Source organism: Peromyscus maniculatus, chromosome 23, assembly GCF_049852395.1.
Source record: "Peromyscus maniculatus bairdii isolate BWxNUB_F1_BW_parent chromosome 23, HU_Pman_BW_mat_3.1, whole genome shotgun sequence".
Taxonomy (NCBI): Eukaryota; Metazoa; Chordata; class Mammalia; order Rodentia; family Cricetidae; genus Peromyscus; species Peromyscus maniculatus.
Window position 1 is genome coordinate 59,632,852 of NC_134874.1, and position 285,962 is coordinate 59,918,813.

The 285,962-nt window shown below is 40.9% G+C and overlaps 4 protein-coding genes and 2 long non-coding RNA genes across 7 annotated transcripts; 3 read left to right on the plus strand and 3 right to left on the minus strand.

The window, feature by feature from the left end:
* Positions 1 to 22,624: 22,624 nt before the first annotated feature.
* On the plus strand, positions 22,625 to 144,211 carry LOC143270444 (vomeronasal type-2 receptor 116-like). The gene is made up of 10 exons (XM_076560375.1): positions 22,625 to 23,046; positions 27,290 to 27,412; positions 32,186 to 32,364; positions 103,497 to 103,592; positions 104,051 to 104,213; positions 116,955 to 117,246; positions 118,513 to 119,325; positions 121,506 to 121,733; positions 131,168 to 131,291; positions 143,298 to 144,211. The coding sequence occupies exons 5-10, from the start codon at positions 104,056 to 104,058 to the stop codon at positions 144,209 to 144,211; spliced, it is 2,529 nt and encodes an 842-aa protein (XP_076416490.1). The 5' UTR covers positions 22,625 to 23,046; positions 27,290 to 27,412; positions 32,186 to 32,364; positions 103,497 to 103,592; positions 104,051 to 104,055.
* A 24,961-nt stretch (positions 144,212 to 169,172) lies between these two features.
* Positions 169,173 to 173,484, plus strand: LOC143270370 (uncharacterized). The gene is made up of 4 exons (XR_013047533.1): positions 169,173 to 169,931; positions 171,232 to 171,366; positions 171,561 to 171,659; positions 172,434 to 173,484. It is a non-coding gene; the product is annotated as an uncharacterized LOC143270370 (long non-coding RNA).
* Positions 173,485 to 198,357: 24,873 nt separating this feature from the next.
* On the plus strand, positions 198,358 to 221,160 carry LOC121826228 (uncharacterized). Of its 2 annotated transcripts, XR_013047697.1 has the most exons (5): positions 198,358 to 198,429; positions 198,740 to 198,779; positions 202,689 to 202,818; positions 211,709 to 211,891; positions 215,268 to 221,160. It is a non-coding gene; the product is annotated as an uncharacterized LOC121826228 (long non-coding RNA). The 2 variants fall into 2 exon arrangements; XR_013047696.1 differs by lacking the exon at positions 198,740 to 198,779 and having other exon boundaries at positions 218,160 to 221,160.
* Positions 216,448 to 227,764, minus strand: LOC143266811 (disks large homolog 5-like). Its single transcript, XM_076560690.1, has 6 exons — positions 225,910 to 227,764; positions 223,935 to 225,741; positions 222,291 to 222,462; positions 218,456 to 218,571; positions 217,408 to 217,502; positions 216,448 to 217,240 (listed from the first exon to the last, which is right to left on the minus strand). Exons 2-6 carry the CDS (start codon positions 224,126 to 224,128, stop codon positions 217,071 to 217,073), a joined length of 747 nt encoding a protein of 248 aa, XP_076416805.1. The 5' UTR covers positions 224,129 to 225,741; positions 225,910 to 227,764; the 3' UTR covers positions 216,448 to 217,070.
* Positions 227,765 to 235,831: 8,067 nt separating this feature from the next.
* LOC121826226 (disks large homolog 5-like) lies at positions 235,832 to 253,369 on the minus strand. Its single transcript, XM_076560689.1, has 6 exons — positions 253,175 to 253,369; positions 250,542 to 250,704; positions 241,786 to 241,969; positions 237,842 to 237,957; positions 236,807 to 236,901; positions 235,832 to 236,639 (listed from the first exon to the last, which is right to left on the minus strand). Exons 1-6 carry the CDS (start codon positions 253,305 to 253,307, stop codon positions 236,470 to 236,472), a joined length of 861 nt encoding a protein of 286 aa, XP_076416804.1. The 5' UTR covers positions 253,308 to 253,369; the 3' UTR covers positions 235,832 to 236,469.
* A 15,664-nt stretch (positions 253,370 to 269,033) lies between these two features.
* Positions 269,034 to 276,255, minus strand: LOC143270445 (serine/threonine-protein kinase PLK1-like). Its single transcript, XM_076560376.1, is given in 10 exon segments — positions 269,034 to 269,153; positions 271,512 to 271,736; positions 271,874 to 271,947; positions 271,950 to 272,052; positions 272,150 to 272,187; positions 272,190 to 272,303; positions 272,498 to 272,610; positions 273,358 to 273,502; positions 274,553 to 274,763; positions 275,794 to 276,255. Coding segments are annotated over 10 exon segments (1,605 nt in total).
* Positions 276,256 to 285,962: the final 9,707 nt, after the last annotated feature.

The window sequence follows — 285,962 nt, forward strand, 5'->3', positions numbered from 1 at the left end:
CACACATGCTTGTATGATCCCATGCACATGCTCATGCACTGTCATCTAGCTGTCATGTCAACAAGGTCTCCCCCATTCAGCCAAAGCCCTGTTTACACACAGTTGTCAAAGTGCTGCCCTTCTGGGAGTCTATTCCCTGCAGCCAAACACATACACAGAGACAGACAGAGAGACAGAGTCAGAGAGACACAGAGTCCGAGGTCACGTCCTGCTGTTCCCACTCCTTAACAGACAAAGCTGTCTACTAAGAGCTAGGTGTCAGGTCCTGATACCTACCTCTTTTTCTATATTCATAGTGCAATATTCTTACACAGCTAGTTTACCAATATGCACTCCATCCCCTATAATCAAATGCTAGGTACACACTCACACACTCAGAAACACACTCAGGCATGCATGCTCCTATAAATGCATTCATGAATTCAATACACTCTCAGCTAGCTATCAGGTCCTAGAAGATAGCCATCATACAAGGAAAGCCCCACATATATTTCTAGGCATTAAGTCCTGTGAGGTAGAGGTATCACCCATACAAAAAAAAAAAAAAAAAAAAAAAAAAAAACTCCACATACACATCTAAGTGTTAGGTCCTGTGTGGTGTCCCACACAGAGATAAAGCCCTATTTACACACAGCCAACAAGGTGCTTCTGCTGCTAGGTGTCCATTACTAAAGCCAATCTCTCTGTCTCTTTCTCTCCTCTTCCCCTCCAACCCCATCCTTCTGTCACATACACACATGTATATATGTACATCTAAGCCCCTGTACTGTTAGGTATACATTTGCCTAGAGCCAAAGACTCCCAATACATGCGATTTGACTGGTCCTTCAGGGTTATTGTCTCCATTATAGGCAAAGCCACCCCCTCATCAACACACAATACACACACACATACACACACACACACACACACACACACACACACACACACACACGTGCAGTTACATGGCAGGATCTGTTGGATTTACAGCTTCCTTAAAACCAAAGCACATAAACAGGGCCAGGTGTCAGCTTCTGTTAGGTCCACTCTTCCCTACAGCCAATATTCCTCTTATGCAGCTAGGTATCCTGACCTCATAGAGATCCACTGTGATACATAAAGTCCCATGCACAAGGCTAGGCGTCACATCCTGCTGGGAACCCCAGACACGGGCAAACACCCAGGCACAGCTCTCATATTCATATAAGGCAAGTGTCAGGTCAGGTATTTGTCTCTAGCCTTACAACCAAAGTTCCACATACACAAACATGGTTAGGTTTTAGGATCTGATAGTTACCTTCTTCCCCAAGCAAAACACCAGGTTAACACAAACATACAAACATACAAATGCAAGCATGCACACATGCACATATACAATCATGCATGCAGGCCTGTGAGAACCCTCCCCAGGATGTGAATCCCAAGAGTTTTCCCCCTAGAATTCACCCATGAATGGACCTATGGATTTAGGGGAAGGCTAGGACTTGGCACCTACCTGTGAGTGTGTGGCATTGTTGTAGAACTGGGGTCTTCCTCATAGGAATACAAGTAGTCATGTATGTTTTTATGGCTTTGGCTGTAAGGGTGAGACTACAATGCTACCCTTGACACCTAGCCCTGTGTGGAGAGCTAGGGCTTAAAATAGAAAGAAGTCCATCAGGACTTGACTTTGTAAGTGTGTGTGTGTGTGTATGTGTGTGTGTGTGTGTGTGTGTGTGTGTGTGTGTGTGTGTGTGTGTAGGGTTGTGCATTAGCTTGGTGAAGTAATGCCTAGTAGGTCTTGACACACCTACCCTACAGCCAAAGACCTTTATTCACATATCTGACTCACTATCAGTTCCTGCTGGATAAACTCTTTTTTTACAGCCTAGCCAAACTGACACAAATCTCAGAACCTGCTAGGAATATCACCCTATATTGAAAAGACCCACCTATGACTAGAGCATCATGTGCTCCTCGGTATCACCTTCCCAAAAGCAAAGCTTCAAATATACTGGCCAGGTGTGTCACATCATGCTAGGTACCGTAATCTCTACAGCCAATGTTACAGGTACACAGAGAGGTGGAGTTAGGTTATTCTGACTGCCCCCAGACTTATAATCAAAGACTCTGTCTCTGTCTCTGTCTCTCTCATACACACACACACACACAACTATGTATCTGTTACTTCTAGATATTTCCTCCCCGCAGGACAGTCCCACAAACACACACAGGGCTATATTTCTACTCCTGCTAGATACAATCTCCCTGGCAAGATCTCAGAAGAACCTCTAAGAGGACATGGTATCTAGCTGAGGAAGAGGAATATACATACAGCCAAAACTAGACACAAAAAGCCAGGTGTCAGTTCTTTTGGTATCCATTCCCCTCTGTGTATCTCTATGTTTTATACTCACTTCAGAAGTTTGGGAGCCAGAAAGAGCTGATGGAGATGACCTCTGGCATTTGTCTTTCTGGATCTGGGTTCTCTCGCTCAATATCATCTTTTCCACATTCATCCATTTACAGAGAAGGATGGCTTAAACAAGAGGATTATTTGCTGAGTGTCTGAATCTAGTTCTGTTATTGATTTTGCAGTTGCATGCAGTTTACAGGACCCATTTCTTTATTAACACCTAATGTGGGAGATCAGGCCCAATGTGTGTGCCTCCACCCCTGTACATTGGTCAGGAATTGTGTAAGAAAGGAAACTGAATTAGCCATGAAGAGCAAGTCAGAAAAGAGCTATCCTCTGAATCTGCTAGAGTTCTTTGAAAACTTCCCTAATGTTGTACATTGAACCGGATATAGGGGCCAAATAAACTCTTTCTACCACATTGGGTTATGTCAGGAACTGTCTATCAACAATACAAAGTATACTAAGACAGTATCCCAGGACTGGCCTCAATTTGTAATCCTTCAAACTTCACCTACTGACCGTTGGTTTTAAGAATGTAATATAAACCTGTATGAACAAATAGAAGCATTAAGGTTGACTAGATCTCAGGGAGAAAACAAATCAAGGACCAGTAAAATACAATTTCATCAGGTGAGGTTATTTTAATGAAGGTAATCATCGAATACATCTCAAGCAGACACATTGGAGAAATACTGCTGAATGAGGATAGACACACAAATAGTGCCTGATGGTATATACAGAGACAGGGGAGGATTCTTAGTTTATTTTTTAATATGTTAAGTACCAAACAAAGTTAAATAGAAGAGTGAAATACTATGACTTGAGATAGTTAATCATGGGGCATGTAATTAATAACAGTGATTGCTGAAACCTCAGTTTAGGAGGCTGGCAGAGCTGTGAAAACATCATGGCTTGTTCACGCTCTGGATCCAGTGTCGGTGAATATACCCACTGCACTCTGTGGAACATGGCTCATGAGGTCAGAATACATGTTAGCACATTGTGACCAGCACACACAACCATTGTAATACACATAACCTGGCTCATGAGATCAGAGCATGTGGGATATTCTGAATCCTGCCACAGCACACATCTCATCTCAATTCCTGCATTCTGGTTGGTGAGGTCAGAAGGGATAGCACTCCTAGATCATCCAGCATCAGGAAATTATCCCATCTACAAACCAGCACTGTGTGTCTCCACACCAGAGCACATGCATAACACAGGGGAGCCTAGCACAGCCACACTAGGAACACCAAGGATCAATTCAAATACTCCCAAACAGAAAGCAAACAGAAACACTCAAGTAACAAACTAAATCCAGTTGAGCAAGGCCCATGACAAAACCAGAAGTAACATGAAAATCCAGGACAACAAAACGCCTCCCAAAATGACCAGTTCCAAGTAGTGGCCAACAATAAGAGAGACTTAACCCAATTCAAGGCTGGGTAACATGGAAAACCCATTGGCAGATGCATAGAACTCCCTGGGAAGGGGAAATAAAGGAATACCTCCTGGGGGCAGGTTAGGATGGGAGCATGAGGGTTTGGGTTGGGAAGTGCATGAAGGGGCACTCTACTGAGAGATGATTCGAAGCAGGGAGCATTTTAGGGTCAGATAGAGCATGATGCAAGGGAAACTCCCCAAAATCTACAAGGATGATACCAACTAAGACTTCTAGTAATAGTGGACACACAGCTTGAACCAGCCATCTCTAGTGGTTAGTTGATGGCTACCTCAATTGTCATCAGGGAACCTTCATTCAGTAACTGATGGAAATATATGCAGAGATTCACAGCAAAACATTAGAGTTCTTTTGGGTTCAGGGAATCCTGCTGAAGAGAGGGAGTAAGGAATATAGGAGTCAGAAGGGTCAAGAATAACACAAAAAGCAGAAACAAGTAAACTGGGTCATTGGAACTCACAGAGTCTGAACCTGCATAGGAATGACCAATGCCCTCTACTTATATGTGACAGATGTGTAGCTTGGTCTACTTGTGTGACTCCTAACAATGGTAGTGGGGCTGTCCCTTGGGCTTTGGCTGGCTCTTTGGAACCTATTTGTGAGTCCCTGCTGTGCACCACTCTGCTTCCTAACACATACTGCTCAGTATAATCCCATTTGGGCAAGTTCTGACTTCCAGAATGGTAGAGAACACTGGGATAAGAGGAGGTCTGTAGATGGGCAAGAAAACATGGCTATTACTCTGGGAATATATTGGTGTCATAGGGCAGATACTGTTGTAGGGTGTGGGATGTGAGCACTTTTGAAGATCTGGCAGATCCAGTGCTGGGTGGTTATTAGGATAACCCACATTGCAGGGATCATGTCAAGGAAGGACTGATGCTCCATTAGTGGAAGCAAACTGACCATAAATAATGTCCCCAATGGGTAAGGTTTGTTATTATGCATGCCTTTAGTGACCTCACCCAGCAGCTTCCTGCCAGCTTGCCCATTGCTGGGACCCCAAGAAAGTTAAACCATTCTGAGAGCAGCAGGCTATCGAAACCACCTGGTGAGACTTAAGGAGGACAGCTCCACAGTGATGCAAACCCCAGTAAAGCAAAGTGGAATGCCATGACCACTGACCTTCAGCTGTGTCTGGGCCACAGCATAGCTCCCTTCCCACCTTGGTTTTACATCATACTGAGTAGCCATTCAGTGTCAAATGTTAATGACCAAGATCTCATATAGAAAATAATTCCCAAATGATGCTGATCCTCCATGGATTGTAAGAATGAAGTTAAAGACCAAGGCCAAAGGGCAAGTGTGTTGGTACTAATGACTATGGGGTCTGCTCATTGCTGGTTCATTGTCCACCAGAAAGAGACAGGTGGAGTCCATACCATGAGAGCTCTATGACAATAAAAGTGAGCAAAGTGGGGGAGTGGATTAAGGTAAAAGGTTCCATAGCAGCCCATGCCAGGAGCAGCTGAGTGGGTAAGAGGCTTTGGGACTTCCTTTCCTACACTAACACACCTTATACCAGGCAAGTGTTCCCTAATCACTAAGGAGTGACAGGGGATCTGTCTTTTCTGTAGCCATCACTGAACCAGTCCTGGATACCTCTCTGGTACCCTGACTCACATGTAGACACAACTGAAGATTCTGATTCCACATTGTATTGATGACTTCTCAGGGATCACATAGTTCTGTGGGGAAGACAATGGGAGAACACTACCCATTTTCAGTCCTTTTGAGACTGTTGGCCCCTCTTTTCATCTAAACACTCCCCTTCAAATCAAGATTGGGACTGAACTTCAGAATCTCAGAGCTCAATGAACACTGCCTTGAAAATCATCTGCAGCCCAGGTTTTCCCTGGTTCACACCTATCCAGTTCTTAAATTCTCAGAAGACTTTAGGTGATAGGCTGAACATTACCTTTGCATTTAGATTTTACAGTACTAGCAGGTAAACCAGGGGATTACATAAGCTCACGTGCCTTGGTCGTCATCTCTTATGCCAAGACCTGAAAACAAAATAACCCTGACTTGGGCCTGACTTGCCTGATACAAACCCTCCATTTGCTAGGAAAGTCATTGACCTTTTTGATAATTTTTTGCACCTTGAAGGCAATCCAAATTAAACTGAATCAGACAGAATTGGAAAAGTCCAGGTTTAATGGTTAAAGTGTTCCCAGATGAATCCCCTGCCCCTCAGAAAGGAGACAGCAATGGTAGACTGGAAGAACCACGTGTCTGTTTTTCTAGGATGCTGCTCTGGGGGAGGAGCTGTGTTTGGCAGGCTTTGAAGGGGTGGATTTGGGGAGGAACTGTGTTTGGTGAGCTTTGAAGGGGCAGGTTTGGAGAACGAAATTGGGGAGGAGAGTTAAGATGGATCTTCCACCAGAATCCTTCCAAGCATTCCAGACCCTTTGGGTATAGGGAAGCCAGGGTGCCAGGAGCTGAGGTGGAGCTCCCACCCAAATATTCCAGACTCTTTGGGTATAGGGGTACTGGTTCAAGTCTGACTACTTCCTTCAGGCATGGGGCGATGTGAGGAAGAGGAGTTGGGGGTTGCTGGGCTCACATACAGCAGGAGGTGTGAGGGGAGGTGCCTCCAGTCAATTGTCATTCTGGAGACTCAGGCATCTGTTTCTTGAGGCAACAATGAAGGCAAGTTTCTATGAAAAAATAGATCATTAACATGCTCTAGTTGTACTGTAAAGATGAATGTACAGAGCAGAAGAGCAGACAGACCCTTTATTGGGACATCTTGGAAAACCGGAGGGTTGCTGGGGATGTCTTTCTGTATGCTATGAATGTGTGTTGCTCTGATTTGGTTGATAAATAAAATATTGATTGGCCAGTAGCCAGGCAGGAAGTATAGTATAGGTGGGATAAGCTGAGAGGAGAATTCTGGGAACAGGAAGGTTGAGTCAGGAGTCACCAGCCAGACACAGAGGAAGCAAGATGTAAAGGCAGAACTGGGAAAAGGTACCAAACCATGTGTCTGAACATAAATAAGAATTATGGGTTAATTTAAGTGTAAGAGCTAGCCAATAGATAGCCTGAGCTAATAGCCGAGCTGTTTTAATTAATATAAGCCTCTCTGTGTTCACTTGGGTCCAAGTGGCTGCAAGGCTGCAGTAGCCAGGCAGGACTAGGAAAATTTCAGCTACAAATGGCACCCAATGGCTTGAGTTTCTACCTGAATCTTGAGAATATTTAGTAAGCAATTCTAAATGGAGCCCCAAACAGGTTCCTGCTTCATGTGTCATGTGGGTGGTGAGATGCCACAACATGTGGGTTTGAGGTATTTCATGGTGGCTTCATGGCATGTGGTTTGACCTGCAGCATGGCAGCACTGAGGTATCTCCAAGTTGCACATTACACTGCATGGTAAATTTGGCCTTTGCTAACAAAAGAGAGAGAGAGAGAGAGAGAGAGAGAGAGAGAGAGAGAGAGAGAGAGAGAGAGAAAGGAAGGTAGGAAGGAACGAAGGAAGGAAGGAGGGAAAGAAAGAGACAGAAAGAAAAAGAAAGAAAGAGAAAGAAAGAAAGAAAGAAAGAAAGAAAGAAAGAAAGAAAGAAAGAAAGAAAGAAAGAACAAAAGAAAGAAAGAAAGAAAGAAAGGAAGAAAGAAAGAAAGAAAGAAAGAAAGAAAGAAAGAAAGAAAGAAAGAAAGAAAGAAAGAAGGGAGGGAGGGAGGGAGGGAGGGAGAGAGGGCGGGAGGGAGGGAGGGAGGAAGGAAAGAAAGAAAGAAGAGAGAGAGAGAGAGAGAAAGAAAGAAAGAAAGAAAGAAAGAAAGAAAGAAAGAAAGAAAGAAAGAAACAAAGAAACAAACAAAGAAACAAAGAAAGAAACAAAGAAAGCAAGCTAGCTAGCTACATATGGTTGGATGGAAGCATAGACCCACTGCTCCCCATAGTTCTGCCATGGTGGGTAGCTGAGTTGGGCAGAGTCAGCAGCCAATGCTTCTGCTTCAGTACTAGCCACTGCAGTTTAAAGCAATAGTTACACAATAAGGCAGATTCAGATGGAACAAGACTTTAAATGGTTTACAATGTGTGTAAAAATGTATGTAGGCTTGGAAGATAGAAGAAAGTGAATATAGACAGTTATATAAACAAATAGTTTTAAAACATAGAGTCTTTAAAGAGACATTAAATTAATATAAAAATAACCCACGTAAAGATGAATATTACACAGAAAATCTGGATTGTGTTGTCTTTGATATTTTTAACTGCAGAAAGACATTCAATTGTAAAATCTGCTCAGTTACACCAACTTGTATATTTTAAAGGTAACTTGACTTCAAAATTTGGATCTAAGGATATGTTGCTTTGGAAAGGAGGCTCTGCTTTTGTTTCCACAGTAAGCAAGAGGCTATGGATTTGTTCCAGATGAAGATACATCAGGTTTGACTAGCAAAGACCCTCTAAAAGGTCTCCAATGACACCATGTCTCAGATGATCCACCATCTAGAACAGTTTCAAGGCAACTCCTCAAAGCCTGCCTTGGCCCATACCACATGCCAATTTAGGTGCTCTTCCAGCCTTCTTGGTATAAAGGTAAACAATCCTGTTGCCAGGGGTTCAAGACAGCCTAGTTTTGTTAGAGGCTGTGTTGTAGGAAAGCTTACGATGGTGTGTCAAATGCTGGACCATTCTGAGTGCCTCTAAGCACCGTCCCTGGAAGAGGAAAAGGAAAGCAAGTCCATTTATGTGTGAGGTGAAATGTAAAGATGAGAACATCACCCTGAACGTTCAGGTCCTGGTATTTTGTCCATGGCAAATGATGAATCAAGGCAATTTCCAGTTTTCATCTGCACTGCAGAGACTCAGTGTTTTCATGGCAAACACATGGTCCTTGGGAATGCTAAAGAAGACTTGAACATTGTTGAAGCCATGAGCAACTTAGGTCCAAGAAGAGCAAGTTCAGCAAGAAGCTCACCACTACCAACTATGGGATAGCTGTGACAGTTCTGAATGACATACACCTTAAAAACCAGACCATCCCATCTGCAGCTCAAAGGGCACCCATCCATCTGTGGCACCCATCCTTCTGCTATTCATATCTTATAATCCTTGAGTCCTGATGTTCTTCTTTGGGTTTGTAATTTCCTCATTCCCCTGAATTCCAGCTGGATTGCACAGTTAATTTTGTGGTTATGAGTAGAAACTAAATAAGGGAAAGAAAGACACCATATTGTAATAAGTCAATACCTTCTATCCAAAGGGTTTTATTTTACCAAGCAAAGGGGAGGCTGGGGAGGAGCTGTTAGTTCAATCTTGGGGTAGCAAGCTGAAGAGCCAGACAAACACTAGAGCTGTCAAATTCCTTCCAATGCTCCTTTGATGCTAAAGCATCTGTATGGTGATTCCTAAATGCTTTCCTAAACACCTCCTGACAGCATCCTTTGTGAACACATGCAACTCCTTCAGACCTTTGCTGCTGCTGTGGAAGTCTGTTAGTGCTGCTAGGCAAGAGAAGCTCTGAATGTTGCCTTCATCATAGAGAAGCAAAGAGGCCTAACTCAACATTCGGGCAGCCATGACAGGCTACAAACTAACAATATTAGAACTAGGCCTCACTATTATAATAACCAGGAAAAGCCACAAATGTACCCTGAAGGAGTCAATCAGAATTGAGACAAACAAGTACTAAGTACTCTAGAACATTAAGGATAGCTTATACAATTTGTATATAGATTGCCAATTTCCTTGCAGCCACTACCAACCACTGTTTGACAAAACATCTGTTACCTCACTCCTACCCAATCAGGAGTCCAACTTGCATCTGAATCCCCTAACCTCCATCCTTTACCCCTTAAAAACCCTGCCTCAACTGAGCTCAATATTCTCCCTGATCCAACCTTTGTGTTGGAATGTATGGAGAGCCCAAGCTGGCTCTTGCATTAAGGTTCTTTGCTTTTGCATATGAACTCGGACTCCTGGTGGTCTCTGAGGGGCTTATGATGTGGGGTAACAGGAAGTAGGTTGTGAAAGGAGAACTTGGCATCAGTGTATTCGTTTCTGAAATTATATCATGGATTAAATGTGGTATGAGGAGATTGTGCCGGGAGCTAAAATCAAGATTGTCTGTGATTTTTTTCCATCCTAGCATCAGACTGCTTAGTTATAAAGTAGGTGTGTTATTAGATCTGTTTACCATTATATTGTGAATTGACTCAGGAGTCAGGAAGATCACCTCTAGCCTTACCCTGTCATAACTAGTTGAAACTGGTAACTAAAATCTTTATGAACTCCCTTTTTTCTCATAGTTTCAAGAGACCATAAGTTATATATTATCTGTCATGTAAAGGATTAAGTGACCACAGTCAGGTAGACAGTGGAAGGATGTGATAAAGTGTGCCATTGAGGGGTTGTGCTCTCTCTCTCTCTCTCTCTCTCTCTCTCTCTCTCTCTCTCTCACACACACACACACACACACACACACACACACACACACACACACACACATGTACTTCTAGAAAAGTGACTATGAGACAGGAGGAGGGGACCTAAAGGGAGGGAGGGAGGCAAAAGAGGATAATGGTGTATATATGAGATGAACGCAGAAAGTCAATCTGTTTGTGGCAGGAGAGAGAGAAGGTCTATTTGATGGGGTGGAAGGTGCTCCAACCCTGAGCCATGCCCTAACCCTGAAAAGAACTATTTTTAATAAAATACATTTACTTCTGAAGGCTGTAAGAACAAAGAATGGGTTGATGCTCCTAATAGCCTGTCTGATATCTTGCAGAAAGACACACAAATGCCGTATGAGTCAAGTGCATGAGACCACTGTGCACCAACTGAAGACAAATGAGGCCTTTGCTCCAGGCCAGCAAGAGAAGCTGGTCTGCAACCAAGAAAAATTGAAACATAGTAGGAGTGTCTCTTCCAGAGCTGACAAGCACTCTACAAAAGGAATGGTAACCTAAAAGAGGGGCTCTGAAGGATGAAGCTGAGTTTGTTCATGAGACCGGCCAGTAAAAGGAGGGTGTTGTAGTCTTTTCTGCCTGCTTTTATAAATAAAGTTTTATATCAAGGCAGAAATACTGCATGTGGCCACTTTTGCTACAATACCAAAAACGAATGGTCACAAGAGAGACCGAGGGCTGACGAGGCTGTGATATTTACCTCTTGGTCACTTCCAGACATTTGAGGCCTCTGACTTTGCAGAAGTGTGACTCAGCACCACAAGCCTAAAATTCCATCAGCCGAGGGATGACATCAGCTCTGGGATCCTGTGCTGTGAAGTAGCAGGAGGGAAAAGGCTGAAAGAAGCTCCCCATGACAGGGGGACAGCAACAGTTCCCACAAGCACCATGGGCATGCTCAAGACAGACAAGACACAAGCTTCAGTTTTCTGGTCTTTCCCCACATTACAAGGAGCCATCTTTTGGTAGAATATGGATCATTTGAGGCCAAGGTGCCGCTCAGTGGTGGGGAACTTGCCTGGCATGTCTGAGGTCCTGGATTCTATCCCCAGGCCCCCCAAATAAAATACTTGATTCAATACAGACAGGCACACCTGACTAACAGCACACAATGTCACCGTATCTACTGGGGAAACTAAGGTGGGAGGGTGTGAATTAAAGGCCAGTCTGGTCTACTTCGTGAGTTACAGGACAGTCAGGACTATACAGAAAAAGCCTGTCTTTTATTTTTCAGGATTTAACTGCCTTTATTTTATGATCAAAATTTACATATAATAGAGGGGTGGGGGGATTAGGAGAAAAATAAATAGACTGTGCCTAAACAAACACTTGAAATTCTAGCCAGAGCTAAGACCCATAGTAAACAACCAACTGATGTTGGAAGGAGGTAACTTCGAGAAGTCTGATTGAAGCCTGTCTGAGTGGCATCTCATTAGTTTCAACTGTATGGTATCTTCAAGAACACTGGCATTCACAGTTGTCATGTCCATTGTCACATGTGGGTGGGTGAGTGTGAGAAATGGCTCTCCATGCCTGGGGTGATGTAGAGAGCTCCTATTGGAGTCGGCGGGGGGTGGGGGGGGGAAAACTGAGGAGACACGGGGCACAGTGGTCACCAGCAGCTCACTTGACTTCACCTCCACTGCTGAGTCCAGGCGGATTGGATTAGACTTGTGTGCCAGCTCTTTCCATAGCCTGGCTAGCTCCTCCACTTCCTGTGCCTCTTCCTGCTGCCTGAATACCTCCAACTGCTGCATTTTCAAGGCTTTTATTTCAGCCATTCTCTTTTCCGTCTCCTGCTGCTCTTTGGCTCTCTTCTCGGTGGCCAATTGAAAGGGTTCCTGAACTAGGAACCAGAGAGATTATCTGCAACTTATTTTTTCTCTTTCCTGGGAACAAAGCACTCCTGGAAACAATGGTGTTTGGACGAGCATTGAAGCAAGCTGCTTCCTTCTGCTGCTTCGGTTCTTTTTCTAGCTGTTGCTTCCACATCTCAGCCTTATAGGCACCTCTCTTGTCTGTCTCCAGGGAGAAAGGCTCAGCTTGAGTCACATTCTTTATCTTTTTCTCTGGCAAGTTAATGGTGTCACAGGAAGGGCCTTGAACTTGGGCACCTCCCCATTATGCATTTCTTTTATTTTCTTCTCCTTCTGCAACTGGCTCTCTTTGTCCTCGGTATCAAAGGAAAAAGGCCACCCCCATGTTTCTTGCCTCTGGGAGGTGGGGCTTATAAGGCGCCCCATAATGTGGCACAGTTTGAGCTCTTTTCTATCCTATACCTCTAAGTGGATCTTTTAACCATGTGTGATTTTTCTACTGCTATATTTTGTTCTTTTATAAAGTATTTGTAAACAAGTCACATCGCACAATATTAGAGAAATTTTCTGTATTAATGTTACCACTTTTCTCAGAAATGTAGTTAAGTACCAGGAAACTGCTAAAATTCCGATGAGAGATGGTTTTCCAAAATTGTTAATAATTTATATTTAATATTTTATTTATTTTTCTCATTTATTTTTGAGTCATGGTTTTATTATGTAGTCCTGGCTAGCCAGGAACATGTTATATAAATCTGTACTCAAATTCACAGAGATCCTCCTGTCTCTGTTTCCTGAGTGCTAGGATTAAAGTAAAGGCATGTACCACCAACCCTGGATGGAATTCATTTACCAAAATATCAATTTTTAATTAAAATTTTAATTTAACAACTGTCTAGCCATTTGTTGATTGTTTTCCTTAAATACCAACACCTTCTTGGCACTCAATCAACAGGAACCAGATCTAAGAATTGGGAGCAGAGACATAGGCTAATATGTGAGATTGCCTTTTAAATTCACCTATGTGAAAATTTGATTCAGTGTGTTGTACCCCCAAGTAAGACCACCACAGCGCCAATATCTGAATAAAGCACACAGGGGTTTGTTAATAACAAAACAAGCCCAGTCTTTGTCCGTGTCCAACACTTAACACAGCAAGTGGAGGAGGATGGCCCTGAGCACTCACTTCAAGGAGTTTCTATAAGAAAGATTTATGTACAGAGAGTTACATATCTCAGGATTGGATGAGAGGCCTAGGGGTGAGGTAGTTCTTTGAAGTTACTGGCTGAACTATAAGCATGAGGTTACAGATGGCTAACAGGATGCAGGGTATCTACAGAGACATAATTTTTTTACTCCCTATGTCCTGCTTTTGCTGAACCCAGGATATATACATTCAGATTTATTGTTCCTATCCTATTCTCCCATGAGTTTAACTTCTGGTCAGTTGAGTCCATTACTCCCCATATCCTGTGTTACCAAATCCAGGATATATAGATTTATTATACCAGCCTTATCTTCCCATGAGTTCAACTTCTGGTCAGTTCTACAATTGCTGGTCAGCAAATACGTTTAGAGGAGGGGGAGGGAGCATCTCTCAAGAGGGCTACTGATTTTTCCCTTAAATTCCCTCCTTTCCTAGTAACTCGAGGACACCCAGTCATGGGTTGTCAATACCTCATTTGCAAATATGTACCCTAAGTCTAATGGCCCATTTTCATATCTTGGTTGAGGATCTCATATTGAGTTTGAGTCTTTTGCACCATTATTTTGGTGGTCTCCAAACTTTTTCTGATGAACTGCATCAGCTTGTTTATGAGGTAAGGCCCACAGGTTAATATGAGGGCTAGTAGCAGCAGGGGTCCCAAAAGAATGGAGGTTAGAGTTGTTACCCAGAGGGAACTGTTATACCAAGATTCGAACCTTCCCTGGCCAGCTTCCCTGTCCCTCTTTCACTTGTTGAGGCCTTTTCTTACTTTGGCCAGAGAGTCCTTAACCAGCCCGGAGTGATCTATATAAACACACCATTTCTCTCCCAGGGCTGCTCATAGTCCCCCTTGTTGTAAGAATTGGAGGTCTAGCCCTAGCCTATTCTGTAACATGACCTCAGAAAGCAAGATGAGGGATTCTAGCATCATCAGTTTAGTGGCATCCAAACAGGAATTATTATTTAGTTAAGGTTTCAATGACATAAGAGCTAACAGCAATTAGCAGAAGCAGAAGGACGAAAAGCCATGTGATGGCTGACAGAGTTCCTTATCCTGAAGGAACTTGGAAATGAAAATAGGGAATAGTTATTATTTTATCTCAGGTTCTCCAGGACAATAAGTTTTTTTTCCTATCTAATGTTCCAGGAGGGAATAAGGGAGATGTTTTCATTTCTGTAATTACTTCCTGCTGATGTTGGGATGTTGTTGGGTCCTAGAAAGCCAGAATGTTAGTCAAAAGCAAGGAGGGGATTTAGAAGCATTTGGTTCATTGACCAGCTGAAGAAACAGCATTTATATTGGCTGGATTGGTCCATATCAGTTTTCAGCAAGTTCATGTGTCACAGGTTGAAGTTAGTAGCTGATGCCTGGATCTGTCTATCAGCCAAATGGAAGCCCACTGAAACAGATGTAGACTAGAGACAAAAGTTAACTTATTTGTAATTTTTAGGCATACAGCCTTAGTAAATATATTGATGTTATCAATGAGTAGTGAAATACATATTGTAGAAAAGCAGGTAAAAGGTATCTGTCTGTAAGTCTACATTCAGAAGATAACCATAAGAAATCCAAAATCTTGAGCTCATAATCTAAACAGTAAGCAGTTATTGCTCTATTATCTTATCAGAATTCTATTAATGTTAAATTCTGACCTTTTTTAAGTTTTAATGCAATGACAGTATGGTAAAGGAAAGAAATTTTGTAGTATCTTTTTTATGAACAGCCACTTCAAATTATATTTAAAATCTGTTTGTCCCTTAATATGAAGCTTGTAAGGCAAACCTGTTTGTCTCTTTCTTTTTTTCAGGAGACCTAGTAGCTTTAATTATTTATTCATTGTTCAATGAATTAATAAGGTGGCTGCAACCATGTAGAAGACTCTGGTTGCCTGATGTTGCTAAGCTGACAAAGTTGTAGCTACCTAATCGTCAATGCCATCAGAGATCTGAGAAGGATAAATTTTACCTGAGTACAGACTTCCAAATCTATTAAAGAATGGCAGAGACTATCCATTGCCCAGACTGCCATCATTCCAGGCTCCTATAATCTTCATAGTCTTGGCAGGACAGGAGTCAGGACAGCATCAGTCTTGGCTGCTGGGTCTATACCGTTAAAGTTCTCTGTGTAGGGGCAACTTTGGGAAAGACTGAGCTTATCTTGTCAGTGTCTCATATGTCCATTCTAGGCCAGATCCCTGGCAGCAGGTGTTGAGTCTGGGAGTCGTCTTGGCGTTGTTCCATGTCTTCTTGGAAACCTTGGGAGTTAAAGCTAGGAGCTGGGAGTCTCTGTTTGTTCTAGTGAGCTAGCAAGCTTTTTATCAAATAATTTAAATGGCATATTCATCAGATCTTTGACAGGTTTGAGGACCATTGTCTATTAAATATATCTGATCTAAACAAATCTAAGCCTAATCTTGAAAACATCTCCAAGTTTGGTAACAATAACCAGGTCAATTTGTTATCCTGTAGATACATTAGTCAAATGGGCCTCTCAGGTTCTGTTTTATTTCTTTTTAAATAGCTTATGATTAAATAAGAGTTAACAGTTTATGCTTTAAATTAGTACCTGGATAGCTGGATGACTAGCATTAGCATATATTCCTTAACATAGAGGACATGCAAACTCAGACATTCAAAATCAATCATACATGTGGCCATATTTTTAATCCATACCTACAGAGCAGACAGACATTTTTAAACCTATAAAACTTTGAAGTCTCAGTGTACCAGCAGATTAAAAGCAAGAGAAAGAAATCCAAAACATGTTTTATTTTTTACACATCTCAAATCATTTTTTATCATTACTTAAGTCTTTTTTTTTTTTTTTTGGTTTTTCAAGACAGGGTTTCTCTGTGTAGCTTTGCGCCTTTCCTGGGACTCACTTGGTAGTCCAGGCTGGCCTCGAACTCACAGAGATCCACCTGCCTCTGCCTCCCGAGTGCTGGGATTAAAGGCGTGCGCCACCACCGCCCGGCTTACTTAAGTCTTTTAATCCTCAGACTTTTATAAATTTCTTTTACATATTCTAATAACTTGCATTTCATATATTTTTCTTCTACTCAAAACATTCATTTTATATTCCCATACCTTAAACCTTTATATTTTAGACCCCATATAAACTTTATTCATATTCAAGTCTCATAACTTATTTAAAATTTAAAATTTCATATTTTTATATCTTAAACTACTTACTCAGACCCAATACAGTATGTATTCAATCTCTAGTGACATACTTAAGCCTTTAAATTTTTATAAAAATATTACATCTTAAAATATCTTTTTTCTGTCTAGCTCACTGAGTTATCCTCTACTTGGAATTTGATATGGTTTTTGTTATGCCCAGATTGTGACCCCCCCAAAGAGACCACCAAAGACCTTGGATGTCCAGAATGCAACAGCAAGGTTTATTCTGCAGATACAAGTCTAGACAGGGACTCATTCCTACACCCAATACAGTGAGGCAGGGAGGAGTGCCTCTTTCTTGGGGAAGTTAGTTTTTATAGGCAAAACCCATAAAATTTCTTAGAGGGGAGGGGCTTAGTACGGGTCCATCCTTGATTGGTCAAGTTTTTCCCGGGCCTGGAACTCTTATCTGTTTGCCCTGTCAGGAGTTTTACAACTCATCTCCAGGGTCTGTTCTTGTTATCTCTGGAGAGGGGCATCTTGTGGTTAATTGGTTACCATCAGACATCCTGACTCTGTTCTTTTGTTCCTGGGGCTGGCGCCATCATTTCTGGGGACTTGAAACCTGCCTGGCCTAGATCACAGTCCCCAAAGCTGCCACTGGAGACTTTAGCTACAGAATGCAAAAGTAAGGTGTTTTCTAAGTTTACAAGTCTCCAGGGAGGCTCTTCCAAATCTCTCACTCACAGCAGGGAGGTTGGAAGGAGCATACCCCTTTATTTGTGAGGCTAGTTCTTAAAGGCACAGACCATATAATTTATTTTAACCCACCTCCCTTTTTAGTCTTTTGGTCAAATATCCTGACTGTTTTCCAAAGTCCCTGTAGCAGATACAGCCACCTGGGGAAAAGGGGTCTAAGTTCTTATCTACACTTAGGAATCCTGGTTTAAGCTTCTCTTTGTCTGTAGGGGATAGAGTGGGGGGTTTTACTGAGGCATCACAGTTTTTTCTTATCTTAACCAATAATAATTTGTAACCAATTCTCTTAAATGATGGCAAGTATTTGTAACCCATTTAACTGAAATGACCAAAATCCATGTATTTTCTGTGTATATGTGGAAACAAAATCATAATTTTTTAAAACATAATGTATCTTTATCATTTTTTCTAAGCATTACCAGGACAGAGAAGGTTTAACATGGGAAGCCAATGATGAACTTGGCTTAGGAAGGAAGGGAGGGGGATTTAGATTCAGAGTGTGAAGGCAGTAAACTCCCAACCTCACCTATCTCCCCCACCTCTGCCTGCCTGTAGAGAGAATGCATTTCCATTTTCTGTGAGAGCCATAGGAGCCTCTCCTGTAGGCTAATACCAGCCCTGCCCATCCTGGTCCTGCGTATGTTCCAATATCCTGTGAGGGAGGCATCTGCCCACCCACTCAGGGCCTTCTCCTGCCAGGTCTGCCCACTCTGAGAACTCACTTCCCAGATTTCTCAGGGAGGACCCAGTCTCAGACCTTCCCTGGGGCCAGCAAGTCATAAGCACCCAGCATGTGGCCCTGCTGATGAGCTTCCCTCACCTGCCAGTGCTGTGGGCCTGATAGCAATAAGGGAAGCTAGTAGACAGAAACAAGAAACATTTACATAGACATAAGTGCCAGAAGGGCCAGTGGTGAAAGGGCTGATTCCCACCTTGATCAAGGGGAACAGTAGCTCTTGTGGGAAGAGCAATCTAACCAGAATCAGGAGTTTCTCCTCTCTGCCTCTGTGTACCTTCACAGCTGGTCCTCCCCCTAGGGCAGGGTTTGTGGGAACCATGGGGAGCTCTTCCTTGGCGAGCATCAAAGGTTCCCTCAGGAGGCCGAGTAAACATTGTAAGAGGCCCATCCTGCACCACAAAAGGTGACAAACTTCCCTTGGTAAATCCATCATTCTATTGTGAGCAGTGGATCACACATCCTTCCAGTATGCTAGGTGAAAGTCCAGGGAGGAAGAGGGAGACTGTCCCATGGCATCCATCTTAGTCAAGTCAACAATGAGAACAATGAACACATTACACACAAGACCAAGGGCACACAAAAAACTTTGAGCCAAGAGACAACCAACAAAGTTCCAAGAACAAAGACAGCCTGATGTGCTCTGGAGGGAGCGACCCTCCAGGCTCAGTCACACCAAAAACTTTCAGAGGCTCTCTGTCCTCAGTTAAACAGACCTTGGGACTACCACAGCCCCATTAACAGGGTGCAGGATTTCTTCTGAAATACTGTAATCCTGGTTCCAGTGTGTCCACTGGCTGCCACTGGTATTGACCATCACTGGACCATTTCACAGATCTACTGTGCCTTAGAAAATGAACGTACAGAGTCACACAAAGACAAGGACAAGCAAAGACACAGAAACTTACCAGCCATTTAGGAAACCCTCAGATCAGGGTCTAGGTGTAGCAGAGGTTCCAGGATGAGGCCCTAAATGTTGTGCCCGCATCGCTAGACCCCTGAGCAAGACCACCAAAGAGCCCATATCCTATGCAAGCACATAGGGGGTTTATTAACAGCAAAGCAAGCCCGGACTTGGTCTGTGTCCAACACTCAACACTGAAGGTAGAGGAGTGCTGTGGGATGGTCTGTATGTCAAATTGCTCTGATTTGTCAATAAATAAAACACTGATTGGCCAGCAGACAGGCAGGAAGTATAGGTGGGACTAACAGAGAGGAAAATTGAGACAACAGGAATACAACACTGCTAGCCGCAGCCAGGACAAGCAGCATGTGAAGACACCAGTAAGCCATGAGGCAAGATATAGATTTATGGAAATGGATTAATTTAAGCTATAAGAACAGTTAGCAAGAAGCCTGCCACAGCCATACAGTTTGTAAGCAATATAAGTCTCTGTATTTACTTGCTTGGGTCTGAGTGGCTGTGGAACTGGCCGGTGACAAAGATTTGTCCTGACTGTGGGCAAGGCAGGAAAACTCTAGCTACAGAGGAGGGCAGCCCTGAACATTCACTTTAAGGTGTTTATATAGGAAAAGTTTATGTGCAGAGGGTTACATCTCGGGATTGGATGAGGGGGCTAGGGGTAAGGTAGTTCTTTGAAGTTACTGGCTGAACTATAAGGTAACAATGAGGTTACTGATGGCTAACAGGATGCAGGGTATCTACTGAGACATAAATTTTACTCCGTATGTCCTGTTTTTGCTGAGCCCAGGATATATACATTCAGATCTATTGTTTCAGTCCTATTTTCCTATAAGATCAATCTCCGGTTGGCTCTAAAACTGCTGGTCAGCAAATACCTTTAGAGGAGGGGTCGAGAGAGCATCTCTCAAGAGGGCTGCTGGTTTTTCCCTTTCAGTAGTAGTGTCTATTGTAATTCCAACAGTGAAAAAATACAAGGCCATAGCAAATAGGCAATCCAGAAGAGAAAACACAAGTCCTGGTGTTCCAATGAGCAACATCCTGAATTTGGAATGTAGTATTATGAAGTCAGAAATCGATTGGGTAGTAAATTCTGTTGAGGAACAATTCTTTCAGTGTCTGATAACTTAACTTTGATAATATATAGATTTATAGCATTCAATTGATAATAATACCCCATTCAATATTACATTAAATTACAAATAGAAATAAGAAAACAACACTTATCTCTTTAATGTATGCATTCTCATTTTATTAACAAATTGAAAAAATACCATTTATGTTGAATTTTATAATTTTATATTTTTTAAAGCTGAAGGGCACTCACACTAAGACCAGGCTCAAATTCATGATCCTCCTGCCTCAGCTTCCCAAGTTGGTAGCTTTGGAAATATGTGTGAGACCAAAATGAGCCATCTTAGAAATAAGACCAAAATGTTTCACCCTAAAATTAAGGCCTAATATTTCTCCTTTTGGGAAGAGGCCATTAGTTACTGAAACTAGTCAGTTCAGATTCCAGAAACCAGGAAGTGTAAACGTACAGACTCACAAGATAGTCACAAGGTAATGCCTGCCAGACTATGGAATGTCCTCTCCCTGGTTTCCAGGGTAACTGACCACAGAAATGCCCCCACCTGAGGGCAGCCAATGAGAAATGGTGGTGGGCAACCACTCCCTTAGAAGTATTTTCTAGAAGTCCCTAGAAGCGAGCCAATCAGAATTGTACCCGTACTAGCACCCCTAAATGATGTAACCTTGTGATTTTTCCCTTTAAAAGCTGAGCTTGCAGATAGATGGGCAATTCCTCCAGCCTCCACTGCGTTGGATGTATTGGACGAAGTCCCTGCCTAGGCTTGTATATCCAGAATTAAACCTTGCTTTTGCATTCCGGCATGCTTGTCTTTGGTGGTCTCTCTGGGGGGTCACGATCTGGGCACAACATATGAACCGCCATACCAAATAAAATATATTTCTCAAACTGGATGGTCAGATCTATGTACTTGCATTTATAAGGTATATGTAATTGGAGTTTATGTAGCTACTGCCAGGTTGCCCTATCTAGAAGCAACTCCAGAGCTTAAAAATGTAACATAGGTCTAGTTTCTAGTTTCCTCTTTCAACCCTTGCACTTGTGTCTCTCATAGGGTCCTACTGATATTGAGTGGAAGTTTGCAGGAACAAACTCTAGATAGATACTTTGGTGAAGGTGGAACTTGCTGCCTCCTTTTAGAATTATCCCAGCCCCAAATCATTTCCTATCTTGGCAACTGATTCAACAACACCTTTGTTGGGATTTTGCCAGGCTCCAACTGCATGGCCGCACATGCGCGGTTCAGGAGCTATGCAAGGGGTCTGGGGTCTTATCTCATGTCATCAGTGTGTGCTCGTGATTACATATGTGCAGAGTGGTCAAGCAATCTAGCATGCATGGTGTAGCTCTGTAAGCTCGCCTGCAACTTAAAGAGCCGGACACAGACCCCACCTCCTCCCAGTCTGTTCTGTTCTCTCGCGCCCCCCATCTTTCTCTCTATTTCTCTGTCTTTCCCCAGGCCTGGTTCTCTTGTTCTCCCCTAACCCTCTTCCTCCTAATAAAGCTCTGATACTGATACTGGGGTTTGTTGTGGCCATGACCTTTCCTCACAGTCACCAGCGCTGGTAACCAGTACAGATTATCATTATTACAACCTTCAGGATCAACAGTGACCCTGATGGAAGACAGAGGAAGCACAACTTGAGAAGCCTCACAGTAAGACTAAAGTAAAATCTGTTTTCCTGGACACAAACTGTTTTCCTCTTTTCTCTTCTGCATGACAGTTCTTATCTTAAAAACGATAAACTCACTCAAACATATGCTTTTACATTTCTCAGCCATGAGTCACTAAGCCATTTTACATGCCAAATGTTTACCAAACCACGTGGGCAGGTGAAGGATAAGGGTGCAGTCCCGCTGATGCAAGCTCGTTGTCCATGCTGAGTCACAGGAACACCAAGCTGATGACCTGACACAAAATCAACATTATTAGGTACTTCTTCCTCACTGGGACTCAACACAGCCAGTTCTGCGGAATAGAAGTCAACTCTAATCTAGCTTTTTGTGGAACTGACTTGACTAGGGTCCCTGTTTGATACCAGCAGCTGTGTGATTTTGAGAAAGAGACTTTCTGGTTGTCATTTTTTTTTTTTCGAGACAGGGTTTCTCTGTGTAGCTTTGTGCCTTTCCTGGAACTCACTCTGTAGACCAGGCTGGCCTCGAGCACACAAAGATCCGCCTGCCTCTGCCTCCCAAGTGCTGGGATTAAAGGTGTGCGCCACCACTGCTTGGCTCTGGTTTTAATTTTCTCCTCTTTGCAATAAAGCAGCGCTATCTGGTGGCCTCCCAGAGGACCAAATAGGTTTTCTGCTAAGGTAAGAGGATGTGAGGCTAGGTCAGTAAGATGAGGCAAGGTGAGACAGAACAAGATGGTAGGTGTGCAGCTCTGGCCATAAGACCTCCCTATGTAACTTATGAGCGTCCCACTTGTCCTGTGCTGAGCTGGAAGTCTGAGATGTACAGACCCCAGTTGAGGGGCTCTACAATATCTGTCCCTTTGAAACACTGCTGACCTTTGCCACCAAAGCCACATCCCACCAGACAATGCCAGCCTCCAAATAGAGCCACATGCAACACATCCAATCATAAATGGCATGTGAGGCTTAAGCCCGCCCCTGAAGCCCTCTGGCCCAATGAGCATCCGGGCAGAGACTCTAAACCTCCCCCATTCCACCTTGGTCTTCCTGCCCGGGACATTGAGCATGCTCAGACTTGAGGACGTTAAGGAAATGCTGAGGAGCTGCTGAGCCATTGTGGAGGGGGTGTGTAGAGTTCATCTGGTGAGGGCAGTCCCAGGCCAGGGTGGCCAGGCTCAGGGTCTCCTCAGAGTCTGGACTTCCTCACAGCCCTGGTTCTGGGGAGGCTGAGGTGAAGACGAACCTGCCTTCTTGACAGCAGTCTCCTCTTAGACCAGGTCTAGTGAGGCCGTCTTCTCAGAGCCTGGAGACTCCTCACAGCACAGTTCTCATGAGGCTGAGATGCCCTCCGTGAAGATTCAGGATGGCAGGATGCAGTTCTGAAAAAAATTATAGGCTTTCATCCAGATTATTATGGGCTTAACCTTTTCCATATTTCTTTACTTCATCTTAGTACCTGTGGGATCTGCAATATCCCCCTTCTCATTCATTATGTGAGTAAGTTTAATAATCTTTCATTTTTCTTTGCTAGTGTGCCTAGAGATTTATCAGTGTTGTATAGATATACATCTTTTTCTTGCCTCTTGTCATGTTTATTTTCAATTGATTGAATTTTAAATATTGACTAGAGGCTTCGTAATCACTTTGTTTTTAGTATTTATATAAAATTTATGTCATTGATTACAAATCTACTTAAGTCAGGTGTTAAGTATTTCATGTCTATAATCCAAGCCCTTGGAAATCAGTATTCCATGAGTTTGAGAACAGTGTGGGTTACACACGTAGCACTGGATACACTGCTACAAAGTCACATCTTATTGTAGAAAATACGAACTAAATCCTAATGTATTCACTTTCATATGAAGTCATTTAATGTTTTAGTTTTTTTCTAATCATGGTTTAACTTATTCCATAAATTTGGTTATATTTTATTTCCACTTCAATACTTTTACTTTCACTATGACTTTCTCTTTTAATTTATTGATTATTTTAAGAATGAAATATTTAAGTTTTTATTATTGGGGATTATCATGATACTATTCTGTTTACTTGCATTTCAATTTCCGTGTAGTCAGATTGCACACATCACTTTATATCAGGTCTTCTATGTTTATTTAAACCTGTTTAGTAGCTTGTAACGTGGAGTATGTTGAAAAGTGACTTGTGTGTTCTGGAAATGCTGTCTTAAGCTGTCATTTGACGAGGTGTTCTGTAAATGTCTGTCAGGTAAAATTGATTGACAGCAGTGTTCATGTTCTGCTTGTCCTTAATGACTTTCTCTGCTTTTCATTCTTTCTTTTCCCTTTTTACAGTAATAGAACTTAATTTGGTTGTAATTTAATTTTTTCTTATTACCAAATTATTGCCATATGGATATATCAGGAGTTAAATGGAATTCTCTATTCCAAATACAACATCTTGAAGCCTTGTTATATAGGAACTTCTGTCCCTATGTCAAAATTGCATTGAATTATTCAATTTGTTCATGTTTTTTTAAAGTCTAAAACCTCATTCATTTGACAACTTCTTATTCTTTAGTTCATATAAACAATTGGTAGAAAGTGAAATGCATTGTATTTTTTATTGATTCTTTGGGAATTTCATACCATATACTCTAATCCCACTCCACTCCCAGACCCTCCATATCTGCCCCTACCTCTTGTAGAGTGCCGCCACAAAGGAAAACAAAAAGGGAATAAAAATAAGATAAAAATAAACAATAACAATAAAAAAGAAGAAAACAGTTAAGCACTTTTCTCCCCCAGCCCCCATCTTTCCCACCTCTCCATCACGTCTCCATCACCTCTCCATCATCTCTCCATCATCGTAGTGGCGTTGGCAGCTGCTGTGTATCCTGCAGGTCTAGTATTGATGGTGTACTGAAGCCAGGGGCCTTGAACCTGACCAACATCCCATTACACAACGAACATTTGCAAGTGAAGCTGTTGGACTTCCCCTCCTTTTGTTCTGTCGACTCCCATCTCCAACTTCAATTGTGGATTTGTCAGTTTCCATGCACTTTCTCATCAAGGTTGGAGGATTCTTAGTTAAATAATTTTCAAGTTTAGTGTTCTGTCTGCCTGGAAAATTGATCCCTTTTCACCACACACATGTATATTATAATATTTATGTTATTCAGAATAGATACTTTCCCTAGTAAAACTTACTATTCAGCAGTTTACTTTGGTAGCAGCATGGGTACTAGGGCATTTTAAAGAATTCTGCCTTTTCCTGCCTCATTACTCTGACACTCTGCCCATACATTTATTTTGTATGCATCATAGAGTGAAATCCTGTGTGGTTGTTTATCTTCTCTGGTGATTTCTCCCATCTAGAACTTTATGTTTAACGCAGTTACATGGTTAGTTTGAGTCTTCTGTCTTGACTGTTTTCAGTTCACTGTTTTTGTCCAAAATACCTTTTGTGGCTGGTTTTGGGTTCAGTTTATCATTCTATTTATCCTCTTACCTAGCTTGTTATTTAGACATCTTTTAAAAAAATTAATAGCTGCTTTTCAGGCACTGAAGGCTTCAGAGCTACTAAACTCAGAGCTCCTTCCTTGCTAAAAATGCCAGAAAGCTACCAGACCTCTGGAGCTCATCCATTGTGTGTTATATCAGCTGAGCCAAATAATAGTTTATATTTTACAGATTATTTGTGCCAAAATTTCTGTCTTTTGTTATGGTAGAATTCAAGACTTTTTTAAAACTCTCTTAATTAAATACACATGATGAATGACAATATGGTGATGGAACACTGTGCCTTTTAGTGACTAAAACTAATGAAATGCTAAGAAATCCCTTATAAAGTTTAAATTTTATGCAGATTTATTTGCATCAACTCTGTACAACTCAGGTTTCGTGCATGATCCAATTGTTTTATATTTCCCTGGCACTATCTTTTTATGGTTCTGGTTTCCAGAATCACCTTATAGTCCTTACATTCTGTTTGGTCACAATCCTTTTTCTTACAACTGAGAGTAGGAGAATGAACTGACGTCATGTACTGCATGGGTGCAAGCCTCTCTGCCTCCCTGGGTCCATAAAATAAACTGAGAAATTATGAAACAATGATTTGAAAATTGCACATATGTGATGTGATTAGACATGTAGGTATGTACACATGAGTGCAGTTCCCACAGAGATGAGAAGAGGCTCCAGATTTCCTGGAACTAGAGATATTGGTGTTTGATTATGGGTCACTGTGATGGGTGATGGGAACTGAACTCAAGTCCTTCAAAAGAATACAGTGTGCGTTTTTCTGTTAGGCCGACTCTAGCCCCATCATTCAAAAACATTAAGAGAAGTTTTCAAGATAGTAAAAATGTAGTTATTATGTTTAGTTGTATAAAAATATGTCAGGGACAAGGACAGAATCTCTAGTTAGTGGAAAAATACAGACCCCCCCCCATAAGACAGGGAACTAGATCATCTTACAGTCAGGTTGCCTAGCAACAGGACATTGAGTCAGAGCCCTTGACCCTTTCACCCTGTAAACATCCTATACAAACATCCTGTTAGCTTGCACCACCCTGTGCAGATAACAGCTTCTTGCTCCCCCTACCCTGCAGGAACTATATAAACCCTCCTGGAGAAAAATAAAGTGGCACCTTGATCAGAATCTTGACTTGGTGTATTTCCTTTGTGTCTCCTGTCCCTACATTCTCTCCTTAGAGAGAACCTGTTGAAGCCCTGCTGGCTGGGGCAAAAATATATGAGCCCTTGTGCAAATAAGTAATTCTTTCTCTGTTTTGTTACATCTAAAGTTAATCTTATTATTCTGTACATTTTAATTATATAAAATAAGTCATTTGTTTCTGTATACCACATTGTTTCCTAGTTATACTCCCTCCATTTAAAAAAATTCCCCTCACACTTCAAAATTTTTTAACCCTTTTCTTATTTTTCTAGATGCCATTTATGAGAGAAGATATGTGTTAATTGTTTTTGGAGAGTTGTCTGTTTCTAAACTTGATGATACATAGTTGGAACATTTTTCTTGAGAATTATGCAACTTTTTCTATAATTTTATTTTGAATTATCTTGCATTATTTATGCATATTGTGTGGTCTTTAGTCATTCATATAATGGTGGTTCTCTGAGCTCATTCCCTGAATCATCTATTGCAGGTAGTGCAGTGATAAAAAATTACACACAAACTCACCTTACATATGTAGTGATTCAGCGTCATTCATTTCGATAAGTATGCACACCCAGGAGTGGTACAGCAGGCGTGACTATGTTATATTTTCATTCATAACCATCGTTACAGCATCCATTGTACCTGGAATGTTTTAGTTTACATTGAACATAACGTATATGTTCTTTTTCCACCTCCTTTGCAGCGTTTAAAAAATTAGATTGGGTGAAAAATGTAATCATTTTAAAGACACTTAAAGCTGGAATTATGGGGCAATCTGAATATTATTTTACTAATGTGACAAATGGGTCTGGGGCCCAAGAAAATGACCACAGAGTCTATAGTATTTGAGCCAGGCTGTAAGTCCTGCTGACAATTTATTCTATTGAAATGGTTGCCATGCATTGTTCTGAGTGATCAGAGCTTGACCTCATATTACTGCATGGCTGGTGACCTCAAAGTGGTCCATTTGGTAAGGAGAATGTACTTGTGAGTACCTAGTTTAAATTTGCACCCATATTTGTAGTTCATATAATTGTTGGCATTTGAGATACTGTCTCAGAATGCTGATTGTGAAAACTTGTTTTTATCATGCAGAAAATGAAACTCTGCTCTCTATCTTCTACCAAATACAAGCTCTGCACCAAATGTGTTATAGGCCTGATACCCTGAAAATGCCAAAGGACACAGTAGAGAAAATACTCCCAGTGCTAAGCACAGGTAAGGATTTTCTGAATAGGACTCTTGTCCAATAGTAAATGAGACCAAAAATCAACAAATAGGATCTCATGAAATTAAGACTTTTTATTTCAGCATAAGAAAATATAATTTAAGTGGTAGCATACAGAATATGAGAAAATCATTGGTGTAATGTTGGCATCAGAGTTACTGTGTAATTAACTTCCTTCTGATCTGGTGAGGCCTGCACTATAGGAAGGAATTGGTACCTGGTACTGTGTACCTGGTCAAAAGACACTGGCTTGACAGGTCATAGCCCTTCAGATGATGCTACTATTGTTACTTAGTGTAGTAGCAACTGCTTTATAAATATTTTTGTTTTACACATAGATCTCTTCAGCTTTCAGTCTTGGCCAGGGTTTTCTTTCTGTGGTATGCAGCAGCAAATGCACAGCCTCATAACTTCAAAATGTTGAAATGATCATGCATGCTCATTCCTAAATGGGACCTGTAGATCAACCACTTCCCCTAGGATAGGAAACATCCTGGAAGTGGGTCCTGAATGTCCTGACTGAGCATGAGGGAACTGCTGTGACATGCTGTCCTTTGGACATAACATAGCCATTGCTCACTCACAAGAGCTGTGATCACCTGCAGCTTCATGTGACCATGTTCAGGACTGACTGTGAACAAAACTATCTGTCCCAAACCAGACAGCTGGAAGAGGCAGCCTGCTGGTGGAAGACAAAGCCTACTAAACCTCTGTCTCAGTACAGAAAATAAGAAGGAAGCTATAAGTTGGCCATTTGTTTTTTTCTTTTCTTTCTCCTTTTTTTCTTTCTTCTTTCTTTCTTTCTTTCTTTCTTTCTTTCTTTCTTTCTTTCTTTCTTTCTTTCTTTCTTTCTTTCTTTCTCTCTCTCTCTCTCTCTCTCTCTCTCTCTCTCTCTCTCTCTTTCTTTCTTTCTTTCTTTTTCTTTCTTCCTTTTTTATTTTACAATACCATTCACTTCTACTTATCAGCCACGGATTCCCTTGTTCTCCCCACTTCTGCCCCCCTCCTTTTCCCCCCAGCCCATCCCCCATTCCTACCTCCTCCATGGCAAAGCCTCCTCCCTGAGGACTGAGATGGACCTGGTAGACTCAGTCCAGGCAAGTCAATTCCCCTCCTCCCAGACTGAGGCAAGTGTCCCTGCATAAGCCCCAGGTTTCAAACAGCCAACTCATGCAATGAGCACAGGACCCAGTCCCACTGCCTAGATGCCTCCCAAACAGATCAAGCCAATCAACTGTCTCACCTATTCAGAGGGCCTGATCCAGTTGGGGGCCCCTCAGCCTTTGGTTCATAGTTCATGTCTTTCCATTCGTTTGGCTATTTGACCCTGTGCTTGATCCAACCTTGGTTTCAAGCATTCTTGCTCATATAAACCCTCCTCTTTCTCACTAATTAGACTCCCGGAGCTCCACCCAGAGCCTAGCCTCATAGAAGGAGTTTGGTAATGTTCCTTCTGTTTCTATTGTGTGGAACAATTTAGAGAATATTGGTATTAACTCTTCTTTGAAGATCTGGTAGAATTCTGTGCTGAAACCATCTGGTCCTGGGCTTTTTTTGGTTGGGAGACTTTTAATGACTGTTTCTATTTCCTTAGGAGTTATTGGAATATTTAAATAGTTTATCTGGTCATGATTTAACTTAGGTATGTGGTACCTATCCAGAAAATTGTCCATTTCTTTTAGGTTTTCCAGTTTTGTAGAGTAGAGGTTTTTGAAATATGACCTGATAATTCTCTGGATTTCCTCAATGTCTGTTGTTATGTTCCTTTTTTCATTTCTGATTTTGTTGATTTGGATTCTCTCCCTCTGTCTTTTGGTTAGTTTGGATAGGGGCTTGTCTATCTTGTTGATTTTCTCAAAGAACCAACTCTTTGTTTCATTAATTTTTTGTATTGTTCTCTTAGTTTCTATTTTATTGATTTCACCTCTCACTTTGATAATTTCCTGGCGTCTATTCTTCCTGGGAGACTTTGCTTCTTCTTGTTCTAGAGCTTTCAGGTGTGCTGTTAAGTCACTAGTGTGAGATTTCTCCACTTCTTTATGTGGGCATTTAGTGCTATGAATTTCCCTCTTAGCACTGCTTTCATAGTGTCCCATAAGTTTGGGTATGTGGTGTCTTCATTTTCATTGATCTCTAGGAAGTCATTAATTACTTTCTTTATTTCTTCCTTAACCCATTGGTGATTCAGGTGAGCATTATTCAGTTTCCATGAGATTGTAGGTGTTCTGTAGTTTTTGTTGTTGTTGAAATCTAACTTTAAACCATGGTGGTCTGATAGAACACAGGAGGTTATTCCAATTGTTTTGTATCTGTTGAGATTTGCTTTGTGTCCAAGTATGTGGTGCATTTTAGGGAAAGTTCCATGGGGTGCTGAGAAGAAGGTATATTCTTTCCTGTTAGGATGGAATGTTCTGTAGATATCTATTAGGTCCATTTAGGTCATGACATCAATTAAGTCCTTTATTTCTCTGTTAAGTTTCGATTTGGGAGATCTGTCCAGTGGTGAAAGTGGTATGTTGAGATCTCCCACTATTAATGTATGGGGTTTTATATGTGGTTTAAGCTTTAGTAATGTTTCTTTTACATATGTGGGTGCCCTTGTGTTTGGGGCATAAATGTTCAGAATTGAAACTGAATCTTGGTGGAACTTTCCTGTGATGAGTATGTAATGCCCTTCTTGATCTCTTTTGATAGATTTTACTTTGAAGTCTATTTTGCTGGATATCAGGATGGCTACACCTGCTTGTTTTTTAAGACCATTTGATTGGAAAGTCTTTTTCCAGCCTTTTATTCTTAGGTAGTGTCTGTCTTTGAATTTGAGATTTTTTTTATTGTATGCAGCAGAAAGATGGGTCCTGCTTTTGTATCCATTCTGTAAGCCTGTGTCTTTTTATAGGTGAATTAAGTCCATTGATATTAAGGGATATTAATGACCAGTGATTGTTAATTCATGTTATTTTTTGGTGGTAGTGTGTGTGTACTTCTTTTCTTTGGGGTTTACTGCTGTGGCTTTATATATTACCTGTGTTTTCAAGGGTGTATCTGACTTCCTTAGGTTGGAATTTTCCTTCTAGTGCTTTCTGTAGGGCTGGATTTGTGGATATGTATTGTCTGAATCTGGTTTTGTCTTGGAATGTCTTGCTTACTCTGTCTAGGATGATTGAAAGTTTTGCTGGGTATATTAGTCTAGGCTGGCATCCATGGTCTCTTAGGTCTGCATTTCATTTCCATTGATCTAGACATGAGGGTTGTACAGATCTTCATGGGGCCTCTTATGCAGTGCGGGCATGGTGTCCTCTCCTGTATGTCATTCATGGCATGCACTATGAGGGTGTTCCTCTGGTCCTTGCTATGGAAACACTTCTCAAAATGTCATTTGTCTTCTACCTTGAAAATCCCTGGAAAAAATGAACCATGCCTTCGTGATCTCTTTCAAGAAAGCTCCTTGTCATGTCCACTCACTGAAGTGAGATCAGGTTTTCCCACAAAGAATATCTGCACTGACTTACCAGAAATTGATTCCTGCTCATGTTATTATTGTTGTGAATCACAGACCACTTTAATAGAGTGAGCTGCCAACCTGTCAAGGGACACATGTAACCATGACAATGATTCCTTGTGTAGTGTCACAGAGGCTAGGCCACACTCTGCTCAGGGAAGCACAAAGGTGGTGAAGCTATGCAGATGTCTTTGGACTGGTAATTAGGGGAGGTGCCTGAAGGCTTCAGTTATCATCATTGCTTGTGGACAATTTCCCATCTAATCATCATTTCCTACTACAGAACTTCACTGCTGAGAAGAGGAAGGTCATTGGGGAAAGGTCAGACTCAGTCCATATGTATACTGTTCAAATATTGGTCTGTCATTTCTGATGCTCAGTTTATCATCAAGAGTCTCATCATGAGGCTTGTATTGTGCCATCTGCAGGACCTACAGCTTGGGGAGCAGAGCTGTATGAAATTTGCCCTCCAGCCTGTCTCTTCACATCATTAAACACACCTTGAAGTGGGATTGACCAGAAAGCAGAAAGCCATGGGTCTTTCCCTACCTCCTCTCCTCATGGTAGTTGATGACTTCTGAGGCTGTCACTCACTGAATAGCAGTGTAACAGCAGTTCATCCTGTCCCATTTGTAAAGTGGAGTCCTGGGACAGGTGCTGCCTCTGCCTCAGCTGTTGTCACCTTTTCTAACAAACACAAGTGGAGATTTGGAGTAGAAAATAATGGACATATCCCACTCTGAGAATACCCCTTCCCAATCTCCTACTGTCCTTTGCATTCATGCCTCTCTCCTTCCCTGAAAGTTTATCCCTGAAGGCTGGTCTCAGATTTCCAGCAATCCTTCTAACTCAGGGTCCTTTATTGTTGGGTTTCCATTTTATTCTTCTTTTCCATGGATGCTTTTTTCCTGCCCTAACATGCCATTTGAAGGACAATGGAAAGGAGGCATCTTAGAGATCTGAGGAGTTAGGCAAGGTATCACAGTGTTCCATTCCTATATCTTATTGTGGATGAAAACCTACACTTAAGAATTTTGGCATGCAAAAAGAAAGAAAACAAAACAGAATTAACATCTTTTTCTACTGGTCCTCAACCAATCAAATCTCAGTTATAAAAGAAAAACTGTGGGGAGATTCTTCCTGTGATTTCTAGATGAAGTGTAAGCATTGTGCTACCCTCAGAACCAAACAGAGTTAGGGAAGGGTGGCCTCAATTAAACCAGCTATCTAATCACAGAGCTTGAAATACTTTTCCTCTTTGCAGCAGCAGAATCTGAAAGAGAAGTTTTACAGCTGCCCAGCAGGATTCCTCTTTGCTGTCTCATCCTGGATGCCTGTGGCAACAGTTGCAGTAGGAACACCCTACCTGGAAGTCTTCCTGTCAGCATCATTGGATCCTGGGAACCCACAATTTCCTGCTCTTCACCAAGTTCTGGATAGCCAGTAAGCATAGTTAGACTTACTTGATGGGGGTGATTTCCTATAAAATGTGCAGTGGAAGAGGAAGGAGAGACTGACAACTTATTTGTGCTTGGTATCAAATGGTATCTGAGAGACTTAACATGTGACATAGATTGTAGATCTCCATCTAAGAAAGACGCTGAAACATCTACACATTGTTAGTAACATGGTAGACAACATCAGTGTTCTAGAAGCATGCAAGTTCCATGCACAGAATGAAGCATGATCAAGCATGCCCCACCCCACTGTAATAGTGCTACTACCCCATTGTAAAGGATGAAGGCACCATCAGTGTTGTGCCACAATACACACATGCTTGTTTCCGTACAACACACACAAATATGTGCCCACATCCATACATTTAAGAACATGTATGTGTCTACAGCTTTGCATGCACACAGACAGACAGACAGACAGACACACACACAGAATTATCCTTTGAAATTCATTTAGATATACAATAAATTGGCATAACAAGAAATTAAGTATAAACAAACAACCTTTGTGGCATCGGTATGCATGTGTATGGTATTCATGTTCTTTGCAGAACTATGAGTATAGTTCTGTGTATATTTTTATAAGTATCTATATGATATACTTAACATGTACAAGCATATCTAACTGCATATACATGTGTATATAAATATAAAGATAAACTAAAATCCCAACTCCCAGACACCAGCATAGGAGGCAGCAGAACTTTCTGAGTGGCCAGCTTGCTGTAGTTAGCTCTTTCATGCCTTCAACTCTGAGTGACTGTTATGTTTATTAACAGTATCATTCATTTGAAACAAAATTCTGCACAAATTTTCACAATGCCATTTAATATTAAAATATTCTCTAACTTTCAGAACCACAAGAAAACCCTCTAAGGCAGAAAGCCACGAGTTGATCATGAAAAGTACCAGGGAAGGGCCAATGAGATGGGTAGCTGGGTGGAAGGAAAGGGCTGACTCCTCCTAATTTGTTCATTGACCTCCATATATACAGAATGACAGAATGGCATGGTGTGTATTGTATGTTCATTCTCTCTCTATTGTATGCATGTATGTATGTATTTCTCTGTCTCCAAATAAGAAAATAGATAGATGTTATTATTTTAAATACCAATCAGAAGATTTCTATACACTTATATGATATAATTAATATTTAAAATAATGAAAAAATCTCATGCAGCTCACAACTGTTTGTAACTCCAGGACCAGAGGAGTTGACACTCTCACACAGGCATACAAAAAGGCAAAACACCAATGTACAAAAAATAGTGAATAAACAATTAAATATTTCTAGGAGTTAGTGGGGTCAGGAGCCCCACAAGCATCCCACAGAACTAACTAACCTAGGCTCATATTGATTCTCAGAATGAACCACCAACAAGGGAGCATGCATGGGACTGACATAGGCCCTCTGCATGTATTTTACAGTTGTACAACTTGTTCTTCTTGTAAGACTCCTAAAGGTGGGAACAGGGCATGTCTCTAATGCCTGCTTTTGGGAGCCATTCCTCCTACTGAATTGCTTTGTCCAGCCTTAATGTAAGAAGTCATGCCTAGTCTCACCACAACTTGATATAACATGGCAGGCAGATATGCACAGGAGGCCTGCCCATTTCTGAAGAGAAAAAAAAGATGGAGGAATGGATGGGGAGCAGAAAGATTGGAAGGTGGGGGAGGGACTGAGAGGAAAGGATGGAGGGGAAATTTTGGTTAGGGTGTAAAAACAAAAATAAACAAATAAATAAAACCAAATTTATTCCAAAAGAGGAATAATATTGATGGTTACCAAATTTAAATTTGAGATACTAAAAGAATGTCCCTCAAGGGACATGGCCACTTATTCTAACTTTATAATGTGTTTTCAGTTGTAAGAGATTGCTGAGGATGTCTTTCTGTATGCTGTGAATGCAGTGCTCTGAGTGACTGATAAATAAAACGTTGATTGGACAGTAGCCAGGCAGGAAGTATAGTATAGGCAGGATAAGCAGAGAGGAGAATGCTGGGAGTGGAAGGCTGAGTCAGGAGAAGCCACCGCCACCATGAGAATTAAGATGTAAAGTACCTGTAAGCAACCAGCCACGTGGCAACTTATAGATTAATAAAAATGGGTTAATTTAAGATATAAGAACTAGATAATAAGAAGCCTGCCACAGCCATACAGTTTTTAAATCTCTGTGTGTTTACTTGAGTCTGAGCAGCTGAATGAGCTGGGTGGACAGAGGAAAACTCCTACTACAAGGGATAATTAAATCATGTTAGACATAATTTTGATCTGGTATAATACATAATGTCTTTGTGTTGTACTTGCAATAATTATATGATATTTAGGCAATATTAAGATATGGTTATTGTATTGCATTTGGAAATTAATCATGACATAAAAAGATATAATATTGTGTCAAGTTGAAAAGGGTGCAGATGTGATATCTATTTTGTTTGTCACATTAATTACATCTGGAATTAACTAAAACCCCAAAATGGAGGAGCACACCTGTGAGGTACTTTTGCTTAATTTGAAGAGAGAAGATCCACATGTAGTCCTGATCTTTGCATTAGGGAGATACTCTTTTAATTTGGATATTGACGAGGAAAGAAACACCTATAACTCAGATGTTTTGAGCCCCAAAACCCCACTTGTAATCTCAGCCAGGCCTTGTGCTGGAATCCCATATAAAGAAATGGAAGAAGGGAGTTTTGCTCTTTAGCTGCTTGCTCTCACCTTGCTAGCAAGTCCATTCCTTCACTGGCATTGGAGCCAACTTCCTTGGGATTCCAGACTATACTGCTGATGGGCTGAGACATCAAGCATAGTAGACTGAGAAACTACTGGATTCGAGGACTTTGCCATTATAGCCAGCCAATGTTCAATTAGCTGGACCACAGCCTCTAAGTCATTCTAAAATATAGCCTTTTGTATATATAGAAATTCATTCTGTTACCCCATAAAACCCTGACCAATGCACCAGACAGGTATAGAACTTTTAGAGTAGTTTGGGCCTGACAACAGCCTTATCTCACTTATAAATTCCACATGGTCACATTCCCTTAACCTGCTTTTTATATGATGCTTTGATGCTGGCCTACTAGGCTTCCATAGCTTCTGGGTAAGAAAGTAAAATAACACAAGTCTGAAATTTCTCAAATGGAACACACAGTAATCTAATTAAACAAGTAATTATATGAGATGGAGAGATTCTAGCTTAAGTGAAGAATGAAAAACCAGATGTCTTAGCTTCTGTGGGCCAAGACCTGGCACAGCCTCACCGATGAAGACCAGAGGACACAAGGTTCTTTTTACCCTTGATGTGAAAGCTCCAGTCTGGAGACCCACGGGATAACATCCTTTAAACATGAACCCTCTGCTTCACTCTCGGTCTCAGGAGTCAGATCTATTCCAGAGGAGCTTCACAAGAGTCAATCAGTCTCTGGAAGAACTTTCTCAATATAATCTGAGATCTGCTGTGGTAAAAGAGCAGCATCAACCACCTCTCTCCTGTTTTTAGTCTTGCACAGAATCACTCTGCACCAGAGACATGTGGCCTCTGATGCAGGCTCTACCAACTCCACCTAGTCATGAGGTTCCTCCCAACATTGCTTATCTGGACCATCAAGAGGGATTCCTCACCCCACCTGCACCCCAAGACAGTCTTCTCAATTGTGCATTTCATCACACAGTCTTAATACATGTTGTCAACCTAGAAGAGATCTAGCAAATCTGTGCCAGTCTGACAGTCAGTGATACTGGGGCAGGATCTTGAACCTATGAGAGCCCTGCATGGATGTGTGGCAACCTAAGACAGTTAGCATGCCTGTCCCAACAGGTTTCAAGAATCTTTTGGTTGGGAGTGATCCAATCCACCTAAGACAGCACACATGGCTGGGAGGACAAGGTCAATTGCAGGGACTGGAGAGATGGCTCATCCATGAAGAGTACTCATTGCTGTCTCAGAAGACCCACAGGACAGTTAACAAACCTCTCTAACTTAAATTCCAGGTGGAATCTGCCCTCACTTGGCCTCTGTGGGAATTGCATGTACATGGTGGGCAAACACCCGCAAGTATAAAGAAAAGCACCACAAAATATCCCAACATGTCTTGCAGGAAATTATCTCTTCTTCTCGGTTATCATTCATGTTATATTTCAGGAAAACTAGAGGCAGATTGCTTTTCATTTTCTGATTTCTTTTATACAATTTTAATCAATATTCTTATTTCAGAGAGGCCTGGAGCAAATACTTGTTTTTCCCTTTAAATTGGTGTACATGATGATTTCATGAACATGTGTGTACATTGTACCACACTTTACTGGCAGCTAAATATATGATGTCAAGGATACAATATGTCTAGTTTTTCTATTATGTAGTGGGTATCCATGGAGTAGGCTATTCCATCTGCATACAAGGTGCCATCCCTCTGTATAGCCCTGAAACCTATGGCTGAGAAATCCTTGTGCAGCCCAAGATTCCTGGAACTGGCTGAGATACATCCAAGCCTGTGAGTTCAGGGTTTACAGCTGTGTGAAACTTCACCTGACTAAAGAAGAGTCTCAGAGTGAAGCTGAAATTGGATTTTATTCATAAAAATACATTCATTTTACTCAATGGGGGCTTTCAAAACAGCGGTCATTATATACAATGTATAGCCTTAGCAAACTATTAAAACAGTGACAAGAATAAAAGAAATAAAAATAATTAACAAAACCTTAAACTAAAATGAAGAAAACCAAAATCTAAAGCATAAATATACCAACATATAAACAAAAAAATTAAGCAAATTCAGGATCCTTTGGAATTTCATTATGGGAGTGCAAATGAGGTGAGGATATAGCTTACTCTCTGCAGTGAATAATCTTCAGCAACATTAGCATATGACATGGCATCAGCTTCAGCACTGCACTAGAGAATCTTATGCTTTGTGTGTGGTCTGTCTGGATGGCAGTGTGATGATAACACAGGCTTCCTTTTCAGATTTCCATCACATACGTAATCAGCTTGTCAAAGCCCTTGATAGGAAGCTGACAGAAGAACTCTTGCTCACCCACATGTCCTCTTCCATGTTGTTTTGCCCCTCACTGGGGACATGAGCTGATGGATGTCAGGGTTCTTAGTAATTTGTGTTGTGTCCTCTGAATTTCAGACTATTTCTGATACAATCTTTTCTCTGGGAATAGTGAGCCAATGGATGTGGATCAGACTGTGGCTGGACTGCCTGATGGTAGGTTGATAATTGCCTCACTTGTGAGATCACAGCTGAAAACAGGTGGCATTTTCTGAGGAGGCCGTGAACCTGGAGTGTAGAATGTCATGCCTTCAAGGTGTCTCTGGCTTCTTCCAGCCTTCTCAGTTTTCTGAAGAGGTGCTGTCATGGAAAATCGGTAAAGAAAATATGATTCAGAAACAGTTTTGCTTGCCACTGTCAAGAAGAATCAGGGCTTATTCATCCCTAGTAAACAAAAGTTAAGGAAGAAAACACACCCCATGAATACCCTGGCTGCTGGGGATGGGGCTCAATGGTGGCTTACTTGCCTGGAACATAGTGTTTCTGCACCAGCAGCTCCTTCTGCAGGAGGCTCTCTTCCTGGGCTGTGGTCTGCTCCAGTTCCTGCTGGAGGTTTTCAAACCTAGGGGAGGAAGGCAGCTGGGGCACAAGCCTGGTGGGGACCTGCCATGTCAGCTGTGAGCCCCACCACCCCTACTCAGGTAGACAATCCAGCAGTACCTTTCACCTGAGTTCATTCCTTGCTTCACCAAGGGAAAAGGGACAGAGAGCACCTGGGCAGGATTTTTTTTCCCCAGCTTTTAAAAACTGCTAGAAGTTGAACTGGAAAATACACAATTTGCTAGATTAGAAAAAAACAGCGTATTTCTCCAACAGTCCAAAGACATCATTTTGGAGAAATATCAGTATGTCAGTGTCTGAGGCACAGTTCAGGAAAGATGTAGCTGGCCTTGAGTAGACACAGGTGAATGCGAACTTCCTGGAAAACTCTCTGCCCGCCCTCTAGTGGAGCCTACACAGCAATGCAGAGAAGACTCTGGTTATTCCTACAGCTCAGAACCCTGCATAGGGTTAACTTGTCAGCTCCCACTCTGTTTATGACCAAGAATAAATCTTCTCATGGGAAACTGATAAACACTGCAGAGAGACTGCACTCAGCAAGGGTGTGCTGTATGCAAATCTGCAAAAGGTGGACACTTCTCTCTAAAGGTGATGTTCCTGATGGAAAAGATGCAGGGGAACACTTTCCTTCTTGATCAATGATCCTCCTTTCCAGGTTTCTGGCTACCATGGGGATATTCATGGGCAGATCTAATCTAAGAGATGAGATACAAGAGCATACTAGAGGTCTCAGAAGGCAAGAAGGGGACACAGTTCCCATGAGACCACGGAGAGAACATATTGTTTCCTGGTCATAATTCTTGTTGACTGAGCCAGCAACGACACTCTGAGGAGTTCTTTCCATGCCCGTGGCTGGCAGCTTTGCCAATTGACAAAACTCAAAGAGCATGGAGATCCAGGTACATTGGACCCACTTGGATCCACCTGCTTCTGGAAGCCTGGGCTCCTACCTCATCTGGGACACAGTGAAGTGATGCTGCAGCTTTACTGCCAAGTCCCTTTGCCGGGTGAGCAGCTCCTTCTGCTTCATCAGGGACTGAAGATTTTCCTCAAGTCTTTGATGTTCCTGTTCATTAGAAGATTGTTTTTTAGGGGAGGGCATCCTCACCATGTACATAAACATGCACACATACACACATTCTATCAACTATCTATCTATCTATCTATCTATCTATCTATCTATCTATCTATCTATCTATCTCCAGCACACACATGTATATGGATGCACACATACAAGCACACTAAATACCATCCATGCTTAGTTTCCCAGATGACACTAATAAGAGTAAGAAGAGATCGCCTGAGATACCAGGAAGAAGAAAGTTACCTTTCATTAACCTACATCCTCTCTACCCATATTCCAGCCTAGAGTCAGGAAACACAGGATGCTTTGAGCACAAGGATGTAGAGAAGATTGTGTACTTTTACTCAGTTTTGATCATTTTTCAGTTTATTTTTAGTTTATATGTGCAGGTGTTCAGCCTGCCTGTGTGTCTGTATAACATATGCATGCCTGTTGATCTGGGAGAACTCAGTGGGCAGATAAGTCAATGTGGTGCTTGCCTTGAAATCCTGTACACACACAGGTGAACACCAGGGTTCCTTGATCTGTAATCTAAGCTCTCCTAGCAAGTTCCCCAGTCTGTGCATTGAAGGCTTAGTTCCCCAGCACAGGACCCCTGGATGGCAGTGGACCAGCCCCTTGCTCTCACTCAGTGCTTCCCAGTGCCTCCAAGGAGGGCAGCTTCCTCCTGACGAAGCTCTCTATACCACAGGTTGCCTCAATTGAGGCCCAAAGGAATGAGCTCAGAAAACTAGAAAATCACTACAATCAGTAATCTATATTAACCTTTCCTTCAAATAAGATGGTTGTGTCAGAGATTTCTTTGAGTAAAGGACTGTTGACTAACTCACAGCCAAATGACTGCATATATTATTCCAAACTTAACAATATCCGATGGACCACATTGTATGTTTGTACTCATCAATGATGGGTATCTGAATAGTTGCTAGTTGGGATGTTCTGATGAGTCCTGCTGAATCCCTGTTGTCCCCTAATCTCTGTGGACACCACTTTCCATTCTGGAATCAATGCTCCACCTGAAGACTGTGGTTCCACTTTCTGAATAATTGTACATAGCTTCTCACAGGGCTGCACCATTTTATACTACTAGCAATGTCTGAGAAATCTCATTTCTCCCAACTCTAAATCAGGCTGATTTTAACTCAGGATGAAGAAGTTTGGAATAAAAGTAGTTTCTGAGTGCTGCAGACACAACATGGAGTGGGTACTTGAGAGTATGGTGAGCCTAAGCAGTGCCCTGAGACAGCCTCATCTCACACCTCACCATATCTGTGGGTCTTCTGCTGGACTGGGATGCAGCCACAAGCACCTCTACAGTTCAGAATTTTTCTGAGAAAAAAGTCCAGGCCAAGCACCTAGGACCAGGTTAGCTGAACCAAGGTTAGGCAAAGGTGAAAGGAAAATAGCAGCAGGCGATGAGGAGAAAAACAAAACAGGATGCAGTAAGTCATCAGTGGTCAGCCTCCTTTCACCCAGAGCAGAGAAGGACACAAACCCTCAGGTAGCCTTTCCTCCCTCTCAGTAGCCTCGTTCTCACTGTCATGGACCCCATTACTTTGTTTTTCTCCAGAGGGTTTCTTTGCAGAGAAATAATTCTGCCTCTACAAACACCTGAAAAACTTTTAATTTGCATCAATTGTGTGGCCTTGCATGTGTAGTTAGATGTGTGGACATGCAGAGTGATGGGCAGCTCCATCTGTCCTTTGACTTAGGCAAAGTGGTACTAACCAGATTAGGCACAGTACTTTCTCATTGAAATCCATCTCCATCATTCTTAAAGATGTTCCACTGTTCCGTGAGAGAGTGAACATACACTTAGAGGCTCAAACACACATTCTCATTCCCCAAACACACACATAAAAACAACACAAACACACACCTTTCTTGAATCCATAAAGGCAAGGAAGAAGACTAGAATGTTGCAGCACCTTTTCTAATCCAGGGAAGGTAGTGGGTCCTCCCTGCTGTCTGCAAGCCTCTTAGACCCGGCCATGCTCTTCTGTCCTGGCCTGAACTAATTTCAGTTCCCAGGGAAGTTCTTATCACCAGACTCACTGATCATACAGAGAAGTAACAAGCTCTGCACAACTGAGTTGGACCACATAAAACCAAGTACTGGGAGAAAAGGGTGGGACATGAAGCCTCCCGATAGATACATGTTGAGCCATCATAGTCTCCTCACTAAACTTACCTAGACTCCTCCACAGAAGACATTGATAGCACCAGAGACTAGAAGTCACCCATTGTCATTACCCAACAACTTTTGACCAGATTACAGTGCACATTATATGAAAACAGCCCCAGGTCATCAGTAGAAGTCTACTTAGGTCATCCACAACACTTTTCTAAAATGCAGCAATCCATACAACTATCAGTTGGAATCTGTCCATAGACACAGACACGTACATGATAGAGTGAGCATCAAAATGTCAGGTTCCATGCTGTGAAGCCAGCAGACAAACCAGACCTTTGCTAGGAAGTTACCTTTATGCTGTGAAAGAAAAGAAGTCTACTTTTTATTTTTAAAGTAGCTCCATTGTTTGATTTTTGTTATTTATTACAAAAACGTATGAATTCCAAAGTAATAAAAATGTTTAAAAATTAAGAGAAACCAACAAGTCAGTTCTCTTTCTGACCAAATGAACCATTTAGCAACGAGATGAGACAGAAAAACACAGGACGCTCTACTGTGAGGAGACAGGAAATCCAAAGTTCTGTGGCTATCCAGCTTAGCCAGAACAGAAATTTTCAGGTTCAGTGAGAGACCCGGGCTGAAGGGAATAAGGGAGAAAGCAACAGAGGACACTCGATGTCATCATCAGACCTTCTAAAACATCCACAGATGTATGCACCCTCAGACAGGCACACTCATACACAGACACAAACCCCTCAAATCATCAGTGATCAGAATGCAGGGAGAAGGACATCACACAGAATGAGGATGACATTACGAGTTGGATTAATACTCCTCACATTGGCTGTTATAGGTGAGTCCCACAATTCTGCATCATTTTGGACTAAAAATGCCTGGGGAAGCATGTTGTGTTTCTGCAGGCTATGTTGATGCAGTTGGCTCAAATCTGCCACCCTGACCCCCGCCTGTTATATGCCCTTGCCAGATCCCTGGTCATCCAGTGAGCTTCTGAATGTAAGATCCAGGATAGGAGAACTGGCCAATGCCACTCACAGCAAATAGTAGTGACAAACTGTTAATTTAGTTTCTTGAATTGTGAACCAAGAGCTTGGCCAAGTAAAGAGAACACCATGGCAGTCTGGGAACAAGAGGGTAAAATGCCATATGACACCCAAAAAGATGTCTATGAGCCCCATTCATGTGGATTTTTCAGGGGGTGTTCCTCCTTCCATGCTTTGTCTGCCTCTGATCTCCCATGACTCCTGCCAAGCAAATGAGACCCAGACCCTTGACCTGACTCACTCAGATCTCTGTGGCTCCATCATAGCATGGCTCCTCCCATACTGACATACAGGTGAGTGGTATGGGAATGACCCGTCTCCCTCAATGAACTGTGTCTTCCAGCAGAGCAGCATGGTTTGCTTGCTCTAAGAGGCTAACTCCCCAGAAAGACTTGTAAATGATCACAGAAGTGAACTATTGGATGGGATGTGTCAGTGGGATAAGTGAGGAGATGGTTACATGGGTGTGAGTATATGTGTGTGTATGGTCAACCTGGTGGCCAGGTGGGCCCTGCTTCTTCAACCTACCTGGAGCTGCCTTGTCCAGAGGGCATACATCTTCTCATGGGCCTCCTCACAGAGCCTCTTTGCCTCCTCACAGGACTCTTGTAGTAAAATCTGCTCCCCCTGCAGCTTTTTTTGTCTTCCAGCAACATTCTCACTTTTTCCTTCAGCTGAGTCTGTTCACTCAGGTGCTGACTGTAGAGGGTGCTGAAATATCACAAGAAATGATGAGGTCCACGTCCATCTGCCAATCCTGCCTCCTAATACCATGATTCCTGCAAGGTCCCATGTTCCCATCCCCAACAGCCCTGGGCTGGAGCCCTCATTAGCCATGGCAGCATCACTCAGGTGCAGGCCAAAGCCAGAGAATAGCCAAATTCCAGAAAGATTTACACTACTTCTGAAGACCCTGATAGCAAAAGAGATCCATGTAACTATTAAGACTGGATCTCCTACCTCCCACACACACACCCTGGTGTTTAACTGTTCATGGTATTGGGAAACCATGAGCAGGTAGAGGAAAACCATGCTCTGAGGGAGACAGAAGACCCATCTGGAATACATTCCATCTGTGTGTCCCATGGAAACCAGCTCTATAACCTCATGCCAAAGAGACATAAACCATGGTGCAAACTATATTTTCTGTCTAGAAGTTCCAGAAGCTGGCCAGGAAAAATTGAAAGGGGCTCTTCGACTCTTCACACTTAGGAGAACTCAGTCTAGGAGGCACAAATCCATGAGCTATAAGGCAGGCTGCTTGCTAAGAGGTAAACAGACTAGAACTTTAGCCCTCACGTTGGTTCAAAGGTGGAGAAGGGAAGAAGATGCTGTGGGGTGTCTTTCTGTATGCTGTGAATATGTATTGGTCTCATTGGTGCTGTGGGATAGTCTGTATGTCAAATTACTCTGATTGGTCAATAAATAAAACACTGATTGGTCAGTGGCTAGGCAGGAAGAATAGGCGGGACTAACAGAGAGGAGAAGAGAAAGAACAGGAAGGGAGAAGGAGTCACTGCAGGGCGCCAGCATGACAAGCAGCATGTGAAGATGCCAATAAGTCATAAGCCACGGGGCAAGGTATAAATTTATGGAAATTGATTAATTTAAGCTATAAGAACAGTTAACAAGAAGCCTGCCATGGCCATACAGTTTATAAGCAATATTAAGTCTCTGTGTTTTCTTGGTTGTGTCTGAGCGGCTGTGGGACTGGCTGGTGACAAAGATTTGTCCTGACTGTGGGCAAGGCAGGGAAACTCTAGCTACACATTGGTTAATAAATAAGCTGCTTTGGCCTATGGCACAGCAGGCAGGAGCCAGGCAGGAAAATCCAGGAGAGACAAAGAAGAAAGGCAGAGGTGGAGGAAATGCCAGCTGCAACCCAAGGAGCAACATTCCAGCAGCCTGGCAATGCAGCCGCCATGTGGGAAAACACAGATGAATAGAATTGGGTTAATTTAAAATGAAAGAGCTAGCTAGCCTGAAATTTAAGCCATTGCCCTACAGTTTGTAAGTAATGTGTTCCTCTGTGTGTTTATTTGGGTCATTTGGCTGCAGGAGGCAGGTGGGACAGATTCCTCCTGACAGCAGGTCAGGCAGGACTGGCGAAACTTCAGACAACAAGAAGCAGTCCTTACCAAGTTCTGGAGTCCACCCAAGTCAGGCACTCACCGCGAGATTTTGGTCTTCTCACTCAGCTCCATACACTTGTACAAGGCCTCACTAATTTCCTTGGGTAATTTTTTCACATCTGCCATATCCATCTTATGCTCTGTGTTCTGCATCTCATGATCAGAATTCAGCCTGTGGTAGGGCGTAGCCCCAGGAGCAAAGAACCCTGTGAACACAGGCCTCAGGGACCCCATGAATTAAGGATGTATCTTGCACTACCTTAGCCCACTGGATGTCACACCCTGAATCCTTTGTACTGGGAACTCCTGATGTGCAATAGACTTCCTACCCTGCTTCAGGGCCAGAAAAGGCTGGGGGTCAACAGTGAGGGAGACAGACCTACATGAGCTCCCTCAGTAGGCCTGGAGGAGTAGACTAGCTCTCTATGTAGGTCCACAGGTGTGGGCCTACATGAAATCTGTGATGACATTTCCACTGATGTTAGAATAGAAATGGTTTGTCCTTACAAGGATATCCAGAACTCATAGTCAGTATTGGCTTGAGTAGGCACTCCATGTGGATGGCTTTATAAAACTCCCAAGGGTATTCCAACGATGCACCAGGGTGAGCACAAAGACTGAGAACAGTGATGCTCAAAGTGGAGCTCTCTGGTCTCAGCACTTATATCACCTGAAATCTTTGAATCAGGCAAATCCTCAGGCCTACTATCAACCTCCAACTCACACGATCTGAAGGGACACACACATGCACACAACACACACACACACACACACACACACACACACACACACACACACACACACACACACACACACTGTTAGGGAGCCTCTCAGAGACAGTACAGAACACACTGAGACACCAAATCGTCAGCACAAAGAGATGCATTTCTGCCGCAGGGCAAGCATGGCATTGGGAGCCTGCCTCTGGATCAGGCAAAGGCAGACAACATGCGACAGGCTTTTTTTCAGCAGTGGGATTTGAAATAGAAAGTTTGAGTCTGTGCTAGGGTGAGTTGCTGAGATCTGATTGGACAGGTTGGCAAGTGTAGGCGAGTAATGAATTTTGATTGTTGGATTTGGTGTTTAGTTTCAAGAATGAGTCAGTGTCCACAAAAGGGAATGAAATGGGGGACTAAATTTAGGAATGTAATCTAATGGTTAATCAAGGGAGAGGGAACTGAAAAGGGCAAAACCTTCCACTGCCATGATTGTGATGTTTGGACCCCATAGAGAGCAATTCACACACACACAAACCCACACACAATTAGGATGACAAGAAATGTAGATAGGTGGCATTGTCTCACAGTATAAGGAACAAGACCAGAGAGGAGCAGAGATGGACACCAGGCCTTCCAGTCACACACAGAAGGACCAAGTAGAACCACCAGGCCCTTCAAGCTACTCCCAGAGCAACAAGCAAAAATATCTTGTCAAATACAGAGACTCAGGTTAAACTCAGAGCACCCAGCATCTCCTACAAGCCAACATTGTCAAGGTCTCTTGAAATGCATGTTGTGATCTTACACCCTACTGCCCCTCTCTGTGGATTGTGTTTCAGGCCACAGGCTGTGGGTTTCATTAGGAGGAATCAGAACAGCCCGTGTCTCATCTCACTCCTACAGGCTTCAGTTCTCCCTCTCAGATGCATTCAGGAAAATTTGTTTGTGCAGGTCACCCTGCAGGTGCAGCCTCCAGTGACCCAAGGACTGCTGGAACTAGAGAACAGGGCATGATGAATACCTGTTGTTCAACTCATTGTTGTAATGGGCCAGGAATTCACGCAGTTCATTCCTGTCATTGGTCATCATCTGTAGCTGAAGTTTCAGTTTTTCCACCTGGTTCAGCTGGTGCTCCTGCTCAGTGAGGAAGAAGGGTGTGGACGATGCCTTCCTAGCAGTCCCTGTAGGTACACAAACACATGTGAATTTGTACAGATAAATGGCATAAGCTAAGAAGATCATGTGGAGTCCCAAAAGGAGGCCTGAGGAAGAGGAAAAGCATGGAACCCAGTGAAGCCCTTAAAGATCAGAGCAGCTCTCCTTAAGCTGGGCCTCATAAGCTATGTGTCTGTCTCCAATCATTATGGCTAAATATATGCCTCAGGCCTTACTGAAGCCCCCCTGGGTCTGAAAGACATTAGCAAGGCCGGCCATGTTGTGTTGAAATTGTCATCTCATACCTGATGTGATGCAAAAAAGTCCAGCCTAGTGGTTTTCACCTCCCAGCCGTGATAACCTGCGTCCACGACTAAAACAAACTGAATGTTTCAGACCTGGGTACATGGATGGAAAGTTTCCCTCCTTCCTATTTATATCAGATATAAAGTGCAACAACATCCCATTCTGATACCGCATTAGTGGTTCTGGGCCTCCTGTTGCATTTTTTTGCCACTCAGAATGAACTGAAGGAGGTTCCTGCACAGCAGCTGCAGCCTTGACCAATCCTGGCCCTCTGCCAACTAACCATCAGGAATCCTCCACCTTTGATCTGCTCTTTAGGAACCTGGACAAGCAGCATAGGCCCATTGCTTCATGATCACAGCTATGGGACCCCATTACTAGAAGGTTCATTTCTAGCCTCACCTCCTTCTTAGGAAACTAGGGCTTTCTCTGCCAATCAGTGTAATCAGTCATGTCAATATGTCAATTGGTGAACTCTATAAGCACTTAGTGAATGCCTCAATGGCAGCTGGCCTTGCCACAACACTGGTGATTTCACAGGAAATGCCACAGGCTCTCCAGGGTACAATAGAATTTCCAGAAAATGGACTGTTAGGGCCACTGCCAATGGTCATTACCTATCTGATAACAAGCTCTTCAATAATTCACCAAAAGCCAAGCTGCCCTTTCCAGGATTCTTTCCTGAGACACAGGGGAAGGCCTTCAGCACCTCCTCCTTCCACCCCGTGATCGCTCTGACTCATTAGAATCTAGTTCATTCTAATTCAATAGTTCATCATGTGTGGAGAGCAAGACTCACTTTCCACACACCACCCAGGAATGGCTGTTCATCCTGATGATCGCCAGCTAATAAGATGAGAAATTAAGGATGCTAAGAAATTAGCTAAGGACAATGGGGAAGGAAGATCAGTTCCATGAAGTGAACAAGCACATTAGGGAAGATCCACTGGGCAGTTACAATGTATGGGAATGGTGAAGGATTATGGGGTTTTGTCGGAACAATGATGAGTCATATAGGAAATGATGCAAAATACATTCCAACCATCATGATATTAGCAGAGGGGTTATCAGCCATTGAAAGGTATGACTGAAACTACCTAAGGACTGGGCATCCCCAGGTGAGCTTTCAGTCACCAAGAACAAATACTTACAAGAAGAGTCATGTCCCAGTCCTGTACTCAATGTAGAGGAAAGAGGACTGGCTAGTGAGAGGGCAGGAACTCAGAAACCTTAAGGGTCTCTGACATGTGGCAATATTTGGTGGCTCCTGCCCTGCCAGTGGTTGTTATTTAAAATGTGAGACTCTCTAGATCTAGCAAGGGGACTTTACTCTCCCTGCTATTAGTGACACACACCAAAAGAAATCCAGTGTGGGTGAAGTTCAGGGCTGGAACTGAAACCTCTTTAGTCCCTCTGTGCTTCCTTCCCACTCAGAGTGAAAGCAGAGGGCCCTCAACAGAGCAGCTGCAGCCTTGACCATCCCTGGCTCTCTGCAAACTAACCATGGAAAATCCTCAACTCTGGGTCTGCGCTTGAAGAACTCAGAGGACCAGGATAGGCCCATTGCTTCTCAGAAACTCTCCCCTCCTGAGCCCCACTCCTGAAAGGATCAGCTGAAGCCTTCCTCTTTCAGGAAGCTCCCCTTCCCTTTCCCAGGACTCACTGTGCTTTCCCCAGGACCATTTTTTTCTTGATGAGTGACATTGAGACTGAAGGCCATCTTCCTTCTGACTCCTCTGATCTCCCTTTGCTCGCCATCCTGTCTCCTAAGAATCCTGTTCAGTCTAGTCAGGATGTCTGTAGGTGAAACACGAGACACTGCACAAATGCTCCAATGACAGTTGGTGTTTCCACAACACTGGTGACATCACATGGAATGCCAGGGCTCTCCAGGAGACAGTAGAATGTCCATGTGCTGATGTCACATGGTATAGCTATTTCATCCCTGCTTCATACCTCACCCAAAAGTGACTGGAAACCAAGGTGCCATTTCCATGAACCTCTGTGGTCACAATGGAAACCTTTAGGTAGATCCTCCTTCCAAAGTCAGAAAGCTAGCTTTCTGCTTCATTATAAACTTTATCTAAGTGGGCCGGGCGGAGGTGGCACACACCTTTAATCCCAGCACTCGGGAGACAGAGGCAGGCAGATCTCTGTGAATTCGAGGCCAGCCTTGACTACCAAGTGAGTTCCAGGAAAAGGCCCAAAGCTACATAGAGAAACCCTGTCTCGAAAAATCAAAAAAAAAAAAAAAAGAAACTTTATCTAAGTGAAGTTGCCTTTCATATATTTCCTTTTTTCCCTAAATATTCTGTTTATATTTCCATACCTTAAACTATTTTATCTTAGACCCCATATAAAGTTTATTTATATTCAAATCTTATTTAGCTTTAATGTTCCATATTTTTATATCTTAAACTACTTCCCCAGGTCGAATACAGAATGTATTCAATCTTTCATGACATACTTAAGCCTTTAAATTTTTATAAACATATTACATCTTAAAATACCTTTTTTTCTATTTAATTCATTGAGTTATCCTCTGCTTGAAATTTGATCCAGTTTTTTCTTATCTTAGCCAATAATAATTTTTAACCAATTCCCTTAAATGATGGCTAGTATTTGTAACCATGCACAGAATGTAGCATGATCAAGCATGCCCCACCTCACTGTAATAATGCAAATAGTCCATCGTAAAGGATGAGGGCACCATCATGTTGTGCCACAATACACATATGCTTGTTTTCATACAACACACACAAATATGTGCCCACATTCATACATTTAAGATAATGTGTTTATCTACACAATTGCATGTACACACACACACACACACACACATACACACACACACACACACATACACACACACACAAATATACTTTGAAATTGAATTAAATGTACAATAAATTGGCATAACAAAAAATTAAAAAGAAACAACTTTGTTGTATTGGCATGCATGTGTATGGTATGCATAGCTATGAGTATAGTTATGTTCATGATTTATAAGTATCTATATGGTATACATATTGTGTAGAACCATATCTAACTGCATATACATGTGTATATAAATATAAAGATAAACTGAAATACCAACTCCCAGACACCAGTCAAGGAGGCAGCAGAACTTTCCAAGTGCCTGGATTGCTGTGTTGGCTCTTTGCTGCCTCAAATATGAGTGCCTGTTATATTTTTTTTTGGAAAGGCATCATTTTTTAATTCACAACTGAGGCACTGTATTTGCCTTATTAGAAAATATGCGACATGTAACTTTCAAAAAGCAGAAATATGAGAAATAAACTTTGCTATCAGTATCTAGAAATGAATATCAAAACTTCCTTCAATGCGTTTTTCTATACCTGCATATCATTTCAGTAATTTAATATTAATCCTATATTTTAATTTTTTCTGTATTTAATTTTTTCTCCCCTGAATAATGCAGTGTTCAATATATATACTTCATGAGGTATCATTCTCCATGATGGTAGTGGCCACTACTGTCTCTATTTAAAGCATCTTCTAGTTGCCTAGAAGTCGAGTTGTTAATTTCTTCATGTACTCATTTATGGTTCTGTGTAGGCTTAGGAAACATTTATTACACTAGGCTTTGGAGACACAGACGTAATTAGGGTGAGTAGCATGGGAAGGAGATGGTGGGGGTGGGCTGTCTGCATGTGTTGGGAAAGTTCTATTTAAATGGGTGAAAGATCACATCTGAGGTAATAGGAGGCAAAAAGGCAGAACACAAAGAGAAAGGTATTTCTGACTCTGCACACTGCTACTCAGTCTTCCCCACTGCATGACACATGGCTGTCCCAGATTTCCACTTAGCAAGGTGAATTGATTGACCTGGGCTTGCTCTGCAGTGATGTATGTCTACATAGAGGATACTGGTCTAAAAGCATTTGTAACAAATACACCTAAATGTACAAACCCTTTCAAGGTATTCTGCATCTGAGCTGGTTTATGTAAGAGATCCATGCCCAAAGGGTGGTCCAAAAGTAAAATTCTTTTTTGAGTCCATTGTTCTCTGTGACTATGTTGGATACATACTGTCTTAGTTAGGGTTTCTATTGCTGTGAAGGGACACAGTGACCACAGCAACAATTATAAAGAAAACATTGAATCAGGAGGCTTACAGTTTCAGAGGTGTAGTCCATTATGATCATGGCAGGACATGGAGGCATGCAGGCAGACATGTTCCTGGAGAAGGAGCTCCAACTTGATCCCACAGGCAACAAAAAGTTTTCTGAGACACTAGGCATGGCATGAGCACAAGAGATCTCAACAACCCCCTCCCCCACAGTGACATACATCCTCCAACAAGGCCACACTCTCTCCAACAAAGCCACACCTCCTAATAGTGCCACTCCCTGTAAGCTTATGGGAGCTTCTTATATTCAAATTAACAAACCTCCAAGATATCTTTAAAAGGCATAATAAAACAATATTTTGGTGGTGCTAATAGATGTTTTGGAGAGGAGAGCACTTTTTTTTTAAAATGGAGAGTCTTATCGTTTGGTTCTACCTATCTTAAGTTCCTTGATAGAGACTCCACAACAAAACAGAGATTAACCAGAGAAAAGCATGAACACTCACCTAGTACAAACTATCACAGTGCACGTCTTCCTAAGGATCAAGCCCCCCCCAAATGCTTAGACCTGAGATCATTTTTCAAGATTATTTTGGTTCAGAATTAGCTGTCATTACATAAAATATCCTTTGCTTAAGAAGTAATCCTCAAATGTGCATATTTTCAAGTAATATTAATTGAATATGCAATTTTACAATTAAAAGTCAGGTATTTTAAATGTACATTAATAGCAACATTTTGGACTTCACTTAATCAGTATCAAATTATTTAATCATAAAAGCATATAGTATTGATGCCCAGCCACTGAGTGAGCAAGGGAGATCAGAGAAGATGAACACAGCATCATCAGCTGCCATCCATCCCCACCTCACTGTCCTGTGCCCTGGGGAGTGTCTAACCCTGAATCCTGGACCCCCGTGTACCCAACCAGGCACCAGGCTCATTTAGAGAGGTCCCTCTTAGACCCAACTTAATGAGCTTCCAGCTATCAGGGGGAAGGATGGAAAGAGGTAACTCTCACTCAAACTGTTGATATGTGTGAGGGTATAAGACTAGCTGTTACCCCTGTACATACCTGCATGTCTTAGAAAAGGACACATTGCCTGGTCTATGCCAGCCCTAGCCAGCCTTTCAAGCCTCAAAGCCAAGAACAAAGTCAAGGACATCAATGTCTCACTAGTGCCTAAAGTCTCAATAGGATAAGCAAGCAAACAGGAGTAGTCCACCCCCAAGAGTCCCCATGCCTCTACCAAATGGCAGTCACCACAAGCTTCACAGACTCCTGCCAAAAACTGTCCCAAGTGACACCCAGCAGCCCCATAATACTCCTTAGTTTTGTAGTGGGGTACCATCCCAGGCACTGGTCAGAGTGACCCATGGAGCCCATGGAGATGGTGAAAGGGCATCAGTGCTGCTGTGGTGATGATCTCAAGAGAAATTACTGACCCTGCAGGTAGCTAGAGACCAGGACAAGTCTACCAAAGAACGGGAGTCTTCCAAACACTCATCTGGTCTCAAATCAGGCTTCTGTTCCCAAATTCTACAATGTATATGGACAGAAGAGCACATGGCCCCAGAACTGATAGGCCCTTACTCTAGATTTCGTTATGGTCCTGAACCTTAGGGTGGGCTATAGCCTTCATGTCCACCAGAGTTCCTTCCTTACCATGGAATGATGCCTTTATGTATCCCCCATATTTCCCAAAACCCCTACCCTTCACAACTGGGGCGTCTTCCCTGATATTCACCTCCTGGTGAGCCCAGTCATTTCAACCATGTGGCATGGCATTGGGCCCTGGGCATGCACTATGGCTCAGGGCCAGCACTGTGCCTTTTAGAGCATGTAGTAAACCTGAGAGTTTATTCCTGAGTTGATGGAAAGTGGAATGTTATGAAACGTGTGTCAAAATTAAAGCAATAGGAGTCAAGCAGATGAATGGCAAATAGTGAGAGCTTTTGGATCACATCCTCTCTGTGTGCCTTCATCAGTCTTCAGATATGAGGCTGCACCTTTCCTCCATGGAGGGACATGTGGTGCTTCTGACTGCTTCAGGAAATTGTCAGGAAATCCTTCCTAGGTTTTATGAGTGGTTTCAGGGGAAGATCTGAGTCCTTCCTCACATTCATTCATCCACTCAAATAACTTCCCATGTCAAGCCCCATGTTTTGAGATGTCATATTCTGAGTGCCATCAAGTATGAAATAAAGCCAAAGTCTGGGTATAATTAATGACTGTGTTCATATTATGTTCTGTGCATGTCATTTTGCATCAACTTTTCAGTAATTCTTGTTTTAAAAGTATTTAGTGGTTGAAATATATAAGGTAATTCATCTAACTGGAATGTTTTTCATTAAGTCTTTGAGACTTTGTTATTCTAAAATGCGCAGTAACCATGAAGGATATTTAACTTATGAAGTACCTTGGAAATTTTGACCCTTGTAAGAATGTTGCATTTGGTTAAGTATGTGGTGATTGTTGTAACTGTTTAAATGCTGAAACCTGAACTGTTCCCAGGGGCCTCCAGAGCACTACTGGTGAACAATAGCCTTAGACCTGAGAAGTGCACTAGGAACACAGGACAGACTCTCAAAGGCACAATGCCAAGAAGAACATGCCATTTCATTGACTCATTCTGGAACGTTCCTGGTGCTTTTTCATTTTCACTGGTGGTTTCCAGTGAACTCACTTACCTGCATGGCAGAGTAACTTCACTTTTGCCTTTTCGCATGAATTACTCTGGACCAGCAGTTTCTGCAAGCTAGACACACAGCAAACCTCTTCCCACCAAGAATTCTTACTCAGCCGGGCGGTGGTGGCACACGCCTTTAATCCCAGCCCTCGGGAGGCAGAGGCAGGCAGATCTCTGTGAGTTCAAGGCCAGCCTGGACTACCAAGTGAGTCCCAGGAAAAGCGCAAATCTACACAGAGAAACCCTGTCTCAAAAAACCAAGAGAGAGAGAGAGAGAGAGAGAGAGAGAGAGAGAGAGAGAGAGAGAGAGAGAAAAGAATTCTTACTCAAGGTGAGCTCTTATTGAGTATTGAGAGTATCATTCATTTGAAACAAAATTTTGCAGAAAATTTTCACAATGCCCCTTAATATTAAAATATTTCTCTAACTTTCAGAACCACAAGAAAACCCTCTAAGGCAGAAAGCCATGAGTCGATCATGAAAAGTACCAGGGAAGGGCCAATGAGATGGGTAACTGGGTGGAAGGAAGGAGCTGACTCCTCCTAATTTGTTCATTGACCTTCATATGAACAGAATGACAAAATGGCATGGCGTGTATTCTATTTTCATTCTCTCTCTATCGTATGTATGTATGTATTTCTCTGTCTCTAAATGAGTAAATAGATAAATGTTATTTCTTTAAACACCAATAGGAAGATTTCCATACAATCATCATATGAAATAATTAATTTTTAAAAAATGAAAAAGATTAAGCCGGGCGGTGGTGGCGCACGCCTTTAATCCCAGCACTCGGGAGGCAGAGCCAGGCGGATCTCCGTGAGTTCGAGGCCAGCCTGGGCTACCAAGTGAGCTCCAGGAAAGGCGCAAAGCTACGCAGAGAAACCCTGTCTCGAAAAACCAAAAAAAAAAAAAAAAAAAAAAAAAAAAAAAAAAAAAAATGAAAAAGATTGCATGCAGCTCACAACTGTTTGTAACTCTAGTTCCAGAGGTTATGACACCCTCCCACAGGCATACATGAAGACAAAACACTAATGTACAAAAAATACTGAATAAACAATTAAATATTTGTAGGATCTAGTGGGGTCAGGAGCCCCAAAAGCATCCCACAGAACTAAATAACCTAGGCTCATAATGACTCAGAGACTGAACCACCAACCAGGGAGCATGCATGGGACTGACTTATGTCCTCTGTATGTATTTTACAGTGAGACTCCTAACAGTGGGAGCAGGACTTGTCTCTAATGCCTGCTTCTGGGACCCATTCCTCCTACTGAATTGCTCCGTCCAGCCTCAATGTAAGAAGTCATGCCTAGTCTCACCACAACATGATACAACATGGCAGGCAGATATGCGCAGGAGGCCTGTCCATTTCTGAAGAGAAAAAAGAGAAGGAGGAATGGATGGGGAGCAGGAAGAGTGGAGGTTGGGGGAGGGACTGAGAGGAGAGGATGGAGGGGAAATTTTGGTTAGGATGTAAAAACAAAAATAAACAAATAGATAAAAACATTCATTCCAAAAGAGGGAGAATATTGATTATCATATTTAAATTTGAGATACTAAATGCATGTACCTCAAGGTACATTGCCACTTATTCTAATTTTATAAAGGGTTTTCATTTGTACATAATAGTTAGATAATATTAGGCATACTTTTGAGCTGGTCTAATACATAATGTGGTTGCATTGTACTTGGAATAATTATATCATGTTTAGGCATTGTTATGACCTGGTTATTGTTTTACATTTGGAAATTAATCATGTTATAAAAAGATATAATTTTATATCAAGTTGACAAGGGTGCAATTGTGATAGCTATTTTTGTTTGCCAAATTTATTACATATGGAATTAACTAAAACCCCAAAGTGGAAGGGCACACCTGTGAAGTATTTTTGCTTAATTAGAAAAGAGAATATCCACATGTAATCCTGATTTTTGCAGTATGAAGAATTCCTTTAATCTGAATATTGATGGGGAAAGAAATGCCTTTCCCTCAGATGTTTTGAGCCAAAAAACCCCACCTATAATCTCAGCCAGGCCTTGTACTGGAAGCCTATATAAAGAAATGGAAGAAGGGAGCTTTTGCTCTTTAGCTGCTTGCTCTCACCTTGCTAGCAAGTCCATTCCTTCACTGGCATTGGAGCCAACTGCTTTGGGATTCCAGACTATACTGCTGATGGGCTGAGACATCAAGCATAGTGGACTGAACAACTACTGCATTCAAGGACTTTGCCATTTTAGCCAGCCAATGTTCCATTAGCTGGACCACAGCCTCAAAGTCATTCTAAAATATATCTTTTTGTATATATAGAAATTAATTCTGTGAGAAGTTACCCCATAAAACCCTGACCAGTGCACCAGACAGGTACAGAACTTTTAGAGTAGTTTAGGCCTGACAACAGCCTTATCTCAGTTCTAAATTCCACATGGTCACATTCCATTAACCTGTTTTGCAGATGATGCTTTGATGCTAGCCTACAAGTTTTCTATAGCTTCTGGGCAAGAAAGAAAAATAACACGAGTCTGAAATTTCTCAAATAAAACACAGTAATCTAATTAAACAAGTAATTATATGATATGGAGAGATTCTAGCTTAAGTGAGGAGTGAAAAACCAGATGTCTTAGCTTCTGTGGGCCAAGACCTGGCACCCCCTCCCACGTGCATGAAGACCAGAGGATACAAGGTTCTTTTCACCCTTGATGAGACGGCTCCAGTCTGGAGACCCATGTGATAACTTCCTTTCCACATGAACTCTCTGACGCACTGTCAGTCTCAGGAGTCAGATCTATTCCAGAGGAGCTTCACAAGAGTCAATCAGTCATCTGGAAGAACTTTCTCAATATAATCTGAGATCTGCTGTGGTAAAAGAGCAGCATCAACCACCTCTCTCCTGTGTTTAGTCTTGTACAGAATCAATCTGCACCAGAGACATGGGGCCCCTGATGCAGGCTCCATCCACTTGACCTTGTCAAGAGGTTCCTACCAACAATGCTTATCTGGATCATCAAGAGGGACCTCACCCCGTTTGCACCCCAGGACAGTCTTCTCAATTCTGTATTTCATCACACAGTCTTAATATGTGTTGCCAACCTAGAAGAGATCTAGCAAATCTGTGCCAGTCTGACAGTCAGTGATACTGGGGCAGGATCTTGAACCTATGAGAGCCTTGCATGGATGTGTGGCAACCTAAGACAGTTAGTATGCCTGTCCCAACAGGTTTCAAGAAATATTGATTGGGAGTGATCCAATCCACCTAAGACAGCACACATGGCTGGGAGGACAAGGTCAGTTGCAGGGACTGGAGAGATGGCTCATCCATGAAGAGCACACATTGCTGTCTCAGAAGACCCACAGGACAGCTAAAAAACCTCTTTAACCTAAATTCCAGGTGGAATCTGCCCTTACCTGGCCTCTGTGGGAGTTGCATGTACATGGTGGCCAAACACCCTTAAGTATAAAGAAAAGCACCACAAAATATCCCAACATGTCTTGCAGGAAATTATCTCTTCTTCCTGGTTATCATTCATGTTAATTTCAATAAAACCAGAGGCAGATTGCTTGTCATTTTCTGATTTCTTTTATACAATTTTAATGAATGTTCTTATTTACTGAGAGGCCTAGACCAATATACTTGTGTTTTCTTTGAATCTGGTCTACATGATGATTTCGTGAGTTTGTGTGTACAGTGTATCACATTTTACTGGCAGCTAAATATATGACGTCAATGATACAATACATCTACTTTTTCTATTATGTAGTGGGTATCCATGGAGTAGGCTATTCATTCCACATCCAAGGTGTCATCCCCCTGTATAGCCCTGAGACCCATGGCTGGGAAATACTTGTGCAGCTCAACATTCCTGGAACTAACTGAGATAAATCCAAGCCTGTGAGTTCTGGGATTACAGAGTGTGAAACTTCATCTGACTAAAGAAGAGTCTCAGAGTGAAATTTGAAATTGGATTTTATTCATAAAGATACATTCATTTTACTCACTGGGGGCTTTCAAAAACAGCATTCCTTATATACAATGTATAGCCTTAGCAAACTTTTAAAACAGTGACAAAAATAAAAGAAATAACAACAATTAACAAACCTTAAACCAAAAAGAAGAAAACCAAAATCTAAAGCATAAATATCCCAACATATAACCAAAAAATTAAGCAAATTTCAGGATCCGTTGGAATTTCATTATGGGAGAGCAAATGAGGTGAGGAACTAGCTTATTCTCTGCAGTGAATTATCTTCAGCAACACTAGCACATGACATGGCATCAGCTTCAGCACTGCACCAGAGAGAATCTTATGCTTTTGGGTGTGGTCTGTCTGGATGGCAGTGTGATTTTCACACAGTCTTCCTTGTCAGATTTCTATTACATATGAAGTCAGCTTGTCAAAGCCCTTGATTTTAAGTCGACAGAAGAACTCTTGCTCACTCACATGTCCTCTTTCATGTTATTTTGCCCTTCACTGGGGCCATGTGCTGATGGATATCACGGGTCTTAGTAATCTGTGATATGTCCTCTGAATCTCAGACTATTTCTGATACAGTCTTTTGTCTGGGAATAGTGAGTCAATGGATGTAGATAAGACTGTGGCTGGATGGCCTGATGGTAGGTTGATATTTGCCTCACTAGTGAGTTCATAGCTGAAAATAGGTGGTATTTTCTGAGGAGGCTGTGAACCTGGAGTGTAGACTGTCATGCCTTCAAGGTATCTCTGGCTTCTCCCAGCCTTCTCAGTTTTCCTAAGAGGTGCTGTGAGGAGAAATTGGTAAAGAAAATAGGATTTAGAAACAGTTTTGCTGTGCCACTGGCAAGAAAATTCAGGGCCTATTCATCCCTAGTAAACAAAAGTTAAGAAAGAAAACACACCCCATGAACACCCTGGCTGCTGGGGATGGGACTCAATGGTGGCTTACTTGCCTGGAACATAGTGTTTCTGCCCCAGCAGCTCCATCTGTAGGAGGCTCTCTTCCTGGGCTGTGGTCTGCTACAGTTCCTGCTGGAGGTTTTCACCTAGGAGAGGAAGGCAGCTGGGGCACAAGCCTGGTGGGACCTGCCATGTTAGCTTTTGAGCCCCCACCAGCTCTAGTCAGCTAGACAATCGAGCATGACCTTTCAGCTGAGTTCATTCCCTGCTTCCCCAAGGGAAAAGGGTCGGAGAGCACCTGGGCAGAATTTTTTTCTCAGCTTTTAAAAACTGCTAGCCGGGCGGTGGTGGCGCACGCCTTTAATCCCAGCACTTGGGAGGCAGAGGCAAGCGGATCTCTGTGAGTTCGAAACCAGCCTGGGTTACCAAGTGAGTTCCAGGAAAGGCGCAAAGCTACACAGAGAAACCCTGTATCGAAAAACCAAAAAAAAAAAACAAAAAAAAAAAAACTGCTAGAAGTTGAAATGGTAAATTCACACTGTGCTGGATTAAAAAAATAAAAACAGCATATTTCTCCAACAGTCCAAAGACATCATTTTGAAGAAATATCAGTATGTCAAGGTCTGAGGAACAGTTCAGGAAAGATATCCCTGTCTTTGATTAGATCCAGGTGAATGTGAACCTCCTGGAAAACTCTATGCCTGCCCTCTAGTGGAGCCTACACAGCAATGCAGAGAAGGCTCTGGTTATTCCTACAGCTCAGAACCCTGCATGGGATTAACTTGTCAGATCCTACTCTGTTTATGACCAGAGTAAATCTTCACATGAGAAACTGATAAACACCGCAGAGAGTCTGCAGTCAGCAGGAGTGTGCTGTATGCAAATCTGCAAAGGGTGGACACTTCTCTCTAAACGTGATGTTCCTGATGGAAAAGATGCAGGAGGACACACTTTCCTTCACGATCAATGAATCTCCTTTCCAGGTTTCTGGCTGCTGTGGGAATATTTGTGGGGAGATCTAATCTAAGAGATGAGATACTCAGAGCATACTAGAGTTCTCAGAAGGGAAGAAGGGGACACAATCCCCATAAGACCAAGGAGAAGCATATTGTTTCCTGGTCATAATTCATGTTGATTGAGCCAGCAAGGACACTCGAAGGGGTTCTTTCCATCAGGGACTGAAGATTTTCCTCAAGTCTTTGATGTTCCTGTTCATTGGAAGATTGTGTTTTTAGGAGAGGTTATCCTCACCATGTACATAAACATGGATGTGCTCTCTCTGTCACTCTCTGTCTCTCTCTTTCTGTCTCTGTCTCTGTCTCTCTCTATCTCTCTCTCGCTCTTGCTCTCGCTCTCACTCTCTCTCTCCAGCACACACATTTATATGCATGCACACATATAAGCACACTACATTCCATCAACACTTAGTTTCCCAGCAAACACTAATGTAAGAAGAGATCACCTGGGATACTATGGAGAACAAAGTTACCTTTCATTAACATACACCCTCTCTACCCATATTCCTGCCCAGAGGTAGGAAACACAGGATGCTCTGAGAACAGGGATGTGGAGAAGATTGTGTACTTTTACTTGGTTTTGATAAATTTTCAGGTTATTTTTAGTTTATATGTGCAGATTTTCAGCCTGCCCATGTGTCTGTGTGATACTTGCATGCCTTGTGACCTGGGAGAAGAACTCAGTGGGCAGATAAGTCAATGTCTTGCTTGCCTTGAAAACCTGTACACAGACAGGTGAACACCAGGGTTCCATGATCCGTAACCTAAGCTCTCCTAGCAAGTTTCCCAGTCTGTGCATTGAAGGCTTAGTTCCCCAGCACAGGACCACTGATTGGCAGTGGACCAGTCCTTTGCTCTCACTCAGTGCTTCCCAGTGCCTCCAAGGAGGGCAGCTTCCTCCAAAAGAAGCTCTCTGTACCACAGGTTGCCTCAATTTAGGCCCAAAGGAATGACCTCAGAAAACTAGAAAATCTCTCCAATCAGGAGTCTATAGTAACCTTTCCTCCAAGTAAGATGATTGTGTCAGTTATTTCTTTAAGTAACATAAGGTTGACTAACTCACGGCCAAATGATTGCATATATTATTCCATACTTAACAATATCCCATGGACCACATTGTATGTTTGCACTCATGAATGATGGGTATCTGAATCGTTTCTAGCTGGGGTGTTCTCAAGAGTCCTGCTGTATCCCTGTTGTCCCCTATTCTCTGTGGACACCACTTTCCATTCTGGAATCAATGCTCCACCTGAAGACTGCAGTTCCACTTTCTGAGTAAGTATACATAGCTTCTCACAGGACTGCACCTTTTTACACTACTCGCAATGTCTGAGAGTTCTCATTTCTCCCAACTCTCCATCAGGCTGATTTTAACTCAGTATGAAGCAGTTTGGAATAAAATCAGATTCTGAGTGCTGCAGACACAACATGGAGTGGGTACTTGAGAGTATGGTGAACCTAAGCGGTGCCCTGAGACAGCCTCGCCTCACACCTCAGCATAGCTGTGGGACTTCTGCTGGGCTGGGATGTAGCCACAAGACCCTCTGCAGTTCAGAATTTCTCAGAGAATAAAATCCATGCCAAGCTCCAAGGACCAGGTTAACTGAACCAAGGTTAGGCAAAGGTGAAAGGAAAATGGCAGCAGGCGATGAGGAGAAAAACAAAACAGGATGCAGGGAAGTCATCAGTGGTCAGCCACCTTTAACCCAGAGTAGAGAAGGATTCAAACCCTCAGGCAGCCTTTCCTGCCTCTCAGTAGCCTCTTTCTCACCGTCACGGACCCCATTACTTTGTTTTTCTCCAGAGAATTTCTTTGCAGAAAAATGATTCTGCCTCTACAAATACATGAAAAACTTTAGCTTGCATCAGTTATGTGGCCTTTGGTTGTAGTTAGCTGTGTGGACATGCATAAGGATGGGCAGCTTCTGTTCTTTGACTGAGGCAAACTGGTACTATTAGGCACAGTACTTTCGCATTGAAATCCATCTCCATCATTCTTTTTTTTTTTTTTTTTCTTCCGAGACAGGGTTTCTCTGTGTAGCTTTGCGCCTTTCCTGGGACTCATTTGGTAGCCCAGGCTGGCCTCGAACTCCCAGAGATCCGCCTGGCTCTGCCTCCCGAGTGCTGGGATTAAAGGTGTGCGCCACCAACGCCCGGCATCTCCATCATTCTTAAAGATGTTCTATTGTTCCATGAGAGAGGGAACATACACATAGAGTCTCAAACACACATTCTCATTCCCCAAAGATGCACATAAAACACACACACACACACACACACACACACACACACACACACACACACACACACACTTTTCTTGAATCCAGAAAGGCAAGGGAGAAGACAAGAATGTTGCAGCACCTTTTCTATTCCAGGGGGAGGTAGTGGGTCCTCCCTGCTGTCTACAAGCCTCTTCTGCCCTGGCCTGAACTTATTTCCCTTCCCAGGGAAGTTCTTATCACCAGACTCACTGATCATACAGATAAGTAACAACCTCTGTACAACTGAGTTGGACCACACAGGACCACTTGTCAGAGGAAAAGGGCAGGACATGAAGTCTCCTGTTAGATTTAAGTTGACCCATCATTATCTCCTCACTAAACTTACCTAACTCCTTCACAGAGGACATTGACAGCACCAGAGAATGGAACTCACCAATTGTCATTACCCAACAACTTCTGACCAGATTACAGTTCACATTATATGAAAACAGCTTCAGGTCAGTCAGTGGAAGGCTACTTAGATCATCCACAGCACTTTTCTAAAATGCAGCACTCCATTCAACTATCAGTTGGAATTTCTCCTTAGACACAGACACATACACGATAGAGTGAGCATCAAAATGTCAGGTTCCATGTTGTGAAGCCAGTAGACAAGCCAGACTTTTCCTGGGAAGTTACCTCTATGTCGTGAAAGAAAAGAAGTCTACTTTTTATATTAAAAATAGCTCCATTGTTTGATTTCTGTTATTATTACAAGACACATTAATTCCAAAGCAATAAAAATGTTTAAAAATTAAGAGAAACCAAGAAGTCAGTTCTCTTTCTGACCAAATGAACCATTTAGCAACAATATGAGGCAGAAAAAGACAGGACGCTCTACTGTAAAGAGACAGGAAATCCAAAGATCTATGGCTATCCAGCTTAGCCAGAACAGAAATTTTTAGGTTCAGTGAGAGACTCGGCCTGAAGGGAGTAAGGGAGAAAGCAACAGAGGACACTCGATGTCATAATCAGACCTTCCAAAACACCCACAGATGTATGTGCACTGAGACAGGCATACTCACACACAGACAAACACCCTTCAAATCATCAGTGATCAGAATGCAGTGAGGAGTACATCACAATGGATGAGGATGACATTACCAGTTGGATTAAGACTCCTCACACTAGCTGTTATAATTGAGTCCCACAATTCTGCATCATTATGGACTAAAAGTGCCTGGGGAAGCATGCTGTGTTTCTGCAGGCTATATTGATGCAGTTGGCTCAAATCTGCCACAGTGATCCCCGCCTGTCATAAGATCTTGCCACATCCCTGGTCATCCAGTAAGCTTCTGAATGTAAGATCCAGGATGGGAAAACTAGCCAATGCCACTCACAGCAAACAGTACTAACAAAGTGTTTAGTTTCTGTCACTGTGAACCAAGAGCTTGGCCAGGTAAAGAGAACACCATGGCAGTCTGGCAACAAGGGGGTAAAATGCCACATGACACCCAAAAAGATGTCTATGAGCCCCAGTCATTTTGCTTTCTCAGGGGGCTTTCCTCCTTCCATGCTTTGTCTGCCTCTGATCTCCCATGACTCCTGCCAAGCAAATGAGACCCAGACCCTTGACCTGACTCACTCAGATCTCTGTGGCTCCATCATAGCATGGATCCTCCCATACTGACATACAGGTGAGTGGTATGTGATTGACCAGTCTCCCTCAATGGACTGTGGCTTCCAGCAGAGCAGTAGGTTTCACTTGTTCTAAGAGGTTAACTCCCCAAAAGACTTGTGAATGATCACAGAAATGAACTATTGGATGGGGTACGTCAGTGGGGTAAGTGAGTAGATGGTTGGTTACATGTGTGTATGTGTGTATGGTAAGACAGGTGGGCCCTGCTGCTTCAACCTACCTGCAGCTGCCTTGTCCAGAGGTCATAGATCTTCTCATGGGCCTCTTCACAATGCCTCTTTGCCTCCTCACAGGACTCTTGTAGTAAAATCTGCTCCCCTGTAGCTTTTTCTTGTCCTCTAGCAACATTCTCACTTTTTCCTTCAGCTGAGTCTGTTCACTCAGGTGCTGACTGTAGAGGGTGCTGAAATATCACCAAAAATGATGAGCTCCACCTCCATCTGCCAATCCTGACACCCAATACCATGATTCCTGCAAGGTCCCATGTCCCCATTCCCAACAACCCTGCACTGGAACCCACATTAGCCATGGTAGCATCACTGTGGTGCAGGCCAAAGCCAGAGAATAGCCAAATTCCCGAAAGATTTACACTACTTCTGAAGACCCTGAAAGCAAAAAGGATGCATGTACCTCTGAAAACTGGATCTGCTACCTCCTGAACACATACCCTGGTACTTAACTCTTCACAGTATTGGGAAAACATGAGCAGGTAGAGGGAAACCATGGTCTGAGGGAGACAGAAGACCCATCAGGAATAGTTTGCATCCATGTGTCCCATAGAAACCAGCACTCTAAGCTCCTGCCAGAGCCATAGAAACCATGGTGCAAACCATGTTTTCTGTCTAGAAGTTCTGGAAGCTGACAGAAAAATGTTGGGAGGGGCTCTCAGACTCTTAACACTTAGGAGAACTCAGTCTAGGAGGCACAAGTCCAAGAGCTTATCGATAAGGCAGGCTGCTTGCTAAGAGGTAAACAGACTAGAACCACAGCCCTCTCTTTGGTTTAAAGGTGGAGAAGGGAAGAAGATGCTGTGGGATGTCTTTCTGTATGTCATGAATATGTATTGCTCCCATTGGTTAATAAATAAGGTGCTTTGTCCTATGGCAAGGCAGGAAAGTTCTGGCAGGAAAGTCCAGGAGAGACAGAGAAGAAAGGCGGAGGTGGAAGAGATGCCAGCTGCCACCCAAGGAGCAACATGCCAGCAGCCTGGCAATGCAGCAGCCATGTGGGAAAACACAGATGAATAGAATTTGGTTAATTTAAGATGATAGAGCTAGCTAGCCTGAAACTTAAGCCATTGGCCATAGAGTTTGTAAGTAATGTGTGCCTCTGTGTGTTTATTTGGGTCATTTTGCTGCAGACGTCACCTGGGATAGATTCATCCTGACAGCAGTGTCAGGCAGGACTGGAGAAACTTCAGACAACAAGAAGCTGTCCCTAGCAAGTTCTGGGGTCCACCCAAGTCAGGCACTCATCGGTAGGTTTTTGTCTTCTCACTCAGCTCCATGCACTTGTACAAGGCCTCACTAATCTCCTTGGGTAATTTCTTTACATCTGACATATCCTCCTTATGCTCTGTGTTCTGCATCTCATTCACCAAATTCAGCCTGTGGTAGGGCATAGCCCCAGGAGCAAAGAACCCTATGAACACAGGCCTCAGGGACCCCATGAATTAAGGTTGTATTTTGCACTACCCTAGCCTACTGGATGTCCCACTCTGAATCCTATGTACTGAGAACTCCTGATGTGCATTAGACTTGCTACCCTGCCCCAGGGCCAGGAAAGGCTGGGTGTCAACAGGGAGGGAGACAGGGCTCCATGAGCTCCCTCAGTAGGCCTGGAGAGGTAGAGTAGCTCTCCTAGAAGGTCCACAGATGTGGGTCTACCTGAAATCTGTGATGACATTTCCACTCTCGTGAGAACAGAAATATTTTGTATTTACAATGATATCCAAAACTCATCATAAGTATTGCCATGGAGGAGGCACTCCATGAGCATGGCTTTATCAACTCACAATGGGATTCCAATGAGGCACCAGGGTGAGTACAAAGACTGAGAACATTGATGCTCAAAGTGGAGCTCCCTGGTCTCAGCACTTATAGCACCCGAAATCTTTGAATCAGGCATATCCTCAGGCCTACTATCAATCTCCAACTTACAAGATCTGAAGACACACACACACACACACAATACACATACACACACACACACAGTGTAAGGGGGCCTCTCAGAGACAGTACAGAACACACTGAGACACCAAATACTCAGCACAAAGAGATGCATTCCCAGCAGGGCAAGCATGGCATTGGGAGCCACCTCCGAGTCAGGCAAAGGCAGATAACACACAGCAGGCTTTTTTCAGCATTGGAATTTTAAATAGAAAGGTTAAGTCTGTGCTAGGGTGAGTTGCTGAGATCTGATTGGACTGGTTGGCAAGTGTACCTGAGTAATGAATTTTGATTGCTGGACTTTGGTGTTCAGTATCAAGAATGAGTCAGTGTCCACAAAAGGGAATGAACTTTGGGGACTAAATTTAGGAATGTAATCTAATGATTAAGGGAGAGGGTGGTGAAAAGGGCAAAACCTGCCACTGCCATGTTTGTGATATTTGAGCCCTAATAGGGCAATTCACATGCACACAAACCCATACACAGTTAGGATTTCAGAGAAATGCAGGTGGGTGGCATTGTCTCACAGATTAAGGAACAAGACCAGAGAGGAGCTGGGATGGACTCCAGGTCTTCCATTCACACACAGATGGAGCAAGAAGCCTTTCAATCTGCTCCCAGAACAACAAGCAAAAATAAGTGTCTTGTCAAATACAGAGACTTGGGTTAAACTCAGAGCACTCAGCATCTCCTACAAGTCAGCACCTGTCAAGGCCTCTTGAAATGCATGCTGTGATCTTACACCCTACTGCCTGTCTCATAGCTTGGCATAAGCTATGAAGATCATGTGGAGTCCCAAGAGGAGGCCTGTGGAAGAGGAAAAGCATGGAACCCAGTGAAACCCTTAAAGATCAGAACAGCTCTCCTTAAGCTGGGCCTCATAAGCCATGTTTCTGTCTCCAATTATTATGGCTAGATATATGCCTCAGCCCTTACTAAAGCCCCCCCGGTCATGAAAGACATAAGCAAGGCTGGCCATGTTGTTTTGAAATTGTCATCTCATATCTGATGTGATGCAAGAAAGTCCAGGAGTACCTAGTGGTTTTCACCTCCCAGCCCTGATAACCTTATCAAAGGGAAAATCAACCAAGATGAAGTCTTAATTCTGAACATTTATGCCCCAAATACAAGAACACCCACATATGTAAAAAAAAAAACATTACTAAAGGTTAAATCGCACATCAAGCCCCACACATTAATAGTGGGAGATTTCAACACCCCAACTTACCACTGGGTGAATATGCTAGATTGAAACCTAACAGAGAAATAAGGGTTCTAACAGGTTATGACTCAAATGGACTTAATAGATATATACAGAACATTTCACTGAAACACAAAAGAATATATCTTCTTCTCAGCACCCCAGGGAACCTTCTCTGTAATCAACCACATGATTTATCACAAAGCAAATCTGAATGGATTGAAAAAATTGGAATAGACTCCTGTATCCTATTGGACCACCACGGCACATAGTTAGATTTCAACAACAACAAAATTTACAGAAAGCTTATAGAAACTGGACAGTGCCCAAGTGAATCACCAATGAGTCAAAGAAGAAATAAAGAAAGAAATTAAGATTTCCTAGAATTCAATGAAAATGATAGTACTTCATACCCAAACTTATGGAACACTATGAAAGCAGGGCTAAGAGGAAAATTCATAGCTCTAAATGCCCACATAAAGAAGATGGAGAAATCTAACACTCATGACTTAACAGCACATCTGAAAGCTCTAGAACAAAAAGAAGCAAACTTCACCCAGAAGGCATTGATTCCAGGAAATAATCAAATTGAGGGCTAAAATCAATGACATAGAAACAAAGAGAAAGATACAATAAATAAAACAAAGAGTTGGTTCTTTGAAAAAATCAAGAAGATAGATAAGCCCTTATCCAAATTAACCAAAAGGCAGAAAGAGAGCATCTAAATCAACAAAATCAGAAATGAAAAGGGAAACATAACAACAGACAATGAGGAAATCCAGAGAATCACCAGGTCATACTTCAAACACCTGTACTCTACAAAAATTGGAAAATCTGAAAGAAATGGAAATAGGTACCATATACCAAAGTTAAATCAAGCCCAGATAAACAATTTAAATGGGCCAATAACCCCTAAGGAAATAGAAACAGTCATTAAAATCTCCAACCAATCACAGTCCAGGACCAGATAGTTTCAGCACAGAATTCTACCAGAATTTCAAAGAAGGGCTAATTCCAATATTCTTCAAATTGTTCTATACAATAGAAACAGAAGGAACATTACCAAACACTTTTTATGAGGCTACAGTTGTTCTGAAACCCAAACTACACAAAAATGCAACAAAGAAAAAGAATTACAGACCAATCTCCCTCATGACATTGATGCAAAATACTGAATATAATATTGGCAAACCAAATCCAAGAACACATCAAAACAATTATTCACCATGACCAAGTAGGCTTCATCCCAGGGATGCAAGGATGATTCAACATACAAAAATTTGTCCATGTAATACACCACATAAACAAACTGAAAGAAAAAAAAACCATATGATCATCTCAGATGCCAAAAAAGCCTTTGACAAAATGTAACATCTCTTCATGATAAAGGTCTTGGAGAGATCAGGAATAAAAGGAACATACCTAAACATAATAAAGGCATTTTACAACAAGCTGACCTCCAAGATCAAATTAAATGGAGAGAAACTCAAAGTGATTGCACTAAAATCAGGAACAAGACAAAACTGTTATCTCTCCCCATATTTATTCAATATAGTACTTGAAGTTCTAGCTAGAGCAATAAGACAACAAAAGGAGACCAAACGGATAGAGATTGGAAAGGAAAAAGTCAAATTTTCACTATTTGCAGGTGATATGATAGTGTACATAAGTGACCCCAAAAATTCTACCAGGGAATTCCTACAGCTGTAAACTTTTTCAGTAATGTGGCAGAATACAAGAATAACTCAAATATATCTGAAAGAATACTAAGCAGCCATACTATGAACTATCTATCTAAAAATACCTATAATACATGTTACTTTGGATATAAATATACAAATGCAGTTTAAATGGAAAACCTACAACCATCACTTTAATAAAATAGGCCAATGTTAAACAAAAATATCATTATACCCTCATATAAATATAGTTTCTCCCTCACCAAAGAAAAATTTCTTTGCAACAATTTGTGGGAGAAAACCATAACTAATCAAATGGTAGAATTCTGGAGCCTAGTCATGTCTGATACATCTACAAAACAATTCCCTTATCTAAGGCTCAGAGAACATGCAGAATAGGGGGCTAAAAGACTGTGAAAGGCAGAGGATCAGAGTTTTTTTTTTTTTTTTTTTTTTCTGAGATTGTGTATCCCAATATCAGGAGCTAAACTCTTATGTCTTACCAATGTGATGCATAAACATAAACTGAACAAGGAAAATGCTAATAGACATTACAAAGTAGTTCAGGAAGAGACTTTAAGGCCCAAACCTCACACACAAAAAAACTACATTGAATAAATAAAGGCTGAAAGTGGGAAAAATAGTCTTCCCTTGGAAAAAGCACACATATCAGTTATCCAATACCAAATGGTCAGCACTGAAAACATACATACAAATAACATAAAGACTGAACAAGTTATATAGAGAGTATGTACACATACATATATGCCTGTAATAACAATGAAGAAGAGGCCATAGATTTGAAAAAGTCAGGAAAGCTTTTTGTGAATGTTTAGATGAAGAAATGTAAGGCAGAAAATGATGTAACTATATTATAACTTAAAAAAAGAAAAAGTATTCAGTTGTTTAATAAATGAAATTTGCAGAAAATTGGATAAAACTAGAAGAAAATATTGAATGAACTAACCTAGATCCATTATATAAACCTTGAACATTCTCTCTCTTCTGAGGTTTCTAGCTCCTAATCTAAGCACATATGTGCCTCTATATGAAGGCTTTTGCCATGTTTTAGTGTATCTTGTTTTGTCCTGTTGGAATTTTTGACTCTTATAGGCACACTCTTTTCTGAAGAAAAAATGAAGGGAGTAGATCTGAGGGAGAGGATAGGTTGGGATGAGCTGGGAGCAGTGGAGAGAGGGGAAAGTGTGGTCTGAATATATTGTATGAGAGAGGACTTCATTTTCAATAAAAAACAAATATAATACAGAGCAAAAATAAAAAATATAGCAAATGGAGAGAACAATACATTGCTCTTTCTGCTATTCATTTTAAAGAAAGCAAGAATCTATATTTTTATATTCAGTGATATGTAAGATTTCAAAGGAGCAAAGGTACCATGCATCTCATAAAAGTGTGAACCACACAAAATATCAGCATGACAAAATAACATGAAAGCTGCAATAGAGGCATGTAGATCATGCTGATAGCCAACAATTGTCTACTTAGACTTAAGATCTGATCAACAAGAGATAAACCATAACTGGTAATGTAAACCTAAATATGACCCATGGCTAACGAACCTATGGATGTTGGAAGGGCACGTACAAGCCTCATTTTACTAAATCAGCATAACCCCTAACTATACTCTAAATCTTTGTTCTTTTCACCAAAGAAATGTAAAGCAACCAACCCTTATGAAGGAAACAGACAGAGACCACTACAGAAAACCACAACCAACTGAAAGGAAGAGTTTTGTATCCCTGTCTCAAGGTTACATCTACAATATAACTCCTGAACTTAAAACTCAGGGACCATTGCAGGGGAAGGGATGTAAACATTCTAAGAACCAGAAGAACAGGTAGTTTGTGTTTGGTTGTGTCTCCATCAATGAGCCACACCATTGGATGACATAGCAGTTTAAGAAGCTCAATAAAGACACATCCAGAAAGGAAAAGATCTCTAAACAGGTTACAGTGTGTTTAAAAAAAACCTGTGAAGGGTTCAAAAGAAAAGAAAATGAGTATAGACAGTCAAAGGAAAAATAGTTCATAAATAATAAAATAAGTCTTTAAAGGAAAATAAAATAATATAAAACCATAAGCCATGTATAGAGAGAAAATATACAAAGATTCTGGATTCTATGTAGTGTTTTGTTGACTTTAAATTTTTTGATTGCTGAGGCATGAACAATAGCTGCTGAGAACATTGGATTATGGAAACTGCAAAACTGAACCAATTTATATATTTTATAAATGTGTTAACTTCAAAATGGAAGTAAATATATGTTGCATTGGGGAAGAGGTTATGCTTTTGTTTCCACAGAAAATAAAGGCTGTGGATTCATTGAATATTGATAGAGATTACATTTCATCAGGGGACACTGTTTGAAAATCCTAGTTACCGACATCAGGAAATAAACCTAAAAAACCCAACATAATGATGATATTTTACCTGCTTAAATATAAAACAAAAAAATCATTTTTGCCTGCTTTGTACACACTGCACATTCTTTACTTTTGTTAATGTAGATATATATGTTACTTTGAAAGTTTGTGTGTTTTCAGAACAAGGGGATCTTGAAATGAAAATGGGTGGTCCAGGTGATCCAGCCTTTCATAATACTTCTCTTGCCATTTCTTCAGAGTTCTGCAACCAGAACAGCTTCAAGTTTGCTGGTTGGGATGTTAAGACTCACAGACTATTCTAATTAGGACTTGAGCATTATCCTAATTTTCTCAGGGTCCTCCAATGAGGCCATCACCCCCAGACAACAGGATGCAGTATAGAGAATATGATGTTAACTTTCCCAAGAGGTAGGTGGGTGTTTTTTGGCCATTCAATGGGTTATGGATGTTTGTCATCATTTGGGGGGTTAGTTACATATTGCTGCTTGACATGGCCAGGGAAAAAACTAAAGAAAGGTGATTAGATTCGGGAATCTCTTTCTGAAGGGAAAGAGGGAATATTGTATAGAAATCATGGGATAAAAGGATGGATTGTTGAGTCTACTTTTGAAAATGTCTAGTCTCAAATATTTCACAGTTATGAATTTTTGTATATTAATACAAATTTAAGGTTGTTTTTGTTATACTGCATCTATACTTTATGTTTCTACTATATTGTTTAAGATATTTTTGTTTATTGATACAAATTAACATTATTTTTGTTATACTGTATATATGTTTCTATTCTTGTACTGTACATATGCAGCTCATTTGTAATAGTAATGTCAAGTTTTCATCCTTGAAAGATATTTAGCATAATAAAGTAATATGGGTTAATAATACTCTATAAAAATCAAATTTATAAAATGATGGTATCTATGTTTCAAGTTGATACAGAAATATATTTTAGGTAGATAGGTGACCTACAGAATATGGCATTTGAAATGTTTTAATAACATAAGGATTTTTTTGACAGTGAGACATGTCTTTGCCTGTCAGCATCAATTTACTGCAGAAAAGGATGATGGATATTGAAGAACCTCCATATGTAGTTTGCTTTCTTTGTGGCAAAGCTAGCTATTTGGATAAGAAACTGTCCTTTCCTCAACTGCTGACAGTGCACTCTCCAAACTGGATAAGATGTATACAAAGGAAAGTGTCTGCCAAACTTTGTCAAGACAAAGAAGGAGAATCCTTCAAAATTCCTGCTTTACAGAAAAGTCTGTGACATGTGCTAGGCCTGTAGGCCAAAGATGAATTACCCAACTTTACAGAGGAACCTTGGGTGACTGATTGGCAGCCAGCTGTTTCTGTCATTTCTCTTAGTTTTAGAAGTTGATTTCTCTACACTTCCTGTTTAGTCAATTAATATTCTATCCTTTTTGAGTCTATGATATAGATAGTTATAGTTTTACAATTTCCTTTGTTACTAAATTCAGAAAAGAAACTTACATAAGAGGCATAAAGTTTCTAAGGTTGAGAAACATAAAAGCTTAAACTGTTTTTCCAAAAAGATGTTTTAAGGTCTAAAAACATATTGTTAGGATGGTAACACACGTTATGACCAAAATGGTTTAGGTATAAAACTGGACTAAGATAGGACAGAAAATTGAGTATTTTCTCTAAATTTGACAAATACAAATGGACAGGAAATTGTGAATATTATTCTTATCTGATATTGTTCTTATTGTATATAATCTTACTGTGTTAGAGTTAAAACCTTTTTTTTATTTAGAAAAAGTGGGAGAGGATATTGTGGAATATTCCTTTACACTGTGTGAAGATGTGTCACTGTGGTTTGATAAAAAGCTAAATGACCAATAGCTAGTAAGAGTTAGAGCAGGGATTTCTGTACAGAGAGAGTGCTGGGAATAAGAAAGGCAGGGTCACCAGCCAGATGGAGAGAAAGCAGGATGGACATTACAGAGTAAAGATAATTGAGTCATATAAAATAAATTAGATTAAGAGACATGGGTTAATACGTTATAGGAGCTGGGGGGGACAAGTCTAAGTAGTAGGGTGCTCTTTTATAATTAATAATAAGTCTCTGTGTCATTTTCTGTGACACTCTTTCCCATGAATGAACACATCAATTGATTATTAAATGATCATTTACCAATGATCAGCCCTGAAAATGTAATTTCAAGTAAAAATATGCATACTGAGCAAATTGTACTTGTGTTGTGTGTTTGTGTGTGTAACTCTGTGTGTATAAACACATATATATGTAAAAAAATTAATGACCATACAGGCCATGAATGAATTTGAATAAAATCAGCAGTAGGTATATTAGAAGATTCAGAGGGGGAAATGAAAAAGGAGGAAATGATGTAATTATATTATAATCTCAAAAAGTAAATAATAAAAATATTATGAATAACATTCCTTTGTTTATATTTGTAGCCAAGAAGTATAAATGGAAATGATATTGGAAAAAATATAATCAAATGGTTATTGTCTTAATGAGTATGCTACTGCAGTTAAGAGACACCATGGCAACACTTATAAAGGAAAAAATTAATTAGCCTTGGCTTACAATCTCAGAAGTTTAGTTCATTTATAGAATGACAGGTTGTGTGGTAGCATGGAGGCAATCATGACATTGTAGAAGTTACTGGGAGTTCCACATTGAAACCCATAGATAGCAGGATGAGAGAGAGAAACAGAGAGCCTCTGGGCCTGGCTTGGTCTTCTGAAATGACAGAGCCTATACCCAATAACATTCCTCCTCCAACAAGGTGACCCCTGTTCCAAAAAGGCAACACCTCCTAATTCCTGTCAAACAGGGCCACTCACTAATGACCATGCATTTAATATATGAGCCCGTAGAGGATATGGCTGTTCAAACTACCACAGTTTCTTTGTTGTACTTTTTTGGCCTGTATTTTCTATTTAAAACAAGATTAAATGGCTCTAAGTGACTGTAGTTAAATAGGAATAAATTTTAATCAATTAAAAAAAAAACAACTCTCACATATAGAACCAAAAATAAAAAAAAATCAAGAATTAGTACCCATCTTTTGATAATAACTCAATGTTAAGGGACTCAATTCCAGAAAAAAACTGAAAAAAAATCAACATTCAAAAAAAAAAAAGATCCTATTGCAGGGGCCTGTACTACTTCTCTGACTCCTATCATTGGAGATTCTTCAGTTAAAGGAAATGTTACCTGAAAAACATATATGGGAAAATCCAGGAAATGTAAGACAGTGTGAAAAAAATCTATGCTTAATAGAAATAAAGGAAGAAGACTAGAGTCAGGCTAAGGTCAAAAAATATTTTCAACAAAATAATAGAAGAAAATGTCCTCATCCTAAAGACAGAGGGCCTTAAAGTTACAAGAAGCATGAAGAACACCAAATAAGACTGGACCATAAAAGAAATTACCATCAACACATAATAATGAAACAGTAAGTGCACAGAAAAATGAAGGATTATTGAAAGCTGTAAGGGGAAAAGACTAATAATATACAAATTCACGCCCATTAGAATAACACCTGTCCTCTAAAGGGAGACTCTAAAATGCAGAAGGGCCTAAATAGATGCAAACATTAAGAGACACAGACTGCTATACCCAGGAGTCCTTTCAATCAGAAAAAAGGGAGAAATACAAAAATTCCATGATAAAATCAAATGTAAGCAATATTTATATATACCTCCAACTCTACAGAAGGCAATAGAAGGAAAACTTCAGTCTGAAGAGGTTAACCACATCTAAGGTGAAAAAGGGAATAAATATCTCCAGAGATACATATCAGAACTTGTAGAAAAATCCACACTACTATAACAAAATAACAGGAATGAATAGCCATTGTTCATGGAAAACTCTCAACAGAATAGTTTCAATTCCCCAATAAAAGGACACAGATTAACAGAATGGATTAGAAAACAAGATCCATCCTTCTTCTTTATCTATTAAAAATGCTTTACCATCAAGGATTGATATCACTACTGGAAAAAAGGACAGAATGAGACATTACAAGAAAGTGGAGCATGAAAAATAGTTTAGAGGGTATGATGTTTTGAAAGAAAATGGCCACCAAAGGGATTGGACTATTAGAAGCCAAGGCCTTGTTGGAGTAGGTGTGGCCTTATTGGAGGAAGTGTATCACTGTGGAGGCAGGCTTTGAAGGCTCACATATTCTCAAGATAATATCCAGTTCCTGTTGCCTGTGAGTCAATATGTGAAGACTCTCAGCTCTTACTCTAGCACCAGGTCTGCCTCCATGCTCCCTTGCCTCCCACCATTATGATAATGAACTAAACCTCAGAATTGTGAGGCACCACAATTAAATGTTTTTGTTTACAATACTTGCTGTGGTCATGGTGTCTCTTCACAGAAATAGAAACTATAACTAAGACAGAAGTCGGTACCAGGGACTGAGGTAATGCTGTGATAGACCTGACCATGATTTTGTTTCATGAAATATGGACCTTGGAACAGTGGATTAGAAAAGCAGTTGAAAACTTTAAATCCTGCTTAATGGGCCGTACCAATATGATCATGGAACATGGTGATACTTAGTATGATTTGATGTACCTCTGGGGCCTTGCTCAAGACATTACAGAATAGAAGAATATTAATATATGGACAAGAGATTATTCTTTTGATAATTTGGCAAAGAATGTGCTTGATTTTTGCCCTTGTCAGAGGAGTCTGCCTGAGGCTAAAGTGAAGAGATATAAAATAATTTGGATTAATTCCACTGGCAGAAAAAAATCTGAAAAGAGCCTAGTATAGACTCTGTTCTGTGGTTATTAGTGGTAACTCTAATAAAGATTCATAATAAAAAGGTGCAAGCTGCGCAAAGAGATAAACAGATTTAGAAATGGTATATATGGAGTGATGACCTCAGGGCAAGATCCCACCCAGCTAAGTTTCCAACTTGTAAAAAGGAATTTAAGAAAAGCTTAGATCCAGGTGTGATGGTACATGCCTTTAATCCTAGCACCTGGAAGGCAGAGGCTAGAAAAACTCTCAGTTTTGAGGCCAGCCTGGTCAAAGAGTAAGTTTTAGAACACCCAAATTTAGGTGTGAAGGTACTCATTGAAAACAGAAAATTGGTGTAGATGTATTTAAATGATGGGCTGCATGTTCCAGTCCCAGGAAGCAGCAGAAATTGGCAGCTCCATTCATATAGTTCTGTAATTAAGGACAGAAGAAAGGAGCAGTGGAAATTGCCCATGTGAAAAAGAAAGTCACTGAGTCCAGACATGTGTCAGTGTTGTCCTTGACTGGAGGCCTAGAGAGGCCATTGTGTGAAGCTTTGAAGTTGTAGCCTGGATTGCGTTGGAGGCTCTATGATGTTGGGGATGCCAGAGCCTTGCAATACCTGCCTAGGGGAGCTGATAACAGGGAGTGCAAACGGCCCAAGAGAAAGAAGTGTGTTGCAGTCAACCAGTGCTTTCTGACATCAGACATAGAGATGCAGAGTTTGGAGTTTGCTCAGCCGGTTTTTGATCTTGCTTTGGTCCAATATTTCCTCATTGTGCTCCCTTCTCTACATTTTGGAATGGTAATGTATATCCTGTGTCATCATTTCATGATGGAAGTATATTATCTGACTTTGTATTTTGATTTTTACAGGTGATTAGAGTTAAGATATTAAATGAATCTCAGAAGAGACTTTGAAGTTCAGACTTTTTAATGAGTTTGGTAGTGTTACTATGAGGACTTTTGAAGTTGGACTGAAAGTATTTTGCATTAATTTGTTACAATTTTTGAGGCCAGTGAGTAGAATGTGATGGTTTAAAAGAAAATGGCTCCCAAAGGGAAGGGTGTTGGAGTCCATTTTCAGCTTTCCTAGGGACTTTACCATGCAGGTCTATATAGAGAGGATGATTGGACCACGAGCCTGACTGCAGGTGTTTGATCACATCTGCACTTCGCTGTGCTGGGGTGAGGTCTTGTGCTCCACCTCTTGGCATTCCCTTAAATACCGTAGGTTAGAGACAGTCAAGGCCCTATGGATTAGGATCGAGGCCCTATGAGGCTATTGTGGTGATATTTTATTTGTATTGAAATGTTATTTTAATTTTATGTTAATAAATAAAGTTGCCCTGGGGTCAGAGCTATTATAGCCATAGTGAGAGCGTGGTGGTTAGAAGAGCTAGGTAGATTTCTGTGTGTTCAGGGATACAGCCAGTATTGGAGACATATGCCTTTAAGACCTGGAGGGCGGTACTTACAGGCAGTGATGAGGCAGTCATGTGGTTGGGTTTACAACCAATGAGAAGGCAGAACAGAAAGATTATTTAAACAGGGACACAGGAAGTACCTCCCTCTCTCGGGGAAGCTAGGAGCACTGCAGGAGGTAAGATTTTTATCTCTGAGCTCTGACCTCTCGGCTTTTCTCTTTTACCTTGGCTCAGTGTTTCTTATTTTAATAATACGGTTGGTTACATCTACATCTGGCGCCCAACGTGACAAGAATCCATTAAAAACTGCTAGGGGCTGGCTCCCTAGCCGGAGCAGCCGGCTCCCTAGCCCCGGCCCAGGTCTGGGCTCAGGCTGGACTGTGAGCTGCTTGCTTAAAGCCAGTGCTACAAACAGCTCAGGCCTGCCCTGCTAAACAGGGCCCCTGGCTGTAAAGCCAAGCCTTGACTCGGCTCAAGAGGGAACAAGTGGATGGCTTTAAGCTTTAGCCGGCTACCCCTTCGCTTTCACTTTCACTTTCACTTTCGCTTTCGCTTTTGCTTTCTCTCTTGCTTTCTCTCTGTCTCTCTGTTTCTGTCTCTTCTCTCTCTCTCTCTCTCTCTCTCTCTCTCTCTCTCTCTCTCTCTCTCTCTCTGGATTTACACCTAGGACTCTAGGTGGCTGTTTTGAAATTCGCTCGGATTTCTACTGTTCTACGCAGATTTGGTAAGTCATAAAGGAAACTATTTAAAAGACAAATTTTTTCCACATTTAAAAAAATGGGTTTTCTGTGTACATTGGAAGAAAATTGGGTTTTTGAAATTTTAGGCAGTCTGACAATGGAACAACTATATGAGAAGATTAATGTTGATCGAATTATGCAGTTTATCACCATGCTTATTCTCATTTTACTATTTAAAAAGATAGTCGATTTAAGTGCCAGGATAACAGCTTTAGAAAAACCTGTTAATTTTAACAGTGAAGTTGGTTCAAGTTTGGATCATAAGGTTACAGAAAGAAAGCCTGTTTTCACACAATCATCCTTAATTTATCCTGTAACCGTACAGCAGATGCCTGATCAAATGGCTACACAAAATATCTGGGCTCCAATTGAACTGATGGATTTTAAAAGGTTTAAGGAGGCAATAGTATCTTATGGCATGCATTCCCCATATGTAAAGCAAATGTTAAACTCTTGGTCAACATATAATAGGATTATACCACAGGACTGGCGGGACCTTGCACAAGCTGTTCTGGAACCCAGCCAGAGAATTCAATTTCTGACTTGGCTTAAGGAGGAAGCTAGAAACGTAGAAACACAATGGAGGGATAAAGGAATACAAGTTTGTCAGGATCAGCTTATCGGAGAAGGCCAATATGCTTCAATACAAACACAATGTTTATATGATGTTCAAACCGTAATTTTATGTCGAATGGCAGCCTTGAATGCATGGGACAGAGTTGATGAACCAGGAAAAAAACATGAGTCATTCACAAAGGTTATGCAAGGCCCTAAAGAATCTTTCACAGATTTTTTAGAAAGACTGGCTTCAGCAGTAAACAGAATGGTATCAGGATCAGAAGCTAGTAAGGCAATAATTGAAGCTTTGGCATTTGAGAATGCGAATGCAGCATGCAAAAGAATAATCAGGCCGTTAAGGGCAAGATCTGCACCTTTGGAAGATTGGATTAGAGAAACAATTAATGTTGAGGTTGATGAGCATGATACGTGGGTAGGAGAAGTAATTTCAAAAGGTTTGAGGAGTGTTAGATGTTTTGGGTGTGGACAGCAAGGACATTTTAAAAGGGACTGTAAACAGGTCATTCCTAGAAGCAATGTTTCTTCAAGGAACAATGGCAACAGAAGGCCCCTTCCTTCTGGAGTATGCAGAAGGTGTGGTAAGGGAAAACACTGGACCAATGAATGTAGATCAACAAAGGACAGACAGGGTAATCCTTTGCCTCAGTTTTCGGGAAACTCCCGGAGGGGCCTCATGCAGGCCCCCATAGCAAAACCAGTTCAAACCTTTCCTGCAGCTGTAGAGGAAATCCCTGCTCTGAGCGATTAAATAACCAAATGACTATTGGAATAAATCATGCTGGTCAGGATGATGAAAAAGAGAGAATAGAAAATTCAGGAGAAAACATAAAGAAAATTTTTTGGCAAACTTCTATTAATGAACAGAGACCAAAATTAACGATAAAAATAAATGGTGTTTTGTTGTCTGGTCTGGTAGACACAGGTGCGGACATTACCATAATTGCACCAGAATTTTGGCATCCAGCTTGGCCTCTTCAGGAGGTAAACGTTCAACTGTTAGGAATTGGGACATTATCTGGAGTGAAACAGAGTGCAAGATGGCTGGAATGTATAGGTCCAGAAGGACAGAGAGGAAAATTAAAACCATATGTCGCTAACATAGCTATGAACCTGTGGGGTCGAGACTTGTTGCAACAATGGAATACTCAGATTAAAATCCCTCCAATCTCAGAAACAAATCATAAACTAGCACATGTTTCTGAGAGAAATATTAGAAGGCATTATTTTGAGTGGTCACCAGCCATCCATATTATACAGGAACAGGGCACAACAACTGATAATCTTCCAAAAATACCAACAGCTCTACCTTTAAAATGGTTAACAGACAAGCCTGTATGGGTTCAGCAATGGCCTTTAACAACAGAGAAACTCCAGGCTTTAGAAGAGCTGGTAGAAGAACAGTTAAATGCTCAGCATATTGAACAGTCAACCAGCCCTTGGAATTCTCCTGTATTTGTTATTAAAAAGAAATCTGGTAAATGGAGAATGGTAACAGACCTTAGAGCAATTAACAAAGTAATTCAGCCGATGGGCTCTCTACAATCTGGAATTCCTTTGCCTACTCTGTTACCAAAAGGATGGCCTCTCATAGTTATTGATTTAAAAGACTGTTTCTTTTCAATACCCTTACAAGAAAAAGACAGAGAAAGATTTGCTTTCACAGTGCCTACTTATAATAATTCTCAACCGGTTAAAAGATTTCAATGGAGGGTCCTCCCACAGGGAATGTTAAATAGCCCAACTCTGTGTCAATATTTTGTACAACAGCCATTGGAAGTGATACGTAAAAAATTTCCTAAATCTGTAATTTATCATTATATGGATGATATTTTACTAGCTGACTCAAATGCAGATACTTTAGAAAGAATGTTTGAAGAAGTAAAGAAAATTTTGCCTTGCTGGGGATTACAAATTGCTCCTGAAAAAATACAAAGAGGAGATTCTATTAATTATTTAGGATATAAAATAGAGCTACAAAAAATTAGACCCCAAAAGGTGCAAATTAGGAGAGATAGACTACAGACTCTTAATGACTTTCAAAGATTATTTGGAGATATTTCTCATCTACGAACTATTGTTGGGGTAAAAAATGATGAACTGACTAATTTGTTCAAAACCTTAGAAGGTGACAAGGACTTAAATAGTCCAAGAGAATTATCACCTGAAGCTGAGAAAGAATTGGCCTTGGTAGAAAAGAAAGTACATGAAGGGCACGTGGATCGTATTGATCCAAAGCTGGATTGCATTTTGGTTATTTTACCTTCTAGGCATTCCCCTACTGGAATATTAATGCAGAGGGAAGATATTATATTGGAATGGATATTTTTACCAAATAAACCAAATAAAAAATTAAAAACTTATGGGGAAAAAATCTCTGACTTGATTTGGAAAGGAAAATTGAGACTTCGTCAATTAGCAGGAATAGACCCAGCAGAAATTGTCGTACCTTTAACTAAGGAGGACATTGAAAAATTATGGACAGAAAGTGAACCTTGGCAAAGAGCTTGCAGTAATTTTTTGGGAGAAATTAACAGCAAATATCCCAAAAGCAACAGAATTGATTTTATAAAGAGAGCTGATTGGATCTTGCCTCGAATTGTACGGCAAAAACCCATATCTGGAGTTCGTACATTTTATACAGATGCCAACAAACAAGGAAAGGCAGGTTACAAATCAGAAAATTTAAGTAAAGTGGTACAAAGTCCTTATAATTCAGTGCAAAAATCAGAATTGTATGCTATTCTGTTGGTATTAATGGATTTTTCAGAACCTCTCAACATAGTAACTGACTCTCAGTATGCTGAAAGAGTGGTGTTACATATTGAGACTGCAGAATTTATCCCTGATGCTTCAGAATTAACTTCACTATTTATTCAATTACAAGATACAATCAGGAAAAGGAGTCATCCTTTATATATAACTCACATCCGATCTCATACTGGTCTGCCAGGCCCTCTAGCACAAGGCAATGATGAGATTGATAAATTATTGATAGGAAATGTGCTGGAGGCCTCAGAATTTCATAAAAAACATCATGTCAATAGTAAAGGTTTAAAAAAGGATTTTTCCATAACCTGGCAACAAGCCAAAGAAATAGTAAAGAAATGTCCTACTTGTTCCTTCTATAATCAAACGCCATTACCAGCAGGATGTAACCCAAAGGGTACTCAGAGAAATGAAATCTGGCAGATGGATGTGTTTCACTTTGCAGAATTTGGAAAACTGAAATATGTACACCACACTATCGATACTTATTCAGGATTTCAATGGGCAACTGCTCTGAGTTCTGAAAAAGCTGATTCTGTAATCACTCATTTGCTAGAAGTTATGGCCATTATGGGTATACCTGCACAAATCAAAACTGACAATGCTCCATCATATGTCTCTGTTAAAATGAAACAGTTTTTTGCTTATTACAATATAAAGCATATTACAGGTATACCACATAATCCTACAGGTCAAGCAGTTATAGAAAGGTCAAACAGAACTCTAAAGGATATGCTAAATAAACAGAAAGGAGTAACAAAAACCCCCAGAAATAGACTGCATAATGCTCTATTAACTTTGAATTTTCTGAATGCCAATGAGAAAGGAACAACAGCTGCAGAGAGACATTGGGTAATAGAAAAAACTACAGAATTAAATCAGCCTATATACTTTAAGGATGTGCTGACCTCAGAATGGAAGCCAGGGTATGTATTACGTTGGGGACGAGGTTTTGCTTTTGTTTCTACAGGAGAAGATAAGCTGTGGATACCATCAAAATTGATAAAGGTTCGATTTGAACAAGAAAAACCTCTTAATTAGAGGAGGTGATAGTTCATCAACCAGCATGAACATCCAATTTAAACTAACTTGTACCTGTAACACATGTCTTTTCATTTAATCAGATAATAACTTGCCAAAAAGGAACCTCCCCAAAATTAGTCTTGGGGGAAGGTTTTTGTTTTTGTCTTTTAGGAGAATGAAGGTTAAGGAATCTGAAGGACACAAGACAAATGAGACAACTGAAGAAAAGGGACAAATCATCTATCCCAGGAAACAGAGTATATGGGAGTATATGGCATATGGGTATATATTATCTAAAAAATTTTATGTCTTCTTAAATGTTTGTTTCTGCTTTTCTCTAAAGATTTAACACTATTGGTTTTCTAATAGTCCCAATTCAATTAAAATTTAAAGCTGACTTTGGAGTTGGAGAATGGCTCTCTCCTTCTTTAAACTCAAGCATGTTGTTAAAAGGAAAATGCAAACTCCCTGTATCATGCCAGAATAAAAGAGCCATTTTCTGCTATGGGACAGGACAAAAGCCAAATTAATTAAGGGACTATTCTATTACTAATCTCAACTCTTTGATTCTATTCTGATTCTTTAAACTTTTCTTAAAGTATAAATTTTATATCAAAATTTACAAGATTAATATATATATATACCTTTTAAACTTTGTTAAGATATGAATGGTCATATAGAGTACTAACTAATTCTAGAAAAAAGGCTTCAGTTAGCTGCATATATATGTCTTTGTGTTCGAGTCTCTTATCAGTTTTCTGCAGGAAATCACGGCCAGGCCTAACATCAACTGAAGTCTCCGGAAAGAAGATGGGGCCCCACAACAACAACAACAACAACAATTCCACGTGGACAATAATAATATCACTAAGCTGACAAACATCATCTACAGATCAGCTTTGAACTACAAGGTGCTCAGAACAATTTTGAGATGACTAGCTGAGATGATCCAGTCTCAGAGACTACTTGAATAAGGACTTGAGATAAACCCTGAACTTGGGCTTTATACATAGACTGGATAATAATGAAGGATATAGTTATCTTTCCTAGAATTTGACAATTAACCTAAAAAATTTTCTTTCAGGATAAAGATAACTTCGCCCATACCCAGCAGGAAGCAATTTTAAGAATATGACACCCACATTGCCAAAGAAGTGGTGTGGGGCGGGTGGTTTTTTGGTTCTTTTAATGGGTTTTGGGTCTGGGATAATTTTCAATTGTTTAGGGGGGTTGGTTACAAGTTGTTGTCAAGGGTTAGGAAAAAGGCTAAGCAAAGGAGATTAGATTTAAGGTTGTTGTTAAAAAAAAAAAGAAAGAAAGAAAGAAAAGAAAAGAAAAGAAAAGAAAAGAAAAAGACAATTGCTAGTTTTAAATACTTTACATTATTACCAACTATTAGGATATAAAGAAATGAAAGTAGTTAGACATTACAATAGAAATTGTAGTCATATTAGATATGTTTTAAAAATTGAGCAGATATATTTTAGACAGGTCATCTTCAAACCCTTCAGAGATCTACAGAATATGGCATTTAAAATGTTTTAATAACTTAGAAATTTTTCTTTTTTGAGACATGTCGGCTCCTGGCAGTACCAATCTACTTCAGAGAAAATATGGGCATTGAAGAAACTACATATGGAGTTAATTTTCATTGTGGCAAAAGTTAGCCACTGGACAACAAAGTATCCTCAAATCAATAGGACAAAATGGACAGACAGAACACGAAACAAAGGACTACTGATTCTTGCCAAAACAAGTGTGGTTATGGCTTTATCAAAAGGCATCTTCTGAGGCCAGGACAATATGGCACCATCCCTGAAGTCACCTTCACAATCTGGAAAAGGTACAGTGCCCTTTTCTTTGAAGGCAGCTGAACAGGCAGTGGGCCGATGGCTTCTGTTGTGCAATGGAACAGCAACTGAAAGCTCACGCCTCTCAATAGTAGACTGGCATTTAATAGAGGGATGTGGAGAAGGGGATGCTTAGATGAAGCCATATATACACAGCCAAGAAGAATGGACAGCTGAATTCAAAAACCATCAACAATTTCCAGAATTTAAAATCCTGAATCATGACATGACACTAGTGGAATTCAGGTGTTTCTGGTACATGGACTGCTCTCACCCAGTGTGAGGTTGAACTGTTGACCTTGTGTACAACCTACTTCACAAATGAGTCTGTCAGATACGCTAAGCCTATAGGCTGAAGATGATGCCCCAACACTGTGGAGAAACCTCAGGTGACTGTCCAGGCAGCTGGCTGTTTCTGTCAACTCACAAAATTTTTGGAAGTTGCTTTTGTGCACTTCCTGTTTTTATTTTTGTTAGCTAATATTATTTCCTTCTTGGGTCTCTGAGGGAGTTGAAGATTAGTTAGTTATAGTTGAAGATTAATTAGGATAGAAAGTGAATTAGATACATTTTGGACTTACTAAAATAGGATAGATAAGGGAATTATTTTCTCTGATTTGTCAAATACAAATGGACTAGACATCGTTTAGGTATTTGTTACTTGTATATATTGTATATAGTTATTGTACTTTTGTATATAGTTTTTCTTTTGTTAGTTATAACCTTTTGCCTTTTTTCTTTTTATTAAAATAGAAAAGGGGAAATGTGGTGATATTTTATTTGTATTGAAATGTTATTTTAATTTTATGTTAATAAATAAAGTTGCCCTGGGGTCAGAGCTATTATAGCCATAGTGAGAGCGTGGTGGTTAGAAGAGCTAGGTAGATTTCTGTGTGTTCAGGGATACAGCCAGTATTGGAGACATATGCCTTTAAGACCTGGAGGGCGGTACTTACAGGCAGTGATGAGGCAGTCATGTGGTTGGGTTTACAACCAATGAGAAGGCAGAACAGAAAGATTATTTAAACAGGGACACAGGAAGTACCTCCCTCTCTCGGGGAAGCTAGGAGCACTGCAGGAGGTAAGATTTTATCTCTGAGCTCTGACCTCTCGGCTTTTCTCTTTTACCTTGGCTCAGTGTTTCTTATTTTAATAATACGGTTGGTTACATCTACAGGCTATCCTGCATTTTTTTCTGTTTCTCTCCTCTCTATACTTCTAACTAATATTTCCTGCTGCTCCTACTCACGAGTACTCTGGGGGAAATGTCGGGGACCACCACAGATGTAACCATTGAACAGGGATTAAGACAAACAGAAATATCCAAAGTGCTAGGTGAAAGAAAGAGTTAGGCCCTTCCAGGTAAAGAGGGTCTGACCTGGTTTTGTAGTGAAAAAAGTTAAATAGGGCAGGGGGTGTTATCCTCAGGAGAAAAAGAAAAAATGGCCTGGAAAGATGTTTGAGTATAAGGCTGCAGCATAGAATATTCTCTGTCAAGATTTCTCTCTCTCTCTCTCTCTCTCACTCTCTCTCTTAATTTCTATGTATCAAATATAAGGAAGGTAGAGTGTAGCAATACAGTGCAGGAAGATACTTAGAGTAAGGCAGTGTAGAAAAATTTAGAAAAATAGCATAAGAAAATCTTATAATATATTAAGCTACAAGACAGAGAAACCAAGTCTTTAATTTTCTAATTTTAGGGCTATGAACACAAACTTGGAAGAAAAAAAAAGCTCTTCTTTGAGTTTAACAGGCAGAAAAGAGCTCTTCGTTAAGCTTATTGGGCAGAAAAGAGATTCCTATTGGTAGCTGTTTTTCTCTAGTGGCAGAAGAAAGTAAGTCTCCCAGAGGTAAAAAACGTGGTTGAAATAAACCAAAGTTTAGAAGTCTTGGCAAAAATTGGTCTCTCTCAAACTAAAAACTTTCTAGGAAAAATCTTGGTTGTGTTTCTCTCAAGCGAAAAGCTTTCTTTAAAATACTTAGTGTCTGTCTAAAAAACTGAAAAGCTTTCAGAACGTTCTCCGTTTCTCTTTCTATAAGGACAAAAAGTAAGAATCACCTGGAGATATTAGTGCAGGAATTCACCTGTGGTTCACTCTAAGAAAAAAACAACAAACCTCTTAGAACAGGGCAAATCCTCTCTGCTAAAGTTCTGACTCTTCTTCTTTTTTCTTTTACAACACCATTCAGTTCCACAAAATAGCCACAGATTCCCATGCTCTCCCCCTCCTGCCCCCTTCTCCCTCCCCCCAGCTCACCCCCCATTCTGACCTCCTCCAGATCAAGGTCTCCCCCGAGGACCAGGATCCACCTGATAGACTCAGTCCAAGCATGTCCAGTCCCCCCCTCCCAGATCGAGCCAAGCGTCCCTGCATAAGTCCCAGGATTCAAATAGCCAACTAATGCAACGAGTCCAGAACCTGGCACCACAGCACAGCTGCCTCCCAAACAGATCAAGCCAAATGACTGTCTCACCCATTCAGAGGGCCTGATCCAGTTGGGGCCCCCTCAGCCTTTGGTTCATAGTTCATGTGCTTCCATTCATTTGGTTATTTGTCCCTGTGCTTTATCCAACCTTGGCTTCAATAATTCTTGCTCATATAAACCCTCCTCTTTCTCACTAATTAGACTCCCAGCTCTCCACCAGGGGCCCAGCCGTGGATGTCTGCATCCAGATTCCTCAGTCCTTGGATGGGGTTTATGGCACAACTATCAGGGTGTTTGGCCTGCCCATCACCAGAATAGGTCAGTCCCGGCCGTCTCTTGACCATTGCCAGCAGTCTTTTGCGGGGGTATCTTTGTGGATCTCCATGGGCCTCCCTAGCTCTCTGCTTCCTAACCTTCTCATGTGGTCTTCATTTACCATGGTCTCCTATTCCTTGTTCTCCCTCTCTTTTCTTGATCCAGCTAGGATCTCCCACTCTCTTTCCCTCGACCGTAGCCCTTCATTGCTCCCACTCATGACCAGGCTGTTCATGTAGATCTCATCCATTTCTCCGTGTTATTTTTGGGGTCCCGTTTTCCAGGTAGCCTCACTGGTGATGTGAGTAGCAGTCCAGTCATCCTTGTTCCACATCTAGCATCTTCCTATGAGTGAGTACATACCATATTTGTCTTTCTGAGTCTGGGTTACCTCACTCAGGATGATTTTTTCTAGATCCATCCATTTGCCTGCAAAACTCATGATGTCATTGTTTTCTCTGCTGAGTAGTATTCCATTGTGTATATGTGCCACAATTTATTTATCCATTCTTCAGTTGAAGGGCATCTAGGTTGTTTCCAGGTTTTGGCTATTACAAACAATGCTCATATGAACATAGCTGAGCAAGTGCTCTTGTGTTATGATTGAGCATTTCTTGGGTATATGCCCAGGAGTGGTATAGCTGGATCTTGGGGGAGATTGATTCTCTAAGAAAGCGCCATATTGATTTCCAAAGTGGTTGTACAAGCTTGCATTCCCATCAGCAGTGGAGGAGAGTTCCCCTAGCTCCATATCCTCTCCAGCATAAAGTGTCTTCAGTGTTTTTGATCTTAGCCATTCTGACAGGCATAAGGTGGTATCTCAGAGTTGTTTTGATTTGCATTTCCCTGATGATTAGGGATGTTGAGCAATTCCTTAAATGTCTTTCAGCCATTTGAGTTTCTTCTGTTGAGAATTCTCTGTTTAGTTCTAAAGCCCATTTCTCAATTGGACTGTTGGTCGTTTTGATGTCTAATTTTTTGAGTTCCTTATATATTCTGGATATCAGTCCTCTGTCACATGTGGGGTTGGTGAAGATCTTTTCCCATTCTGTAGGCTGTCGCTTTGCCTTGTTGACCATATCCTTTGCTCTACAAAATCTTCTCAGTTTCAAGAGGTCCCATTGATTGATTGTTTGTCTCAGTGTCTGCGCTACTGGTGTTATATTTAGGAAGTGATCTCCTATGCCAATGCGTTCAAGACTACTTCCTACTTTCTCATCTAGCAGGTTCAGAGTAGCTGGATTTATGTTGAGGTCTTTGATCCACTTGGACTTAAGTTTTGTGCACGGTGACAGATATGGATCTATTTGCAGCCTTCTACACGTTGATATCCAGTTATGCCATCACCATTTGTTGAAGATGCTTTCTTTTTTCCATTGTACACTTTTGGCTTCTTTGTCAAAAATTATATGTTCATAGGTGTGTGGGTTAATGTCAGGGTCTTCAATTCGATTCCATTGGTCCACATGTCGGTTTTTATGCCAATACCAAGCTGTTTTTATTACTGTAGCTCTATAGGAGAGCTTGATTTCAGGGATTGTGATGCCTCCAGAAGTTGTTTTATTGTACAGGATTCTTTTACCTATCCTGGGTTTTTTGTTTTTCCATATGAAGTTGAGTATTATTCTTTCCAGGTCTGTGAAGAATTGTTTTGGTATTTTGATGGGGATTGCATTGAATCTGTAGATTGCTTTTGGTAAGATTGCCATTTTTACTATGTTAACCCTGCCTATCCATGAGCATGGGAGATCTTTCCATTTTCTGACATCTTCTTCAATTTCTTTTTTCAGGGACTTAAAGTTCTTGTCATATAGGTACTTCACTTGCTTAGTGTTACCCCAAGGTATTTTATGTCATTTGTGGCTATTGTAAAGGGTGATGTATCCCTAATTGCCTTCTCAGCTTCTTTGTCCATTGTATATAGGAGGGCTACTGATTTTTTGAGTTGATCTTGTATCCTGCTATGTTGCTGAAGGTGTTTATAAGCTTTATCAATTCCTGGGTGGAATCTTTGGGGTCACTCAAGTATACTATCATGTCATCTGCAAATAGGGAAAGCTTGACTTCTTCCTTTCCAATTTGTATCCCCTTAATCTCCTTGTGTTGTCTTATTGCTCTGGCTAGAACTTCAAGTACTATATTGAATAAGTATGGGGAGAGTGGACAGCCTTGCCTTGTTCCTGATTTTAGTGGAATTGCTTTGTGTTTCTCTCCATTTAATTTGATGTTGGCTGTTGGCTTGCTGTAAATTGCCTTTATTATGTTTAGGTATGTTCCCTGTATTCCTGATCGCTCCAAAACTTTTATCATGAAGGGGTGTTGGATTGTGTCAAATGCCTTTTCTGCATCTAGTGAGATGATCATGTGGTGTTTTTTCTTTGAGTTTGTTTATATGGTGTATTACATTGATGGACTTTTGTATGTTGAACCATCCTTGAATCCCTGGGATGAAGCCTACTTGGTCATGGTGGATAATTGTTCTGATGTGTTCTTGGAGTCTGTTTGCTGGTATTTTATTGAGTATTTTTGTATCAATGTTCATGAGGGAGATCGGTCTGTAGTTCTCTTTCTTTGTTGCATCCTTGTTTGGTTTAGGAATCAGGGTAATTGTAGCCTCATAGAAGGAGTTTGGTAATGTTCCTTCTGTTTCTATTATGTGGAACAATTTAGAGAGTATTGGTATTAACTCTTCTTTGAAGATCTGGTAGAATTCTGCGCTGAAACCATCTGGTCCTGGGCTTTTTTTGGTTGGGAGACTTTTAATGACTGTTTCTATTTCCTTAGGCGTTATTGGACTATTTAAATAGTTTATCTGGTATTGATTTAACTTAGGTATATGTTACCTATCCAGAAAAATGTCCATTTCTTTTAGGTTTTCCAGTCTTGTAGAGTAGAGGTTTTTGAAATATGACCTTATAATTCTCTGGATTTCCTCAATGTCTATTGTTATGTTCCCCTTTTCATTTCTGATTTTGTTGATTTGGATTCTCTCTCTCTGTCTTTTGGTTAGTTTGGATAAGGGCTTGTCTATCTTGTTGATTTTCTCAAAGAACCAACTCTTTGTTTCATTAATTTTTTTGTATTTTTCTCTTAGTTTTTAATTTATTAATTTCACCTCTCACTTTGATAATTTCCTGGTGTCTATTCTTCCTGGGAGACTTTGCTTCTTCTTGTTCTAGAGCTTTCAGGTGTGCTGTTATTTATGTGGGCATTTAGTGCTATGAATTTCCCTCTTAGCACTGCTTTCATAGTGTCCCATAAGTTTGGGTATGTGGTGTCTTCATTTTCATTGATCTCTAGGAAGTCTTTAATTTCTTTCTTTATTTCTTCCACAATCCATTGGTGATTCAGTTGAGCATTATTCAATTTCCATGAGATTGTAGGTTTTCTGTAGTTTTTGTTGTTGTTGAAATCTAACTTTAAACCATGGTGGTCTGATAGAACACAGGAGGTTATTCTAATTGTTTTGTATCTGCTGAGATTTGCTTTGTGGCCAAGTATGTGGTCGATTTTAGAGAAAGTTCCATTGGGTGCTTAAAGAAGGTATATTCTTTCTTGTTAAGATGGAATGTTCTGTAGATATCTATTAGGTCCAATTGGGTCATGACATCAGTTAAGTCCTTTATTTCTCTGTTAAGTTTCGATTTGGGAGATCTGTCCAGTGGTGAAAGTGGGGTGTTGAGATCTCCCACTATTAATGTGTGGGGTTTTATATGTGGTTTAAGCTTTAGTAATGTTTCTTTTACATATGTGGGTGCCCTTGTGTTTGGGGCATAAATGTTCAGAATTGAAACTTCATCTTGGTGGATCATTCCTGTGATGAGGATGTAATGCCCTTCTTGATCTCTTTTGATTGATTTTAGTTTGAAGTCTATTTTGTTGGATATCAGAATGGCTACACCTGCTTGTTTCTTCAGACCATTTGATTGGAAATTCTTTTCCAAGCCTTTTATTCTTAGGTAGTGTCTGTCTTTGAATTTGAGATGTGTTTCTTGTATGCAGCAGAAAGATGGGTCCTGCTTTCGTATCCATTCTGTAAGTCTATGTCTTTTTATAGGTGAATTAAGTCCATTGATATTAAGGGATATTAACAACCAGTGATTGTTCATCACTGTTATTTTTGGTGGTAGTGTGTGTGTACTTCTCTTCTTTGGGGTTTACTGTTGTGGCTTTATCTATTGCCTGTGACTTCCTTGGGTTGGAATTTTCCTTCTAGTGCTTTCTGTAGGGCTGGGTTTGTGGATAGGTATTGTTTAAATCTGGCTTTGTCTTCGAATGTCTTGTTCCTTCCGTCTATGATGATTGAAAGTTTTGCTGGGTGTATTAGTCTGGGCTGACATCCATGGTCTCTTAGTGTCTGCATTACATCTGTCCAGGTCCTTCTGGCTTTCAAAGTCTCCATTGAGAAATCGGGTGTTATTCTGATGGGTTTACCTTTATAGGTCACTTGGCCTTTTTCCTTTGCTGCTCTTAATATTCTTTCTTTATTCTGTACATTTAGTTGTTTAATTATTATGTGCTGAGGGGACTTTTTTTGGGGGTCTAGTCTGTTTGGTGTTCTATAGGCTTCTTGTATTTTTATAGGCATTTCCTTCTTTAAGTTGGGAAAGTTTTCTTCTATAATTTTGTTGAATATATTTTCTGTGCCTTTGAGTTGGTATTCTTCACCTTCTTCTATCCCTATAATTCATAGGTTTGGTCTTTTCATGGTGTCCCAAATTTCTTGGACATTTTGGTTCATGTCTTTGTTGGCTTTAGTGTTTCCTTCGACTGATGAAACTATTTCTTCTACTGTACCTTCAATGCCAGAGATCCTCTCTTCCATCTCTTGCATTCTGTTGGTTATACTTGCATCTGAAGTTCTCAATCTCTCATTCAGGCTTTCTATTTCCAGCATTCCCTCTGTTTGTGTCTTCTTTATTTGTTCAATTTCCCTTTTCAGGTCTTGGACTGTTCCCTTTGTTTGTTTCATTGCTTTTTTCATAATTTTCTTTCAGTACTTTATTGTTTTCTTCCAGTACTTTATTGTTTTCTTCCAGTACTTTATTGTTTTTTTTGCAGGACTTTATTGTTTTCTTCCAGGACTTTATTGTTTTCTTCTAATTTGTTTGCCCTTTCCTCTAGTTGTTTACAGCGTTCTTCCAATTTTCTTGTCTTTTCCTCTACACAAGCCTCTACCTTCTTCATGATGTTACTCATAAGGCCACTTTTTTCTGCTTCTTCCAATTTTTGATGTTCAGATCAAGATGTTGGAGGCAGGCTAGGTTCTGGTGATGCTGTATTGCTCTTCATTTTGTTGTATGTACTTCTGCCTTGATGTCTGCCCATCTCCTTGTGGTTCCTTCTTGGTCTTATCATTGTACTTGGTTCAGAAAGAGCTGACAGATTCAGGAAGTCTCTCTCTCTCTTGTCCAAAAGGGAGTTCTCTTGTCCAAATGGGAACTCTTGGGCAGGATGGAAGCTCTTATCTGGACTGGAAGTCTCTGGTCCAGAAGGGAAGTCGGGAGCAGGATGGGAGATGGGGGCCAGTCTCTAAGTCTCAGGAGGTGGCTGGGGTCTCGGGCAGATGGGCATGGGGGCAGGGCATGGAGATTACAGGGGTTGTTGGGGGGCTTGGAAAAGGGGATCCCTCCCGGTGGGGCTAGGAGGGGACCTGCCCGGTGGCCAGAACCTGGGGTCAAGTTGGGCAGGTCTTCCCAGAGTGGCTGGTGCCCAGGGATGGGGTCCGGGTTGGGTCCTGATACTCACATCTGGTCCAGAAGGGAAGTCAAGGGGCAGGATGGAAGCTGGGGGCCAGTCTCTAAGTCTCAGGAAGTGGCTGGGGTCTCTAAGTTCTGACTTTTCTAGCCAGTGAATGGTGATCAAAAATCCCTCCACAATTAGAACCTAACCAAAGATGCTCGAGAAAGTGCAGGGCAGCTTGAGGAAGTTCCTGGCTTGGAGAAAGCAATAAAGCTGAGCCCTGTCTGCAGCAGCAGTAGAGGCAGCATCAGAAACTCTATCTGGGGGGAAGATCTGAGCCAGGACAGAATGAAGAACTATCCAGGAGTAAAACTCTTTCTATCAGAGAAAGGACCTTTCTGAGAAAAGCTTTGTTTCAAGCACTTTTGGTTTCCCCCACTGACTCCCAGTGAGGTGAGGGAGTGAAGCCCTCAGGGGTTGTTGCCTCTGTGAATAAGCTACTGTCTGAGAGTGCACAGACAGATGAACACACCACTGGGGAACTAATCCAGGGGAAAGGTCTGATTAGGGAAGTACACTTGTCCTAATGTGAGCTTAGGGATTACAAAAACCTCCCTTGATGAAAAGCAGAAGCTTGATTTATGAACACAAACTACACAGACCCTGAAAACAGAAACAGAGTAAAGCTCCTACCTCCAGAGGCAGCTAAAAGAGGATCAGAACTGCAACCTGAGGCATATGAAGCTCTGCTTCTGGGAGGAAGGAACAACCTGGACTAGATAAAGATCTTTCAGGGAAAGTGTCTCTGTAGGAGGTGTAGGAAAGGTCTGCTTTAATTGCTTTTGTTCCTTTTCACTGACTAGCTGAGGCAAATGAACAAGCCCAGAGAGAATTTTGGTATTAGGGATGCTCCCCTCTGTGCACATTAATGGGGCATGTGTGAATCTGATCTGGGGCCAGTATCAGATGAAAGAAAATCACCTAGCTAGGGCAGCTCAAGGAGAACAGAAATCTCTCCATCTCCCATGCTGAAAAAGTGGAAAACAAAACAAAACAAAAAACTTGACTCAAACCTCCCAGGCTAGAAGCATGAAAACAAGCCTGGTAAAAGGTAACCAGAAGTTGACTCCCAGAGCCAAAAAGATTTGTGGGAAATGGAGTCTGAAAGGTAGCTCACAACAGTAGGCTGATGCTGTGGAATGTTCTGTATGTCCTGTGGGAGCCTGTTCTCGGGTTCCTTGTGGCTTTACTCAGCAGGTCTGCCTAGAGGATGATTAGGACCATGGGCCTGAGTGCAGGTGTCTGAGATGGTCTGCACTTGGCCGTGCTGGGGGATGGTCTGTATGGCAAATGTGTTGCTCTGATTGGTCAATAAATAAAAACTGATTGGCTATGGCTAGGCAGGAAGTATAGGCGGGACTAACAGAAAGGAGAAATAAAAGAATAGGAAGGCAGAAGTCACTGCCAGCCACCCACCAGGACAAGAAGCATGTGAAAATGCCGGTAAGCTATGAGCCATGTGGCAAGGTATAGATTTGTAGAAATGGATTAATGTAAGCTATAAGAACAGTTAGTAAAAAGCCTGCCATGGCCATAAAGATTGAAGCAGTCTCTATGTTGACTTGGTTGGGTCTGAGCGGCTGTGGGACTGGCAGGAGACAAAGATTTGTCCTGACTGTGGGCAAGGCAGGAAAACTCTAGCTACAGGCTGATATAAGAGAAATGCATTCTGGGAAAGGTGGTTTTTCCACTAAAGATGGCAATCCTGCCCAGAAACACTTTTTCAATTCAAAATGAAGTTTCTTTCCCAAGCATTGCTAGAAAGCTTAGTTTTACTTTCCAAAAAGTTGAAAACAAATAAACAGCTTGCCTCACAAGAGATAATTTTAAAGGAAAAAAAGCTTATGAGTTTGAGTTGTATTTAAGATTCCAGAGAAACACGTACAGCATTTAAAGAAGCTCATAGTGAACTTAAAATGCAGCTTTTAAAAAAAATTAAGGAGGAAAATTGTCTTAAGAGTTTGTTGAATGTCAGTTCCTATGAAAATCTAAAAAGACTGTGAGATTGGAGCTGCTCTGCCTTTGACCAGTAGCAGATCTGACATACAGGCTCCTTTTAGAAAATGCCTTATATTGCCTAATAGCTGCACAAGAAATTTTTGCTAAGAGCTTTACAGCAGTTCAATATGGTAATTTTACCCTCATCCCAAAGCCAAGCTTTCTGTAAAGCAAACCAAAAGTTCTGTTGTAACAGAAACAATTGTCTGAATTATGGAACAGGGAGCTGTTTTGAATTTGTGTAAAGGGACAGCCTCTAGTTAGAAACTGTTTGCTCCTGAGTGTATTTTCTGTCAGTTCAGGAACAGCTAAGAGAGCCTGGTGAGAAAGATGACTAGGAAAAATAACTTTACACCAAGGATTACAGCCTTAACAATGACACTATGTTGTTCAAGGAGCTAAGTCACTTAGAGGTATGATATGCCCCTTAGAAGGTTTTTCTTCACATTCTTTCTGTGAGTTTGAAAAAATACTCTCTGTCTTGTTGGAAAATAATGTAAATGTTAAGAAATCTTTTAGGTTTTTTCCAAGTTAGGTGTTTGCTTATAGTAGCACTATAGAAAGTTTCCTTACTAGTTCTTATGAGTATAAGTTTGTAAAACAGATCTATAAAATTCCTTTAAGACATGTAGTGAGAATATAAATTTGAATGGTAGTCCTACAGAATTTCTTTAAGAACATAAACTTGTATGAATATAAGAAGTACATTTGCTAAGATAGTCCTGTAGAGTTTCCTTAAGAATAAAAGCTTGTAAGAATATAAATAAGTATATGTTGAATGTGAGTTTGTGAAAAAGTGCTAATGTTGAATGTGAGTCTATGCTTAATGTGTGTGGTGAAGGAACCTGGGACAGAGAAAACAGCATCCATAACAGACTGTTGGCTGTCAATCTGAGTGGTTTCAGAAACTTCAGAAGCTGCTAAGAATGGCAGATGCCAAAGCAAGCACAACAGCCATGGCCAGGCATCCACAGCTGAGACCTGCAGAACATCAATACAGTATGGAAAAACCTAGCAGTAAAAACATTGCAGTTTCTATTTGATAGCTAAAAGAAAGTCTCTTTAGAGAGGACTTTCTACCACCAGCTCTCACAGAACTAATAGCTTTCACCCTGTAGGAAAAACTGCCATAAAATGCTGCTGTAACAAAAGTGTCTCTGGCCTGAGAATGAAAGCAGCAGATATGCTTGTTTGAACTAAAATTGTTAACTGCAAATTGTTTTTGACAGTAAAATGTTTCTTCATATTTGGAAGTGGAATTCTAGTACCAGAATTTATTTGAACTTTTTGAACTTACAAAAAAATGAAATAAAACTACAAAAAGGTTTTGGTTATGGGTTTCTTCATATTTGGAAGGCTGGTACCATAATTTATTATTTGAATTTTTAGACTTAAGAAATGAGTTGGACAGTAATGATTTCATTACAATGGGACAGTTTGAATTTACTTATGCATATAGACTGTATCCATGGTGGTGACTTAGAAAGAGTTTTGTCAAATTATTTGTGTTAAAAATGAAACTGCTAAAATGGAGAAAATTATTATTATTATTATTATTATTAATTTTACCTAGGCTCAAGATTCAGTTTTGTGTATGCACATATGCTTTACTAACTGTGGTGATTCATGAATTGTTTTGTGTTAAAATGGAACTGTTTAGGTAAAAATGAAACTGGTTAAAAATGGAGAAGTTTGGGTTTTTTCTTTTTTCTAAAAAATTATAAAGAAAAGGGGAGTGTTAATATTCCTTAGTCTATTAAATTTAAAAATATTTTAGTGTTACCTGAGTGAATTAATGTTATATTTTGTATAGTTCTATTAAGAAATTGTTTTCGTATGTAGGTTTATAAGTAAGTATTGATGAGTTTCGTGAGAATACTGCCTTTGAATGTATATTTGTAGGAATTATAATGGTGTATAGTAATGTTCATGTTAGAATTATTATATTAACCTATTGATATAATGCACCATGGTTTGTTGAAGTTAAGGAAGTATTTAAGTTTGATGTGAATACATCAGAAGTTTATCCTATGTTTTGTTTAGCAAGAAATTCAAATGGTTGTATTAAGAGTTTGTTTTAAGATGTAAGATTGAGCGAATTGTAACTATGTACAGTAATATTTATGTTAGAATTATGTTAACCTGTTAATGTCAATGATTACACTATGGGAGTTTTTCAGTCTGATACACTTGCATCAGGAGTTTATTATTATTATTATTATTATTATTATTATTATTATTATTATTATTATTATTTAAAGGGCTTGATGCAGCCTAGACTGCTGTAATCATCTTAGACCCATTTCAAAAAAGAAATGCCATCTTTTTTTTTTTTTTTTTTTTTTTGCTTTTTCGAGACAGGGTTTCTCTGCGTAGCTTTGCGCCTTTCCTGGAACTCACTTGGGGTATCCCAGGCTGGCCTCAAACTCACAGTGATCTGCCTGCCTCTGCCTCCCGAGTGCTGGGATTAAAGGCATGTGCCACCACGCCCGGCAAGAAATGCCATCTTTATCATCCTTTACTCCCATACTTGGAGGTATGACAACTATGGAGATTCCTGTGAGCTCTCAATGATTTTTTTTATATATTAAGAAAGGAGGCACCTATTGGAGCCCATTTTTAGGTTTCCTAGTGGCTTTACCCAGTAGGTCTCCATAGAGAGGATAATTAGACCATAGGCTTGAGTGCAAGTATCTGAGTGGTATGAACTTGGCTGTGCTGGTGGGAGATCTTTTGTTCCCCCCTTGGCCTTTAATACCATTTAAATACCCTAGTGCAGTAATAATCATGTCCTGATGGACTGGGATCCAGGCCCTATGAGGCTATCCTGCATTTCTCTCTGTTTCTCTCCTCTCTATCCTTCTAACTAATATTTCCTGCTGTTCCTAATCAAGAGTACTCTGGGGGAAATGTGGGGGTGAGGGATGGCTCTCCACAGAGGGGCACTATTAGAAGGTATGGTTTTGTTGGTATGGGTGTGGCCTTATTGGAGGAAGTGTGTTACTGTGGAGGCAGGCTTTGAGTTCTCATACATGCCCACTCAGTGAATCAGACCGCATGATGTTGTTTCCAAGTCAAGATGTAGTGACTCTTAGCTCCTGCTCTAGCACCGTGTCTGTCTGCCTGTTGCGTTGCTTCTCACCCTGATGATAAAGAAGTAAACCTCTGAACTGTAAGAGAGCCACAAAAATTAAATGTTTTCCTTCATAAGAGTAATAGAAACCCTATCCAAGACAGAGAGAATTTAATATTACAGTTATCAAGGAAAATATCACAAAATTCCTCAGTCAGTTAAAAATAGATTTGTAGATGTAACCAACAGTCTTATTAAATAAGAAACACAGAACCAATGTAATAGAGAAAGCCGAGAGGTCAGAGATCAGAGCTAAAATCTCACCCTTCCTCCTGCGGTGTCCCAGTTTCCCAAAAGAGAGCTATATCCTGTCTGTCCGTCTTTTTATAGTATTTTGTTCTGCCTTCTCATTGGTTGTAAACCCAAACACGTGACTGCCTCGTCACTGTCTGTATGTACAGCCCCCCAGGTCTTAAAGGCATATGTCTCCAATGCTGGCTGTATCCTTGAACACACAGAGATCTATGGGATTAAAGGCATGTGCCACTACCACCACACTCTTGCTATGGCTCTAATAGCTCTGACCCCCGGGTAACTTTATTTATTAACATACAATCAAAATCACATTTCAGTACAATTAGAATACCACCACATTTCCCCTCTTCTATTTTAATAAAAAGAAAAAAAAGCAAAAGGTTATAACTAACAAAAGAAAAACTATATACAAAAGTACAATAACTATATACAATATATACAAGTAATAATTACCTAAACAGGTATTTGATTAATCAGAGAAAATAATTCCATTATCTATCCTATTTTGGTAAATCCAAGATGTACCTAATGCACTTTCTATCCTAATTAATTTTCAACTATAACTAATCTTCAACCATAACTAACTAATCTTCAACTCCCTCAGAGACCCAAGAAGGGAATAATAGTAGCTAACAAAAATAAAAACAGGAAGTGAATGCAAGCAACTTCCAAAAAAATTGTGAGTTGACAGAAACAGCCAGGTACCTGGGCAGTCACCTGAGGTTTCTCCGCAGTGTTGGGGCATCATCTTCAGCCTATAGGCTTAGTGTATCTGACAGACTCATTTGTGAAGTAGGATGTACACAAGGTCAACAGTTCAACCTCACATTGGGTGAGAGCAGTCCACATATCGGAAACACCTGAATTCCACTAGTGTCCTGTCATGATTCAGGATTTTAAATTCTGGAAATTGTTGACAGTTTTTTAATTCAGCTGTCCATTCTTCTTGGCTGTGTATATATGGCTTCATCTCAACATTCCCTTCTTCTCCACATCCCTCTATTAAATGCCAGTCTACCATTGAGAGGTGTGAGCTTTCAGCTGCTGTTCCCTTGCACAACAGAAGCCATCAGCCCTCTGCCCGTTAAGCTGCCTTCGAAGAAAAGGGCACTGTACCTTTACCGGATTGCGAAGGCCACTTCAGAGATGGTGCCATATTGTCCTGGCCTCAGAAGATGCCTTTTGATAAAGCCATAACCACACTTGTTTTGGCAAGAATCAGTAGTCCTTTGTTTCATGTTCTGTGTGTCCATTTTGTCCTGTTGATTCGAGGATACTTTGTTGTCCAGTGCCTAACTTTTGCCACAATGAAAGTTGACTCCATATGCAGTTTCTTCAATGCCCATATTTTCTCTGAAGTAGATTGGTACTGCCAGGAGCCGACATGTCTCAAAAAAGAAAAATTTTCTAAGTTAGTAAAACATTTTAAATGCCATATTCTGTAGATCTCTGAAGGGTTTGAAGATGACCTATCTAAAACATCTCTGCTCAATTTTTAAAACATATCTAATATGACTACAAGTTCTACTGTAATGTCTAACTACTAACTTTCATTTCTTTATATCCTAATAGTTGGTAATAATAATATTCAAGGATCAGAAAATTGCATTACGTTGTTAAATGAATGGTATAAATACAATTAGAAATATACATACAGCATTTTCTAACAATATCAGTTTCAAATTTGTATACAATATAAAACAATCCAATCCAATGTAAAGTATTTAAAACTAGTAATTGTCTTTTCTTTTCTTTCTTTTCTCTTCTTTTCTTTTTTTTAAACAAGAACCTTAAATCTAAACTCCTTTGCTTAGCCTTTTTCCTAACCCTTGACAATAACTTGTAACCAACCCCCCTAAACACTGAAAATTATCCCAGAACCAAAACCCATTAAAAAGACCAAAAAACCACCCGCCCCACACCACCTCTTTGGGAATGTGGGCGTCATATTCTTAAAATTGCTTCCTGCTGGGTATGGGCGAAGTTTTCTTTATCCTGAAAGAAAAATTTTAGGTTAATTGTCAAATTCTATGAGAGGTAATTATATCCTTCATTATCCAGTCTGTGTATAATGCCAAAGTTCAGGATTTATCTTAAGTCCTTATTCAAGTAGTCTTTGAGACTGGATCATCTCAGCTAGTCATCTCAAAATTGCTCTGAGCACCTTGTAGTTCAAAGCTGATCTGTGGATGATGTTTGTCAGCTTAATGATATTATTATTGTCCACGTGGAATTGTTGTTGTTCTGGGGCCCCATCTTCTTCCTGGAGACTTCAGTTGATGTTAGGGCTGGCCATGATTTCCTGCAGAAAACTGATAAGAGACTCGAACACAATGACATATATATGCAGGTAATTGAAGCCTTTTTTTTCTAGAATTAGTTAGTACTCTATATGACCATTCATATCTTAACAAAGTTTAAAATGTATATATATCTATATATCTGTATATGTTAATCTTGTAAATTTTGATATAAAATTCATACTTTAAGAAAAGTTTAAAGAATCAGAATAGAATCAAAGAGTTGAGATTAGTAATAGAATAGTCCCTTAATTAATTTTGCTTTTGTTCTGTACCATAGCAGAAGATGGCTCTTTCATTCTGGCATGATACAGGGAGTTTGCATTTTCCTTTTAACAACATGCTTGAGTTTAAAGAAGTAGAGAGCCATTCTCCAACTCCAAAGTCAGCTTTAAATTTTAATTGAATTGGGACTATTAGAAGACCAATAGTGTTAAATCTTTAGAGAAAAGCAGAAACAAACATTTAAGAAGACATAAAATTTTTTTAGATTATATATACCCATACACCATTTCACTATGTTTTTTGGGATAGATGATTTGTCCCTTTTCTTCAGTTGTCTCATTTGTCCAGTGTTCTTCAGATTCCTTAACCTTCATTCTCCTAAAAGACAAAAACAAAAACCTTTCCCCAAGACTAATTTTGGGGCTGTTCCTTTTTGGCAAGTTATTATCTGATTAAATGAAAAGGCATGTGTTATTGATACAAGTTAGTTTAAATTGGATGTTCATGCTGGTTGATGAACTATCACCTCCTCTAATTAAGAGGTCTCTCTTGTTCAAATCGAACCTTTATCAATTTTGATGGTACCCACAGCTTATCTTCTCCTGTAGAAACAAAAGCAAAACCTCGTCCCCAATGTAATACATACCCTGGTTTCCATTCTGAGGTCAGCACATCCTTAAAGTATATAGGCTGATTTAATTCTGTAGTTTTTTCTATTATCCAATGTCTCTCTGCAGCTGTTGTTCCTTTCTCATTGGCATTCAGAAAATTCAAAGTTAGAAGAGCATTATGCAGTCTATTTCTGGGAGTTTTTGTTACCCATTTCTGTTTATTTAGCATATCCTTTAGAGTTCTGTTTGATCTTTCTATAACTGTTTGACCTGTAGAATTATGTGGTATGCCTGTAATATGCTTTATATTGTAATAAGCAAAAAACTGTTTCATTTTAACAGAGACATATGATGGAGCATTGTCAGTTTTGATTTGTGCAGGTATACCCATGATGGCCGTAACTTCTAGCAAATGAGTGATTACAGAATCAGCTTTTTCAGAACTCAAAGCAGTTGCCCATTGAAATCCTGAATAAGTATCGATGGTTTGGTGTACATATTTCAATTTTCGAAATTCTGCAAAGTGAAACACGTCCAACTGCCAGATTTCATTTCTCTGAGTACCTTTTGGGTTACATCCTGCTGGTAATGGCGTTTGATTGTAGAAGGAACAAGTAGGACATTTCTTTACTATTTCTTTGGCTTGTTGCCAGGTTATGGAAAAATCCTTTTTTAAACCTTTACTATTGACATGATGTTTTTTTATGAAATTCTGAGGCCTCCAGCACATTTCCTATCAATAATTTATCAATCTCATCATTGCCTTGTGCTAGAGGGCCTGACACACCAGTATGGGATTGAATGTGAGTTATATGTAAAGGATGATTCCTTTTCCTGATTGTATCATTTAATTGAATAAATAGTGAAATTAATTCTGAAGCATCAGGGATAAATTCTGCAGTCTCAATATGTAACACCACTCTTTCAGCATACTGAGAGTCAGTTTCTATGTTGAGAGGTTCTGAAAAATTCATTAATACCAACAGAATATCATACAATTCTGATTTTTGAACTGAATTATATAGACTTTGAACCACTTTATTTAAATTTTCTGATTTGTAACCTGCCTTTTCTTGTTTGTAAATCCAAACATGTGACTGCCTCATCGCTGTCTGTATGTACAGCCCCCCAGGTCTTAAAGGCATATGTCTCCAATGTTGGCTGTAACCCTGAACACACAGAGATCTATGGGATTAAAGGTGTGTGCCACCACCGCCACACTCTTGCTATGGCTCTAATAGCTCTGACCCCCGGGTAACTTTATTTATTAACATACAATCAAAATCACATTTCAGTACAATTAGAATACCACCACATAGAGTAGTCACTGTATACACTAAGTGAGTGATTCCACCATCATATGTATGAAAACAACACATGGCATGTGCTGGTCAAGGACACATCTCCATTCATGTTTATTGAAGCATAATTTAGAGTGCACACAATTAGAAATGACTTGATTGTCCTTCAACTCATGAATGCAAGATATTGTATTATTTGATTTTTTTATGCAGAGAAAACATTTTTCTTTGGTTTTGAGATTGTAATATAATCATGCCTGCTCTCACATTCATTTCCTCTCTCCAAATTTTCTCATACAGCCATTCGTGGGCTCTTTGATTACCAGGAATTTTATCATCAGTTACTGTTGTTACATGCATCAAGCATATGTATGTATATATATGTATATACATATATGTATTCCTACATACATATAAGTACTATTCAACATTTCAAGAAAGGCAATCCTATTATTTTGAACATACAGATGAATGCAGAGATTATGTTCAGGGACATGAGCTAGGCACAAAAAATCAAATGCTGTCTGACCTCATTCAAAACTGGATCCTAAAGTCAATCCCCTGACCTAAGTTTGAATGGTGACTGTTAGAGGCTGAATATCAGGGTGTTGAGGAATTGCTTGTCAAAGAACACATTTCAGTGACAAAAGAGGGGTAACTTAAAGAGATACTTCAAGCTGGGTGCAGAACTACTACTACTACTACTACTACTACTACTACTACTACTACTAAATATACAGTGTTGAATTGAAAAGTACTTTGTATATTTTTTAAGGATTCCAATAATCAAAATTTTGTAAGGTTATACATAAGAGACATCCATTTTTTAATTTATAGCATTATTTCTCCTTCCATTTATGTACTCCAAATTCCCCAGTGTAGTCCTCATTGCTCCTTTGAAAATCCATGGCCTCTTTTTTTCATAAATTGTTGCTACCTATCTAACTTATATACATATACAAAATTTGATTTGTCTTACACTATATAATAATTATCCATAATATATAACAGTATATCAATGGTATTTCTGATGAATAGCATTACAGGAGAGAGGAAGAAGTGTATAAATCAAGTATGATTCTATTTCACTGTGAATTTTTAAAAATGTAGAGGGGAAAGGATGTACCAGAGTCTACTAATAGCAGAACACAGAATACTGCTTGGGAATCTTAATATTTTGAATGGTTGAGGTGGGAAATGATCTGTATTTGTCTGGAATGTCCTTACTCCTTCATAATTATTTCTACAAGGAGGAGAAAGGAGACCAGGAAGTCAAGATAGATACAAGTTCATTGTGCTTCTGAATGGCAGACACTAGAAACTGTCATCACCACTACACCCTCTTGTTAAATCATTGTATGGAATATTACAAGTGCATGCTTTGTGGCGGCCAGCTATTGCTTTTTCTCAGTGTTTATAATTTTTATCTGTGTCTTCCAAAACAGCAATCTAAATAAAACAATCTGGATTGATGACCTACAATTCTGTCTCTGGCTATGGCACTCTTCAAAGCCACTGTGGACCATTATGAAATCATAGAGGTGGGTGAAGAAGGAAAGAAACAAACATATTTTTTACCACGATAGAGGATGCAGGTGCAGAGCCCCAGGACTAGGAGATCCCCAGAGCACATGTGTAAGAGGGGAATAGAATCAAGAAAAGCCAGCCCATTCAGGGCCACTCTAGTTACAGTTAGAGGAGAAGTTCAGCACTCTGTCTTACCCTCAGTTGTCTGGACTTTGCTTCTGTCGGTGCTCTTGTCTGGTATGAGAACCATAGACTATGTGCAGCCTGAGAGACTGATGCAACATCAGGAGCCAGCTGTAGCATACAGAGTCTTCTCTGACACTGTTGAGGTCTGAGCCTGTTCCTTGACCTAAGTCAATCATCTCCACAGCTCAGTCTAGTTGCAGGGCATTGTCTCTGTGTGGTGCAGACTCTGATATGTCCCTTCGTTTGCTTTGTCTCTTCCTACTCCTGCACTCTTTGATTACATTAGGTGAAATGAATCATCAGAGATGCTTTGATTACTGGAAGCCCAGCACCTATATGAAGGCTGACATGATCCTAGGTGCATTTGTCCCCATTTACATCACAATGGAAGGATTCTTCAAAATCCATATGTTTTTTGAGATCAAACCGGATATATTTGATATTTATCCGTAAGTATTTGTATGACTGTGCTATGGGTATTCTGGCTACATGACAGTGCGTGCTCCTCTGTGCACATGTAATTCCTTTGAGTATAATGAACTGTATACACAGAAATGTGAAACTCATTTGCAAACTTTACTTATTCATTATGCATCTTACAGACCTTTGCTTTCCTCTTGTTTATTTTTTAGTCAGGTAGAGATCAAAGAGGGAAAACAACTTTTGTGTCAGTCCATTCTGAGTCCACAGACAGTCTTATATTGTTTTCACACATTGACTCTAACAATTCAAGGAGAGGCTCCACCCTGTTCTCATATTTTTGAGAATCTAAATGCCTCCTGTAGGAATGTCTCTTTCTTTCTACAGACCTGGATAGTTTCTGCTAAATCCCCATTTCCTTAGTACATGGTTTAGCATCTCCTCTCCCTCAGGTTCTTTCATTGGTCTCTTTAAAATATCCCAGAGTTTGGACACTGTGGTCATGTTTATTACTTATTAATTCCTTATTGATATTTTAATGCAGTGTTCTGAAATCACATCCTTCAGGGCTGATATTATGTCTTCTGCTTAGTCAGTTCTCCTGGGGTCACTTTCCCCTGTGTTTTTATTGGAGGTTTTGTGTTTCTCATTTCCAACATTTCTATCTATTCTCCCCCTGGAAGAATCTCAGTTTCCATTTAGGATTTGACTTTCTTGGTACTGAGTCTTATATATATTTATAATTATATATATATAATTGCTGTTGTTCTTGTCCCTCAGCCTTTGTTTTCCTGTACAGTGTTGCATCTCCTCTCAATGCCCAGTTGATTTTGCTTGCTTGTTTCTATGTTCTTTTAGGACGTCATCTTTTTGCCTTTTGAACTACTCATCTGGCACTTGGTCTCTCTCAGTATCTTTGAGTTCATTTGTTAGTTTGTTATGATATTGTGGAGGATTTGTTTGGCCTTGCTTTTTCATATTTCCTACTTTTTTTTCTATTGTTGCTATTGTTGGTACCTTTGTTCATTTGAACATCAATTCTAGATTAAGTTGGTCCTCTACTGAGAAGTATCTTCTTGAAGGTCCAATCCATGCACTGCTCTGTGAGCAGGAAACAGTCTTCCAGGCCTGTAGTCCTGGTATTTGTGGTATTATGGAGTATGTGAAAAGAAAAATGCCAACATACATGCCTAATTTATTTAGCACTTAAAGTTCTCTTAGGAATGCTTTTACAGGATGAAGAGACTGTATGTAGTTCAGTATCATGCTACAGCAGGAGGCAGATTGAGTCCCAAGGCCAGGAGAAGGAGAGAGTCTATCTTCAGGGATAGGCATTAGGGAGGAAAGCTTGAACTGTTAACTGACAGGAGCTTTTTTTCAGGAGTCTGTTTGATCTGTCATAGGTGGATTTAAGTCACGACTTCCTGAAGCTTACATTAATTTTTTTTAAGTTTACTCTCGGAGATAAAAGTTTTAGATATATTGTCATGAACACTGTCTGTAATTGGTGCTTAAATCCTCATTGTATAAAAGAACAAAACAGTGTTTGTGTACAGCTGGGGTAGACTTGTACTTTATAGACTTAGTAAAAACTTGGGGACCCAAAGGATGGTTCTCAGTTACAAACATGAATACTTTTTCTTCTAGTCAAGTTTTATACCCAAACTCACTCTCTCTCTCTCTCTCATATATATATATATATATATATATATATATATATATGTGTGTGTGTGTGTGTGTGTGTGTATACATATACATATAAATGTCATATATATGACATGGAAATTTTCAGCACAGTCAGCCAGCAGCACTTTTAAGTCTATGTTTAGTAAACTATGAAAGAAAATTAAAAATTTTGGCCTGTAACTGTAATAATAGTAGCCAGTGCTTTACCGAGGCTAGATTAATAGCTTATTGGAATTCCACATACTACTAACATAAAACTCTAAAACTTAGAAATCTTTAATCTTATTTTCACATATCTTAAGTCACTTCCTCAGACCTTTCCAACTTGTGTGTACATAATATATCCTTCCTAAGACCTCAAAATTATATAAACTTTAATCCATTTTTTTCTATCCAATCATTTACCAGAAGACATATATGACTGATTAATAGGAAGAATGATTGAAAAGCAAGTTCCTTTAAATGAATAGTAAAATGTTTTCTTTTTGCTGAGTAACAGCATGATAGCTTCAGTTTGGTTTCCTTTTAAACCTAGTTTGTGAGGATATCTTTTTCAGTATGAAGCCTGTCAGCAAAATGACCCTGTCTGTGAGTCTGCCTTCTTCAGCAGATGACCTATTATTTAAAAATAAATAAGACATAATTTTCACATATTATGTGGACTGACCATGCAGCTGTAGCCCTGTTGGAAGGAGCTGGGTAGGTCTGCTTGCTTCTGCTAAACTTATAAAACAACAACTTGTTAGCACCACCATCAGAAATCAGAGAGACCAATTTGAGTAGGAAGTATATCAAAACTACCCCTGTATCAGTTAAAACGACAGAGACTTACCTGATACCTAAGCATCCATCTGGAATTCTCCATGGTCATCTCTATGACTCTGTTGGGGGCAGGGCTGTCACTTTTTGGATGTCACACAAGACACTATTAAGACTTTGGTTGCCACACAGTGGAGCATCTGCCTTCAAACACCAGACTCGTGAGGTCTGAGAGATGTTTCTGTGAAGGAGGAACTAGGGAAAACTGACCTACCTTGGATGGGCAGAATAGGGCATCTAACTCAAAAGTGTCCACATTTTCATGGGGACCTGGTGGTGGGTAAATTGTGTGCCAGGTATGAGCCCAGTTGTCCACATTAGCACAAATGAGGAAAGGTCAAGGTGGAATATGTTCTTCCACCATATTTGTGAATAGTCTTAGAAGCTGATTCTAAAAGCTGGTATTTTTTGTGTATCAGGGGAAGCTTTTTTTGTTAAATAGTCTACATTCCATATTCAGCAGATCTCTCAGAGCAGTGAGAGGGACATCATCCAATTTATTAACTATACCTGATTTTAAACAAACTTTACTTATTTTTCAGTTACTTGCTTTTTGCTTGTCCTTGATAGCATGTACAGAAGGCAATGGCTTGCCCCTCTGTCAATGAATTATATTTATACTCAGCACTACCAAAACCACAGTTCAGAGCACAATAAAAAGTTTGATCATTTACAAAGTAACTGACTGTTGCTTAGATTCTAATGGCTCCCTTGGGGGAGGGGGTCAGAAGGCACAGCATCATCGGCACAGACACCAAGAGTCCATTGAAGGCAAATAACAAACTCTCTTATTCAATAATAGGGAAGCCCTTATATACCCTCCTCCCAGTGCCTAGTCTGTGTGGTCATCCCTCATTGGCTGGGTATGATCAGGAACTTAGACAGGGACTGTTGCTAGGTCCTAGGCAGACTCTGCATGATCAGGAACTTTGACAGCTCAGGATCTCTGACAGTGACCAGGAACTCTGATAGCTCCTGTTGCTAGGCCTTCAGGCAGACTCCATGTGGGCTCTAGATTGGAAGTACATTATGTGCATGCCTTGGCTACTGGTCTGAGCCAATTTCCTCGACTCTATTGGCCTATATAACTACAACTGACCATTAACTTGCGTGTCTTGATGATCTTCTACAATTTATACCAAGTTCATAGTTTGTATAAGATTAGAATTTTACAGTTTTATCCCTGTCAATCTGAGCCTTAAAATTTTGAGTTGAAGATTTAATTGAAGATCCTTTAGCATCAAAGTAAAACCTTAAACCATAAATACAGTCCACACTGTACAGTTTAGCTTCTTTGTCAGAAATCAGATGTTCATAGGCATGTGGATTAATGTCAGGTCTTCAATTTGATTCTGTTGGTCCACACATCGTTTTTTTTAATGCCAATACAAAGCTGTTTTTTATGACTATAGCTGTAGTAGAGCTTGAGATTAGGGATGGTGATGCCTGCAGAGGTTGCTTTATTCTAGTGGTTTGTTTTATCTATCTTGGGTTTTCGTTTTTCCATATGAAGTTGAGCATTGTTCTTTCCAGGTATGGGAAAAATTGTGTTGGGATTTTGATGGAGACTGCATTCAATCAGTAGACTGCTTTTGGTAAGATTGTCATTTTAACTATGTTAATCTTACCTATCAATGAGAGTGGAACATCTTTCCATTTTCTGATATCGCCTTCAGTTTCTTTCTTCAAAGACTTGAAGTATTTGTGATACAGGTCTTTCACTTGCTTAGCTAGAGTTACCCCAAGGTATTTTATATTAGTTGTGGCTATGGTAAAGGGTGATGTTTCTCTGATTTCTTTTTCAGCCCATTTATCATTTGTATTTAGGAGAACTAAATTTTTATTGAGTTAATCTTGTATACTGCCACATTAATGAAAGTGTTTATCAGCTGCAGAAGTTCCCTGGTAGGATTTTTGGGGTCACTTAATGTATACTATCATATCATCTACAAATAGTGAAATTTGACTTCTTCCTTTCCAATTTGTATTCTTTTGATCTCCTGTTTTTATCTTATTGCCCTGGCTAGAATTTCAAGTGCTATATTGAATAGATATTGAGAGAGTAGACAGCCTTGTTTTGTTCTCATTTTAGAGAAATCGCTTTGAGTTTCTCTCCATTTAATTTGATGTTGGCTGTTGGCTTACTGTTAATTGCCTTTATTATGTTTATGTATGTTCCTTGTATTACTGATCTCTCCCAGACCTTTACCATGAAGGGGTGTTGGATTTTGTCAAAGGCCTTTTCAGCATCTAATGAGATGATCATGTGGGTTTTTTTCTTTCAGTTTTTCTATATGGTGTATTACATTGACAGATTTTCATGTGTTGAACCATCTTTGCATCTCTGAGATGAAGCCTACTTGATCATGGTGGATAATTTTTGATGTGTTCTTGGATTTTGTTTGCCAATATTTTATTGAGTATTTTTGCATCAATGTTCATGAGGGAGATTGATCTGTAACTCTCTTTCTTTGTTGCATTTTTGTGTGGCTTGGGAATAAGAGTAACTATAGCCTCATAAAGGAGTTTTATAATATTCTGTATGTTTCTATTGTGTGGAACAATTTGAAGAGTATTGATATTAAATGTTCTTTGAAAATCTAGTAGAATTCTGCATTGAAACTATCTGGTCCTGTGCTTTTTCTTTCATTGGGAGACTTTTAATGACTGTTTCTATTACCTGAGGAGTTAGTGGTCTATTTAAATTGTTTTTCTCATCTTGGTTTGACATTGGTATGTGGTACCTAAATAAAAAATTGCCCATTTCTTTTAATTTTTTTAATTTTGTGGAGTACAGGTGTTTGAAATATGACCTGAGGATTCTCTGTATTTCCTTGTTGTCGGTTGTTATGTCTCTCTTTTCATTTCTGATTTTATTAATTTAGATGCTCTCTCTCTGCCTTTTGGTTAGCTTGGATAAGGGTTTGTCTATCTTGTTGATTTTCTCAAAGAACCAACTCTTTCCTTCATTGATTCTTTGATTTGTTTTCTTTGTTTTCATTTTATTGATTTCAACTCTCAATTTGATTATTTCCTGGCATCTATTCCTCCTGGGTGAGTTTGCTTCTTTGCTTCTTTTTGTTCTAGAGCTGTTAAAGTGTGCTGTTATGTCACTAGTGTGAAATTTCCCCAGCTTCTTTATGTGGGCATTTAGTGCTATGAATTTTCCTCTTAGCACTGATTTCATAGTGTCCCACAAGATTGGGTATGTAGTACCCAGATTTTCATTGAATTCTAGGAAGTCTTTAATATCTTTCTTTATTTCTTTCTTGACCCAGTGGTGATTCAGTTGGTCATTATTCAGCTTCCATGAGATTGTAGGCTTTCTGTAATTTTTGTTGTTAAAATCTAACTTTAAGCCATGTTGGTCCAATTGAATACATGAGCTTCTTCCATTTTTTGTATGTCTTGAGATTTGCTCTGTGACTGAGTATCTGGTTGATTTTAGAGAAAGTTCCATGGGGTGCTGAAAAGAACATATATTGTTTGTTGTTTGGGTAGAATGTTCTGTAGATATCAATTAAGTCCATTTGAGTCATAACATCTGTTAGGTCCCTTATTTCTCTGTTAAGTTTTGATCTGACAGATCTGTCCAGTGGTGAGAGTGGGGTGTTGAAGTCTCCCACTATTAATGTATGGGGTTTGATGTGTGATTTAAGCTTTAGTAATGTTTCTTTTACATATGTGAGTGCCTTTGTATTTGGGGCATATGTGTTCAGAATTGAGACTTCATCTTGGTGGATCTTTCCTGCGTTGAATATGTAGTGTTCTTCCTGATTGATTTTAGTTTGAAGTCTATTTTGTTTGATGTTAAGATAGCTAGACCAGCTTGCTTCTTAAGTCCATTTGATTGGAAAGCCTTTTCTCAGTCTTTTATTCTGAAGTAGTGGCTATCTTTGAAATTGAGGTGTGTGCAGCAGAAGGATAGTTCCTGATTTTGTATCCATTCTGTTAGCCTATGTCCTTTTATAGGAGAATTGAGTCCATTGATATTAAGGGATGTTAATAACCAGTGATTTTTTGGTTGTAGTGTGTGTGTGTATTTCCCTTCTTTGGGGTTATCTATTGCTTGTGGTTTTGAGGGTACATCTGACTTCCTTAGGTTGGAGTTTTCCTTCTAGTGCTTTCTGTAGGACTGGGTTTGTGGATAGGTATTATTTAAATCTGGTTTTTGTCTTGTAATATCTTGTTCAGTCTGTCTATGGTGATTGAAAGTTTTGCTGGGTATATTAACCTAGGCTGGCATTCATAGTCTCTTATTGTCTGCATTACATCTGTCCAGGACCTTCTGGCTTTCAAAGTTTCCATTGAGGAGTCGGGTGTTATTCTGATTGGTCTGCCTTTTTAAGTCACTTGACTGAGAAAGGAGAAACTTTGCTGCTCTTAATATTCTTTCTTTATTCTGTATGTTTAGTGGTTTAATTATTATGTGGTTAGAAGACTTTTTGTGAGTTCTAGTCTATTTGGTGTTCTATAAACTTGTATCTTCATTCGTATTTCCTTTATGTTGGGAAAGATCTTTCATGATTTTGTTGAATATATTTTCTGTGCCTTTGAGTTGGTATTCTTCTCCTTCTTCTACCCCTATTATTTATAGGTTTGGCCTTTTCATGGTATCCTGGACATTTTGTGTTATGACTCTTTTGGCTTTACTGTTTTCTTTTAGCAATGAATCTATTTCCTCTGCTTTATCTTCTATACCCGAGATTCTCTCTTCCATCTCTTGTATTCTGTTGGTTATGCTTGCATCTGTGTTTCCTGTTTGTTTAATGAGATTTTCTATTTCCAGAATTTCCTCTGTTTGTGTCTTCTTCATTGTTTCTATTTAAAATTTCAGGTCTTGAACTGTTTCCTTCACATGTTTTATTTGCATTTACATGGTTTTCTTGGCTTTCTTTAAGGAATTTATTGATTTCTTTATGTGTCTTTCCCTCAGTTTCTTTAAGGGAAAATTTCATTTCCTCTTTAAAGGCCTCTAGAATCTTTATTTAGTTATTTTTAAGGTTATCTTCATCTGCTTCTTCTACATTGTGATATTTAGATCTTGCTGTTGCAGGCGGGCTAGGTTTTGGTGATGCCAGATTTCTCTTATATTGTTGTATGTATTTTTGCACTGACATCTACTCATTTCTTCTTCCAATAGTTGCAATAGGTGCTTGTGTCTGATCTATCTGATCTTGGTCCACTCTGTGCTTGCTGTGTCTGTGTCTCAGGGGACCCTTCTGGGTCCAATCTTAGCTCTTGCTCTAATTGAAGCTGGCAGATTCTGTATGTCAGGGAACTGCTCTTGGTCCAGTCCAAGCTAGCTGATTGTGATACTCAGGGAGCCTCTCTTGGTCTTATTAGAACTCTTGGTCCAGTCAGAGCTGGCAGATTCTGTGTCTCAGGCAGCATCTTTTGTTTTTGTTTTTGTTTTTTGTTTTTTTGAGACAGGGTTTCTCTGTGTAGCTTTGCGCTTTTCCTGGAGCTCACTTGGTAGCCCAGGCCGGCCTCGAACTCACAGAGATCCGCCTGGCTCTGCCTCCCGAGTGCTGGGACTAAAGGCGTGTGCCACCAACGCCCGGCTCAGGCAGCATCTTTTGGTCCAATATGAGCTAGCAGATTGTATGTCTCAGGAAGCTACTGGTATCCCAGGGTGATGCTATTGGGTAGGGCATGGGTCTTGTAGATTGTTGGGTCCTTTGGGGAGTTTTGGTGGGGGAGCCTGACACAGGAATCTTACCTCCTGGCCAGCAACTCTTTGTCCAATGATAGCTGGCGTATTTCCATGTGTCAGGAAGTTACTCGTGTCGCAGGCAGATGGTTATTGTGGTAAGGCATGGGTCCTGTAGAATGCAGGGTCTGATGGGGGGTTTTGGTGGAGAAGCTTGCCCACAGGAGTTTTTTCTACTGGCTGGCAATTTGGGCAGAGTTGGGTGGGGGTTCTCATAGACAGGCTGTGTCCTAGGGCCTGGATCCTTGAGGCAGGACTATTTAGGTGGGAGAAGAGTTACTCACCTCTTGGTCTAATGAGAGCTGGTAGATTCCTTATCTCTGGAAGTTACTGGGGTCACATGCATATGGGTACTGGGTAGGGCATTGGTCTTGTAGATTGCAGCGTCCAGTGGGGGACTTTGGCAGGGGAGTCTACCCACAGGACTTTTTCTTGCTGGCCAGCAACTGGGACAGAGTTGGGTCGGGGTTCTTGGAGACTGGCTGTGTCCCAGGGCCTGGGTCCTAGAGGCAGGACTGTCTGGGTAGGAGAAGAGTCCCTCCCCTCATGGTCAAATGAGAGGTGGCAGATTCATCAAATATTTGCTGTAAGTTCTGTTTTTCACAAACCATAATTTTCTAAGAGTCAAAAGTAGTGTATGGTTTGGGGTGAAATTATTCCTTACATCACATGGTCATGGCACACACAAACCTACTGCACAGGACCTGCAGGAAAGACGCCAAACACATTAATGGGATAGAGGATCATGAATACCTTTCTGCCTGAGGAGCCTTTGGCATTTGGTAGCTTCCAGGAATGGGAAATTCAGTTTTCTTTAGGGTGTAAACACTGAGAGGAATCCCATACTGCAGCAGAAGGCCTTACTATAATGTATATGCTGGTAATGCAGAGTGGACTCTATGGGGAATTACAGGGAATGTACTTGAATTTGGGTGGAGAAAGTGTCATTAAAGATAAGGGAGGAATATGTGGTAATGGGGGTGGCATAGATTTGCTGAACACATATGCTATGCATATAAGGTATTCTCAAGTAATTTAAGCATCCGTACTCTGCTAAATGGAGTTTAGAAAAATTGAATCAAGTATAAAAATTAAAAAAAGAAGATGAACATTTGGAGGGAGGTCAGCTGACAGTGGGGACTCTTGTCTTTTCTTTGGCTTATGTTGTTCCTGAGTCTTTATTGGATGAGAATCTGAAGTCCACCAGCCTGTGCTCATAGGAGCCATTTTCCCATTTGAACATCAGAGCCATGTAGCCACTTTGAGCTGTGAATTCTGAGAACTAGCAAGATTTTCTCATACTTTGGGGCCAACCCCAACCATACTGCTCTGATTACTGTTTAGCTGGAGGATGTCTCCTTGGTGACTTGAGACCAGGAAGCCACCATATCATGAGAACAATACAGGTGCTGACACTTGAAAACCTGTTCAGTATTTATCACCAGGTGAGAGGGCTGCTGTGTGACTCTCAGACTGACAACAGGATGTCACAGTCTTGGACTTCACTGCAATAACCAACAGGTTTGCAATTCCGTATTTTTTACTGACCTCGTGGTCTCAGAGGTTTCATTCAAACCCCAAGATAACTCTGTGGGGAGAAGCTTGGTTTGTGGTTGCCCTAGACTGGGCTCTCTTTCTTATGTCTTTCCTGGAATAGCTTGCCTGCTGCCTAATCCTTTTGGTCCATAATTTTCCTACACTCCTTCTCTCTTAAATACACATTCTATACTTTCTATCACCCAGGACATGAGGCAGACTAAATGCAGTATTCATAAAAGTATCTCAGACAATATATTTTGATCTCTCTGCTCCCCAACACCTCAATATTTAAGATGCAATTCTATCATTTCCTCTTTCATTTTCTACCTCCAACTCTATCCTGTCCTCCCAGCCCTACTCCCTCTCAAATTAATTTTGTTTTATGATTTTTATGAAGAAGGGTGCATACATATATAAACAAATGAGTACACAAATTTAACCAGCTGAACCAATTGTTTCGTGTTGAGTATTGCTTTTGTGTCATAGGAAAAACCTCAGCCCTCAGATCAAACAGAAGAGACAATTCATTCTAGAACCAAATTTGAGTGACTGTGGCTGGTGACCACAGATTTGGCTGACCCCAGATTCCATGTTCCAAGGTGGGGGCAGTTTCATGAAGTTTTTATAGTCAAATATAAGAAATTTGTAAATCAAAAGATTAGTAAAAACAACAGAGAGGAAGTCACAGACAAGATGTGAAAACTTATCCCACAGACGCAAGATGCTATGCAATGTCATTTTTAGCTTTTAGGTTGTTGGAAGTCAGTTGTCACATAAGTTAGTAGATTTCAAACATATTTCATTAACTAGTTATAGGAGGTTAGCTCACCTGCAGACATGTGCAAGAAATGGCTGTTCAGGGTGCTACAGTTAGCCTGGAATAAGTTAATGAGTCTCTAGACCTACAACACTTCAACCTTCCATATCAATGAAGTTCTATTCAGTCAGTTTGCAGACACGGCTCTTTCCAGGGATTCTCATGTATGTATTTATAAACATGCATACAATTATACACATGTATGCATTTAAACACATCTATGAACTTGTACACATGTATGTATTTATCCACAAGTATGCAATTATGTTCACATGTATGTATTTATATACCTGTATGCATTTATACACATGCTTATACTTCTACACATGTATATTTATACACATGTATACATTTGTACACATTGTTTAGTACACATGTATGCATTTATAGAAATTCATAATTCATGCACAAGTATTCATTTATACACATACATGCATTTATACACATGTATTCTTTTATAAGCATGCATAGACTATAGCATGCCAAAAATGCATATATTTATACATATGTATGCATTTATAAAGCTGCATGCATTTATACTTATGCATACATGTATATACACATATGCATTTTTATACATGAATACATTTATACGCATCAATTCATTTTTACAATATATGCATTTATATACATGCATACATTTATATACATGTACTCATTTATACACATGCATGCATGTGTCCACAGGCATATATTTATACACATAGTTGCACTTATGCACATGTATTCATTTATATACATGCATACATTGTTACACATGTATACATTTGTAGTCATGTATACACTTTTACTGCTGAATATTTGGTATTGGATAATCCCTGGGGAAAAATAATTTCTCCCTCTCTCCATAGCTTCCAATTACCAGGTTTTGAACAACAGATTCTCTCTTAACAGAGGATCTAGCCGTAGATCTCAAATTAACACAGTGTAAACAAATTGCATTTCTTCCTGCTGCCCTCAGGCCTCTAGGTAGATTCTGCTTCAACAGAACCCAGGGGACTTAGGCCTCATGAATTCTCTGACTTGTCTGCAGTGGGACTAGGCAGGCTCTTGTCAAGCAAAGTTTTAAAAGCAGCTCCTAGAGACCGCTCCCCAACCACCAAATGACCTGTGTGCAACAGCTCAGCCCAACTTCCTGCTTCTAAAGTTTCCTTTCCTCTCATTCTGAGCACTCTTCACTGCCTTCATGGATTTGGGAGCTTTTCCTATTTTTCATATTCTATTTTCATGAACTTTGATTCTTTCACTGGCTTACACAGGAGATGCTATCACTCATTTACTCTGCAAGCTTAGAGAAACTCTCTTTTCTTTATTAGTTTTTCGATTTTTAATTTTTTTATTTTATGTCTATGAGTGTTTTCCCTACATGTCTATCAGTGTACCATATGTGTGCCTTCTGACTGAAGAGGCTAGAGGAGAACACATAACTTCTTAAAACTGGTATACACTATTGTAACCCAAAGAGTAGCTTCTTTGACCTGTTAGAGCGCTCCCCAAGAACAGCAAGTAGTCTTAACCTCTCAGTCACTTCTCAAAGCCCCAGAAGCACTTCCAAAAAGGTTTATTTATTTTTATGGCAGGTGTTTGAGTGCTTTCCTTATTACATATGTGTGTATGCCACATGTGTGCCTGGGGCCCAAATATGCTAGAAGAGGAGCTCCTGGCTGGATCTACAGATGGTTCTGAGCCACCATGTAGGTTCTGGGATTGTTGCAAGGTTTTCTACAACAGGAGGCAGAATGCCTAGTGCCTAGCTCTCTGTCTACCTCCATAAGAAACACTTTAACACTAGGCATGCATGCAAACAAAATTATTACACTTTTCAAGAACGAGTATGAAAGTAAATCATTACAAAATAAAAGGATATGAAACTCTTATTCACAATCTTAGAGAGAACATTAGTGTCTTCCCTTGCCCAATGCTTCCATGAATAGAAACATCATAAGCACCATGTACTGATCAGGCACAGGACACAGACAAGTGACACTAAATCCACACTATGCTCTTCAAGAAACCAAGTACTGAGACTTCATGAGTTATTCCATGATGTTTCTGAGCTGTCAGGGGCTTATTCACACAAGCTTTATGTGTCGGGAAAGAAGTCAGGACTTAATGACCTCTAATTTCCTGAATTTGCTAAGGAGTTTCTAAGAACAATGGCCTGACTGTACCCATCATTCTGCCCCTCCTGTTTAGAGGGAGATGGAAAAACTATCAATATTTGCTGGCCTTCTACTTTGCCATTGAGGAGATCAATAAGGATGTCCACCTGCTTCCCAATGTGACCTTGGGTTTCCACCTCTACAATGCCTTTAACTCCCACCGGAGAACCTTGGAGGGCCCTCTGATGTGGCTGTCTGGAAGGAGTGAGTTTATCCCTAACTACAAATGCAAAACTCAACACAAAGCTCTTGGAATCATTGCAGGAACCAGGCCTGAATTTTCTGCTGCAATTGGAACACTTTTAGAGCTCTATAAAGTTCCACAAGTAAGTTGGCAAAGTTTTGGTGTCCATAATCACATAAAACATCTGACCAAAAGAAAATGGAGAAGTTGTCTATGTTTCCTGCTGGTGATTTCAAATGTAAGTGAAAGAATTACGTGCATCCTGCTATGATCAACAGTGGAGTGTGGTGAAAAACATGAGCAGTAAATACTGTGGATTTCTAAGAAGATCACTTAGTAATATTCATGATTCTATCTCCAGTCATTGGCAAGATGTACTGTGGCAGCTCCTAGCTGAGTGCTGTTCATAAGTCAAACATACAACCCAGATGCCCAAGCTGGGGTATAAACATCTTATAGTTAATCTTGTGTTCAATGACTGACAGATAGAGGAATAGTATGTTCAGGACATGTAAACAAATCTGGGACAATCCTTGGGCCATCACAAATGAAGATGTTCCAAGGAGTTTATTTTCTCATTCTGGAAAGTAGATCTCAGAGTACCACTCACTGAGAACATCCACTTAGATACATCCCGACAATTGGCTCTTGCCAGGTACTACTGAAGCAAAGCAACCATCAGTAGGCATCACTGCAAATTGAGAAAATATTCGGTGAGTGACTTACTCACGGATAATCAAGATTAGAAAATCAGACAGTGTAAAACTGATTATTATCACCCAGTAAAACAGTTCATACATTTATTGTACCCTAAAGTAAGAAAAAATTATATATACAGGAATTTCTATCTATCTCAGAGATTTGCATTGTAAATTATTTTCTGGGTAATGACTTTGTCAAACCTATCATTTGGGAAATATGATGCAACAGTGCTTGGTGAAATTCCCCCAGATATTCATGATTTGCTCTTTTCTAACACAGGAGCGAAATCTATGAAAAAATGTGTTATTTACATTCCTGAAGGCAGAGGTTCTAGGGAAGGTGATGTCCTGTGGTCAGAGTAAAGCACTTGGTAATGCTTCTGCAGTCTATCTCTACGCCCCATACTCTGTTTCATTGTTATTGGAACAAGAGAAATCCTTGGTGCCTTTAAAATGTAACATGAACAGAACATTGTTCACTCACTTGCTTCAGAGTTCTTAATAACTTTGGAGTCCATATTACTTGACAAAGACCATATTCCATCACACAATGAGAGAGAGAAGCTAATATCACAGAAGACAGTCTCCTTAACAACATCCAGTTTCCTGATCCCCTTATGTGAATAATGAACTCACTTTCTCTGTAAGGTGAGGACTCCAAATACCTAGAAACTCAGAATCCCCTTTTTTTCTGTTTGCTTCTACAGGTCACATATGGAACTTTTGATTCTATGCTAAGTGATAGAGATACATTCCCATCCCTTTACCAGATGTCTCCTAAAGACACAGCTCTAACCCAAGGGGTGACCTCTCTACTGCTGCACTTTGGCTGGAAGTGGGTAGGGCTCATTGTGTCTGATGATCTGAAAGGAAAGGAGTTCCTCTCTGACCTGAAAGCAGAGATGGTATCAGAAGATATCTGTGTGGCTTTTACTGAAAAACTCCAGGTTAATTGGAAGTTTCAGTTAAGATCTAATGTTGGGTTGGTGAATTTGATCCAACATACACAAGCAAATGTGCATGTATTCTATGGTGATATAGATGACTTAGTATTTTTCTGCATGGAAAATGAAATCATGAAAGCCAAAAGGAAGATGTGGATCATGGCAAAGTCCCACTTAGTTTACTTAGAGTCTGTATTCTATGAAAACAATTATTTGAAGGACTTTTTTGAAGGAAGCTTCTCATTTTCAAAGAAGAGAGATATCCCTGGCTTCAAGCCCTTTCTAGAGGCACTTATACCCTCCAGGTACCCAGGAGATCTTTATTTCCATAAATTCTGGATTGACAATTTTTATTGCTCACCTCCTCCTCTGCTATGTGGAAATAATAAACCCTGCCCACAGAATACATCCCTAAAGACAAAACAAGAAATAAATGTGATGATCACCTCTGAGCCTAGCTTTTCCATATGGAATGCAGTGTATGCAGTGGCCCACATCCTCCATAAAATGCTTTTGAGGACAACAGGAATAGGATCTCATGAAGACACAAACCATGGCAGGCTTCTACCCTGGCAGGTAAGCCTATCTCAAAAGCAAAGGTAGCACTGGGAACTTATTAGTAGTTGAGTCACTGAAGTCAAACGTACAACACATTTTCATCTTGTAATAAAAATAAAAGGCAAAATGGAAAGAGTTCTTTCACAGTGGGTGAGTATGTGTCTGTAATTACAGTGTATGATTTGGGCTACTGTAGCTTTGATTTCAAGACATGAAATTTATGCATATTTTAACAAATGTTTTCCTTTTATTAGATGAAATTCTGTTAAAAAATCCAAAATCAATTATTGTCAAAATTAGCATGTTCAATAATAAAAATTTACACAATTTCAAGGAATATATCTGATGCTATCACATACAAACATAGTCACCATATCTAACAGCAGCTATTTCATGTAAAATATAATATATATTTAACCACTCAAGACCATGGGGAGAAACTTTTTTGGAAAATAAAAATAGGCTGTCAGAACCTCAAAAGTATCTGAGAAAGAAATTGCTTTTTACAGACTATTTACTCTTAAATAAGATAAAATTAAGGAGAAACCAAAGACTATGCCTCCATTATTAAATATTATAATACAGATGGTGCTCATGAGCCTAGGCATATCACCTTTTTATAGTTAAAAGTGGGTATGTTTGGGCTTAAACCATCCTGATATAAACTTACAGCTCAGTTATACATATGAGCCTTGATGTTCCCCTTCAAATAGGTGATCATCAAGAAGTTTGTTGAAGAAACTTTTCATTTTTATTTCATTTCATTCAGTCTAAAGAAGGTAAATAGAAAATGAACTCTGAATGTTTAGTGTACTATGCAGTTTTTAGTATTATGGATAACAATAATATTTGACATAGACATTGACACAGTTTGTGAACATGGCATCCAGAGATGTGATATTAGGTAAGTTAGTGTGTCTCTTGTACAAATAACTGAATATCTAAAAAATCGTTCTTTATGAAACGAGTTGTCAATTAGTTAACACAATAGTGAATCTCAAAATGTGAAAAATTAATTACCCCATTGTATTAATTTAAATATGTAATGAAATCAAGCTGGAGGGATGGCTCAGCAGTTAGGGGCACGTGATGCTCAGTCAGAGGACCTGTGTTTGGTTGTTAGCATGGCAGCTCACAGTTGTCTGTAACTCCAGGTCTTAGGAATGTGACACTCTCTTCTGCTCTCTGCAGATATCAGGAATACAGTTTGTGAATATACATACGTACACATAGGTAATACACAGAATTAAAAATAATACAAATCTAGGGACCAGAGAGGGCTGTGAAGTCAGATGTAACTGCTGCTCTTGACAAGATGCAGGTTCAATTCCTAGTATCTACATAGCAGCTTACAAATGTCTCCAAGTCCACTTCCACTCAATCCAGCACCCTCTTCTGGTCTTCACGGGCACCAGGAACATGTGTAGTGCACATACATATGTCCAGGAAGGAAATTCATACACAAAATAAATTAATATAAAAATATTAGAAATCATTTTAAAAATTTAGCTTAATCACAGAACATTTAAATTTTAATTTTGACTCCAATATTGTTCTTATCAAAGTTGAAAAACAAAAGTTGTGACCCAAACTGAATTAAGGATTGGAGGCAGGCAGTGGGTCTATTTCCAATTTCCTGTAAAACAAATTGCATACAAAATTTCTGCATATTAATATATATTGTCAAGAATATGGAATTTTGAATAAACCCCTGCTAATATTATCAAGTCCAGACACTCTCTCTATCTACATGTATACATATCTACCTACCTAACCATACACACATAGGTTCATGGTGAGCCATAAATAAGGTAAATATCTTAACACCTATAAACCAATAGACTAGTGTTGCTTCCATTTTGTTCCAGATTCACTCAGAAATCATCTGTATTTTCTAATTAGAGACATTTTTTTTCTTGCTGGGGAGAGACACAGGGCCTTGTTCCCACTAAAACATGGTCCACACTGCAGTATGTTCCACCCCTTAGACAACATTTTTCTTTTTGTTCAGCTACTTCCACATTAATTTCATAGGGAGAAAAGTTCATCTCACTGGAACAAGTGGGGGAGACAATTGCTCAAATGAAGCCTCTTCAAAAAGAAAGCCAGTGTAGGGAGAGAGAAAGAGGATTGCTCTTAGGGACCACAAGTGAGAGATTTGCATACACTACTCATATCCAATTGATGTCTCTCTCCAGCTTCATCCTTTTCTGAGAAAAATTCAATTTACAAATGCTGCTGGAGACCAAATATGCTTTGATGAGAACAAGAATCGTGTGGAAAAGTATGATGTACAAAATTTTATGGGACATACAAATCATTATTCATTTCTAGTTAAAGTAGGAGAGTTTGTCTCCAGGAGTCCACAAGATCAAGGCCTTTTCATCAATGAAGTTATGATCAAATGGCCAAGCAACTTCAATCAGGTCTGGCTGAATTTCAATATTTAATATATAGACAAATATCTGCAACGATTTATGAGAACTGATTGTGATGTCTCTTTGAAATTTTAAATTATTTTTATATTCTAATTTCTTAGCTTCTGTTGTGAGGTTGTGCATGAATTCTCCTGCATGTCACTGCCTGTGCTTGTTGTGGCGACAGTCAGCACTGGTTACCTTCCTCAGTTTTTCTCCATTTTATTGTGAACATAGTCTCTCTCTGAACCCCTTGCTTTATGATTTAGCTGTATTCAACGGGACAGTGACACCCTGTCCCTATGAATGCCATATTGGGAATACACGAACACAGTTCTCCACCTCACTTTTCTATATTTCCCTTCTGCATGATCAAATTCAGGACCTCATGCTTATATTGCAAGTACATTAAGTACTGAGCCATCTCCTTAGTTCTGTTTGATATCTTCAATTTAGAAATAAATCACTCTTTTGATTTTGACTTTGATATATGTATAGATATGCATATACATGTTCAGGTACATATACATATACACACAAGCACACACATTTCGATGGATAATGCTGGTAGATAGAATTAGTTTAAATTGAAATTCAATTTGGGTGTGTTCATTCATGCTGCAGGGAATGAATAAATCAGCGTTCATGACTGTATATATGAGTGTGTGTTTCTGTGAGTATTCACATACATGCACACAATCATGTGTATAAATATATACATATTTTCCTTATATATATGCATGCTGATGATTGATTTTCCCTCAGTTTAAGATAACTCAAACTCAAACATGCCCACAGGTTTTACAAAGAGGAAATAAATTACCAATGTTTATGCAATTTCTCATTATAACTGATGTTTGTGAGCTGCCTGGATCGTATACTGGGAACAGAACTCAGGTTTCTCTGTGAGAGCAGCCTGCACTCTGAATCACTGAGCTGGTTCTCCAGCCCCATGTATCTATTAATATGTAGATATTTATGAAACAGACACTGACTTCCAAATCATGGCAAGAAGCATGTCTAAGGGAAGGACAGAAATATATCCTTGCATATACAATTTCCAAAACTATTAATATTAAAATTGTGTATAGTTGTTTTTTAATATAAATATATTTTTAATTCCTTCTTTCTTCTTTTTATATTATTGAGAAATTTTCTATTCAATTTATTATCAACCACAGATCCCCCTCTCCTCCCTCCTCTCGCCCCACAGCCTTCCCTCCCAAACTACCCCCCCCCATTCCTGCCTCCTCCAAGGCAAGCCCTCGAATGGGGAGTAAGAAGAGCCTGGCACATTCAGTAGACACAGGTCCAAAGCCCTCTCCGGACTGCACCAAGGTTGTGTAAGGTGTCCCACCATAGGCACTGGGCTCCAAAAAGCCTGATCATGCACCAGGGATGGATCCTGACCCCACTGCCAGGGGTCCCCTTAAACAGTTCAACGTATTCAACTATCTCTCCTTTGCAGAAGGCCTAGTGTGGTCCATGGGGGCTCCACAGCTATTAGTCCACAGTCCCTGAGTTCCCACTAGTTTGCTTGGTTGTCTCTGTAGGCTTCTCCATTGTGATCTTGATGCCTCTTGCTCATAGAATCCCTCTTTTCTTTCATCAACTGGACTCCTAGAGCTTGGCCTGGTGCTTGGCTTTGAATCTCTGCATCTGTGTCCATCAGTTACTGGATGAAGCGCCCCCCACAAGTTTGTTCATGGAGAGCTCATCTATTTCTCCTTCACAGGGTGATCCATTCATTCCTCTTTGGGTCATCCTCATTAACTAGCTTCTTTGGAACTGTGGGTTGTAGTCTGGTTATCCTTTGCTTTACATCTAGTGTGCACTTATGAGCAAGTACATACCAGGTGCCCTTCTAAGTCTGGGCTACCTCACTCAGGGTATTTTTTCTAGTTATATTCATTTGCCTGCAAATTTCATGTTGTCATTGATTTTTACTGCTGAGTAGTACTCCATTGTGTATATGTGCCACCTTTTATTTATCCATTCTTCAGCTGAGGGGCATCTAGGTTGTTTCCAGGTTCTGGCAATTATGAATAATGCTGCTATGAACATAGTTGAGCATGTGTCCTTGTGGTATGACTGAAATTCCTTGGGTACATGCCCAAGAGTGGCATAGCTGGGTCTTGAGATAGATTGATTCCCAATTTTCTGAGAAACTTCCATACTGATTTCCACAGCAGTTGTACAAGTTTGCATTCCCACCAACAGTGGAGGAGTGTTCCCTTTGCTCCATATCCTCTCCAACATAAGCTATTATCAGTGTTTTTGATCATAGCCACTCTGACAGGTGTAAGATGGTATCTCAGAGTTGTTTTTATTTGCATTTCCTTGATGACTAAGGATGTTGAGCAATTTCTTAAATGTCTTTTAGCCACTTGAGATACTTCTGTTGAGAATTCTTTGTTTAGCTCTGTAGTCCATTTTTTAATTGGATTGTTTGGTATTTTGATGTCTAGTTTCTTAAATTCTTTATATATTTTGGATATCAAACCTCTGTCAGATGTGGGTCTGGTGAAGATCTTTTCACATTCTGTAGGCTGTTGTTTTGTCTTAATGACCTTGTCCTTTGCCCTACAAAAGCATTTCAGTTTCAGGGGGTCCTATGTATTAATTGTTGCTCTCAGTGTCTGTGCTACTGGTATTATATTTAGGAAGTGGTCTCCCATGTCAATGCCTTCAAGACTACTTGTTGTGGGATAATGCCCTTGTACACTGGTTTAATAAAGTGCTGATTGGCCAGTAGCCAGGCAGAAAGAATAGGTAGAGTGAGTAGATGAGGAGAATTCTGGGAAGAGGAAAGGCTGAGTCAGGAGTTGCTAGCCAGACACAGAGGAAGCAAGATGACCAGGCAGAACTGAGAAAAGGTACAAGCCACATGATTAAACATAAATAAGAATTATGGGTTAATTTAAGTGTAAGAGCTAGTCAGTAATAAGCCTGAGCTTTTATAAGCAGTTATAATTAATATAAGCCTCTGTGTATTTACTTGGGGGACACAAGTGGGAGAGATTTGTCCCTATAGCCAGCTAGCCACGACACAGGAAAACTTTCAACTACAACTACTTCCTACTTTTTCTTCTATCAAGTTCAATGTAACTCGATTTGTGTTGAGGGCATTGATCCATTTGGAATTGGGTTTTATGCATGGTGACAGGTATGGATCTATTTGCAATTTTCTGCATGTTGACATCCAGTTATGCCAGCACCATTTGTTGAATTTGCTTTCTTTTTTCCATTGTACCGTTTTGACTTCTTTGTCAAAAATCAGGTGTTCGTAGGAGTGTGTGTTAATGTCAGGGTCTTCAATTTGATTCCATTGGTCTACATGTCAGTTTTTATGCCAGTACCAAGCTGATTTTTTTCTTTCTTTCTTTTTTTTCTTTTTTTTTTAACTATAGCTCTATAGTAAAGCTTGAGGTCAGGGATGGTGATGTCTCAAGGGGTTGCTTTATTGTACAGGATTCTTTTTGGTATCCTGGGTTTTTTGTTTTTCCATATGAAGTTGAATATTGTTCTTTCAAGTCTGTTAAGAATTGTGTTGAGATTTTGATGGGTATTCCATTGAATGTGGAGATTGCTTTTGGTAAGATTGTCATTTTTACTATGTTAATCCTATCTATCCATGAGCATGGGAGATCTTTCCATTTTCTGATGTCTTCTTCAATTACTTCTTTCAGAAATTTAAAGTTCTTATCATATAGGTCTTTCACTTGCTCAGTTAGAGTTACCTCAAAGTATTTTATATTATCTGTGGCTATTGTAAAGGGTGATGTTATCTGATTTCTTTCTCAGCCCACTTATCATTTGTATATAGGAGGGCTCCTGATTTTTTTGAGTTAATCTTATATCTTGCCACATTACGGAAGGAGTTTATCAGATGTAGGAGTTCCCTGGTTGAATCTTTGGGGTCACTTATGTATATTATCATATCATCTGCAAGCAGCAAAAGTTTGACTTCTTCTTTCAAATTTATATTCCCTTGATCTCCTTTTGTTGTCCCATTACTGTAGCTAGAACTTTGAGTACTATCTTGAATAAATATGAAGAAAGTAGACAGCTTTGTCTTATTCCTGATTTTAGTGGAATTGCTTTGTGTTTCTCTACATTAATTTGATGTTGGCTGTTAACATGCTGTAAATTGCCTTTATTATGTTTAGGTATGTTCCTTGTATTTCTGATCTCTCCAGGACCTTTTTCATGAATAGGTGTTGGATTTTGTAGAAGGATTTTTTAGCCTCTAATGGGATGATCATGTTTTTTTTTTCCTTTCAGTTTGTTTATATGATGAATTACATTGACAGATTTTTTTTTTTTTTGGTTTTTCGAGACAGGGTTTCTCTGCGTAGCTTTGCGCCTTTCCTGGAGCACACTTGGTAGCCCAGGCTGGCCTCGAACTCACAGAGATCCACCTGGCTCTGCCTCCCAAGTGCTGGGATTAAAGGCATGCGCCACCACCGCCCGGCACATTGACAGATTTTTATATGTTGAACCATCCTTGCATCCATTGGATAAAGCCTACTTGGTCATGGGGGATAACTTTTTTGATGTGTTCTTGGATTCAATTTGCCAACATTTTATTGAATTTTTTTCATCCATGTTCACGAGGGAGATTGGTCTGTAATTCTCTTTCTTTGTTGCATCTTTGTGTGGTTTGGGTATCAGGCTAACTGTAGCTTCATAAAAGGAGTTTAGTAATGTTTCTTCTGTTTCTATTGTGTGGAACAATTTGAAGAGTATTGGTATTAGCTCTTCTTTGAAAATCTGGTAGAATTATCTGCTGGAACCATTGGGTCCTGTGTTTTTTTTTTTTTTTTTTGGTTGGGAGACTTTCTTTTTTTAGACAGGATTTCTCTGTGTAGCTTTGGAGCCTATCCTGGAACTTGCTCTCTAGTGCAGGCTGGCCTATAACTCACAGATATCTGCCTGCCTCTGCCTTCAAAGTGCTGGAATTAAAGGCATGTTCCACCACACCTGGCCAGATTGGGAGACTTTTAATTACTGTTTCTATATCCTTAGGGGTTATAGATGTATTTAAATTGTTTGTCTAATCGTGATTTAACTTTGGTATGTGGTACGTATCCAGAAAATTATCCATTTCTTTTAGATTTTCCAATTTTGTGGAGTACAGGTTTTTGAACTATGTCATCATGATTCTCTGGATTTCCTCATTATCTGTTGCTATGTCTCCCTTTTCCTTTTTGATTTTGTAAATTTGGATGCTATGTCTCTCCCTTTTGGTTAGTCTGGATAAGAGCTTATCTATCTTGTTGATTTTCTCAAAGAACCAACTCTTTGTTTTCATTGATTTCTTGTATTGTTTTCTTTGTTTCTATTTTATTGATTTCAGCCCTCAATTTGATTATTTCCTGGCATCTATTCCTCCTTGGTGAGTTTGGTTCTTTTTGCTCTAGAGCTTTCAGGTGTGCTGTTAAGTCACTAGTATAACCTTTCTCCATTTTCTTTATGTGGGCATTTAGTGCAATGAATTTTGCTCTTAGTACTGCTTTCAGAGTGTCCCACAGGTTTGTATATGTTGTATATTCATTTTCATTGATTAAAGTTAGATTCTGATAGTCTCATAAAATACAGGAGGTTATTCCAATTGTTTTGTATTTGTTGAGATTTGCTTTGTAACCAAGCATGTTGCCAGTTTTAGAGAAGGTTCCATGGGGTGCTGAGAAGTAGGTATATTCTTTGTTGTTAGAGTGGAATGTTCTATAGACATCTATTAAGTCCATTTGAGTTATAATATCTCTTAGTTCCCCTATTTTTCTGTTATGTTTCTGTCTGGCAGACCTGTCCATTGGTGAGAGTGGGGTATTGCCATCTCCCAATACTAGCATGTGGGGTTTGATTTGTGATTTAAACTTTAGTAATGTTTCTTTTACATATGTGGATGCTCTTGTATTTGGGGCCATAAATATTCAGAATTGAGATTTCATCTTGGGAGATTTTTCCTGTCATGAATATGTAATGTCCTTCCTGATCTCTTTTGATTAATTTTAGTTTGAAGTCTATTTTATTAGATACTAGGATAGCTACACCAGCTTACTTCTTAAATCCATTTGATTGGAAAGTCTTTTCCCAGCCTTTTATTCTGAGGTAGTGTCTGTTTTTGAAGTTGAGGTGTGTTTCTTATATGCAGCAGAAGGATGGTTCCTGATTTTGTATCCATTCTGTTAGCCTGTGTGTTTTATAGGTAAATTACTCCCATTGATATTGATGGATATTAATGACCAGTGATTGTTAATTCTTATTATCTTTTGGTGGAAGTGTGTGTGTTTTTCTCTTCTTTGGTATTTACTGCTGCGGGGTTATCTATTGTCTGTGTTTTTGTGGGTTTATCTGACTTCCTTTTTTTAAAATTAGTTTTTCTTTTTTTTAAATTTATTTATTTTTCTATTATCAGCTTGATACAGTATACATTCTTATCTTAATAGTGAAATGTTTCATTGAGACTTGCTCAGTAATTGAGTAAAACCATAACTTATTATAAGCCACAGTCATTCTAGGGTCCCCCCTGCTATATAGCCTCCATGGTTCTGTGGGTTGCAGTCTGATTGTTCTTTTCTTTATAACTAGAATCCACTTATGAATGAGTACATACCATGTTTGTCCTTCTGGTTTTGGGTTACCTCACTCAGGATGATTATTTCTAGTTCCATCCATTTGCCTGCAAATTTCATGCTGTCATTGTTTTTCTCTGCTGAGTAGTAATCCATTGTGTATATGTACTACATTTTCTTAATCCTTTCTTCAGTTGACAGGCTTCTAGGTTGTTTCTAGTTTCTGGCTAATACAAATAGTGCTGCTATGAACATAGTTGAGCATGTATGCTTGTGATATGATTGAGCATTCCTTGGGCATATACCCAACAGTGATATGGCTGGGTCTTGAGGTAGTTACAGTCCCAATTTTCTGAGAAACTGCCATACTGATTTCCACAGTGGTTGTACATTTTGCATTCCCACCAACAGTGGAAGAGTGTTCCATTTGCTCTACATCCTCTCCAACATTGACTGTCATTAGTGTTTTTATCATAGTCATTTTGACAGGTGTAAGATGGTGTCTCAGAGTCATTTTGATTTGCATTTCTCTGATGAATAAGGATGTTGAGCATTTCTTTAAATGTCTTTCAGCCATTTGAGATTCTTCTTTTGTGAATTCTCTGTTTAACTCTTTAGCCCAATTTTAATTGGATTGTTCAGCATTTTGATATCTAGTTTTTTGAGTTCTTTATATACTGTGGAGATCAGTCCTCTGTCAGTTGTGGGGTTGGCTTCAGGGCAGAATTATACGAGATTTTCAAAGAAGAACTAATTTCAATACTCTTCAAGTTGTTCCACACAATAGAAATTGACTTCCTTAGGTTGGAATTTTCCTACTCGTGCTTTCTCTAGAGCTGGATTTGTGGATACGTAATGTTTAAATCTGGTTTTGTATTGAAATGCCTTGATCACTCCATCTATGCTGATTGAAAGTTTGCTGGGTATACTAGTCCAGGCTGGCATCTATGGTCTCTTTGTGTCTGCATTACATCTGCCCAGTACCTTCTGGCTTTCAATGTCTCCATTGAGAAGTCGAGTGTTATTCTGATGTGTCTGCCTTTATAAGTCACTTGGCCTCTTTCCTTTGCTACTCTTAATATTCTTTCTTCGTTCTGTATGTTTAGTGGTTTAATTATTATGTGTTGAGGGGACTTTTTGGGGGGTCTCGTCTATTTGGTGTTCTATAGGCTTCTTGTATCTTCATAGGTATTTCCTTCTTTATGAAGGGAAAATTTTCTTTCATGATTATGTTGAATATATTTTCTGTGCCTTCGAGTTGGTATTCTTCTCCTTCTTCTATCCCTATTATTCTTAGGTTTGTTTTTTTTTCATGGTGTCCCAGATTTCCTGGACATTTTTTGTTATGACTTTGTTGCCTTTAATGTTTTCTTTGACTGAGGAATCTATTTCCTCTATCGTATATTCAGCACCAGAGATTCTCTCTTCCTTCTTTTTCATTCTGTTATATATGCTTGCATCTTTGTTTCCTGTTCATTTACTCAGATTTTCTATTTCCAGCCTTCCCTCAGTTTGTATCTTCTTTATTGCCTCTATTTCTGTTTTCAAATCTTGAACTGTTTCATTCACCTCTTTAATTGCTTTTTTTGTGTTTTCTTTAAGGGATTTATTAATTTCTTCCAATTTTTTGTTTATCTATCCTCAATTTATTGAAGGGAATTTTTCATTTCCTCTTTAAAGACCTCTATCATCTTCTTAAAATCATTTTTAAGGTCAATTTATTCTGCTTCTTTTGCATTGGGATGCTCAGGTCTTACTGATGTAGAACTACTAGGTTCTGGTGTTGACACATTGGTCTTTATATTGTTGATGGTATTTTTGCACTGGTGTGTACTCATCTCTTTCTCTACTTGGTGAAAGTGGTGTCTGTGTCTGAGGGAGCCTCTCAGTTCGATTCATACTCTTGGTCCAATGGGAACTCTTGGTCTAATAGGAGCTCCTGGTCTTGTTGGTGCTGATGGATTCTGTGTCTCAGGGAGCAGCTGTGGTTTCAAAGGGTGAGTGGGTTTAGGAGGTGGGGTGGGGCTTTTACTTACAGGGTCCAGTAGGGGGTGGTGGTAGTCTGAACTGCCTGCAAGAGACCTGCCTGCTGGCCTCAAACTGGGACTGCAATGGGTAGTGAGGGGGCACAGGGATGTGCCCTTGGGCCCAAAGCCTGGAGGCTGGGGTGATCAGCGATGAGAGTAGATTCACCTCTTAGTCTAATCTGCACTGGTAGACTCTCAGAAGTATAGTTATTGATTAACCAAGAAGGCAACGATGAAAATTCTAAGTGATGATGTCACTAATGTTTGGAAGAAAAAACATAGCACTATTCTGAATATGTGGAGTCAAGGATAAAAGTCACAGTAATGAATCATAATTCAGCATCTATGGACTATCAACATATGATGGTGTCAGGAGAAGCTGTGGCCATCCAACCAATGGCCATACCTTCTTTCATGGGAAATGTTAATCAGACTGAATGGTTGTGACTACAAGCTGGGAATGTAAAGGTAGAAATGGATAGAGAAATGTGTCCGGGTTTATGTCTGACAACTCAGCTGTTCCATAATTCATACAAGGAAGGATTTCTGGCTTTCTGCCTCACAGGAGAGAGTATATAGATGTCCTACACATTTCACAAAAGCCAGGAGAAGTTAGTCACAGTTGGGACACCATAATGAAATTTTGAACTTTCAGCATCGGGAAGTGTGATAACTTCAACTCTACATTCTACACTACCGTATAGAGAAATCACAGTGCCTCATAAGTATGTACAGTTTTCAGATTCTGCTTGCAGTTTAGGTAGTTTAGCTTAAAAATATTTTAAGGCTGTGACTGATGCACAAAATATGATGATTTTTTTTTCTGTGTTGCCCTCAGACTCCTCAATCTGTATGTACACAGAGCTGTGGTCCAGGTTTCTGGAAAATTCTAGAAGATGAAAGACCAATCTGCTGTTTTTCTTGTATGCTTTGTCCAGAGAATTACATTTCCAACCAGACAGGTAGAGAATTAATACTTTCCTCAATCTGCTTGTGAATGTAGAAGGAGAAAACTAAGACATGTCCATGGTGTTGTGATGCAGCACGGTTCTCCATATCTTTTCCACTCATCCCCATATTCATTAATAATCACTGCTGATGCCACACAATGTGTGAACATTTGATAGCAGTCTTCATGTTATTGTGTCATCTGCATCCCCACTTCCCCAAACTGCCTTTCGTTACTTGGTAGTTTCATCTCAGCTCTTGCAGTGATCCATGATATGTACTGCCAGGCAATATGAGGTATGCAAGTGTCCAGGATGCATGTGCATTTCTTGAATAAATTAATCCAATGATTATTTCCTGAAAATAAGTCCTGGAAAATTGCATCTGGGGCTGTTTCCTAAATGTACCATATAAAGGATTAAGTTTACAACATTTAGAATTGTCATTTGGAATATTAAATATAGGATGAAAAACAAGTCTTTGTACAGGAAGGTACAGCTGTTGACCTTTGTCTAGGATGATGGTCAGCCCTGAGATCATATATACAGCTAATATTATACAGACATAACAGGTGGTATTTAAGAATACATGCATTCATGCACACACACAAATCAACAATTAATGAAAAAGAGGAATAAATTTAACAGAAAATAAGACTATGTTGAGTCCAGGAGAAGGATTAGAGGGAAAATGAGAAGAGAGGTAATGAGGTAACTATATTACAATTTAAATAAGGAAAGATAACTTAAAAAATTGGTGAAAGTAGAATATGAAATTCTAATAATGATGACAATCTACTATTTAAGTACTGGCTTCAATAGAACCAACACTAAGCAACTGTATAACAAATGGAATACATTATCACAACAAAATGAAAGTCGGGGAGATTAATTAAATAGAATTTAGTTTTCTGAAAGCTAATGTTACCATAGGTGAAATTATTGGCAGAGTGCTCTGTGATTGTTATCATCATAAGGGCAGGATAACTGGAAATATCTAATTCCTTAGTGGATGTCTTCAGGTAAAGAAAAGATTATTAAAAGTAACTTTTCTGATTATTTTGCTATGTGTGTGTGCATGTGTGCGTGCATGTATGTGCCATAGCTGACATATGGAGAACACAGGACACCTTTGTGGAGCTGGGGCATCTTCCTTGACTTTGACATGAGTTCAAATTCAGGTTATCAGGTTTGCATGGTCAGCCCTTTTCTCTACAGAATTATATATTACACTAATACCTACCCTGATTCTTAGAGCAATTGCTATATCAAGCATTTGTTTTTTGTTTCCTTTTCCTTTGATTTTGAAAGTATAATGAAATTGTGTTATTTCTCTTTCATTTTCCTTGATGTGAAATGTATCATATACACCTTACTACTCTCTTTCACATTACAGCCTTTTTTCATTGATTGGATTACAATGATACATGTATACATATGAATTACTAATATAACTGGATTGTTCTGTATGACACTACTTGAATATATGTTTTTAGGGCTGACCATTTTATTTTGAGTGACAAACTGTGCTCTTCCCTGGGGAAGACCATTTCTCCCCCTCTCAACATTTTGTAGTTGCATCCTGTTCTTTGGGTAGGGTTGGGGCATTGTGATCATTCTCCTGAATGCTTTGTCATGTCTGCCCCTGTTGTCTCTGGTCAGTTCCACATATCTAGGTGGTCATGTTGGTAGGACTGATGTATGGGTTTAGCTTATGATGTTACTAGGAGACACAATCTCACAGACAAACCCCTGAACTTTCGTTTATTATAATCTTTCCACACCCTAATCTGAAATATTCTGTGAGCCTTAGGTTTGGGAATGGTATTGGAGATTTATCCACTGGAGGTGCCCTCCACAACTCTGCATTTGATTGGTCGGTCCGTAATGGTCTCATCTGTTGTAAAGAGAAGTTTTCTTGCCAGGGGTGTGTGTGGTGAAGACTACAATTATCTGTGGGTATCAGCACAAACATTACAGATTGTTGTTACAGATCATGCTGGTTTAGTAAATTAGTAATAATCATGACTTCACTATCACTGCGTACTTAGGTTTCAGGCATAGAAATGGTTTCTTTATTGTTGAGTGGGTCTTGAGTCCTATTTAAAGAGCTGTTGAATACTGTCAAGGTATGCATGCCACTACCACACCCTTAGGGTTTGTGCTATGCTGGTCATTGATATGGCTCTTAGTGGACATAGCAGGCTAGGACTGTTGGTTGTCTCCATCATTTGGAAGCTTGCATGATGTCTTCTGGTACTGTGAAACCAGTCCTCAGGGAAAGGCCATTCATATAAGTTCCACCTCAAGGGTCTCTGGGCTCTGTTTCTGAAGTACATGGTGTCGTCAGCAGTAGGGACTCACTTTTCAACTCTGCAGGATGAACAAGGCAGCAGTGATGGGCGGTATGCTTGGGGAACCCTTCAACAACCCTGGACAACAGCTCCAAAGGAAGTTTCTCATGTCTGGTGTTGGGTTTGTGTTTATAGCCTTGTTCTTGGAGAGAGGAGCATCAGCCCAGAGGAGAAAGGTTTATTAAAGCTATATGTATCAGTATAAAGAGAATTAATGGTATTGTAGGGTTTTTCTAGTTACAGTAATATTATGAGACTCTGTGGTTTTCAGACATCCTTACTGATATTTTACCACCTCTCTCCTTGTTCTGTATTTACTTCCCTTCCTCTTCCCTAAAGTTCCCTCATCCCTTTTTTCCTTTTTCATCACATCACTTATTCTGGACATCCTTATTGTTATTTCAGTCTCTTCCCTCCCTCACCTGTACTTATCTCTCTCTTACCTCCATGATTAGAGTCTCCCTCTTTTGCATGTCAGCCTTCTGGTCATCTCTTCTCTGCTATTCCATTCTGTTATTCCCCAGCTCCTGCAGTGGTCCTGCTCAGTTTCCTGTCTTCTGCAGTTTCTCCAGGACATGTACTTACATCTGAAGATTTGGAGATAGGAGCCTCAGATGAGAAAGAACATGAGACATTTGTCTTGGTGGGTCAGGATTTTTTGACTCAATATAATCTTTTCTAGTTCCACCCATATATCTACAGTGTTTATTATTTCATTTTTCTTTATACTCAAATGGTTTCCATGGATTATGTGTATCACAGTTTTATTATCCACTAGTCAGTTCTAGATTATTTAGAAGTTTTTCTGTTTCCTAACTGCTTTAAACAAAGCCGCATTGCACATGCAGAGCAGATACCTGTAGAGCAGGATGTGGAGTCCAAGGGACATAAGACAAGGAGTGGTACTGCTGGATCATATGGCAGAATTACTTTCCCCATGCTGATTTCCAAAGTGGCTGCCCCAGTTACAATCCCACCATAAATGAATGAGGATTTCCTTTTCCTCTGTGTCACTCAAGCATTTGTCAGTTGTTCTGTGGATCTTTATATTCTTCAAGTGGTAACATGAAATCTAAAGTTGTTTTGATTTATGTTTCCATAATTGCTAAGGATGGCAGACTTTTTTGAATTATTAACTAGCATTTTATTTCCAACTGAAAATCTCTTTTCAGATGCCAGGATCATTTCTTATAGAATAGGTCATTTGTTTTTTAAGACTTTGCTGTTTTCACTTCTTTGTATATTCTGGATATCAATCCACTGTCAGATATATACCTGGCAAAGATTCTCTCCCATTGTGCAGGCTTTATCCCCACTCAGTTGACTGTTTCTTTGGCTGTAAAGAGGCATTTTACTTCATGAAGTCCTACATTTTCAGTTGTTAGCATTAATTCTTAGTCAAATGGAGTCCTATTCAGAAAGTCTTTTCCTGAATCTGGATCATGGAGAGTTTTGCCTATATTTTCTTCTAACACTTTCAGTGTTCCTGTTTTCAGGTTCAGGTCTTTGATCCTTTGGAGTTACAATTTGCAACAGTGCTAGATATGGGCATAATTGCATTTTTCTACTTGTGGAACTCCAGTTTTACAAAGAACATGTCTTCATGATGCTTTCAATTCTCAATCTTGTTTTTAGTGTCTTTATTGAACATTAAATGACTAAACTAACAGGTGCTCAAATTTGGGTTTTGGATTTATGTATTGATCTACAGGTATATTTTTCTGTCAGTGCCATATTATTTTGTGGTTGTTTATGGCACAGCCATATCTCAATGTAATGGCAGAAGTCATAAAGCCAGCACAGCTGCTTGACAAAGATCCAGCAGAGTTGAGCCACATGATGGCTGCCATGCCACCTTTGTTTTTCATCTCCATCTGTTACATACTTGGGGTACTTTTAATATTTGTACAATTTGGGGATGTTGGACTGATGGAAAATTCCATATGAATCAATTATGCCTACTCCAAGGAATGCTGCTTCTAAGCTTACCCAGGAAATTCCTGAACATACTATCCTCCCCCCACCCGGGACTTTGAGGGAGATATCCTTATCTACTTGAAGGTCTTCCTTATGCTTTGGAGGTTGTGACACATAAAGAAGAAGCCAGAGGTCTCTTCATGAGGCTATGAGACATTCTTGAAACATCTGTCTCTGTACTTACACTGGAACAAGATATTCAAATCAAAGTAAATTCAAAAAGGTCAACAAGATCTGGTGGGCTAGAGGAGTTGGCCAGAGTTCCGATTATAAGTCTCTTCCCACTGTACACTCAGACATTTATGTGGCATACAACTCTGTAGCAGGAGTCTTAAAAGTTCTTATTGATAAAATCAAACCTGAGGCCAGTTATTGGGGTGAATACTGGAAGATCAGTGAAACAGAACAAGCCACAGCTACCTCACCCCGACAGTTCCTCAGCTGATCCTGTTTCCTCAGACTGGAAGCTTCTCAGTCCTCATCCAGAATGGATCTCTGCTGAACTTCTACTAAAAGCTTAAAAGCTTAACCAGCCAAATGTTTCGAGTTTCTGGTCTTCAAGGCTTATATATCATTCTGTTTTTGCCATCACTCCCTGGGATTAAAGGCTCGCTTCTTGGGATTAAAGACATGTGTCACCATGCCTGGCTGTTTCTAATGTGGCCTTTAACAGATGGATTTCTGCCTCTGGAATGCTAGGATTAAGGTGTGTGCTACCACTGCCTATCCTAAGTATCTAGTGGCTTTTCTGTTCTCTGACCCCAGATAAGTTTATTAGGGTACACAATATTTTGGAGAACACAATACCACCACACAAGTCTGCCCTACATAGAGATATATTGATGAGCAAAGTGTGGAGTGGAAAGATGATAAAAGTATGAGGTGTTAGGACCTCCCTCTCTTAGAAGTTAGCTCATGTAGAGCCACTATAATGTCATATGACCAAGGAATAACAGAATGCCAGGATTAGACATATAGACGAATTCTATAAGGATATAAATGTGAACATTGATTGTATTATGCCAGAATTTGAATAATAAGTGCAGCAGCTTTAGCCTGAGGATTTTTCCTGGGTACTGTGACTACTGCTTGGGACATGACAAAATGCCCAGGGTGGTTGAACATTTTGTTTTGGTCTAATGTCCTTGAAGCAACCAAAACAACCAGCCTGAGCACATGCGGTCATATTCCTCTAGATTCGCAAAAATTGGGTTATGGCATTTATGAGTAAGAATGATAACTCTATTAATGATGTCAAAACTTGAGGGGAAATGACTGGAAATGATAACTCTGTTCTGTCATAGTTTATTAATGGTGACTAAAAGATGAGCAAAAGGAAGTGAAACATATGTCAAAAACAAAAATGATATGATCTATGTTTTGGAACATCATGAATGTATCCCTGCTAACTAAATTCTGAATAAATAAAGAAACACTCTGGCTGCTAGTCAGTCAGGCTGCAAGATTCTCCTGACCACCATGGCCTGGCTCACTTCATTCTCCTGCCAACTCCTTACATCCTCTGCAGGACCCATCCACCACAGGGGAATGGCTTGCGGCAAGTTTTTTTTTTTTTTTTACACTATGCCTCTGTAATATATCATAAAATTCAAAGTGGCAATCCTTCTGTCATAGTTATTTCTTATTAAGTATTATTTTGGTCTCCTTGGTGTGTTGAATTTTGGTATAGTTATTTTTTTCTATCTGCACAAATGAGAACATGATTTTGATTGGGTTTGCATTGAATTTATTTAAATAGCTTTCAGTAGAATGTTCATCTTCATATACTTAATTCTACCAATCAGTGATTACAGGATGGGATGTCTTTTAATTTTCTACTGTGTTTAATGTTTTTTTTTCAGGGGTTTAATGTTCTCCTGTCAAAGTCTTTTGCTTCCTTGCTCAGATTTATTCCTAAGTAATATATTTTCTTTAGGAAAATTGTGAATGGGAGTCTGCCCATGCTCGCCTTTCTATGTTTGTTGTTAGTGTATAAAAAAGGACATTGACTTGCACAAATATGTAGGGGGCGTTCTTCACATATGAACATTTCCCATGTTGGAGAGATGCATCAGGAATGTAACCTTTTATGTCTGTCTAGTTTTATTTAGTCTTGAGCACGCTAAATAGAGAAGGCGCTTACCGACGTCCCAGCTCAGTTAGGAAGGCAGAGGTCCAGACTCTCTCCTGGAAAATGCCAAATGTGAACTCTGAAGCAGAGCAAGCTGGGGATGAATAATAACCCTAGAATATTCAACAAAGTACTTCTCCAGATGTGGACACTCCACTCACTCTGCTCACTGGTAGTTGACGTCACTTAACCACACTACAGATTTGAACTGTTTTAAGAGCTGATGTCATCGGTGTATATTCAGAGAGGTAGCTAACTAGCTGATTGGCAAGAACAAAAATTGTATTAGAATCGGTTTTCAAAACAGACTAGCCTTAGACTTGGGATTGTTAAAAATGTTCAATACAAACCTGTTCAGAATCAAAATCCTTTAAAAAAAAAAAAGGACATTGATTTGTGCAAGATGATTCTGTATCCTGCCACATAGTTGTATTTGTTAATCATTTCAAGAATTTTTGTGGTATATTTTGGGGGAATCTCTAGTGTATAATACCATATCATCTGCAAATAGGGATAGTTTGACTTCTTTCTCTATTTGTATTCCTTTAACTTACTTATCTTGCCTTATTGCTCCAGCTAATACTTTGAAATATTGAAAAGGAGTGGGAGTGGTGGAATTAGTTGTCTGATTTCTTAATTCAGTGGAATTGTTTTAAATTTTCTCCATTGAGAATGATATTGCCTGTGGGTTTCTTATATATTGCTTTAATTGTGTTGAGGTGTGTTCCCTCTTTCTGTATGTTGTCTAGAACATTTATGATAAAGGGAGTTGAATTTTGTCACCTTTTTGCAACTATTGAGATGTTCATGTGACTTCTGTCTATAATCCATTTATGTGGATTTTGCATTTATTGAGTTAAATATGTTGAACTATTCCTACATTTCAATGATAAGACTATCTTAGTCATGGTATACAATAGTTTTGATGTGAGTCTGTATTCTACTTGCAACCATTTTATTGAGTCTATGTTTCTCAGGGATAATAACATGTGGTTTTCTTGTTTTTGTTGGGACATTCCCTAGTTTTGGTATTAGAATGAAAATGGCTTTCTAAGGGAGCTTGGAAATGATCCTTTTTTAAATATTTTTTAAATATTTTTTAAATATTTTAAGAAGGTCTGACTGTATATCTTCTTTGAATGTCTGGTGGAATTCTGCTGTGAGTTCATCTGGACCTGGAAATTTTTATAGCTGGAAGGAATTTATTGTTGTTTCAAACTGCTGTGTATTATGTGTTTGTTTAGCTTGTTGACTTGGTATTTTGATTTTTTAATGGTTTGACCGAATCTAGAAACTTATCCATTTCATATAGGTTTTCAAGAATACTGGAATACAGATTTTCTTTTGTTTTTTTTATAATAGTCCTTTACAATTATGCTTCTTGGTTTTTGTTGTAATATTTCCCTGTCATTTCTGATTTTTCTTTCTTTCTTTCTTTCTTTCTTTCTTTCTTTCTTTCTTTCTTTCTTTCTTTCTCTCTCTTTCTTTCTTTCTTTCTGTCTGTTTGTCTTTCTGTCTGTCTGTCTTTCTTTCTTTCTGTCTGTCTGTCTTTCTTTCTTTTTTTTGGTTATTTCTGATTTCTTAATCTGAGTCCTCCATTTCTTTCTTTGGGCTACTTGAACCAAGTGTCTGTCTTTATTTATCTCCTCAAAGAGTCAGTTCTTTTTTTTTTTTTTTTTTTGTTTTTTTGAGACAGGGTTTCTCTGCGTAGCTTTGCGCCTTTCCTGGAGCTCACTTGGTAGCCCAGGCTGGCCTCGAACTCACAGAGATCCGCCTGGCTCTGCCTCCCGAGTGCTGGGATTAAAGGCGTGCGCCACCACCACCCGGCAAGAGTCAGTTCTTATGTTGGTTGCTTCTTTGTATTGTTTTCTTTGTTTCTATTACATTTATTTTTCCTCTGATTTTTGTGGTGGTATTGTGTTCCCCGAAATATTGTGCACCCTTATAAGCTTATCTGGAGTCAGAAACAGAATATCTACAATATTAAACATAGAGGATAGGCAGTGGTAGCACATGCCTTTAATCCAGAGGCAGAAATTCATGTATTCAAGGATACAGCCAAGCATGGTGACTCACGCCTTTAATCCCAGAAAGCAAGTCTTTAATCCCAGGGAGTGATGGTAGAAAACAGAAATATATATAAGGCACGAAGGCCAGAAACTAGAAGCATTTGGCTGGTTAAGCTTTTAGGCTTCTAGCAGCATTTCAGCTGAGAGCCATTGGAATGAGGACACAGAAGCTTCCTGTCTGAGGAAACAGGATCAGCTGAGGAACTGTCGAGTTGAGGAAGCTGTGGCTTGTTCTGCTTCTATGATCTTCTAGCATTCACCCCAATAACTGGCCTCAGGTTTGTTTTTATTAATAAGACTCTTTAATATTCATGGTGTAGATTTTATTATTTCTTGCCATTATTTTTGCTTGTGTTTGCATTTTTTGTTTTTCCAATTTTTGAGTTGCATCATTAAGCCATCTACTTGTGTTCCATCTGATACTTTTAACGTAGGCACTTAGAGCTGTAAATTTCCCTTGTAAAACACCTTTCAATGCATCCCAGGAGTTTTGTTGGTTTGTGTTTTCATTTTCATTTAGTTCCAGGAATTTTTTTATTTCTTTCTTGATTTCTTCTTTGACTCATTCATCAGTAAGTACTGAGTTGTTTCATCTCCAAGCAGTCTGTGTATTTACTACAGATATATTTGCTGTCAAGCTTAAGTTTTGTTGTGTTGCGATAAGATAGGACAGGTATTTCAATATTTTTGAATTTGTAAATACCTGTTTTGTCTTCCATGATTTGGTCTATTTTTGAAGTGCTCCCATGTGTTAAAGAGTAGAATAAATTTTCTTTGCAGTTTCTGGGGGATACTATGTAGATATCTGTTGAGTCCAGGAGATTTTAGATGTGACTTAATTCTGATATATTTCTCTTTATTTTTTCCCAGACGCCCTGTTTGTTGGAGAAAGAGGGCTTTTTAATTCACACACTATTAGTAGATTGTTGTTATGGTGTCACTAAACACAGCAGTACAATTTTTATAAAATTAACTGCCCCAGAATTGTATGCATACATGTGTAGAGTTGTAATGTATTTTTGATAAAAATCTTTCCTTCATTAGAGTGTGGTTTCCTGTTTTACTTTTTCTAATTAGTTTTAAATTAAAATCTGCTTTACCAGATTTCATGGTGGCATGATGCTTGCTTCCTGAATGGATGAAACTGGAGTATTTAGTCTGTCGTTTTATTTTAAGGTGGTGTTTATCTTTAAAATCAAGATATGTTTCTTGAAGAGAAGAGGCAGATAGATTTTGTTTTATGATCCATTCAGCTAGTCCACATTTTTAAATGAAGAATTGAGGCCACTGATTTTTAAGATATTGTAGAAACTTGTGTTATTTGTGGTCACTCTGATGTTGAAATTTGTTGTTTTCTGTGTCCTCAGTGTTGTTTTATGTTGTAATAATTATGTCTTCTTATTTCTTTCCACCATCTCTGCTGTGTTCATTGCTCTCTTCAGTCTAAAATATAACTTTGTGTATTTTCCTTAGTTCTGGTTTGGTGGATATGATGTTGTAGGCCATTTATGTCTTGGAAAGTTTTTATTTTTCCTTCAGTTTGGCAGTTATTTTTGCTGGGTACATTTCTCTAGGCTGGCCAATATAGCCTTTCAGGACTTGACATGCTTTGCTCTAGGCTTTTCTGGCTCTCATGGATTGCATTTAGAAATCAGCTTCTATTCTCTTGGATTTTCATTTATATTTGTCTTGTCTTTTGTTTTCCTCTTGCAGCTTTCAGCACACCTTCTTATTATGCTTTTAAGTGATAATTAAAATTTATTCTAAAATATTTTTCTTTGTTAGTGTTTTAGTAATAATAAACTGTAGGGATTTTCTTTTCTGGTCTTGTCTATTGGTGTACTCTCTGCTTCTTCTATATATTTGGATATATCTTTCCATGGTTTCAGTAACTCTTCTTCTATGAAACTGACCTTATTGAAAAACTGGTCTATGTCATTGACCTGGAATTCTTCTCCATCATCTATGCCAATAATGTAAAGATTCAGTTTTCTTAAAGCATCCCACATTTTTTTCAATTTTTCATATTTCTTGATTATTTTTATCCTCTATTCTATCTTGGATCCTAACTTCTTCTTTCTGCTTGTTTCCTCTGACATGGAAGCCTATCCTGGAGTTTTTGGCTGGCCTATGTGTTTTTTCAGTCCTGTCCTCATTTCAGCTTCAGTCTTCATCACACTTTCTATTTCTTTGTTGAATTCCATGTACAAGTCTTGCATTGTCTTCATCATTTACTTCAGGTTTATGTTTGTGTTTTCTCTGGCATCATTATGGCATTTATTTTCCTTGAGTTATTTCTCTTTAGTTTTATTAAACCATTTGTGTCTTCTTTCAACTGCTTAAAATACTCTATGATGATAAGGAATGTTATTTTACAGTCTGTGTCCTGAATTTCATTAGGTAATACTCATTGGCAAACATTTCTAACAGACTGGTACATTTGGAGAGAATATATTGTCTGTATCTGTGATATTATAGGTATTTTTGATAATATTTGGGCATGTGAATGTTTTATTACTCCTAATATTCAGATACACAATGCAAATTGTGGCAAAGGGATTATATATAAGCTTCTCATGTCTAGAGGTTGAAAATGGCTTATATGTAATGAAATAAAATACAAAGAATGGCCTGGGCTTTAGTTTAGTTTTCTAGCCTAGTTGGGAATCCCTGTTCAAGTTGGAAGTTGTTCTTCTGGCTGTTAGGTTGGCCTTTGGTGTAGCAGGGGATCACTGTTCTTCTGACTGGTTTGGCATGCATCTGTGATGGGAAATCTCTTTCTGAATGCTGTGAATGTGTTGCTCTGATTGATTGATAAATAAAATTATGATTGACCAGTAGCCAGGCAGGATGTATAGGCAAGATAAACTGACAAGAAGAATTCTGGGAAGAGGAAGGCTAAGTCAGCAGAGGCCAGCCTGCAGTCCAGAGAGCAGCATGTAACAGCACACAGGTGAAGCCACAGAACACATGGCAACATATCGATTAACAAAAATGGGCTGAGTTTAAGTGTAAGAGCTAGTCAGTGGTAGGCCTGAGTTAATGGCCATATAGTTATAATTAATATAAGCCTCTGTGTGTTTACTTGAGGGATGTGATTGAGAAAGATTTGTCCCTACTGCCAGCAGGTGGGGACACAAAAATCTCTCTGACTAGACACATGAGCAGCTGAAGACTGATCAAGCTGGTGTGACTTAAGTTTAGAATTCTTTAAAGGATTACTTGACAGTTTTACTTCAATTGAACACGTAGATTACAATTTTATTTTCATTGCCCTAGAAAAACAAGAATAAACTTGTCAGCACCTGGTGTACCATGAGGTATTCATGGCAGACATTAGGAAGGGGATGTCTAAAGAGTTAGTGTCCTTCTTGACATGATAGTAAGGCAGAATGAACAAGGCTACACACAACCTCAGTGTTCTTCATGGCTGAAGTACAAAATGTAAATAATTATAGAAGCTTAAATGTTGATTCATTTCCTCCTGTAGATCAGCAGGAGTGTATCCCTTGCCCACTTCAAGAGTATGCAAACCCTGAAAGAAACAACTGCCTTCTGAAGTCAGTGACATTCCTGTCCTTTGAGGATTCTCTGGGCACGGCTGTCTCCTGCACAGCTCTGTGCTTCTCTGTCAGCACAGCTGTAGTTTTGGGGATCTTTCTCAAATACCAAGACTCACCCATTGTTAAGGCCAATAACCGGATGCTCAGCTTCATCCTGCTCATCTCCCTCCTCCTCTGTTTTCTATGTTCCTTTCTCTTCATTGGCCACCCAAGCACAGCCTCCTGCATATTGCAGCAAATTGCATTTGCACTTGTGTTCACTCTGGCTCTGTCCACTGTTTTGGCCAAAACTATAACTGTAATTCTGGCCTTTAGAGCCCTGAAACCAGGAAGGACAATGAGAAGGCTGCTTGTCTCAGGCATCCATAACTCTGTTATCCCCATCTGTGTCCTGATCCAGCTTATTCTTCTTGGAGTCTGGCTGGGAACCTCACCTCCCTATATTGAGGCAGATGCACACTCTGAACAGAGTTACATCATCATTTTGTGCAACAAGGGCTCACTTACTGCTTTCTACTGTGTGCTGGGATATTTGGGGATCCTGGCCCTAGGGAGCTTCACTCTGGCTTTCCTGGCCAGGAACCTGCCTGACACATTCAATGAAGCCAAGTTCCTGACATTCAGCATGCTGGTGTTCTGCAGTGTCTGGGTCACCTTCCTCCCTGTCTACCACAGCACCAAGGACAAGGCCATGGTGGCTGTGGAGGTCTTCTCCATCTTGACTTCCAGTGCAGGGCTGCTAGGATGCATCTTTATCCCAAAGTGCTACATTATTCTTGTTAAACCTGATGAAAACACTTTGAAATATTTTAAGAACAAAACACAATCTAGAAAAAATTGACTGGTTAATGAATTGAGTCTTTTTCATAAAATCCTTTAGTTTAGTATAGTAAAAATTGAACTTACTTTTCAGTAAGATTTTCTGAAATATATATTTAAATAAAGTAGAAGAGCCCCTCACTGTATTTCACATACAGACAATCTATTTCCAAATAGAAGCTACTGCTGAAAATTCACTTTATTTAGCTATTCTTGTTATCTATAAATTTATGGGCAATAGACATATTCAAAATTCAATTACAGCCAAGAGAACAGCCCCCTGCAACACCAGTGAAAACCAGAGCCACTAGTCCACCTTGAACCATTTGGAACATGTAAGGCCACATCTCTGGACTCGGCAGATCAGGTCCCTAGTTCCTATGCCCTGGAGGGAACACCCCGTGCCTCTCCTCCAAGCCATTGGAGCCCCAGGGACTACCCAGCTGCCCATTCCCTCACCTCCTTCCCAAGAAAACAGGCCCCTGTGATACCAGTGAAAACCAGAAACATAAGCCCACCCTGCACAATTGGGAATTGAAAACAGGTCCCACTCTGCACCCATTGGGAATAGCTCCTCCCTGAGACAGAGCCTACTCGTGCCCATTGGACTAAGTTCTGCTCTCTGAAACACAAAATCCATCAGCACAGATTTGACCAAGAGCCTGGATTAGACCAAGAGCTCCCATTAGACCAAAAGAATCAATCGAACCAAAAGAGTCTCCCTTAAAACAAGACAGCACTTTCATGGAATGGAGGAAGGGATGGGTAGACACCAGTACAAAAATACAGTCAACACCATAAAGACTAATATGGCACCATCAGAACCTAGTAGTGCTACATCAGTAAGACCTGAACATCCCAAAGCAGAAGAGACAGAAGAAATAGGCCATTTAAATGACTTTAAGAAGATGATAGAAGCCTTTAAAGAGGAAATGAAGAATGCCCTTAAAGAACTCAAAGATAAGACAAACAAATAATTGGAATAAATCAGTAAATCCCGTAAAGAAAGTCCAGAAAAAGCAATTAAATAGGTGAATGAAAAAGTCCAATATTTGGAAACTGAAAAGCAATAAATAAGGCAAAAACTGAGGGAAGGCTGGAAATGGAATATTGAGTATACAAACAGGAACTACAGATGCAAGCATAACTAACAGATGCAAGAGATGGAAGAAAGAATCTCTGGCATTGAAGATACAATAGAGGAAACAGATTCATCAGTCAAAGAAAACACTAAAGTAAAAAAACTCATAACATAAAACATCCAGGAAATCTTGGACACCATGAAAAGACCAGCTGTAAGAATAATAGGGATAGAAGAAGGAAAAGAATACCAACTCAAAGGCATAGGAAATATATTCAACAATGTCATAGAAGAAAACTTTCCCAACTTAAAGCAGGAAATGCCTATGAAGGTACAAGAAGCTAATAGAACACCAAATAGACTGGATCCAAAAAAAAAGATCCTTTGCCACATAATAATCAAACCACTAAACATATAGAATAAAGATATAATATTAAAAGCTGCAAAGGAAAAAGGCCAAATAACATATAAAGGCAGACCCTTCAGAATAACACCTGACTTCTCAATGGAGACTCTGAAAGCCAGAAGGTCCTGGACAGAACTAATACAGAAACTAAAAGGCCATAGATGCCAACCCAAACTATTATATCCAGCAAAACTCTCAATCACTATAAATGAAGCAAACAAAATATTCCATGATAAAAACAGCTTTAAACAATACCTATCCACATATCCAGCCCTACAGAAAGCACTAGAAGGAAAACTCCAACCTAAAGAAGTTAGATACAACCATGAAAATACAGGCAGTAGAAAATTCCACACCAACAAACACCAAAGAAGAGAAATATACAACAATTACCAACAAAAATAACAGGAATTAACAATCACTGTTATTAATATTCATTAATATCAATGATCTCAATTCACCTATAAAAAGACATAGGCTGACAAAATGGATACAAATACAGGATCAATCCTTCTGTTGCATACAAGAAACATACCTCAACTTTAAAGACAGTCACTACCTCAGATTAAAAGGCTGGGGAAAGTCCAATAAAATTGACTTAAGAAGCAAGCTGGTGTAGCTATCTTAATATTTAATAAAATAGACATCAAACTAAAATCAATAGAAAGAGATCAGCAATGACATTTCATACTTATCACAGGGAAAATCCACCAAGATAAAGTCTTAATTCTGAATATTTATGCCCCAAACACAAGAGCACCCACATATGCAAAAGAAACATTACTAAAGGTTAAATCACATGTCAAGCCCCACACATTAATAGTGGGAGTTTTCAACACCCTGAGTTATCACTGGGTGAATCTGCCAGATTGAAACTTAACAGAGAAATAAGGGACCTAATAGAAGTTATGACTCAAATGGACTTAAAAATATATACAGAACATTTCACTGAAACACAAAAGAATATACCTTCTTCTCAGAACCCCATTGACCCTTCTCTAAAATCGACCACATGCTCGATCACAAAGCAAATCTCAATGGATAAAAAAAAATTGGAATAGCCTCCTGTATCCTTTTGGACCACCATGGCTTAAAGTTTGATTTCAACAACAACAAAATTTACAGAAAGCCTCATGGAAACTGGACAGTGCACAAATGAATCACCAATGAGTCAAGGAAGAAATAAAGAAAGAAATTAAGATTTCCTAGAATTCAATGAAAATGAAATTACTTCATACTCAAACTTATGGAACACTCTGAAAGCAAGGCTAAGAGGAAAATTCATAGCACTAAATGCCCACATAAAGAAGATGGAGAAATCTAACACTCATGAATTAGCAGCTTACCTGAAAGCTCTAAAACAAAAAGAAGCAAAACTCTTCCGGAAGGCATGGATACTAGGAAATGATCAAATTGAGGGCTAAAATCAATGAAATAGAAACAAAGAGAAAAATAAAACAATAAATAAAACAAAGAGTTGGTTCTTTGAAAAAAATCAACAAGATAGATAAACCCTTATCTAAATTAACCAAAAGGCAAAGAGAGAGAGCATCTAAATTAACAAAATCAGAAATGAAAAGGGAGACATAACAGACAATGAGGAAATCCAGATAATTATCAAGTCATACTTCAAAAACCTGTATTCCATAAAATTGGGAAATTAAAAAAATGGACAGTTTTCTGGATAGATACCACATACCAAAATTAAATCAACACCAGATAAACAATTTAAATACCTCTAACTCCTAAGTAAATAGATGCAGTTGTTAATATCAAATTCCCCTCAGGTGCTCTCCCAGAGATTTCTTCCAGAGTCCTGAGGAAGACGCTATGCGGGCAGGGGTTACCAATCTCAAGGATATCAAATGAAACTACTTACATGAAACTCTTAGGTTCATTCACTTCATTCTTCTGAGACAAAATTCTATCTACACAGCTTCAATTCTGTTCTCATCCTTAGCTCCTCTCTGTCCCTTCTCCTCCAGTCCTCTCATAGTTCTAAGTTCTTTCTATTCCATTCTCCTCATTCTCTTCATTCCTCTCTTCATCCTTGTTCCTTCCTCTCCTCTCCCTGTGACCCGTCCATACACCTACCATCAGCAATACTCTGGCCCTCCTGCTTTCTGTTCAGGTGGGGTAAGTCTGCTCAGAGCTAGGAAATATGCCCCATAGCTTGATGAACCTGGTATGTAAAAGCCCCTTTGTTCTAAGTAAGTTGCTTGAGGGTGCCACTTGGGCTGTGAGAGAAAGGGGGGTCTGAGCTTAATTTGAACAAGAGTCAAACCTATGTTCTAACATCTGCCTGGCCTAGGTGGTGTCTCCATATGCACTTTTACCTGGTAGGTGCTCTGGAGAGCTTATTCTGTCTGCTGTTTGTCCTTGGATTCTTTTGTCCAGAGCTAGCTCTGGCTTCATGTGCTTGCTAAAACAAATAATTGCAGAAGGCAAACATCTGAATTCTAATGCTATAAAGAATAAGCAGAAAGCCTGGAAGCAGGAAGCCTTGTCTGTCTGAGTGTATCCAATTCCTTAGTTGTATATGTATATGATCAATCCATACTGTTTAGAAGTTAGAGGTTCTTAGGAAAATAATCAACTGGGAAAACATAGTGCACAAAATCATTGCAGGAACTGGCATATGTATATATAATATTGTTAGCTAATATATATTAGAAAATATATTTTATATTATATATTATATAAAGTATATATATACTTATATATATATATCTTATATATATATACTTTATATAATATATACTATATAAAATATATTTGCTAAATTTACCAAGACTACTTGAGGCTTGGCTTTTTCCTCTGAAAGAGCCCTGCTTCTTCCAGGTATTAGCATTTGTTATAGTCAGCTGAATTCCTGCTTCATATTCCTTGGCCCAGAGCATATTAAAAGTCTCCCAACCAAAAAAAATCCAGAGCCAGAAAGTTTCAGCAGAGTTCCACCAGAATTTCAAAGAAGAGCTACTATGAATACTCCTGAAATTGTTCTGAACAATAGAAACAGAAAGAATATTGACTAACTTTTTATGAAACTACAGTTACCCTAATATATAAACCACACAAAGACACAATGAAGAAAGAAAATTACAGGCCATATTCACTCATGAACATTTATGTAAAAATACTCAATAAAATACTGGCAAACTGAATCCAAAAACACATCAAAAAATCATCCACCATGATCAAGTAGGCTTCATCCCAGAGATGCAGAGATGGTTCAACATACAAAAATCTGTCAATGTAATCTACCACATAAACAAATGGAAAGAAAAAAAAACATGATCATCTCATTAGATGTTGAAATAGCCTCAACAAAATCCAACAGCCCTTCATATAAAGGTCTTGGAGAGATCAGGTATAAAAGGAACATACTTAAACATAATAGAACAACACACAGCAAGCCAACATCAAACTAAATGGACAGAAACTCAAAGCAATTTCATTAAAATAAAAAAAGACAAGGCTGTCCACTCTCTCCAGGTCTATTAAATCTAGTACTCAAAGTTCTAGCTAGAGCAATATGACAATAAAAGAAGATCAAGGGGATACAAATTGGAAAGGAAGAAAGAAGTCAAACTTTCGCTATTTGCAGATGATATGATAGTATATATAAATGACCCCCAAAACTCTTCCAGGGAATTCCTACAGCTGATAAACACCTTTAGTAATGTGGCAGGATACAAGATTAACTCAAAAGAATCAGTATCCCTCATATACACAAATGATAAGCAGGCCAGAAGGAATTAGAGCAACATCACCCTTTACAATAGCCAAAAATAACATAAAATATCTTGGGGTATCTCTAACATAATAAGTGAAAGACCTCTATGACAAGAACTTTAAGTCTTTGAAGAAAGGAATTGAAGAATATATCAGAAAATGGAAAGATCTCCTATGCTCTTGAATAGGTAGGATCAACATAGTAAACATGGCAATCTTATCAAAACCAAGCTAAAGGTTCAAAGCAATCCCCATCAAAATTCCAAAGCAATTCTTCACAGACCTCAAAAGAACAATACCCAAATTCATATGAAAAAAACCAGTATAGTCAAAGCAATCCTGTACAATAAAGAAACTTCTGGAGACATCACAATTCCTGACTTCAAGCTCTACTATAGAACTATAGCAACAAAACAGCTTGTTATTGACATAAAAACTGACATGAGGACCAATGGAATTGAGTTGAAGATCCTTACATTAATTCACACAATTATGAATGCCTGATTTTTGACAAAATATCCAAAACTATACAATGGAAAAAAGAAAGTATCTTCAACAAATGGTGCTGGCATAACTGGCTGTCACATGTGTAGAAAAATTCAAATAGATCCATATCTATCACCATGCACAAAACTCAGGTTCATATGGATCAAAGACTTCAACATAAATACAGCTACACTGAACCTGATAGGAGAGAAAGTAGGAAGTAGTCTTGAATGCATTAACATGGGAGACCACTTCCCAAATATAACACCCATAGCACAGACACTGAGAGAAATAATTAATAAATGGGACCTCCTGAAACTGAGAAGCTTCTGTAAGACAAAGGGCACAGTAAATAAGACAAAACGATAGCCTACAGAATTGGAAAAGATTTTTGCCAACCCCACATCTGATAGAGGGCTGATCTCCAAAATATATAAAGAACTCAAGAAACTAGACATCAAAATACCAAATAATCCAATTAAAAATGGGGTACAGATCTAATCAGAGAATTCTCAACAGAAAAATCTCAAATGACCCAAAGACATTCAAGAAAGTGTTCAACATCCTTAGCCATCAGGGAAATGCCAATCAAAATGACTCTGAGATACCATCTTATGCCTCTCAGAATGGCTAAGATAAAAAACACTGATGACCTCTTATGCTGAAGAGGATGTAGAGCAAGGGGAACACTCCTCCACTGCTGGTGAGAGTGCAATATTGTACAGTCATTTTGGAAATCAGTATGGCAGTATTTCAGAAAACTGGGAATCAACCTACCTCAAGACCCAGCCATTCCACTCTTGGACATATACTCAAAAGATGCTCACCTATACCACGAGGACATTTGCTCAACTATGTTCATGGCAACACTATTCATCATAGCCAGAACTTGAAAACATCCTAGATGCCCCTCAACTGAAGAATGGATAGAGAAATTTTGGCCCATTTACACAATGGAGTATTACATAGTTGTAAAAACAAACAAAACAAACAAACAAAAAAAAACAATGCCATCATGAAATTTGCAGCCAGTTGATGGAACTAGATAAAAATTATCTTGAATCACGTGACCCAGACCCAGAGAGACAAACATGGTATGTACTCACTCATAAGTGAATAATAGCGGCAAAGCAAAGGATAAACAGGTTACAAAACACAGCTCCAGAGAAGCCAGTAAAGAGGAGGACCCAAAAAGGAACACACATGGATCACCCCAGGAATGGGAAAGGATTAATGTCTTGGGTAAACTAGGAGTTGGGGAGTAGAAGGGAGGAGATGAGGGGAACATGAGGGTTCGAGATGGCCAACTTCATGGAAGGACAGGGAGGGAGGGTAATGACAGAGATATCTTGACAGAGTGAGCCATTATGGAGTTAGAGAAAAATGTGGTGTTTAGGAAATCTCCAGGAATCCACAAGGATGTCCCCAGCTAAGACTCATAGCAATGGTGGAGAGGGTGCTTGAACTAGCTTTCCTCTGTACTCAGATCAGTGACAACCCTAATTTTCATCATGGAACCTATATCCAGTGACAGATGGAAGCAGATGCAGAGACCCATAGCCAAACACTTGGCCAAGCTCCTGGAGTTCAGCTGAAGAGAGGGAGGAGAAATTATAGGAGCAAGGTGAGTCAAGATTATGATGGGAAAGACCACAGAGAGAGTAGAATCCATGGATACTGAACTGACAGCTGGGGAGTTGGCATGGGACCACACTAGGCACTCTGAATGAGGGTAAAAGTTGTGCAGCTTGATGTGTTTGTGGGTTCCCTGGCAATGGGACCAGGACTCATCCTGAGTGCATGAACTGACTTTTTTTTAAAGCCCGTTCACTATGGTGCCATGCCTTACTCAGCCTTGATGCAGGGGCAGGGACTTGATTCTGCCCCAACTTGGTGAGCCAGCCTGTGTTGAATACTCAAGGGAGGTCTTACCCACTATGAGTAGTGGATGGGAGTGGAATGGGGAGAGGTAGGGGGAGAGGGAAAACAGTAGGGAGGGGGAAAAGTGGATTTATAAAGAAAACAACAATTTTAAATTAATAGATAAACCTTTAAAAATCAAGAAGAACAACTAAAAGAAAATAAAATCCTCTTTCATGGGAATGTAGTGGTATTTGCTCTGTCCATGACCTTGGGCTATAGGAACAGTAGGAGGTGATGCTTCTTGCCATTGTATGTGACCTCTTAAAAGGAAAAGGGGGAGTGTGATGAGCCCTTTCTCCCTGCTGGCTGGTTCCTAGTGTGATTGAACTGCCAGATGGATTTGCCCTGGTCAGATCAGAGGAAGACGTCAGCTGTCTACTCTGTTCTGTATTCATGAGGGTATTTCCTCAATTTACACTAATAACTTTCCCCAATACTTTTTAAGCAGACTCAAATGGATTTATTTCATTACCAGGGCCTAGACTACCTCCCTGACTCCTATCCCTGGGGACTCCAGGGTGTCAGGTCCAAAAAAATTGGAACCAATTGCTAACTGTGATGCATATCAGCATTACAAAGTACATGCTGGTTTCCAGGTTCTCTCAGCAACTGAAGTAGCTCTTTCAGAGTGCATGCTGGCATCCTGGTTCCTACAGCTTTTCTCACAATGCTCCCTACTACAAAATTTTCATTCATGGGTTCTCTTCCTCCAGGTTCTCATTCATATATAGCCCTGCAATTTTGGCCTTGTGCCCTCTTGGCTGTCTTGTGGTCCTCTTGGTCCCCTCTCTCTTGACCCTTTCACCTCTTTGTACTCCCTCTTCTGGCTCCTCTGTCTCTGTATTGTCTCTCTGTTTCTCTATGTCTATTCCCATATCTCTCCTTTCATGGCCCAGTTCAGTAGTCTACCGACCATGTTTAGTCTACTAATTTCTTTCCCTCCTCTAGACTCTTCCAGATGCCCATGGCTGTACTTTTCTTCCTTTCAACATTAAGAACCTTCTCCTCAACCATTCCTTGGAGTGGTAATGCCCTTACTTTATACAAAGGGATTCTCGTGGCAGACTCGGGTATCCTCTTTCCTGGGGACCTTGTCCGACTCCGCTCTGACCCATTTCCACAACATTGTATCAGCCATCCAATACCTGGGGACACTCAACTAGGTAATCCTCTGGCCACTTCAGCCTAGGAATCAGGGGATGGTGTGGGGGTGCAGGGTTGTGCCCCTGGGCCCAAAGCCTAGGGGCTGCAGGGTGAGGGTATGAGGAATAAAGACTTACCTCTTAGTCCAATCTGGTGCTGGCAGGCTCTATTTCAGGGAACAGTTGCAGCCCATACTCAGATATTTTAACATTATTTCATTAACACAAAAACTTCCAATTTTTTGGTGACTTTAATATGCCTAAATTCAAAATATGCATATTGAGACTGATTATACAGACTACCAAAGACTTAATGTCCAAATAAGTACTTTCTGTACATTGGAGTCATGGTTAAGTTTATGTTAAACACGTTGATGTGAGGAAACCAGAAACATCAATGTCAAACCCTGCATGGTTGCATTTTAAGAAGAAATTTAAAAAATATTTTTAGTTTGAAAGAAGAAACTAAAACATAAATGCTAAATATTTCAAAACAGTGAATCCTATACTTCCAATCCTATGGAAAAGGTGTATATATCTTTAAAAAATATGTTTAAATTTCTATAAAATATTTGCCATTTCTTATATACCCTGTGCCTTTACTAATGAAGATACAGTGTTGTGCATATGAAGCATTAATGCTCTGTGAGAAACAAACACACGTAAACACACAAGTTATAGAAGAGATGGAGTGCCTCTATAGAGAATAGCAGTTAACAACATCTGGAAGAATTAACAAATAAAATGCTGATAATGGAAGAAATGATACAATAGGCACTAGAGAAATAATGAATTCAATAGATATTAATGCGATTTTTCAGAAAAAACAAAATTGAAAAATCTACTTTGCAAATATACTGGATATTTTTAAAGAATGAAAATAAATAACAAATATATTGATAGTTATATCATTTGAATTCATGATGACAGTCACAAATTACAAGTAGACAAGTATCACAAAATTATTTCATGACCAACTAAGACTAAAGCAAGAGTTTTATATCTATCTGTTAAAAAGATCTTTTCTCCCTGGAAATGACTAAACAGTTTCACAAAGGGAGTTTTTCCCAACTATCAAGAATCTAATAATTCTCATTCTCTCAAGTACAGTCACAGAATGATCACACGGGAGAATTTAATAAATCCTTTGGAAATAGGTAGAATTGTTTCTGATGACGGAGAACAACATTACAAGGAAGAAATTCAAAGCACATACTCCTTATACTGAGCTCACATGAAAAAGTCAGACAAGATAATTCAGAAGGAGGAAATTCTACTATCATATTAGGTTTTTGTAGTATATTTCAATAATTTTTGTCAATATAAGAAAATACAAATTATCACGTAATTGTGTGCTCGCTTCGGCAGCACATTTACAAATTATCACGTAATTGAAAATATACTAAAGTATAACAATGAAATAGATAGATTGTTCACTTATGTCCAACAAAGTAGATGAGCAATATCAATCTGGAATGGTTAATTGAGAGCATTTGGGAATTTTCACTATTGAGAAATGATTTACTTGAGTCTGAAAAGACAATGGAAATGTGGGTAAATGCCAGAGAGCTGGTGCAGAGAAATGGCTTGAAGTAAAAGGAGAACCTGAGCAGAGACCCACAAGAACTTTTGTTCCTAGTAGATATGGATTATTGTGTGACGTGTCCAGAAAGTCATTATGCAAACACAGAGCAGATCAACTGCCTCCAGAAAGCAATAACATGAAGACCCTTTGGGAAAGACACTGACCTACTTGGTCCTGGGCTTCTCTGCACTAACAGGAGGTGTTCTTGGTGTCTTTGTGAAGTACCACCACACTCCCATTGTCAAGGCCAACAATCAGGTTCTCACTTACATCCTGCTCATCACTCTGACCTTCTGTTTTCTCTGTCCATTGCTCTTCATTGGCCGTCCTAACACAGCCACCTGTATCCTGCAGCAGAGCACATTTGTAGTTCTGTTCATGGTAGCTCTCTCCACAGTCTCGGCCAAACTATTACTGTGGTTCTGGATTTCAAGATAACTGTTGCAGGGAGACTAATAAGGTGAATAATGGTATCAAGAGCACCTAACTACATAATTACCATCTGCACCATTATCCAACTTGTGCTATGTGGAATTTGGCTGAGCACCTCTCCTCCATTTATTGAGTCAAATGCTTACTCTGAGCATGGACACATTATTATATGCAACAAGGGCTCCACTATTTCCTTCCATTCTTTCCTGGCATACCTGTGTGGATCTTACAGATTACTCCATGTTTTTCTTAATTACATAGAAGTCTTCAAGCCTGTTTAGCACAAATCCAATTGTCAGAGATCATATAGCAATTTGAGATTTTATATTTGTTGGTTCTGTTTACTGATGAAATTGATCTTCATTCTCTCATTTTCTATTGTTTTTACATAGTTCTCTTAATTAGAAAGCCTATTTTCATAAAAATCCCTTGTCTCTCTCAATCAATATGAAAGACAATATTAATGGGATTTGAATGTATTCTTTACCTCTTCCAAATTGCATAACTTTGCGTTTACAGCATCAAATGTTTTCATATGTATTCAGGTGTTTTTGATGCCCTCGGTATGTTTCCTGGATTCATCGTGCTTACATTTCATCTATGCTTTGCTATGAAGAAAGGCACATTTTTAAAAATGAATATGATTTTGACATGAAGGAATTACTCTGCCAAAAATACTGCATAATTAGCTGCATACTAGAATAGAATAGACCAATTTGTTTAATTATAACCCAAACTCAGATGTCAGTTAATAAGATATTTACCCAATTACATGAAGCTTCTGTTAAATCTGTAAAGATTGTGAAATGTCCTGCTCTAACCAGTTCTGTAGAATCTGTGCTCATGTCTATCTTTGACTATAGATATCAAAATGGCTTTTCTACTCACTCACTCATTCACAATTTTTCAATTTTGATAAATTGCTCTATATTCTTTATTGTGTAACTCCTGAGTATTTATGAGTACTCATTTCTCCATATTTTATCAATATCACTTAAGAGATATGTAATTCTTTGGGAACAACATTTCTGACTCTTCTTATTTCATGTGCAGTATACATTTGCATAAATATGTAAGACATTATGTGCTGTGTGCCTTGTATCTTGTCGTTTGTCTAGTTTTTTTTTTTTTTTTTTTTTTTTAGTTTACAAGCTGTAACTTTCAAGAATAAGGTAAAGGATAACTTATGACAATCACTACAGGTAAATTAAAAACAAGCCAGAGTCTATCTTTGTGAATGGGTTCATCAGGGTGACTTTTATAAAAACATTTTCTCATACCATAAGTTGTTATCATGGTTTGCCTTCGCTCATCTCCTCCCAGATCCTCCTTAAAGCCAACCAACCAACTCCCTGACCCCTTTTTCTCTCTCTTTAGGAAAAAAAACAGGAAAAACACCCAAGCAGAACAAAATAAAACAAACAACAACAAAACTAGGTAAAGTTTGTAGAACACATGGAAAGGCAGGCACACACACACACACACACACACACACACACACACACACACACGTGTCTTGCCTGCAATATAAACTAGTGCAACTGTGGCATAGATTTTGAGGGAGTAACCAGTCAACATCTGATTTGACTTTAGGTCCACTCCATGGAAAACACACCTGAAACTTTTGTGTGTGTGCCAAAGACCTGAAACGAAACGGAACAAGGGAGGAGGGTAAAACCAAATGCCACTGTTCTATTAAAAGGCCATAGCAATAAGATGACTCCTAATGACATTCTGGAATAGATCAGTGCCTTCCTCAACCACTGTCAGAGAAGATTCCTCCTGCAGCAGATGAGAGCAAATAGAGAGACCCACAGTCAGACATTATGCTGAGAATGATAGACCTTGGAACTCTCAGCCCTGAATATTATGTCTCCCTCTAACCCCTCCCGTCAGGATGTAGGGATCACTGTGGTAGATGAGGCAGAAAGAGTGTTGGAGGGAGAAGGACTAGAGGACACTAGAAGAACAAGGCCCTCTACATCAACAAGATAGGTACACAAGTGATCTCACAGAGACTGTGGCAACATGCACAGGGACTGCACTGGTCTGTACCTGATGGGGCACAAGTGGATGTGTTCACATTCCTCCATTCCTAACCCAATAGCTGTTTCCCATTTCTAAGCAATTGCAAATGGAAAGTCTAATTTTTTCCAAGAGAGTCTCACTAAAGAAACAAAAGCTCCTTCTAAGTATAGGATACAAAACTAACACTAGATTGCCAACAGAATAGAAACTCAATGGTTTCTTTGGAGCATCCTTGTGTCATAATGCCCTGTCAGGATTCTCATTTTTTTCCCTTTTGTATTTTATTATATATTTTGTGTATGTATTATGACTTGCTCATTTAGTGGTTTTATGAGATTCCTGAGAGCGTGAACAAGTGGGTCTCTGTGTCTATATCTGTTTTTGTGTGCTCTCTTGGGCAATTTTCCTCTTGTGTGGGAGTTTTGTGCTATTCTGATGTGCTAGTTTTTGTTTGATATACTGCTATATTTTATTATATTATATTTTATAAATATTCCTTAGAAGCCTAATGTTTTCTAATGAGAGATAGAATGGAGTTAGATCTGAGCAGGAGGAGTGATGGGGAGGAACATGGAGAAGAACAGAGTGGGGAAACTGTAATTAGGATATATGATGTAAGAAAAAAGATATTTTCCATAAATGAAAAGGAAAGATAAAAAATATAATTGGAAACCATAATATTTAAGCAAATGTTGTATAAGCTAAATTTTGCAAAAACAGAATATTATGAGCCCCCAAACTTCCAAGATATCATTGATTTCATTTTTTAATTTTGTTATTTATTGAAAATAGTTTTTTTCCATGCACTATATTGTTATCAAGGTTTTCCTTCCCCCACTCCTAGTAGATCTCCTGCACCTTCCTACCCACCCCAAAACACATCTTTTCTCTTGCCCTCACTATAAACACACAGACATGCAAAATAAATAACTCAATAAAAATAATTCAGAATAGGAAACAAACAAATAGAAAAAGTCATCAATCCCCGCTGAGTTCATTTTGTGTTGCCATCTACTGCTGGGCATAGGGCCTGCCCTTCAGTGTCCTTTGTATATCCTGTGCGACCTCATGGGAGAAACAAATTTTTCCTTTCATTTCCTAAGCAGGTTTAAGTTTCTGCAGTGATTAACTGAAAAAGTTGGATTTTTCTTTTTAAAGCATCTGAAGTAACAAAAAATTGGTCATAAGAGGAAGGGAAATTGTCTTTGTCTTTGGTTTTGTTTTTTGAGACAGGGTTTCCATGTGTAACAGCCCTGGCTGTCCTAGAACTTGCTTTGTAGACCAGACTGGTCTCAAACTCACTGAGATCCACGTGCTTCTGCCTCCTGAGTGCTGGGATTAAAGGCATGGGCCACCACTGCCCAGGTGGAAATTCTTTAAAATGGGATCATTCATGATATATTGTGTACCACACTAAACTTTGTCATAAGATCAGCGGGACAAAGCAACAAGCCACTGCCAGGTCTTACCTCTAGGACTCCTCAGCATGAAAAGTCCTCCGCTGATAGGATTCAGGTTGAATGAGCGTCCTCAACCAAAATGGCCACCACTCTTTGACTCTGTTTATCTCCTAGATTGAGTCAATCTTATGTAGTCCAAGGTGGCTTTGAACTCACAGACATCCAGACGATCTCTGCCTTAGGAGTGCTAGGATTAAAGGTAGGTGCCACCACTGTCTGGCATCTATGTTTAATCTAGTGGCTTGTTCTGTTCTCTGATCTTCAGGTAAATTTTATTAGGGTGCACAATATATCACCACATTTCCACATTTTGGTCTAAAATAATAAGAGAAGGTTATAGCTAATATAAGAAAAACTATATACAATAAGTATATACAATACATACAGTCAAGAATTACATTAACAATGTCCAGTCCATTAACATTTGACAAATTCAGACAAAGAGCTCCATTATTTATCCTATTTTAGTGAGTCCAAAATGTTGTATCTAATTCATTTCCTACCCTAACTTGTATTACCAACCGAAAACTGTCTTTTGATGTCTTTCAGACTTGTACACTTTACACGTCTTTAGTGAGTTTCTTTTCTGTATTTGTTAGCATGGAAAATTAGAGCTATAACTATCTAGTCTTCAGAACTCATGCTCTTTCTTTAAAATGTAATAAATACTTGATGGTGGAAAACAAACCTGGACAGATTACCTCCCAAAAGATAGCTTTGACTCTAGATCAAAATTTATTAAAATAAGCAATGTTCAATTTAATTCTTATAGTAACAAGGACAAGTACTGTGGAGAGAGACATAAGGTACAACAAAGACATTTACACACTCAGACCCCACACTTTAACCTAAAACTTCTTTAAAACACACCTCTCCACTTCTAGTATTCCAATATTCTAACAAAATCCACAAATACATATCAGCTCATATATATATATATTGACTTCTGGACAAATAGTTGCTCATCATTTTTATAATTTACTTCTCTGTTCCCTGTGAGAAAAATTACCTGAAATGAAAAAGATAATGGCAGATAGGCTTATTTTGCTTCCTTGTTTTTAAGAGATATCATCAATATTAAAGAGGAGACATTGTAGGATTCAGGAGAGCTGCAGGTGGTGAGATTTGAGTGTATCAACTCTTTACAGAGTAGAGTACAAGGAACCTGAACTGGAGGCCAGAACCTAAGGTAGGAAGAACCCTCAAAAGTCTGTGAATAATGACCTACTTTCACCATATAGGCCCAAACTCTTCAAAATCCTACAATCTCCTTGTATAACCAGAATCTCAGTATCACAATCATCTGAATTAGAGAAAGAACAGCAGCCATAAGTAAAAATATTCCCAATTTCAGATACACAACCAACATCTTAGTGTAGTATTGAGATGATATGATCCACAATGCACCATCCCTTAACATCAGGTCTGCTTGCTATATAACACACAATGTGGGTTCAACTCCACACCATGCATATGACTTTCCTCAGCAAAAGACGTCCCAGATGCAATATCCTCTGAGGCCCTCCCTCCTCACAGGACTCTGGGCATGCCTTACAACACTGGTCAGTTAAGTCGGAAACCTTGACGCATACTTCCTTGGGTCCCTCAAGTTTGCAACTCTTTACTTCCTGCAACACAGAACCATTTTTAAAATTCTAGTATGCCCTACCACCATCTTAAACTGTACCGTGATGCCTTGGGTTATAGTTACAGTAGTCTCTTTGTGATAATCCACGGGAATATGTCTGTATTTAATCACTCTCTAGCAGGAATCCATCTCAACAGCCTTTTCAGTCAAAATCCAAAGGAATTGTCATATTCTCATTTATAGTCTTCTATGGGTGCTCTTTTAAACCGAAGGGACCCAAAATATTATCACTGTGCACAGCTTTAGTTTTCTGTTTAGTATAATACATGTCTTTGTCAATTCCAGGAGCTTTGTCATAAACTTCCTACAGCTTTAAATCACCAGGTTTGACCCAAGATCACAGAATTACTTATTTCTTGTTATTATTTCTTTTGAGATCTGCACTCAGTCCCTTCCCCTCAGTTACCTTAGCTCTAACACCTGTCTGTATCCCTTAAACTTTCTATCCTAGTTTTCAACCATCGAGTAAAATGAATCCTGTCCACATATATGTTTGGACTGCATTCCATTGTAACATAGTGGAGTAACCCAGGGTATAACTATAGATGAAATTTCATACTACTTCTCCCCATGCATGTGTCAAATGCCATTTACTCCTCTGCTAGTGGTAGGTCTTCATGGCTACCTCCAATCTCAATGCAGGAATGTGGTTCCCTGTGTGCTTGCACTAGGCTTGTGCATGCTGTCACACTTAATGTGAGTTCATGACTCAGCTGCCATGTTGTGTACCGAGGACACTGTTTCCTAGAAGTAATCAACACTGTCTGTCCCTTAGAATATTTCTACTCCTCCACAGTGATCCATGAACTGGTGAGGAGGTGATACAATGTAAATGTCCCTAAGGCTGATCATTATCCACTCATATTCCATGTACCTTGGCCAATAGCTTGTCTCAGTATTAGACACCACCTGCTCTGAATAGAAGCATCTTTTTGCATTAATTAACTTTGACATCACTATTTTCACAGTTTGGAATATAACACCTGTTTGATTAAAAATTAAATACATCATTGTGTGTGATATCACAATGTAAAAAGAAATTTGGAACTCATCAGCCTAAAGACAATGGGGAATAATGCTGGACTCACATTTATAATCTTAAAAAATAAAAACTAGAAAGCTGAAAAGTCTCAGTGTAGATGGAAGTTTAGACAGTATTTCCATGGTACAAGATGAGTATAAAGGTTCAGGGTAACAAAGGGGGAGTTCATTCTTTGACATGCAAGAAAGTAAGAGCACTGGAATCCACAAAGGAGCCAGGACCCATATAAAGAGGAAACCAGAAAGACAATGTGGAGAAAGGAAGGGAACAGTCTACTCTTCCCACATGGAGACCAGCTGATAGTAGATGGGAGGACCCACAGAGGAAAAGGTATCTGGACAAGAGCCCTACTTCTGAAAGACTGGTCTTGCATTTAAAATGAGAGACATGTGGTGTTGGTGTGTGTCAACCTAATAGAGAAATTTCCTGTGACAGTCTTCAAGGCAGACTAGATTTGTGAACACAGGTACTCCATTTATTCACAATTCATAAAGTACTATTATCAGGGGCCCACTGGACAGTTTATGGAAGAGTCAAATACCAAGGAACCTGGGGATCACACTGACTGAGTTTGTGTGTGTCATGTGGTCCAATAGACAGTCATGAACATTGGCCTGTTCACATGCAGATACTCTGGCTAAAGTCAAGAAGAAAGAACCACAGATGACTGTATCTGTCAGGGCACCTAAAATGTAACTTGACACTCTGACTAGAGACACATGCTTGAGAATGCATTAGTGCTACTTGGATAGGTCAAGGAATTGTCAGAAGAATATTGAGATGACAAATGCCATATAACCAACAGGACAACTCTGCTGATGTCCATGCCATTATTTCCTCCCATTTGGTTGACTTGTGTTTCTATATCTGAAGTTAAATAAACCCTGCCTCCTGTAAGTAGATCTTTGCCAACTATTAGATCATAACCAGGAAAAAATTACTAGTAGAGTGGCTTGACACAAGAATGTGAGAGAAAAAAAATAAAAATCACTATGGATTTTGCCAAGCCTTGATTGGACCATTGCATGTGACATCACATGGAGTCCAAGTGATGTAAGCTAGATATCAGCCAATAAAAGGGCGCCACCTAGGGCTGGGTTTATTCTTTGTACTTCAAAGAAGCAGTTGGTCGGTGGGAGAGCAGTTGGATTCAGTTGCTTCTGCTAAATTTGGACTTTTCAAAGCCTGTCAGATCTCAACTTAGTGAGTATAATTACCAGGCTTTCAGTTTGGGCTTTTGTATCTATTTGGTATCTATTCATTGCTTTATTTACATCGTTGGTTTGGGTTTTGATTTGTGCCTGTAAATGCTTTTTCCTTATTTCACCTCATTTTTTCTTTATCATTTTTGCCTTTGTTCTTGTGGAATTTACACATATAGTGGTATATATTATCTCTATAACATGAGGAATTTGATCATGACTTCCCATATCTGACTATTTTGCATTTTGATCATATTAACCTGCTCTATTTTACTTACCCATGCATTGAATGTGACAAGTACTTCCAAATGATCTAAGGTTCTTCTCTCTGCTTGTTCAGAATCCCTAGGAAACAAAATGTGACACTGATCTTTATGGAACTGGAACATATGAAGTAACATTTTCTCTAGTTCCAAATGTTTTCCTGAAAAAGGCATTTCATTCCTTTGATGTCCGATTATAGGTCTTTGATGTCCGATTATAGAACTTACCTCAGTGTTGTGTGTGTGTGTGTGTGTGTTCTGCTTTGTGTCAATTTGTATGTGTGGACGAATCCTAATGTTCCTGGGTGATCGTGAAGTATGGTCTTAATGTGTTGTTGAATTTGGTGTGAGCTATCTCTCATTAAGGATTTTTATAATCTGTTAGTCCAGGATATTGCCTGACACTGGCCCCCTTTTACGTTTTATTTACTTGGTGTGAGAATAAGTGTAATGCATCTTTGATGAGAAAAAAATTTGAAAATGTTCCTTTCCTCAGACTTATAGGATACTGAAATATCGGGAGAACATTGCTGTTTTATGTTGAGATGACAGAATTCATCAGTGAATTGTCCTGGTCAGTGTATGAGTCTTTCTTGATACTCAGCACTCAGAGTGTTTGTCTAGTTTTATTTACTAGACTTTAATATTTCCTTTGACTTATTATTTCTCTCCTTCTTGGATGTATTTTTATTTTTTATCAGGGGAAGGAGGGAATGGCCAGAGCTTACAGAAGGACAGTGATGCATGGACAGATCTTCCTTTCAGACAATAGGTCATTAGTAAAGATGGTCTGGACACTCTGTGGGTGTCTGAGGAGTTTTCTTCCCACCAGACAAGTGTGTCTCCATTAACTTCATGGTGTCTGAGGGGAAAGGAGTTGCTTCAATATCAAGAAGCAGGCTTGGTTAATATGAGACCTATGCTACATGACAGAGGATGGGATCTGGAATTTAGGCTACTTGAAGAGCTCATTGATTATATTCACAGGGTGGATGGGAGAGATATGTTCAATGTGTGACTGTGTGACAGCAATGAATCTGTCTTGGCTTCTGGGAAAGTAACAGGAGTGGGGTTGGGAAGGATAGTAACCTTCTCTGCTAAAGGCATTTCCTTGGGAACAAGAATGTGAATGGAAAAAACATAATAATTTAACAGAAAATAATTTTTAAAAAATCACTGTGGTTTTTTTCTGAGCCTTGATTGGTCCATAGTATGTGACATCACATGGAATCCTTGTGATGTATGCTAGATACTAGCCAATGAAAAGGCACTGCCTGAGGCTGGGTTTTGTCTGTACTTCGGAAAATCTGTTGGTTGGTGGGAGAGCAGTTGGACTCTGTTTTTTCCCATATACTTGACCTTTTCCCTGACCTGTTGGATCTGGACATAGTGAGTTTGATTCCCAAGTTCTCAGTTTGGGATTTTGTCAATTTTATTTAATTATTTCTTTATTTACATTATTGGTTTGGGTTGTATTTTTTTTCTGTAAATCCTTTTTCTTCATCTCAACTTATTTTTATTCTATCACCTTCTTTTCTTTGTCATTTTTGGCAGTGTTCTTGTGTATTTTACAAATTTATTGTTATATATTAAATGCATAGGATGAGGAATTTGATCATGACTATCATCTAGCTGTACTCTACTTTGATCATATTTATCTGCTACATTTTACTTCCTGACCCATTGAATTGGACAAGTACTTTGTCAAAGGGACAAGTCCCATTGAATTGGACCCCTTATACAAAGGCTATCCCCTTGCCTGCTCATGACCTGCAGTGGACAAAATGTGACACTTGTGTTTGTGGAACTGGCATGTTTGTAGTAACACTTTCAATAATTCCAAGTTTTTCCTGAGTTAGGCATTCCATTCCACTGATGTCTGATTTAGGACTTACCTCAGTGTGGTATGTATGCTATGCCCTTTGGCAATTTGTGTCTGTGTACGAATCTTGAGTGTTCCTGGTTAAAGACGTCTTGATCATGAAGTCTGGTCTTATTAATGTGGTGTTGAATTTGAGGTGAGTTATCAATTATCCTCATTCAGGTTTTTTCCAATCTGTCAGTCAAGGATATTGGCTGATACTAGAATCTTTTTGAAATGTCTTATATGGTTTGGAAATTGGGGTAATAATATTAATAATATTAATAAACTGTGCTTGAAAGTGTGCCTTCCCTCCATTTTATGGACTACTGAAATACTGCAGATCATTGCTGCTAGTTGTTGAGATTGGACAAGTTGATTTCCAGTTTGTTAGTTTGGGGTCCTGGGATTTAGATTTGCTGCTTCATATTTATATTTATTTTTTTCAGTTTTCTTTATATTTATTCTTCTTTTGTACACTACATCCTGACTGCATCTTCCCCTCCCTCCACTCCTCCCAGTTGCCCCTCACCTCCTCTCTCCACCTGATCCATTGTTCTTCAGTTTTCCTTGAGAAAAGAGCAGGCCCCAAGGGATATCAACTAAACATCGGATAACAAGACTCAGATTATATTTAAATTTTGTTTTTTTTTCTTTTTTTTAATTTGTAAATACTTTTGAAGAAGCATTTAATTTTTTGTTCTTTAAGAATTTCATTTTATTTTTATTATTATAAATTTTTCTTTTCATTTTACATACCAATCATAGATTTCCCCATCTTCCCGCCTCCCACTCCCAAGCCTTGCCACATCCCATTCCCACCTCCTCCAAGGCAAGGTCTCCCATGGGGAGTCAGCATAGCCTGGTACATACATTGAGGCAGGTCCAAGACCCTCTCCATGCACTCAGTCTGCTTAAGGTGTCCCACCATAGTCACTGAGTTCCAAAAAGCCTGCTTATGCACCAGGCATGGATCCCAATCCCACTGCCCGGGGTCCCCCTAGACAGTTCAAGCTAAACAACAGTCTCGCCTATCCAGAGGGCTTACTCCAGTCCCATGGGGGCTCCTCAGCTATTGCTCCACAGTTCATGTGTTTCCTCTAGTTTGGCTACTTGTCTCTGTATGTTTTTCCACCGTGTTCTCAATGTCCCTTGCTCATAGAATCCCTCCTCTCTCTCATTGATTGGACTTCTGGACCTTGGACTGAACATGGTTGTGGATATCTGCATCTGCTTCTATCAGTTACTGCATGGAGGCTCTATGATGACAGTTAGGCTATTCACTGTTCTGATTACTGGAGTAGGAGAGTTCAGGCACCCTCTTGACTATTGCTAATAGTCTAAGGTGGGGTCATCCTTGTGGATTCCTGAGAACTTCTCTAGCACCCTGTTTCTCTCTATTCCAATGATGTCTTCTTTTATTATGTTATCTCTTTCCTTGCTCTCCCACTCTGTCCTTTTTCCAGCTCAAACCCCACCCCATTCCCTTATGTTCTCATTCTCCATTCTTTGTCCTCCATTACCCCACCTCACCCCCAGTTTGCTCATGTAGATCTCATCTATTTCTCCTTTGTTGAGCTATCTATGTGTCTCTCTTGGCATCTTCATTGTTGGCTAGCTTCTCTGGAGCTGTGGGTTGTAATCTGGTTAACATTTGCTTTGCATCTAGTATCCACTTGTGAGTGAATACATACCATCTTTATCATTCTGAGTATGGGTTATCTCGAGATAATTTTTATATACATTCTCATAAGCAATTGCATGATACATTTCCATACATGCCTATACTGTACTTTGATCATGTTCCTCTGTACTATGTCAGTCCACCACCATATCTTTGTGACTGATACTGTGACTTTACACAAGCCTAGCTCTCTCCTTCCTGTGACCAGGAGAGACAAAGTAGATCCTGTTTCTGTCTGTGGACCTGTTTGTCTCCTAAAAACTATATCTAGTTTAGCTTCTTTCCTTATAACACAGCAGTTCTCTAGTCACTGTGCTGAGTGTGGATTCTTCCCACAGTCTCCTTATGTGCTATGCTGTTGTTCCATTTGTTACAATGTTACTTCTGCCATTCTGACCTTGAACAAACACTCTTTAGTGTGTTGCTGAGATGGAGGTGAAGTATGAGGGACTCTCATGAATGATTTTCACATCTATGTTCATCAAAGAAAGGAGCTCACACTTGTTCCATTTGTTGAGCTTGCTTGGTTGTGGGTTCACGCTAACACTGGCACAGGGATGAGTTTGGATGTGTTCCTTTGCTTTTTCTTTCTTGCAGTATTTTCTATAACGCTGGTCTTCATTCTTCTGCAAAGCTTTGAATGATTCAGGGAATCCATGAGATCTGGGCTCTGCCTTGTTTGGAGCTGTTTTTGTTGCCAATCCACACTGGTGTTTATGACTTATATGTTTAAGTGATTTTATTTTATTTTAACTCAATATTCACACATGTCTAGGAATTCCTTTCATATTTTATAATTTTCTGGAGTATAAATACTGTAATATCCTAAAGACCTTCTGGACTGTAGTTGTATCAGTTACATCGATTTTTCTATAGTGTTATTTTTATCTGATCTCTCTTTGTTTGAATCGTGGCACATCTGTGAACAGTGCAGATCATTCTTTCAGGATTCTCAGGATTTTTCTTTGCATACCAAATTTACTAATACCAACTCTGATCTTTCCTAAGATTTTTCATCCACTGCCTTGGGTTTGGGTTCTTCCAATATTTTTATATTCTTGAAGAGCATCATTAGATTGTTTGGGATATCTCAGTTTCATAACAGAGAATCCAAACTATGTCGCCCCCTTCTAAAACTGCATTAATCTTTTTCTTTTAGCATTGTGTGGGTCTGAAATTGCCCACAAGATAAAGTGGTTGAAATTGTTCAGAACACCATGGGCAGCCACATGGATGAGGACATTCTTGAAAAGGATTTCAGGATGTTAACATCTCTAGGTTGTGGTTCCTTCGGGGAGGTAAAGCTGGCCTGCCACCTTCCCACACATACCCGAGTGGCTGTCAAGGTCCTTGAGAAAAACACGAACAGTGTGGCTGATATCAGTACTGAAGTGAACATCCTTCAGTCTTTAGAACATAGGAACATCGTTCGATTTTTTTGACATGATTGACACACTGACAACCACTTATCTGATTATGGAGTATGTGGCAGGAGAAGATCTGGAGAGCTGCCTCCAGGCACTGGGCTGTCTAAAGGAGGAGGAGGCTAGAGGGATTTTCCGGCAGATAGTGTCAGCAGTTCACTTTCTCCACCAGAGACACATTGCACACCGTGATATCAAATTAGAAAACATCCTAGTTGGCCGGGCGGTGGTGGCGCACGCCTTTAATCCCAGCACTCGGGAGGCAGAGCCAGGCGGATGGATCTCTGTGAGTTCGAGGCCAGCCTGGGCTACCAAGTGAGTCCCAGGAAAGGCGCAAAGCTACACAGAGAAACCCTGTCTCGAAAAATCAAAAAAAAAAAAAAAAAAAAGAAAACATCCTAGTTGATGCAGCAGGAAATGCAAAACTTTGTGACTTTGGTATGGCAATTGAAATCACAGAGGGGCAGATGTTGGAGCAGATCTGTGGCTCCTTGCTCTATTGGGCCCCAGAGATCTTGGCAAGAAAGCCCTATGATGGACTGGCAGGTGATATGTGGAGCTTGGGTATTGTTCTATATGTCTTGGTCACAGGGCACTTTCCATACATGGAAGAAATCCTTGAACGTATGCACAGGGTCATCACCACCACAATGTGTCCCATTCCCTACCATCTTTCAAAACCCTGTTATTTCATCATTGCCCGACTACTCATGGTCCCCACCTGGTACCGATTCACAATCTGTCAGCTTGTGGAAAGAGCATGGCTGGGCCCAATTCAAGAACATGTACTGCCTACCACCAAAGAAATCCTGCCCAGGGTCATGGAGACCATGTGCACCATAGGCTATACTTGTGAGGAGATTGTTTCATCCCTAACTCACAGGCGAGAAGATAATCATGTAAAGGCTACATGCAACATTCTCAAATATCAGCTGAGTGGTGGGGACAGCAATCAGCAAGATCAGATGCCCTGGTTAACCAGCAGCCCTGCAGGTTCTGTTCACCTCCCTCTTCCCTTGACGAGGAGAGCCAGTGAACCAGCATTTACAACCAGTACATATGCTGGGAAGGGTCACTTTAAGGAGGAGGGTGTGGAAGAAAGAGGCAAAAGATGCAGAAGCTACACCATGCCTCACAGACTCTCCTTCCCAGACGAGCTTCCCTGTTCAGACAACACAGTCCCAGAAAGAGATGCTCTTGTGGCTGATGTCATCAACACTGCTACAGAGGACACTGAAGTCAAGAGGAATTCTGTTGACTCCCTGCCTGGCAATCTCTCCTCTCCCGAATCAATCTTGGAGGCTACACCCATGGGATTTCAGAACCTGGGCTTCTGTGAAGAAGATTCATCCGAGGGGTCAGACATTCCCAGTGACCATCCCCAGGTGGCACCCATGACATCTGGATCCAGGCCACTCAGGATCTGGAAACTGGTGAGGAAGCAAATGTCCCATGCACTGAGAGCACTGTGCTACTGCTGCTGCTGCCTGCCCACCCCAAGGTGAGTCCTGAACCCTTGCATCAGGGGTTCAAGGAAAAGAGGGGAGAGGGGAGACCTACATGGAGAACAGTTAGATGTGCCACATAGATGAATTCCTACATTGTATTTTCAATATACTATTTCAATATCCCTTTTAAATGAAAAGTTGTACACACTCAGAGGGCCCAGAACTTCAGATATGTGGTACATTAAATGGCAAATTCACAGCTTTCTGTTCATGTAAACTCCTAGAAGGCTGAGGCAAAAGCAAGTAGCATAGCATGGGGACCACAGCATGGGAAGGAAGGGAGGAGAGTTTGGCTAAATGGGGCAAAGGTTCAGAAAGGAGAAATCAGGGGAGGAATATGGCACAGAACTTTTATCTGCCAAAGTCACTAATAGAGGTGCTTTCATGTTTCTTTCTGCTTTGAAGTATGGAAACTGAAATGGCCCAATAGAATTCCAGACCTGGTGAGGAGCCACGGAAGGGACCCAAGACAGATCGCCAGAGTGCCAGCTCCCTCCAGCACAGAGCAACAGGCTCTTGCCTGCATTCATCCACCAGCTATTGCGTCTGAACTGCCAATCTGCATCTCTTTCTGCTTAATCCAGCTTCAGAACTGTTGTGGGACAATTGGGGGTCATAAGGCACTTGGACCCCATGACCCTCTACCTTCCTAGCTTTGGTTGTGCTTGTAGGACCACTCACACTGCATGGAAAACAGCAGCCTCTACCACCAGGAAGGACTTCATACAATCACGGCTGCTCATCATCTTGGTCACTTTAACCCTCCAACTTACTCTGTGACTGCCTTATGGACAAAACAGCAAGACCTGTGCAAATCCTCTGGAGAATGGAGGTGGGTGAAAGGAGATAAAGTGGACTAATTGGGAAACAGTTTCGAGACAGGAATAGGGGACATGAGAGTTGGTGTAGAATAAGGAGTAGAGTCTGTCCTGAGGAACTTCCTGTCAACAAAGTAACATGAAAGGGATGTGTGTGTTTCCCTGTGACAGGGGCCATGCACAGTCTAGAGCAGGAACAAACCTCCCCTCAAGTGCAGAGTGGGAGGGAGCTAGGAAGAGCCAGCAATGAGGAGGAGAGGGCCTGCTCTGATGGTTCCTAGCGTGTGTCAATGCACACAAGTAGGATGTTGTCTTGGAAATAACATCCTGTCTTTCCTATTGATCTGGGGTGCACCAGGAGAAAGATGCAGCACTACTGGTCAGTGGAGTCCTGTCCTCAGTGCTGAGTAAGTCCTGTCTGTTAAAGTCACTAAGAGAGGTACTTTCCTTATTCTTTCGGGTTTTATTTGGAAAAAGTGAAATGGTCTACTTGAACTACAGTCTTGGTGTGGTGTAGTGCAACAGGAATGATCCAGACTGGAAATTTGTGTCCTGTATGATGATATGTTAGGGCTACAGGTTCCAGTATCCAACCTCCAGGTTAGAGTCTCAGCTGCAATCTTCCCCATCCTTCACCTCACTGCTGCCCCTGCACTGTTGCTGAACATCCCTGAGTGTCACATGTACAATCGACCCAATGAATATCTACATCCCTCATGGTTACTGTGGGACCAGGGTTCCATGGTATCAAAAAGGGCTGCCTCTGTCAACAGGGCAGACTTGGACACAGGTCTCAGCCTTTCCTCTTCTTTGATCCCTTCATTACCTCCAAACTGCTTTCTGACTTTCTTTCAGAATAACTGCAGGAACTGTAAATCCACTGGGAGATGGGAGGATGGAGATGAGGGGAGGAATAGGGGAAAGGAGGTATAGAGGATGAAAAGGAAATGAGAGGACCTGTAGAGAGGGTAGAGTGTGTCCAGAGGGGCTTACCTGAAATGAGTGGTGAAAAGGAGGTTTTGCTGGGGCAGGTGTTGAAGAAGTGAGACCAGGAACAAATGTCTGTTTGTCTCAAACAGAGCAAAATGTGACCTCAGCTTTAGAGCCAGCAATGCGGAACATGACCTTGATTGTGCTTGGCATATGTAGAGGTAGAGAACTATGAGGCTGCTTTGGAAGGGATCCTGATTTTGGGCTACTCAAGAAGGGTGTTGCAAGAGAAGGGTGGCTGCATCATGCAGTGGGGTCCTCTGCTGGTCTTGTCTGTCATGGCCTTTGGCAGATCTGATGACATCTATGTCTTTTTCTCCATAGCCTCCTTCATCCAGTCTTCCCATGGTGCCTCCCACCTCCTGATCCAAAAATTCTGCATCATTTTTCCATCTCATAGAGGCATTTATAACTGATATTTGACCTTACATTAACATTGTTCTGCTCCAATGTGGGAAGGTAAGTAGGCCTTGCCAGGCCAGATGCTGAGTATTGCCTCTACAAGAACAGCAGCAATGGGAATTCTTTATGACCAATGCCCACCATTGGGGTCAGACTCAGAAGGAAACCTTGATCATCATGGATCTCTTGATGACAGCCCCTGGTGCAGTGTGAAGCACTGGTTGAGTTGTAGTGTCTCAACTCTTTTCCAGGACACCTTCCAGTTAGGGAGCAGCTCACTGATTTGGAAACGGGAAATGAAATCGACAGGGAATCCAGGGTCCTAATATGTGTGAATCATGCACCTGAAGGTAAGACTGAGTACAGTAAATATCTGTATGTGGCAGAAGATAAGTCTCTGAAGTCTGGTCTTGATGTGCTGGAAAGGATCCCTTGAAGTAGCATGTGCCAGCATCCCTGACACACAAGGAAAGTTATCACTGACTTGTTCAACTGAAGAACAATGGGAGACTTAGAGACTGCAGAGGTGTGACAAGGGAGGAACCAGCTTCTCTGCTGTAGTTGGCCTCCAGCTCCACTCTGACCATCTGATCCTGGGCTGTTAGCAAACACTGATTCATGTTAAAGTCTTTGGCCCGATCTTCCCAGTGGATGATAGCCAGCTGTTACTGACTTCTAGAACCCTGACCATCTGGAGAGTCCCAAGTGCACAATACAAGATCAGTCAGTTTGTTCAGGAAGAGAGAAAGAGAAATTTTCAGTTTGTGGGTATCACCTGGTGTCAGACTGTGTTTCTGCTGCATATCAGTGAAGGCAGGGCTGAGAAATGGTTGAGGAGTCTGTTAATGAGATAGGGATATTTCGTGAATCCTCATTTTATATATTTTACTCTTTTTGAGACTGGATCTCACTGTATGGCCCTGGCTATCCTGAGACTATCTGTGTAGACATACAGCTCTGAAAGTCATAGAGACTGACCCCCTTTCTCTGCCTCCTGACTGCTGTGATTACACATGTGGATTCCCATGCATGGCTTCACATACTGTTTGTATAGCATCAATGGTAAATTTCTCCAAACATTTGAGGGAAAGGAGACAAGTCCTGTCCTTCTTTCATTTCAACAGTGTCAGGGATTGAACTGAAGGTTCTTTCATCCAGGATGGACTACAAACAGCAGCAAAGTCCAAATCTAACCTTCAGAATAGAAGTCTATGTCCACCAGTGAACAGATACCTGGAGGTGAGAACTGCTGTCATGAATTCTTCTGGGGACACTGGTCAGTGGGCTGGAGGAGGTATGTCCTAGCTGAAACACCCTTGGAAACAAGGCACGGAGCATGCAAAGGCTACTCTCTAATCGTTTTCTCAGGATTCCCACTGTAGTCCAGGCACAAATCCCATGACCTCAACCTGACCAAACAGGAGAGTCCAGATAGACTACCTGGTCTGATTGATTGAGTTCTTTCCATTTGAGCCTTGAGATCACAGCTGAGGATTCAAGGTGGGTCACTGAGACAGCTGGTGCCTGTCTTGGGATGTTGGAGGCAGGGATTTCACTTTAAGGACACCAGTGGCAGAGGCAGTATATGAAGCCACATATTCTAGACAAAAGCTTCCACTTCTACTCACCTGACACCCAGATTCTGTCTGCGTGTCTGCTGACTTCCATGGCTACTCATGGGTCCCACAATGCTTTTGTTATTTGTCAAAACCATTTTGGGTTGCTTTTAGGCCACTGAATCTTGTTCATACTCCCTAGCTAATGGAGAGCCAGGGCTGTAGGTTTCTGGATTCTGAACCAACTAGGACTCTGTACACCCCACTCAAGACAGTGCATGATGGTAGAGGTGATAAGCCTCCCAAGAACATTGTGGACAGTTTCAGGAAGACCACTGTCCTGTTCCATGTCCTGAGTGTTCTGTTGTTCATGTTCTGATGCCTATAAACTGCATATTTTGCATATGAAAAAGAAAGTGACCTTTGTCTTGGGACAAGCTTGTTACACATAATAGAGTCATCCTCAGTTGTATCTGTTTTCTGAAAAATGTGTAAATTTCACTCTTTGGGGTGAGTATGTGCTCTTTCCCCTTGCCTGTATGCTATTCATTTATTTATTCCATTTACTTATTTATTTATCCATTTGTTTTTTTGTTTTTTGTTTCTTGTTTTTTCAAGACGGGGTTTCTCTATGTAGCTTTGCGCCTTTCTTGGAACTCACTCGGTAGCCCAGGCTGGCCTCGAACTCACAGAGATCTGCCTGGCTCTTCCTCCCGAGTGCTGGGATTAAAGGCGTGCGCTACCACCGCCTGGCTTCTTATTTGTCCATTTGTTTATTTATTTATCTATTTATTTATTTCTCTCTGTATACATATAATATATATATATATATGTATATATATATATGTATATATATATATATATATATATATATATATATATATATATATATATATTCATTCTAAGTGTCTTTTACATCAGGGATTTTGATTACATTCATGTCCCCATCATTTCACATCTGCCCTCCACCCCTACAACTCCCCCAATACAACAAAATTTAACACAAAAAAGGGAAACATAAGATAAAATTAAATAGGGGGAAAAGGGGGGAACTTAAAGGTTTCCTCATGGAAGCTGCAGTGACCAAATGTGACAGAGTGAGTCACACTGTAAACCCCTCTGTCCACATATCTTCACTTTTTAGTGCTCATTGCCGAGTCACTGGTCTGGTTCCAGGCCTTCAGTGTCTACGACACTAATTAATTTTGTGTTTGATACTGTCATCTGTCCTTTGCATTTGGCACATTAACTTTTTCACTGCCTCTGTATGCAAATTTAAAACTCTGACTTCAATATCACCAGTGCCACAGTACAAACACACTTCTAAATAAGTGTCATGGTTGAGCTGGAGATGGAGAGCAGAGGACGATAACCAGGGATTGCAGAGGCAGCAGGAAAGAATTGACTAAGGGAGCAATTTAGAGAGAATGGAAGAGACAGATGGGAGGAGCCATGGGGGAGGGATGTACAGTAGATCTAGCTTAAGTGCTGCATATTTCAAGTTCCCCTAGAGTCCCTTTCCCAGGTCCATCCTCTTTAAAGTGATGAGCTCTCTACATCAGGAGACACAGGGTGGTGACTTGCAGGTGTGGCCTGAGACAGGAGAAGCAGGAGCTCTGCAGGAAGTCCAGATGGCAGTGTGCCCACTTCCCCAGCATGAAGGGTCTGTGTCCTGCACAGGAGGAGGTGAGCCAATTACCATAGATTTCCCTCCAGAAAATCCTCATTATCAAGGTAATATGTTCAAGGGCTGGTGTTTCACAGCATCGTCCTCAACAGGGGCCATGAGCCATTATCACGTGCAAGCTGCCCTTGAACATGCAGACCCTGTGGACCAGTCTGCAGGGGAATAACTAGCAGTACTCATTAACCTGTCCACCCTTTAGGTTTCTGATCCTAGTGAATTGTTTCCACACATGAGGGAAAGAGAGCTCCTTCCTCTCCTTCCTCTTCCCCCTTCCCTGCTGTTGTATTTGCAGCCTTCATTTGTCCCTGTGTCCTGACCATCAGAAAAGACACAGTCCCACAGCATGCTGGTCTAGTTTATGTGTTTGTGAAGGGGCCTCACTGTAGGGAGTTTTATCAGAACCATATTTGTTTCCTAACAGGAAAGTGACAGCAAGCTGGAGGAAAATGGGTACCACTTTGCATGGAATGCTGGGACATTGCTCCACTTTGGATGTGAGTAGGCCTTACCTAGCCTAGGGCACAGTGGTCAGAGGTGGGGTCAGCACTCCTACAACTACTTTGTACCGAGTTCCACTGGTCAGCGGTCAGGCCTAGACATCCTTGTTGACCATAGAGCTATGGCTTTCTGCTAGGCTGTCTGCTTGCTTGTCCTGCTGGGATAATTGTTTAAACTGTTGTCCCATGCACCTGACAGGCAGACAGCCTCTCCATGCAGTGAAGGATGGCCACTCTGAATGTAATAATTGTCAAGGCTCATTTCTGGGCAACACATGGATGAAAGCATCACTGAGACCACAATCTAACAGCCTGTAGTAGATGATTAGTTTTTGGTTTCTGATCTAAACTTGACTCTGGCTTAGAGGTTAGGAAGAATGAGGCTTCTCAGGCAGGTCTGCCTCAATCCCAAGGGTAGGTGATCATTGAGCTTGTGTTACAGAGGAAGAGAAAAAGCGGGAGAGGAAGGAGAGGGAAGTAGGAAGGAGAGAGAGAGAGAGAGAGAGAGAGAGAGAGAGAGAGAGAGAGAGAGAGAGAGAGAGAGAGAGAGAGCTGAGGCATGGCTACAGAGGGATATTGAGATAACTTGGTGTAGGTGGCACATCTCTCCCCTCTGATCTTAATACCATTGAGAAGGAACACTTGGAATCAAAGATGGTGAACATCTGCTCAACACCTGTATGTTGTGACATCCATTCTGTCCCTGGACAGTGACTTAGTCTGTGTTGTTTCCAGAGACTGGGGCGTGGGGATTCACACAACCTAGCAAGGGAAACCAGCCAAGAGACAATGACCTGCTTGCTCCTCAGCCAATGCCTGCTCTGTAGGTCTCTGTGTAACTACTCCGACAGGCTTCACCCTGATGCACTTAACCGAAACAGGGGCTTGTAGAAGGGAGTCTTGGGTACTATGGCCAGGCATGCAAACTCTCAGGAGACAGCACATGTGCACCAGGGCCCTAAACCCTGGTAATGGTCTTTGAGAATGTGGATGTCAGGAAACAGAGTTGATGCCTAAGAGGCCAGGTGAGTATAATGTGAACTTTTAATATCCCTGGCCACTGCCAGGGATATTAAAAGTTACATGAGAGAAGTCAGCTTATGATCAGACTCACACACTCAACACCCTCCTTCCCCCACTGCCTGCCTCCTGGAAGCAGTAAAAACAGGTGCAGACAATGCATGCTCTTGGTACCAAGAACTTTCCACACACTACCCCAAAGTCGCTCAGTAATATTCACTTCCTTGTGGAGAAAAGTGAGTCCGCTTGATCCCGGGTAGCTTTCTCTTTTGCACAGTCTGACTGGTTGGGAATGTTTAAATTACTCTTAGGTCATTGACACAGATTGGATGACTGTTGTGGTAACAGTCTCAGTCTCTTGTATCTGAGAGGTCAACCCCAGACCTCTCATTGACATCCTTTCTTTCCTCAGATCTGCAGGTTCTGCGGGATATGTTCTGAGACAAAGCTCATCTTCACTGTATGTGCATCCTGTCTCATCTAGGCAAGTGTTCCGTGAGCTGGGTGCAGGAAGCACAGCGTCTAGAAACAGACAAGTTGGTGAAACTGCGTTTCCTTCTTGATCCTAGAGCCCGTTTATGGGACAGTAGCAGAGCAGCTAGGACAAACCAATCCCTGCAATCAGGGCTTTGCAGGGAGAACCCACTGAATTCTCCCACAGGAAGTCACATGGGAAGAAAAAAGTCATTATTCCTGCCTCATTAGGTCCTGAACTCCACCAGAAATAAACCAGCTATTATCTGAAAGGCCACAGGTCTAGGGTGGTAAATGAATCTTTCTGCTAGCCTCATCAATGGTCTAACATCAGCTTTTTCTTCTAGGTGCCTGGCCATATCCTGAATCGTGGACCCCAAGAATTCCTGACTTGCATGTGTGCACACTGAGCATTGGTGACATGGAGGAAAAAGAGCACCTCTCCCCTCCCCTTCGTGGCAGACTAGCATGCCATTGTCTGAGCTCCAGAGGAACTCAGAGGCTCCACACAGCAACAGGAGGACATGCTGTGGAGGACGATGACATGGTTTCTCTGCCACCATCCAACTACAGACAACCACCCTAAATTACCAACAAGACCTGGGGAATCTACAGGAGTGTGCCCCTGTGAAAGCCTCCCAGTGGGTACTTACTGTTGAATCCTCCCCAGCTTAGACCCATCTACATTTTGACAGTTCAGAAAGTCACCTATGCCTCTCTGTCTTCAAAGATAACAAAGAAAACCTGCCTGAGAAGGTAAAGAAATATCTCAGAAGAGCCTTGGGAATTAAATCTGCTTATCTTTCTGAACTTTAGAGTGGATCTCATGAGAAGGGTAGTATCCATGGACAACCTGTCCCAGGCCTCCACTAACATGAAGAGGCAGAACTTGAGGTCATACATTTGGCCCATTTCTCACTGGTATTATGCAGAGACAATTTACAAAGAAATACTGAAATATTTAATTAGAATTCCAACATAATTTCTATAAATTGGCATTTAGAATGTTTTGACCCCTGGAGGAGAGAAATTCAAAGCTACATGAGCTCTCAGCTTCTACCAGTTGTTATTCTAAAGGTGACAGATGTTTGCATTTCATCTATAGACTCAGCAAAACTCAGTCTCATGCTCAAATACAAGATGTAATGACCAATGGGACCTAAACCTAGAAGACATGGCCGAGGTCAGAAGAGATTCCTCCAGACCCAGATCTTCTTCTTCCACGACTTCCCGGAAAGCCTCAGAAATCCACAAAGACCTACATGGAAGTAATGGAGACAGGATATGTGGAACAGAATAGAAAGCTCAGAAACAGTCAGCATTTCTATTGAGCTCAAATACAAACACTATAATGCTCACATAAAGTTATAGAAGAGGACTACATGATTTCCTGCATTATAAAAAGGAAGATCAGAAATAACACAGAGTAGATGAACTATGGACTCGGGAGCCCTGCTGCTACCAGACATGAAAATACAGAGGCTGGAGCATGGCTGGAGCAGACACTCCCCCAGGACATCTAGAGAGAGCCTGGCTCCTGACACACCCCAGCAGACAACAAATCCCTGACAGTGAAAGTTGTGTGGCTATGAGGAGGTGGAGGTGTAGTGTGTTCTGTGTGGTGTGAGGATGGCTGAAACCTATCACATCATGTGGGATGGAGATGAGCTATCCAGATGATCTGATAACAGCACTGTATTGATGGTCCAGTCAGCTGGGGAAAGCAGCAGGTCTGACATCTAGATACTCACATGTGCTATGCATGCCTCTGCCACTATTAACAACTTATACACAGTGCCAGGACTGTATATGTATGAAGGACTCCCCTCACCCACACTCTCCACAGAGTTCTCTAGGTATTAGGCCTAGGTATTCAACTCCCTTCTGATGTCCCACATACAATGCTAGATTCTAGACCAGGCTAGACATGCCTCCAACCACAATGTCCTAAGACATGGGGAAATGTACCAGGCCCTGTTGCACACTTTATCTTCTGACAAGGACACACATTTACTGCTTTGTTCAAACATTCCTGGAATCTTCCTGCACTGACATACAACACTAGGTATAATGCAGCGTGGGACACTACACCCACGCCACCTCACTTGTACTACCAGCTGTCAGATCATGACAAACAATCTCTACATCACACACACACACACACACACACACACACACACACACACACACACACACTCACACAGCCTCTAATACACTTCTAAGTCTTGGGCCATAAATGACTTCTCACCCAACCACATATTGATTGCTAGGTGTCCAGCATTGCTAAACCCTCAGATATAACTCACATGTATTCCTAGGTCTGGATCTGGTATGTCACCCACATAATCTTTTATTAACAGCTACTTCTCAGGCCATACAGGACACTCTCTTGCTACTGTACCCAAATACTCTGCTAGTATTGGACCCCACTTGACATCTCATCGTCCACTGACAACCGACTTCAAAATGTGATCAGACCTTGACGGACACCAGCTCAGCCATGAGCTGACACACACTCAGTAGGGATTGTGCAGAGCTTGACATCCGTCCTTCCACTGCTCCCCTCTGACATACAGTTATCATCAAACACACTGGACACACCACCACCCCTGTGACCACACATCCACTCTAGGTACCAGGTCCAGTTTGACCTCATACCCCACATTAATTGACAGCCATCAGAGCATGCTGGGAACATTCCCCCTGTCAGGTCTTGCACAATACCTAGCAATTAGCATTTCTGGACCCCCTCCTTCTGCTGAAGATACACCCACACTGCTAGGCATCAGCTTCTACTGGAATCCTTCCTATGCTATACCATGTGCTGGGTCTCAGGCTCTACTGCTAGTTACTGGGCCATGCTGGACATTAACCCTGTCCAAACCACAGTGCATATAAAGTGCTGTGTGTCAGGTTCAATTGAGCACCAGGCTCCATCACATGGGACATGCTAGGTATCCGACAATGTTGACACACACCCTTACCCCCTATATACACTACTGGCCCAGTGAACATTGCAATTTTAAGGCTCTTTTAGACACCTCCATCACTGACATATCAAGTTTCTTGCTATCAGACACTACCACTTTGTGCAGATTTCAGTCATGTATATTGAAGTATATTGTATGCATATATAATAATTGGCTTCAAGTCTTACCCAAAATAGCACCATTCTATTGACAACATATACTACCAGGCAGGGGCATGGGTCTAAGCACAGCTGAAAATTAGCAGCGCTATTGTGGCAGCAGGATGGGTGAAGGAAGAGAAACTTATTAGATGAGGCCGTTATCATGCACAATATCCGGGTTAGGACTGGGGAGTCCTGAGGATGTGATACACAGTAGGGCATCCAGGCCTCAGGCAGGTATGCAGCAAAGCCTGAAACCAAGCAGTGTGTTTCAGGCTATAGTGGCAGGGGTAGGAGTGTCCAGCCGGGCAGTGGTACATGGGTGGGTTTGGCAGCAAGACTAGGGGGCAGTAGCCAACAAGGTTTTTCTGCTGCTAGGTGTCCATTACCTACAGTCTCTCTCTCCTCTCTCTCTCTCTCTCTCTCTCTCTCTCTCTCTCTCTCTCTCTCTCTCTCTCTCTCTCTCCCTCCTCTCCCCTCTCTTTCTCCTCTCTTGCTCCTCTCTCTTTCCCTTCCTCCCCCTGATTCTCTCTCTCTCTCTCTCTCTCTCTCTCTCTCTCTCTCTCTCTCTCTCTCTCTCTTTCTCTCTCTCTTTCTCTCTCTCACACACACACACACACACACACACACACACACACGCATATATGTACATCTAAGCCACTATACTTATAGGTATATACTTGCCTAGAGACAAAGACTTCCAATACATGCGATTTGACTGGTCCTTCAGGGTATTGCCTCCATTAAAGGCAAAGCCACTCCCTCATCAACACACAATACACACACACACACACACACACACACACACACACACACACACACACACACTAGTGTAGTTATGTGGCAGGTTCTGTTAGATATACACTTGCCTTAGAGCCAAAGCCTTCCAAACAGGGCCAGGTGTCAGCTTTTGTTAGGTCTACTCTTCCCTACAGCCAATATTCTTCTTACACAGCTAGGTATCATGAACTCCTAGACATCCACTGCCATACAGTAAAGTCCCACACACAAGGCTAGGCGTCATATCCTGCTAGGAACCCCGGACAGGGGCAAACACCCAGGCACAGCTCTCATATTCATATAAGGCAAGTGTCAGGCTCAGGTATTTGTCTCTAGCCTTACAACCAAAGTTCCACATACACAAACATGGTTAGGTTTTAGGATTTGCTAGGTGCCTTCTTCCCCACAGCAAAACACCAGGTTAACAAACATACAAATGCAAGCATGCACACATGCACATATACAATCATGCATGCAGGCCTGTGGGAACCCTCCCCAGGGTGTGAGTCCCAGGAGTTTTTCCTCTAGCCACATGCATGGAGCTTTGGATTTAGGGGAAGGCTAGGACTTTGCACCTACCTGCGAGTCTGTGGTATTGTTGTAGAAGTGGGAGATTCCTTGCAGGAATACAAGTAGCCATATATGTGTTTATGGCTTTGGCTATAAGGGTGGGACAACAATGCTACCATTGACACCTAGCCCTGTGTGGAGAGCTTGGGCATAAAATAGAAGTCCATTAGGACTTGACTCGTGTGTGTGTGTGTGTGTGTGTGTGTGTGTGTGTGTGTGTGTGTATGGGTTTGTGCTTTAGCAAGGTGAAATAATACCTAGGTCTTGACATACCTACCATACAGCCAAAGGCCTTCATACACATATATGGCTAACTATCTGTTCCTGCTGGATAAAACCTTCCTTACAGCCTAGCCAAACTGACACAAATCTCAGAACCTGCTAGGAATATCACCCAATATTGAAAAAACCCACCTATGACTAGGGTATCATGTCCTCCTCAGTATCACCTCCCCTAAAGGAAACCTTCAACTATATATTCATGGTGAGGTGTCACATCATGCTAGGTACCCCTAATGTCTATAGCCAATGTTACAGGTACACAGAGATGGTGTTTAGTCATTCTGACTTCCCCTGCCATATAATCAAAGTCTCTCTCTCTCTCTCTCTCTCTCTCTCTCTCTCTCTCCTCTCTCTCTCTCTCTCTCTCATATACACACAACTGTGTTTCTTTTACTTCTAGACATTTCCTGCCCATAGTAAAAATCCCACATACACACACAGGGCTAGGTTTTGACTCCTACTAGATACCATCTCCCTGGTAGGATCTCAGGAGGATCTCTAAGAGGACATGGTATCTAGCTGTGGAAGAGAAATATATTTACAGCCAAAGCTAGACACACAAAGCTAGTGTCAGGTACTTTTGGTATCCCCTCTCCTCTCTGTAGCTCCATGTTTTATACCCACTTCAGATGTTTGAGAGCCAGAAACAGCTGATGGAGATGACCTCTGGCATTTGTCTTTCTGGATCTGGGTTCTCTCAATATCATCTTTTCCACATCCATCCATTTACACAGAAAGATGACTTAAAAACAAAGAGGATTATTGTGCTGAGTGTCTGAAAGTAGTCCTGTGATTTTGCTGTTACATGCAGTTTACAGGATCCATTTCTTTATTAATGCCTAAAGTGGGAGATCAGGCCCAATGTGGGTGCCTCCACCCCTGTATGTTGGTCCTGAATTGTGTAAGAAAGTAAAGTGAAGTAGCCCTGAAGAGCAAGTTAGGAAAGAACTGTCCTCTGAATCTACTGGAGTTCATAGAAAACTTCCCTAATGATGGGCATTGAACAGGACATGGGAGCCAAATAAACTATTTCTACCATATTGGGTTATGTCAGGATGTGTTTATAAACAATAAAAAGTATACTAGGACAGTTTCCCATGACTGGCCTCAATTTGTAATCCTCTAAATTTCACCTACTGATTGCTGGCTTTGAAAATGTAATATAAACATATATAAATAGAAGTTTTAAGGTTGACTAGATCTCAGGGAGAAAACAAATCAAGGACCAATACAATACATTTCCATGAGGTCAGGTTATTTTAATGAAATTAAACATAGAATGCATCTCAAGCAGACAGATTGGACAAATATTGCTGAATGAGGAGAGAGACAAGAAATAGTGCCTGATGATATATACAGAGACAGGGGAGGAATCTGAGTGTATTTTTTAATATGATAAGCACCAGTCAGAGGGTATAAACAGAGGAGTGAAATCATATGACTTGAGATAGTTAATCATGGGGAGTGTAATCAGTAACATTGGTTGCTGAAACCTCAGGAGGCAGGCAGAACTATGAAAACATCATGGCTTGTTAATGCTCTGGATTATACACGTTGGTGAATATACCCACTGCACTCTGTGGAACATGGCTCATGGGGTCAGAATATATGTTAGTACATCGTGACCAGCACACACAACCATTGTAATACACGTAACCTGGCTCATGAGATCAGAGCATGTGGGATATTCTGAATCCTGCCCCAGCAGACATCTCATCTCAATTCCTGCATTCTGGTTGATGAGATCAGAAGGGATACCATTTCTAGATCATCCAGCATCGGCTGCTATCTGACCTTCAAATCAGCACTGTGTGTCTCCACACTTGAGCTCAAGCAGAACACAGATGAGCCTAGCACAGCCACACTAGGAACACCAAGGATCAATCCAAATACTCCCCAACACAAAGCAAACAGAAACATTCAAGTAACAAACTAAATCCAGATGAGCAAGGCCCATGACAAAAACAGAAGTAACTTGAAAAACCCAGGACAACATAACTCCTCCAAAATGACCAATTCCAATGTAGTGGCCAACAATAAGAGAGGCTTAACCAAATTCAAGGCTGGGTAACAAGGAAAACCCAATGGGGGCAGGTGAGGATGGGAACATGAGGATCTGGGTTGGGAGGTGCATGAAGGGGCACTCTACTGAAAGAGATGACTGCAACAGGAGAGAGAGGTAGAGGAGGTAACCAGACAGTGGGGAAGTTTTGGCTGGGAGGTGGCAATTGAGAAGGAATGGCCTTCCATAAAGGATCTCAAAAGGGCTCAAACATGTGGGAGAGCATGGGGTGGCCTGGAGGTGGGTAAGGGCAATGGGGAGATGGAAGGGCCAAAATAACCTGAGTACAATGGAGAGCTTGGTGAGCTGTTGTTTGATGAGTCCATTGCCCTTCTGAACCTTTCCTGAGGATAAAGTTGTCAACCATAGTTAGGTGATAACTGAGTTCTTTATGTGTGGGCATGTGAGTGAAGCCCACCTGCCAATTCTAGCCTGGTTGGTGTCCTCGAAGCTGGTGCAGAGGCTGACATATGTGGAGGACCCCTGTGAATGGGCCTGTGAAATATTCAGGAGACTGTGGGGGCCAAGGTGAGTATGACTCCAAAAAGACTGAGAATATTGCAACCAAGCAGAGGTGCAGGGCAAGCAGGTATGACCAGAAAAAGAGTGTGAGAAGAGTCGCCCTGCAAGAATGCAGAGAAGTGTCAGGGTCTCAAGTGGGAAGGAAGGGATCCTGTCCACCCCCATGACAGAAACTGGTGAGGGAACTGTAGGGCCTGAGTGAGATGTCAAAACAGAATATTTAGTTCCCATGTCCAAAAGAAAGTCAATGGACTTACCCGTTACCTGCAGTGTCACCCTAGGCTTGGAGAGGGCAATGGGAGTCAGCAGGTCTAGACTGTGTCAGTTCTCTGCCAGGCTTAGGAATTATCAGTTGCCAGGATGAGCCTGCAAGGGGGCATTTCCAGTGCCCAGCCTGTCAGCAGACAGGGCATGGCCTCCTGGGTGGCTGGGGGTCAGGGCAATACCATGACCAGTGGCCCTGCTTGCCGCATTTGAAGCAACTTTTTGGCGGGTCGATTTGGGCTGAGCTCCAGCAGGATTGAGCCTCATGGCTGACTTCCCTTGTACCCCTTGTGGGGGCCCTGGTGTCCTCAGAGAAGCTGCTAGGGCCTGGGCTTGGAGCCTATTCTGTTACAGCTCTGTCCGTGGGGTTGACTCAGCTGTCATTCTCAAGCATTAAAAACATTAAAAGCCATTTTCACCAATTCCTGTAGGGGAGTTTGGGGATCCTCCCCAGCCTTTTAACATTTCTTTCTAATATCTCGCACTGACTGAGAAATGAAGTGGGTGGGAAGGCAGGAGTCTGGTGAGACCAAGGCTAAGAAGAAACCTGGGAAGATTTGGGGTGTTAGGCCAGTGTGTAGTTTGAGGCATTGGGAGATAGGGGGAGCAGTGGGGGGAGGGAGGACAGGAAGGAAGATGAGGAATTTGGTCTTAGATTTGTGGCCCTAGAGGAGGGGGTTGGGTAGGTAGATTTAGGGGAAGGGGGCAGTTAGTGTCTCCAGCAGTGAATGGACCATGCTATGAGACACTGGTCCCTGTAGGGAGGGCAGGAATGCAAAACCCAAAAACCGTGGATGTAGAGCAGTTCTGTTCAATTATATCAAATATCCCCAACTTGAATAGATCTTGTAAAAGACCCTACAGGGTTGTTTGGGGATCAGGCTTTGAATGGCAAGTGCCATTTCTCAAGTCTATGTCGGGGATCTGAAGCCTAGCAGAATACATCCACTCTGGTAAGTCTTAGGTCAAAAATGGGTGTGTGTGGGAAATTCACTTCAACAGAATATCTTCTGGAGAAGGGAGTCTCATGGAACAGAGGCAGCCCTTCGCTCTGGAACGGGATGGGCAGAGCAAAGGCAGCCCTGTCTCTGGAATGGGTTGGGAGCCTGGTTGCAGCCACATCTTTGGCAGGACACCCCCCAAAATGAAGAGGCCCTGGGCCTCCTAGGCAATAACTCGAAAAGGAAACTTACCTAACTGGGAGCCAATCTCGGTTTGGTGGAGTGCAGGTGTTGGGAGAGGGGTATTTTCCCTCCACCAGGCCCTGAGCCAGTCACAAGAAACCGAATCAGACTGAATTGGAAAAGCCCAGGTTTAATGGGTAAAACATTTCCAGGGTGATTCCCAGCCCCTTAGAAAGGAGACAGGGCCAAGAGGCCAGAAGAACCAAGTGTCCGTTTTCAGGGATGCCGCTTATATACCCTGTCAGAATGGTCTTGTGCCTCTCTGGGTGAGGAGCTGTGTTTGGAGGGCATTGGAGGGGCGAGTTTGGGGAAAGAGACGGGGAGGAAAGTTGAGGTGGATCTTCCACCAGACTCCTCCTTCCAAACATCCTGGACTCTTTGGGTGTAGGGATGCCAGGGTGCCAGGGGTGGAGGTGCCGCTCCCACCCAAACACTTCCCTTGAATCAGGCCTCCATCTTCCCTGACTGTGCCTGTCATCCTGCTTGAATCTGATTCTCCTCCATACCCAGCAGAAACCATGCCCTGGTCCCTGCCATGCCTTCTCTCTCTCCACCCTTTTCCACAAGTGACCAGTGCTGAGTTCATGCATCCCAAAGTGCATTGGAAAATTCTTGCAATCAACAAGCACAGTGAAAAGGAGTCTAAACACAGACATTCCTGAACATGATCAGAGGTGGTCATGGAGCCCATGCTTTTAGAAATAACTGATGGGAGTAAGAGACAGAAAAGTAGAAGGAGCCTGGCTAAGGGACAGGACACTTAGAATGTGTAAAGACTCTTGCTGACTACAGAAACTTGCTAAAGTTTTCACTAATGCTACTTAGAGAAGACACAAACATGTCAGAGACAGAGGAACTGACAAACTCCCAGTGAGGACTTAAGTCTCATGACCACCAGAGTCAGGAGATGTTGATTTCCTGTGTGTGAGATGTAGAGCATCACAATGTCAGTAACTCTGCTGTACTGTAAACTCACCACTGTAAATGTCAACATAAAAGCCTTGACCCTGTAAGTAGGTATGGTGAGCTCAGTCTGTAAAAGGCAAAATTCCTAAGGAAATTAAGTGCTGAAATGAAATTCCATAAAACCCCCTCATTCATTCAGCTGGAAGCAGTTAATACAGCTGTGTCCACTACCTTGCAGAGCTCAAAGTTTCTCCAGTCTATCATCATAAGTAAGTTATTATATTTATTCATATTGAAAAAGCAAGGGTCCATGAAAGGGATGTGATGTGCAATGTCACCACTGTCACATAGGTTTGTATACTTGTCCGGACCAGACTATGCTCTTGAGGACACAGTGCAATCCATGCAGACAGGACCTACCAGAAAATCTTCAGTGATTGGAGGAACAGGGGATGAAAATGTCATGTAATCAAGTACATCACCCTCCTGATGTACATCCTACCAATTTCCACATTATATTTCCTTATGCCCTTGTAAATCTGAGGTTAAAGAAGCTCCCCTCTCATAAGTAAATTGTTTAAAGCTACTTGATCACAGCCATGAGAAGAATTAGTGTAGTTGTTCAGGATGGAAAGGGAGAGGAGGAAACAACAACAAATACAAAATACTGTTGGTTTTCTTGAGCCGTGATTGGCCCATTACATGTGACATCACAAGGACTCGCTGTGAGGCAAGTTAGATACCAGTCCACAGAAGATACTACATGGGACTGGGTTTTGTCCTTGTACTATAGGTAAGGAGTTGGTTGGTGGGTGAGCAGTTGGACTCAGTCATTTCTCATAGACTTGGACTTTCCCAACCAGATAGATCTTGGGAAAGTGAGTTTTCTTTGCTTTCTGTTTAGGTTTTGTACTTGGCTTTTATTGATTGATCTTTTTACAATATTACTTTTTGTTTTAAAATTTGCCTGTATTTCTACTTCTTCACTGAGATTTTCCATTTTTTCAAAGACATTTCTTTCTCATTGTGAGCTGTGTTCTGGCTTATTTTATACTTTGGTGGTGTGGATGTACACAATGAGAATTTAATCAGGATTACATAGTCCTCTTGTAGTAAACTCTGGTAACACTCACCAGCTCTATGCCACCTCCCTGCTCATGTCATGTGATTATTACTTCCCAAAATACAAAAACTTGTCCCCTTGTCTGAATGTGTCTAGAGCTAGACAAAAATTAATATTTTTGTGTTTGTGAAAGTGGATTGTTTGTGGTGAAACTTTCTCTAGTTCCATGTTTGCCCTTGGCAGGAACGTTTCATTCCTGTTCATGGGTGACTATGTCCACTTAATGTTGTGACCATGCTATGATCTTTGTTAATTTTTGTATGTTCATTGATTCTTGTGTTCATAGCAAAGGCATCTTGATCATGAATGGTCTTTTTAATGTGTCATTGAGTATGAATTAAAGCATCTAGTACTCTCATGGAGGATAGTGTCATGCTCTTAGTCAAGGACCTGCCAGATACTTGTCTCTTTCAATGTGTCTTTACTTGGTTATAGAGTAAGGGCTTTATAAAAAGTGTTTATTTGATGAATAGATTTGAAAGAATGCCTTCCCTCAGTTTTAGGGACTACAGGAAGATTTGTGGATCATTACAACTATTTCTTTAGATTACTGGATTCATCAGTGAATTCTCCTGGTTACAATACTAGACAATATTTACCCATCGGTTCTTTCAGATCATGTTGCCTAGTTGTATTACTTGGACTTTTAAGTTTACCTCTGATTCCTGTATCTCTCCTTGTTGTATCAGTTTGTTTATTTAGTGAGGAGTAAGGTATAGATGGAGGTTATAGAAGAACTGTGGTGCTAGGAGAGATCCTCCTTCCAGTCAAAAGGACTCTAGTAATGATGACCACTGAGCAGGAATCTGAAGCATTTGCTTTTTTTACATATTTTTTTTATTCATTTAATTGTTGCTCTCAGTGTCTGTGCTCCTGGTGTTTTATTTAGGAAGTGGTCTCCTGTGCCAGTGCATTCAAGACTACTTCCTATTTTCTCTTCTACCAAGTTCAGTGTAACTTAATTTATGTTGAGGTTTTGATCCACTTGGACTTGAGTTTTGTGCACGGTGACAGATATGGATCTATTTTCAATCTTCTACATGTTGACATCCAGTTATGCCAGCACCATTTGTTGAAGATGATTTCTTTTTTCCATGGTACAGTTTTGGATTCTTTGTCAAAAATCATATGTTCATAGGTGTGTATGTTAATGTCAGGATCTTCAATTTGATTCCATTGGTCCCCATGTCAGTTTTTATGCCAGTACCAAGCTGTTTTTTATTACTTTGGTCTATCATAGAGCTTGAAGTCAGGGATCATGATGCCTGCATTTTTGCTTTATTAGACAGGATTCTTTTAGCTATCCTGGGTTTTTTGGTTTTCTTTTTTAAATATTTATTTATTTATTTATTTATTTATTTATTTATTTATTTATTTATTATGCATACAGTGTTCTGCCTGCATATATCCTTGAAGGCCAGGAGAGGCCACCAGATTTCATTACAGATGGTTATAAATCATCATGTGGTTGCTGGGAATTGAACTCAGGACCTCTGGAAGAACAGCCAGTGCTCTTAACTTCTGAGCCATCTCTCCAGCCCAGGTTTTTTGTTTTTCCATATGAAGTTAAGTATTGTTATTTCCAAGTCTGTGAAGAATTGTGTTGGGATTTTGATGGGGATTGCATTGAATCTATAGATTGCTTTTGGTAAGATTACTGATTTTACTGTTAATTCTATCTATCCGTGAGCATGGGAGATCTTTCCATTTTCTAATATCTGCTTTGATTTTTTTTCTTAAGAGACCTAAAGTTCTTATCATACAGGTCTTTCACTTGCTTAGTTAGAATTACCCCAAGGAATTTTATATTATTTGTGGCTATTGTAAAGGGTGATGTTTCTCTGATTTCTTTCTCAGTCCATTTATTATTTGTATATAGGAGGGATACTGATTGTTTTTTGAGTAAATCTTGTATTCTGCCATATTACTAAAAGGAGGTTATCAGCTGTAGGAGTTCCCTGGTAAAATTTTGTTGTCTTATTGCTCTAACTAGAACTTCAAGTACTATATTGAATAAATATGGGGAGAGTGGACAGCCTTGTCTTTTTCCTGATTTTAGTGGAAGCGCTTTGAGTTTACCTCAATTTAATTTGATGTTGACTGTCAGCTTGCTGTAAATTGCCATTGTTATATTTAGGTATGTTTCATGTATTCCTGATCTCTCTAGAACCTGTATCATGAAGGAGTGTTGGATTTTGTCAAAGGCTTTTTCAGCATCTAATGAGATGATCATATGTTTTTTTTTTTCCTTTCAGTTTGTTTATGTGGTGTATTACATTGACAGATTTTTGTTTGTTGAACCACCTTTGCATCCCTGGGATGAAGCCTAGTTGGTCATGGTGGATTTTTTTTATTGGGTTTTTGGATTCAGTTTTCCAGTATTTTATTTGTTGAGTGGTCTTCAACATTGGTATAAATAGCAACCCTTCAGCTGAGTCTTCTTCTAGCTATTTGCAAAGTTCCCAAGGTAGAAGAAAACTTTGCTGCTCTGAGCATTTCAAGGAAGTATTTGGTTATGAGTGTTCCTCCTTTCTTTGAATTATTCCAGGATTCCTATTTCTAGGTGGTGACATTATGTGTCATAGTCACTCATATTAAATCCATTTATGTATGGGGTGATATGTAAGGATGAGAACATCATCCTGAACGTTCAGGTCCTGGTATTTTGTCAAATATCGTCAGGTCTATAGGCATTTTCAGGTAAATGAAGGTTCTAGATTGGGTTCATACATCAGTGGGAAGTTGTGGCCACCTTTCCAGCAGGGGCCCCATCCATCCACTCTTTCCTATACATAGCATTTTCCATGAATGCTCATGGAGATGGATGTGCAGAGAAGCCATGCCAAGAATCTGCTCAAGAAACACATTTCACGTGGAGGTACACACCCACAGTGTCATTTACTCAGGAGGCCCAGGCATGTGTAACCCTTGAACTTGGGGCTTTGAGATCATCCTGGGCATCATAGTAAAGACCAGCCTCAAAAAATACACATGATAAACTTAGTGTTGAAATACATTTTTTCTTCCTATTGTATGTTTCTTCCCTAGTCTAGGGATGCAGTTCAATGGGTTGGTTTTTTACCTAGCATGCACATGGTCCTGGGCACCATCCTCAGCACTCACACAATAGGGCATGGTACTGCCTGCCTGTAATTGAAGGACATGGGAGGCAAAGGCTGAAGGATCAGAAGTTCTAGGTCATCCTGGCTACACAGTGAGTAAAAGGGCCAGCCAGAAGCACACGAATCCCTGCCTCATTAAGACAAACACTGTACTGTCTCTCACACAGGTATCCTGGCTTTGAATATTTTCTTTTGTGTGTTTTGGAGTACATGTGGAAGCCAGGTAATTAGAGACAGGCCATTGGGGATGGACTCGTGAGGCAGATGATACAGGTAAAAAATCAAGGTAGAGAGGGGAAATGCTCGGAGTGGAAAGGTTCAAACATGGATGGGGAAGTGACGCATTCAGAAAAGACTTAACTAGAATAAAGGGCATATAAAAAACTATAAGAAAACCTACATCTTGTGATAGGTATGGTATGGTAACTTAAAAGATGGGCTCTGAAGGATGAAGAGGAGTTTGTTCATGAGACTGGCCAGTAGAAGGAGGGTGTGGTAGTCCTCACTGCCTGCTGATTTCTTCTCTTTCTGGCAACAAAGCGCTCCTGGAAGATGATGGGGTTTGGATGAACCTTGAAGCAAGCTGCTTCCTTCTGCTGCTTCGGTTCTTCCTCTAGCTGTTGCTTCCACATCTCAGCCTTATAGGCACCCCTCTTGTCTGTCTCCAGGGAGAAAGGCTCAGCTTGAGTCACATTCTTTACCTTTTTCTCTGGCAAGTTAATGGTGTCAAAATGGGGCACAGGAAGGGCCTTGAACTTGGGCACCTCCCCTTTCTCCATTTCTTTTATTTTCTTCTCCTTCTGGAGCAAGTGGCTCTCTTTGTCCCGGGTATCAAAGGAGAAAGGGCATACCTCCATGTTTCTTGCCTCTGGGAGGTGGGGCTTATAAGGCACCCCATAATGTGGCATAGTTTGAGCTCTTTTCTATCATATACCTCTAAGTGGATCTTTTAACTATGTGTAATTTTTCTACTGCTATATTTTGTTCTTCTATAAAGTATTTGTAAACAAGTCTCATCACACAATATTAGAGAAATTATTTGTATTAATATTACCACTTTCCTCAGAAATGTAGTTAAGTACCAGAAACTGCTAAAATTCTGGGGAGAGATGGTTTTCCAAAATTGTTAATAATTTATATTTAATATTTATTTATTTCTTCATTTATTTTTGAGTCATGGTTTTATTATGTAGTCCTGGCTAGCCAGGAACACATTATATAAAAATGTACTCAAATTGTACTCAAACTCACAGAGATCCTCCTGTCTCTGTTTCCTGAGTGCTAAGATTAAAGTAAAGGCATGTACCGCCAACCCTGGATGGATTTCAATTACCAAAATATCAGTTTTTAATAAAAATTTTAATTTTACAACTGTCTAGCCATTTGTTGATTGTTTTCCTTAAATATAGAAGCAGAAGGACGAAAAGCCCTGTGATGGCTGACAGAGTTCCTTATCCTGAAGGAACTTGGAAATGAAAATAGGGACAGTTATTCTTTTATCTCAGGTTCTCTATGACAAGAATTTTTTTTTCTATCTAATGTTCCAGAATGGAATAAGGGAGATGTTTTTGTTTCTGTAATTACTTCCTGCTGATGTTGGGACATTGTTTTCAGGGTCCTAGAAAGCCAGAATGTTAGTCAAAAGCAAGGAGGGGATTTAGAAGCATCTGGTTCATTGACCAGCTGAAAAAACAGCATTTATATTGGCTGAATTGGTCCATATCAGTTTTCAGCAAGTCCATGTGTCACAGGTTGAAGTTAGTAGCTGATGCCTGGATCTGTCTGCCAGCTAAATGGAAGCCCACTGAAACAGATGTAGACTAGAGACAAAAGTTAACTTATTTGGAATTTTTAGGTCCACAGCCTTAGTAAATATATTAGTGTTATCAATCAGTAGTGAAATACATATTGTAGAAAAAGCAGGTAACATGTATCTGTCTGTAAGACTACATTGAGAAGATAACCATAAGAAATCCAAAATCTCAAGCTCATAATCCAAACAGTAAGCAGTCATTGCTCTATTATCTTATCAGAATTATATTAATGTTAAATTCTGAACTTTTTTAAGTTTTAATGCAATGATACTATGGTAAAGGAAAGAAATTTTGTAGTATCTTTTATAAGAACAGCCACTTCAAATTATGTTTAAAACCTGTTTGTCCCTTAATATGAAGCTTGTAAGGCAAACCTGTTTGTCATTTTTTTTCAGGAGACCTAGTAGCTTTATTATTTATTCATTGTTCAACAAATTAATAAGGTAGCTGCAACCCCATGGAAACTGGTTGCCTGATGTTGCTAAGCTGACAAAGTTGTAGCTACCTAATCGTCAATGCCATCAGAGATCTGAGAAGGATAAATTTTACCTGAGTACAGACTTCCAAATCTATTAAAGAATGGCAGAGACCATCCATTGCCCAGACTGCCATCATCCCAGGCTCCTGTAGTCTTCATAACCTTGGCAGGACAGGTGTCAGAACAGCATCAGTTTTGGCTGCTGGGCCTATATCGTTAAAGTTCTCTGTGTAGGGGCAACTTTGGGAAAGACTGAGCTTATCTTGTCGGTGTCTCATATGTCCATTCTAGGCCAGATCCCTGGCAGTAGGTGTTGAGTCTGGGTGTTGTCTTGTCATTGTTCCATACTTCTTGGAAACCTTGGGAGTTAAAGCTAGGACCTAGGAGTCTCTGTTTGTTCTAGTGAGCTAGTAAGCTTTTTATCAAATAATTTAAATAATATACTCATCAGATCTTTGACAGGTTTGAGGACCATTGTCTATTAAATATATCTGAGCTAAACAAATCTAAGCCTAATCTTGAAAACATCTCCAAGTTTGGTAACAATAACTAGGTCAGTTTGTTATCCTGTAGATGCATTAGTCAAATGGACCTCTCAGGTTCTGTTTTATTTCTTTTTTAATAGCTTATAATTAAATAAGAGTTAACAGTTTATGCTTTAAACTAGTACCTGGATAGCTGGGTGACTTGCATTAGCATGTATTCCTTAACATAGAGGACATGCAAACTCAGACATTCAAAATCAAACATACAAGTGGCCACATTTTTATCCATACCTACAGAGTAGACAGACATTTTTAAAACTATAAACCTTTGGAGTCTCAGTGTAATGGCAGAATAGCAAGAGAAAGAGATCCAAAACATGTTTTATTTTTTATACATCTCAAATCATTTTTTATCATTACTTAAGTCTTTTAATGCTCAGAATTTGATAAATTTCTTTTACATATTCTAATAACTTGCATTTCATATATTTTCCTTCTTCCCAAAACATTCTTTTTATATTCCCATACCTAAAACCTTTATATTTTAGACCCCATATAAACTTTATTTATATTTAAATCTCATAACATTTAAAATTTAAAGTTTCATATTTTCATATCTTAAACTATTTCCTCAGACCCAATACAGTATGTATTCAATCTCTAATGACATACTTAAGCCTTTAAATTTTTATAAAAATATTACATCGTAAAATATCTTTTTTTCTGCATAATTCACTAGTTATCTTCTACTTGGAATTTGATATGTTTTTTTCTTATCTTAACCAATAATAATTTGTATCCGATTCTCCTCATTGATGGCAAGTATTTGTAACCCATTTAACTGAAATGACCAAAATCCATGTATTTTGTGTGTATGTGTGGAAACAAAATTGCCCTGCCTGCAGTGCTTCAACAGGTTCTCGACCACACTAAGGAGGGAATGTAGGGACAGGAGATCCAAAGGAAAACACACCAAGTCTAGATTCTGATTAAGGTGCCACTTTATTTCTCTTCCACAAAGGTTTATATAGTTCCGCAGGGTGGGGGGAGCAAGAAGCTGTCATCTACATAAGGTGGGGCAAGCTAACAGGATGTTCATGTAGGATGTTTACAGGGTGAAAGGGTCAAGGGCTCTGACTCAATGTCCTGTTGCTAGGCAACCTGACTGTAAGCTGATCTAGTTCCCTGTCTTATGGGGGGTCTGTATTTTTCCACTAACTAGAGATTCTGTCCTTGTCCCTGACATCTCCCCCTTCTTAGTAATAATCTAAGGGCCAACATAAACCAGGTTCGAATGGTCTAAAAGGAGGGCTCTGAAAGAGGCTTTGCAAGGAGGATTACAGAGGCCCTATCCCTCTAAAGGTTGTGAAAAAAGGTCCGAGAGGGAATGTCTCTCCAGACTCAAGCACCACAGGCATCCCCATAGTGCGGGAATCAATGGACCGTGCAGTTTTTTGAGGGAGCGGAAATGGGTAAGCTCAAGGCTGCTACTGCACAACCGCTATGCAACAGGGCATATAATCCAGGCTCTTGGGATTTGGGGGTACCATGGTCCCCAGCCTGTACAGTCCCAGCTGCACTCCAATCATGCCTTGAGTGAGCCTTTTCCCCCCACACAGGTGCAGCCTCCCCCGAGTGAAGGGGTCTGTGTGGGGCATCTCTGTCAGGGTAAATTTCAACCCTGGAGTCCTGCATATCAAAGCAGTGGTAATAAATCTGGATCTGCCTGGCTGACAGATCTGTTATTTGGCGTCAGATGAACTGAGTGAGCCAGGAAAGTGCCCAAAGGCAAGGACCAGGAGCAGGCCTACAAACAGGTCCTAGGAGGGAGGAAAGAAGGGCCGTTACCCAAGGAGAGTTTGAAAAACTAATTCTTGAATCATCCAAGCTCTTGTTCTCCTTTTTTTTTTCTAGTCCTTTGTTGACATTTATTATACTATCTCTGACTACCCTGGTGTGGTCTGTAAAGAAGCAACATTCCTAGTTGAGCATAGTACAAAGGCCACCCTGTTGTAAAAAGAGGAGATCCAGGCCTCTCCTGTTCTGTAAAACTATCTCAGCTAGGGAGGAAAGGGATGGCTTGAGGGCAGAAATTCCCTGTTCAAATTGGGCAATATCCTCATCTATGGACATGTGAAGCTCAGAGTAATGTTGGTTGGACAGGACCAGAGAGGTAATTTCTGTGCCTGTTTCCACTGCTCCAACCCCCAGAAGGACTGCTAAGGTGATGGCAGTAACAGTCTCCCGTCAAGGCAGTCATCTCAGCGCAGTTTCTCTTCCTAGAGATCTAGGAATTGATCTGAGGAATAATAGGTTAGTCTAGTTGGAAGGGACCTAAGTGCCCTGAGTGGCATCTCTGGTGCTACCCTGTTTGCTGTGCTACCTGCCAGCCACAGCCTGTGTCAAGGTGGCCCAACATGGCTATGACCACCTGTGACACCAAGGCCAGCAAGTCCAACAAGCCTTTCTGACACTTTGGATGAAAGTTCAGCACTGCCCTTGGAAACATGACCCCTGCTGTCTGACTGGATTTGTGACAAGCAGTGTCCCTGCTCAGCCCAGAATGTGATTGACTATGGGACTTGTATACTGTGTGAAAGGTCTCAAACACAGTTTGCTGTAAAGTTCCCACTGTCCCCCCACAGGAACTCTGAGCAGAGTGATAACAGAGCTAATGGGCTGGTGGGGGTTGCTGTGGGTGAGGACAATAGCCTGGATTGCTTGCCAGAGGGACAGCATTTGAAATAGAAGTTTCCTCAGGAGAGGGGCTATCTCTCCTGGGCAGATCAGGTATATTTACAGGCGTTCTGTTCTGGTAACCATCTGAGAACAGAGTGTATCTCTTTTATGGTACCATTAACAGGATTTAGTCTTTCTGTGATGATCAGCAATGGTGTTAATGCTGAATGTTCTCCTACCTCACATCATGAGAATCAGAAGGCTGCTGCCTCCCCCCCAGACTTCCCCTATCCCTGCCGGCCCCTGTGACTCTCTCCCCATGAATGAAGGAGCCTGCAGGCACCAAGGTGGAAAGGCCCTCCCATCCACCCTCCACAGTCCCATAAACTCCCCTCCCCCCAGTGCCATTAAGACCCAACCCTCCTCAACATCAAGCATCTGGCCACACCAGCACCCCAATCCCAGGGAACCACCTCCAAGGCAGGCTGGGCTAAGGGTGCGAGGCTGTGACCTTTCTGGGGGCATTCCCTTGGGAAATATCCGGGTTGTTTACAGAAATAACAGGTGGGGGCCCCAGGCTGTGTGAAGACCTCAGGGCTGCACCTATGGCCAATCCCATGGCATGGGCTGCACCAACACCTGAACAGAGTCTGACATATCCACACAGGTCCGCTCTGTTTTTATGAGGGCGGAGGACTTCCTGGCAGGCAGGGTTTGCATTTTTAAAGGCCAAGCGTTTAACAAAGGTGCTTTTGTGTTCGTTCCCCCCAAAAAGTCTCTCAGCTGCATCATTTAAGCAAGAAACAAAGTCACTAAAAGATTCATCAGGGCCTATACAATCTTTGCTAATGAGGTGGTAGTCAAACTCTTTTGGGGCAGGTGTTTCCAGGCCCGGACCCCTGCTTTTGAATCTGGGCCAGGAGGCCATGAGGGAATTTTGTCTGTGCTGCATTTGTATCATAAGGGGGGTTGCCGAGAAGTTTTTTTTAGCGTCCAAGTTATTGAGGATGGCTGTTCAATATTTTTTTTTAGCAACTTTTTGACAATTTTTTGTAAATTCTGTTTTCCAGAGGACAAAGTCACCCCCAGAAAGAGCAGCATGGGCAAGGAAATACCAATCATTAGGAGTGATTACTTATGCCTCACGAAATCTAGCATGTATGGTGTAGCTCTGTAAGCTCATCTGCACCTTAAAGAACCAGACACTGACCTCACCGCCTCTCAGTCTGTTCTGTTCTCTCTCTTCACCCCCCCCTCAACATCTTTCTTTCTCTCTCTTTCCCCAGGCCTGGTTCTCTTGCCCCCCCCCCCACAACCCTCTTCCTCCTAATAAAGCTCTGATACTGATACTGGGGTTTGTCGTGGCCATGACCTTTCCTCACAGTAACCAGCGCTGGTAACCAGCACAGATTATCATTATTACAACCTTCAGGACAAAAAGTGACCCTGATGGAAGACAGAGGAGGTACAACTTGAGAAGCCTCACAGTAAGACTAAAATAAAATCTGTTTTCCTGGACACAAACTGTTTTTCCTCCTTTCTCTTCTGCATGACAGTTCTTATCTTAAAAATGATAAAATCACTCAAACATATGCTTTTGACATTTCTCAGCCATGAGCCACTAAGCCATTTTACATGCCGAATGTTTACCAAACCACGTGGGCAGGTGAATGATAAGGGTGAAGTCCCGCTTATGCAAGCTCCTTGTCCATGCTGAGTCACAGGAATGCCAAGCTGATGACCTGATACAAAATCAACATTATTAGGTACTGCTTCCTCACTGGGATAAACACAGCCAGTTCTGTGCAATAGAAGTCAACTCTAATCTAGCTGTCTGTAGAACTGACTTGACTAGGGTCCCTGTCCCATACAAGCAGCTGTGTGATTTTGAGAAAGAAACTATCTGGTTGTCATTTTAATTTTTTCCTTTTTGCAATAAAGCAGCACTATCCGGTTGTCCTCCCAGAGGGCCAAATGGGTTTTTCTGCTAAGATAAGAGTATGTGAGGCTAGGTTAGTAAGATGAGGTAAGGTAAGATAGAATAAGAACTATGGGATGGTAGGTGTGCAGCTCTGACCACAAGGCCTCCCTCTGTAACTTATCAACAGACCACCGAGGCCTGAGCATCCTACTTGCCCTGTGCTGAGCTGGAAGTCTGAGATGTGCAGACCCCAGTTTTGAGAGGCTCCACAATATCTGTTCCTTTGAGACACTGCAGTCCTTTCCCACCAAAGCCACATCCCACCAGAAAATGCCGGCCTCCAAATAGAGCCACATGCAACACATCCAATCATAAATGGCATGTGAGCCTTAAGCCCGCCCCTCAAGCACTCCGGCCCAATGAGCATCCGGGCAGAGACTAAACCTCCCCCATTCCACCTTGGTCTTCCTGCCTGGGACATTGAGCATGCTCAGACTTGAAGTCGTTAAGGAACTGCTGAGGAGCTGCTGAACTGTTGTGGAGGGGGTCTGTGGAGTTCATCTGGTGAGGGCAGTCCCAGGCCAGGGTGGCCAGGCTCAGGGTCTCCTCAGAGTCTGGACTTCCTCCCAGCCCCGGTTCTGGGGAGGCTGAGGTGAAGACAAACCTACCTTCTTGAAAGCAGTCTCCTCTTAGACCAGGTCTAGTGAGGCTGTCTTCTCAGAGCCTGGAGACTCCTCACAGCCCAGTCCTCATGAGGCTGAGATGCCCTCAGTGAAGATCCAGGATGGCAGGATGCAGTTCTGAAAAAAATTATAGGCTTTCATTCAGATTATTATGGGCTTAACGTTTTCTGTATTTCTTTGCTTCATCTTAGTACCTGTGGGATCTGCAATATCCCCTTTCTCATTCCTTATGTGAGTAACTTTGATAATCTTTCATTTTTCTTTGCTAGTGTGCCTAGAGATTTATCAGTGTTGTATAGATTTATCAGTGTTATATATTTTCAATTGATTGAATTTTAAAAATTGACTAGGGGCTTCTTATTCACTTTCTTTTAGTATTTATATAAAATTTTGTCACAGATTACAAATCTACTAATTCAGGTGTTAAGTATTTCATATCTGTAATCCAAGCCCTTGGGAATCAGGATTCCATGAGTTTGAGAACAGTGTGGGTTACACATGTAGCTCGGGATACACTGCTACAGAGTGAGATCTTATTATAGAACATACAAACAAAATCCAAATGTATTCACTTTCATATGAAATCATTTAATGTTTTAGTTTTTTCTAATCATGGTTTAGCTTATTCCATAAATTTGGTTATATTTTATTTCCACTTCAATACTTTTACTTTCACTATTGACTTTCTCTTTTAATTTTTTGATTATTTTAAGAATGAAATGTTTAATTTTCATTTATTGGGAATAATCAAGATACTATTCTGTTATTAACTTGTGTTTTAATTTCCCTGTAGTCAGGTTGAACACATCACCTTATATAATTCTTTTATGTTTATTTAAACCTGTTTAGTAGCTTGTAACGTGGAGTATGTTGAAAAGTGACTTGTGTGTTCTGGAAATGCTGTCTTAAGCTGTCATTTGAGGAGGTGTTCTGTAAATGTTTGTCAGGAGAAATTGATGAACAGCAGTGTTCATGTTCTCCTTGTCCTTAATGATTTTCTCTGCTTTTCATTCTTTCTTTTCTCTTTTTACTATAAAAGAACTTAATTTGGTTATAATTTAATTTTTTCTTATTACCAAATCTTGTCATATGGATATATCAAGAGTTAAATGGAATTTTCTATTCCAAATATAACATCTTGAAGTCTTGTTATAGAGGAACTTCCGTCCCTATGTCAAAAATGGACTGTATTATTCAATATGTTCATGTTTTTTAAAAATTTAAAACCTCATTCATTTGACAACTTCTTATTGTTTAGTTCATATTAACAAATGGTAGAAAGTGAAAGTCGATTTTTGTTATGTATGCATTATATTTTTTATTGATTCTTTGGGAATTTCATACCGTACAATCTAATCCCACTCCTCTCCCAGGCCCTCCATATCTGCCCCTACCTCTTGTAGAGTCCCACCACAAAGGAAATAAAAAAAGGAACAAAAATAAAATAAAAATAAACAATAATAATAAAGAAGAAAATAGTAAAGCACTTTGCTCTCCCAGACCCCATGTTTCCCAACTCTCTATCACCTCTCCATCACCTCTCCATCACCTCTCCATCATCTCTCCATCATCTCTCCATCATCGTAGTGGCATTGGAAGCTGCTGTGTATCATGCAGGTCTACAGTATACCATTCATGGTATACTGAAGCCACAGGCCTTGAACCTGACCAACATCTAATAACACAATGAACATTTGCAAGTGAAGATTGTGGACTTTCCCTCCTTTTGTTCTCTCAACTCCCATCTCCAACTTCAATTGTGAATTTGTCAGTTTCCATCCACTTTCTCATCTGGGTTGGAGGATTTGTAGTTAAATACTTTTCACGTAGAGTGTTCTGATTGCCTGAAAAATTGATCCCTTTTCACCACACACATGTATGTTATGGTATTTGTGTTATTCCGAATAGATACTTTCCCTAGTAAAACTTACTGTTCTTCAGTTTACTTTGGTAGTAACAAGGATACTAGGGTGTTTTAAAGAATTCTGACTTTTCCTGCCTCATTACTCTGACACTCTGCCCATACACATGTTTTCTATTCTTCATAGAGTGAAATCCTGTGTGGTTGTTTATCTTCTCTGGTGATTTCTCCCATCTAGAACTTTATGTTTGATGCAGTTACATGGTTAGTTTGAGTCTTCTATCTTGATTGTTTTAAGTTCACTGTTTCTGTCCAAAATGCCTTTTGTGTCTGGTTTTTGGTTCAATTTATCATTCTATTTATCCCCTCACCTAGCTTGTTATTTAGACATCTTTAAAAAAAATAATAGCTGCTTTTCAGGCACTGAAGGCCCGAGAGCTACTAAACTCAGAGCTCCTTTCTTGCTAAAAATGCCAGAAAGCTACCAGACCTCTGGAGCTCATCCATTGTGTGTTATATCAGCTGAGCCAAATAATAGTTTATATTTTACAGATTATTTGTGCCAAAATTTCTGTCTTTTGTTATGGTAGAATTCAAGACTTTTATAAACCTCTCTTAATTAAAAACACATGATAAATGACAATATGGTGATGGAATTTAGGCACACTGTACCTTTCAGTGACTAAAACTAATGAAATGCTAAGAAATCCCTTTTAAAGTTTAAATTTTATGCATATTAATTTGCATCAACTCTGTACAACTCAGGTTTCTCACATGATCCAATTATTTTATATTTCCCAGGTGTCATCTTTTTATGGATCTGGGTTCCAGAATGACCTTATAATACTTATATTCTGTTTGGTCACAATCCTTTATTCTTATAAGTGAGAGTCTGACAATGAACTGACATCATGTACTGCATGGATGCAAGCCTCTCTGCCTCCCTGGGTCCATAAAACTAAACAGAGAAATTATGAAACAATGATTTCAAAATTGTATATATTTGTTTAGACATGTAGGTATGTACACATGAGTGCAGTTCCCACAGAGATGAGAAGAGGCTCCAGATTCCCTGGAACTAGAGATATTGATGTTTGATTATGGGTCACTGTGATGGGTGATGGGAACTGAATTCAAGTCCTTTGAAAGAGTACAGTGTGCGTTTTTCTGTTAGGCCAACTCTAGCTCCAACATTCAAAACCTTAAGAGAAGTTTGGAAGATAGTAAAAATGTAGTCATTATGTTTAGTTGTATAAAAATATGAGCCTTTGTGCAAATAAGTGATTCTTTTTCTCTTTTGTTACTTCTAAAATTAATCTTATTATTTTGTACATTTTAATTATATAAAATAAGTCATTTGTTTCTGTATACCACCTTGTTTCCCAGTTATACTCCCTCCATTTAATATATTTTCCCTCACACTTCCTCAAAAATTTTAACCCCTTTTTCTTATTTTTCTAGGTTCCATTTATGAGAGAAGATATGTGTTAATTGTTTTTGGAGAGTTGCCTGTTTCTAAACTTAATGATACATAGTTGGACCAATTTTCGTGTGAATCATGAAACTTTTTCTATAATTTTTATTTTGAATTATCCTGCATTATTTATGCATATTGTGTGGTCTTTAGTCATTCATATAATGGTGGTTATCTGAGCACATTCCCTGAATCATCTGTTACAGGTAGTGCAGGGATAAAAAATTGCACACAAACTCACCTTACATATGTAGTGATTCAGTGTCATTCATTTCGATAAGTATGCACACCCAGGAGTGGTACAGTGGGCATGTCTATGTTAAATTTTCATTCATAACCATCGTTACAGCGGCCACAGTACCTGGAATGTTTTAGTTTACAATGAACATAGCGTATATGTTCTTGATCCACCTTCTTTTCAGCATTTGAAATATTAGATTTGGTGAAAAATGTAATCATTTAAAAGACACTTAAAACTGGAATTATGGAGCAATCTGAATATTATTTTACTAATGTGACAAATGGGTCTGGGGCCCAAGAAAATGACCACAGAATAGTATTTGAGCCAGGCTATAAATCCTGCTGAAAATTTATTCTCATTGAAATGTTTGCCATGCATTATTCTGAGTGGTCAAAGCTGAACCTCATATTACTGCATGGCTGGTTACTTCAAAGTGGTCCATTTGGTAAGGAGAATGTACTTGTGAGTACCTAGTTTAACTTTGCACCCATATTTGTAGTTCATATATTTGTTGGCATTTGAGATACTGTCTCAGATATGCTGATTGTGAAAAATTGTTTTCAGCATGCATAAAATGAAACTCTGCTCTCTATCTTCTACCATACACAAGCTCTGCACCAAATGTGTCATAGACCAGATACCCTGAAAATGCCAAAGAACACAGTAGAGAAAATACTCCCACTGCTAAGCACAGGTAAGGATTTTCTGAATAGGACTCTTGTCTAATAGTAAATGAGACCAAAAATCAACAAATAGGATCTCATGAAATTAAGACTTTTTATTTCAGCATACGAAAATATAATTCAAGTGGTAGCATACAGAATATGAGAAAATCACTAGTGTAATAGTGGCATGAGAGTTATTGTGTAATTAACTTCCTTCTGATCTGGTGTGGCCTGCACTATAGGAAGGAATTAGTACCTGCTACTGTGTACCTGTTCAAAAGACCCTGGCTTGACAGGTCATAGCCCTTTAGATGATGCTACTATTGTTACTTAGTGTAGTAGCAACTGCTTTGTAAATATTTTTGTTTTACACATAGATCTCTTCAGCTTTCAGTCTTGGCCAGAGGTTCTCTTTCTGTGGTATGCAGCAGCAAATGCACAGCCTCATAACTTCAAAATGTTGAAATGACCATGAATGCTCATTCCTAAATGGGACCTGTAGATCAACCACTTCCACTAGGCATAGGAAACATCCTGGAAGTGGGTACTGAATGTCCTGACTGAGCATGAGGGAACTGCTGTGACATGCTCTCCTTTGGACATGACATAACCATTGCTCACACACAAGAGCTGTGATCACCTGCAGCTTCAGGTGACAGTGTTCAGGACTGACTGTGAACACACCTATCTGTCCTGAACCAGACAGCTGGAAGATGCAGCCTGCTGGTGGAAGACAAAGCCTACTAAGCCTCTGTCTCAGTACAGAAAATAAGAAGGAAGCTAGAAGTTGGCCATTTGTATTACTTAACAGTTCCCCTTTCTTTATCTGTCTGCCTCCCAGGGAAGACTGTGATTCCTATTCCCTCAAATTAATGAGTTTATTGAGGTTAATACAGGAGTATAGGTATGGAATTACTTATAGGAATATGAATAACTCTAATGTGTGGCATCACAATGGCTCACATTAGAATGGGTGACTCATGAGGACTAGAACTCTGAATGTGTCTGCATGACTTGTTTGCAGCTGAATGGGACAGAGGGTCTCCTTTCTTCAGTTCTCCTTATTAATCACCCATTTAACCTTGGGAGTGGAAGGGCCTTGTTCATCCTGTAAGTTTCAGCTTTCCCAGCCATGATTAATTGCTGGGTATTATGAACTTCCTTTATAGTGATATCTTATTGGTACTAAAATGTGATTTGTATGTTAATAAATAAAGTTGCCTGGGGGTCAGAGCTATTAGAGCCATAGCAAAAGCTGGGCGGTAGTGGTGAATGCCTTTAATCCCAGCACTTAGTAGGCAGAGCTAGGTAGAGCTCTGTGTGGTCAAGGATACAGACAGCATTGGAGACACAAGCCTTTAATCTCAATACTAACCATAAAAGACCTGGAGGTCTGTACAGACAGGCAGTCATGTGGTTGGGTTTACAACCAAGGGGAAGGCAGACCAGAAAGTCTATATAAAGACAAACACACAGGAAGTAGGTCTCTCTTGGCTGAAGAGGCTAGCTGCAGCAGACGGCTAAGGCTGTTACCTCTGATCTCTTGGCTTTCTTCTTTGCATTGGTTCTGTTTCTTATTTAATAAGACAGTTGGTTACATCTACACTCCTCTCTTTTTCCATAGAACTTTCTGAGACTTAAGGAAATAGTCCTGCCCAGGGAAGAGCACACCAGTTGGATACTCAATATCAAATGGTCATTCTTGAAAACATATATGCTAGCTATACAGAATGACTGGCTTACATTCAGGAAATATAAATATAAATATAAATATAAATATATATATATATATATAATGTATATATATATCTTCATGCACATATATATGTATAAGCATGTAGCAACAATTAATGAAAATAGAGGTCATTAATTAGAAATAGAGCAAGGAAGAGTGTAGAGAGTGTTTGAAAGGATAAAAGAGAAAATAATGTAAAAATCTCAAAAATAATAGAAGAGAATTCATGTCATAAAAAGGAAAACTGTTATACAACACTTTACCCTTTCCTTAAAATGTTAGTCGTTTCTACAAGTTCACATTCTCCCATGGAGCTCTGCAAAGGCACTAACGGCAAACACCAGTCCTGAAGTCCCTGGTGAATCAACCATTTTATGTTTGACCTCTTCTGTAAGCACAGCCCAGTGCTCCATCATGCCCAGTGAATTGGCCGTAAAGCATTGCTTCTCTCATATGTATTTTATCAGGAAAACCCCATCCTTCCTTCATCATCTTCCAGTCCGTGTGAGACCTTTGCTTGTGATAACCAAGCATCACCAATGCTTCCTGTGAGCCAGTCCATCAGGAATTATCTCTCTCAGATTTCATTAGATTACATAGCCTGTATTTCAAGGAGGTAGAAGTAAGTGCATGACCTACTTTCCCACTTCTATAGCACTCAGATTGATCTCATCTGTTCTCATAGCCTACAATCCCATGAGCCAAGCTTTGGCAGGATGTTTCATTGATCTTTTGAAAATCTTTTGTAATTCAAGCAGTTGAGAGACAGATTACTCCCTGACTAAGACAGTCTCTTTTTGTAGGCCATTTTAAGGCTCTCAAATATAAGTTCTAGCATGGATTTTGCTTTTCTCTGTATAAAAGGTTGAACTATGTGATATCTTCTATCACCTTTATTCCAAACAGAGAATTACATTCTAATTGTATACAAGTGTACTGAATTTTGGCCTAAAAATTTTAAGAGCAGACTTAGTAGGGGAGATTCTAGCATTGCACTCACCAGCACAAGGACACCGCATTCAATGATTAGTCTGGAATTCTTTAAGGAAGGAGGAGATACAGTTTCATATATGATCTTGATTTTTTATCTTCCATAAAACTTCTGACTTATGATTAACTCGATTTTCTGGATTTGTGTACATCTTACCATTTCCATTTAAAAAACTCTACAAATTTTACCTCTTGACGAAAATTTATTTAGTGAGAAAATGTTTTTGTGAACTTCATGACAGAGAACTAATAAACACTGAATATATCAACTCATTGAATTCATTATATCTAAATTACATTTGTCATATAAAAAACAAACTAAGATGATGTGTTTGCAAGTTATTAAAGTATCAAGTTTTTAGATGTTGTTTTTTAGCTGGTTTTAAGCACAGTTGCATTTTTTAACAAACACACTTTTACACAAGATTTTTAGTGTCACAGTGTCAGAGATCTAAGGAATGTCACATTTCAGCAAGTGCTGGGGAGGATATGGATTACAAAGATTTTGGGTGGGAAAATATGGAGAATAAAACCCACAGAGAAAAGTTTTTATTTGTTATAATGTAACTAGCATTTTATAAGGCCCTGTAAAAACTTAGGGAGGCAAAAATGATTATAATATCCTGGATGAATAAGGGAAGAGCAAGAAGAAGGAGAAATAGAAGAGTAAGAGTTGTAGTAGTAGAAGATGGATGCATGGATGAATGTAAGGATGCATGGAGGTAGATAGATGGATAGCTGGATTGATGGATGGAGATAGCTGATGGAAAGATAGATAAATAGATAGATGATAGATAGACAGATAGACAGGTAGATAGATAGATTGATATAAAAAGAGTATATACAGTTTTTCAGATAGATGGATAGCTGGATGGAGATAGCTGATGGAAAGATGATAGATAGATAGATAGATAGATAGATAGATAGATAGATAGATAGATAGATAGAAAAAAATAGAGTATATACAGTTTTTCAGGCTATACAATACAGTGGCTATTGTGTCCCACAAAGGCAAAATGGACTCAGAACATTTGTCCTTTTTTCCCATATTGGTCAGAGAACTAGTTATGGGTGAAGAACTCTGGATTTTTTCTTTCAGCATCTGTAGCCTTTTGAATCTGAACAATTCTAGGACTTCTGGTTTCCAGAAATAGCCCTCAAATTTGGTTCCGTTCCAGTTGTCTCTCAGTGGTCCCACTTTTACTTTAGGCTGATGTATGAGGTGAGGTGGGACAAACACTGGTCATCTAGGGAGCCCTGGCATTCTAGACCCCCAAGAATCTTTCTAAATGAATGCTCCAGGTTCTGTGTAGAACTCTAGAAAAGGAACAAGGAATCCTGGATACCGCAGATAATACAGAAAGGTTGTGACAAAACAGGCTGAATTCTCGCATGGTGATATGCATTATTGCAATGGAGAGGCAAGAATCTCTGGGGCAGGAATATGCAACAGGCTAGACACTCTGAAGATAAAATTTAGATCACTTTCTTTTTTCAGAGCTGAGGACCAAGCCCAAGTCCTTGTGCTTGCTAGACAAGCACTCTACCACTGAGCTAAATCCCCATTGCCTGACTTTTAAGGACATACTTTAGAGAAAAGTTAGAGGGAAATGGAGGACTTAAGACTACCAATGTCTGAGGCCATCTCATAGACTTCCCTAGAATGTGTTGGACTGATTGTGTTTGTCTTTGGGGGATGTTATTTTTATAAAGACAACAGACTTAGTAGGGGGGTTGATAGCATTGAGCTCACCAGCACACGGACACCCCACTCAATGATTAGTCTGGAATTCTTTTTTTTTTTTTTTTTTTTTTTTTGGTTTTTCGAGACAGGGTTTCTCTGTGTAGCTTTGCGCCTTTTCCTGGAACTCAATTGGTAGCCCAGGCTGGCCTTGAACTCACAGAGATCCACCTGGCTCTGCCTCCCGAGTGCTGGGATTAAAGGCATATGCCACCACCGCCCGGCATAGTCTGGAATTCTTTAAGGAAGGAGGAGATGCAGCAAGTTGATGAAATGAAATGTGGAAGTGCCTGCAGTTGAGAAGTGAGTATGAGGTGGGTCACTCCAGAATTTTAACCAAGAAAAGTCAGAATAAGAAAATTTAAATATGGGAGGAATTCTGACAATATGTGGGAAAATATGTGTATTTGTTAATGCTTTGGTGATTGGCATTACACATCATCCTGGGAATTTAAAAACTAATACAGTGGGATCCTTCTTTGAGAAATCATTTCCACAATTGCCATAATATTTTATATTAAGTTCATCTCTCTGAAATCTTATAAGAAAAGAGGAACATCATGGACCATGTTTCTGTTAAAAGAAGTAGAAAAGAATTAGTGAAGCAGATTTTGGGTTAATCCGGGCTTCTTGGTAGGAAGGGTTATTCCTATGTTACTTTTCAGACTTGTTTGTTCCTAAAAATATCAGCTGAAGTCAAGATTTGGAGCTTTATCAGACCAATACATCATGCAGTATAACACCATTTGTATTATGCTATGTCCCATCATTGGTTACTCAGATGAGAGCTTGGATCATGATGAGTAGCATATCCTGGTTTGCATGTACTGAAGATAAATGTAAATGGAATGTATGTGATCCACATTGGTACTCAGGATGTCAACTTATATCTGTACATGAAGTCTGTGACTCTAAGATCTTCAGTAAACATTCTTCTGTGTGTCTCTTTTGAGGCCTTGATTGGCTGTAAAACATCGCGTGAAATTGAGGTCTGGGATCAGTGTGCCTCAAGGTTCCCTCTAACTACCAAATATGTTAATGATGTCCATTTGCTTTCATCTGTAAGGGAGCCATCAGCTCAATTGACAATAATTGAGGTGTTTCTGGTTCCCTTTTGTTTAGGGTGTTGGATGAATAAGAGAATATTCTGCCCACACATCCTTAAAGTTCAGGGCTTCTGAATTTAATTCTTGCTCAGTAGGCCGCAGGTCTCTACTGATAGCAGTTTATGGTCAGGATATTTCTTCTCTTGGATTGCCTGGACTTCTTTCACACAGGGCTTGGTCCTTGGCTACTTGATATCAGGGTTTGTCCTAGGAAGAGTTCTTCATTGTGGTTGGGCCAGGCTCCATTTAAATTGTCTCTTCAAACTGAGCTTCCTAGGGTCAACATTAAGTCTGACCACGTACCTCTCATTGGGTTGGCAGGAGCTCCCTTGATTTAAGGGTTTGTGGTTTATCTTCAGCAAGGTCTATTGTTGACCTATAACATTTCCAATTTTGACTTCGCCTGTTTTGTTCTATGAGTTTTGTATGAGCTCCTAATTTTTCCCAGTCAATATTTGCCCCAGACCTGCTTCTTCATTTGGTCCTTGGAGAATGTCCCAGGACATCCTCTCTCCCTGTTTTGGTTCATGCTTTTTGTCAGGGTAAGTGTTAGCACTCTTGCATTCTCCTTTTCCTGCTTTGCTGCCCCCCGCCCCCGGCCTCTTTCATTTGAGGGATTGGTCTGGGCCCATGTCCTTCCTTAGTTTGGCCCAGTCTTCTTCAGGGTCAGAAGTATGCTGAGGCCAAATTCTCATCTTGGTGAGGGCCCTGGCTTCAGTCCAGGTAAAGTTGGGGCATGGATACTCTCCTTTTCTTTCTTTGAGCCAGGTCTTTTTCTTCTGAGGGATAGCGTAGGACTCATCTCCCTCTTGGTTGGGGCCAGCCTTCTTCAGGGTCAAGGTTAGGCATGGGTGTTCTTTTCTTTTCTTTTTGTTTCATTTTGTTTTGTTACTTTTCCTTCTTCTCCTTTGCCCTTGGCTCTTCCATTTAATGGACTGGTCCAGGGATACCTCTGTTTTTCCTCTGAGCCAGAGCTTATGCAGCTTCAGGTTTTGGTGAAGGCCTCTTTTAGGTCAGGTTTGGCCTTTTCATTCCTAGGGTTGGTCCCTGGCCTTTCTGGGTGAGGGAAGCCATTGCTAATGTAGGCATTATTTTTGGTCTTCATCAGGTTCATTCTTAGGCCTTGGAATACTTCTGTTTTGACATCATGGTTTAATGGTTAATCCTGGTCTACTTTCAATTTAGGTGCTTAGCATGGGCCTTTTCAGGGGCCATATTTGCCTGGGGTGTGGCTGTGTCCAGGCAGTTTTTGTGTTAGAGTTAAGCCTGGTTATATTGATATTCTGGGACTGTTGGTACCTGTTTCTCTTCAGGGTTGAAGCAGCGGATACTTTTGAGTGGAGGTTTGACTGAAGCTACTTTGTATTTGTAATTAGCCTTGGATTATGCTCAGCCATTCTGAATAAAAATAACATGTGGATATTGATAGAGGACTGTATTTATTGTGCTTCTCTTACATCTCAAGTATATTCTGAGGAACATTGGCTCTTTCTAAGGGAAATGGGCACAGGCACCAACACAAAGCACAGACTCCAGATGAAATAAACTACATATTACACAAAAAGAAAGGGGAAGTGGAAAGAGACAGTGGTGCTTGGGGGAGTCCTTGCTGTTGCATTGGTGAATGTGGCCATGATAAAGAGGCACCATGAGCTCATGTGGAAAATTGTTGCTTCTCAATAAAGACAACAAAATAGAGTCCCAACAAGGTCCCTGCTGCCTTTCCTTCTGTCATCTGCTCCCATGAAGGGATATCACGGGGGGTTAATATAGCAACAGAGGCTGGTCCCCCATTGATCTAGATGCTGCCTTGATAGGCACATGAGGGTTGTACAGATCTTCATGGGGCCTCTTATGCAGTGTGGGCATGGTGTTCTCTCCTGTATGTCATTTATGGCATGCACTATGAGGTTGATCCTCTGGTCCTTGCTATGGAAACACTTCACAAAATGCTCTTTGTCTTCTACCTTGAAAACCCCTGGAACAATGAACCATGCCTTTGTGATCCCTTTTAAGAAAGTTCCTCCTTGTCATATCCACTCACTGATGTGAGATCAGGTCTTCCCACAAAGAATGTCTGCACTGACTTACCAGAAATTGATTCCTGCTCATGTTATTATAGTTGTGAATCACAGCCCACTTTAATAGAGTGAGCTGCCAATGTGTCAAGGGCACACATGTAACCATGACAATGATTCCTTGTGTAGTGTCACAGAGGCCAGGCCACACTCTGCTCACGGAAGCACATAGGTGTTGAAGCTATGCAGATGTCTTTGGACTAGTAATTAGGGGAGGTGCCTGAAGGCTTCAGTTATCATCATTGTTGGGGACAATTTCCCATACAATCATCATTTCCTACTACAGAACTTCACTGCTGAGAAGAGGAAGGTCATTGGGGAAAGGTCAGACTCAGTCCATATGTACACAGTTCAAATATTGGTCTATCATTTCTGATGCTCAGTTTATCATCAAGATTCTCTTATCATGAGGCTTGTATTGTGCCATCTGCAGGACCTGCAGCTTGGGGAATAGAGCTGTTTGAAATTTGCCCTCCAGCCTGTCCCTTCACATCATTAAACACACCTTGAATTGGGATTGACCAGAAAGCAGAAAGCCATGAGGTTTTCCCTACCTCCTCTCATCATGGTAGTTGATGACTTCTGAGGCTGTCACTCACTGGATAGCAGTGTAACAGCAGTTCATCCTGTCCCATTTGGAAAGTGGAGTCCTGGGACAGTTGCTGACTCTGCCTCAACTGTTGTCACCTTTTCTAACAAACACAAGGGGAGATTAGGAGTAGAAAACAATGGACATATCCTACTCTGGGCATACCCCTTCCCGTTCTTCCACTGTCCTTTGCCTTTATGCCTGTCTCCTTCCCTGAAAGTCTATCCCTGAAGGCTGGTCTCATATTTCCAGCAATCCTTCTAACTCAGAGTCCTTTATTGTTGGGCTTCCTTTTTATTCTTCTTTTCCATGGATGTTTTTTTCCTGCCCTAATGCGACATTTGAAGGACAATGGGAAGGAGGCATCTTAGAGATCTGAGGAGTTAGGCAATGTATCACAGTGTTCCATTCCTCTATCTTATTGTGGAAGGAAACCTACACTTAAGAATTGTGGCATGCAAAAAGAAAGAGAACAAAACTGAGTTAACATCTTTTTCTACTGGTCCTCATCCAATCAAATCTCAGTTATAAAATAAAAACTGTGGGGAGATTCTTCCTGTGATTTCTAGATGAAGTGTAAGCATTGTGCTACCCTCAGAACCAAACAGGATTTAGGGAAGGTGGCCTCAATTAAACCAGCTATCTAATCACAGAGCTTGAAATCCTTTTCCTGTCTGCAGCAGCATAATCTGGAAGAAGAGAAGTTATACAGTTGCCCATCAGGGATGCCCCTTTGCTGTCTCAGTCTGGATGCCTGTGGCAACAGTTGCAGTAGGAACAGCCCACCTGGAAGTCTTCCTGTCAACATCATTGGATCCTGGGAACCCACAATTTCCTGCTTTTCACCAAGTTCTGGATAGCCAGTAAGCATAGTTAGACTTACTTGATGGGGGTGATTTCCTATAAAATGTGCAGTGGAAGAGGAAGAAGAGAGTGAAAACTTATCTGTGCTTGGTGTCAAATGGTATCTGAGGGACTTAACATGTGACATAGATTGTAGATCTCCATCAAAGAAAGATCCTGAAACATCTACACATTTTTAGTAACATGGTAGACAACATCGGTGATCTAGAAGCATGCAAGTTCCATGCACAGAATGAAGCATGATCAAGCATGCCCCATCTCACTGTAATAGTGCTACTACTCCATTGTAAAGGATGAAGGCACCATCAGTGTTGTGCCACAATACACACATGCTTGTTTACATACAACAAACACAAATATGTGCCCACATTCATACATTTAAGAACATGTATGTGTCTACACCTTTGCATGCACACAGACAGACAGACACACACACACACAGAATTATACTTTGAATTTCTATTAGATGGACAATAAATTGGCATAACAATAAATTAAATATAAACAAACAACCTTTGTGGCATTGGTATGCATGTGTATGGTATTCATGTTGTATGCAGAACTATGAATATACTTATGTGCATATTTTATAAGTATCTATATGATATACTTAACATGTACAACCATATCTAACTGCATATACATGTGTATATAAATATAAAGATAAACTGAAATCCCAACTCCCAGACACCAGCAAAAGAGGCAGGAGAACTTTCTGAATGGCTGGCTTGATGTGTCAGCTCTTTCCTGCCTTCATTTCTGAGTGCCTCTTATGTTTATTAACAGTATCATTCATTTGAAACAAAATTCTGCACACATTTTTCACAATGCCCTTTAATATTAAAATATTTTCTAACTTTTAGAACCACAAGAAAACCCTCTAAGGCAGAAAGCCATGAGTCGATCAAGAAAAGTACCAGGGAAGGGCCAATGAAATGGCTAGCTGGGTGGAAGGAAAGAGCTGACTCCTCCTAATTTGTTCATTGACCTCCATATGAACAGAATGACAGAATGGCATGGCGTGCATTCTGTGTTCATTCTCTCTCTATCATATGTATGTATTTATTTCCTCATCACAAAATAGATAGATAGATGTTATTATTTTAAATACCAATCAGAAGATTTCTATACACTTATATGATATAATTAATATTTAAAATAACGAAAAAATCTCATGCAGCTCACAACTGTTTGTAACTCCAGGACCAGAGGAGTTGACACTCTCACACAGGCATACATAAAGGCAAAACACCAATGTAGAAAAAATAGTGAACAAACAATTAAATATTTCTAGGAGCTAGTGGGGTCAGGAGCCCCACAAGCATCCCACAGAACTAACTAACCTAAGCTCATAGTTATTCACAGAATGAACCACCAACCAGGGAGCATGCATGGGACTGACCTATGTCCTCTGCCTGTATTTTACAGTTGTATAACTTGGTCTTCTTGTAAGACTCCTAACAGTGGGAGCAGGGCATGTCTCTAATGCCTGCTTTTGGGACCCATTCCTCCTACTGAATTGCTGTGTCCAACCTTAATGTTAGAAGTCATGCCTAGTATCACCACAACTTGATATAACATGGCAGGCAGATATGCACAGGAGGCCTGCCCATTTCTGAAGAGAAAAAAAGAAGGAGGAATGGATGGGGAGCAGGAAGATTAGAGGTTGGGGGAGGGACTGAGAGGAAAGGATGGAGGGGAAATTTTGGTTAGGGTGTAAAAACAAAAATAAACAAATAAATAAAACCAAATTTATTCCAAGAGATGGAGAATATTGATGGTTACCATATTTAAATTTGAGATACTAAAAGAATGTCCCTCCAGAGACATTGCCACTTATTCTAACTTTATAATGTGTTTGCAGTTGTACAGGGATTGCTGGGGATGTATTTCTGTATGCTGTGAATGTGTTGCTCTGAGTAATTGATAAATAAAACGCTGATTGGACAGTAGCCAGGCAGGAAGTATAGTATTGGCAGGATAAGCAGAGAGGAGAATGCTGGGAGTGTAAGGCTGAGTCAGGAGAAGCCACCGCTGCCATGAGAAGTAAGATGTAAACTACCTGTAAGCCACAAGCCACGTGGCAAATTATAGATTAATAAATATGGGTTAATTTAAGATATAAGAACTAGATAATAAGAAGCCTGCCACAGCCATACAGTTTTTAAGTCTCTGTGTGTTTACTTGGGTATGAGCAGCTGCAGGAGCTGGGTGGACAGAGGGAAACTCCAACTACAAGGGATAATTAAATCATGCTAGACATAATTTTGAGCTGGTATAATATATGATGTCTTTGTGTTGTACTTGCAATAATTATATCATATTTAGGCAATATTAAGACATGGTTATTGTATTACATTTGGAAATTAATCATGACATAAAAAGATATAATTGTGTGTCAAGTTGACAAGGTTGCAGATGTGATAGCTATTTTTGTTTGTCACATTTATTACATCTGGAATTAACTAAAACCCCAAAATGGAGGGGCACACCTGTGAGGTACTTTTGCTTAATTTGAAGAGAGAAGATCCATATGTAGTCGTGATCTTTGCATTAGGGAAATACTCTTTTAATCTGGATATTGATGAGGAAGGAAACACCTATAACTCTGATGTTTTGAGCCCCAAAATCCCGCCTGTAATCTCAGCCAGGCCTTGTGCTGGAAGCCCATATAATGAAATGGAAGAAGGGAGTTTTGCTCTTTAGCTGCTTGCTCTCACCTTGCTAGCAAGTCCATGCCTTCACTGGCATTGGAGGCAACTTCCTTGGGATTCCAGACTATACTGCTGATGGGCTGAGACATCAAGCATAGTGTACTGTGCAACTTCTGGATTCGTGGACTTTGCCATTATAGCCAGCCAATGTTCAATTAGCTGGACCACAGCATCTAAGTCATTCTAAAATATAGGCTTTTGTATCTATAGAAATTCATTCTGTTACCCCATTAAACCCTGACCAATGCACCAGACAGGTATAGGACTTTTAGAGTAGTTTGGGCCTAACAACAGCCTTATCTCACTTATAAATTCCACATGGTCACATTCCCTTAACCTGCTTTTTAGATGATTCTTTGATGCTGGCCTACTAGGTTTCTATAGCTTCTGGGCAAGAAAGTAAAATAACACAAGTCTGAAATTTCTCAAATGGAACACACAGTAATCTAATTAAACAAGTAATTATATGAGATGGAGAGATTCTAGCTTAAGTGAGGAATGAAAAACCAGATGTCTTAGCTTCTGTGGGCCAAGACCTGGCACAGCCCCACTGATGAAGACCAAAGGACACAATATTCTTTTTACCCTTGATGTGACAGCTCCAGTCTGGAGACCCATGGGATAACATCATTTAAACATGAACTCTCTGCTTCATTGTCAGTCTCAGGAGTCAGATCTCTTCCAGAGGAGCTTCACAAGAGTCAATCAGTCATTTGAAAGAACTTTCTCAATATAATCTGAGATCTGCTGTGGTAAAAGAGCAGCATCATCTACCTCCTCCTGTTTTTAGTCTTGCACAGAATCACTCTGCACCAGAGATATGGGGCCCCTGATGCAGGCTCCATCCACTCCACCTAGTCAATGAGGGTCCTCCCAACATTGCTTATCTCGACCATCAAGAGGGATTCCTCATCTCACCTCCACCCCAGGACAGTCTTCTTAATTCTGCATTTCATAAGACAGTCTTAATACGTGTTGTCAACATAGAAGATATCTAGCAAATCTGTTCCAGTCTGACAGTGAGTGATACTGGAGCAGGATCTTGAACCTATGAGAGCCCTGCATGGATGTGTGGCAGCCTAAGACAGTTAGCATGCCTGTCCCAACAGATTTCAAGAAACTTTTGGTTGGGAGTGATCCAGTCCACCTAGGACAGCACACATGGCTGGGAGGACAAGGTCAGTTGCAGGGACTGGAGAGATGGCTCATCCATGAAGAGCACTCATTGCTGTCTCAGAAGACCCACAGGACAGCTAACAAACCTCTTTAACCTAAATTCCAGGTGGAATCTGCCCTCACCTGGCCTCTGTGGGAATTGCATGTACATGGTGGCCAAACACCCTTAAGTATGAAGAAAAGCACCACAAAATATCCCAACATGTCTTGCAGGAAATTATCTCTTCTTCTCAGTTATCATTCATGTTATATGTCAGGAAAACTAGAGGCAGATTGCTTTTCATTTTCTGATTTGTTTTATACAATTTTAATGAATATTCTTATTTCAGAGAGGCCTGGAGCAAATACTTGTTTTTCCCTTTAATTTGGTGTACATGATGATTTCGTGAACATGTGTGTATAGTGCACCACACTTTACTGGCCGCTAAATATATGATGTCAAAGATACATTATGTCTAGTTTTTCTATTATGTAGTGGGTATCCATGGAGTAGGCTATTCCATCTGCATACAAGGTGCCATCCCCCTGTATAGCCCTGAGACCTATGACTGAGAAATCTTTGTGCAGCCCGAGATTCCTGGAACTGGCTGAGATACATCCAAGCCTGTCAGTTCAGGGTTTACAGCAGTGTGAAACCTCACCTGACTAAAGAAGACTCTCAGAGTGAAGCTGAAATTGGATTTTATTCATAAAAATACATTCATTTTACTCAATGGGGTCTTTCAAAACAGTAGTCATTATATACAATGTATAGCCTTAGGAAACTATTAAAACACAATAACAAAAATTAACAAAACCTTAAACTAAAATGAAGAAAACCAAAATCTAAAGCATAAATATCCCAACATATAAACAAAAAAAATTAAGCAAATTTCAGGATCCTTTGGAATTTCATTATGGAAGAGCAAATGAGGTGAGGACCTAGCTTACTCTCTGAAGTGAATTATCTTCAGCAACACTAGCATATGACATGGCATCAGCTTCAGCACTGCACGAGAGAATCTTATGCTTTGGGTGTGGTCTGTCTGGATGGCAGTGTGATGTTACCACAGTCTTCCTTTTCAGATTTCCATCACATATAGAATCAGCTTGTCAAAACCCTTGGTAGGATGCTGACAGAAGAACTCTTGCTCACCCACATGTCTTCTTCCATGTTGTTTTGCCCCTCACTGGGGCCACGTACTGATGGATGTCAGGGTTCTTAGTAATTTGTGTTGTATCCTCTGAATCTCAGACTATTTCTGATACAATCTTTTCTCTCTGGGAATACTGAGCCAATGGATGTGGATCAGACTGTGGCTGGACTGCCTGATGGTAGGTTGATATGTGCCTCACTAGTGAGTTCACAGCTGAAAAGAGGTGGCATTTTCTGAGAAGGCCGTGAACCTGGAGTGTAGAATGTTATGCCTTTAAGGTGTCTCTGGCTTCTTCCAGCCTTCTCAGTTTTCTGAAGAGGTGCTGTCATGAAAAATCGGTAAAGAAAATAGGATTCAGAAACAGTTTTGCTTGCCACTGTCAAGAACAATCAGGGCTTATTCATCCCTAGTGAACAAAAGTTAAGGAAGGAAACACACCCCATGAATAACCTGGCTGCTGGGGATGGGACTCAATGGTGGCTTACTTGCCTGGAACATAGTGTTTCTGCCCCAGCAGCTCCATCTGTAGGAGGCTCTCTTCCTGGGCTGTGTTCTGCTCCAGTTCCTGCTGGAGGTTTTCAATCCTAGGGGAGGAAGGCAGCTGGGGCACAAGCCTGGGGGGACCTGCCATGTCACCTTTTGAGCCCCCGCCAGCTCTACTCAGCTAGACAATCAAGCATTACCTTTCAGCTGAGTTCATTCCCTGCTTCCCCAAGGGAAAAGGGACAGAGAGCTACTGGACAGGATTTTTTTCTCACCTTTTAAAAACTGCTAGAAATTGAACTGGAAAATACACACTTTGCTGGATTTGAAAAAAACAGCCTATTTCTCCAATAGTCCAAAGACATCATTTTGGAGAAATATCAGTATGTCAAGGTCTGACAGGCACAGTTCAGGAAAGATGTAGCTGGCCTTCAGTAGATACAGGTGAATGTGAACTTCCTGGAAAATTCTATGCCCGCCCTCTAGTGGAGCCTACACCGCAATGCAGAGAAGTCTCTGGTTATTCCTAAAGCTCAGAACCCTGCATTGGGTTAACTTGTCAGCTCCTACTCTGTTTATGACCAAGAGTAAATCTTCTCCTGGGAAACTGAAAAACACTGCAGAGAGCCTGCAGTCAGCAGGAGTGTACTGTATGCAAATCTGCAAAGGGTGGACACTTCTCTCTAAACGTGATGTTCCTGATGGAATAGATGCAGGAGGACACACTTTCCTTCATGATCAATGATCCTCCTTTCCAGGTTTCCTGCTGCCATGTGAATATTCGTGGGGAGATCTAATCTAAGAGATGAGATACTCAGAGCATACTAGAGGTCTCAGAAGGGAAGAAGGGGTCAGAGTCCCCATGAGACCACAGAGAGAGCATATTGCTTCCTGGTCATAATTCCTGTTGACTGAGCCAGCAACGACACTCTGAGGAGTTCTTTCCCTGGCTGTGGCTGGCAGCTTTGCCAATTGACAAAACTCAAAGAGTACGGAGATCCAGGTACAGCGGACCCACTAGGATCCACCTACTTCTGGAAGCCAGGGCTCCTACCTCATCTGGGACACAGTGAAGTGATGCTGCAGCTTTACTGCCAAGTCCCTTTGCCTGGTGAACAGCTCCTTCTGCTTCATCAGGGACTGAAGATTTTCCTCAAGTCTTTGATGTTCCTGTTCATTACAAGATTTTTTTTAGGGGAGGGCATCCTCAACATGTACATAAACATGCACACATACACACACACATTCTATCAACTATCTATCTATCTATCTATCTATCTATCTATCTATCTATCTATCTATCTATCTATCTCCAGCACACACATGTATATGGATGCACACATACAAGCACACTAAATTCCATCCATGCTTAGTTTCCCAGATGACACTAATAAGAGTAAGAAGAGATCACCTGAGATACCAGGAAGAAGAATGTTACCTTTCATTAACCTACATCCGCTCTACCCATATTCCAGCCTAGAGTCAGGAAACACAGGATGCTTTGAGCTCAAGGATGTAGAGAAGATTGTGTACTTTTACTCGGTTTTGATCATTTTTCAGTTTATTTTAGTTTATATGTGCAGGTGTTCAGCCTGCCTGTGTGTCTGTATAACACATGCATGCCTGTTGATATGGAAGAAGAACTCAGTGGGCAGATAAGTCAATGTGGTGCTTGCCTTGAAATCCTGTACACACACAGGTGAACACCAGGGTTCCTTGATCTGTAATCTAAGCTCTCCTAGCAAGTTCCCCAGTCTGTGCATTGAAGGCTTAGTTCCCCAGCACAGGACCAATGGATTGCAGTGGACCAGCCCCTTGCTCTCACTCAGTGCTTCCCGGTGCCTCCAAGGAGGGCAGCTTCCTCCTGAAGAAGCTGTCTATACCAGAGGTTGCCTCAATTTAGGCCCAAAGGAATGAGCTCAGAAAACTAGAAAATCACTACAATCAGTAGTCTATATTAACCTTTCCTTCAAATAAGAAGATTGTGTCACAGATTTCTTTGAGGAACAGAATGTTGACTAACTCACAGCCAAATAATTGCATATATTATTCCAAACTTAACAATATCCCAGGACCACATTGTATGTTTGTACTCATCAATGATGGGTATCTGAATAGTTGTTAGTTGGGCTTTTCTGATAAGTCCTGCTGTATCCCTGTTGTCCCCTATTCTCTGTGGACACCACTTTCCATTCTGGAATCAATGCTCCACCCGAAGACTGCAGTTCCACTTTCTGAATAATTGTACAGGCTTCTCACAGGGCTGCACCATTTTACACTACTAGCAATGTCTGAGAGATCTCATTTCTCCCAACTCTCCATCAGGCTGATTTTAACTCAGGATGAAGAAGTTTGGAATAAAAGCAGATTCTGAGTGCTGCAGAAACAACATGGAGTGGGTACTTGAGAGTATGGTGAGCCTAAGCAGTGCCCTGAGACAGCCTCATCTCACACCTCAGCATAGCTGTGGGACATCTGCTGGGCTGGGATGCAGCCACAAGCACCTCTGCAGTTCAGAATTTCTCTGAGAATAAAGTCCAGGCAAAGCTCCTAGGACCAGGCTAGCTGAACCAAGGTTAGGCAAAGGTGAAAGGAAAATGGCAGCAGGCGATGTGGAGAAGAACAAAACAGGATGCAGGGAAGTCATCAGTGGTCAGCCTCCTTTCATCCAGAACAGAGAAGGACACAACCCCTCAGGCAGCCTTTGTAGCCTCTTTCTCACCGTCATGGACCCCATTACTTTGTTTTTCTCCAGAGGATTTCTTTGCAGAAAGATAACTCTGCCTCTACAAATACCTGAAAAACTTTTAGCTTGCATCAATTTTGTGGCCTTGCATGTGTAGTTAGCTGTGTGGACATGCAGAGTGATGGGCAGCTCCATCTGTCCTTTGACTTAGGCAAAGTGGTACTAACCAGATTAGGCACAGTACTTTCTCATTGAAATCCATCTCCATCATTCTTAAAGATGTTCCATTGTTCCGTGAGAGAGTGAACATACACTTAGAGGCTCAAACACACATTCTCATTCCCCAAACACACACATAAAAACAACACAAACACACACCTTTCTTGAATCCAGAAAGGCAAGGAAGAAGACTAGAATGTTGCAGTACCGTTTCTAATCCAGGGAAGGTAGTGGATCCTCCCTGCAGTCTACAAGCCTCTTAGACCCAGCCATGCTCTTCTGTCCTGGCCTGAACTAATTTCCCTTCCCAGGGAAGTTCTTATCACCAGACTCACTGATCATACAGAGAAGTAACAACCTCTGCACAACTGAATTGGACCACACAAAACCAAGTCCTGGAGAAAAGGGTGGGACATGAAGCCTCCAGATAGATTTAAGTTGAACCATCATAGTCTCCTCACTAAACTTACCCAGACTCCTCCACAGAAGACATTGACAGCACCAGAGACTAGAAGTCACCGATTGTCATTACCCAACAACTTTTGACCAGATTACAGTGCACATTATATGAAAACAGCCCCAGGCCAGTCAGTGGAAGGCTACTTAGGTCATCCACAGCACTTTTCTAAATTGCAGCACTCTATAAACTATGAGTTGGACTCTGCCCTAAGAGTGAGCTTCAAAATGTCAGGTTCCATGTTGTAAAGCCAGTAGACAAAACAGACCTTCCCTGGGAAGTTACCTTTATGCTGTGAAAGAAAAGAAGTCTACTTTTTATTTTTAAGGTTGCTCCATTGTTTGATTTTTGATATTTATTACAAAAACGTGTGAATTCCAAAGTAATAAAAATGTTTAAAAATTAAGAGAAACCAACTAATCCGTTCTCTTTCTGACCAAAGGAACCATTTAGCAATGAGATGAGACAGAAAAACACAGGATGCTCTAATGTGAGGAGACAGGAGATCCAAAGATCTGTGGCTGTCCAGCTTAGCCAGAACAGGAATTTGAAGGTTCAGTGAGAGACCCTAGCTGAAGGGAATAAGGGAGAAAGCAACAGAGGACACTCAATGTCATCATCAGACCTTCTAAATCATCCACAGATGTATGCACCCTCAGACAGGCACACTCATACACAGACACACACCCCTCAAATCATCAGTGATCAGAAGAACACGGTGAGGAGGACATCACACAGTATGAGGATGACATTACCAGTTGGATTAATACTCCTCACACTAGCTGTTATAGGTGAGTCCCACATTTCTGCATCATTTTGGACTAAAAATGCCTGGGGAAGCATGCTGTGTTTCTGCAGGCTATGTTGATGCAGTTGGCTCAAATCTGCCACCCTGACCCCTGCCTGTTATAAGCCCTTGCCACATCCCTGGTCATCCAGTGAGCTTCTGAATGTAAGATCCAGGATGGGAGAACTGGCCAATGCCACTCACAGCAAATAGTAGTGACAAACTGTTAATTTAGTTTCTTGAATTGTGAATCAAGAGCTTGGCCAAGTAAAGAGAACACCATGGCAGTCTGGGAACAAGAGGGTAAAAAGCCCCATGACATGCAAAAAGATGTCTATGAGCCCCAGTCATGTGGCTTTTTCAGGGGGCGTTCCTCCTTCCATGCTGTTTCTGCCTCTGATCTCACATGACCCCTGCCAAGCAAATGAGACCCAGACCCTTAACCCGACTCACTCAGATCTCTGTGGCTCCATCATAGCATGGCTCCTCCCATACTGACATACAGGTTAGTGGTATATGATTGACCAGTCTCCCTCAATGAACTGTGGCTTCCAGCAGAGCAGTAGGGTTTGCTTGCTCTAAGAGGCTAACTCCCCAGAAAGACTTGTAAATGATCACAGAAGTGAACTATTGGATGGGATGGGTCAGTTGGATAAGTAAGTAGATAGTTACATGGGTGTGTGCATATGTGTGTGTATGGTCAAACTGGTGGCCAGGTTGGCCCTGTTGCTTCAACCTACCTGCAGCTGCATTGTCCAGAGGTCATAGATCTTCTCATGGGCCTCCTCACAGAGCCTCTTTGCCTCCTCACAGGACTCTTGTAGTAAAATCTGCTCCCCCTGCAGCTTTTTCTTGTCCTCTAGCAACATTCTCACTTTTTCTTTCAGCTGAGTCTGTTCACTCAGGTGCTGACTGTAGAGGGTGATGAAATATCACAAGAAATGATGAGCTCCATCTCCATCTGCCACTCCTGCCTCCCGATACCATGATTCCTGCAAGGTCCCATGTCCCCATCCCCAACAGCCCTGGGCTGGAGCCCTCATTATCCATGGAAGCATCACTCAGGTGCAGTCCAAAGCCAGAGAATAGCCAAATTCCAGAAAGATTTACACTACTTCTGAAGACCCTGACAGCAAAAGAGATCCATGTACCTATGAAGACTAGATCTGCTATGTCCCGCACACACACCCTGGTGCTTAACTGTTCATAGTATTGGGAAAACATGAGCAGGTAGAGGGAAACCATGCTCTGAGGGAGACAGAAGACCCATCTGGAATACATTCCATCTGTGTGTCCCATGGAAACCAGCTCTGTAAGCTCCTGCCAGAGCCACAGAAACCATGGTGCAAACTATGTTTTCTGTCTAGAAGTTCCAGAAGCTGACCAGGAAAAGTTGGAAGGGGCTCTTCCACTCTTCACACTTAGGAGAACTCAGTCTAGGAGGCACAAATCCATGAGCTATAAGGCAGGCTGCTTGCTAAGAGGTAAACAGACTAGAACTTCAGCCCTCACTTTGGTTCAAAGGTGGAGAAGGGAAGAAGATGCTGTGGGATGTCTTTCTGTATGCTGTGAATATGTATTGCTCTCATTGGTGCTGTGGGATAGTCTGTATGTCAAATTACTCTGATTGGTCAATAAATAAAACACTGATTGGTCAGTGGCTAGGCAGGAATAATAGGCGGGACTAACAGAGAGGAGAAGAGAAAGAACAGGAAGGCGGTAGGAGTCACTGCAGGCCGCCACCATGACAAGCAGCATGTGAAGATGCCAATAAGTCACAAGCCACATGGCAAGGTATAAATTTATGGAAATTGATTAATTTAAGCTATAAGAACAGTTAACAAGAAGCCTGCCATGGCCATACAGTTTGTAAGCAATATAAGTCTCTGTGTTTTCTTGGTTGTGTCTGAGCAGCTGTGGTACTGGCTGGTGACAAAGATTTGTCCTGACTGTGGGCAAGGCAGGAAAACTCTAGCTACACATTGGTTAATAAATAAGCTGCTTTAGACTATGGCACATCAGGCAGGAGCCAGGCAGGAAAATCCAGGAGAGACAAAGAAGAAAGGCAGAGGTGGAGGAGATGCCAGCCGCAACCCAAGGAGCAACATGCCAGCAGCCTGGCAATGCAGCCGCCATGTGGGAAAACACAGAATAATAGAATTGGGTTAATTTAAGATGAAAGAGCCAGCTAGTCTGAAATTTAAGCCATTGGCCATACAGTTTGTAAGTAATGTGTTTCTCTGTGTGTTTATTTGGGTCATTTGGCTGCAGGAGGCAGGTGGGACAGATTCCTCCTGACAGCAGGTCAGGCAGGACTAGAGAAACTTCAGACAACAAGAAGCCGTCCTTACCAAGTTCTGGAGTCCACCCAGACAGGCACTCACCGGTAGATTTTGGTCTTCTCACTCAGCTCTGTACACTTGTACAAGGCCTCACTAATTTCCTTGGGTAATTTTATCACATCTGCCATATCCATCTTATGCTCTGTGATCTGCATCTCATGATCAGAATTCAGCCTGTGGTAGGGCATAGCCCCAGGAACAAAGAACCCTGTGAACACAGGCCTCAGGGACCCCATGAATTAAGGATGTATTTTGCACTACCTTAGCCCACTGGATGTCACACCCTGAATCCTATGTACTGGGAACTCCTGATGTGCAATAGACTTCCTACCCTGCCCCAGGGCCAGAAAAGGCTGGGTGTCAACAGGGAGGGAGACTGACCTACATGAGCTCCCTCAGTAGGCCTGGAGGAGTAGACTAGCTCTCTATGTAGGCCCACAGGCATGGGCCTACATGAAATCTGTGAGGACAATTCCAATGTTGTTAGAATAGAAATGGTTTGTCCTTACAAAGATATCCAGAACTCATAATCAGTATTGGCTTTAGTAGGCATTGTCTCACAGTATAAGGAACAAGACAAGAGAGGAGCAGGGATGGACACCAGGCCTTCCAGTCACACACAGAAGGACCAAGTAGTACCACCAGGCCCTTCAAGCTACTCCCAGAGCATCAAGCAAAAATATCTTGTCAAATAGAGAGACTCAGGTTAAACTCAGAGCACCCAGCATCTCCTACAAGCCAACACCTGTCAAGGTTTCTTGAAATGCATGTTGTGATCTTATACCTTACTGCCCCTCTCTGTGGATTGTGATTCAGGCCACAGGCTCTGGTTTTCATTAGGAGGAATCAGAACATCTCACTCCTACAGGCTTCAGTTCTGCCTCTCAGATGCATTCAGGAAAATTTGTTTGTGCAGGTCGCCCTGCAGGTGCAGCTTCCAGTGACCCAAGGACTGCTGGAATTGACACAGTAGGGTCACAACATTCACCAGAGAACAGGGCATCATGAATTCCTCTTGTTCAACTCATTGTTGTAATTGGCCAGGAATTCACGCAGATCATTCCTGTCATTGGTCAGCATCTATAGCTGAAGTTTCAGTTTTTCCACCTGGTTCAGCTGCTGCTCCTGTTCAGTGAGGAAGAAGGGTATGGACGATGCCTTCCTAGCAGTCCCTGTAGGTACACAAACACATGTGAATTTGTACAGATAAATGGCATAAGCCAAGAAGATCATGTAGAGTCCCAAGAGGAGGCCAGAGGAAGAGGAAAAGCCTGGAACCCAGTGAAGCCCTTAAAGATCAGAATAGCTCTCCTTAAGCTGGGCCTCATGAGCCATGTGTCTGTCTCCCATCATTATGGCTAGATATATGCCTCAGCCCTTACTGAAGCCCCCGTGGTCCTGAAAGACATAAACAAGGCCAGCCATGTTGTTTTGAAATTGTCATCTCATACCTGATATGATACAAAAAAGTCCAGGAGTACCTAGTGGTTTTCACCTCCCAGCACTGATAAACTGTGTCCACGACTAAAACGAACTGAATGTTTCAGACCTGGGTACCTGGATGGAAAGGTTCCTTCCTTCATATTTACATCAGATATAAAGTGCAACAACATCACATTCTGATAACGCATTAGTGGTTCTGGGCCTCCTGTTGCATTTTTTTGCCATGCAGAATGAACTGAAGGAGGTTCCTGCACAGCAGCTGCAGCCTTGACCAATCCTGGCCCTCTGACAACTAACCATCAGGAATCCTCCACCTTGGATCTGCCCTTTCGGAACCCGGACAAGCAGCATCGGCCCATTGCTTCATGATCACAGCTATGGGACCCCATTACTAGAAGTTCCATTTCTTTTTTTTTTTTTTTTTGGTTTTTCGAGACAGGGTTTCTCTGTGTAGCTTTGCGCCTTTCCTGGGACTCACTTGGTAGTCCAGGCTGGCCTCGAACTCACAGAGATCTGCCTGCCTCTGCCTCCCGAGTGCTGGGATTAAAGGCGTGCGCCACCACCGCCCGGCTACCATTTCTAACATCACCTCCTTCTTAGGAATCTAGGGCTTTCTCTGCCAATCAGTGTGATCAGTCGTGTCAAAATGTCAATTGGTGAACTCTATAAGCACTTAGTGAATGCCTCAATGGCAGCTGGCATTGCCACAACACTGGTGATTTCACAGGAAATACCACAGGCTCTCCAGGGAACAATAGAATTTCCAGAGAATGGACTGTTAGGGCCACTGCCAATGGTCATTACCTATCTGATAACAAGCTCTTCCATAATTCACCAAAAGCCAAGCTGCCCTTTCCAGGAGCCTTTCCTGAGACATAGAGGAAGGCCCTCTGCACCTCCTCCTTCCACCCCGGGATCTCTCTGACTCATTAGAATCTAGTTCATTCTAATTCAATAGTTCATCATGTGTGGAGAGCAAAACTCACTTTCTACACACCATCCAGGAATGGCTGTTCATCCTGATGATCGCCAGCTAATAAGATGAGAAATTAAGGATGCTAAGAAATTAGCTAAGGACAATGGGGAAGGAAGATCAGTTCCATGAAGTGTACAAGCACATTAGAGAAGATCCAATGGGCAGTTACAATGTATGGGAATGGTGACGGATTATGTGGGTCCTGTCAGAACAATGATGAGTCACATAGGTAATGATGCAACTTTTGCCAAAACCTCCAGCAAAATACATTCCAACCATCATGATATTAGCAGAGGGGTTATCAGCCATTGAAAGGTATGACTGAAACTACCTAAGGACTGGGCATCCCCAGGTGAGCTTTCAGTCACCAAGAACAAATACTTACAGGAAGAGTCATGTCCCAGTCCTGTACTCAAGGTAGAGGAAAGAGGACTGGCTAGTGAGAGGGCAGGAACTCAGAAACCTTAGGGGTCACTGACATGTGGCAATACTTGGTGGCTCCTGCCCTGCCAGTGGTTGTTATTTAAAATGTGAGACTCTCTAGATCTGGCCAGGGGACTTTACTCTCCCTGTTATTAGTGACACAAACCAAAAGAAATCCAGTGTGGGTGAAGTGCAGGGCTGGAACTGAAACCTCTTTAGTCCCTCTGTGCTTCCTTCCTACTCAGAGTGAAAGCAGAGGGCCCTCAACAGAGCAGCTGCAGCCTTGATCATCCCTGGCTCTCTACAATCTGCTCAATTCTGGGTCTGCTCTTGAAGAACTCAGAGGACCAGGATAGGCCCATTGCTTCTCAAAAACTCTCCCCTCCTGATCCCCCCTCCTGGAAGGATCAGCTGAAGCCTTCCTCCTTCAGGAGCTCCTCATCCCTTTCCCAGGACTCACTGTGCTTTCCCCAGAACCATTTGTTTCTTGGTGTGTGACATGGAGACTGAAGGCCATCCTTCTTCTGCCTCCCTCTGATCTCCCTGTGCTCGCCATCCTGTCTTCCAAGAATCCTGTTCAGTCTAGTCAGCATGTCTGTAGGTGAAACATGAAACACTGGACCAATGCCCCAATGACAGTTGGTGTTGCCACAATACTGCTGACATCACATGGAATGCCTGGGCTCTCCATGAGACAGTAGAATGTCCATGTGCTGAAGTCACATGGTCTAGCTATTTCATCCCTGCTTCATACCTCACCCAAAAGTGACTTGAATCCAAGGCGCCATTTCCATGAACCTCTGTGGTCACAATGGAAGCCTTTAGGTAGATCCTCCTTCCAAAGTCAGAAAGCTAGCTTTCTGCTTCATTATAAACTTAATCTAAGTGGGCCAGGCGGTGGTGGCACATGCCTTTAATCCCAGTACTCAGGAGGCAGAGGCAGGCAGATCTCTGTGAGTTCAAGGCCAGCCTTGACTACCAAGTCAGTTCCAGGAAAAGGCCCAAGGCTACATAGAGAAACCCTGTCTCGAAAAAAAAAAAAAAAGAAAAAGAAAAGAAACTTTATCTAAGTGAAGTTGCATTTCATATATTTCCTTTTTTCCCTAAATATTCTGTTTATATTACCATACCTTAAACCATTTTATCTTAGACCCCATATAAACTTTATTTGTATTCAAATCTTATTTAGATTTAATGTTCCATATTTTTATATCTTAAACTACTTCCCAGGTCGAATACAGAATGTATTCAATCTTTCATGACATACTTAAGCCTTTAAATTTTTATAAACATATTACTTCTTAAAATACCTTTTTTTTCTATTTAATTCATTGAGTTATCCTCTGCTTGAAATTTGATCCAGTTTTTTCTTATCTTAACCAATAATTTCTAACCAATTCCCTTAAATGATGGCTAGTATTTGTAACCATGCACAGAATGTAGCATGATCAAGCATACCCCACCTCACTGTAATAGTGCAACTAGCCCATCGTAAAGGATGAGGTCACCATCATGTTGTGCCACAATACACATATGCTTGTTTCCATACAACACACACAAATATGTGCCCACATTCATACATTTAAGATCATGTGTTTATCTACACAATTGCATGTGCACACACACACACACACACACACACACACACAAATATACTTTGAAATTGAATTAAATGTACAATAAATTGGCATAACAAAAAATCAAAAAGAAACAAACTTTGTTGTATTGGCATACATGTGTATGGTATGCATAGCTATGAGTATAGTTATTCATGTTCATTATATATACATGAACATTATATATGTTCATGTTTTATAAGTATCTATATGGTATACATATTGTGTAGAACCATATTTAACTGCATATTCATGTGTATATAAATATAAAGATAAACTGAAATCCCAACTCCCAGACACCAGCCAAGGAAGCAGCAGAACTTTCTGAGTGCCCAGATTGCTGTGTTGGCTCTTTGCTGCCTCAAATATGAGTGCCTGTTTTATATATATATATATATATATATATATATATATATATATATATATATATATATATATATGAAAGGCATCATTTTTTAATTCACAACTGAGGCACTGCATTTGCCTTATTAGAAAATATGTAACATGTAACTTTCAAAAACCAGAAATATGAGAAATAAACTTTGCTATCAGTATCTAGAAATGAATATCAAAACTTCCTTCAATGCTTTTTTCTATACCTGCATATCATTTCAGTAGTTTAATATTAATCCTATATTTAATTTTTTTCTGTATTTAATTGTTTCTCCCCTGAATAATGCAGTGTTCAATATATATAAGTTATGAGGTATCATTCTCCATGATGGTAGTGGCCACTACTGTCTCTATCTAAAGCATCTTCTAGTTGCCTAGAAGTCGAGTTGTTAATTTCTTCATGTACTAGTTTATGGTTCTGTGTAGGCTTAGGAAACATTTATTTCACTAGGCTTTGGAGACACAGAGGTAACTAGGGTGAGTAGCATGGGAAGGAGATAGTGGGGGTGGGCTGTCTGCATGTGTTGGGAAAGTTCTAGTTAAATGGGTGAAAGATCATGTCTGAGGTAATAGGAGGCAAAAAGGCAGAACACAAAGATAAAGGTATTACTGACTGCACGCTGTTACTCAGTGTAGAACAACAGATCAGCACTTCCCCACTGCATGACACATGGTGTCCCAGATTTCCACTTAGCAAGGTGAATTGATTGACCTGGGCTTGCTCTGAAGTGATGTATGTCTACATAGAGGATACAGGTCTAAAAGCATTTGTAACAAATACACCTAAATGTACAAACCGTTACAAGGTATTCTGCATCTGAGCTGGTTTATGTAAGAGATCCATGCCCAAAGGGGGTCCAAAAGTAAAATTCTTCTTTGAGTTTATTGTCTTCTGTAATTATGTTAGATACATACTGTCTTAGTTAGGCTTTCTATTGCTATGACAGGACACAATGACCACAGCAACAATTATAAAAGGAAACATTGAATCAGGTGGCTTACTGTATCTGAGGTTTAGTCCATTATGATCATGGCAGGACATGGAGGCATGCAGGCAGACATGGTGCTGGAGAAGGAGCTCCATCTTGATCCCACAGGCAACAAAAAGTGCTCTGAGACACTAGGCATGGCATGAGCATAAGAGATCTCAACAACCCCCTCCCCCACAGTGACATACATCCTCCAAGGCCACACTCTCTCCAACAAAGCCACACATCCGAATAGTGCCTCTTCCTGTGAGCTTATGGGAGCTTCTTATATTCAAATTAACAAACCTGCAAGATATCCTTAGAAGGCATAATGAAACAGTATTTTGGTGGTGCTAATAGAAGATGTTTTGTAGAGGAGAGTACTTTTTTTAAAATGGAGAATGGTATCATTTGGTTCTACCAATCTTTTGGTTCAAACTATCTTAGGATCCTTGATAGAGACTCCAGAACAAAACAGAAATGAACAAGGGAAAACCATGAACACTCACGTAGTACAAACTTTCACAGCACAACTCTTCCTAATGATCAAGCACCCCCTGCTTAGACCTGAGATTTTTTTTTAAAGATTATATTCATTCAGAATTAATTGTCATTATATAGATTATCTTTTGCTTAAGAAGTAATGCTCACATGTGCATATTCTCATGTAATACTAAGTGAATATGCTAATTTACAATTAAAAGTCAGGTATTTTAAATGTACATTAATAGCAACATTTTGGACTTCACTTAATCTGTATCAAATTATTTAATCATAAAAGCATATAGTATTGATGCCCAGCCACTGAGTTAGCAAGGGAGATGGGAGAAGGTGAACACAGCATCATCAGCTGCCATTCATCCCCACCTCACTCTCATATGCCCTGGGGAGTATCTAACCATGAATCCTGGACCCCTGTGTACCCAACCAGGCACCAGGCTCATTTAGAGAGGTCCCTCTTAGACACAACTTAATGAGCTTCCAGCTATCGGGGGAAGGATGGAAAGAGGTAAATCTCACTCAAACTGATGATGTGTATGAGGGTATAAGAGCAGCTGTTACCCCGTACATGCCTGGATGTCTTAGAAAAGGGCACATTGCCTGGTCTATGCGAGCCCTAGCCAGTCTTCCAAGCCTGAAATCCAAGAACAAAGTCAAGGACATGAACGATTCACTAGTGCCTAAAGTCTCAATAGAATGAGCAAGCCAACAGGAGTAGTCTATCCCCAAGAGTCCCCATGCCTCCACCAAAGGGTAGTCACCACAAGCTTCACAGACTCCTGCCAAAAACTGTCCCAAGTGACATCCAGCAGCCCCAGAACACTCCTTAGTTTAGAAGTGGGGTAACATCCCAGGTACAAGTCAGAGTGACCCATGGAGCCCATGCAGATGGTAAAATGTCATCAGTCTTGCTGTGGTGATGATCTCAAGAGAAATTACTGACACTGCATGTAGCTAGAGACCAGGACAAGTCAACCAAAGAAAGGAAGCCTTCCAAACACTCATCTGGTCTAAAATCAGGCTTCCCTCCCCAAATTCTACAATGTATATGGACAGAAGAGCACATGGCCCCAGGACTGATGATGGGTCCTTACTCTAGATTTTATTATGGTCCTGATCCTTAGGGTGAGCTACAGCCTTCATGTCCACCAGAGTTCGTTCCTTACCACAGAATGATGCCTTTATGTATCCCACATATTTCCCAAAACCTCTACCCTTCACACCTTGGGGGTCTTCCTTGATATTCACCTCCTGGTGAGTCTAGTCATTTCAACCAAGTGGCATGGCATTGAGCCCTGGGCATGCACCATGGCTCAGGGCCAGCACTGTGCCTTTTAGAGCATGAGTAGACCTGAGAGTTTATTCCTGAGTTGATGGAAAGTGGAATGTTATGAAACGTGTGTCAAAATTAAAGCAATAGGAGTCAAGCTGATGAATAGCAAATAGTGAGGGCTTTTGGATCACATCCTCTCTGTGTGCCTTCATCAGTCTTCAGATATGAGGCTGCACTTTTCCTCCATAGAGGGACATGTGGTGCTTCTGACTGCTTCAGGAAATTGTCAGGAAGTCCTTCCTAGGTTTTATGAGCGGTTTCAGGGGAAGATCTGAGTCCTTCCTCACATTCTTTCATCCACTCAAATAACTTCCTATGTCAAGCCCCATGTTTTGAGATGTCATATTCTGAGTGCCATCAAGTATGAAATAAAGCCAAAGGTCTGGGTATAATTAATGACTGTGTTCATATCATGTTCTGTGCATGTCATTTTGCATCAAAGTTTTAGTAATTCTTGTTTTAAAAGTATTTAGTGATTGAAATATATAACTAATTTCTCTAACTGGAATGTTTTTCACTACGTCTTTGAGACTTTGGTATTCTAAAATACGCAGTAACCATGAAGGATATTTAACTTATGAAGTGCCTTGGAAATTTTTACCCTTGTAAGAATGTTGCATTTGGTTAAGTATGTGGTGATTGCTGTAACTGGTTAAATGCTAAAACCTGAACTGTCCACAGGGGCCTGCAAAGCACTCCTGATGACCAATAGCCTTTGGACCTGAGAAGTGTACTAGGAACACAGGACAGACTCACAAAGGCACAATGCCAAGAAGAACATGCCATTTCATTGAATCATTCTGGAACCTTCCTTGGTGCTTTTGCATATTCACTGGTGGTTTCCAGTGAACTCACTTACCTGCATGGCAGAGTAACTTCACTTTTGCCTTCTCGCATGAATTACTCTGGACCAGCAGTTTCTGCAAGCTAGACACACAGCAAACCTCTACTCACCAAGAATTCTTACTTTTAGGGTGAGCTCTTATTGAGAGTATCATTCATTTGAAACAAAATTTTGCACAAAATTTTCACAATGCCCTTTAATATTTAAATATTTTCTAACTTTCAGAACCACAAGAAAACCCTCTTAAGGCAGAAAGCCATGAGTTGATCATGAAAAGTACCAGGGAAGGGCCAATGAGATGGGTAGCTGTGTGGAAGGAAAGAGCTGACTCCTCCTAATTTGTTCATTGACCTCCATATGAACAGAATGACAAAATGGCATGGTGTGTATTGTATGTTCATTCTCTGTCTATTGTATGTAGGTATTTCTCCATCTCCAAATAAGTAAATAGATGAATATTATTATTTTAAACACCAATAGGAAGATTTCCATACATTCATCATATGAAATAATTAATTTTTAAAACATGAAAAAGATTACATGCAGCTCACAACTGTTTGTAACTCCAGTTCCAGAGGTTTTGACGCCCTCCTACAGGCATACATGAAGACAAAACACCAATGTACAAAAAATAATTAATAAACAATTAAATATTTGTAGGAGCTAGTGGGGTCAGGAGCCCCACAAGCATCCTACAGAACTAACTAACCTAGGCTCATAGTGATTCACAGAATGAACCACCAACCAGGGAGCATGCATGGGACAGACCACTGTCCTCTGCATGTATTTTATAGTTGTATAACTTGGTCTTCTTGTGAGACTCCTAACAGTGGGAGCAGGGCTTGTCTCTAATCCCTGCTTTTGGGACCCATTCCTCCTACTGAATTGCTGTGTCCAGCCTCAATGTAAGAAGTCATGCCTAGTCCCACAACAACTTGATATAACATGGCAGGCAGATATGCACAGGAGGTCTGCCCATTTCTGAAGAGAAAAAAGAGAAGGAGGAATGGATGGGGAGCAGGAAGAGTAGATGTTGGGGGAAGGACTGAGAGGAGAGGACTGGAGGGGAAATTTTGGTTAGGATATAAAAAAAAAATAAACAAATAGATAACAACATTCATTCCAAAAGAGGGAGAATATTGATGGTTATCATATTTAAATTTGAAATAGTAAAAGCATGTCCTTCAAGGTACATTGCCACTTATTCTAACTTTATAAAGTGTTTGCAGTTGTACATAATGGTTAAATAATATTAGGCATACTTTTAGCTGGTCTAATACATAATGTGTTTGCATTGTACTTGGATTAATTAGATCATGTTTAGAAATTATTAGGACCTGGTTACTGTTTTACATTTGGAAATTAATCATGACATAAAAATATATAATTGTGTGTCAAGTTGACAAGGGTGCAATTGTCATAGCTATTTTTGTTAGTCAAATTTATTACATCTGGAATGAACTAAAACCCACAAATGGAATGGCACACCTGTGAAGTATTTTTGCTTAATTAGAAGAGAGAAGGTCCACATGTAATCCCGATTTTTGCAGTATGAAGACATATCTTTAATCTGGATATTGATGGGGGAAGAAATGCCTTTACCTCTGATGTTTTGAGCCAAAAAACCCCACTTGTAATCTCAGCCAGGCCTTGTGCTGGAAGCCCATATAACGAAATGGAAGAAGGGAGCTTTGCTCTTTACCTGCTTGCTCTCACCTTGGTAGCAAGTCCATGCCTTCACTGGCATTGGAGCCAAATGCTTTGGGATTCCAGACTATACTGCTAATGGGCTGAGACATCAAGCATAGTGGACTGAGCAACTCCTGGATTCAAGGACGTTGCCATTATAGCCAGCCAATGTTCATTTAGCTGGACCACAGCCTCAAAGTCATAGGGTATAGAAGTATAGAACTTTTAGAGTAGTTTGGGCCTGACAACAGCCTTATCTCAGTTCTAAATTCCACATGGTCACATTCCCTTAACGTGCTTTTTAGGTGATGCTTTGATGCTAGCCTACAAGGTTTCTATAGCTTCTGGGCAAGAAAGTAAAATAACACAAGTCTAAAATTTCTCAAATGGAACACACAGTAATCTAATTAAATAAGAAATTATATGAGATGGAGAGATTCTAGCTTAAGTGAGGAATGAAAAACCAATGTCTTAGCTTCTGTGGGCCAAGACGTGGCATAGCCCCACCACATGAAGACAGAGGACATGAGGTTCTTTTAACCCTTGATATGACAGCTCCAGTCTGGAGACTCATAGGATAACATCCTTTACACATGAACTCTCTGCCTCACTCTCAGTCTCAGGAGTCAGATATATTCCAGAGGAGCTTCACAAGAGTCAATCAGTCTCTGGAAGAACTTTCTCAACATAATGTGAGATCTGCTGTGGTAAAAGAGCAGCATCAACTACCTCTCTCCTTTTTAGTCTTGCACAGAATCACTCTGCACCAGAGACATGTGGCCCCTGATGCAGGCTCCATCCACTCCACCTAGTCAATGAGGTTCCTCCCAACATTGGTTATCTGGACCATCAAGTGGGATTCCTCACCACACCTCCACCCCAGCACAGTCAACCTAGAAGAGATCTAGCAAATCTGTGCCAGTCTGACAGTGAGTGATACTGGGGCAGGATCTTGAACCTCTGAGAGCCCTGCATGGATGTGTGGCAGCCTAAGACAGTTAGTATGCCTGTCCCAACAGGTTTCAAGAATCTTTTGGTTGGGAGTGATCCAGTCCACCTAAGACAGCACACATGGCTGGGAGGACAAGGTCAATTGCAGGGACTGGAGAGATGGCTCATCCATGAAGAGCACTCATTGCTGTCTCAGAAGACCCACAGGACAGCTAACAAACCTCTTTAACCTAAATTCCAGATGGAATCTGCCCTCACCTGGCCTCTGTGGGAATTGCATGTACATGGTGGGCAAACACCCATAAGTACAAAGAAAAGCACCACAAAATATCCCAACATGTCTTTTAGGAAATTATCTCTTCTTCTCGGTTATCATTTCATGTTATATTTCAGGAAAACTAGAGGCAGATTGCTTTTCATTTTCTGATTTCTTTTATACAATTTTAATGAATATTCTTATTTCCTGAGAAGCCTAGAGCAATATTCTTGTGTTTTCATTTAATTTAGTCTACATGATGATTTCGTGAACATGTGTATACAGCATACCACATTTTCCTGGCAGCTAAATATATGACGTCAAGGATACAATATGTCTAGTTTTTCTATTATGTAGTGGGTATCCATGGAGTAGGGTATTCCATCCACATCCAAGGTGTCATCCTCCTGTGTAGCACTGAGACCTATGGCTGGGAAATGCTTATGCAGCCAAAGCTTCCTGAAACTTACTGAGATACATCCAAGCCTGTGAGTTCTGGGATTACAGCAGTGTGAAAACTCTTCTGACTAAAGAAGAGTCGCAGAGTGAAATTTGAAAATGGATTTTATTCATAAAAATACATTAATTTTACTCAATGGGGGCATTCAAAACAGCAGTCCTTATATACAATGTATAGCCTTAGCAAACTATTAAAACAGTGACAAGAATAAAAGAAATAACAATTAACAAAACCTTAAAACCAAAATGAAGAAAACCAAAATCTAAAGCATAAATATCCCAACATACAAACAAAAAAATATTAAGCAAATTTCAGGATCCTTTAGAATTTCATTATAAAAGAGCAAATGAGGTGAGGAACTGTCTTATTCTCTGCAGTGAATTATCTTCAGTAACACTTGCCCATGACATGGCGTCAGCTTCAGCACTGCACTAGAGAGAATCTTATGGTTTGGGTGTGGTCTGTCTGGATGGTAGTGTGATGTTAACACAGTCTTCCTTGTCAGATTTCTATCACATATGGAGTCAGCTTGTCAAAGCCCTTGATAGTAAGTCGACAGAAGAACTCTTGCTCACCCACATGTCCTCTCCATGTTGTTTTGCTCCTCAGTGGGGCCACGTGCTGATGGATGTCAGGGTTCTTAGTAATTTGTGTTGTGTCCTCTGAATCTCAGACTATTTATGATACAATCTTTTCTCTGGGAATAGTGAACCACAGATGGGGATCAGATTGTGGCTGGATGGCCTGATGGTAAGTTGATATTTGCCTCACTATTGAGTTCACAGCTGAAAAGAGGTGGCATTTTCTGAGGAGGCTGTGAACCTGGAGTGTAGAATGTCATGCTTTCAAGGTGTCTCTCGCTTCTTCCAGCCTTCTCAGTTTTCTGAAGAGGTGCTGTCAGAGAAAATCAGCAAAGAAAATATGATTCAGAAACAGTTTTGCTTGCCACTGGCAAGAATAATCAGGGCCTATTAATCCATAGTAAACAAAAGTTAAGGAAGAAAACACACCCCATGAATAACCTGGCTGCTGGGGATGGGACTCAATGGTGGCTTACTTGCCTGGAACATAGTGTTTCTGCCCCAGCAGCTCCTTCTGCAGGAGGCTGTCTTCCTGGGCTGTGGTCTGCTCCAGTTCCTGCTGGAGGTTTTCAAACCTAGGGGAGGAAGGCAGCTGGGGCACAAGCCTGGGGGGACCTGCCATGTCAGGTTTTTGAGCCCCCACCAGCTCTACTGAACTAGACAATCGAGCATTACCTTTCAGCTGAGTTCATTCCCTGCTTCCCCAAGGGAAAAGGGACAGAGAGCACCTGGGCAGGATTTTTTTTTCTCAGCTTTTAAAAAGTGCTAGAAGTTGAACTGAAATATACACACTTTGCTGGATTAGAAAAAAAAAAACAGCATATTTCTCTAACAGTCCAAAGACATCATTTTGGAGAAATATCAGTATGTCAAGGTCTGAGACACAGGTCAGGAAAGATATCCCTGGCCTTGATTAGATCAAGGTGAATGTGAACCTCCTGCAAAATTCTATGCCTGCCCTCTAGTGGAGCCTACACAGTAATGCAGAGAAGGCTCTGGTTATTCCTACAGCTCAGAACCCTGCATGGGATTACCTTGTCAGCTCCTACTTTATGACCAAAAGTAAATCTTCTCATGAGAAACTGATAAACACTGCAGAGAGCCTACAATCAGCAGTAGTGTGCTCTATGCAAAACTGCAAAGGGTGGACACTTATCTCTAAACGTGATGTTCCTGATGGAAAAGATGCAGGGCACACACTTTCCTTCATGATCAATGATCCTCCTTTCCACGTTTCTGGCTGTCATGGGAATATTTGTGGGGAGATCTAATCTAAGAGATGAGATACTCAGAGCATACTAGAGGTCTCAGAAAGGAAGAAGGGGACATAGTCCCCATAAGAACAAGGAGAAAGCATATTGCTTCCTGTTGACTGAGCCAACAATGACACTCTGAGGCGTTCTTTCCCTGCCCGTGGCTGGCAGCTTTGCCAATTGACAAAACTCAAAGAGGATGGAGATCCAGGTACAGCGGACCCACTTGGATCCACCTGCTTCTGGAAGCCTGGGCTCCTACCTCATCTGGGACACAGTGAAGTGATGCTGCAGCTTTACTGCCAAGTCCCTTTGCCGGGTGAACAGCTCCTTCTGCTTCAGCAGGGACTGATGATTTTCCTCAAGTCTTTGATGTTCCTGTTCATTAGAAGATTGTGTTTTTAGGGGAGGTTTCCTCACCATGTACATAAACATGCATTCTCTCTTCTCTCCTCTCTTCTCTCTCTCTCCTCTCCTCTCCTCTCCTCTCCTCTTCGCCCCTCCCCTCCCCTCCCCTCCCCCCCTCTCTCTCCCCAGCACAAACATGTATATGGATGCATACATACAAGCACACTACACTCCATCCACACTTAGTTTCTGAGAAAACACTAATGTAAGAAGAGATCACCTGGGATACTATGGAGAACAAAGTTACCTTTGATTAATCTATACCCTCTCTACCCATATTCCTGCACAGAGGCAGGAAACACAGGATGCTTTGAGCACAGGGATGTGGAGAACATTGTGTATTTTTACTCAGTTTTGATAATTTTTCATTTTATTTTTTGTTTATATGTGCAGGTGTTCAGCCTGCCTGTGTATCTGTATAACATGTACATGCCTGGTGACCTGAGAAAAGAACTCAGTGGGCAGATAAGTGAATGTACTGCTTGCCTTGAAAACCTGTACACAGACAGGTGAACACCAGGGTTCCTTGATCTGTAATCTAAGCTCTCCTAGCAAGTTCCCCAGTCAGTGCATTGAAGGCTTAGTTCCCCAGCACAGGACCACTGGATGGCATTGGACCAGCCCCTTGCTCTTACTCAGTGCTTTCCAGTGCTTCCAAGGAGGTTCCTCTTAAAAGAGCTCTCTGTACCACAGGTTGCCTCCATTTAGGCCCAAAGAAATGAGCCCAGAAAACTAGAAAATCTCTACAATCCAGAATCTATATTAAACTTTCCTCCAAGTAAGTTGATTGTGTCAGAGATGTCTTTGAGTAACAGAAGGTTGACTAACTCATGGCCAAATGACTGCAAATATCATTCCATACTTAACAATATCCCATGGACCACATTGTATGTTTGCACTCATCAGTGGTGGATATCTGATAGTTTCTAGTTGGGCTGTTCTGATGAGTCCTGCTGTATCCCTGTTGTCCCCTATTCTCTGTGGACACCACTTTCCATTCTGGAATCAATGCTCCACCCGAAGACTGCAGTTCCACTTTCTGAATAATTGCACATAGCTTCTCACAGGGCTGCACCATTTTATACTACTAGCAATGTCTGAGAGTTCTCATTTCACCCAATTCTCCATCAGGCTGAATTTAACTCAGGATGAAGACGATTGGAATAAAAGAAGTTTCTGAGTGCTGCAGGCACAACATGGAGTGGGTACTTGAGAGTATGATGAGCCTAAGTGGTGCGCAAAGACAACCTCATCTCACACCTCAGCATAGCTGTCAGACTTTTGCTGGGCTGGGATGCAGCCATAAGCCCCTCTGCAGTTCAAAATTTCTCTGAGAATAAAGTCCAGGCCAAGATCCAAGGAACAGGTTAGCTGAACCAAGGTTAGGCAAAGGTGAAAGGAAAATGGCAGCAGGCGAGGTGGAGAAGAACAAAACAGGATGCAGGGAAGTCATCAATGGTCAGCCTCCTTTCACCCAGAACAGAGAAGGATACAATCCCACGGCAACCTTTCCTGCCTCTCAGTAGCATCTTTCTCACCGTCATGGACCTCATTACTTAGTTTTTCTCCAGATTATTTCTTTGCAGATAAATAATTCTGGCTCTACAAATACCTGAAAAACTTTTAGCTTGCATCAGTTATGTGGCCTTTGGTTGTAGTTAGCTGTATGGACATGCAGAAGGATGGGCAACTCCATCTGTTCTTTGACGGAGGCAAAGTGGTACTAACCAGATTAGGCACAGTACTTTCCCATTGAAATCCATCTCCATTATTCTTAAAGATGTTCCATTGTTCCGTGAGAGAGTGAACATACACATACAGGCTCAAACACATATTCTCATTCCCCAAAGATACACATAACAACAACAACAGCAACAACAAGAACATACACACACACACACACACACACACACACACACGCATACACACACACACACACACACACACACACTCACACACACACACACACACACATGCACGTTTCTTGAATCCAGAAAGGCAAGGGAGAAGACTAGAATGTTGCAGCACCTTTTCTACTCCGGGGGTGGGGGGCAGTGGGTCCTCTCTGCTGTCTACAAGTCTCTTAGACCCAGCCAAGCTCTTCTGCCCTGGCCTGAACTTATTTCCCTTCCCAGGGAAGTTCTTATCACCAGACTCACTGATCGTACATATAAGTAACAACCTCTGCACAACTGAGTTGGACCACACAAAACCAAGTGCTGGGGGAAGAGAGTGGGACATGAAGCCTCCCGATAGATTTAAGTTGAACCATCATAGTCGCCTCATTAAATTTACCCAGCCTCCTCCACAGAATACATTGACAGCACCAGAGAATGGAAGTCACCCATTGTCATTACCCAACAACTTTTGACCTGATTACAGTTCACATTATATTAAAACAGCCCCAGGTCAGTCAGTGGAAGGCTACTTAGGTCATCCCCAGCACTTTCTTAAATGCAGCACTCTATACAACTATGACTTGGACTCTGTCCTAAGAGTGAGTATCAAAATGTCAGGTTCAATGTTGTGAAGCCAGTAGACAAAACAGACCTTTCCTGGGAAGTTATCTCTATGTCATGAAAGAAAAGAAGTCTACTTTTTTTATTTATAAAGTAGCTCCATTGTTTGATTTTTGTTATTTATTATAAGATGCATTAAATCCAAAGTAATAAAATTGTTTAAAAATTAAGAGAAACCAACAAGTCAGTTCTCTTTCTGACGAAATGAACCATTTAGCAACAAAATAGGACAGAAAAAGACAGGACGCTCTACTGTGAGGAGACAGGAGATCCAAAGATCTGTGGCTATCCAGCTTAGCCAGAACAGAAACTTTCAGGTTCAGTGAGAGACTCAGGCTGAAGAGCATAAGGGAGAAAGCAACAGAGGACACTCGATGTCATCATCAGACCTTCCAAAACAACCACAGATGTATGTGCCCTCTGGCAGGCATACTCACACACAGACATAAATCCCTCAAATTATCAGTGATCAGAATGCAGTGAGGAGGACATCACACTGGATGAGGATGACATTGCCAGTTGGTTTTAAACTCTTCACAATAGCTATTTAAATGAGTCCCACAGTTCTGCATAATTTTGGTAAAATTGCCTAGGGAAGCATGCTGTGTCTCTGCAGCTATGTTGATGCAGTTGGCTCAAATCTGTCACCCTGAACACTGCCTGTCATAAGCTCTTGCCTCATCTCTGGTCATCCAGTGAGCTTCTGAATGTAAGATCCAGGATGGGAGAACTGGCCAATGCCACTTACAGCAAGCAGTACTGACAAGCTGTTAATTTAGTTTCTGTCACTGTGAACCAAGAGCTTGGCCAGGGAAAGAGGACACCATGGCAATCTGGGAACAAGAGGTTAAAATGCCATATGACACCCAAAAAGATGTCGATGTGACACTGTCTTTGACTTTTTCAGCGGCGTTCCTCCTTCCATGCTGTGTCTGCTCTGATCTCACATGACCCTGCCAAGCAAATGAGACCCAGACCTTTGACCTGACTCACTCGATATCTGTGGCTCCCATCACAGCCCGGCTCCTCCCATGCTGACATACAGGTGAGTGATATGTGACTTACCCGTCTCCCTGAATGGACTGCAGCTTCCAGCAGAGCAGTTGGGTTTGCTTGCTATCAGAGGCTACCTCCAAGAAAGAATTGTGAATGATCACAGAAGTGAACTATTGGATGTTTTGGGTCAGGTGGATAAGTGAGTACATGGTTATATGAGTGTGTATATATGTGTGTGTATGGTCAGATTGATGGCCAGGTTGGCCCTGCTGCTGAAACCTACCTGCAGCTGCCTTGTCCAGAGGTCATAGATCTTCTCATGGGCCTCTTCACAGAGCCTTTTTGCCTCTGCATGCGACTCTTGTAGTAAAATCTGCTCCCGCTGCAGCTTTTTCTTGTCCTCTAGCAACATTTTCACTTGTTCTTTCAGCTGAGTCTGTTCACTCAGATGCTGACTGTAGAGGGTGCTGAAATATCACCAAAAATGATGAGCTCTGCCTCCATCTGCCAACCCTGCCTGGTATACCATGATTCCTGCAAGGTCCCATGTCCCCATCTCCAAAAGCCCTGGGCTGGAGCCCTCATTATCCATGCCAGAATCAGTCAGGTGCAGGCCAAAGAAAGAGAATAGCCAAATTCCAGAAAGATTTATACTACTTCTGAAGACCCTGACAGCAAAAGAGATCCATGTACCTCTGAAGACTGGATCTGCTACCTCCTGAACACACATCCTGGTACTTAACTGTTCACAGTATTGGGAAAACAAGAGCAGGTAGAGGGAAACCATGCTCTGAGGAAGAGAGAAGACCTATCTGGAATATATTCCATCCATGTGTCCCATAGAAACCAGCTGTCTAAGCTCCTGTCAGAGCCACAGAAGCCATGGTGCAAACTATGTTTTCTGTCTAGAAATTCAAGAAGCTGACAGGAATATGTTGGGAGGGGCTCTCAGACTTTTAACACTTAGGAGAACTCAGTCTAGGAGGCACAAGTCCAAAAGCTATAAGGCAGGCTGCTTGCTAAGAGGTAAACAGACTAGAACCACAGCCCTTACTTTGGTTCAAAGGTGGAGAAGGGAAGAAGATGCTGTAGGATGTCTTTCTGTATGCCGTGAATAGGTATTGCTTCCATTGGTTAATAAATAACCTGCTTTGTCCTATGGCAAGGCAGGAAGGAGCCAGGCAGGAAAATCCAGGAGAGACAGAGAAGAAAGGCAGAAGTCGAGGAGATGCCAGCTGCCACCCAAGGAGCAACATGCCGGCAGCTTGGCAATGTAGCAGCCATATGGGAAAACACAGATGAATAAAATTGGGTTAATTTAAGATGATAGAGCTAGCTAGCCTGAAACTTAAGCCATTGGCCATACAGTTTATAAGTAATGTGAGCCTCTGTGTGTTTATTTGGGCCATTTGGCTGCAGGAGGCAGGAGGGACGGATTCCTCCTGACAGCGGGGTCGGGCAGGACTGGAGAAACTTCAGACAACAAGAAGCAGTCCTTACCAAGTTCTGGAGTCTACCCAAGTCAGGCACTCACCCGTAGGTTTTGGTCTGCTCACTCAGCTCTATGCACTTGTACAAGGCCTCACTAATCTCCTTGGGTAATTTCTTCACATCTGACATATCCTTCTTATGCTCTGTGTTCTGCATCTCATGCTCCGAATTCAGCCTTTGGTAGGGCATAGCCCCAGGAACAAAGAACCCTGTGATCATAGGCCTCAGGGACCCCATGAATTAAGGTTGTATTTTGCACTACCCTAGCCTACTGGATGTCACACACTGAATCCTATGTACTGGGAACTCCTGATGTGCATTAGACTTGCTACCCTGCCCCAGGGCCAGGAGAGGCTGGGTGTCAACAGGGAGGGAGACAGGGTTCCATGAGCTTCCTTAGTAGGCCCGGAAAGGTAGAGTAGCTCTCTAAGAAGGTCCACCGGCATGGGCTTACCTGAAATCTGCAATGACATTTCCACTGTCAGGAGAACAGAAATGCTTTGTCCTTACAAGGATACCCAGACTCATCATCAGTATTGCCATGCATGAGTCACACCATGAGGCTGACTATATAAACTCCCAAGGGGATTCCAATGAGGCACCAGGGTGAGCACAAAGACTGAGAACAGTGTGGGAGCCCGTTCTGGGGTTCCTCGTGGCTTTACCCAGCAGGTCCGAATAGAGGATGATCAGGACCACGGGCCTGAGTGCAGGTGTCTGAGATGGCCTGCACTTGGCTGTGCTGGGGGAGGAGGTCTTTTGCTCCACCCCTTGGCGTCTCTATAAAAACCCTGGACCAGAGACAGTCCGGGCCCGTTGGAATAGGTTCCAGGCCCTCTCGAGGCTATCCTTTATTTTCTATCTGTTTATCTCCGCAACATTCTCCGCTATAAATCCTTCTATCTAATATTTCCTGCTGCTCGCACTCAAGAAAACTCTGGGAAGCTGTGGGGGTGGTGGGTAAACGCCCCACAGAATGGCGCCGTGAACAGGGACTAAAGAAAAAAAGGGACTAAAGAAAAAAAGGACTAAAGAAAAAAAGGGACTAAAGAAAAAAGGGACAAAAAAAGGGGGGACTAAAGACAAATGAACAGGGACTTAAGACAAAGTAATAGGGACTAAAGATAAAGGAAAATAATAGTTTTATTACAGAGTTTTTGGTGAAAGTGCTGAGTTAGCCCTGCCAGTGGAAAGGCATGCCGGTGTTATGGAATATATATATATATTTTTATATATATTTTTTGGGAAGGCAGGCGTTTTATCCTCGAGAGAAAAGGAAAGCGGACTGGAAGGATGTCCGATGCTGCAGCGAAATTCTCTTCTGTCAAAATTTTCTATCTTCTATCCCTTTCTCAATTTCTATCTGTGATAAGTATAAGATATAGGGTAGTAATATAGTTTAGGAAAAACTTAGAAGAATAAGATTGTGTAGGAAAAAATAAGTAAGGCAACTAGACAGAAAAACTCAATTTTCTAACTTTGGGGGCTTTGAAAGCAAACTGGGGAAAAAATCTTTCTTTGGGCTTTTCGGGTAGTAAAAAAAAAGCTCTTCTTGGAGCTTATGGGGAAGGAAAAGTTTCCTATGGAAGCTTTTGACCTGGGGACAGCTGAAATGCTAAGTCCAAGCGGCAGGAGAAAGTGTTTTCTCCCTGAGGCAAAAATGGGGGTGTAAGAAGTCAAAGTTTAAAGTTGGGAAGTTTTGGGAAAAGTTGGTCTTTCTCCTGGGGGAAAAAATCTTTCTCTTAAACTAAAAGCTCTTCTTGGAAAATTTGGGGGAAAAAATCTCTCTAAAAAGCCTTAATCTTTCTCAAAAGCTCTCTTAAACTTAAAAACTAAATTTGTCCTTCTGGGAGATGACAAAAATTAGAATCACCTGAAGATATTAGTATGGGGACCACCTGTGATTAGTTCTAAGAGAAAACAACAAACCTCTTAAGACAGTAAAACCTCTAAGTTCTCTTTCAAGCTTTAAAAATCCTCTCTGCAATGCAGGAGGCAGGAACAAGTTTCTAAAAACCTTTTCTAAGCTCTGTCTCTTCAAGCTAGTAAAAGACAGTGGGTCAGAGTACCCTGAGGGAAACGCTTGGGAGAGTGTGGGTGAAGAGCTACAGAGAGCCCAAAGGGCAGGAAACTTTGAGAAAAGCAAAAAAGCCAAGCTTTTCAGTTACAGCCAAGCTGAGGCAGCAAAGGTTCTGAGTGAGCGTTTCAGAATGAAAAGGTGCTCCTAATCGTCCAATGCAAAGATTCCCTGAAACTGTTAGCATTGTATCCTCAATACTGAGCAAAAACCCAGAGGCGACTGGCCGGTGTCTCTGAGGTGGAGTGCATTTCGGGGATACTAGGGTTCCTGCAGTTGTAAACTTCCTGGAGCACAGAGCTGAGGCAGGAAGGTGCAGGACCCAGGGGAAGATTGCTAATGAATAAACAAAGCTAAAGCTGGTGGGAATGGCACAGTTGTCCACTCTCCTACAAGTCCCGGGGTTAATAGGTCCACAAATGCAAAAAGGAATCTGAGAAAAGCTTTCCTATCAGAGTATGGACCTTTCTAGGAAAACAGTAAAGCTGAACTGTGTCTGAAGCAGTTGTGCTGCTGAGTCAGAACGCTGTCTGGGGAAAGAGCCTAGCCAGGGCAGAACAGAACTATCCAGGAGTAAAGCTTTCTTTTCTGTCAGAGAAAGCACCTCTTTGAGAAAGCTTTGTTTCAACTGACTCCCTGAGATGAGGGAGTGTAGCCTTGAGGGGTGATTGCCTCTGGCAAAAGCTCTGTCCTTGAGCACCCAGACAAGCAAATGCAACCCACTGGGGGACTGGGCCAGGTGAAGGCCTGATGAGGCAAAACACCTGTCCTAATGGGAGTTTAGAGATGGCAAAAACCTCCCTTGTTAGATTTTCAGTCTGTATGCAAACCACACAGACCCCGAAAACAGAAACAGACAGAAAGCCCCTACCTTCAGTAGCAGGGAAAGCCGCTGCTCTAGTGTCAGAAACTGTTTCTGGGGTAGAGGGGATAAACTGAGACCAAACTGGGAACTGTTTGGGAGAAAGACTCTGAAGAAACAGAGAAGGGACATAATCCTCCCCAGAAAATATGTGACCTGAAAAAGCTGCTGGAGTTTGAGGCAGTTTCGGGGGGAGAAAAACCCCTTCTTCCAAAGGCAGCTAGCAGAGGTACAGAGCCGCAGACAGATAGCTGAAGCTCTGCATCTGGCGGGGGAAGGAACAAGCAAAATGAGAATAAGATCAGTGGGAGAAAATCTCTCTGAAAGAGCTATGGAAAAGCTGTTGTACATGATCTTGTTTTTCACTGACTGGCTAAAGCAAACACAAGCCCCGAGCAAAGTTGCTATCAGAAATGCCAGCCTCAATGCCGGCTAACGAGGCAGGTGTGGTTCTGATTTGGGGGCCAGTGTCTGATGAAGGAGAGACACCTGTTGAAGCCAACTGAGGAGAGACCAGAAACCTCCCAATGTGCCATAGCTGAAAATGTAAAATGCTTGTTCAAATCTCCCGTTGCAAAAGCAAAAAAACTTTGTTCAAACCTCCCGGGCAAGAATTTGCAAGCAAGTCTGGTAAAAGAGAACCAGTTGACTCTCAAACACGATAAAAAAAATATGGGAAATGATATAAGGGACTGATATAAGGGACTGATATGGGACTGATATTATGGACTGATATAAGGGAAATGCATTCTGGGAAAGGTAGTTTTTCCGCTAAAGATGGCGACATTGCCCTGAAACACTTTTGTCAGCTCAAAAATACGTTCATGGTAAACTTAAAATACAGCCTTTAAAAAGAGTAAGGAGGAAAATCATCTAAGAGTTTGTGTCGGTTCCAATGAAAAATTGAAAGGATATGGAACTAGGCGCTTCGTGGTTTTGGGCTCTGTTGGTAAAATGCCTTATTTACCCTAATAGCTGTGCAAAATTTTTACGGCAGTTGGATGACAAAAAGCTACCTAAAAGAGCAAAGGAGTCACTTTAAAATCCTTAAAATACCACATAATAGCTGTTCAGTTTTTGGCAAAGAGCTTTACAGCAGCTAAATATAATAACTTCACCCTCAGCATAAAGTTTTTCAGTAGAACAAACCAAAAGTACTGCTGTGATAGAAACGTTTGTTTGAATTGAAGTTCTTAGGGGAGCTATTATGAATTTGGGTGAAGGGACAACCTCTAGTTAAAAACTGTTTACCGCTGACAGTGCATCTCTGCCGGTTCGAAAAGGCCCACTCACAACTTTGGGGTGTGGCTTTGTCCTGAGAATGTTACAATCCCCTAGCAACAAGTATCACAACTCTATAATGACAACACTCACTAAATCCCAGTGCTTTATAACAAAGCTAACTATAAACTGTAAACTTTAGAAATGATGTACGTACTTCCTGTCTAGTTAAGAGAATCTTTCTGATAGATGGTGATAATAATTAAGAGTAAGAAGTAGAAAGACGAATATAAGATATGTGAGTTTGTAAAATTCTGTCTTGTTAGATCTGTGTTAAGAAATCTTTAGGTGTTTGCTAAGTTAGATATATGCTAATGGTAGCCTATATAAGTTTGTAAAATAGATCAATAGAGTTCCTTTAAGAATATAAGCTTGTAAGAAGTATCTAAGGTAGTCTTAAGACATGTAGTAATAAGCTTGTAAGATGCTAGTTGTAAATGTAAGTTTAAATAAGAAATAAGATAAGTATATAAGAATTAATAGGAAATATATTTGCTAAAGTAGTTCTATAAAGTATAAATAAGTAGATGTTAATAATGTTATGTGAGTTTGTGAAAAAGTGTAAATGTTAAGTATGAGTCTATTCTTAATGTATATGGTGAAAGAACCTGAGACACAGAAGGTAGTGTCCTAGTAGACTGCAAAGTAGGCAGTCTGAATGGTTTCAAAAGCTCCAGAAGCCGCTAAGAAGCTAAGAATGGCGGATGCCAGAACCAGCACAAGGTATCTGCAGCTGAGATCCATGGAATATCAACGCAGCACAGAAAAACCTGAGCTAACAGCAAAAACGGTGTGGTTTAAAATATTACTATAACTAAAAAGGTCTGTCTGTGAGAACAAAAGTTGCAGAGACGCTTGTTTGAACAAAAACTAACTGCAAAAAGTTTGGGTTGAAAAACGTCTCTTCATATTTGGAAGTGAAAGCCTGATGCCAGAATTTTTCTTTTTTGAACTTTTTGAACTTAAAATGAGATAAAATTACAAAAACATTTTGGTTATGGATTTCTTCAAATTTGGAAGGCTAGTACCAATATTTATCATTTGAATTTTGGTACTTAAATGAAATGAACCATAGAGATTTCATTGCAATGGGACAGTTTTGAGTAATGACCTAGGAACGGTTTTCTGGAATTGGGTTAAAAATGGAACTGTTTAAACGAAGAAATGTATTTCTACTTAGAATCAAGATGCAATTTTGTGTATGCGTATATGCTTTATTTACTGGAGATTTATGAATTGTTTTGTGGAACTGTTTATGTAAAAATGGAATTACTTATGGAACTGGTTTTGTGTTACAAATGGAACTGTTTAAACAGAAAAGTTTGGGTTTTCTAACTAGGCTTGAGATTTTGCTTAAAAAATATAAAGAAAAGGAGGAGCTATGAGATTGAATTATGTTCGCAGAAACCTATTGATATTAATGCACCCTGGCTTTGTGGAATTGAGGAAATGTTTAAGTTTGATATGAATACATCGAAGTTTTTCCTATGTTCTGTTAACAAGAAAATTCAAATGACTGAGTTAAAGTTGTAAGATGGAGAAAATTGTTAACTATATATAGCACCATATATGCTAATTCTAATGGTTCTGTTAAGAGTTTGTTTTGAGTTGTAAGATTGAGAGAATTGTGACTATGTATAGCAATATTTGTTAACCTGTTAATGGTAATGATGAAGCTAAGGGATTCTTTAAGTTTGTAGTCGCCTTAAGAGTTTTGGTTTAGAAAGGGCTTGAGGCAGCTAAGACTGCTGTAGTCACCTTGGACCTAATTCAAAAGAGAAATGCCATCTATATCATCCTCTACTCCCATACTGGGAAGTGTAACAGCTATGGAGATTGCTGTAAGCCATTAATAGTTATTTTTTTATATATTAAGAAGGGGGGACCTGTGGGAGCCCGTTCTGGGGTTCCTCGTGGCTTTACCCAGCAGGTCCGAATAGAGGATGATCAGGACCACGGGCCTGAGTGCAGGTGTCTGAGATGGCCTGCACTTGGCTGTGCTGGGGGAGGAGGTCTTTTGCTCCACCCCTTGGCGTCTCTATAAAAACCCTGGACCAGAGACAGTCCGGGCCCGTTGGAATAGGTTCCAGGCCCTCTCGAGGCTATCCTTTATTTTCTATCTGTTTATCTCCGCAACATTCTCCGCTATAAATCCTTCTATCTAATATTTCCTGCTGCTCGCACTCAAGAAAACTCTGGGAAGCTGTGGGGGTGGTGGGTAAACGCCCCACAGAACAGTGATGCTTAAAGTGGAGCTCCGTGGTCTCAGCACTTATATCACCTGACATCTTTGAATCAGGCAACTTCTCAGGCCTACTATCAATCTCTAACTCACAAAATCTGAAGGGACCCTCTGCTCCCATACACACACAGTGTAAGGGAGCCTCTCAGAGACAGTACAGAACACACTGAGACACCAAATCATTAGCACAAAGAGATGCATTTCCCCAGCAGGGCAAGCATGGCATTGGGAGCCTGCCTCTGGATCAGGCAAAGGCAGACAACACGCAGCAGGCTTTTTTCCACAGTGGGATTTTAAATAGAAAGGTTAAGTCTGTGCTAGGGTAAGTTGCTGAGATCTGATTTGTCAGGTCGGCAAGTGTAGCTGAGAAATGAATTTTTATGGTTGGACTTTGATGTTTAGTTTCAAGAATGAGTCGGTGTTCAAAAAAGGGATTGAACTCTGGAGACTAAATTAAGGAATGTAATCTAATGGTTTTTCAAGGGAGAGGGAGGTGAAAAGCACAAAACCTGCCACTGCCATGTTTGCAATGTTTGGGCCCCTTAGAGGGCAATTCACATGCACACAAACTGACACAGAGTTAGGATGTCAGAGAAATGTATGTGGGTAGAATTGTCTCCCAGTACAAGGAACAAGACCAGAGAGGAGCAGGGATGGACTCCAGGCCTTCCAGTCACACACAGATTGAACAAGTAGGACCACCAGGCCCTTCAAGCTGCTCCCAGAGCAGCAAGCAAAAGTAAATATCTTGTCAAATACAGAGACTCAGGTTAAACTCAGAGCACCCAGTATTTCCTACAAGCCAACATCTGTCAACATGTTGTGAAATGCATGTTGTGATCTTACACCCTACTGCCCCTCTCTGTGGATTGTGATTCAGGCCACAGGCTCTGGTTTTCATAAGGAGGAATCAGAACAGCCTGTGTCCCATCTCACTCCTACAGGCTTCAGTTCTGCCTCTCAGATGCATTCAGGGAAATTTTTGTGCAGGTAGCCCTGCAGGTGCAGCTTCCAGTGACCCAAGGACTGCTGGAATTGACACTGTAGGGTCAAGACATTCACCAGAGAACAGGGCATGATGAATACCTGTTGTTCAACTCATTGTTTTTGTAATAGGCCAGGAATTCACGCAGTTCATTCCTGTCATTGGTCATCATCTGTAGCTGAAGTTTCAGTTTTTCCACCTGGTTCAGCTGCTGTTGCTGCTCAGTGAAGAAGAAGGGTGTGGATGATGCCTTCCTAGTCATCCCTGTAGGTACATAAGCACAAGTGATTTTCTACAGATGAATGGCATAAGCAAAGAAGGTCATGTGGTGTCCCAAGAGGAACCTTGAGGAAGAGGAAATGCATGGAACCCAGTGAAGCCCTCAAAGATCAGAGCAGCTCTCCTTAAGCTGGGCCTTATAAGCCATGTGTCTCTCTCCAATCCCTATGGCTAGATATATGCCTCATCCCCTACTGCTCCCCACTGGCCCTGAAAGACATAAGCAAGGCCAGCCATGTTGGTTTGGAATTGTCAGCTCATACCTGATAGGTAGTGGTATTATGTTCCCCCAAATATTGTGCACCCTAATAAACTTATCTGGCTTCAGAGATAGGAACAGCCACTAGATACAGAGGCCAGAAAGTGGTGGTATTCACGCCTTTAATCCTAGCATTCTAGAGGCAGAAATCCCTCTGGATCTCTGTGAGTTCAAGGCCGCATTGGAAACAGCCAGGCATGGTGACTCACGCCTTTAATCCCAGGGAGTGATGGCAGAAAGCAGAAAGGTATATAAGGCATGAGGACCAGAAACTAGAAGCTTTTGGCTGGTTAAGCCTTCAGGCTTTTGAGCAGCAGTTCAGCTGAGAGCCATTCGGACGAGGACACAGAAGCTTCCAGTCTGAGGAAACAGGATCAGCTGAGGAACTGTCGAAGTGAGGAAGAGGAAGATGTGGCTTGTTCTGCTTCTCTGATCTTCCAGCATTCACCCCAATACTTGGCTCAGGTTTGATTTTATTAATAAGAATTGTTAAGATTCGTGCTACACTGATGTGATGCAAGGAAGTCCAGGAGTCCCTACTGCTTTTCACCTCCCAGCCCTGATAACCTGTGTCCACGACTAAAAGGAACTGAATGTCTCAGACCTGGGTACATGGATGGAAAATTTCCCTCCTTGGTAGTTACATCAGACATAAAGTGCAACAACATCCCATTCTGATACCGCATTAGTGGTTCTGGGCCTCCTGTTGCATTCTTTGCCACTCAGAATGAACTGAAGGAGGTCACAGCACAGCAGCTGCAGCCTTGACCATTCCTGGCCCTCTGCCAACTAACCATCAGGAATCCTCCACCTTGGATCTGCACTTTAGGAACCCAGATAAGCAGCATAGGCCCATTGCTTCATGATTACAGCTACTGATCCCCATTACTAGAAAGTCCAGTTCTAGCCTCACCTCCTCCTTAGGAAATGAGGCCTCTCTCTGCCAATCAGTGTGATCAGTCTTGCCAACATGTCAATTTGGTGAACAATATAAGCACTTAGTGAATGCCTCAAGGGCAGTTGGCATTGCCACAACACTGGTGGTTTCACAGAAGATGCCACAGGCTCTTCAGGATATAACAGAATTTCTAGAGAATCAACTGTTACGGCCACTGTCAATGGTCATCTCCATCTCATAAAAAGCTCTTCTCCAATTCACCAGTAGCCAAGATGCCCTTTCCAGGATTCTTTACTGAGACACAGGGGAAGGCCTTCAGCACCTCCTCCTTCCAATCCCGAGATCTCTTTGATTCATTAGAATCTAGTTCATTCTAATTCAATAGTCCATCATGTGTGGAAAGCAAGACTCATTTTCCACACACTGCCCAGGAATAGCTCTTCTCATCCTGATGATCCCCAACTAATAAGATGAGAAATTAAGGATGCTAAGAAATTAGCTCAGGACAATGGGGAGGGAAAATCATTTCCATGATTTGAACAAGCACATCAGAGAAGATCCACGGGGCTGTTACAATGTATGGGGGTGGTGGAGGATTATGTGGGTCCTGTCAGAACAATGATAAGTCACACAGGTAATGATGAAACTTTTGCCAAATGCTTCAGCAGAATACATTCCAGCCATCATGATGTTAGCAAAAGTGTTATCAACTACTGATAGGTATGACTGAAAATACCTAACGACTGGGCATCCATAGGTGAGCCCTCAGACACCAAGAACAAATACAGGAAGAGTGATGTCCTAGTCCTGAACTCAAGGTAGAGAAAAGAGGACTGGCTAGTGAGAGAGCAGTAACTCAGAAACCTTAGGGGTCACTGACATGAGGCAATACTTGGTGGCTCCTGCCCTGCCAGTGGTTGTTATTTAAAATGTGATACTCTCTAGCTCTGGCCAGGGGACTTTACTCTCCCTGCTATTAGTGACACACACCAAAAGAAATCCAGTGTGGGTGAAGTGCAGGGCTGGAACTGAAACCTCTTTAGTCCCTCTGTGCTTCCTTCCCACTCAGAGTGAAAGCAGAGGGCCCTCAACAGAGCAGCTTCAGGCTTGATCATCCCTGGCTCTCTACAAACTCACCATGGAAAATCCTCATCTCTGGGTCTGCGCTTGAAGAACTCAGAGGACCAGGATAGGCCCATTGCTTCTCAGAAACTCTCCCCTCCTGAGCCCCACTCCTGAAAGGATCAGCTGAAGCCTTCCTCCTTCAGGAAGCTCCCCATCCCTTCCCCAGGACTCACTGTGATTTCCCCAGAACCATTTGTTTCTTGATGTGTGACATGGAGGCTGAAGGTCATCTTCCTTCTGCCTTCCTCTGATCTCCCTGTGCTCGCCATCCTGTCTCCCAAGAATCCTGTTCAGTCTAGTCAGCATGTCTGTAGGTGAAACACGAGACACTGGACCAATGCCCCAATGACAGTTGGTGTTGCCACAGTACTGGTGACATCACATGGAATGTCAGGGCTCTCCGGGAGACAGTAGAATGTCCATGCACTGATGTCACATGGTATATCTGCTACCCTTTGCTTTGCATTTAATATCCATTTAAGAGTAAGCCCATACCATATTTGTCTTTCTGGGTCTGTGTTACCTTCCTCAGTATCTTTTTCCATCCATTTGCCTACAAATTTCATGGTGTCACTATTTTTTTTACCACTGGGTAATATTCCATTGTGTAAAGGTACCACATTTATATTATTATATCCTTCACTTGAGGGCCATCTAGGTCGTTTTCTGGTTCTGGCTATTATGAATAATGCTGCTATCAACATGGTAGAGCAAGTGACCTGTTGCATCATTGAGCATCCTTTTGGTATATGCCCAAAATGGTATAGCTGTGTCTTAATATAGGTAGATTCCTAATTTTCTGAGGTACTGCCCTACTGATTTCCTGAGTTGCTGTACAAGTTTGCACTCCACCAACAGTGGAGGAGTGTTCCCCTTGCTCCACATCCTCTCCAACATAAACTGTCATTAATGGATTTAATCTTAGTCATTCTGATAGGTATAAGATGGTATCAGTGTCATTTTGATTTTCATTTGCCTGATGGCTAAAGATTTTGAGCAATTCCTTACATTTCTTGCTCCACTCTCTCCTCACATGGTCTAGCTCAGTCTTGTCCTGATAACTGTGCACTCTTCTGTGGGAGCACGTTTTTGGGTTCCTCGTGCCTTTACCCTACAGGTCCGCATGGAGAATGATTAGGACCATGGGCCTGAGTGCAGGTGTCTGAGATGTTTGCACTTGGTTGTGCTGGGGGAAGAAGTCATTTGCTCCACCCCTTGGTGTCTCTATAAGAAAAACCCTGGGGCAGAGACAGTAGGGGCCCATTGGAAAATGTTACAGGCTTCTCAAGGCTATCCTTTGTTTATTATCTTTTTATCTCAGTAAGATTCTCTGCAATAAATCCTTCTATCTAATATTTCCTGCTGCTCACACTCAAGAAAACTCTGGGGAGCTGTGGGGTTGGTGGGTAAATGCCCCACAGAATGGTGCCATGAACAGGGACTAAAGAAAAAAAGGGGGGGGGCGTTAAATACAAATGAACAGGGACTAAAGACAAAGTAACAGGACCAAAGATAAAGTAAAATAATAGTTTTATTACAGAGTTTTTGGTGAAAGTACTGAGTCAGCCCTGCCAGTGGAAAGGCATGCCAGTGTTATAGAATATATATATATATATATATATATATATATATATATATATATATATATATATATTATTGAAGGGCAGGGGTTTTATCCTTGAGAGTAAAGGAAAGCAGACTGGAAGGATGTCCGATGCTGCAGCGCAAAATTCTCTTCTGTCAAAATTTTCTATTTTCTATCCCTTTCTCAATTTCTATCTGTGAAAAATAAGTATAAGGTATAGGTTAGTAATATAGTGTAGGAAAAACTTAGAAGTGTAAGATCATCTAGAAAAAAATAAGTCAGTCAACTAACTAGACAGAAAAACTCAATTTTCTAACTTTGGGGGCTTTGAATACACACTGGGGGAAAAAATCTTTCTTTGGGCTTTACGGATAGTAAAAAAGCTCTTCTCTGAGCTTATGGGGCAAGAAAAAGTTTCCTATGGAAGCTTTTGTCCTGGGGACAGCTGAAATACTAAAGTTCAAGCAACAGGAGAAAGTGTTTTCTCCCTGAGGCAAAAATGGGCGTTGTAAAAAGCCAAAAAGTTTAAAGTTGGGAATTTTTGGGAAAAGTTGGTCTTTCTCTTTTGGGGAAAAAAATCTTTCTCTTAAACTATAAAGCTTTTCTTGGAAAATTTGGAGGGGAAATCTCTCTAAAAACCCTTAATCTTTCTCAAAAGTTCTTAACCTTAAAACCTAAAGCCTTTAACTTTCTCAAAAGGGCAAAAATTAGAATCACCTGAAGATATTAGTATGGGGACCACCTATGATTAGCTCTAGGGGAAAACAACAAACTTCTTAAGACAGCAAAATCTCTCTAAGTTTTTCAAGCTTTAACAATCCTCCCTGCAATGTGGGAGGCAGGGACATGTCCCTAAAAACCTCTTCTAAGCTCTATCTCTTCAACCTAGTAAGACAGTGAGTCAGAGTGCCCTGAGGGAAACACTTGGGAGAGTGTAGGTGAAGAGCTACAGAGAGCCCAAAAGGGCAGGAAACTTTACCTGAGAAAGGCAAAAAGGCCAAGCTTTTCAGTTACAGTGAGCTGAGGCATCAAGGGTTTTGTATCTGAGTGAGCATTTCAGAATGAAAAGGTGCTCCTAATCATCCTAAATCAAAGATCCCCTGAAGCAATGCAAACTGTTAGCATTGTATCCTCTCTTCTGACCCAAAACCCAGAGGCGACTGTCCAGCGTCTCTGAGTTGGGGAGCATTTCAGGGATAGTAGGGTTCCTGCATTTGCAAATTTCCTGGAGCACAGAGCTGAGGCAGGAAGGTGCAGGACCCAGGGGAAGATTGCTAATGAACAAACAAAGCTAAAGCCGGTGGGAACAGCACAGTTGTCCACTTTCCTACAACTCCTGGGTTGATAGGTCCACAACTGGAAAAAAAAATCTGAGAAAAAGCTTTCCTATCAGAGAAAGGACCTTTCTGGCAAAACAGTTAAGCTGAACTGTGTCTGAAGCAGTTGTGCTGCTGAGTCAGAACGCTGTCTGGGGAAAGAGCCTAGCCAGGGCAGAACAGAACTATCCAGGAGTAAAGGTTTCTTTTCTATCTGACAAAGCATCTCTTTGAGAAAAGCTTTATTTCAACTGACTCCCATGAGATGAGGGAGTGTAACCCTAAGGGGTGATTGCCTCTGACATAAGCTCTGTCCTTGAGCACCCAGACAAGCAAACACAACCCACTGGGGGAATGGGCCAGGTGAAGGTCTGATGAGGCAAAGCACTTGTCCTAATGGGTGTTTAGAAATGGCAAAAACCTCCCTTGTTAGATTTTCAGTCTGTATGCAAACCACAAAGACCCCGAAAACAAACAGATAAAAAGCCCCTACCTTCAGTACCAGGGAAAGCCGCCACAGTAGTGTTGGAAACTGTTTCTGGGGTAGAGGGGATTAACTGAGACCAAACTGGGAGATGTCTGGGAGAAAGACTCTGAAGAAACAGAAGGGAGAGTCCTCCCCAGAAAATGCATGACATGTGAAAAGCTGCTAGAATTTGAGGCAGATTGGGGGGGGGGGGAGACAAAAAAAGCCCCTACCTCCAAAGGCAGATAGCAGAGGGACAGAGGCACAGAAAGAAAGCTGAAGCTCTGCATCTGGGGGGAAGTGGGGGGGAAGGAACAAGCAAAATGAGAATAAAATCAATGGGAGAAAATCTCTCTGAAAGAGCTATGGAAAAACTGTTGTACATGATCTCGTTTTTTCACTGACTGGCTAAAGCAAACACAAGCCCTGAGGAAAGTTGCTATGAAAAATGCCAGCCTCAGTGCTGGCTAATGAGGCAGGTGCGGTTCTGATCCAGGGCCTGTAGCATGAATCTTCAAAGTTCTTATTAATAAAATCAAACCCAAGGCCAGTTATTGGGGTCCATGCTGGTAGATCAGAGAGACAAAACAAGTCACAGCTATCTCACCTTGCCAATTCCTCAGCTGGTCTTGATTCCTCAGACTGGAAGCCTGTGAGTCCTCATCCGGAATGGGTCTCAGCTGAATTACTGCTCAAAAGCCTGAAGCTTAACCAGTCAAAATCTTAACCAGCCAAAATCTCAACCAGCCAAAATCTTCTAGTTTCTGGTCCTCACGCCTTATATATCTTTCTGCTTTCTACCACCACTCTCTGGGATTAAAGGCTGGCTTTCTGGGATTAAAGGCGTGTGTCACCAAGCTTGGCTATTTCCAATGTGGCCTTGAACTCACAGAAATCCAGAGGGATTTCTATCTCTGGAATGCTAGGATTAAAGGTGTGAGTGCCACCATTTTCTAGCCTTTGTATCTAGTGGCTGTCTGTTCTCTGACCCCAGATAAATTTATTAGAGTACACAATATTTTGGGGAACACAATACCACCACAAGGGCCAGTGTCAAATGAAGGAGAGACACCTGGTAAAGCCATCTGAGGAGAGACCAGAAACCTCCCAGTGTCCCATAATTGAAAATGTAAGATGCTTGTTCAAATCTCCCGTGGCAAAAGCAAAAAACTTTGTTCAAACCTCCCCGGGAAGAATTTGTAAGCAAGTCTGGTAAAAGAGAACCAGTTGACTCTCAGATCCCAAAAGAACTATGGGAAATGACTGATATAAAGGAAATGATTTAATGGACTGATATAAGGGAAATGCATTCTGGGAAAGGTAGTTTTTCTGCTAAAGATGGCGACATTGCCCTGAAACACTTTTGTCAGCTCGAAAATACGTTCATGGTAAACTTAAAATACAGCTTTTAAAAGAATAAGGAAAGTCGTCTAAGAGTTTAAATGTCAGTTCCAATGAAAAATGAAAGAGATACAGAACTAGGTGCTTCACGTTTTGGGGCTCGGTTGGTAAAATGCCTTATTTACCCTAATAGCTGTGCAAAGTTTTTAAGGTAGTTGGATGACAAAAAGCTACCTTTTAGAGCAAACAAGCCAATTTAAAATCCTTAAGAAAGAAAGAGAAAGCAGTTTATACACTGAACATTGTTTTAGATATGAAGAAACTTATGGGAAAATAAAGTTCTTTGCCTTTTGAACCAACAGCCTTCACTGAGTAATTTCTTTGCAAATCTAATAAGGAGACAAGGAAACATCCATTCAAAAAATGACTGCTTTAGAGATGGGAAACTTCAGAAAAGCTGTCTTAAAAATGGTTGCTTCACCTGAAAGTTCCTTATAAGAAATCAATGCTAAATATCACAGCAGATAATATCAGGAATTAAAGCTAATGGAGTTAAAATACTAAGTCCTGAAAATGCTTTTTCTCAAAGTAAGCTAATGAAGGATATGTTTTATGAAAGAACATCTATGTTCTTGATTCCTTTGAATAGTAACAGTTTTGGTGAAAATATTGGAACTGACAACAATCAAGTCAAAATATTTCAACAAATTCAAGATGCTATTCACAAAACAAAGCTGCCATGCTTTGTGGGCCATATTAGAGCTCACTCCAATCTTCCTGGTCCTTTAGCTGAGGGGTAATGCAATGGTTGAGCATTATCCCAAGTGGAAATGGCTCAAAAGTCACATGCTCTTCATCAAAATAGCGAAAGCTTAAGAGAAAGCAATTCAATCTTACCAAAGAAGCAGATCGTTAAATAGTTAAACGATATGGGGGTATGTCCAAAATATTTTCCTGTCCCTCACTTAGGGATAAACCCTCAAGGTCTTCTTTCCAATCACCTATGGCAAATGGATGTTACTCATATTGTAGAATTTGGCAAATTAAGATATGTACATGTGACCATTGACACTTATTCAGGATTTTTAATGGCTAGTGCACAACCTGGGGAAGCTACAAAACATGTAATTATGCACTGCTTGAAGTGTTTTTCGTATATGGGTATACCAAAAAATTATTAAAACCAATAATGGTTCTGGATATAGTAGTAAGGCATTTCAACAGTTTTATACCCAATGGGAAATCGTACATAAAACAGGTATTCCTTATAATCCTTAGGGAAAAGGTATTGTAGAAAGGGCTCATAGCAGTCTTAAAATACAACTTCAAAAAATAAAAGGAAGACATTTAACCCTTAATCTCCACATAATGCATTAAATCATGCTCTTTTTGTTCTGAACTTTTTGAATATGGATGTCTATGAACAGTCTGCCGCATATAGATTTTGGCACAGTGGCACCCAAGCGACTTTTGCTCAAGTGAAATGGAAAGATCCCTGCTCGGGATTATGGAGGGGTCCCGATCCTGTTTTAATATGGAGTCAAGGACATGTTTGTTTGTTTGTTTTTTCACAAGAGGAGAATGAAGCTCGGTGTTTACCGGAGCCTCTGGTAAGGAGCGTGGAAATAAGGAAGGTCAGCTCCAATGATGTTCCTTTAAAGGAACCAGAATGAAAGTGGCTCGATTAGTGTTTCTGAGGTTTTGTCACTGGTTAATGCAAACAGTGAGGAAATAGAGTTCCAAGCTGGGTTGCTTTTGGCTTTACTAGCTCTTTTAGAGAAATACTTTATATCACCTAATAGCTGTGCAGTATTTGGCAAAGAGCTTTACAGCAACTAAATACAGTAATTTCACTCAGCGTGAAGTGAAGTTTTTCAGTAGAGCAAACCAAAAGTACTGCTGTAATAGAAACATTTATCTGAATTGAAGCACTTAGGGGAGCTATTATGAATTTGGGTGAAGGGACAGCCTCTAGTTAAAAACCGTCTACCACGGTGCATCTCTGCCAGTTCCGGAAAGGCTGAGAGAACTCAACTTTGGGGTGTGGCTTCACCTCCCCCCACCCCAGAATGTTACAATCCCCTAGCAACAAGTATCACAACTCTATAAGGACAACACTCATTAAATCCCAGTGCTGTATAGCAAAGCTGACTATAAACTCTAAACTTTACAAATGATGTACATACTTCCTGTCTAGTTAAGAGAATCTTTCTGATAGAGATAGTGATGATAAGAGTAAAAAGTAGAAAAAGATGAAAATAAGATATGTGAGTTTGTAGAAATTATTCTCTCTTGTTAGATCTGTGTTAAGAAATCTTTGGGTGTTTGCTAATTCAGATATATGCTAATGGTAGCCCTATATAAGTTTGTAAAATAGGTCCATAGAGTTCCTTTAAGAATATAAGCTTGCAAAAAATATCTAAGATAGTCTTAAGACATGTAGTAATAAGCTTGTAAGAAGTAAAGATACTAGTTGTAAATGTAAGTTTAAATAAGAAATAAGATAAGAAGTATATAAGAAGTAATAAGAAATGTATTTGCTAAAGTAGTTCAATAGTTTACTTAAGGAGTATAAATAAGTAGATGTTAATATGTTATATGTGAGTTTGTAAAATGTAAATGTTGAATGTGAGTCTAAATGCTTTGCAAGGCAAAAAAAATGTTATATGTGAGTTTGTAAAGTGTAAATGTAAAGTGTGAATCTATTCTTAATGTATATTGTGAAAGAACCAGAGACACAGAAGGTTAGTGTCCTAGTAGACTGCAAAGTAGGCAGTCTGGATGGTTTCAGAAGCTCCAGAAGCCACTAAGAAGCTAAGAATGGCAGAGGCCAGATCCAGCACAACAAGGCATCTGCAGCTGAGATCCGTGAAAAATTAACGCAACAAAGAAAAACCTGAGCTAACAACAAAAAATGGTGCTGTTTAAACTATTACTGTAACTAAAAAGATCACCAGCTTGAGAATGAAAGTTGCAGATATGCTTGTTTTAACATTGTTTAAAATTGTTAACTGCAAAAAGTTTTGGTTGTAAAACGTCTCTTCATATTTGGAAGTGAAAGTCTGATACCAGAATTTACTTTTTTTTTCAACTTTTTGAACTTAAAATGAGATAAAACTACAGAAAGATTTTTGTTATGGATTTCTTCATACTTGGAAGGCTTGTACCAGAATTACTTGAATTTTGGGACTTAATGAAATGAACAATAGATTTCATTGCAATGGGAGAATTTTGAGTTTACTTATAGTAATGACCTAGAAACTCTTTTCTGGAGTTGGGTTAAAAATGGAACTATTTAAATGAAGAAATTTATTGTTTCTACCTTGACTCAAGATGCAGTTTTGTATATGCATATATGCTGGTGATTCATGTATTGTTCTGTGTTAAAAATGCAATTGTTTTGTGGAACTGTTTATGTAAAAATGGAATTACGTACAGACCTGGTTTTGTGTTACAAATGGAACTGTTTAAATGGAAAATTTGGTTTTTCTAACTAGGCTTGAGATTTTGCTTAAAAAATTATAAAGAAAAGTGAGAGTTAATACTCCTTAGTTTAATTTAAAAAATTGCTTGCGTGGATTAATGTTATGTTTTGATTAGTAAGAAATGAAAATGGGGTATACTAAGAGACTACTTTTAAAGTGTAAAGATTTTTATTAAGAAACTGCTTTTGGATGTTTGGCTAAAAGTTTTCAAAGTGTTAATGGTTAGACTGAAGATATTGCTTTTCAATATGGGTTTGTAGGAACTGTATAAGTTTGGGTTCCTCTAACTAGGTTTGAGATGTTGTTTAAAAAATTATAAAGAAAAGGAGGAGTTATGAGATTGAATTATGTTTAAGAAACCTATTGATATTAATGCACCCTGGTTTTGTGGCATTAAGGAAGTTTGATGTGAGTACATTGAAGTTTTTCCTATGTTCTGTTAGCAAGAAAATTCAAATGATTGAGTTAAAGTTGTAAGATGGAGAAAACTGTTAACTATATATAGCACCGTACTGTAGCTAGAGTTTTCCTGCCTTGCCCACAGTCAGGACAAATCTTTGTCACCCGCCAGTCCCACAGCCACTCAGACCCAACCAAGTAAACACAGAGACTTATATTGCATACAAACTGTATGGCCGTGGCAGGCTTCTTGCTAACTGTTCTTATAGCTTAAATTAATCCATTTCCATAAATCTATACCTTGCCACGTGGCTGGTGGCTTACCGGCATCTTCACATGCTGCTGGTCATGGCGGCGGCTGCAGTGTCTCTCCTCCTCAGCCTTCCACTTCCCAGAATTCTCCTCTCTCCTTGTCCCACCTACTTCCTGCCTAGCCACTGGCCAACCAGTGTTTTATTTATTGACCAATCAGAGCAATTTGACATACAGACTGTCCCACAGCACCGTACTATGTATAGCAATATTTATGTTAACCTGTTAATGGTAATGATAAAGCTAAGTGATTCTTTAAGTTTGTAGTCGCCTTAAGAGTTTTTGGTTTAGAAAGGGCTTGAGGCAGATAAGACTGCTGTAGTCACCTTGGACCTAATTCAAAAGAGAAATGCCATCTTTACCATCCTCTACTCCCATACTGGGAGGTGTAACAGCTATGGAGATTGATGTAAGCCATTAATAGTTATTTTTTTTATATATATTAAGAAAGGGGGACCTGTGGGAGCCCGTTTTCGGGCTCCTTGTGGCTTTACCTAGCAGTTCCACATAGAGGATGATTAGGACCACGGACCTGAGTGCAGGTGTCTGAGATGGTCTGCACTTGGCTGTGCTGGGGGAGGAGGTCATTTTCTCCATCCCTTGGCGTCTCTATAAAAACCCTGTGACAGAGACAGTTGGGGCCATTGGAAAAGGTTCCAGGCCCTCTCGAGTCTATCCTTTATTTTCTATATGTTTATCTCAGCAATATTCTCCACAAATACATCCTTCTATCTAATATTTCCTGCTGCTCACACTCAAGAAAACTCTGGGGAGCTGTGGGGTTGGTGGGTAAATGCCCCACAATCTTCCCCACACCTCTTTCTCTTATGTATTCTCACAGACCTATAATAAACCTCCAAACTTAGGAGTAGTCATGTGTCCTTCCTTCCTTCCTTCCTTCCTTCCTTCCTTCCTTCCTTCCTTCCTTCCTTCCTTCCTTCCTTCTTTCTTTCCTTCCTATCTTCCTTCCTTTCTTCCTTCCATCCTTCCCTCCTTCCCTCCCTCCCTCTTTCTTTCACAGAGCATCTGGGTTTCATTCTCAAGACCCTCATGTCAACTCAGAACCACCTACATTTTTAGATATTCATGGTCTAATGTGCCCTGCTCATCTCCACAGAGATGCATGCAAGCAAACACTCATCCATATAAAATAATCATAACATATGTATACAACTAAGAAAAAAAGAGGATGGGAAACCAGAACTAGCAAAGTGGCCAAAACTGAATATCTACTAGCATATAAGCCTTAGTATCCCATTGCTTCATCATTCACACTAAAAATGTAATATCCAACACCTAGAAAATTTGGTAGTCAGGGGTGTCTAACAATAGCAATTGCTACTGGTCAACATTTGGAGTACATTACTTGATACACACACACACACACACACACACACACACACACACACACACACACACACAATGCCTAGGAATTCCTATTTAAAAACTTTTAAGTAAGATGTAAAATTTCCTTTGAGAGATTTTTACATTTGTACACATTGTGGATGGTCTTCAGTCTACTAATATACAAGTTCAGTAAGTCAGAGTGCTTTAACAATTCCTCTCCCATGTCACCAGATTTCCACTGTTGCCATTGTTCTCATAGAAACTCCAGGGATCTGTAAGATCTGAGATTTAGCCTGATTTGTCTTTTCTCATTCACTGTCTGTCTTCATTAGGATACAGATACTCTGACAACCACTGGGTACTGCAAAATGATTGCAAATACAGGGCCTTCAGTGAGTCATCTGCCAATGTGAAATACTCTCTTGTCTTCCTAGTCATCAAGCCCTTCCTTTCTATACTGATACTCCAATGAATTCAAACACTCTGTTAATCCACTCTGAATCAATTTTAATTCCTTATGAAAGGAGAGGCTTACTTTAACCTTAGCTCTAAGCATGAGTTTGGAGAGAATAGAAGACAACATCTTATTTCACACACTGCACACAAATTTTCAGCCCACAACTTGAAGAAAATACTTTTCATGCTGTTTTTCAAAAGTAGCCCTTGTATCTACTAGAGTTTTGCAAAACACACACACACACACACACACACACACACACACACGCACACGCACGCGCACGCGCACGCGCACGCGCACGCGCACGCACACGCACACGCACACGCACACGCACACACACACATTTTAAAAGAATATATCAAATAAGTTTTTTTGGGCCCTGATCCCCATTCTGTGGGTAGCTGTTGCCTTGCTTGCTGACCTTGATCAGATGACCTCCCTATGCTAATTCCCTGCCAGTTTTCTTCCTCCTGAAGAGCTCATGGAGGTTCCTTGTTTGTGTATCCTGCATATTTGGTGTAAACAGCTAGGATGCAAGTATGTAAAACTTCTGTAGCTAACTTCTGCTGTCTGGGCTTCTCCCATTGTGCTGTAAGCCTGTATTTAAGGCCTCTTCCCTCCTTCAATAAATGACATTGGCATTCTGCTGAGATGAATGACCTGCTGTCTTGTCTCTATTTTTAATACTTAGCACATCGCTCAGACAGGGTGAACAGGTGGTACCACAGGCACTGCAAAGGTTGAGTTATAATATTATAACAGTTATCTGAAAGTCTAAGATTTTGGTAACTTGAGGCTGGGTACCTCGACAGATATAGTTGTCCCACAGTGGCTGTCTCCCATTTGGAGAGACCCACAACCCAGAGGTTGCTCAGTGCATGAATCTGGACCTCAGGCAGCATCAGCTGTGCCCTGTGCATTCTCAGGACATACACATGCTAATAAGTGGTTTCTAACCATGTGTTCTCTACTGTGTGTTGATGTTTTGGTACTATCCCTACTGGGCCTTGCCCATCCTTCAGGCTTGACTTCCCCAGAAGGAGCTCCAGTTCTGTTTTAGAAGAGTCACATAAAGTCTTTTTATCAAATATTAAGATGAAGGGAGGTGACATGATACTACTTGTGTATTCAGAAATCGCTTCCTCCTCCAAGCTACTTGCAGAAATCTCTGTCTCCCCTGCTTAACAGTCAGTAGTACAGGTGTGAAACATCAGAAGTTTGGTAATGCTGAAGCTTTCCAAAATTGTTAACTGTCTCTAGAGGCAAGTCATGCTACTGAATTATGACAAATTCTCATGAGGAAAAATAAGTGTAGCTAGACATTTTAAAATGCCTCATACACTGCCTTTGCACAGAAAGACTAAACTACATATGGTTATCATAGAACAATCGCACCTCTGTCCCCTGAAATCCCCTAGTTTCACTCTTTTGGTGGGTATTAAACAAGCAAAAAATGTTTTTCAAAGATTGAGCTATGCCCAAGTTAATTTTAACTACAAATGCTTCTGTACTGCATGTTTCATGGATGGCAATCATGTCTGTTTCAAACCCGAGCATTGTCCTAAAACCTGAGAGACAGTTGGGGAGGGGGCTTGGCAACTAGGACATTCACTACCCACAGTGAAGACTCAAGTTTGAATCTCCAAACCCAAGTGAAAGAGGCAGGTGAATGCGGCCAGCCTGGTCTAAGTAGTGAGTTTCTGGTTGGCCAGAGCTACACAGTGAGACCCTGTCTAAAACAAACAAACAAACAAACAAACATATAATCCATGTTAAAGTTAAAACCTTCCATTTTGATTAGACAGAAAAGGGGAACTGCTGTGGGATAATGCTCTTGTACAATGGTTTAATAAAACAATGGTTGGCCAGTAGCCAGGCAGGATGTACAGGCTGGGCAAGCAGACTAGGAGAATTCTGGGAAGAGGAAGAGCAGAATCAGGAGTCACCAGCCAGACACAGAGGAAGCAAGATGACAAGGCAGAACTGAGAACAGGTACAAAGGCACATGGCTAAATAAAGATAAGAATTATGGGTTAATTTAAGTATAAGAGCTAGTCAGTAATAAGCCTGAGCTAATGGTCAAGCAGTTATAAATAATGTCTCTGAGTGATTTTTTTTTATAAGTGTCTGCAGGTAGATGGCAGCCAGGTGGACCCTGACAAATCTTTTGACTACAAATCCATGCCGGCTGCATGTGGTGACCCAGCATATGGGGTGGTATGGACACAGGAGGGATCTGAGATAGCAATGGCCAGACAGCCTCACCCAACAACAGCATGTCCTCTCTCAAGGGACAGAGGGGAAGGACAACGTGTCAGCAGCAATCTGGACTCTAAGAAGACACCAACTCTTGACAATTGCAAGGACAACATGAGGCCTTAGGGGTGAGATTCAGGCTAGACACAGGCAGCCACTCTTCAGGCTCCATTCATGCCAAGCCTCCTGCATGAAGAGCCAGGCTCAGAACCACATTCTGGCATCCACTTTGGAATTCACCAGAGGAGGCAGAATGGGGCCCCACAAAGATCAGGGCAGCCAACTCATTTATTTAAGGCCATAATTTGAAGTTGTGTTAAGCAGGTAAAATCATTCCCTTACTAAAAGGAGACGGTTGATCTTAGAGCAGGGTGGGCTAAGTGGTAGTTGAATCCACTACAACTTACAGTCCCTCTCTATACTCTGTGGCCCTCAGTTTCTTTTTGTATTTGTATGTGTGTACATGCCCCCCTATGCAAAGACAGGGTCTGGCTATGTAGACCAGGCTGGCCTGGAACAGCCTATTCTTCTGCCTCCATCCCTAGCGGGCTAGAATCACAGACATGCAAAAAAACACGCTTCAGAGGGCTAGGATCACAGACATGAACAAACATACTTCAAAGAGCTAGGATCCCAGACATGAACAACCATCCTCTAGAGGGCTAGCATCACAAACATGCACCATCATACCCATTTACCTGATAACTATTTGGAAGCATCCAAAATGTGCTGATGAGTGGCTGAAATCAGCTGATCTGACAGTTGCTGAGATCAGGGCCAAGGAGCCTCAGAACAGTCCTAACACAGGGTTCCTCCCAGCCCCAGATAGAACAGAGTCCCATACAAAGGCCATCTGGGAGTTAAGAGAACATTTTACAGCTCCGTTTCTAGCAGGGATGGTCCAGTGATAGGAAATTGGAAATCAAAAGAGGAACTCGGTAACATGAATTTCAAGTGTTCTTATCAATAAAAGCCATGGGAGCCAGGTATTGGGGTGAATTCTGAAAGATCAGAGAAGCAGAATAAGCCATAGCTAACCTCACCTCGACAACTCCTGATCAGATCCTGTTTCCATGAATCCTCAGACTGAAAAGTTCTGAGTACTTACCCAAATGGATCTCAGCTGAACTGCCGTTAAAAGCCTAAAAGGCCCCAGTTCCTGGTCCTCACATCTTACATAACTTTCTGTTTCCTGCCATCACTTCCTTGGATTAAAGGCATGTGTCTTTTCCAAGCAAGACCTGAGATCTCAAGTGGGGGGATTAAAGGTGTGTGTCACCAAGCCTGGCTGTTCCCAGTGTGGCCATGAACTCACAGAGATCTAGACGGATCTCTGCCTCCCAAGTGATAGGATTAAAGGTGTGTGTGCCACCATTTTATGGCCTCTATATCTTTCAGGTGGCTGTTCTCTGACCCCAGATGAGTTTATTAAGGTACAAATATATCAACCACAGAACTCCTTCCCCCAACTGGAGGTTTTGGGGCTCATGGGTGGAGTCCCTGCCTAAAACCTCACAGTGAGTTGGTGGGTGGCCATATGGTTCACCAGTGGAGCCCTTGCATAGAATCCCCAGTGGGGGGCTGCAGACCTGACTTAGTGCTACAGCACTTTGCTACCTTGCAGAAGGCCCTGGTTTCCATTCCCAGCACTACAAATAATAAAGAAAATAACAACAGTGTAGGTGGCCCTAGGAATGCATCATGGGTTGACTGAACTCCAGCCAAAGTCTAACATTGAATACCAGGAGAACTGTGGCTGTCTAGTGGCCCAGACACTGCTGAAGGGCCACGAGGCTAGGGGCAAAGCAGGGGTCTGACACTTCCAGCAGGAGCTCTCAATGTGAGCCAGCATGGAGGGCACCATTGGCCAGGCAGGAAGTTGTCTGGGCTGCTTGCTGGCATCCACACCCACTGAGATCCTTGGTTACTTGGTAAAAGGGTCTTGACAGAACCTGAGAGTTGAGCAGATATCATAGGAAGTTAGAACAAGCCCTAAATGCCATTCTGGCACTCTCAGAAGACATAAGGCTGGCATGGTGGCACACTCCTGTGTATACAGCACTATTGTTTTGGGTTTTTGTTTTTGTTTTCTTTTCAGCACTGAGAATGGAACCCAGGACCTCAGCACTGGGCAGACACTTACCACAGAGTTATATATAGTCCCACGCACTCAGGAGGCAGAGGCAGGCAGATCTCTGAGTTCAATGCCACCCTGGTCTACAGATCAAGTTCCAGGACAGCCAGGCTGTTACACAGAAAAACCCTTTCTTGAAATAAAGGAAAACCAAAAAACCCTTATGTTGTATACTAAGGACAGTAATAGATTTGACTGTTTGGCTTTGGACCTGTGCCCTTCCAACTCTGTACACTTAGGGACAGCCATGCTGAAGGTGTAAAAGTGAGGTGCAGCTTGCTTTGGAAACCTTGGCCTAATGTGTTTACCAGTTCATGCCCTATGTAGCTAGGTGATATAGTAGAAGCCAGTAGGGCTGAATTGTCAGGAAGGCAGGTCTTCAGGGGAGAGAAGTGATAACCAAAGCTACTGAGACTGAAATCCCTGAATTAAAGATTTGTTACCCATGTGTTTTATTTACTTGTTTTATGTGTCCAAGTGTTTTGCCTAAAGTGTGTCTGTGTGCCATGTGCATGCTTGGTGCCCATCAAGTCCAGAACAAAGCCCCTGGAACTGGAGTTACAGGCAGTTATGAGCCACCAGGACCTGAACCTGGATCTTCTGCAAGAGCAGCCAGTGCTCTTAGTCACTGAGCCATCTCCAGCTCCCCCCATTAGCTCTATTATAATTGAGATTTATTTATTTTTGTCTTCTGCTTTGATGTAACAGTGATCTAACTAATGTTAGTGTGATGGTGTATAAACACACATGCAGGCAACACTTTCTACACATAAAATAAATTTTTCTTTTTCTTTCTTTTTTTTAAAGAAAAACAGAAAGACCAGGAGGGAATGCCATCCTGGATGCCCAGGTGGGTCTGAGCATGCTCCTGAAGCCAGGGGTGCATGAGGGAGCAAGGATCGGGGTGTCACCTCTTGCATTCTGCCCACTCTGCTTAGGCTCCTGATGTTAGCATGGACTGCGTGTGGACACCTGTGTCTGCCACAAGGTGTGCAGAATCCTTGGCACCTGCCAGCTGATGGCAGCAATGTCCGTTGCCATCCCACCCTGGTGCCTAGCACAGCAACAGTATCCCATCAAGGGCAGATCAGAGGAGATCCTGTTACCTGGATGAGATGGCTAAGTCAGCCTCCAACCTTGTAACTTTTCTGTGGCCAGGAAACCTGAGGCTGGAGGCTGGCAGCACCCTGTTGGCTGCATTCTCAATGTGCTAAGGAATCCTGGGGCAATTTTCCAAAGCTAAGCACATGGCTTCCATGACGATACCCTTAACACAAATGCCAGTGTAACCATTCCCATCTTCCGAGTGCCAGGATTAAAGGCACGTGTTATTTCCACCTGGCAAGAGCCTCCAAAACGTGCATAAACCTGTATTCAGATTGTTAGCTCAGCCTACAGAGCAATTTAGAGTGTTTGATGATTGGGTGTCTTTCAGGGATTTGAAACCTATGGGTCTCAAACTGAATATTCCCAATTCATAAGTGCTCGCATGTATGAATATCTGACAATGTTCTCTCAAGTTTCATAAAATCTAATGAAATTATACATAAACTTGCTGGAGTTGAGTGACTTCATTATAGAAGCTTATTACTGACAAAGTTTCATTTGTATTTCATAATTGTTTTCTTGGAATTTTTTGTTTGTTTGTTTTTTGAGACAGGGTTTCTCTGTAGTTTTGGCTGTCATGGAACTCACTCTATAGACCAGGCTTGCCTCAAACCCAAGATATACCTACCTCTGCTTCCTGAGTACTGGGATTAAAGGGGTGTGCCACAGCCTGACTGGGAAAGTAATTCTGTTGGTAGGGTTCTTACCTAGTATGAACGATGCCCTGGGTTCTATCCCCAGCACTGCACAGAACCTCCCATGGTGGTGCATATCTGTACTTCAGAACATGAGAACCAGAGGCAGGAGAATCAGAAGGTGTTGCCTTGACGTTAGTTCACTTTCCCACATTCTTAAACTTAGCTGAACACTGACACTTTTAGCTCATTAGGTCAGAACAGGTGAGAACCAACATCTTTTTTTTTCTGTGTAGCTTGAACTCAGGATCTACCTGCCTCTCCTTCCTGAGTGCCACAATTACAAACTACCTACCCAGCTACAATCATGTGAAGCATAGTGAAGGTTAACAAGTCATTTTCTAAGCCTGACATGATGCTTGTAACCCTGGCACTCAGGAGGTTGAAGTGGGAAGGTAGAGAATTCAAGGCTGACCTGGACTAGGGAGTAAGACCCCATGTCAACAAAATCATTTTCAAGTCGTGGTTTCTCAACGAGGGTGGTACTGATTCAGAGGGGAAAACTGTCAGGGAAAGGGTGGGTGGTGTCCTGTATCCTGTGCCTTGTTACACTGTGGCAAGCTTAGCAGCATCCCTGGATTCACAGGTTGACAGAGGTACTTTCTTCCCAAGGCAAGCCAGCCAAAAGGCCTCCAGACATTGCCTACTGTCCTCTCAGCTGCAGATCAGCCCCTGATGGAGACTTCCTTGAGGAAGAGGGAGGGGATTATCTCCTGGGAATAGGTGAGCAGGCTTGGAGGGGCCTCTTCCTGAGAGGAAGGGACCCATTGGGATATCCCCACAGCCCATTTCTCTGCCCACATCTCTGAAAAGGTTCCAATGTTAAAAGGGGATATCAGTGCAAGACCTGCTCCATGCCATGAATAAATTGTATTCTAGGACCTGGGTGGGACATGGACAAGGGATGGCCTGCCATAACTGAGTCAGTGTCCTTGTCCTGCCCATCCCAAGAAGCACCACTACAGGGAGATCCCAACTGAGGTACACCAGGCTCTGGGCCAATTCCCTGCTGGCTACATCCATTACTTCACACACTGCTTCCCGAGGCTGCTGCTACACACTCACCATGCTATGAGGGCCTGTGCTTTGAGAGCTTCTTCCTGCCCTACTAGTCACCAGCTTTGGATGCTAGGAAGTCCTGCCAGATGTCAAAGAGCTGAGACAACCAGGTGCCCCAAAGGTGGACCAAGGAGTTAAGCCTGTGGCTCAACCTTGTCTAGGGAGCATCAAAATATTGGACAGCATCAAAACATTGGACAGCAGTTTAGCAGCCTGAGGCTGTTGGAACAGAGAAATACTCTGGGTTCAGGGTACTCACAAAAACACAGGATAAGAAAAGATATGCACATGTACTGAATAAATATAAAGCCAAGGAAACAACAGTCTCAAATTCAATGGAAATATATCTATACAAGTTATACAGTAGGCTGAGGGCAGGGGAAGAGGTTGTAAACTCAGGTTATATCTAAACATATAAAAAAATAACTTACACAGTAACCCATTCCCCAACCAGCCCCATGTACAGAGGCCAGTGCAGTACAGTGCATGTACAGCAGTCCTGGAATCCCAGCAATGCAGTCCCAGGCAGAGCTTGCAGAGTAAAGGGGCACCAGCCCAAAGGACAGAGGCCTAGGAGTTGTCCTCGATCTGTTGCAGGTAGACTTTGAGCTCAGCAGCCTGTCTACCATGGTGTGGGCAGGGCATAGCTGTCTACCCAGCTCCTCGCAGCAGCCATATTCCTCCAGAAGGCTCAGGCAGTATGTGTGGAAGTCACGGTTCTTGTTGATGGAGGTCACAGCTACCATCAGGGGACACAGGATAAGTTTGATGTGGTCCTTGGAGGGAAGAAGGGAGTGAGTGAAGAGTTCAGCTGTTGCCCGAGGTTGAGGCAAAGGGGAGGAAGACCCCCCACCTGGTGAAAGGACAGCACTTCCACCCCACCCAGCCACCTCAAGTACAGGCCTCTGCACACCTGGAAGAAATCAATCTGTATAGTGCCATTGCTGAGGTGCAGGACGATGGCGTGGCTTGTGCGGAGTAATTTTCAGTAGGGCACCTGGCCAGCTCATCACCTTCCCGGGGTGTGGTGTTGGCCCCTGCCTTCTGCAGGTGTTCATTCATGTAACTTCGGAAATGCTGGAGGAGAGTGAACTGGTTGGAAAGTTGGGGAAGAGATTTCATAATCAGGGCCTGACCCTGAGGCAGCCCCCATACCCTGCCACACCATGTCTCAGCAGCCAGTTCCCACCTTCTTCATCAAGGAGTTAGGGTGGGAGCTCATTGTTTGTGAGACTCCATACCATCATGGACTATGTACTGGAGGCTGTCGCCATCATTGTAGTGGACGAGGCATGCTGAGTCATTAAAGAGTGCCCCTGTACTGTTGTCACAGAGCTGATACCCTAATGGCAGGGGGAGGGCTGTCTTAGAAAGGCAGGAGGAGGTGGACAAAGGCTGGGAAGAGCTCAGTAGTAGAGCGCTTGCATGCATAAGTTAGTAACATAGACACACAATTACAGACATCACTCAGTCGTTCACTCAAAAGCTACCATGGCCACACCATCCCCTGCCAATCCCACATTCTGGAGACACCTACCAAGTCCATACTTCATTGATTGGTCTACCCACTGGCTGACCCAGAAGATGGGGATGCATGCAGGATCCTCAGCCTCTTCTGGGATAGAAACATAGCACTGATTAGGCCAGCCCCTTCTTCTGTCTTCTCAGATAGCCCTCCCCAGAGCTGGGGGGGCACCCCATGAAGCCTGGGGAGTGCTCTGAAAGCACAAACCCAGACACCCAAATGGAAAAATGCAGCCCACGACATCAAGTCCCAATTCGTTAAGTGGGCCCCTTTACTGTGTCCCAGGAACTGTGGTAGGTGTGGATAAGAAAAGAAACCCGAGGGTTCTGGAAGGACCCACGTACCACCCACAGGGATGAAGAGTGATCAAGGTCTCTCAGCTGCTCTGTCATTAACATCGGGGCTGGTGGAAAGCCTAGTGCCCCAGATTAAAGTGGTGAAGAAACTGAGCAGACCCAACCGTTCCTGCAATGCCAGGACCAACTCAGTGCACACGAGTCCCAACTGCAAATACATGAATGTTTTGTGAAGAAACGTTAGGGAGAGTTAAGTCAGGTTAGGAAGTGCTGGCAGTGGGGGTCAGGGTGGTAACAGTGGGCACAAAAGCCCTAAGGCTGGAGCTGACCTGAGTCTCTTGAGGACCAAGGGATTAATTCCCTGGGCAGAAAGGAGACAGAAGATGCAGCTGTGCAGAGGTGACCCACCAGTCACCTACAGAGTGAGATGGGGCAGAAACAGGCAGAAGGCACACCAGGAGGGCCTTGGGTGTCAGGCTAACTCATCTGGATGTTGATCTCCAGGAAATGGGTGCTCTGCTTGCTGACTGAGATGCCCTGCCTTCTCCAGGCCCTGCAGGACTCACCTTGCCTCACCTCCTTCCCTCTGAGGGCTTGGAGGCATTGAACCTGGTCAGCGGCTGCAGCATGTCACCGAGGTGGCACTCGATGGCCTCACTTGTCCCCCAAACCACTGGCTTCTCCTTTTCCCAGGGACAGTCAGGCAAGGGTCTCTCTACACCTAAGAAGGTGACATAGCCATTAGCCAGGCACAAAACCACTGGAGGGAGCACAGGCTGCCTGCCACAGCCAGCACTCTTCCCACAGTACCATTAGCTCTCACTGCTGTTGGGAACTGAGTCAGGACCGGGTTGCTGTGTCAGGTACATGGTGCTTACTAAGAGGCCACAAAGCTTCAGGAGCTCAGGCCTCTGCTCCAACAGCCTGCCCTTCCAGGACAGCAGATGTTGCTGTCCCTCAGAGAGGAAACTTGGAGGCACAAATTCAAGCAAAGAATGAAGGGCACCTTGTGCATCCAGGAAGTCAGGAGGATGGGTGAAGCACAGTGTAAGCCTTTTGCTTTGGGTGCCTACAGAAAACAGTCTAATGAAATCTATACTGAAGGATTAGTTGGCCTATGGTGACCGGAGCTGTGCTGGTCACTGATGCTGTCTTTATTATTGAACGATTCACTTCCCCAAACCAGCATGTGTCAGTTCTCCCATGAAACAGGACATTCCCTAAAGTTTCAATTAAAAACAACAGCAACAAATATCCCACCATGCTGTATTAAGAATTTAAGTGTGAAATAAAATATCCAAGCTCTGATTTTAAAACTAGCTAAAAAGGGGCTGGAGAGATGGCTCAGCCACTAAGAACTCTGGCTATTCTTGTCAAGAACCTGGCTTTGGTCCCCAGAGTTCTCATGGAGTCTCACAACCACCTGTAACTCCAGTTCCAAGGAATCCAAGACAATCTTCTGGCCTCTGTGGTCACCAGGCATTCATGTGGTGCACATTCATATATGCATGCAAAACACCCATTCACAGGAAAAACAAAATGTATGTTTGTAGAATATGTAAAATCAAACCTGTCCAAATATAACTATTGGAAATGGAGGAGGGCTACTCCAGGATCACATAACATGTTATACAAATCTTTACATTTTGATAATCTGGAAAATGTCTATGATACATTTTCATTTATTGCTATTTATTAAAAACAAAGAATCCTTAAAATAGAGTATTTTAATACCTCCCCATTAAATAGGAATCCACAAGTCCAGCACTACAGGAAATGGTAACAGAAATGGGGGCTTGGTCCAGGTTGCTGGGAGCTACTGAAAACCTGGGTGGGATGGTGAGGCAGGTGATGTGCGGACACGCAGGGATATAGCCAAAAGTGAAGAACTCGTCATTGAGCAACTTGTGAATGGTGGGGCAGGCAGTGGGTTCTTTCTGAAGCATCTTCTGAATGAGGGAGGCAGCCATGGGATTGATGTGCTGGAGGGGAGAGGCAGAGCCTAAGTGAGATGAGATAGGAATCCCACCTGACATGCGGCTGCTCCTGTCTCAAATATGCCACAGCTCAGTGGCCATAAGTTGCACCAGGTTCTCCACCCTCAGCTTTAGCAAGGACCAATGTCACCCTGCTGGTGAGAAGGATCATTTCCTGCCACTTGGCACTCAATATTAACTGGAGACGATTTCCCCAGCTTGCCCTTGCAAAACCCATTTTGTTATTTACCACCAGAGGGTCCTCCAGGTTCCCCAGACCTGTGTTTAAATCCTAGTTCTGCTCCCAGGATTCCAGCTCTGACAAATAGCCTGGGCTTCCTGTGCCCACCAAGGCATATCTGTAGAATGGGGGAGGAGTACCACACCTGGGGCCCCACCAGGTGGGACACCTGGTGTATGGGATATAACCTAGAACAGGCCTGTCAGTCAGAGCATTAACTCTAGGCTTCTTATGTACCAGGAATGCAGTCTTGTATATTAATTCATTTGGCACTCACAAAAACTCCTAAAAGACTCTCTCCCCCTATATAGTTTGAATTGAGACAGGATCTCACTACGTTGCTGAGGATAGCCTGGAACTTGTGATCCCCCTGCCTCAGCTTTACAAAAGTCAAGGCTACTCCAGGAATTCCCCAGCTCTGGACTGGGGAGGACTCCCCAAGGACCCCAGAGGCCACTGCTATCCACACAGGCCTCTGTGATAGGACTTCTGCCTACCACAGGCTTATCTAATTCTCCCATCAGTACTCATCAGTGCTTCCAAAGCTTTATTGAAAGTCAGCCAGGGACTGAATTAAACCGAGGTTCAGAACTGAGATTCCACAGTCCTAACAAGCCCTCAGGTATTGATAGTTTGTGTCTGTGCATGCTTTTAGTAAGCAGCAAAGAGCTGGAGGAAGAAGTGTAGAAACTTTCTGGTCCATTCTCTGGACCATAAGTCCAAGCTACAGGAGGAATCCTGCAGCCTACACCCGATTGGTAGGGAAATAGGGCTTCATATGGGCAGCCTGCTCACTGAAATAGCCTTTGTATAAGGGGCACTCCAAAATGACCCTTTGCCAGAAAGTTTCCGGTGTGAGCGCCCCAGCCCTGCAGCAGAAAAACCCACTCTGTCCCGACAGAGCTCCAAATTCACAAATACAAAGTCACTGTCCTCGAAAACGCTGTGGAATCCTAGGACGTGTTCATGTGCGAGGCTGCGGCGAATGGAAATCTCTGTAGACATCTCCTTCTGGAGGGGCATGAGCAGCCAAGACTTAGGCACGACCTTGCCTGTGAACACCTCCTTTGTGTCTGGGTCTGAGATCTCGAAGCATTTGGCAAAGCCTCCTTTACTCAGAAAGTGGCCCCTTACATACTGGTGCCTGCTGAGTGGGTCCAATAAGACCTCCGGAATCTCAACAGTGGGGCGGACACTGGGACACTGGGAACTGCATCTCCCTGGACCCTGGTTTTCCGGAGGTTGGCTGGTGCTCATCCCAGGTTTCCAGCTTTGGCCTCTGAAGAGGATGCTGGGAAACACCAGCCCTGGATCATATTTCCTTGATAAGTAGGGTTTCCTGGAGAGAAACCTGTGGTAGCTGGCTTACCTCCTCCTGTGCTGGACACAGACCCTTCATGCTGGGGAAGTGGGCACACTGCCATCTGGACTTCCTGCAGAGCTCCTACTTCTGCTGTCTCAGGCCATGCCTGAAAGTCGCCACCCTGTGTCTCCTGGTGTAAGGAGCTCATCACTTTAAATAGGACATGTGAAAGGGACTCTAGGAGAACTTGAAATATGCAGCACTTAAGCTAGACCTACTATGCATCCCTCTCTCCATGGTTCCTCCCTTTTCCATCCTCTCCAGATTCCTCCCTTAGCCATCTTTAGTGCTGCCTCTGAAATCTCTGGTTCTCATCTTCTGCTCAACTATGTCACTTTATTTAGAAGCAGGTTTGTACTGTGGCACTGGTGATTTTAAAGTCAGACTTTTAAATTTACACACCTATACAGTGAAACAAGGTAATGTGCTAATTGCAAAGGACAGGTGACAGTATTAAATACAAAATTAGTGTGGTAGCTTAGCCTGGTGGGGTCTTGCCCTGAGGTCACCACTCTCCTTGTTCCATTTCTCAGCAGGCTTTTCTTTAAACATTTTATTTCCTTGAACACTGGACTTGGCTCCAACATTACATTTCCTAGTGTTCCTTATCTCTTCAATCTATATGTTTTACTTTTCCTTGCTCATCTTGCTCCTGCACATCTGCTTAAGACTGGCCACTAATAACCACCAAACACACTCTTGGAAAGAAATGCAGACTGTCTTGAAATGTCCTCTGCCAAGGCCGTCAATTCAAAAGTCTTCAGTTCAGCTTCAGACCGGTTTTAGGACAAGAACAAAAGAAACCACATTCTTTTCCAAAACATTACAAGAATGGTCTACAGACCCCTTACCCTCTGAAACTTTTTTGAGCTGGGCTTCCATAGTTCAAATCACCCTGAGCACTGTCTTCCACGCTTCCTCTAAGATGACCTATTAAGCCCCACCTAAAGTATCCAACCATTTTTCTAGTCCAAAGTCCCAAAGTCTTCCTATTCTTCCCACAAACATCATGGTCAGGCCTGTCACAGCAATATGCCAGTCCCTGTCCCCAGTTTCTGTCTTAGTCACTGTTCTATTGCTGTGAAAAGACACCATGACCAAGGCAGCTTTTATAAAAGAAAGTATTTAATTGGGGGTTTGTTTACAGTTTCAGAGGTTTAGTTCATTATCATCTGGCAGGAAGCATGCTGGCATGCAGGCATGCTCTGGAGCAGTAGCTGAGAGCTATATCATGATCAGTGGGCAGAGAGAGACCCTGGGCTTGGCATAGGCTTTTGAAATCTCAAATCCACTATCAGTGGCACACTTCCTCCAAAAGGCCACACCTCCTAGTTCTTTTAATCCTTTCAAATGGTGTCACTCATTCCCTGGTGACTAAGCATTCAAATATATGAGCCTATGGGAGCCATTTTATTCAGATCACAACACAAGTAATGTGTAACTCAGGTCTTAGTGCTTGGAAGGTGTGATGGCTGATCTTGGTTGTCCTTATAGATTGCTGGTTGACAGGGCAAAGGGACGCACACTGTGGGCAATACATTCCCTAGGCAGGTGGGCCTGGTATGTATAAATAGATAGCTGAGCAGAAGCCAACAGGAGATAAGCCACTAGGTAGAATTTCATCATGGTTTCTGTCTCAAGCTCTTGCTTTGAGTTCCTGCCTCAGTTTCCCTTGATGATGGACTAAATTTTAAGCTTATATAAACCCTTTCCTCACTGTTTGCTTTTGGCCAGGGTGTTTATTGTGGCAAAAGAAAAAGAAGCAAACACACAAAGCAATGACTTTACTCACTGAGCCATCCCCAGCCAGAGTAGTGGGTTCTGAGAGGAGGATTCTAGATCTTCAGCACAAAAAAGTGGAAGTTAAAATTTTTTCATTTTATTTTTTATGTGTATGAATACTTTGCCTGCTTGCATGTCTGTGCACCATGTGTGTGAAGTACCTGTGGAGTTCAGAAGAGGGTGTCAGATCTCCTGGACCCCAGTAGGAAGCATGGCCATATGTATCTATAACCCCAATTTGAGGAGGAGATGGAGACAGACAGATTATGGCAGCTTGCTGTCCAGCCAACCTAGCAGAAGTGGTGAACTTCTACTTAGTCAGACCCTGTCTCAAGGCACTAAGGTGGATCCTGATAGACAAGCCATATGACATCCTATTCTGGTCTCTGAATGCATGTGCATAGGTGCACACACCTGCACATTCTTGTGTTTGTGTGCCAGCATACCATGCATACATATGTATACAATACACACACACACACACACACACACACACACACACACACGCATGTGTGCGAGGACGAGCAAAGAGTCCCCATTTTTACCTCTTTGTGTGGCTTTCATGAGATATAATTTCACATGATATTTTTTTAATATGTAACAAAACCCTCCAGAACTTAATGGCTTAAAACATCAAACTATTTATTTGTGGATATATGTTTGTGATAGTGTTTTTACTTGTGCAGGAGCACATGTCCATGTGAGTATGCATGCATATGTATGTATGAATGCATGCATGAGGGAGTCAGAGAACCTTTGGTAGTGTTCCTCAGGTGCTGTCCATGCTCCTCCTATTCTGAGACAGAGTCTCTCTGCTCAGAACCCACCATGTAGGCCGGACTGGTTGACCAGCGAGATCCCAGGATGTACTTGTCTCTGCCTCTCCAGTGCTGGATTAGTCTTGCACCAACACCATCCTCGGGTCTTTTCACATGGGTTCTGTGGCTAAAACTCAGGTCCTTGTGTTTGCAATGTAAGGACTTTACCAACATGGTTCTCTCCCTGCCCCTGTTTCTTTTTAAAAATACTGCCGGGCGGTGGTGGCACATGCCTTTAATCCCAGCACTTGGGAGGCAGAGCCAGGCGGATATCTGTGAGTTCAAGGCCAGCCTGGGCTACCAGGCAGGAGGAGTGATGGGGAGGAACGTGGAAAAGAACAGAGTGGGGAAACTGTAATTAGGATATATGATGTAAGAAAAAAGATATTTTCTATAAATGAAAAGGAAAGATAAAAATATAATTGGAAACCATAATATCTAAGCAAATGTTGTATAAGCTAAATTTTGCAAAAACAGAATATTATGAGCCCCCAAACTTCCAAGATATCATTGATTTCATTTTTTAATTTTGTTGTTTATTGAAAATAGTTTTTTTCCATGCACTATATTGTTATCAGGGTTTTCCTTCCCCTGCTCCTCCCAGATTTCCTGCACCTTCCTATCCACCCCAAAATACATCTTTTCTCTTGCCCTCTCATTAAAAACACACAGACATGTAAAATAAATAAGTCAATAAAAAAAATCCAGAATAGGAAACAAACAAATAGAAAAAGTCATCAATCCCCGCTGAGTTCATTTTGTGTTGCCATCTACTGCCGGGCATATGGCCTGCCCTTCAGTGTCCTTTGTGTATCCTGTGAGACCTCATGGGAGAAACAAAATTTTCCTTTCATTTCCTGAGCAAGTTTAAGTTTCTGCAGTGATTAACTGAAAAAGAAGTAACAAAAAATTGGTCATAAGAGAAGAGGAAATTGTCTTCTTTTGTTTGTTTTTTTGAGACAGGGTTTCCATGTGTAAAAGCCCTGGCTGTCCTAGAACTTGCTTTGTAGACCAGGCTGGTCTCAAAGTCACTGAGATCCACCTGCTTCTGCCTCCTGAGTGCTGGGAATAAAGGCATGAGCCACCACTTCCCAGGTGGAAATTCTTTAAAATGAGCTCATTCATGATATATTGTGAACCACACTAAACTTTGTCATAAGATCAGCGGGACAAAGCAACAAGCCACTGCCAGGTCTTACCTCTAGGACTCCTCAGTATGAAAAGTCCTCAGCTGATAGGATTCAGGTTGAATGAGCTTCCTCAACCAAAAAGGCCACCACTGTTTGACTCTGTTTATCTCCTAGATTGAGTCAATCTTATGTAGTCCAAGATGGCTTTGAACTCACAGAAATCCAGATGATCGCTGCCTTAGGAATGCTAGGAATAAAGGTAAGTGCCACCACTGTTTAGCATCTATATGTAATCTAGTGGCTTGTTCTGTTCTCTGGTAAATTTTAATAGGGTGCACAATATATCACCACATTTCCACATTTTTGTCTAAAATAATAAGAGGAGGTTATAGCTAATATAAGAAAAACTATATACAATAAGTATATAAAATACATACAGTCAAGAATTACATTAGCAATGTCTAGTCCATTAACATTTGACAAATTCAGACAAAGAGCTCCATTATTTATCCTATTTTAGTGAGTCCAAAATGTTGTATCTAATTAATTTCCTACCCTAACTTGTATTACCAACCAAAAACTATCTTTTGATGTCTTTCAGACTTGTACACTTACACCTCTTTAGTGAGTTTCTTTTCTGCATTTGTTAGCATGGAAAACTATAGCTATAACTATCTAGTCTTCAGAACTCATGCTCTTTCTTTAAAATGTAATAGATACTTGATGGTGGAAAACAAACCTCGACAGATTACCTCCCAAAAGATAGCTTTGACTCTAGATCAAAATTTATTAAAATAAGCAATGTTCAGTTTAATTCTTATAGTAACAATGACAAGTACTGTGGAGAGAGAAATAGGTACAAAAAAGACATTTACACACTCAGACCCCACACTTTAACCTAAAACTTCTTTAAAACACACCTCTCCCGTTCTAGTATTCCAATATTCTAACGGAATCCAAAAATACATATCAGTTCATATATATAAGAACTTATATATTTTGATTTCTGGACAAATAGTTGCTCATCATTTTTATAATTTACTTCTCTGTTCCCTCTGAGAAAAGTTACCTGAAATGAAAATGTAATGGCAGATAGGCTTATTTTGCTTCCTTGTTTTTAAGAGATATCATCAATATTAAAGAGCAGACATTGTAGGATTCAGGAGAGCTGCAGGTGGTGAGATTTGAGTGTATCAACTCTTTACAGAGTAGAGTACAAGGAACCTGAACTGGAGGCCAGAACCTGAGGTAGGTAGAACCCTCAAAAGTCTGTGAATAATGACCCACTTTCACCATAAAGGCCCAAACTCTTCAAAATCCTACAATCTCCTTGTATAACCAGAACCTCATTATCACAATCAACTGAATTAGAGAAAGAACAGCAGCCATAAGTTAAAATGTCCCCAATTTCAGACCCAACATCACATCTAAGTGTAGTATTGAGATGATATGATCCACAATGCACCATCCCTTAACATCAGGTCTGCTTGCTATATAACACACAATGTGGGTTCAAATCCACACCATGCATATGACTTTCTTCAGCAAAAGACGTTCCACATGCAATATCCTCTGAGGCCCTCCCTCCTCACAGGACTCTGGGCATGCCTTACAACACTGGTCAGTTAAGCCAGAAACCTTGCACACTTCCTTAGGCCCCTCAAGTTTGCAACTCTTTACTTCCTGCAACACAGACCCGTTTTTAAAATTCTAGTATGCCCTGCCACCATCTTAAACTGTACCCTGATGCCTTGGGTTATAGTTACAGTAGTCTCTTTGTGATAATCCATGGGAATATGTCTGTATTTAATCACTCTCTAGCAGGGATCCATCTCATCAGCCTTTTCAGTCAAATACATTCCAAAGGAATTGTCATATTCTCATTTATAGTCTTCTATGGGTGCTCTTTTAAACCGAAGGGACCCCAAATATTATCACTGTGCACAGCTTAAGTTTTCTGTTTAGTATTATACATCTGTCAATTCCAGGAGCTTTGTCATAAACTTTCTGCAGCTTTAAATCACCGGGTTTGACACAAGATCACGGAATTACTTATTTCTTGTTATTATTTCTTTTGAGATTTGCACTTGGTCCCTTCCTCTCAGTTACCTTAGCTCTAACACCTGTCTGTATCCCTAAAACTTTCTGTCCTAGATTTCAACCATCGAGTAAAATGAGTCCTGTCCACATATATGTAGAACATAGTAGAGTAACCCAGGGTATAACTATAGATGAAATTTCATACTACTTCTCCCCATGCATGTGTCAAGTGACAATTACTCCTCTTCATGGCTACCTCCAATCTCAATGCAGGAATGTGGTTCGCTGTGTTCTTGCACTAGGCTTGTGCATGCTGTCACGCTTAATGTGAGTTCATGACTCAGCTGCCATGTTGTGTACCGAGGACACTGTTTTCTAGAAGTAATCTACACTGTCTGTTACTTAGAATCTTTCTACTCCTCCACAATGATCCATGAACTGGTGCGGAGGTGATATGATGTAAATGTCCCTAAGGCTGATCATTATCCACTCATATTCCATGTACCTTGGCCAATGGCTTGTCTCAGTGTTAGACACCACCTGCTCCGAATAGAAGCATCTTTTTGCATTACTTAACTTTGACATCACTATTTTCACAGTTTGGAATATAACACCTGTTTGATTAAAAATTAAATACATCATTGTGTGTGATATCACAATCTGAAAAGAAATTTGGAACTCATCAGCCTAAAGACAATGGGTAATAATGCTGGACTCACATTTATAATCTTAAAAAATAAAAATTATAAAGCTGGGAAGTCTCACTGTGGACAGAAGTTTAGACAGTATTTCCATGGTACTAGATGAGTATAAAGTTTCAGGGTAACAAAGGGGGAGTTCATTCTTTGGCATGCAAGAAAGGAAGAACACTGGAATCCACAAAGGAGTAAGGACCCATATAAAGAGGAAACCAGAAAGGCAATGTGGAGAAAGGAAGGGAACAGTTCACTCGTCCCACATGGAGACCAGGTGATAGTAGATGGGAGGACCCACAGAGGATACGGCATCTGAACAAAGAGCACTGTTTCTGAAAGACTGGTGTTCCATTTCAAATGAGAGACATGTGTTGTTGGTGTGTGTCAACCTAGTGGAGAAATTTCCTGGGACAGTCTTCAAGGCAGACTAGATTTGTGAACACAGGGACTCCATTTATTCACAATTCGTAGAGTACTATTATTAGGGGCCCACTGGACAGTTTATGGAAGAGTCAAATACCAAGGAGCCTGGGGATCACACTCATTGAGTTTGTGTGTGTAAGGTGGTCCAATAGTCAGGCATGAATATTGGCCTGTTCACATGCAGATACTCTGGCTAAAGTCAAGAAGAAAGAACCACAGATGACTGTATCTGTCAGGGCACCTTACATGTAACTTGACACTCTGACTAGAGACACATGCTTGAGATTGCATTAGTGCTACTTGGATAGGTCAAGGAAATGTCAGAAGAATATTGGGATGACAAATGCCATATAACCAACAGGACAACTCTGCTGATGTCCATGCCATTATTTCCTCCCATTGGGTTGACTTGTGTTTCTATATCTGAAGTTAAATAAACCTGTAAGTAGATCTTTGCCAACTATTAGATCATAACCAGGAAAAAATTACTAGTAGAGTGGCTTGACACAAGAATGTGAGAGAAAAAAAATAAAAATCACTATGGATTTTGCCAAGCCTTGATTGGACCACTGCATGTGACATCACATGGAGTCCAAGTGATGTAAGCTAGATATCAGCCAATAAAAGAGCGCCACCTAGGGCTGGGTTTTGTCTTTGTACTTCAAAGAAGCAGTTGTTTGGTGGGAGAGCAGTTGGATTCAGTTGCTTCTGCTAAATTTGGACTTCTCAAAGCCTGTCGGATCTCGACTTAGTGAGTATATTTCCCAGGCTTTCAGTTTGGGCTTTTGTATCTATTGGTATCTATTCATTGCTTTATTTACATCTTTGGTTTGGGTTTTGATTTGTGCCTGTAAATGCTTTTTCCTTATTTCACTCATTCTTTCTTTATCATTTTTGCCTTTGTTCTTGTGGAATTTACACATATAGCGGTATATATTATCTCTATAGCATGAGGAATTTAATCATGACTTCCCATATCTGACTATTTTACATTTTGATCATATTTACATGCTCTATTTCACTTACCCACACATTGAATGTGACAAGTACTTCCAAATGATCTAAGGTTCTTCTCTCTGCTTGTTCAGAATCCCTAGGAAACAAAATGTGACACTGATATTTGTGAAACTGGAACATTTGAAGTAACATTTTCTCTAGTTCCAAATGTTTTCCTGAAAAAGGCATTTCATTCCTTTGATGTCCGATTATAGGTCTTACCCCAGTGTTGTGTGTGTGTTCTGCTTTGTGTCAATTTGTATGGGTGGACTAATCCTAATGTTCCTGGGTGATCTTGAAGTATGGTCTTAATGTGTTGTTGAATTTGGTGTGAGCTATCTCTTATTAAGGATTTTTATAATCTGTTAGTCCAGGATATTGCCTGACAGTGGCCCCCTTTTACATTTTATTTCCTTGGTGTAAGAATAAGGGTAATGCATCTTTGATGAGAAAAAATTTGAAAATGTTCTTTCCCTCAGACTTATAGGATACTGAAATATCTAGAGAACATTTCTGTTTTATGTTGAGATGATAGAATTCATCGGTGAATTGTCCTGGTCACTGTATGAGTCTTTCTTGATACTCAGTACTCAGAGTGTTTGTCTAGTTTTATTTCCTAGACTTGAATTTTCCCTTTGACTTATTATTTCCCTCCTTCTTGGATGTATTTTTATTTTTTATCAGGGGTAGGAGGGAATGGCCAGAGCTTACAGAAGGACAGTGATGCATGGACAGATCTTCCTTTCAGACAAAAGGTCATTAGTAAAGATGGTCTGGACACTCTGTGCGTGTCTGAAGGAGTTTTATTCCCACCAGACAAAGTGTGTCTCCATTAACTTCATGGTGTCTGAGGGGAAAGGAGTTGCTTCGACATCAAGAAGCAGGCTTGGTTAATATGAGACCTATGCTACATGACAGAGGATGGGATCTGGAATTTAGGCTACTTGAAGAGCCCATTGATTATATTCACGGGGTGGATGGGAGAGATACGTTCAATGTGTGACTGTGTGACAGCAATGAATCTATCTTGGCTTCTGGGAAAGTAACAGGAGTGGGGTTGGGAAGGATAGCAGCCCTCTCTGCTAAGGGGATTTCCTTGGGAACAAGAACGCAAATGGAAAAAAAAGTTTAATAATTTAACAGAAAATAATTTTTAAAAAATCACTGTGGTTTTTTTCTGAGCCTTGATTGGTCCATAGTATGTGACATCACATGGATTCCTTGTGATGTATGCTATATACTAGCCAATGAAAAGGCACTGCCTGAGGCTGGGTTTTGTCTGTACTTCAGAAAATCTGTTGGTTGTTGGGAGAGCAGTTGGACTCTGTTGTTTCCCATACACTTGACCTTTTCCCTGACCTGTTGGATCTGGACATAGTGAGTTTGATTCCCAAGTTCTCAGTTTGGGATTTTGTCAATTGTATTTAATTATTTCTTTATTTACATTATTGGTTTGGGTAGTATTTTTTTCTATAATTCCTTTTCTTCATCTCAACTTATTTTCCTTCTATCACCTTCTTTTCTTTGTCATTTTTGGCAGTGTTCTTGTGTATTTTACAAAGTTATTGTTATATAATAAATTCATAGGATGAGGAATTTGATCATGACTGATATCTGGCTGTACTCTACTTTGATCATATTTATCTGCTACATTTTACTTCCTGACCCATTGAATTGGACAAGAACTTTGTCAAAGGGGCAAGTCCCATTGAATTGG

Coding starts and splice junctions, on each gene's coding strand:
- LOC143270444 (XM_076560375.1), top strand. CDS start 104,056: ATGAATCATCAGAGATGCTTTGATTACTGGAAGCCCAGCACCTATATG. Junction 117,247..118,512: donor AGCTCTATAAAGTTCCACAA/GTAAGTTGGCAA, acceptor TTGCTTCTACAG/GTCACATATGGAACTTTTGA. Junction 121,734..131,167: donor GGCCAAGCAACTTCAATCAG/GTCTGGCTGAAT, acceptor TGTTGCCCTCAG/ACTCCTCAATCTGTATGTAC.
- LOC143266811 (XM_076560690.1), bottom strand. CDS start 224,128: ATGGGGTCCCTGAGGCCTGTGTTCACAGGGTTCTTTGTTCCTGGGGCT. Junction 222,463..223,934: donor GAGAAGACCAAAATCTACCG/GTGAGTGCCTGT, acceptor CACCCTCTACAG/TCAGCACCTGAGTGAACAGA. Junction 217,503..218,455: donor TTCACTGTGTCCCAGATGAG/GTAGGAGCCCTG, acceptor TTCCTCCCCTAG/GATTGAAAACCTCCAGCAGG.
- LOC121826226 (XM_076560689.1), bottom strand. CDS start 253,307: ATGCTGACTAGACTGAACAGGATTCTTGGGAGACAGGATGGCGAGCAC. Junction 250,705..253,174: donor ATGGTTCTGGGGAAATCACA/GTGAGTCCTGGG, acceptor ATGTACCTACAG/GGATGACTAGGAAGGCATCA. Junction 236,902..237,841: donor TTCACTGTGTCCCAGATGAG/GTAGGAGCCCAG, acceptor TTCCTCCCCTAG/GTTTGAAAACCTCCAGCAGG.